The sequence below is a fragment of the Geotrypetes seraphini genome, chromosome 1 (assembly GCF_902459505.1).
Source record: "Geotrypetes seraphini chromosome 1, aGeoSer1.1, whole genome shotgun sequence".
In the NCBI taxonomy this organism is placed as follows: domain Eukaryota; kingdom Metazoa; phylum Chordata; class Amphibia; order Gymnophiona; family Dermophiidae; genus Geotrypetes; species Geotrypetes seraphini.
The window spans coordinates 30913522-31201879 of NC_047084.1; the positions used below are offsets into that span (position 1 = coordinate 30913522).

Below are 288358 nucleotides of genomic sequence, written 5' to 3' on the forward strand. Positions count from 1 at the left end.
GATTTAACAGGATCACTGTAACTTTCTATCATTTCCTTTTACTTTAAAAAATATTTGATGTTTATAGAGGCTATTAAGGTATAAACTTTAGAGATACCTTATACATTTTGGGTTAATATTGGCACCCAATAGTAGTCAGCTAACTTCTGCAAATATGTCAACTGTGACACCAAGGTTACCAAGCAAAAATGACAATGTAAAAAAGTCAGATATTTAAGAAAGCATGTAAAAAGTCCAAAATCTCAAAGCATATTTCATTTATTGTCAATTCTGTTTTGAAAATAATTTTAAAACAATGCTCAAAGTTTTTCCAAGAAACATATTTCACAAATACCTATATACAAAGTACAAATCCTTCGTCAGGAACTAAGTTAGAATCTTGGCAGCAAGCTACCATTTTCCTCTAATTTTTCAAACAGGTTTAAACTGCGCAGTCTGGATTCTCTCTCTCCATCTTTCCACAAAATAATGAGATGGTCTGCAGAGCAGGTTACTAGCCCGTGCTCTGGAAAATACAGGAACATCTGAAATGAAGCAGAAAAACTAACATGAAACTAACACTGAATTCAACTGTAAGCAGAAAATGTTGTAAAAATATATTTTTATTTCTGTCCAATACTTCTAATCCAAAGCTGCCTGTTTTCAATAAACATATTATTTTTAAAAAAACACCAAAAAAACATACCTAGAGGAATCCTGTCCAGTGTTATTGACAAATTGGGGGATGTCTCAGCACTATTAAGCTGCGAGACCCCCTCCTTTACAAAGCCGCGCTGAGGTAACAGCTCAGACATTCATAGGAATTCTATGAGCGTCGTGGTAGCCGGCACTAAAAATGCCAGCGTAGCTTTGTAAAGGAAGGAGTTAGAAGGGCATTTTTGATACTGCATCTAAGTCCTACTTTGGAAGTTTCCCGAAAGACATCCAAAAGTCGAGATGGGGAAACATCTATTTCAAAACCGCTAGATGTCCAAATTTATTTTTTTGAAAAAGACCTATTTGGCCATTTTTGAATATAAAAACGTCTATGTCTAAAACATCCAAATCAAGACTATTTGGATGTGGGAAGGAACCAGCATCTTAATGGATTGGCCACGCAGACATCCCAAAAGGGCAGTGAGGCACCTTAGGGGGCACTGCTGAACTTCACATAAAGGGTGCCAGGTACGTATTTCACCAGAACCCCCTTTTAGTGCATGGTGAGCATGGCAGTACAATAGGTTTTGATGGGTTCACACTTTCCACCATGAATGTGGTTAGAGTGGCTTATGGGCCTGGGTCCTCCTCTCTATGGTTCACTAGCCCACCCACCAGGCTACTTAAGACACCTGTGTGCTGCTCAACTAGGCTTTCCCATACCAGGTACTGCTGTTCTAGATACAGGTATGTACTATTTCATTTTTTATCTTTGGGGGTTGGGAGGGGGTCAGTGACCACTGGGGGAATAAGGGGGGGGGGGAGCATCTGGTCAGTTTGGGTACCTTTTTGACTCTTATTCACTTTTAAAACAGGTCTAACTCCGAACATCTAAATGACACCCTAGACGTCTTTTAAAAGGTTTGATTATCTCTGCAAGATGTCCACGTGCCAAGCCCATCCAAATCATGCCTTTTACATGCCCCCTTAACATTTAGGGATAAGGGATAGGGACTTGAATACTGCCTTTTTGTAGTTACACAATCATATTCAAGCAATTTCCCTATCTGTCCTGGTGGGCTCACAAACTATCTAATGTACCTGGGGCAGTGGAGGATTAAATGACTTGCCCAGGGTCATAAGGAGCAGTGTGGGGTTTGAACCCCCAACCTCAGGGTGCTGAGACTGTAGGTTTGACCACTGTACTACATGTCCTGGAGGGCGAATGCCTGCAATACATCTAAAAAATTAGTTTTGAAAATCGGTGCTTGGACGTTTTGGCAATTAAAACATCCATGTGCCAGTTTGCTGTTTTTAGACCATCTGCATTTTTTGAACGAGTCCCTTAGTAAAATTAAAATGCACTAAATTTGCAAGATAAACAATGGTGCCGCTGCTGTTCATATTCATTCTCAATATTCTTCTCCACCACAAATCCTTACAACCATTAAATAGCTACATTTTTCAGCTTACCAACCATTATCTTCCATCTTTTCTATTGCTCTTGAGCTCCAAATATTCACTCATCCATCGTTTACCTCTCGCCCCGAGACTTATTATGCTTTTCACCAAACGGAATCTCACTAAAACTCGCTTGCCACCGCTAATATAACCATAACTAGTCTTTAAGCCCATTACATTAACGGGTACTAGAATAGATGTGTGTGTCTGCCTTTCTTTCTTTTTCTCTCTCTCTCCTTCCTCGGCTGTCCACCACCACCCCTTGCCTGCTCCCCCGTGTCCAGCAGCAGCCCTTCTCCCTTCGTTTTACATCTCCCCTGTCCAGCAGCACCCCTTCTCCCTTCATTTTACCTCCCCCCCCGTCCAGCAGCACCTCTTCCCTGCTCCCCCCTGTCCAGCATCCGGCTTCCTGGTCATTTGCGTCTGCCCTACTCTTCAAAGCAGCCTGCTGAGGTTCGCGGCCCGCTGTAGCGAACCTCGCAGGCTACTCTGCACGTCAGTAGCACGTTCCCTCTGACACGATCCCGTACGGCAGAGGGAACGTGCTACCGAGGTGCAGAGTGGCCTGAGAGGTTCGCTACAGCGGGCCGCAAACCTCAGCAGGCTGCTTTGAAGAGGAGCGGTGGCAGCGGTTGGTGAGTGAGGGTGGGAGGGGGAAGTCGCCGGCGTGTTTCCTGCCTCAGTGTTCGAAAATGGAATTCGGTACGCACCCAGAGACCACGGTGGCAAGGATCACGCTGTCCTAAGTGCGCATGCACGCTTAGGGTTTTATTATAGAGAATTAGTACCACATTCTCAAACATTCAAAGATGCACCCCCTGCTAAGAAAACTACTTTGCCTCCATGTCCATTAAGTCTGTATGTTATATCCACACTGTAAATGCTGAAATCTAAGACCCTTTGTCTATACTGTAAAAGCTGTGTACTCTGTATTTCTCACTAAAGTATGTCCACTCATAATATGAATGTACTCTTGTAACCCGTTCTGGGCTCCTTTGGAAGGTTGGGCTAAATAAATGACTAAATAAATAAATAAAATAAATTACATCTCCTCATACTCTTTTCCTCTTGTTCCTTTCAGCTGCGACACCAACCGCAATCCTGGTCCTTGGTAGCTGGTGATGTCTACAATCTTCTCTCTATTCCCCTTCTTCTTACCTCCTTTCTCTTGTTCCCTACACAATGCACACACAGTTTCCAATAAGCTTAGTTTCATTCATGAGATTTATTTCTCAACCCATCCACCTTCTTGTTCTGAGACAGGGACATGGCTTTCCAGCGAGGATTACTGCTGTCGTGGAGGTTTTCTCCCTCACCCCACATATGGTTGCTTTTGGTGGTGGTGTTCAGCTGCTATTTTCTTTCTCCTGCAAATTTAACCCTCTCTTCTATCTCAATCCCACCATATCACATCTTTTTCACCCTACTTTCTCTCTCTGTATAGCTGATATCTACTATCCCTCCTGAGAAGTTCCAATCCTCTTTTGTTAATTTTGATTTCTGATTTTCCTTCTTTAAGGAACTATCTTCCCTCTTCACTTACTCTTGGAGTAACTTTAACTCTGATGACCCCTCCAACTTTCTTGACTTAAAGTTCCTTGCCTTAACCTCCTTTTTTGATCTGTAAAGTACATGCTACTGTTCCCACTCATCATTGCCTTGATTTAGTCCTTTTTACCAAATGTGCTCTCGCCATATTCTCCACTTCTGGTCTTCCTCTCTCTGACCACCATTTAATGCCTTTCAACCTTAAACATCTTCCCCAGCATCCTCATCCTGTCACTACAGTACAAGAATAAACACTATACTCTTTTCTACTTTGGAAGCTCTTCAACTCCCTCCAAATCTTTGCTTACTTTAATACTTTACTTTCTAAATTCCTGCACCCATTTTTTACAGAGCATCTCTGGTTCACATCCTGCTCCCATACCAAGCTTTTTTTTTTTTTTTTTTACCGTGCTGCTTGTGCGCTGCCAGTTTGGAACTTACCATGGAATGTGGTGAGCCATTTTAAGGTGCAGTAAAAGTGTGCTAGTAATAGGTCTCCAAAGCTAGAAGCATAAATCTTTTGAATATTGGCCCCTAATTGCCTGCCTGCTCCTTGGTTGACAGGGTCTGCTAATATCAAGCTTCTGAAGCACATGTGAATGCCTGAGGAGGGCGTGTTTAACTTTGAGTGCATAAGTTGAGGGTTGTGCTTTAGAAGCAAGCAGCTCATTGACAGTTCAGCTCCCTCAAGGTTAAAAGCTTTGGGATTAGGAAAAGCGGCTTGTATGTGCAGTTCTGGTCACCACATCTCAAAAAAGCTATAATGGAATTAGAAAAGGTACAGAGAAGGGTGAAAAAATGTTAACAGGGATGGGACGACTTCCCTATGAGAAAATGCTAAAGCAGCCAGGGCTCTTCAGCTTGGAGAAGAGACAACTCAGGGGAGATACGATAGGAGCTTTATTGAATACTGAGTAGAGTGGGTAGACATGAATCGCTTGTTTACACTTTCCAAAAATACTAGGACTAGTAGCAATAAAGCTACTAGGTAGTAAATTTAAAACAAGCAGGAGAAAATATTTATTTAGTCAATGTGTAAATGAACTCTGGAATTTGATGCCAGAGAATATGGTACAAACAGTAAGCTTAGCAGGGTTTAAAAAATCTGCTACTTATTCCTAGAATAAAGCAGCATAAAATCAGTTTAACTTTTTTGGGATCTTGCTAAGTACTTCTGACCTGGAGTGGTCACTATTGGAAAAAGAATAAGGGCTTGATGGACCTTCGGTCTGTTCCAGTATGGCAGCTCTTATATTTAAGGCTGCATGTTAATCACAATTAATGCCTTAATTATTAACTGCATCCAGTCCTTCTGCTGCTGGCCTCCTCCCCTCCATCAGCATAGTCTAGTTTCTCTCCTTCCCCTCCCAATCCTGACTGCAGCTCTGCTCTGGCCCCTTCCCCCCAAGCCCCTGCAGCAGTACCCTTTATCTTATGAAAGCCAATCTCTGGCCCCGCAACCAGCAGCAGCCTATTGAAAGGCTGCATGGGGCCTGCACCAGGCCTTCTCTCTGACCCGGCTTGCCCCCTTCTGAAGTAACTTCCTGCTTTGAGAAGGGGGCGGGCTGAGTCAGAAGGAAGGTCCAGTGCAGCCTTTCAATAGGGTTGCTGCTGGTTGCGGGGCCGAAGATCTGCTTTCAAAAGGTAAAAGGTGCCGATGCAGAAGCATGGGGGGTTATTAGGCTCGGCAGTTGGGGTCGGGGGGGGGGGGTGTCAGGATTGGCAGTCAGATCTGGATGAGACAGATTCAGGACTATACAGAGGGGAGAAGGAGGGAATCGAAATTTGGACTTGGGGCTGGGATAGGGCAGGAGAGAGCTGGACCTAGAGCTAGGGGGCGGGTGTGAGAGAAATAGTTGAAACTGGGGCTAGTGGGGAAGGGTGAGAGAGAAATAAGGAAAGGAAAGAGCCTGGGAATTGTACACTGCCTTTTTTGAAGTTTTATAACCACACTCAAAGCGGTTTACACATAGGTACTTTAAGCATTTTCCCTATCTGTTGCAGTGGGCTCACTATCTATCTAATATACCTGTGGCAGTGAAGGATTAAGTGACTTGCCCAGGGTCACAAGGTGCAGCACGAGGTTTGAACCCACAAACTCAGGGTGCTGAGACTGTAGCTTTAAAAACTATGCGAGTGTACCTTTATTGGAATTTATTAGCTGCCTTTCCATGAAGAGATTCACCCAAAGCAGTTTACAATATATTGAATAGTAATCAGGTACACTTAAGTGTTTTTCCCTATCTGTCCAGGCAGGCTCACAATTTAATTATGGTACCTGAAGCAATGGAGGGTTAAGTGACTTGCCCAGAGTCACAAGGAGCAGACTGGGATCAAACTCACCACCTCAGGATAAGGCAGCAGCTCTAAAGAGAGGAGAGGAACAGAGTTACGCTATAGGTTTCACTGCAGATTGTGAACCAGAGCACGTAAGGCCCTGTGTACCTGAATGAGGCCCTTTGGGTTGACAGCAATTTCCTCCATATATATATATATTTTAAAAAAAAAAAAAAAAAAAAAAAGAAAAGAAAATCACAACTTTTCCTCACGCCATGAGAGGGCTACACCCACTAAGCAGATCAGAAAATTGTAAAACTGAGATGACAGTGCCCACGTTCAGCACAAGAAGGCCACCACAGCACCTGATTGGCTAAGAAAATGATGACAAGTTTGAGAGAGCAGTTCTGGACCAGCAGCCTGCGGCAATTTAAAACTACTGTGCCTGCATTAGACTGTGGCCACAGAGAATACCTACTACTTATCATTTCTATAGCGCTGTTAGATTTACACAGCAATATACATTCAAGACAGCGTCCCTGCTCAGAAGAGCTTACAATCTAACAGATAAACATGACAAGTAGGGGGTTGGGAAAGTTCACCAGGCATAAATGCCCTACAGCAAGTGGGGTTAGAACAAGTAGGGGGTTGGGGAGTTCATCAAGCATAAAAGCAATTGGGGGGTTAGGAGTTGGAAGCAACCTCAAAGAAGTGGATTTGAATATAGCCAGGGACGGAGCTTGACGTAGTGATTCAGGGAGTCTGTTCCAGGTGTAAGGCACAACAGGAGAGAAGGAACTGATTTTTACCTCTACATTCCAAGTCAGGCCATAAGATTTTCCCAGCAATTTTTGCTGGAAGTGACATCCTAAATGAATATGAAATTGGTTGCAATTAAGAGAAAAGCTTTCCACTACTTCAGACCACATTTATGGAATAAACATCCTCTGGAATGGCTTTAAGAATCACAGAATTGTACATTTCATATTTTTAATCAATATTGTTTTATTTGTATACTTATAATTGTTTTTATTAGTAATATCATAAACTGCTTTGGGCCCAGCCATATGTAGTATATAAAATTTTATAAAGTCCTTTATAAAATACTTTCAAGTACCATATTATCAATTCTGTAGTTCTGACTGGAAATCCATATAAAGTGTATTCTCATTGGAAACATGGCTGGATCTTATAAACCAAAGCTAATGAAGACTTGAAAACTATAACAAAAATAAGATTCCCTGGAAAAAGATGACAGGAAAAGCTAGACGGTTAGAACCTAATATCTATCTTCATGACCAAACCATGTCAGAATTTATAGACACCTCTCATCCAAATGCACAAATCCAATGAACGAAAGGAGCTCTTATGACTTTATAATTGCCATAAGAATTGCCATCCTGGGACAGTCCAAAGGTCCATCAAGTCCAGTATCCTGTTTCCAACAGTGGCCAATCTAGGTCCCAAATATCTAACTAGATCCTAAGTAGTAAAACAGGTTTTATGCTGCTTATCCTAGGAATAAGCAGTGGATTTACCCCAAGCTACCTCAATAATGGCCTATGGACTTCTCTTTTAGGAAATTATCCTAAGTTACTTTTCTTTACTGTGATGGAGCAATAAGCAGAGAGAATATCTGTCTTTTGTGAACAAAATTTGTAAAACCCTTCAGTTTCAAACACCAGATTTAAAAATCTTATATAATGGTAGATTGCATTAACAAAGCAAAAGCTTGATATTTTTGATAAGTGGAGTGATAGAAACTTTTTGTGTGCTCAGAAAGATATTTATTTACTTGACAAGTTCTTTGACCTTGTGCCTCAATATTCAGATATGTATAAACAGGGTAAAAATTAATTTCTAGAGTGTAAGAACATATCTTGGCTTTAGTCATTTTAAGATTGAGAGAAAAAGAAAAGGAATACCAGATCTACAGACCAAGATTGCTCTGCTCTGGCCCCCTCCTCCCAAGCCCCTGCAGCAGTACCCTTTATCTTATGAAAGCCAATCTCTGGCCCCGCAACCAGCAGCAGCCAGACAAAATATAAGTTTGAGAGTATGTTATTAATGAAAAGGAGAAGATGATAATAAAGTGCTGGACGCCTATGTATTTTATGGTTTGCCTTTCTTGTTTTGTATTGTGGGCGTATTTAGTGTTGATGTAATGTTATAATACTGCATGTAAGTTTGTAACCCGCCCTGGGAAAGGGCGGGATATAATGATTAAACAAAACAATGCTCACCACCATAGTTGTTATTTCAAGAATGAAATCTACTGAAAAAAACTATTCTACCAGATGCATGTCTATGTCCCCTGTAAAATATTGTACCTGTACAGCTGATGAATGTCCAATCAAATCGCCAATAAGCTCTACAGAACTTTGAACAGCATTGTCCTGCATCTTTTTAAGTGTCTGACTCGGTTGCTTGCCTGCTTTTCCAAATCCCCACACATTGAAGAAACCTAAACAAGTAAAAGATTACAAGATGTCACTTTGAAAAAAAAAATATTAGATTTCATTGTTTAAGAAAACATAGTTAAAATACACTATTACTATTCATCATTTCTATAGCGCTGCTAGATGTACGCAGCACTGTACATTAAAACATTCAAGAGATAATCCCTGCTCAGTAGAACTTACAATGTAATTACACAGACCAACAGGACAAGTAGGGGGTTATGGAGTTTCTCAGGCATGGGCACTATACATAGTGGATGACAGCCGAGAAAGCTCATTAGGCTCATTCAATGTGCCTGGCTATTCTGTCCATACCAAGGAAATATCGCAGCTGTGACTCACAGAATATGACCACTGGCTAAGGTTTCTTTTTTTTTTTAGTTCAAATGTTTTTATTCAGAAATTTTTTTAACAATAAAAAGGAATATCACAAACGATGTAAATGTGATCAGAATAACAGGAAAAGGTCATTTCTACAAGTATCCATATAGTGCCGATATATGCAAGAGTATAAAATGTAAATAATGCAAGAGCGCAGAACATTTGTCTAAGGAAGAGTTATAGGTTTAGAGTAATTGAATTTATAATAAAGAATTATTATAACTTGCAATATTCACTTATTGGTGACCAGACCTTATCGAAAGATGCTAAAGCACCCATTCTTTCTGCCACAATTCATAGTAACATAGTAGATGACGGCAGATAAAGACCCGAATGGTCCATCCAGTCTGCCCAACCTGATTCAATTTAAATTTTTTTTTTTTTTAATTTTTTCTTCTTAGCTATTTCTGGGCAATAATTCAAAGCTTTACCCGGTACTGTGCTTGGGTTCCAACTGCCGAAATCTCTGTTAAGACTTACTCCAGCCCATCTACACCCTCCAGCCATTGAAGCCCTCCCCTGATGTACAATTTATTGTTTCAATTGCTCTGTTTCAAAGACTCGATACACACGTATTTGCTGTATCTGCAGTAATTTAATATTTACTCTGGATTTATTAGAGTGTCTTTTTGAATGAATTGAGGCTTTGCCTTGAGACATATTGTACTCTGCAAGACTCCTGAGGCAGGCTAGGTTGGCTGAAACATGTGCGTGTCGAGTCTTTGAAACAGAGCAATCGAAACAATAAAGCAGTTTATTTCATAAGAACATAAGCATTGCCTCTGTTGGGTCAGACCAGAGGTCCATCATGTCCAGCAGTCCGCTCACGCGGCAGCCCATCAGGTCTAGGACCTGCATATTAATTCTCTATCTATACCCTTCAATCTCCTTTTCCTTCAGGAAAACATCTAATCCTTTCTTTAAACCCAATATCGTACTCTGTCCTACCACATCCTCTGGAAGCGCATTCTAGGTGTCCACCACCCTCTGGGTGAAGAACTTCCTAGCATTGGTTCTGAATCTGTCTCCTCTTAATTTATCCGAATGCCCTCTTGTTCTTGTAGTCTTTGAAAGTTTGAAGAATCTGTCCCTCTCCATTTTCTCTATGCCCTTCATGATCTTTTAAGTCTCTATCATGTTCCCTCTAAGCCTCCGCTTTTCCAGGGAAAAGAGCCCCAGTTTCTCCAATCTTTCAGCATATGAAAGGTTTTCCATACCTTTTGTCAATCTCGTCGCTGTTTTCTGAACCCTCTCGAGTATCGCCATATCCTTCTTAAGGTACGGCGACCAATATTGGACGCAGTACTCCAGATGCGGGCGCACCATCGCCCAATACAACGATAGGTTAACTTCTTTCATTCTGGCTGTAATACCTTTCTTGATAATACTTAGCATTCTGTTCACCTTTTAGAGGCTGCTGCGCACTGTGCCGGCGGTTTCATTGTCTTGTCTACCAGTAGCCCCAAGTCCTTCTCTAAGCTACTTTCTCCCATTACCAGCTCTCCCATTGTGTAGTTGTACCTCGGATTTCTGTTTCCTACATGCAAGACTTTACATTTCTCTACACTGAACTTCATCTGCCATCTCGTCGCCCACTCCCCTAGTTTGTTCAGGTCCTTTTGTAAATCTTCGCAGTCATCTTTAGTCCTAGCCCCATTAAATAGTTTGGTGTCGTCTGTGAATTTTATTACTTCGCACTTCGTCCCTGTTTCTAGATCATTTATAAATACATTGAATAGAAGTGGTCAAAGCACCGACATCTTCACTATTTATTTGTGTGATATCTGCTTGTGGGGGTGATTCTCCTGTGTTGTTCAAATTTGCTTGTCTTTGTTTCAAATCTATTCTAGGTTTGGCCCCCATATACCTGGTTTCCCATTTTAATTTGTATTGTTCCATCAGGCCTACACGCAGAGTTTAGCCACCCAACAATAAAAGCCTGCCGATATAAAAGATACCTGGACAGAACCCTTGCTTTCCAAGCAGGTCAACAGAACGGTTGGCTGGGTAACATCATTAAGCACTCCTCATCCTATCTTAGCTTTAGAAAACGAGTTAAAACAAGCTTGTTTAACCGATTTGTGACCAAGAACTCTTAAAGCCTTATCTCTGTATTCTACTTACATGTACTCGATGTCCCTACATTGTGACTATCACTCTGACTTTCTCCCTTTCTCTGATTACCTCTTTAACCTACCTACATGTATTCGACGACTTTCATTGTAATTATTTTGCTGATTGTCCAGCTCTTCTTATTGTAAACCACCTTGAACTACTATGGCTTTGGCGGTATACAAGAATAAAATTATTTTTTTATTATTATTTAAACACCATATTCCACCATGTGTTATAGTCCAGATGTGAAGTGTCTTTCCAGCAGTTAAGAATGGATTTCATTGCTATTAATAATGAACCTGGGACATTAGATCATTTCTTATTTTATTGTCCCTTGATACTTCAATTTTGGAGATCCATTTGGGATCAGATAAACAAAGTAATGGAAATCCACTGGCACTTACATATGATACGGTGCTATTTGGCACTATGATGAGAGCTAAAAGCCAAATACCATCTCACAATAATAAACTTCTATTTATTATGACAGGGGTTGCCATTCAGCTTATTCTAAGGAATTGGAAAAACTGGGATAGACTGAACTATACCTTTTGGTGGAAGTCTATAGGTTATATTTTTAAGATGGAACGAAGTATGGCTATACATCAGGGACATTATAAGAAGTTTCTGAAGATTTGGGAGCCATTGACAAAATTTTGCAAAGAGTGATTAGTGATTATGCCCTTTGGTCATACACGTCAAGGGTGGGAGGGCGGGTTGGAATGTATTTTTCAATTTCTCAATTTGAGTGTATTTTTTATATAATTGGGGGATGATATATCTATTTGTCATAAATTATAATTGTAAATGTATTTAAGTGCTTTTATAGAGTTATATGATATCCTGCACTTAATCATGGCTTTAAAATGAATAAAGAAATTAAAAATAATAATAATAAACATTTTAACAATTTTGCTTTATTAGGGTCAATTATGGATTTCAAACCATATTCACCACCTATAACAACGGTATAAGATAACGGATCATCTACAGATAGGATACCACTAATCCTTTCCATATTTCTGTCCAAAAGGTTTTTAGCTACTGACAATGGAAGAGCATGTGGTCTAACATTCTAGTATCTAAGTTGCAAGACCAGCAAATGTTAGATTTATGCTTATCAATATTGGGCAGTTTGTAAGGAGTCTGATTAGCCCTGTGTAGAAGAAAGTATGCAGATTGTATAATCAATGAAGATCTCAAGGACTTAAAGGGTGATAGCCATATGCTAGGCCACCATTCCTCTTCTTTGTTATCATGAGACCAAATATTGTGAAGAGCAAACGATTCAATATAATTAGCATCTTGCAATATCTTATACCAGTTAGAAGCTTCACCTTTTTTTCTTGTGGAATGTATAACAAAGCTGAATATAAGAAGAATCAACTTCAGATAAACAATGGTATTTAAAACTGCTTTTTATACAATAGCTAAGCTGTAAACATCTGAAAAATTGGTTACTGGGAAGACTGTATTTTGCAACAAGGGGCTGGAAAGATAACCAATTAGTTATAATTGGCCTTCATGCCATATTTCTAGTCTTTGAGAAGATGGCCAGTTGATGACATTTCCTTGTATTTTGAATTAAGGATTGTTTCAAATAGGAGATAGAGTCATTCCATTTGTTTTAATGTAGTATGACCATTTAGCACAACTAAAGCTTCTTTAGTGGATCGAATCACTATCTCTTCATTAGGGATATGCAGCAAAGGCATGAATGATAAATATTTCAGTTGTGTTGGTCCATAACGGTGTTCTTCAATTAACTGCCAGGTAGAAGATAAATTGATATCAGAATCTATTAGCCAAACTGAACCTTGGTGTAACAAAAATGTTATATGGTACTCATAAAAATTTTGGAAATTAACACCACCTTGGATTTTTTTGCATTTTAATTTCTTGAGAGCAAGAAGCGGAGTTTTGTTATTTCATAAAAACTTTGATAAGACTAACTCTATTTAGTTGTGTACTTGTTTTTTGAAAAGGAAGGGAATCATGCTTTAAGTATAGTTTATTTAGGAATAACCATAATTTTAATGATGTCTAGGTGACCTCAACAAGCTAATTTTAAGGGAGATCATCTGTCAGTTAAGGATTTTATATGCTCCAAAATATAGTTAATATTATATTCCATAGTTTCTGTTATAGTTGGACCAAAGAATATTCCTAAATATTTCAGCTTAGAGGGAGCCGATTTCAACTGAAGTTTATCAATGATATTATCAAAGAGACCGTTAAGAGGCATTAGTTCAGTTTTGGATATGTTTAGTTTATATCCAGATACCACGGCATATTGATCAAGGGTCTTAAGATGTGGGTGATGGATTCAGGAGTGAGGTAGAACAAATCATCTTCAGCATATACTGATAATTTGGCTTCTACTGTACCATATTTGACTCCTTTTATATCCTAGTTGTTCCTTATTGCAATTAGGAGAGGTTCTAATGCTATATTAAAGAGCAATGAAAACGGACATAAGAACTGCCATACTGGGACAGACCAAAGGTCCATCAAGCCTAGTTTCCTGTTTCCAACAGTGACCAACCCAGGTCCCAAGTACCTAGCTAGATCTCAAATAGTAAAACAGATTTTATGCTGCTTATCCTAGGAATAAGCAGTGAATTTCTCCAAGCCATCTCAATAATGCCCTAAGGAGTTCTCTTTTAGGAAATTATCCAAACCTTTTTTAAACCCTGCTAAGCTAACATTCTTCAGGATTAAATTCCAGAGTTTAATTAAACATTGCTTCATCGCTAGTCCTAGTAATTTTGGAAAGAGTAAACAAGCAATTCACATCTACCCTTTCCACTCCATTCAGTATTTTATAGACCTCTGTCATATCACCCCTGAAATGTTTCTTTTCTAAGTTGAAGAATCCTAGCCGCTTTAGCCTTTCTTCATAGAGAAGTTGTCCAATCCCTTTTATAATTTGTCGCCCTTCTCTGTACCTTTTCTAATTCCGCGATATATTTTTGGGGGATACAGCGACCAGAATTGCACAAAGTATTCAAGGTGAAGCCTTACCATCGAGTGATACAAGGGCATTATAATATTTTCATCCTTGTTTTCCACTCCATTCCTGATAATTCCTAACATTCTATTTGCTTTTTTAGCTGTCACCACACATTGAACTGAGGGCTTCAACGTATCCTCAATGATGACACCTAGATCATTTTCCTGGGCAGTGACTCCTAACTTGGAGCCTTGCTTTACATAGCTATAGTTTGGGTTCCCCTTTCCTACAAGCATCTGTGCAAGTGTGCAAGCAAGTGTATAGAGATTTGTTTGAGTTTATCTGATTCATCAGAATTGGTACCGGTAACACCCCCACATCTTCCTCAGTGAAGACCGAAGCAAAGAATGAATTTAATCTCTCCTTATGGCCTTGTCTTCCCTGAGAACCCCCTTTATCTCTCAGTCATCTAGTAGTCCAGCTGATTCTCTTCCCTGTTTCTTGCTTTTAATATACCTAAAAAAAGTTTTACTGTGTCTTTGTACTTCCAGCGCAATCTTTTTTTCAAGGTCTCTCTTTGCCTTCCTTATTAACGTCTTGCATTTGACTTGCCATCCTTGTGCTGTTTACAATTATTTTCAGTCTCATCCTTCTTCCACTTTCTGAAGGATTCTCTTTTAGTTCCAATAGCTTCCTTCACCTCACTTGTTAATCACACTGGCTGCCATTTGGTCTTTCTTCCTCCTTTTTTAATACATGGAATATATCTAGTCTGGGATTCTAGGATGGTATTTTTGAATAACATCCATGAATGATGTAAATTTTTGACCTTTGCAGTTGCACCTCTTAATTTTTTCCCCCATTCTCCTCATGTTATCATAGTCTGCTTTTTAAAAGTTAAATGCTGTTGTATTGGATTTCCTGTGTGAACTTATTACAGGGATTATATCAAATCTAATCATGTTATGATCACTGTTATCAAGCAGCCCCAGCACCGTTACCTCCTGCACCAATTCATGTGTTCCACTAAGAACTAGATCCAGAATTGCTTCACCTCTTGTTGGTTCCTGAACCAGCTGCTCCATAAAGCAGTCCTTGATTTCATTAAGGAATTTTATCTCCCTAGCATGCCCTGATGTTACATTTACCCAGTCAATATCGGGGTAGTTGAAATCACCCATTATTACTGTGTTACCCAGTTTGTTAGCCTCCTTAATTTCTGATAACATTTCAACATTTGTCTGTTAATTTAACTATAAACATAGATATATTGCCATTATTTGTAAGACCACTTTTATTTATTTTTTTATTTATAAGATTATTCATTTATTACAACAAATAAAAACTATAAGCAAATACTGTAAGACCACTTTTAAATGATAACTATTTTCTAGGGTAGTTGATCCTCAGCTCTGATAAAACTTTTTCTCTGGGGTAAAACAAGACTAATGGCATTTCATTGTACAGTTATATTTTGTATGGAAATGACAGCAGACCTGTAGAAACAGCTTCGGCTGAGAAGTGTTTCCTTTCTCGTATCTCCCAAATGCGGACACTACCATCTTCTGAACACGAAATTATCTGTCTGTTAGAATACAGAAAGAATTCAAACAATATTCAGGAAGAACATAGGAAAGTAATTTAACAAACTGTGGTTGTTCTAGTGACGCAGTGTACTGTACACTCATTCTTGTATCCCTGTGTGACAGTCTCTTCCCTATTTGCTTCCTTTTCATTAGTCGTGCCAAGTTCTATATACAGAGAAATTATTTCTCATTACTTGGTACTAATATGAACAGAAAATTAATTCAGAAACAAAAGAACTTGTGGAGAATTGATGTTCAAAATGAAGACTTTATTAGAACAAATAGATAATCCACATAAAAATGTCTAGGGCCTGAACCACTGGAAACATATGGACCCAACACAGTCCGTGTTTCGACACTACTGTCTTCTTCATGATAAAAAATGTATGTATGAAATAAAATATGTCTAAATATATACTATGTGAAAGTGAAATAAGACCAATTTCTCGTGAGAAAGCATAAGTGATATGTGGAAAGTTTGACAAATATATATTTGTGAAAATGGTGAATGGTGTCGTATTGCTACAGGAAATAAGATTACCGAATCTAATCTTCTCTTTCAGTGCAGGAGGGACAGAAGTCCTGACTACTGGGACATACCAAAGCAGTCCCTTGAGCCTAAGGTAGGGCAGATGAGCTTGCTGCGAGCACTGAGGACCCAAATGTGGTGTCCAACCATGCCGCAACATCCACTCTGCAAAACTTAGCAAAAGTATGGAGAATGGACCATGTAGCTGCCCTACAAATCTCCTTGAGCGGAAATGCTCAGGACTCTGCCAATGACAAGCTACACTTAAAGGGAAACCCTCCAGAGCTGTCCAAGTTAGTGCAAGCCAGCCAAGCAGGTGCACTACAGGATTGCCGCCCTCTCCCCCTGGCTACAGTCCTCTGAACCACAGAATATATCTTATCCCAGGCAGAGCTGTCCCAAGATCTCTGGGAACTTCTATAACATCAGGAAGCCTCAAAATTGGATAAGAAACACAAAAATAATAAAACAGATGCAAAACAGAAAAAAAATGACACCTTCTCAACTCACTTCCAGAAGGAAAACCTGAAAGACTGAGACTTTGCAGTGATACAAGGAGGCGGAGTTGAAGAAAAATGTAAAATGATGCCTTCTGCAATCCTCACAGGTAAATGGAAAAGACCCAATAGTCAGGACTCCTGTTCTTCCTGCACTGGAAATTAACATTACTATTCTCTAGAAGAATATACAAAATTTCTACTTCTGTATTAAAGTCCTTTTATATTCAGTCTATCTTTGTACTATGCACAGACAATTCTTCCCTGTTTTGTACCATTCTTTCCCACTTTTGAGCAATCTAGCTCCTCATTTTAAGACTGTTATTATAACAGATTATGGCTTTAAGCAGGATCTTTTTCTCTCTCAGCTTTTTATTACACTTATCTGGGATGACTTACAAACATAGAAGTCTATAATGTTAGCAGAGAAGCTGTATGCAAGGAGAACAGCTAACAGGTAGATTAAAAAAAAAGTTTTTAACAAAGCTGTGCAGCATTGGCGAATCCAGTATATCAAGAGGCAGTCGGTTTCAGAGAAAACAAGAAAGTAAGATGATGGAACATGAGGAACAGATGGAAGGACAGAAAAAAAGAAAGGTAGAGGGGGTTGGATGGGTATAAACATGGAAGCATATACAGTACATGCCATGGCAAGGATTCTGAAACATTATCAAAATTTCAGAGAAACTATATAAATCAGCAAGGAGGCAGCACGGGACTGATGTGACAGCTTGTAGATGCCTCTCTAGCCTGCAAGGCCTTTCCTCTGCCAAGGCCTGCCCACAGGAATTTGCATCAGAGCAAAGGACCTGCCAACAAGAGACAGCTTTCAGCACTGTCTCTGCCACAACCGGCTACAGCCTTTGAATGACCCTCCCCTAAACTCCTGGGGACCATTTGCAGCACACCAATGTGCTGCAGCATAGAGATTGAAAATAGCTGCTCTAAAACTATTTGTTGAATCATTGATCTGAAACAGAAAGTGGGGCTGAGTAATTTATTTCCCCAGTAAGCCCTCTACTAGTCAACATTCATTTTGTCTCACAAAAAAACATAACTAAAAATATTTATTTACTAAATATGCTATTAAACTCTGGAATTCGTTGACAAAGAATATAGTAAAAGCAATTAGTTTAGCAGGATTTAAAAAAGGTTTGGTTCATTTCCTAAAAGAAGAGTCCATAAGCCATTATTAAGACAGATTTGGGAAAATTGATTTCTAGGATAAGCATAACATTTGTTTTACTTTTTGGGGATCTTGCAAGGTACTTGTGACCTGGATTGGCCACTGCTGGAAACAGGATAATGGGTTTGTGGGAGCTTCAGTCTGTCTCAGTAGGGCAACACTTAAGTTCTTATACGAGGGTCATTTCATAAATAATGCACACTTTTTAAAAATTTACATGTTTATTATTTTTTTCAAGTATTTCTTTACAATCCTTCAATATAGTCTCCCTGCTTTGCAATGACCAAGTTCCAACGTCCGGGAAGTTTCATTATTCCATTCAAGACACCGTTTTTGTTCAGTTGCCGAATGGCTCGGGAACCGGTGGAAGAAAGCTCTTCCAGAGATGCAAAACGATGTCCATACATAGGTTGTTTCAACTTTGGAAAAAGGTCGAAGTCTGGTGGACTCATGTCTGGACTGTAGGGAGCATGAGGTAATACCTCCCAGCCGTATTTGCGTAGTTTTTCAATAACGAGTGGAGAGCTCCATCTTCAAAAGTTGAAACAACCTATGCGTGGACATCGTTTTGCATTTCTGGAAGACCTTTTTTCCGCCGGTACCCGAGCCATTCGGCAACTGAACAAAAATGGTGTCTTGGATGGAATAATGAAGCTTCCCAGAAATTGGGACTCGGTCACTGCAAAGAAGGGAAACTATATTGAAGGATTGTAAAGAAATACTTGAAAAAAAAATAAAACATGTAAATTAAAAAAAAAAAAATAGTGTGCATTATTTATGAAATGATCCTCGTATAAATTTTATTTTTAAGATATATATGTTGCTGTACACTCTAAAAATACAGTACTGTGTTGTAAATTTTTCAGGCTTTCTGAGAGCATAAATCTAGCATAAAACATTATACACTAAGGTGTACGTTCTGAAAGAAAAATGATATTTTTCTCAGTAGCACAATACAAAAAGGAATAGGCCTTAGTACCTGTTTGGAAGTTTTGCAATGTGCAGCACACTTGAGTCATGAGCAGTTCTCTGATAGGCAATCACACGTTTCACTTCAAGATTATATACATAGATTCCTCTTCCTATAGCTGCAAATACACACTGAGAGAAAAATAATCAAAGAGACGTCATTATTTAAGGTAATAAATTTCCAGTGCTGATATGGCACTATGAAGCTAGGTTAGTTTCCCTGTGCTTATCCTTTGAACCTATAAAATTCAACTCATCGGTCTTTGAAGATCAAGCATATCAAATCATCAAAGAAAGGCTGACATTTTGAAGACAGAGAAAAGTTTGCAAATGAATAGCTGATGTTACTAATGTATTCCTCAATTTAAAAAAAATCCCAAAAACTGTACTCTACAATCTGAAATAATAAAACGCTAGCCGCGCATGCGCACTCAACTGCGTGATTCCATTTTCCCTGATCCGACATGTAGGTCCGTGGCCTTGCAGGAGTGCGCATGCGCGACTCCCCAGCCTTGACAACACAAATCGGAAGACGCTGGACAGACAACCCCTGCCCTCTCCAAGCCGGGACTGCAGCCAGCCAACGATCGCCTCCACAGCCCGACGACTCCCCCCTCCCGCACCAACCGCTGCCGCTCCTGTTTGAAGCGGCCTGATGAGGTTCGCGGCCGGCTGTATTGAACCTCGCAGGCCGCTCTCCACATGAAGCACGTTCCCTCTGACGCGATCGCATCAGAAGGAACATGCAACCATATGGAGAGCGGCCTGCGAGGTTCAAAGCAGGCCGCTTTGAACAGGAACAGGAGCGGCAGCGGCGGCAGGAACCATGGATGGATGGGAGGTAAGAACGGGAGGGGAAGCCAGAAAAGGGCTATGGAGCAGGCAGAAAAGGGAGCTATTTTGGTGGGAGGGTTGTGCTGAGTGCACGAAGCAGGCAGGCATTGCACAACGGGGGAGAGGCAAAGGGGGCTGCTTTGGGGGGATGGTTGTGCTGGGGGCTGACAGCAATCATGGGGGGAACAGAAAAGGGCCAGGGAGCAGGCAGCCATGCCACAACAGGGGGCCAGAGGGAGAGCAAAAGGGGGCTACTTTGGGGGGGGTGTTCTGGGGGCAGACAGCAATCAGGGAGGGGGGAGGAACAGAAGTGGGGCCACGAAGCAGACAGGCATTGCACAACAGGGGGAGAGGCAAAGGGGGCTGCTTTGGGGGGATGATTTTGCTGGGGGCCGACAGCAATCATGGGGGGAACAGAAAAGGGCCACGGATCAGGCAGGCATGCCACAACAGGGGGCCAGAGGGAGAGCGAAAGTGGACTGCTTTGGGGGGAGGGGTGTGCTGGGGGCAGACAGCCATCAGGGAGGGGGGGAGGAACAGAAGGGGGCCACGAAGCAGGCAGCCATTGCACAACAGGGGGAGAGGCAAAGGGGGCTGATTTGGGGGGATGGTTGTGCTGGGGGCAGAAAACAATCATGGGGGGGAGGAATAGAAGGGGGCCATGGAGCAAACAGGCATTGCACAACAGGGGGATAGGGGGCTGCTTTGGGAGGAGAGTTGTGCTGTGGGCAGACAGCAATTATGGGGGAGAACAGAAGGGGGCAACGGAGCAGGCAGACATTGCACAACAGGGGGAGAGGGAAAGGAGGCTGCTTTGGGGGGATGGTTGTTCTGGGGGCAGAAAGCAATCATGGGGGGGGGGAATAAGGGGGCCACAGAGCAGGTAGGCATGGCACAACTTGGGGCCAGGGGGGGAGGGAAAGGGGGCTGCTTTGGGGGGATGGTTGTTCTGGGGGCAGAGAGCAATCATGAGGGGGGAACAGAAGGGGGCCAAGAAGCAGGCAGGCATTGCACAACAGGGGGAGAGGGAAAGGAGGCTGCTTTGGCAAGCAGGGGGGCCAGGGAGACAGACAGAAAGAAAGACGCACAGACAAGGGACCAGGGAGAGACACAGACACAAAGAATGACAGACAGACAGCGTCCAGGGAGAGAGAGAGAGACAAATAAAAAACAAAAAAAGACATACAGACATCTACTCTAGCACCCGTTATTGTAACGGGCTTAAACACTAGTAGTCTATAAATCACTACAGCAAAGATAGGTTTTTTCATGGAATACTTTCACAAAAAAAGTAAAGTTGAATTTCTGTGGTCTCAAACAGAACAAACTGCCACAGCTCTGAAAACAATTCCCCTGACATTCAGTGTTATTTATTTTTATTGTAGATTGAAATTTTTCCACTAAATAGAAAAGGATTAAGCAATTCCATGAATAAATAATACATAAGAAAACTCACTAATACACAGATTTCTAGCCCACATCTTGAGGAAAGAAGAAACCCTCTAGCATGAAATAACACAGAGGACATCTAAGGATTATTTATCCAATAATAAATAGCACAAATTACACTTTTATACTCCAAAAGAACACAATCATTTCTCATTACTTTTCAGAAAATTTTCCAACTGTACAGCATTCCAAAAACAAAGTCCTTTCCCTGAAAAGTTACTAGACACTTACAAGTGTATTTTAAAAAGAAAGTAGCTCCCGGGGCTACTGCTCGTGATTTCAAAGCCAACATGGCTTTTCGTCTGAGCTGAGTAGCCCTGGAAGCATCAGAAAACACATTTATCTTAGAACCACAGAAACTTTTATCTTTCTTTTTAAAGAAACTCTTCAACACTAGGCATTTATCACTCTCATTAGTAGAAGAAACCAATAGGCTGGATCAATTTCTGAAGTCACCAGTTGATCAATCCCTAATTGATTAACTTGAGATTTCTTTTTAGAAGGAAAATAATAACTGTTGCTAAACTTCAAGGTTTCAGCAGCTGACAGTTTTAAAACTTTTCCAAGATACTTTCTTGGAAAGATCTTAGGAGATATCAAACAATAAATTTATCTCCTGGAGATCTTACCAAGAAAGTATCTATTCATCGCTATTTAATCAGTCAGGAACGGCTCCTGGCTGGTTAAATAGTATTTGGATGGCTAGTCGCTAATATTCAGTGCTGCTAGCCAGCTATGTTGCATGCTTTAGCCAGCTAGCCTCGAATATTCAAGCTCTGACCAGTTAAGTTTAGTTGGCAAATCGGACCACATAAATAACAGTCCTATCTTTGGCTATTAACTAAAACAGATAGAGCTGAATATCCACTTAGCTGGTTAAGTTACAGCTGGCCAAATAAAACCCTGATTATTCAATGCCGGTCACTATAAGTTCTATGACATAAAGCATTTGAAAAACAATTTAAATGGCCAGGAATAGCTCCCGGCCTTCTAAATTGCTTGTCTGGGGCTAACTAGGCAAATTCAGCAGCTCTTAACTGGATAGTGTCCAGTAAGTGCCCAGGTCAAAACTGGCTACTTTGTGGGTGTTCCAAAGGTGAAATCAGTACTTAATCCAGCGTCTCTCAAACTGTGTGCACAGCATAGTGGTGTGCCCCAAAAGATTCCAGAATTTTATTATATTTTTTAAAATTCTCATCATAAGTATACACTAGAATATATGACATGTACGTCTGTCAATGTTACAAGAATCTGTGTGCGCAGGGATACAACTGCCCAGACAAGCATCATTCTTTGTCGTGATCGGTCCTTGAAAATTAATGGCAAGTAATTTTAGTTTTATTTTTTATGCAGTAGTTATCCTAATTTGAGCAACAAAGCCATCAAAGTTTTGTTACTGTTAGGATCTTATTATCTATGCGAATTTGGATTTTTAACTCTGACAGAAATTAAATTGAAAAAAGAGAATGACTGCAGATGGTGGATGATGAAATGAACACTTCCCATCCCAAAAGCTTTAAACTGACCGCTTGATCCTGTCATTCCCAACTCTGAAAATCATAAAATACAAAATACCTCCATAGCAAATCATTTAGCTACCAAATTGCAAAAGTATGAAACTCCTCATTGAAATTCATGCAACCACCGTATGTGCACTGTTCCGCAAAAGAGCGAAACTGGCTACTTTATAGATGTTCCAGGGGTGGAGCGGGCACTTAGCCAGTTGTGTCGATATTAGTATAACTGCATAAATAGCACCACATAAAACACAATACTATCTTTATGCAGTTCAACATAGCTACTTAAGTGCTGTGTTTTTTCTGGTTTCATATGCACAGATATTCAGTGCCAGTTCCCGAACATGGCCTGGCAGTGAATATTCAGAAATAAAGACAGCATCTCTTTTCTATTAATGCTGGCTTTATTTCTATAATGCATCAGAAAATTCTTAAGGAGAATGCCCGCTTACCTATCTGTGAGCTGGAGGTGAAGCTAAAGTGTAATTGGTTTATGCAGGAAGACAATACAAACACAAAAGCAAGTCTACCTCTGAATGATTCAGGAGAAACAAAATGGAAAGTTTTAGACTGGCCTAATCAAAGACCTGACTTGAACCCGATAAGACCTGAAACAAGCAATTAATGCACAAAAGCCTACAAATATGTCTGAATTAAAGTAGTTTGCAAAGTAGAGTGGGCTAAGATATCTCAACAGGATGTGAAAGACTGCTATCAAATTATAGGAAGCATTTAGTTGCAAGCATTGCTGCTAAAGGTGTACAACCAGTTATTAAGTTTGGGGGCAGTTACTTTTTGATATGGGTGATCTAGGAATTGGATAACTTTGGAACCCTTTTATTAAACTACATTAGATGCTAAAGTGCACCTAATGCAGCTTAAAATGGCGTCTGAATACAACAAAATGCTAACGGTGTTGGATTAGTGTAGAAGTGTAGTGCCACATCAAGGTGAATAACCCTATTGCTGTCAAATAAGATTTTGGTAGAATTTTTTTGTGTATTAGAAAAACAACAAAAGAATTTATTGACCATGAACCTTTTCAGAGAGGTAATGCTAAAATCTTATGCTATATAGCAACAATATATGGAAAGAGAAAAAGGGAACGGGAATGGGCTTTTTTATATACCGCTTGGACAAGGTGTATTAAGCAGTTTATAATCAGATGCTCAAGCATTTTTCCCTATCTGTCCCTGCGGGCTCACAGTCTATCTAAGATATCTAGGGAAGTGGAGGATTAAGTGACTTGTCCAGGCTCACAAGGAACAGTTCAGGATTTGAACCCACAACTTCAGGATGCTGAGGCTCTAACTCTAACCCCTATGCCATACACTCTAACCACTATGCCATCTTATTACAATACGCTATGCCATACACTCTAACCACTATGCCATCTTATTACAATACGCTATGCCATACACTCTAACCACTATGCCATCTTATTACAATACGCTATGCCATACACTCTAACCACTATGCCATCTTATTACAATACGCTATGCCATACACTCTAACCACTATGCCATCTTATTACAATACGCTATGCCATACACTCTAACCACTATGCCATCTTATTACAATACGCTATGCCATACACTCTAACCACTATGCCATCTTATTACAATACGCTATGCCATACACTCTAACCACTATGCCATCTTATTACAATACGCTATGCCATACACTCTAACCACTATGCCATCTTATTACAATTTGATCTTTCTGCGGCTTTTGATATAGACAACCATGATATCTTGATTTGATTACTCTCAGATACAGGATTAGATGGGAAAAGTCCAAAAATGGTTTATAGGATTTTTACATTACGCTCATATGTGGTAAATTTTGAGGGCATGGATGCCAGATTGTGGTGTCCCACAAGGCTCTCCATTGTCTCCAATTCTTTTCAACATTTATATGATCATATTAAAAACTTATAAATTAAGTCCCATTGAGATAATGTTTACTTATGCTGATGATATTTTCATCCTGTTAGAAGTCGATTCTAATCTGAATAATTTTACATCCAATATGAATTTTTGTATTTCTCAATTACAATCTTGATCATCTCAGGCTCAAATGAAGTTCAATGCAGCAAAGACAAAATTACTGTTGTTCGGCACAGAAATTGGAAATTTGCCGTCTTCTGTCACCCTTAATTCCGGTGATATCTTAAATATTGATTCATCTTCCAGAGTATTGGGTGTTGTTCTAGATTCTTCTCTCTCATTCCAATGTCAGGTAAATCATTTTGTCAAAAACTGTTTTTTAGTCTTCGTACGTTGAGAAAAGTTCACCATCTGTTTCATCAATATCATTTCGCAGAAGCGCAGAGTGGTGGTCATCGGAGATTCGCTGCTGAGGGGCACCGAGGGACCAATCTGCAGACCAGACCTACAATCAAGAGAGGTCTGCTGTTTGCCAGGGGCCAGGATCCGGGATGTCACTGCTTGCATTGACAGACTCATCAAGCCCCGAGACCACTTCCCCATGGTTCTAATCCACGTCGGAACCAACGACACCGCAAGGAGCAGCCCGGACAGCATACCTGAAGACTTCAGGGCCCTGGGGGAGAAGCTGAGGAGGATGAATGCGCAGGTAGTCTTCTCCTCGATTCTCCCAGTGAGGGGCAAGGGCAGAGCCAGAGAGGATCGAATACAAAGGGCGAACGACTGGCTGCGAGGATGGTGCAAGGAGATGAACTTCGAGTTTCTGCACCATGGAGAAGCATTGCAAGGACTACAGGGACACGACGGGCTACACCTAACCAGAAGAGGGAAGAATGTCCTTGGACACCGCCTAGCCCGCCTACTCCACAGGGCTTTAAACTAGGTAAGTCGGGGGAGGGTACAGGCACAAACAACATACCAGGCGAACTAAAATGCCAATACATTTATGAGGCTGAGGAAAGTAGACACCGAAATTCTGGGTCAGGGGTGAGTGCACACACTTTTGAGTCGGGAGTAGGGTCACATCATATTTATGGGTCACATTGTAATTCCGGGTCTAGGGGGAGTACACACTGTAGTTCTGGGTATATGGGGAGTACACATTGTGGTTCTGAGCCTCAGGAAAGCACAAATAACACAAACAATGCTAAAGGTGTTCAAATAGCTCAAACAGGAATATCCCCACTGAGACATAACAAAAATATAACATGGAGGGCTATGTACGTCAACGCACACAGTTTAGGAAACAAGATCCTGGAATTGGAAACAGAAATAAGGAATGCCGACCTGGATGTGGTGGCGATATCCGAAACCTGGCTCACAGACTCCCACGGGTGGGACATGGTCATACAGGGTTACAACTTGCTTCGCCGGGACAGAGAGGGTAGGAAGGGAGGGGGTGTAGCATTATATACTAAAGATGACATTAAGGTCACGAGAATCTCAGATGTCCAGTATACTGGGGAATCCCTTTGGGTTAATTTGGCCAGAGGGAAGGACAAATGCTTGTATCTTGGCGTAATTTACAGACCCCCAAGACAACAGGATGACCTGGATATGGAAATAATCGAAGATATAGAAAATATCACCTTGCGTGGGGACACAGTATTGCTAGGTGACTTCAACATGCCTGATGTGGATTGGGTTACACTTACCTCTGCTTCCGGCAGCAGCAGGAGGCTATTAAACTCTATGAAAGGAGCAAGCCTCAGGCAACTGGTGTTGGAACCGACAAGGGATCAGGCAATACTGGACCTGATACTTACCAATGGAGAAAGTGTCACAGAGGTCTCGGTGGGCGACACATTGGCCTCCAGTGACCACAACATGGTATGGTTCAATATCAGGAAAGGTTTCACTAAATCTACTACACTAACCAAAGTCCTCAAATTCAAGGACACAAATTTCAAAGAAATGGGAGACTTCGTTCACCAGGCGCTACAAAGCCAAGAAGAAACCGATAACGTGGAAGACATGTGGTCGACTTTGAAAGCAACCATACAAGAAGCAACAAACCGCTATGTAAAATCAGTAAGTAAACGGCGAAGGAACAATAAGCCACAGTGGTTTACTGTGGAGATCTCAGACCTGATCAAGGAGAAGAAAAAAGCATTCATCTCTTACAAACAATCAGGGAAGCAGGACTCTAGAGCAGACTACCTGGCCAAATCAAAAGCCGTCAAAACAGCAGTCAGGGAGGCTAAATTCCTCATGGAGGAGTCTCTAGCAAAGAACATCCAGAAGGGAGATAAATCCTTCTTCAGGTATATCAGTGATAGAAGAAAAAACTCAGGCGGGATTGTACATCTTAGGAAACCAGACGGAGACTATGTGGAAAAGGATTCGGAAAAAGCCCAACTATTAAATGAATACTTCTGCTCAGTCTTCACCCGAGAAGCGCCAGGGCTCGGCCCTCAGCTACAGACAAGGGTTGGCTCAGTTGACCCGTTTAGTAACTTTGAGTTTACGCCCAGCAGTGTCTACGGTAAGCTGTCAAAGCTCAAGGTTAACAAAGCAATGGGGCCGGACAACCTGCACCCCAGGGTGCTTAGGGAGCTGAGTGATGTCTTGGCGGAGCCACTGTCCTCGCTCTTCAACCTCTCCCTTAGTACAGGCAGCGTCCCGTTGGACTGGAGGACGGCTAACGTCATTCCACTCCACAAGAAAGGCTTAAAGATGGAGACAGCAAACTACAGACCAGTGAGTCTAACATCGATAGTGAGCAAACTAATGGAAACTCTAATCAAACACCAATTAGATAAGATCCTGGATGAGGAGAATCTACGGGATCCCCGACAACATGGATTTACTAAGGGGAGATCCTGCCAATCCAACCTGATCAGCTTCTTTGACTGGGTAACGGGGAAGCTGGATATAGGGGAGTCCCTGGACATCGTGTACCTGGACTTTAGCAAAGCATTCGATAGCGTACCACACCGCAGGTTACTGAGCAAGATGAGTTCTATAGGATTAGGTAACACATTGACGAAATGGGTTGGGAGCTGGCTTGGAGGTAGGCTCCAAAGGGTGGTGGTGAACGGCACCCCTTCCGAAATGACGGAGGTGATTAGTGGAGTACCACAGGGCTCAGTCTTGAGCCCAATCCTATTCAACATCTTTATAAGAGACTTGGCAGAAGGGCTTCGAGGTAAAATAACATTATTCGCCGATGACGCCAAACTGAGTAATGTAGTGGGCAAATGCACAACAGACGAAGATTCAGTGCCCGACAACATGATGCACGACCTACTTCTACTGGAGCGATGGTCTAGGACATGGCAACTCAACTTCAATGCCAAAAAATGCAAAGTTATGCACCTGGGCAGCCAGAATCCATGCAAGTCTTATACCCTTAATGGCGAGATCCTAGCAAAAACGGTAGCAGAACGAGACTTGGGGGTAATCGTCAGTGAGGACATGAAGTCTGCCAATCAAGTGGAGCAGGCTTCGTCCAAGGCAAGACAAATCATGGGCTGCATACGAAGGGGTTTCGTCAGTCGTAAGGCGGAAGTCATTATGCCATTGTATAGATCCATGGTGAGGCCCCACCTGGAATACTGTGTGCAATTCTGGAGGCCGCATTATCGCAAGGATGTGCTGAGACTGGAGTCGGTGCAAAGAATGGCCACCCGGATGGTCTCGGAACTCAAGGATCTACCATACGAAAAACGGCTTGACAAATTACAGCTGTACTCGCTCGAGGAGCGCAGAGAGAGGGGGGATATGATCGAGACGTTCAAGTATCTTACGGGCCGCATCGAGGCGGAGGAAGATATCTTCTTTTTCAAGGGTCCCACGACAACAAGAGGGCATCCGTTGAAAATCAGGGGCGGGAAACTACGAGGTGACACCAGGAAATTATTTTTCACTGAAGGAGTGGTTGATCGCTGGAATAGTCTTCCACTACAGGTGATTGAGGCCAGCAGCGTGCCTGATTTTAAGGCCAAATGGGATCGGCACATGGGATCTATTCACAGGGCAAAGGTAGGGGAGGGACATTAAGGTGGGCAGACTAGATGGGCCGTGGGCCCTTATCTGCCGTCTATTTCTATGTTTCCATGTTTCTATTGATTTAGGCTATCATTTTGGCACAGTTGGATTATTGTAACTCTATCTATGTGGGATTAAGTAAAGGAAATGAGAAACGTCTACAGTTGGTTCAGAACACTGCAGCCAGAATGATCTTTGGAAAAAAGTTGGATCATGCGTCACCTTTGCTGAGGAAGCTACATTGGCTTCCTTTTCGATTTAGAATTCAGTTTAAATGTGCCTGTATAGCTTCTAAAATCTTACATGGACTTTTTGTTCCTCTGATCTCCTTATCTCTAAACACCATGAGGTACAAGAATAATTCATATGCATAAGCTCTCTTTTCCATCTTTAAAAGGAATAAAGTCTGCCAGTAAAATTTCCCATTCCTTTCCATATTTACTAGCAGTGATATGAAATGAATTACCTTCTTATATAAGATCTTGTCTATCTCTTCAGATTTTCTGCAAAATCCTGAAAACTGACTTATTTCAGCACTTTTTAGATCATAGTTCCAATGAGTGTTAATAGATTCTTTTTTCTGTAATCTAATTATGTAAACGAATCGAGCTCTTAACTTTAAGACATGATTTGGTATACAAGTCTAAGATTTAGATTAGATTAGAAAACTGACAGGCCAAAAAACAAAAAGCCAAGGGGCTTATTTACTAGCTGCAGTAACACAGCTAAAAACCAGTCATCTTTATACCTATTTATACCTATAGGTATAAATTTTAAAGTAAACACACAACACATCCTAAATTTTTACTTATTTCTTATTTTCAGTGGCCATAATATACTGGGCTTATAAAACTAACTTATGTTGACACTTGGACTTACCTTCCCATCTGTTGTAAAATGCTGAACCGAAATTTCATTTTGCTTCTGTAGTTTTATTTCTTGCATTGACTCATGATGTGAAGAGGTGTCCCAAAAACTGCACTCATAAGCCAGCACTGTCCAATCCAATGCATCCCAGACTATCAGCTCACCCACAAGGGAGCCACTGGCAAAAGTCAGCTCTGCACATATACAGATATAAAGAGATAAAGCAACCTGCTACAAAAGAGATTTCATCTCAGCCTGTAAAACAGTTATCTAAGATACATAGGTAATAAATAACAAAGAACTGGACTAAATATTTTTTATTAGCTTTTAAAGGCAAAACCTCCTTCTTCATGACATAAATGAGCAAATGTTGACAAATATCAGAATACAGTACTCCCCCGAAATTCATGAGGGTTCTATTCCAGGAGCACCCGCGAATTTCAAAAAACCGCAATTGCGGTTTAGGAGCGTATCGGAGGCAGGAGAGGGCTGGCAGCGGGTGCTGAATAAAAGGCTGATGCCCTGGCATGTCAAAGCAGCTCCTGATTGGTGTAGCCTGACTTTAGTTCCTGGAAGAGGCGGTCAGAAAATACCGCGAATAACTGAGTCCGCGATTCACAAACCACAAATTTGCAGGGGTTTACTGTATATAAAAGCATTCCAATGACAGTCTCATAGGAAGAGGTAGAGGTAGGGGGTAGGGGTTGGGGGTTTGGGTGAGAAACAGGGAGAGAGATGGGTGATCACAGCGTGTCAAAGCAGTATAATTTTATGGCTTATAATATGATAGGAAACAGATCTTTGTTTATATCCTATCTGGTGAGGGTAAAAATATTTCACCATTTTGACTTCAAAGATCTTACATTCCTACAGTAGACTGTCTCAAATTTCCTTTTAGTACTTTCGCTTTCATCCTGTACCACGTAGGAGCTCACACAGCTTGCCTAGTTGTTTACCATACTGCTGTTTCCAGTTATTATCCATAAGGTTTCCTTGTATATGATATACTTCTGGACCACTGAGGAAGGAGTGTTTCTTCGAAACACGAACCGTTTCAGGTCCCGGTTCATCAACCCTTTTGGATACAAACTGTTTTATGACCATATTTATATTTACGTTGTTTATTAAAGACTTGGCGATTTGTACACCATTCCTGCAGTTTTTCTTTTGTTCTTCTTTTAGTATTCTCACCATAAAGTCATTAATGCAGTGTTCTGGTTTTGATAAGTATTGTCTCTATAAGTGGCATCCTGGTTAGAATTGTGATGTTTAGTGTGGTGTTTGTGAAGTTGATTCTTGTTTATATTATCTGGCCTAACTCGCCAATAAAACATCCTTCTTTACACTTTATGCATTGAATAATATACACTACATTTGAAGAAAAAGCATGTGTTGGATCATTTTATGCTAAATGCTTTTCCCATGTGAGTGATTGTGGCATCCTGTGATATGTGCTGGCACAGTTTGCAGCTTGGTATATTGCAAGGATGTGGGCCATTCTCTTCTTTTTTAGCTTCTATTGTGAGTTTGCTTTTCACCAATTTTTGTTTCAAATTAGGTAGTTGTTGGCAGGCCACCATTGGTGGAACCAGAATATCTCTTTCAACAATTCATCCTCCTGGAGTAGTGACTGTAGATCTTTTATGATTCTTCTCAGTTCTCCAACTCTGGATTGTATGTCACTGCAAGGGGGACTCTCTCTGTATATACTTTAAGGGTACCTATAATCAAGGCTCTGGTTTCCTAAGGCAGCCTTTGATAGATACCTTAACAGCTACCGTATTATTAGGGAGTAATTATATAGAGTATTTTCCACACAAAGTATATTTTACATGTGGAAATGGCTCTTACAAAACTATATACAGGTATACATACATAGCTGTACAGGTAATAACATGAACATGTACAGTGAAGGGAGATATTACAGGGGTCTATAAAATCATGAGCTAAGTGGTATCTACTTATTTTTTTAGGATCCTGCCAGGTACTTGTGACATGGATTGGCCATTGTTGGAAACAGGATACTGGGCTAACTGGACTTTTGCTCTGATACAGTATGGCATGTCTTATGTTCTTACAATGGATTGGTTGCAGTTGATAAGGATATATTCACCCAGTTCACTTTAGGAGTATCAGACAACTGTATTTGAATCTCTTGAGAATGGCTTACCTTGTCCAAAGGCGATCAGATTCAACAATGCTCTTTACGCGGCACTTGGCAGACATAGCAGCTGCCAAAATAACTCTCCAATATGAAGCATCAGCATGCTCCAACAAAGTCCAGTGCTAAGCCCGTTGATGCTGTATGGAAGTAGCAGAATCTTTTGCCTTTTCTGGGCATACCTTGGTGGATGTACGATCTCAGTGGGGTTTATCAGTGCTCAGTGTTGGTAGAGATCCAGGTCTCTTTGAAATTAATGCATTCCCTGTATCCTATACAGCTCTTGGGTCTACTAGATCCTATGCCAATATACCAAGATGAGTCTTACTGGAATCAAAAGCCTTTCCTTCAGCTCTACACAACCTTGAAAACCTCTGCATAAGTTAGCATTTATAAAAATTTTGAGGCCTTCTGACCTGGGCCTTGCAAAAACTAATTATGAATAGTGGCTCCTAATATGCTCTTGTTGCACTGACAGCATTTCTCACACTGCTTGTGGGGAATTTAGATAATCCCAAAAATATTTCAGAGGCAAAATCAAACCACTTGATACTGATGACCAAAATTTGTCCTGAACAAAATGTCTGGGTATGCTGGGACCAGTGGAAATATTGGACATGGAAAAGTATAAGAAAACTTAGAAAAACATCTGAAAACTGACTAGATCTAATAGGTGAAAAGGACTGAGAGAGAGATAACCCATTCATGATTTTTGAAAATACTCTCCATGGAAAAACAAGAATTCAAGTGGTCTCATGTGATGATGCTGTGCAGGAAATGCTGTACAGATAAGTAAACAATTCTTACTTGAACTATATTTTTTAAATAGGAGAATATGTGAAATATACAAGACTGTGAAAACTCTTACAAGACACTAGCCCCCAAATTCTGTATAGGCTGCACAGAGTTTGGAGTGCAAAGATCACAGATCCACACTTAAGTAATTAGTTAAAATTTGTGAAAACAATAATTGGCTTTAACAAGTGCTAATTGGCACCAATTACAATTACAAGCAGATCTGTGCTCAGCACCTATTCTATAACCTGAGCACCCAATTCATTTCGCATGCAACTCCAAAGTGGGTGTTGTGGCCAAGGGAGGGGAATGGATGGGTCAAGGGCATTCCCAGAATTTAGGTGTAGAGTTATAGAATACTTCCATTTTCAGGTCTAACTGACCATAGGGCTAGATTCACTTACCTGCATTGCGTGCCCAATCCGTGCAGGCCCGACCAATCCACAAAACAAAAAAAATTCAAATGAGGGCGCTTGGAGGAACTCCCCCCTACGACCGTACGGATTGCTAGTGTGTGATCCCGAAGCATGCGCAGACCATCTGTAGATGGTCTGCGCATGCGCCTAAGAGCTGCGACTTTTTTTTTTTTTTAACTTTACTAGCCCAGCGAACCCGTGGTTTTAACCTGCTTTAAACCCACGGGTTAAAACCACGGTCTCGCAGAGCGGGGATGGGCAGGCGAGTTGGGGCAGCAGGAGAGATTCAGGGCAGGCAGGAGATCAGGACTGTGACAAGGCAGCAGATCGGGGCAGAGAAGCAGGGCAGAGAGTAGGGCGGCAGAAGGCAGGGCAGTCGGGAAAGACCTCAACAACTGGTCATTAGCAGTCGCTTATTTTGGATCAGCCAGCCCAGTCGGTGTTGCTTTTTTTATTTTAGTGAATTGCTTCCTGTCTGCATTTGAATGCCGTTCCCCCTCATTTGCATACGCAGATTGGAGGATGATCTGGAGACAGGTTAGTGAATCGGGTCGGAGGGAAATCGGGTCGCAACGGGCTCACAAACCGATCGGTACACGATCGGTTTGCTTAGTGAATCTAGTCCATAGGTATGAGCTATTTACACCAGCCTTTAGTAGGCATAAGCGATTGCTACTAAATTAGGTATGAAAATGACTTAAGCTAGTATTCTAGCTCTGCACAAAACTCTCTTTATAGAATTTATGCTTAGCATGCATCATTTTGGTTCCATTTACAGAATCTAGCTCTATACGTACCTGCACAGAAACCATATGTATTTATGTACATGATTTTCTTGTGTCCTGTTGATTTGTGTTAATATATTATTTCTATAATGTCAAATTTGTCTTCTCAATAGAATATTTGAAAATTCATTAATAAAAAAAATTCAGCATAAGGGTCTGAAGAGAGAACTGAAGAATTCAAAAGCATAGTGGGATGATTTTGTGACATAGTCAAATAAAAACGTTCCTAAGTGTCACTGAATAGAATGAGAAAAGGCAAAAGTTGATTTTCATATTCTAAAGGCAGATAGGTTCCCTCTTGTGGTCAAAATGTTTTGTTTTCATAGAAGAGAAACTACCGTATACATCAAACTATACAACTATATATTAAATGAAACATAGAAACATGATGGCAGATAAAGGCCAAATGGCCCATCCAGTCTGCCCATCCTCAGCATCCATTATTTCCTCCTCTCCCTAGGAGATCCCAAGTGCCTGTTCCATGCTTTCTTGAATTCAGTCTGTTTCCATAGAAACATGATGGCAAATGGTATAGCCCACTATAATGAGAAAGACTGAAAAGCATAGTTAAAGTTACTCACCTATAGTAGGGTGTTATCTAAGGACAGCAGGGAGACATTCTCACATATGGGCGACATCATCCACGGAACCCAGTACAGATAGTCAAAAAGTGCACTGTCACTTTAAATCTTTAAGACTGTCCTTACTGCGCATGTGCTGGTGCCTTCCTGCCTGATGTCAGCCTGTGGAACCATCATCAGTTCAGTAAGAAAGCTAAGAAGCTAACTAGGGAAGGAGGGAGGGTTGTGAGAATATCTGCCTGCTGTCCTCGAATAATACCTGCTTCAGGTAACTGTGATTTATCCAAAGACAAGCAGACAGCGTATTCTCACATATGGGATTCCCTAGCTGGCAGGATCATGCCTCCGAGTTAATGGTTATTGACAACTACCATGGGTTTGGCAAAACCAAAAGGGTTAGAGGGAAGTTAGCATCTAAGTGGAGTATAAATTTTGAAGAACTGCTTGGCTAAATCAACTATCGAGTCTGGAATGATTCTCTAAACAATAGCGGGATGTGAAACGAGGACCAGCTGGCTGCACTGAAAATGTCTTCGATGGGAGTGGAATATAGATAAGCTAACAAAGTTGTCATTGCTTGAACTTTATGTGCAATGACATGATCTTCAAGTGTCAGCTCAGCCCGAGCATAGCAAAAGGAGATACAGTCTGCCAGTCATGAGGAGATGGTTCTCTTGGTTACAGGATTTCCTAGTCTGTTAAGAGTCAAATGGAAAACAGTTGAGTGAAGTTTTATGAAATTTAGTCTAATCTAAGTAAACAGTCAGAGCACATTTACAGTTCAAAGTGTGGAGTGCAAAACCGAAGACACCTGAAGTATGAGGTCCTGCAACTCTTCCCATTGAAATATGCGCACAACCGACACGTCCTCATTAACTGGCACCTCTAAAAAGTCACCATCCAGAATATCAGGCCCCCCTGATGGATCTGAAAGGTTCTCCCCAAGATCCCATTCCTCATCCAGAGAAAACTGATCAGCCATAAAAGATTCCTTGTCCCAAGATGCTCGAAGCCGCTTGGACGAAAGCTGAGCGAGTTGGACAGAGGCAGCCACAGCGGGAGGCTGAACGGGGGCGGCCATGGAAGGGGCAAATCCCCCAGATGAGCCTGAGACTCCTGAAACCAAAGCAGGACCACCAGCCACCTGTAAATAACCCTTGCACATGGCCAACGGAAAAAACCTCAGCGGCAACACAGCATTTATGTTAGGAGCAGAAAACACATGTAAGACCTGTTCCTGCCTTTCCAAGAAAAGAGGAAGGTCACCTGGGGCCGTGGGCAAATTGGATGCACTTTACGCCAAAACTGAGGGAAGGGCCGATGCTAAACTGTCACCAGAAAACACATGCAGCACTGAAGGCATGGCCAATCCCGCCGTTATAGAAAAACCACCAATCCCAGCGGCAGCTGAAACAGAATCCCCAGCTTTCCTGGTGGAACGCAACATTGAAACCTAATGACCGCTGGCAGCTGAGGAAATCCTGGCGTGGGTGATAGGGGAAGGCCCCCTCCCAATAAGCAATGTGCGCACGAAGGAGAATCTGGCACGCTGACACTCGAAGCTGGGACTCTCTCAAGGCGGCAGGAGCATTTCATGCACCCGTCAGCCGCATCCACCGATTGGCATCCACAAAAAGTGGACTTTTTCTGCTTTTTTGAAGTGCTCATAATGAAAACGCCAAAAACCCATGCACAACGCTATGTAAAAATAGTGGCCTCAGGCCTGGTTTTTTTCTTTTTTCTTTTTTCAATACAAAGCTCCTTTTATTTCTTGTATATTTTATTTTCTCTTTTATATTTCTTCTCAGAGCCAACCAGCTGTATCAAAAAAAAAGCAGATCCCACAGGTATTCTAAACTGTAGTCAGTACCGGTATTGGTGGCAAAATTCAGAAAAACCTGGGGAGATGGGGGAAATGGGGGGAGGGACTCGACCCTTCCAAGTGCGACACCCCAAGGTTGGTAGGACCTCCGAGAGGGTCTCCCAAGCTCAGTTTGGACAAAGGGACAAGAAAGATTCACTAACCAGATCCAACAGGCCTTAACAAACCTCAGCACAGACTGCAGACAGACCACTCCACCTGCTGGAGACTGAGAAAAAACTGATTGTACTGATGCCGAAAGCCAGTGTCTCAGTCTTCACCTGCTGACAGAGGAGCATAAACCCATCCGTTTCTGTGCCAGTCTAGAGGGACGATAAAGAATAGACAAATTATCTGCAACGGGCTGAAAATATATAGGAGGAATAATTAAAATTAATTTAGGACAAAAAAGAATAATAAAATGAACAGAAAAATGGGTCACTCATGGAATAGCCCCAAGGGGCTCGCCCAAAGAACATGTCCTGCTTCTTAAGCGCATGCCGTCGTGGACGGAGGGAAGGTGAAGAGATGGTGAGATGGAAGTAGAAAAATGGAAGAAAACTGAACATGAAAATCAGTGTCAAAGAAGGATGTAGAAAATTTATATGTTGTTTTTATATTTTGGACTGTTCAGGAAGAAATTTATTTCTTTTTAGTTCTCTTGTGATGTACTGGCATATTAGGGTTTCCTTTGTTTACAATAGTACTTTTAGTTTGTGGACTTCTATTTGAAAAGGCGTTTTGTTTTGTTTTTCTGGTTTTCGGCATGTGTGACTGAGCCCAGGTGTTCTGGTGGGGACAGAAATCCAGAAACTCTGGTTGGTGTTGAGACCCCAAGTTGGAAAATATTTGTCAGCTCTCCTTCAGCTTTTTTGGACTTGAAACAGCCCCAACTGAAAAAATTAGTGGTTACTTATGACACTCATGTACCCAGATTTCTAACCTCGGTTTATATTCGAGTAAACCTTTTTTTCTCCTTTTTTAAGGGAAAATGTTATCTCAGTTTATATTCGGATTGGTTTATATTCGTGTAAATGACAGCCAGCAGCTAAACATCTGAATTGTCCAGTCTGCCCAACAGGTACACGCATTATAAATTGACTTTTTTCTTTGATATTTCTGGGCCACAGACCATAGAAGTCTGTCCTTAGGTTCAAACTGTCCTTAGGTTCAAACTACTGGAATTGCCATCGAAGCTCACTCTAGCGTGTAGGGAGTTAAAATCTTTTAAAAAGGAATTGAAAACTTACTTATTTGTACAAGCTTTTTCTAGAGCAAAAGGAGAAATTAGGTTCTTACCTGCTAATTTACTTTCTTTTAGCTTCTCCAGACCAGTAGAGGTTAACTTTACGAATGGGTATATATCTAATCATGACCAGCAGGTGGAGACTGAAAACAAAACTTTGGGACAGTATATCCTAGCCCCTCCTCTCTATTTCCCTCAGTCTGCCGAATAGCCAAGCAGAACCAAGAACTGGAAAACAACAGAGAGAAAAAACAATACTCCGAAAGGAGTAACAAATAACATACCCAAAATGCTGTTGGAAAATGCAGAGGAGAAATTCCCGAAGGAAGAATGTCCCCACAGCTCGCCAGCTAAGCCAGCCGAGCCACAGCCGCTGTTCTCCAATTCTCCCCGGCCCTAGAAAAATACTAGAACCCGCAGCAAAAACCAAAAACTGCCCGCGCAACAGCCCCAACAACAACAACAACAGACAGGGTGGGGACCTCTACTGGTCTGGAGAAGCTAAAAGAAAGTAAATTAGCAGGTAAGAACCTAATTTCTCCTTCTTTAGCACTCTCCAGACCAGTAGAGGTTAACTTTACGAATGGGACGTACCAAAGCAGTCCCTCTCACGGGCGGGACCCCCGAAGGGCCGATACCAGTACACGCTCACCGAACACCGCGTCCCGACGCGCCTGCACATCAACCCGATAATGACGAACAAAGGAATGCAAGGAGGACCAAACCGCAGCCTTACAAATATCCACTGGAGGCACGAGCGACGACTCAGCCCAAGAAGCCGCCTGACCCCGAGTGGAATGAGCCTTGAGAAACTCCGGAACAGGCTGCTGTTTCAGAAGATAAGCGGAAGCAATCGTCTCCTTGATCCAGCGCGCAATAGTAGCCTTAGAAGCGCCAGCTCCCCGACGAGGACCCGCCAGGAGGACAAAGAGATGATCGGACTTCCGGAATTCCTGGGTCCGCTGCACATAAGAGCGAAGGACCCGACCGACATCCAACTTGCGCAGCTGCCGTTGCTCAGAAGAGCCCTCCCGACCACCCAAGACCGGGAGAACCACCGATTGATTGACATGAAAAGGAGAAACAACCTTCGGCAGAAAGGAAGGAACAGGCCGCAAGACGACCCGCTCCCTAGAAAACTCCAAGAAGGGAGCCCTACAAGAGAAAGCCTGCAGCTCAGAAACACGCCTAGCAGAAGTAATGGCCACCAAAAAGACCGCCTTCAAAGTAAGGTCCTTCAAAGAACAGTCGTCCAAGGGCTCGAAAGGCGGACGCACCAAAACAGAGAGAACCAGATTAAGATCCCAAGAGGGAACCGAGGGCCGTAGGGGAGGCCTAAGCAACTTGGCCGCCCGCAAAAACCGAATCACATCAGGAAGAGCCGATAAACGCTGACCTGACACCAACCCTCGAAAAGCCGACAGGGCCGCAAGATGAACCCGGAGAGAAGACCAAGCCAGGCCTCTATCCAGGCCATCCTGCAAGAACTCCAGAATGTTAGGCAGAGAAGCGCGAAAAGAGGTCACTCCCCGCGCCCGACACCATTCCTCAAAGAGACGCCAAACCCGCACATAAGCCCGAGAGGTAGAAAGCCTCCGGGACCCCAACAGTGTAGAGATCACCTTGTCTGAATATCCCTTCTTGCTAAGGCGACCCCTTTCAAGAGCCACGCCGTAAGACAGAAGGGAGACGGGTCGAACATGGGAATGGGACCCTGCATCAGAAGGTTGTCCGAGAGAGGCAGAGGAAGAGGATCCGCTACCAGGTGCCTCACCAGATCCGCATACCACGGACGGCGAGGCCAATCCGGCGCCACCAGCACCACCAAACCCGGATGGTGAACAATGCGAAGAAGCACTCTGCCCACCAGCGGCCAAGGAGGGAACACATACAACAGCCCCTCCGTTGGCCACTGCTGGACCAGAGCATCCAGACCCTCGGCCAGACCGTCCCTGCGACGACTGAAGAAGCGGGGCACTTTGGCGTTGCCACCCGTGGCCATCAGGTCCATCAGGGGCTGCCCCCAAGCCTGCACTATCAACTGAAACGCCTCGGCGCCGAGACACCACTCTCCTGGATCTAGGAAGTGACGACTGAGGAAGTCTGCCTGAACATTGTCTACTCCGGCTATATGAGAGGCCGAGAGGTCCAGCAGATGGGATTCCGCCCAAACCATGAGCAGAGCCGCCTCCTGCGCCACCTGAGTGCTCTTGGTGCCCCCCCTGACGATTGACATAAGCCACCGCCGTGGCATTGTCCGACAGCACTCTGACCGACTTGCCCAGCAACAGGGAGTGGAAAGCCAACTGCGCCAGACGGACCGCTCTGGTCTCCAACACGTTGATCGACCAGGCGGCCTCCTCCGCGGACCAGGTGCCCTGAGCTGAGTGACCCAAACACTGAGCCCCCCAACCCAGGAGACTCGCATCCGTCAGGAGCACTGTCCACTGCGGGAGATCCAGACCCACCCCCTGAACTAGGTGAGGGGTCTGGAGCCACCAACGCAGACTGCAGCGCGCAAAGCCTCGCAGGGGAACCGGAACATCCATCCCGTGCCTCTGGGGAGACCACCTCCGGAGCAGAGCATACTGGAGAGGACGCATGTGGGCCCGCGCCCACCTCACCACGTCCAGGGACGCCTCCATCGACCCCAAGACCCGGAGGAAATCTCGCGCCCGAGGACACCGGGACGCCAAAAGCAGGCGAATCTGAGATTGCAATTTGCTCACCCGGCCCTCTGGGAGGAAGACCCTCCCCAAGGAGGTGTCGAACAGCACCCCTAGGTACTCCAGACGCTGAGCCGGGACCAACCGACTCTTGGAAAGGTTGACCACCCAGCCCAGCGACCGGAGAAACTCCACCACCCGAGCAGTAACCCGGGAGCTTTCCTGCAACGACTTTGCCCGAATTAACCAGTCGTCCAGGTAGGGGTGTACCAGGATACCCTCCGACCGCAAGGCTGCCGCGACGACCACCATCACCTTGGTGAACGTCCGAGGAGCCGTGGCCAGCCCAAAGGGAAGCGCACAGAACTGAAAGTGCCGACCCAAGATCGCAAAGCGCAGGAAACGCTGATGAGAGGCCCGAATGGGAACATGCAAGTAGGCCTCCGTCAGATCGAGAGAAGTGAGAAACTCCCCCGGCTGAACCGCCAGAATGACCGACCGCAGAGTTTCCATACGGAAAGAGGGAATCTTGAGAGCCCTGTTGACCCCTTTTAAATCGAGGATGGGCCGAAAAGTCCCCTCCTTTTTGGGCACCACAAAGTAAATGGAGTACCTGCCCGTGCCCCACTCCGGAGGGGGCACCGGAACAACTGCCCTGAGATCTAGCAAGCGCTGAAGGGTCTGGCGAAAAGCCTGCGTCTTCCCCGGAGTCTGACACGGAGAAGCGAGGAAAAAATCCGGCAGAGAGCGGGCGAACTCCAGGGCATAACCGTCCCGCACCACCTCCAGGACCCACTGATCGGACGTGATCTCGGCCCATTTGGGGAAAAATTCGCGCAGCCGAGCCCCCACCGGAACCAAAGGGGGCGCCGGCAAGGCGTCATTGTGCAGGACGGGAAGCGGGGGAACCGGCGGAGGGATTCCCTGCCCCCCGACGGGCCCCCCGAAAGGGCTGCATGCGCTGGAAGAACCGACCCCGGGAAAATCCCGGAGACTGGAAAGAAGCAGCCCCACGCCCAGGGCGATACTTGCGAAAATCCCGCAAACGCCCCCGGGCCGCACCCCCCCGAGACGCCGGGCGGGCACGGTCCTCCGGCAGACGGGGAACTTTCGAGTCCGACAGAGTCTGAATCAACTTATCCAAGTCCTCTCCAAACAAAAACGACCCCCGAAAGGGAAATTTAGTAAGCTTAGCTTTGGACGCAGCATCCGCCGCCCAAGCGCGCAGCCACAACACACGCCTTGCGGCCACGCCAAAAGCCATAGACTTAGCCGATATCCGCACCAAGTCATATAGAGCATCTGAGAGGAATGAGGCCGCCATCTCAATCTTCGCAACCTCCTGATCCACCAGAGACCAGTCGTCAGACTCTCGATCCAAGACCCGCTCCGCCCACCGAAACACGGCGCGAGCGACCAGTCCCCCACAAATAGCCGCCTGGACCCCAAAGGCAGAGACCTGAAAATTTTGCTTAAGGATGCTCTCCAATTTGCGCTCCTCAGGGTCCCGCAAGGCAGAACCGCCCTCAACAGGCACGGTATGCCGCTTGGAAATTGCCGAGACCACCGCATCCACGACTGGCGAAGCTAACGTAGCCCGATCCCCTTCAGGAATGGGATACAGGCGAGCCATGCTGCGCGCCAGCCGAAACGGCGCCTCCGGCGTTTTCCACTGCTCCAGAATAATATCCCGAATATCCTGATGCATAGGAAAAGAGCGGGAAACGGAACGGATCCCCCGTAACAGGGGGTCCCCCACACGCGGAGTCTCCGGCGGCGCGTCCTCAAAACGCAAAACCGTAGAAACCTGTTGAATAAGGTCAGGCAGCTCATCTTTCTGAAAAAGGCGCACCACGGACGCCTCGTCACTGGAGAACGGGAAATCCGACAACCCGCCGCCAGCTTCCGTCCCCTCCAGAGAGTCCTGGAACTCCTCAGAAGGGTCCAGGTCCTCCTCCAGACCGACCCGTTCCTCCGACCACAAATTCTCGTCCCACGACACCCGCGGACGCTTGGACAAGGGAGGCGGCGGAGGGGACGTCACGCCAGACGAAAGAGGCAAAGCCGCAGGGAGCGCGGAGGAAAACCCACCCCCCGAAACCCCCTGGGCGCAACCGGGACCCCCAGCCGCCTGAAAATAGGCTCTGCATAAAGAAAAGAAAAATTCAGGAGAAAAACCCCCCGAGGGTCCCAAGGGACTCCCTGCCACAGCAGGGGACCCAGCAGAACCTTGCCCCTGCATAGTCAAAACAGGGGGAAGGTCACCTGAGGTGGAAGACAAAATGGAGGGGCCAGACAGAGAAGATGGCGGTTTTCCCGCCAAAAAAGCTCCCTCCATAGCCTGAAGCGGCTGAGAAACCTGAATAGTCTCAGCCGCTAAAGCAGGCAAGCCGGCATCAGCTGTCAAAAAATCAGCTGAGAGGGAATCCTCTAAAACCCGACCGTCGGCGGTTTGGGGAATCCCTCCGTGGGCGGACGGAGAAGACCGGGCTTCCCCACCGTTCCCTGCCGACTCGCGAGGCACCATCGGCGGGGAGCTCTGGGCGCCTGCAGCCGCTGCCGACGGAGCTCCTCCACCGCACCGGCCTGAACACCACTTGCACAGGCCGGCCGCGAGTGCCTCGCGTCTGGAGCACAATGAGCACTTTTTCCCTTTAGAAGTGCTCATTGCTCCATACGCGACCTAGCTGCAAAAAAAAAAAAGTGCCGGTTAGTTGAAAAAATACAGAAAATACAGTTTTCTTAAAGGGATACAACCCTCCAGACCAGCACTACCTCAGGATTTTTTTTTTTTTTTTTTTTTACAGAACAGACTCCACAGGCTCTCGAAGCAATATGCCTTGCTTGATTTAGGGGGCAAGGCTTACTGCTGAGGCTCCTCTAAAAAAATGTGGGGAGGTGGAGGAAGTGGGGGGAGGGACCCCGCTCGTGACCCGCCGGGTTTGACACCCCCGAGGTCGGACGAACCCCCAAACAGAGTCCGTCCAAGCTCCGTCCGGCTAAAAACAGGGACAATAAACCCCCTAAACAAATTCCAACAGCCCTACCAAGGGAGATGGGTACAGATCACTCAACACCTGCTGGAGACTGAAAGAAGACTGAGGGAAATAGAGAGGAGGGGCTAGGATATACTGTCCCAAAGTTTTGTTTTCAGTCTCCACCTGCTGGTCATGATTAGATATATACCCATTCGTAAAGTTAACCTCTACTGGTCTGGAGAGTGCTAAAGAATGTGAAATATTCCTTTTTGATTGAAATGTCTTTGTGAGATTTTATATTTGAAATTTTAGAAGAGGGAATGATGTAGTAGGGTTACTTGTTGCAGTTTGTTTTCTTGTGAAGATTATGTGAAATATTCTGTGTTTATTTTATTGTAATCTGCCTTTGTTGTAGGCGGAAAAGAAATTTTTAAAATAAATAAACCATTCCAAATTACTGGAGTTCCCTTCGAAGTCCTCTCCAGCACATCCTAAACCAAATAGCCATATACAGGACACAGACTGTGCAATTCTGCCCAGTACCGGCCTTAGTTCAATTTATACCCATTATTTTCTGATTAGAGATTCTCTGTGTTCATCCCACGCTTTTTCCAGTTCCGTCACCATTTTCCTCTCCACCACATCCATTGGAGGCATTCCAGAAATCAACCACTATCTTCTAATATTACTCTTTAAGTCTACCACCCGGCAACCTCAATTCATGCCCTCTAGCTTTACCATTTTCCCTTCTCTGGAAAAGATTTGGTTCTATATTAATACCTTTCAAGTATTTAAACATCTGTATCATATCTCTCTTGTCCCTCCTGTCCTCTAGAGTATACATATTCAGGACTTCCAGTCTCTTCTCGTATGTCACGTTTGGCACGAACTCCCTACCATTTTCGTTGCCTTTCTTTGGATCACTTCAATTCTTCTTATATCCTTCGCCAGATATGGTCTCCAAAATTGAACACAATATTCCAAGTGGGGCCTCACCAACGACCTGCACAGTGGCATCAACACATCCTTTCTTCTACTGGTTATGCCTCTCTCTATACCGTTTAGCATCCTTTTGCCTACAACCATTGCCTTGTCACACTGCTTCTTCACCTTCAGATCTTCGGACACTATTATCCCAAGATCCCTCTCACCATCCTTGCATATCAGCCTCTCACCTCCCAGCACATACGGCTTGGATTTCTACTCCTCAGATGGATCACTCTACGCTTCTTTGCATTGAATTTTACTTGTCAGACACTAGATCATTCTTCTAGCTTCTGTAGATCCTTTTTCAAGTTTTCTACTTCCTCCAGAGTGTCTATCCGCAGAAAGGCAAACCTTACCTTCTAACGCTTTGGCAATGTCGCTCACAAAAATACTGAGCAGAATCAGCCCCAGCACCGAACCTTGAGGGACTTCACTACTCACTTTTCCTTCCTCTGAGTGAATTCCATTAACCAGTTTCTAATTCAGTTCACCACTTTAGGTCCTAACTTCAGCCTGTCAAGTTTATTCAAGAGTCTCCTATGAGGAACCATGTCAAAGGCTTTGCTGAAATCTAAGTAAACTACATCTAGTGCATGTCCTCGATCCAATTCTCTGGTTGCCCAGTCAAAGAATTCAATTACATTTGTTTGGCATGATTAACCTTTAGTAAAACCATATTGTCTTGGATCTTGTAACCCATTAGATTCTAGGAATTTCACTATCCTTTTCTTCAGCAACACTTCTATTATTTTTACAATAGCCAAAGCGAGGAGAATGTTCTGCTAGATAATTTGTATATTTTAAGATTTTAAACTGCCTGTTTTAAGATGAAGTTTATTAATGATGTGTTTTGTGATTATCAATTTATTACTATGATCTGCAATAATGCTTTCAGTGATTTGAAGGAATATTATTTTGATATATTTACCTCACTTTTTTCAGTAGCAGAACAATTGAAAATAAATAAAATCAAGCAAACATAAGCATACTTGCTCAGGTTTGTAAATGTACGGATACTCTGCTTTCACTGAGCCAGCAAGACTACTAATTCCATAGTGCCACCGCAGAAAGAAAGAATGACATAAATCTACAGTAGTAACATTCTATACATTTTTTACTCTGAATTCCACCGTGAAAGCTTAACAACTTAAAAGGAATATTTTCTGTTACTTGTGTACTTAAGATAAATTTTGTCTAAAACACAGCTTTTTGTAGATTTATTTACACATTACATACTCTTACCATTGACATTGACCAGTGAGCGAATATTGTCTTGGTGGGCAGAGAGACATTTCACCTCATGGATATCCCAGTTGTCAGATTCATCTGTAGGTATCAGCAGCTTGAAAATGACTGAGAGAAGAGAAGTTAAATTAAACTTTGCATAACAGCAGAGTACACAATATTTTCCTATTTCATTTTGCATTCTCTGCTGAAAGCAATTCCTACCTAATAAAGAAGTACAAATAGGCCCTCTGCCCAAGTAAAGGACAGGTGATCCATCTGCACATCCTTTTTGTGGTCCAAGCGAAATTGCTAAACTGCAGTGATTTGTATTAAAAGTTCTACAGGACAATAACTCAATTGGATTAAGCTGTACAAGACAACTTTTCATCTGTGCCACAACTGCATTAGAGATTCATATACTGAACAGGCAAATCAGAGCTAAATTCTAAGCAAAAAATTGGTTGCAACTGCTAGAAATATCAACTCAGCCATACCAAAAAGTGAATTTTTTCCTTATTTTAAATATGCTTTTGGAAAGCAGTACCCTTTGCACTAGCAAGTCAGTACCAGTAGGCCACATGTTTTAAGGGGTAAGGACAAGTGTGCTCAAGAGTACTACTGCTCTCATCTCCTGTGGTCAATTGGTTACTACAAGCATGCTCACAACAAATAGACTGCAGTAAGAAAAAGAAGCATGTTCTACTTCTGCCAACTCCAGACTTCGATTTATTTATTTATTTCAATTTCTATCCCGTTCTCCCAGAAGTTCAGAACGGGTTACAAGTAGACATTCACAATCGTTTGAAAACAGACTAGTCATGACAACAAATAGGTTACAGTAGACAATAACAGAGCTTATTCTAGAGACCAGACTGGTCATAGTGAAGAAGTATATTGAGGAGGCAGTTTTTAATTGCCCGATTGGCGGAAGAGGAAGGTCTTTACTGCTTTGCGGAAGGTCATTAGTGAGTCTAGCGACCTGATCGGTAGTCGGTTCCATATCTGAGGTAGGAAATGGCTGTAGGATCTTTTGTACGCCGTACTCATTCAGAGGGATCTCCCTGCGGGAATGCTGAGTCTTTGTTCTGCTTTGGAGTGGAGGGGGCAGTTAGGGGTGTATAGGCATAGTTTGGATGCTATGTAGGCTGGGTTTTTTTGGTAGAATCTCTTGTGTGTCATGACCAAGGCTTTGAAGATGCATCGCTTTTTGACTGGTAACCAGTAAGCTGAGGATGTATAGGAGTCTATCTTGTTGCGTGTTTCAAACAAGTGGCTAAATATAAAGAGGACACTACAAACTATACAAGATAGAACAGTCACTAGGATAGAGATAATTTTATTGTTAAAGCACTCTATAAAAGGGTAAGCCTACATCTATATACAATACATTATCAAGATAAAAGGCATTATCTGTGCCATGGAACTGGGAGATCCCGGAGCAGCTGGGCAGAGAGAGCTCGATAATATCCCAGGATATGCATCTACTCCTAGTGAGATCTCACAAGCGCTTTCCCATGCTCCAGTATTACTCCTTATACAGATCTCAGAATTTCGAGACCTTTATCTTCATGGCACTTCTTAATGGCTATAAGTATGAGTTTCATGATGATCCAGGAAGCTGGTCAGGCATTCAGGCCAACGGAAAGGACACTTATGCCTGCAAGGTACAATTGTCTTAATGAATTGACAATCCTCTTAATGGATTAACAATTATATCATGCATCCTCTTAATGGTAGGACCAATGGAAAGGACACTTATGCAAGGTATAATTGTCACTCTGTAAGGTATAATTGTCATTGAGACATGTCCTCTTAATGGATTGACAATTACATCACTATTTGGGAATTATATATCTTATTTGTTTCTAAGAAGTCTAAATCATGATTCCAATAACCATTTGGCCAAGTTATATTGCCATATGACTGGAACAAATTGCCTGAATCCCTACAGCAGGCTCTGTGTCTGGCAGTGTTTAAGTCCAAGTTAAAAGCCCACCTCTTCGAGACTGCTTTCAACTCCTAACTCCTCTCACCTTCAGGTTCTACATCCCTAACCCTATATGTCATGTCTGTCTGAGTTAAACTGCAAGCTCTTCCAAGCAGGGGCTGTCTATTAAATGTCAAAATGTACAGTGCTGTGTCCGCCTATAGAAGTGATAAATAGCAGTAGTACCTTTCTAGGGTCCAACTGTAAAAAAGTGGAGTAAGAGTCAAAGAAAGAAAAAGAGAAGCAAATGAGTAAGGGAAATAGAAAATGAGGGGGAAGATAGAGGCCATCAATCATATTCAAAGTTGAGCATCAATAGAGATCACTGATTCATTGATGAAGCCCTATCTGTAGTCAAGAATGAGAGGAGGTGGGAAGGAAAATCTGGGCTATGCAAAGAGGAGGGAGGTATTGGTATATAATCATACCTGCAAAAGGTTTGAACAGTTATGCAGCGGAAGGAGGAGGAAGAGGAGAGGAAGGATGGTTGAAAGGGCAGTGACAGAGGAAAAGACATTTATGAATGAAAAAGTAATATGCGGGGGGAGGGGGTTTCTGGGAATCAAGTAATACACTAAAATATGAAGGACTGGAGATCCTTACAACTTGTAAAAATAAAATACAATACTCTCTATACCAAAACATATCAGTTAAGTGAAGAAAAAAGCCTCAGATAGGCTCAAGGGAGCCTCCCAAGAGCACACTACGAAGTGAGCTGAAACACTATAGCTCTACTTCAAGCCACCAATCATCGGCATTAAAAAAACTTTCATTCAAATCTTCAAATCTTCTTTTAACAAAACGTGTTTCAAAACCACACACACTGTTTATATAACTTTAAATGTTAGCATTGCACATAAAATTGCTTATCCGAAAAGACATCAGGATATAAAGATATAACATAAATTACCTTGGATCCACCAACAAAGTGTGTTTCTTCCTGATTCTTTTTCTTTACTTTGTTGGTGACAAGAATCTGCATATTGGTGTTTATGTGGCAATTTGTACCACTATCAAAATGTACCAGAAAATTACTGATGAAAATTCCTAACTATTTTGCTATTTAGAAACATAGAAATTGATGGCAGAAAAGGGCCATAGCCCATCGAGTCTGCCCATATCAATGACCCACTCCCTGGCTTTATTGAATGATCAAGTCTAACAATTGTAAATTTTTTAGACCAACGCAGTCAGATCTGAAATTTTATGCCCTACATCTATCAATAGGATGGAAAATACTAAAGAAATGGCAGGGCTAATTTGTTAGACCACTTTTGGTGGTCCAATATATTTTTGTAAATGAATCTATCAGTTGACTCAACACATTTAGTGAATTTTAAGAAGAAAGCTGAGACCACTGACATACCCAAAATGATTACAAACCAGAAATTACAATTAGGTTGCCTACTACAATGAATTATATGGCTGCGTAGGAATTCCACATTCTGAAACAAAATGCTTCACAAAACAAGAACTTAATAGGCAAGTTGTCTGCTGCCCCTAGTAACCTAGAGATTTCTCTGTGGAAAAGAAATAAACTGTGCTTATAGATTTTTATGAACAATTTTATGGCTTATATTACATGTGACCTCTGGGTCAGATCTTTCCAGTTCACTATCTGTTGAGTTAGGAACCAAAGCAAATGTTATGCCTCAGTTCTTCCAACATGGCCAACTACTAAGGAACTTGCTCCCCATTCAGTCAGTACTAGTTAAATCACAGACTCATGAGCAAACTGTATGTGTGTGTTAAAGCTGGCGAACAATGAGTCTATGAACTTCTGCTGCAATGAACAATGCTGACTTGTTATAGTTTACATGGCACCATGGATAGCAAATTACCTTTCAGTGTCCCATAGATATTTAAAAAAATACATGTTAATGATTTATATTTTAATAAAATACTACATATGAAAGATACATTTTTCCTACATTATATAAAATCCCTAATATATAAAGCTAGAAATAGATAAACATTTGTACTTAATCATAGTTTGTGTCCTAAACACACAAGGGGAAATTCTAAATTTGGCACCTAAACTTAAGTGCCGGTAGGTGCCCTACGAATGCCTAAGTTAATTGAAGAACACCGTTAGAAACAGCAAAAAATGGCAAGGCCTAACTAAAAGGCGCTGGAATCGTGCCTACATAGGTATTTTAGGCCACTGAACTCCAAAGTAGGCATGGCAAATGCCTGAAGTGGCTTTAGGCAGCCTAAAGCACCTACATAGGCGTGATTCACACAAAACAGGCACCAGAAATGTAGGCCCCAAAAATCCAAGTCTACATTTCTGGTGCCTATTTTTGCTGGGGATCATGACAATAGTCCACAGCCTGCCATCAGCTAATCGCGGCAGAGGTATCCCTGATCAGATGAGACAGCAGGACTCCCTGAAACCACGGTTTTGGGAAGTCCTGACAGCTCAGCTGATTGGAGATTTCCCTGTTGCAATTAGCTGAACCGGCAGGGAAATCCCCAATTTCTCCCTCTCTCCCTTCCTCCCACCCATCCCCCAGTACCCCTCCATAGAGAAACCCCGAGCCTGCGCCAACATCCCCACACACTCCACTTCCTCCTGTCGACAGGCCCACCAAGTCAAAATGGCACACTTTTCCCTTCCCGATGCATCCTGGGATACACTGGGAAGGGCCTAAGGCCTAGATTGGAACAGGCACCCAAGGTCCCACACCCATAGGAGGGGTCTTAGGCACCTGGGCCAATCAGGGCCTCAGGCCCCTTCAGGGTGCATCTTGGAATGCACTGGGAGAGAGCCTAAGACTTTGATTGTCCAAGGCACCTAAGACCTCTCCTGTAAGAGGGGCCTTAGGCACCTTGGCCAATCAGGGCCTTAGGCTCCTCCCAATGCATCTCAGAGTGCACCAGGAAAGGGAAGGCCCTCCATTTTGACAAGGCAGGCCTATCGGCAGGGGGGAGTGGGCATCCCTCCTGCTGATGTTCCATCAAAGGTATGGGGGGGTGTGGTGATGTTGGGCTTGGGTGTCTCTCTTTGGAGGGGTACTGGGGGGATTGGTGGAGGAAAGAGAGAGAGAGAGGAAATGAGTTCAGTTCATTCAATTGCGGCAGAGGAATCCCTGATCAGCTGAGCCAGCCGGCTCAGCTGATCGAGGATTCCTCTGCCATGATCAGCTGATGGGTTTTCCAGGCCTACATTTCTGGCACCTATCTTTGCATGAATCATGCCTACATAGGTGCTTGAGGTGCGATTCTCTAACTGGTGCTGTCGTGTGACTGACACGTGATCGGTGACTACCAACATGGGCGTCAGTTAGAGAATCCAGGGGACAATTTATAGTCAAAGTGGTAAGTTAAATACTAGGATTGCAGGATGAAAACACTGAAAAAAAAATAGTTCATAAAATAATGAATACTCACTCAGATCTTTGCCTATGGCTGCTGCAATGCAGTTTTTAGGTAATTCAATCATAGTGCTGATACCTTCAAAACAAAGATGATACAATTGCAAAACTAAATCTCTTTACTTTAGAAAAACAAATTAGAGTTGAATTAGTGACTTCTATTCTGCCAGTATCTTACAGTTCTAAGCAGATTAGAAAAGAAGATAACTGGACATTTCCAGGAAAATTACATATTAGGGTGCTGTTTACATTATTGAGACTTTGATGGGAAATTTACAAGAGTGGGGATAGACATTGAGATGTGTTATTTCTTGATAAATTTTTTGAATAACAGGGTTTTGATTTCTTTTAGAAATGATTTGAAGTCGGTCGTTGTTGTCAGCATGTTGGAGATGGGGTGATCAAGTTTCGCTGCTTGCATTGCTAGTAGGTTGTCATACATCTTCTTGCGCTGTATACCTTTGATTGGGGGGTGGGTAAATGGGGTCTGAGTTTTCCTTTGTCTGGTTGATTTGTTCCAGTTTAGGCGATTGATTAGATATGTGGGGACAGTACCATTCATTACTTTGAATAATGCACAGAAGAATTTGAATAGTATTTGCGCTTGTATAGGTAGCCAATTTACTACTACGATGGCCATTTCTTATTGCTATACAGTACTCCCCTGAAGTTCATGGGTGTTGTGTTCCTGGAGCACCCGCAAACTTCGAAAAACCGCAAATATTGATGCGGTTTAGGAGCAGGGATCGGAGGCGGGAGAAGGCTGCAGGGGCGGCGACGGGTGCTTCTAGTGCTGATATGGGCAGTGGCACTTGCGGATCCTGGGGTCAGAGGATGCGCACGGTGGAGTCCCGGAAGAGCCGGTCAGAAAAAACTGCGAATGACTGAGTACTGCAGACCTTACTTGGATTCTGAATTTAGCCTCTGCTTCTCTATCACCAAGAATCTTCTAAGCTTAACACACACTTTCTTATATTATAGCACCATATCTTGTATTATAGCATCATATCATATTATAGTACTAGGACACTAAGGAAGCAATTCCAGCGTCTGTTCCTCTCCACCCCACCTTCCCTCCCTCTCTCCCTTCCCCAGTTTCCTTCAGCGTCTGTTCCTCTCCACCCAGGACAGAACACTAAGGAAGCAATTCCATATGTTGGTACCTAGATGTATTATATATTTTTTAAAATTATTATTTATATACCGCCTATTAATAGAGGTTGTCTAAGTGGTTTTTACATTCAGGTACTCAAGCATTTTTCCCTATCTGTCCTGGCGGGTTCACAATCTACCTAATGTACCTGGGACAATGGAGAATTAAGTGACTTACCCAAGGTCACAAGGAGCAGCGCTGGGCTCGAACTCACAACCTCAGCATGCGGAGTCTGTAGCTCTAACCACTAGGCCATTCTCCCTCCACTTACATACGAATGTACACTGAGCATTATTTTATAAGGCAGTGCCTGTGCTATAAGTACATAACTGTAGGAGATGGGCTATTGGTGTGTCTCTGTGTAATGCACACAACTTATAGAATGCTATCATTTATGCGCATCACTTGAAGAATTTAGATGTACCCATTTACATCTGCCAGTGATATGCATAAAGCACAGTTACTTACCGTAACAGGTGTTATCCGGGGACAGCAGGAAGATATTCTCACATGTGGGGGACATCATATATGGAGCCAAGTACGGACAATGCTAAAGTGTACTTTAAGGTTTTGTGAAGCTTCAAGATTGCCCACACCGCGCACGTGCCTTCCCGCCAAATGTCAGCTCGCAGTTCCTCAGTTCCATAAGCAAACTAAGAAGCCAACCAGGGGAGGTGGGAGGGATGTGAAAATATCTGCCTGCTGTCCCCAAATAACACCTGTTACGGTAAGTAAAGCACAATTACTTACCGTAACGGGTGTTATCCAGGGTTATCCACACAGGGGTGATGTAGGCACGCGGTCCCTCAGTTAAGATAAGCCAGCTAAGAAGCCAACTAGGAGAGGTGGGGGGTTCTGAGAATATCTGCCTGCTATCCCTGGATAACACAGTAAGTTACTGTGCTTTATCCCAGGACAAGCAGGCAGCATATTCTCACACATGGGTGACCTCCAAGCTAACTAAAAGGGAATGGTGGGAGAGTTGGCCTTTAAGAAAATAAATTTTGTAATATAGACTGGCCAAAGTGCCCATCTCATCTGGAGAAAGACTCCAGACAATAATGAGAAGTGAAGGTATGAACTGAGAACCAGGTGGCAGCTTTACGGATTTCCTCAATAGTAGATCTGAGGAAACCTACAGAAGCTGCCATAGCTCTGATTTTGTGGGCTGTGACACGACTCTCCATGTGCAGTCCAGTCTGAGCATAGTAGAACGATATTGAGGCAGCCAACCAATTGGAAATTGTACGCTTGGAAACAGGATGCCCCAGCTTGTTAGGATCAAATGAGATAAAGAGTTGAGGAGATGTTCTATGGGTCTTTGTCCTGTTGATGTAACAGGCCAAAGCACATTTACAGTCCAGAGTGTGCAGTGCCGTTTCTACAGCATGAGAATGAGGCTTAGGGAAAAAAACTGGAAGGACAATCGACTGATTGAGATGAAACTCTATGACTACTTTCAGTAGAAACTTTAGATGCGTGAATAGAACCACTTTATCATGGTGAAAAACTGTGAAGGGTGGATCTGCCACCAACGCTTGCAACTCACTGACCCTCCTGGCCGAAGTGAGTGAAATAAGAAAAACAAGTTTCCAGGTAAGAAACTTAAGATGAGCTGTGGCCATTGGTTCAAATGGTGGCTTCATCAACCTGGAAAGAATTACATTAAGATCCCAGACTACAGGAGGAGGTTTGAGAGGTGGTTTCACATTGAAAAGTCCTTTCATGAACCCGGAGACCAAAGGATGAGCAGTAAGAGGTTTTCCCTCGACTGGCATGTGAAAAGCTGTAATAGCACTGATATGGACTTTGATAGATGTAGATCTGAGTCCAGAGTCAGATAGATGAAGAAAGATAATCCAACACTAAGTCTACTGATAATGAAGTTGGATCATGATGATGAAGAAGACACCAGGAAGAAAACCGAGTCCACTTTTGCTGATAACATTGCAGAGCGTCTGGTTTCCTGGAGGCGTCAATAATAGTATGGACAGGCTGAGAAAGATGCAATTCAGCTGAGTTCAGCCCGAGAGATACCAAGCTGTCAGGTGTAACGATTGCAGGTTGAGATGAAGAAGAACTCCTCTTTTTTTTTTAAATGTTTATTAAATTTCCAAACTACCATAGTGCAAACAAACAATTTCAATATACATAAGTTTACATGAAATGCACATTAAACTTATAGACATTAATGCACAAGTATTCTCCCCCCACTCCCAAATAATCAGAAAAAGTACATACATACATGAAACCCAAATGAAATTCCAATGCAAACCCTCCCCCCTCCCATCCACCCTGGATGTGTATGCTTAAAGGTCAATAAAATAAAATCAGTTATCAAGACTGGAAGAGGTATGGGCTCCCTGGTGCAGAGCTTATCGGCCAGGGCATTTTGTTTCCCTTATACACGGATCACTTTGAGAAATATATTTCGAGGAACTGCCCAGTTCCAAATGTGTAGGGCTTTTTGATAAAGAGGCAAAGAGCCCGTTCCCCCTTGTTTGTTGATGTAGTAAATTGCTACTTGATTGTCGGTTCAAACAAGGAGGACTTGGTTGGAAAGATGATTCTGAAACGTCTTGAGAGCATTGCGAATTTCTCACAGTTCTAACAGGTAGATATGAAATGCTTTCTCTCAAGTAGACCACAGTCCCTGAGTCCAGAGGCTGTCCAAGTGAGCTCCCCATGCACACTTGGAGGTGTCAATCATTAGTACTTTCTGATGTGGAGAGCTGTGAAACAGAAAACCTCTGGAGAGATTTGTCAGTTTCAACTAGAGAATGACACAGGGTAAAACTCTATCCCAGTCTCCACCTTGTCCCTGCGAGCTTGTCCCCGTTTCCATTCACGCAGACCATCTGATCTCATCCACACAAGCCTTGAATAGTTTTTTACTGAACTTATTTTATTAAAGTATAAAAAGAAGCAATACTCTGTTCAATTGTCATTTTATAACTCAAAGTTCTGGCTGCTGAACTAGAGAAAGAGATGTTCAGCTGGCAGGGCTTTGTTTATAAATGTTTATCAATACAACTAATAGACTACTTTATCTTAAAGCAAAAAAAGAAAATAAATATAATTTTTTTTTCTACCTTTGTTGTCTGGTTTCTGCTTTCCTCATTTATTTCATTCCATCCACTGTTTGCCTTTTCTCTGCTACTTCCTTCCATCTCTCCCTCCCCCCCTCCCTGCATTGGTCTGGCACCCATCTTCTTCCCTCCGCTCCCCCCATAGTCTGGAATCTCTCTCTTCCCCATTTCCCTTCAGCATCTCCTCCTCTCCACCCCACCTTCCCTAGTTCCCTTCAGTGTCTCTTCCTCTTCTCTCCCTTCCCCAGTTCCTTTCAGCGTCTGTTCCTCTCCACCCCACCTTCCCTCCCTCTCTCCCTTCCCCAATTCCCTTCAGCATCTATTCCTCTCCATCCCACCTTCCCTCCCTCGCTCTTTCCCAGTTTCCTTCAGCGTCTGTTCCTCCCCAGCCCACCTTCCCCAGTTCCCTTCAGCATCTGTTCCTCTCCACCCCATCTTCCCTTCCCTCTCTCCCTTCCCCAGTTCCCTTCAGCGTCTGTTCCTCTCCACCCCACCTTTCCTCCCTCACTTTCCCTTACCTTCATGGCGGGCAATTTCTAAATTTCCTTTCTACGAGCAGCCGGAGCGTTGAAGTTGCGTGTGGCTGTAGGAAAGGTCGTCTCTGACGTAACTTCCGGATTCCAGTTGTGTCAGAGATGACCTTTATAGCAGCCACGTGCAACTTCAACACTCTGGCTGCTTGTAGAAAGGAAATTTAGAAATTACCCGCCACAAAGGTAAGGGGAAGGGAGGGAGAAAGGGAGATGCTCAGTAAGGACAGTGGTGGCGATTATTAGTAAGGAAGGAGGGAGTGCGATTGGTGACCGTGCGCGTTCCCTCCCTTAACTGTGGAGACAAGGCCATTCAGCGCTTCACGGGATGGTGAATGGCCTTGTCCCCATAGCCACGGTGAACACTTTATTCCCCCACCATTTTTGTGGGTAACAGCCACCGTGTCATTCTCTAGTTTCAACCACCATTGGAGAGATTGACAAAGAGGCGAGGTGACTGATTCATTGGGATCATTGGGATCCGTGACCTGAGACCACTGAGATGCCAGGTTCTAGTGAGATGATCCGAGGTGAAGTTGAGCGAAGGGAGTGACATGAACTGTGGATGCCATGTGACTCATGAGACACATCATTTGTCTTTTGAGATGCTCTGTAGAGTGGAAACGAGTGAATAGTTGAATCAAGGTGGTTTGTCTTTGTTGTGGTAAGAAAGCTCATAAGAGTCGTGTTGAGCACAACTCCTATGGACTCCAACACTTGAAAGGGTTGAAGATGAAATGTTAGAAAGTTGACTTCGAAGCCCAAAAGCTGGAGAAAGTTATGGTCACTTGTGTAGCTGAAAGCACTGCTTGAAGCAAAGCAACTTTTATCAACCAATCGTCTAGATAACGAAACACTTGAAATGCGTGGGAACACAAAGTTGCTGTTACTACCACTAGGAACTTTGTGAATACTCTTGGAGATAAAGCGAGGATGAATGGCAGAACTTTGTATTGAAGATAGAGATGATCTACACGAAAACAAAGAAATCTTCTGTGGTTCAGATGAATGGGAATATGTGTGTGTAGGCCTCTTTGAGGTCTAGAGAGCACAGCCAATTGTTTCGTTCTAGAAGTGGGTAGAGAGTCCCAGACAGCAAACAAAACTTTTCTTTTACTAGGTATTTGTTGAGAGTTCAGAGTTTGAGAATTGGATGAAGACCTCCTGTCTTCTTTAGAATTAGGAAATATCTGGAGTAGAACCCCTGATTTTTCTGGGAAGAGGGTATTACCTCTATGGCATGCAGTTGAAGTAGAACTTCGATTTCCTGAAGAAGAAGGGATGTCTGTTGAGATGTAAAAGAGGACTCTCTTAGAGGGTCGTTTGGAGGAATGGTGATAAAATGAAGAGAATAACCCTCCTGTAAGACTTTGAGGCCCTAAGTGTCTGTGGTAATGAGAGTCTAGTGTTGATGATATAAGAGAAGTCAGCCTCCGATGGGTTTGGGAGGTGGCTGAGATGGGGGAATTGCAGCTATGCTCGCTAGAAGCATGTCAAAAAGACTGAGTTGACTTTTATGGAGCAGAAGTCTGAAGCTTCTGAGTTTTCAGTTATTTTTGCATCTTCTGTGGTGGAGGTTTTGAAGAGGACGATGTTAGTTGATAATGTCTCTCATATGAAGAGGAAGCAGGTTTCTAGGAATATTTAGGTGGTTGAGACTTAGACCCCATTAAGGTTGTCCAGCTCTGTTTATGTCGAGTAAGTCTTTGTGGCATCCTTGACTTTATCCCCAAAGAGCTCTTCACCTAGACAGGGAATATTTGCTAAACAATCTTGAACATTTATGTCCATGTCAGAGATTCATAGCCATTCAAGACGTCTTACAGCAATAGACATAGCCAATGCTCTAGATGTCATATCAAATGCATCAAAAACTGATCTTATCATAAATTTTCTAGTTTGAAGTAAGCTATGAGTAGTTTCCTGAAACTCTGGAAGTCGTTCAGATGGAATGTATTGTTCAAAATCAGCCAGACTCTTTATGAGTTGTTTAAGATAGAATGACAAAGAAATTATAGCTGAGAATTCTGGAAGAGGCGGCACCCAAACTTACCCATGGTGCGACCTTGGCAACTGCTCAACTAATCAAATCGCATGAAGCTAAAGTGACACACCCTCGGGAGCTTTAAAGCATCCAAGCCCTATAGCTGTGCTGGGCCTTCAATGGAGTAATGGAATCCTGCCCCACTCCTCCACCCTGCCCAGTTCCCTTCTCCCTCATTTGATGCTCATTCCCCAAGCCATTGAGGCTCATTCAAGCTGCAGGAAATGCCCCAGGTCCCTCAACCCTACCTTTCAAGGTCTGGTGATTCTCCATTCCCCTTTTGAGGACATGTCCGGGGGTCCGGAAAGGATTTTTTTTTTAAACCCAACACTTTTTCCGGGTTTTGAAAAGCTTTCCTTCGGGCAGGAGGGCATCTGCACATGCGTGGATGTCCTGCCCGACGAGAACAGACAACAGGGGGTGGGACTGGAGGCAGGGCTGGAGCAGGCTTGGGGGCAGGGGCAGGGGCGTGATAGGGTGGAAGCAATGAGTGATGGGGCGGGGTTGGGTGGGACGGGGCGGGTCTGGGAATGGTAACCCTAGATAGTGATATAGAGCTTGTTTTTTCACATCAATACAGAAGTCAAAAGGAGAAGTAGGAAATGTTATAGGTGACTTTCAGAGATCAAGACGTGACATTGTTCAGCACAGACAGTGAACATATTAAATTTGGATAAGGGTACATATTGCACCAATGTTGAACACAGGAGTGTCCAACCTGGGTCCTCAAAAGCCTCAATCTAGCTGGTTTTTCAGGATTTCCCAAATGACTCTGCAAGAGATTATTTGCTTGCAGTGCCTCCATTGTATGCAAATAGATCTCATGCATATTAATTGTGGAAATCCTGACTTGGAGAGGGCCGAGGTTGGTCATGCCTGGTATTGCTCATCTACTGAATCCCCTGCAATAAATGTCACCACACGCAACTGACCTAATGCAGTATTTTTAAAAATAAATATAAGATTTTTAACTCTATTCTGAAGTCACTGGGAACCGATGAATAGATTTCAACAAAGGTGTAATTCTGCTGAATCTCGATTTGTAGAGGAGTACTTTCACTGCGCATTTTGTATTAACTAATCCTAGATAAAGTTTTGGTTTTTTTAAAGTCTGACAAACTGAATTGCATAATCAATTTTACAAATATGAGAGCTTGGGTGTTTTCTGTATATCATCCAAAGAAAAGTAGGAGTGAATCTGATGTAAAAGCTTAAGCTTAAAGAATACAGATGGGATTGAATGTTTAATTTGACAATCTCCTTTCAGTTCAGTATCAAGCCATACTCATAGGCTTTGAACTGCAAGATGAATTAGTTTAACAGGTCTTTCACTTTCCAAATAATATAATTAAACAAAGAATCACAGTTTTAAATTAAGTAGATACGGGTTTAATGTTCTAATACTGTAGCATTAATTTTAAAGATCACTTCTAAGAACTAGAATGGTAACTGAGAAAGTCATTTAAATTTACACTTACCTGAATCTGTGAAGTGACTGGTTTCAGAGACAAGTTCTAATTTCCTGTTCCACAAACGCAGCTCACTCCCACCAGTCAACCATAAGTCCAGTCTTTGAAGGACTGCCAAACACTAGAGACAAAGAAATGTAAAATTGAATATGTACATTCTAGTCTAGATTTGTGAGATTTCAGCTATGGAACAGCTCTTTTACTGAAATACTGGATGTTATTGCACCAGTTAAAAAATTAAGAAGATGAAAGCCAAAAAAGGAAAAAAAACTCTGCACAAAAATCAAAACAAGCACAAAATAGCACCTTTTTAATATAGCTTTCAATCCTTAATCCTACTCCTCTGCCCTCCAACCCAGCCAGCTGATTAACCGTTCCCCTTAACTGTATCCATGACATCTTGTTTGTCTGTCTTGCCTGTTTAGATTGTAAGCTCTTTTGAGCAGGGACTGTTTTCTTCTTCTTTGTGACTCTGTACAGCGCTGCGTGCGTCTGGTAGCGCTATAGAAATAATAGTAGTAACAGTAGAAGACCAAGTTGTCAAGCTGAAAAGCACACTTTAAAGGGAACATATATGCAGTGTAAAGCAAAAACTGACTGTGTTTCAGTTACAAAGCCTGCATCAGGAGTCCAACTATTTTTTTGTATCCACAAATTAGAATGAGTACAAGTGGATCGATTTTTCATAGACTAGGGGGGGACACTCGATGAAGTTACAGGGAAATACTTTTAAAGCCAATAGGAGGAAATATTTTTTCACTCAGAGAATACAGAGGTTGTGGTAAGAGCAGATAACGCAGCTGGTTTTAAGAAAGGTTTGGACAAGTTCCTGGAGGAAAACTCCAATCTGGACTACTTACCCTGGATTGGTAGCATGGAATATTGCTACTCCTTGGGGTTTGGCCAGGTAATAGTGACCTGGATTGGCCACCATGAGAACGGGCTACTGGGCTTGATGGACCATTGATCTGACCCAGTAAGGCTATTCTTATGTACAAGGGAAAACGTCAACAGCGTCCATTCAGGCAAATTGTAGGGAATCTCTAGGGGCCCCTAACCTGTTTCTGTAATCCTATGGTCACACAAGAATTTTATAATCCACAACCAGAAGGAATGGAGGACAGGATCTCAATCTAAGAAATAATAAAACTTCTGAAAACAAATCTATAGCAATGTTGACTTCTCATGAGATCAGCTGAACATTTTGTAGGAGAAAAAGCCTCAAAATTTATGCAAGCACTCTGCTTTTTCTGATACCGTCACATTCAATAATTGGCATAAAAACATCTTACTTAAGCCCTCAATCTTTTGATACATGAATCTGAGGATGAACCAACAGCAGGAGTTAACAGATCTGTGAGTTTATAAATTATTACTCTTCAATTGTAATTCACTTATTTGGCAGACTGACCTCATGTGGTGGATCTCATGAGTGGGTGGAGTAAGGTGTCACCATTTCCAAGATGGTGGTGCTGCTACCTTTAGAAGGTATGCCGGTGGGAAGGGTTAGGGAAGTCTGGAGGGTGCCACTAAACGCTAGGAAATGATTTTTTTTTGTATGGCAGGGCAGAGACAGGTCAAGAGGAGGGAGGGGCCACTAGACTACCAGGACATTTTATCTTTAAATCAGGGGTGTAAAGGTGTGGGGAGATCAGATGGCTTCAGTTTGGGGGGAGGGGGGATCTGATAGACTATTAGGGGAAAGAGAAGGATTTAGACCTGGTTACTTATTTTTTTAAATGTCCCCTTTCCTGACACATGCTGACAGGGAGGGAGATATTTTGCAAAAAGCTATGAATACTGTTGTGATTTTAATGTGGCAGTAAAACTCCTGTTCTTTAATTGCCGATTACATTTTTGCAGAAATCTCATGTTAGAAGCCATGTGATCAGAGGCTCTAATGTATGACTTTCTCCAATGAACCCTTAGTTAGCACTTAAAGAGAAATCTGACATTTATATGACATGCTGTAATCTGAGGAAATACTTTTTTACAGAAAGGGTGGTAGATGTGTGGAACAGTTTCCCAGAAGAGGTGGTGGAAACTAGAGAATGACACAGGGAAAAAATTTGTCCCCGTCCCTGCGACCACCATCCCTGTCACCGCTCCGTCGCCATCACCGCAACCACTGTTCCCGCCCCGTCCCTGCGATCACTGTCCCCGCCCCGTCCCCACGATTACTGTCCACTCCCTCCTTCCTAATGTGAGGAAACATGCACGATCACGGATTGCGTGGTCCAGAAGCACCCTCCCACCCGATCACCGCGTCCTGCCATCTCCCTCCCTCCATCTCACTTTAGGTGCCTGCCGAGTCTGACTTTCATTCTTCTCTCAGCCACACGCTTTCGATAAGCCACGCGCACGGCTGCTTGAGCTGTTGAATCTTCTCCTCTGACCCAACTTCCTGTTTCCGGTTGCGTCAGAGGAGGTTCAACAATTCAAGCAGCTGCGCACGCGCAACTTACTGAAAGCATGCTGGCTAGGAGAAGAATTAAACTCGGATTCGGCAAGCACCTAAGGTGAGGTGGAGGGAGGGAGCTGGCAGGACGTGGGATGCGGCGATTGGGTGGGGATGCTGGACTGCGCGATCCGTGCTGGCTTCACTGTGGAGACGAGACCATTCACCGCTCCACGGGACGGTGAATGGCCTTGTCCCTGTCCCCGCAGCGACCACTAATTTTCTCTTCCCGTTTCGGCGGGTTACCCACCGCTACTCGCGGCTAGCCGCAGGTAACAACCACTGTGTCATTCTCTAGTGGAAAAGAGACTGTGTCTGAATTCAAGAGGGCCTGGGATAAGCACGTGGGATCTCTCAGAGAGAGAAAGAGATAATGGTTACTGTGGATGGGCAGACTAGATGGGCCATTTGGCCTTTATCTGCCGTCATGTTTCTATGTTTCTATTTGAATTAAAGAGAAATCTGACATTTATACGGTATGCAGTTTTTGATCTATTTGAATTTATTAACCACCTTTCTGAAGAGATTCACCCAAAGTGGTGTACAGCAAATACAATTCAACATAAAATTTACAATTTTGTTACCAAACAGTAGAAAAAAGACCATATATAAACAAATAAAATGGGTGCAGTAAACTCAAAATCAGCACGATGAAACTTAATAGGATTACCATGAAAGCGTTTCAAAAATATTTATAACAGCTCTGAAATTCAAATGAGATATACCGTATTTTCTCGCATACAACTCGCACGTTATACGTGGTTTTTACGTACCGCGCACACCCTCGCACGTTATGCGCGTTGTACAAAATTTTTTTTACATAGTTCCCCCCCCGACGTCCGATTCACCCCCCGCAGGACCGCTCGCACCCCACCCCGAAGGACCGCTCACACGCACCCCCACCCCGAAGGACCGCTCGCACGCACTCCCACCCGCACCCCCACAGCCTCCCGACCCCCCCCCCATCATGTAGAAGCTCCTACCGGTGTCCTGCTGCTTCCTCTTGGCGGTCCCGACACCCGACACGATCGGGGCAAGAGGGAGCTCAAGCCCTCTTGCCCCAGCCAACCGCGGCACCCCCGACACGATCGGGGCAAGAGGGAGCTCAAGCCCTCTTGCCCCCCCCCGACACGATCGGGGCAAAAGGGAGCCCAAGCCCTCTTGCCCCGCCAACTCCCCCCCAGTAGGCGGAGCTTTGGGACGGATGGGCCAATCCGGCCTCATTCCGTTGTCGGCTGCCTGCCGGACAGGCGGGTTTGGCTCCCATCTGTCCGGCCAACTACACAAAGGTACGGGGAAGGGGGGTGGGGGTGTCGTGGGGGTCGGCCAGGGGGGTCGCGGGTCGGCTGGGGGGACGGTCGGAGGTTCTTGGGGGGGCGGTTGTTGGGAGGGGGGTTTGCGTTGAGGGCAGGAGGGCCTGGGATCCCTCCTGCCCGTAATGTAGTGCGGGGTGGGGGTCGCGTGGCCAGGAGGGTTTGGGCTCCCTCCTGGCCCGAACAACTAGCGGGGGGATGGGGTCGCCAGGGCCAGGAGGACTTGGGCTCCCTCCTGGCCCGATATTGTTGGGGAGTTGGGGAGTCGGCGGGGCAAGAGGGCTTGGGCTCCCTTTTGCCCCGATCGTGTCGGGGAGTCGGGGGGGCAAGAGGGCTTGAGCTCCCTCTTGCCCCGATCGTGTCGGGGGGTGCCGCTGTTGGCTGGGACAAGAGGGCTTGAGCTCCCTCTTACCCCGATCGTGTCGGGGGTGCCGCGGTTGGCTGGGGCAAGAGGGCTTGAGCTCCCTCTTGCCCCGATCGTGTCGGGGAGTCGGGACCGCCAAGAGGAAGCAGCAGGACACCGGTAGGAGCTTCTACATGATGGGGGGGGGTCGGGAGCCTGTGGGGGTGCGAGCGGTCCTTCAGGGTGGGGGTGCGGGTGGGAGTGCGTGCGAGCGGTCCTTCGGGGTGCGGGTGCGTGCGAGCGGTCCTTCGCGGTGGGGGTGCGAGCGGTCCTGCGGGGGGGGGGGGGTGAATCGGACGTCGGGGGGGCATCAGGCTTTCAGGGTGGGGACAGAACTTCAAGGGGGAGAGGAGAGTCGGGGCGGGCGAAAGGAGAGTCGGGGTGGCCAGAGGAGAGTCGGGGCGGGCGAAAGGAGAGTCGGGCGGGGACAGGAGAGTCGGGCAGCATGCACGGTATACGGGTGTGCGTGGTATATAAAAATTTCTGTACATAGATTTGTGTTTTTCGCGCGCTATACCCGTGTGCGCGTTTTACACGGGTGCGCGTTATCTACGTGAAAATACGGTAATACAATGTCAGAATAATACTTATGAACAACTAATAAGTACACATTACATTCAAATATAGATATGACACTAATGCTTTCCTACAACACAGTTCATCCTATAGCCGAAGGGCCAATTTCAGTTTTTCGAGGGAAACAAGATGGGTGTTACAGGGTCTGCTGGGATAAATAGATGGGAGGCTAAACTCAGGCAAGTTGATTATACAGTTAAACAAGATATAAGGAGTTTAGTTACAGTGCAAACAGCAAGCTAGACCTGGTGCAGAATGAGTGTACAGTACTCCCCCGTTATTCGCGGGGGTTCCGTTCTAGGAACTCCCGCAAATCTTGAAAAAACGCAAATACGGTTTTTCGTGGGGGTGACTGGAGAGGGCAGCGGGAGAGACAGGAGAGAGTGTGCTCCTGCTGCTCTCTCCTGCCTCTCCAGCTGTCCTCTCCTGGTCGGCTGCTCGCGGTTGGAAAATATTGTGAATGACCGCGAACCGCCAACCGCGAATGACTAGGGGAACACTGTATAGTCAATCACTCTGTGTAATAAAGGCTTGGGTGAAGAGCCAGGCTTTCATCTGCTTCCTGAAGTAGAGGTAGGCTGGAGTTAGACATAACCTCTCTACATAGATTATTAACAGCTGGCAGTCTTACCTACTCATACAAACAGTAGCACTAATATCCATCATTTCATATGTTAAAAACTTCAAAGGAAAATACTACTGTAGGTCCACAAAGGGTATTCTACATCCATTACCTCAAGCATCCCTGTTCCCAAGTCAATAAAAGAAAAGCAACAATAACGCCATTGTACTAGAAAGATGATTCTGTCCTTCTTTCGAAGTGTATGTATGGAATTAGTTAGTTAGGTGCCATTGAATCATGTTCAAGTCCTAGCAATTAATGAATTACAGATCTAAAAAGAAATTGGTTTTATGCTAGTCCGGTTAGGTCCTCCAGCATCATCCCCATGGTTGTTTTCAATGTGTCTAGCCATCTAGTTCGCCCTCTTCGCCTGGTTCCTTTGATCTTCCCAATCATGATGTCCTTCTCCAGTGATCATTCTGTTCTGTCAGTGTGACCAAAATAAGGCAGTCTTAACTTCATCATTTGGGCTTCGAGTGACATAGCCGGTTTGATCTCTTCCAGAATTGATTTGTTAGTTCTTCTAGCGGTCCATGGCATGCATAATATCCTTCTCCAGCACCAAAGCTCAAATGAGACAATCTTCTTTCTGTCTTGTTTCCGTAGTGTCCAGCTTTTCCATAATTGACCACTGAGAAAATGAGTGCATGGACAAATCTGATCTTCGCTTAGAGTGTTATTTTCTTGCCTTTGAATACTTTGTCAACAGCCTTCATTGAAGAGCGACCAAGTGCTATCCTGCAGAATATTTCTTCCCTGCTAGTTGCTTCTTTGTTTACAAAAGAGCCCAGGAGATTGAAATTCTTTACAACTTCTATTCTATTGCCTTCAAGCTCAAAATCTTCATCATTTTCTGTGTTCATGTATGGGGACATGTATGGCAGAGTCAAAAGATGAAAGGAGGAAAAGAGGGCTAAAGTATAAATGAAATGATATATTGAAACATGTACATCAGGGGTGTCCAACCTTTTGGATTCCCTGGGCTGCATTGGCCAAAAAAAATGTTTCTGGGACCACACAAACGCGCAAACGCTGCAGCAAAACAGAGGAGGGAGCCGGCAAGACGGTAAACTCCCAGGGGCAGCAGAGGAAAACACCTCAACCGGGGCCACACAAAATACTTCACGGGGCCGCAGGTTGGACATTCCTGATGTACATAGTACAGGTACAAGATTCTTTATATGTATCCAAAATTCAAAAACCTGAAATTTTGCATTTCATTTATGTTTGAAGGTATTGATACAGTCCCATACTTTGGAACATGTTTGTGTTTAATGTTTTCCTCCTCCTTTTTTTCACAGCTGCTGCTGTAGTAACTGTCCTGAAGCCCACAGGGATTTAAAGGGCTTCAAGGCTCTTGCCGTGTGGCAGCTGCTATCACAGCATTGTAAAATGGGAGGGGGGGAAGGGAGGAAGTTTGGTGGCAATTTTATGGTTTTTCTGACTTAACATTATCATTTCAAAATCCAAAATAAGCCTGGTCCCAAAGATTTCAGATAAAAGATCTTGTATCTGTACTGCTGCTTTTAAAATCCACTGAATATATTTCATATCCAACATTTGGAGTGAAAAGTACCATATTTCTCCATATTATTTAGGATCCTACTAAGAATGCAACCTAGAAAGAGGGGCCTTACGCGTTTTGTGAGATGGCCAGTGTTAGTGGTGCTGTGCAGTATTTTATGACTGTGGATCTCGCCTGACCCGCCCACTGAGCAGCTGTGGCACTCTTATATGATACACTTTGTGACCATGGAATGCTGCAAGATCTCCGACATTGATTTCTTGGAAGATCAACAATTCTAGGCCACCTGGGAACCATTTTGCTCCACACTAACACCTTTGACCCACAGCAGGATTCTGAACTTTTAACGTTACTGAAGTACAGCTGTGCACTACAGGAATAGGTGAATCTGTAATGTTTGAGATGGGGGTGGGGTTTAGGGGTGGAGGGTGAACTAGGGGGGTATGGGATGGGTATGGAAATACTGTACTTGTTGAATTGGTCTGTTTGTCTATGTGTCTGCTGGTATGTTTGCGTTTTGTGGTTCAACAATTAAAAAAAAAAAGATTTAAATATAAAATTCATTGAATTTTAATTGTTAACAATGTAGAGACATTTACCAGATACTGCTCTCATATGAATACTTGTAGATTTACCTTTACAGTAGAATGGAAGTCTGATATCTGCTGAACTTGTCTTCCACTATCACAGTCCCAAATCTGAATGTACCGATTAAGGATCATTACATGTCAATTCTCTGTTTTCTATATAGCCCTAATAAAAGAATTTTGATAAAAGGTACAAACAAGCTGTAAGTAATACATTTTTCTGAACTACCTTAAAAGAACCTTTAACAAGCTTTTGAAAATTATTCTCTCTTACCTGCTAACTGACCATAGAGTCAAGGTACAAGGATTTATAAATAAAAACTTACTTAGAAACATAGAAATAGACGGCAGATAAGGGCCACGGCCCATCTAGTCTGCCCACCCCAATGACCCTCCCCTACCTTTCTCTGTGAATAGATCCCACGTGTCTATCCTATTTGGCCTTAAAATCAGGCACGCTGTTGGCCTCAATAACCTGAAGTGGAAGACTATTCCAGCGATCAACCACCCTTTCAGTGAAAAAAAATTTCCTGGTGTCCCTGTGCAGTTTCCCGCCCCTGATTTTCCACGGATGCCCCCTTGTTGCCGTGGGACCCTTGAAAAAGAAGATATCTTCTTCCACCTCGATGCGGCCCGTGAGATACTTGAATGTCTCGATCATGTCACCCCTCTCTCTGCGTTCCTCGAGTGAGTACAGCTGCAGCTTATCCAGCCGTTCCTCGTACGGGAGATCCTTGAAATAATAAGCCATTTTATTTCTTTCCTGCTTTGACCATATGGAATCGAAATATAATCAAAATCAATATATCACAGACAAGATCAAGGAGTACAAACACAATTAATCATGTAAAAACAAAATTCAACTTTAAATTCCATCTTGAGTGAAGTGGTGCAGTTGTTGTGTTAGTCCACTTTTAAAGGTAACAAACAGAAATCAAATAAAACAAAGGAAAGAAAATATAATGATACCTTTTTATTGGACTAACTTAACACATTTTTGATAAGCTTTCAAAGATAATATCTTCTTCTTCCGATCAGAAATGAGCAAATGACAACCTATGAGAATATATAGGTGAAACATAAAAACATGCCAAAGACAGTCTCGTAGGGAAAGGTAGGGGGAAGAGAAACAGGGAGAGATGGATGGGTGATCAGCGGGTAACACAGCAGATTTACTTTTAGTATTCTCACCATAAAATTATTAATTAAATTTCAGCACTTTATTACTCTTCTTTGATCCCGAGAGTGTGAAGGTAGGCAATCACACTTCCTGATTGATATGAAAATTGGAGATTGCTTTCGGTAAGAAGATGGTACTGTGCACAATACCATGCCTGAATCCAAAATTCTTAGGACGGGATCTCTGCATGACAAGGACTACAATTCCAACACTTGTCGAGCTGAAGTAATCACCACCAAACACACCATTTGGATCCATCAGAGAAGCTGCTATAGGGTGCTCTAGCTGCAACCGTAGGACCAGATTAAGACTCCATGCCAGAAAAGGCTGTTGCACTATAGGACAGAGGTGCAAATCACTCTTCAAAAATCCAGCCACATCTGGATGTGTGGCTACGGTGCTCTTATTATCCCTAGGCTCAAAACATGAGAGCTCCACAATCTGAACTATCAGGAAGCCAACCGCTAGGCCTTTTTCCAGATCTTCCAGCAGGAAGGGAAGCACCACAGATATCAGTGCTAAGTTCAGGTCCTTACTCCCCTGAGCGCACCAAGATTGGAAGTACTTCCAGGCTTTCATATATGCGGCTAGTCATTCTCTTCCTACATCTTAGAAGAACGGAGACCACTGTTCGAATAGCCTTTATGCGCTAGGGCTGCGCACTCAAGAGCCATGCCATAAGACCAAAAGTTCTGGATCCTCCAGGGCAATTGGGTCCTGACTAGACTCAAATGACATGGAAGACCCGAGACCTTGATCACTTTGCAGATGGACCAGATCTGCATATCACGGTTGCCTCGGTCAATCTGGTGCTACTAGAATCACCAGCCTATGGTGTATCATGATCCTGCACAGGAAGTCTGCCTATCATGGGCCACTGAGGGAAGACAGAAAAATCCTGACTTTGGCCATGGTTGCACCAGGGCATTCAACCTTTTACTTCCTGCCTCATATCTTTGACTGAAGAACCAAATCACCTTTTTGTTGGCTGCTAATGTCATCAGATTGAAAGTCAGGTGCCCTCACTGACTCAAAATGCAGGTGATGGCTTCCTGAGCTACATATGACTCTATTGCAGATTTTGGTATCATCCGCAAAGAGGCAAATCTTACCTGACAGCCCTTCAGCAAAATCACATAAAAATGTTAAAAAGAACAGGCCCAAGAAAGATCTCCACTGATCACTACCCTCTGTCATCTTCCACTTAATGAGTTCCTGACCCAACCCATCACTTTGGGATACATCCCAAGAGCATTCAGTTTATTTATTAGCTGCCTGTGTGGTACACTGTCAAAGGCTTTGCTAAAATCTAAATACACCGCATCTAGCGCACTCCCTCTATCCAATTCTCTGGTCACCCAGTTAAAGAAATAGATCAGATTTGTCTAACAAGATCTACCTCTAGTGAATCCATGTTGCCTCCAGTCCTGTAATCCACCAGATTGCTACACCTTTGGTTTTGGCCAGGTACTAGTGACCTGAATTGGCCAACGTGAGAATGGGCCAATTGGATCATTGCTGGACCATTGGTCTGACCAGTAAGACTATTCTTATGCTCTTATGATTCTAGAAACTTCACCATTCTCTGTTTTAAAAGTGTTTCCATTAATTTGCTTACCACAGAAGTCAGACTTACTGGCCTGTAATTCCCTACTTCTTCCTTACTTCCACTTTGTGTAGAGGGACCATATCTGCCCTCCAGTACCTCTCCCGACTCTAGAGAAGCATTGAAAAGGTCAGTCAGCGGAGCCACCAGAACTTCCCTAAGTTCCTTTAGCACCTTCAGATGTACACCATCCGCCCCATCGCTTTGTCTACCTTTAATTTAGATAGCTCCTCGCAAACACAACCCTCTGAAAATCGATCGGGGTCTACCACACCACCATCCCTATTCACTCCCGAATCTTCAGCCACAAACACAGAACAGAAATATTTGTTAAGCAATTCAGCCTTTTCTTTATCAGCTTCTACATATTTCTTCCTTTCACTTTTGAGTCTCACAATGCCACTTTTGTACTTCTTCCTATCACTTTTAAGTGAGACAAGCAATATATCAAATAAATGAAACCTGTAAACTTGTATGAGCGTGGAGCATTTACCTCACTGGCTCATGGTAGAAATCTCTACTGTAGCTTTGTAAAAGACAGCGTAATGCTTTATGGATAATTCTTCATAGTAATATTAAACTTATACACTAAAAATGTAGCACGAAGCACAGGAATAATTTTGCAAATGTTTATTCAGAAATACTGGTGTGTCAAATAAAGACCAATTCAATAAATAGTATAAATACTCAAAAACCTAAATAAAGGCCAACTGTAGAAAGAAAGGAACAACTTGCTCACTCTTAGAGACGAAGACTATTTATCTCAAGTGCCCAAAGTCTACAACCAGCGAAAGGAAGCTCCGTTGGTAATGCATTGTTTAACTTATAACCATACCTTTGACCAATTGAGATGCATGATTATTGATAAAATACCGGAATCATGCAGGGGAGGGGATAGGGGGAAAAAATGTTACAAACTGAACAAAAGTGGATAGACCGCCTTCAGACCATACATCCTAAGGGCCTTAATATATCTTTAAATTGGCAAGCATTTTTCTAATCACAATTTAAGTTTGATAAATAAATGAAATAAACAATACAAATTAGAGATTTTCTCAGTTTAATTCAAGTTATCTATATATTAGTTTACCCGTTGCCTAGGGTGACTTTTTCGCGGTTTTTAGCGGAAGTAAGTCTCTTCCGGATATGACGTAGGACGCCGCTAAAATTCACCTATAAATTTAGTTGATTTGTCTGCAGCGTCTGAGATCTTCCAAATATCAAAATGCGATGAGGAGACATGCGATTAACAAGCAGTAAGTGCAGAGGAACATTTAGAAATTTAATTGGTGAATCCTAATAATATTCTATAGCTTATTCAAGCTACAGTATTAGCACGAGATAGGTGGGTGGCATTCTTGAGCTTTTCTAGGACGGTTAAATTAAAGATTTTCAGCTTACTTTAAACAGTGAAATAAGTTGGTAACATTGTGTTTTAATATACTTTGATTTAGAATATCGAACTGTTTGATGTCCTGAAGAAGCTCTCCATAATTGAAGTAGAGCGAAACGGAGATCTTCCGTCGGGATGAAAGCCGGGCATAATACTTAATCTGAGCTAAGTAACATTCAGCAAACAGTAGCAGCATCATTGTGTGATTGAGTCATATTTTAAATGATAGTTCACAGTTAAACAAGATAAGATAATTTAAATCACAGCTCACAGAGAAAATAAGACAAACATCAATGATAGCCCAGTTATAAGTTGAACAACTACGATATGCTCTGGTTGTAGACTTTGGGCACTTGAGATAAATAGTCTTCGTCTCTAAGAGTGAGCAAGCGGTTCCTTTCTTTCTACAGTTGGCCTTTATTTAGGTTTTTGAGTGTCAAATAAAGAGACATAAGCATAACTTATCCCAATGTGAATTTAACATGGAACAGAAGACAAGAAGACCATATGATGAAAAGTGTTTGTTTTTTAATTACAATAATGCTCCCAGATGACAGTGCCTCACATGGCCGTGTTTTGTCAACAAGGCTGCATCAGGGACATTCAACCAAGTGGTGGCACACAACAGCTTCCACCAGTGCTTAAAAATGATCCTGGGCTCATTACAACTGATAATCCTGGATCATTTTTCCAAGCACTGGTGGAAACTATTATGTGTCACTAGTTGGTTGTATGTCCCCAACATAGCCTTTTTGGCGAAATGCAGCCACGTTGCGCACTGCCTCCTGGGAGTATTAATTAAAACAGCTTTCTTCATATGGCCTGCTTCTTATCTTCTGTTCTACTTGGATCTACTAGACCAGCTGTCTTGTTGTTTCCTTACTGTGGATTTAAGCCATCTATAAATGCACAGGTTAACTATTGCATAAAATTATCCACAGAACAATTTAAGTTTCAGAAGAATATTAAAGAATCATATGGCATCTGGATGTTCAAGAACTTTCCAACCCTGTTTTGTAATGGGTAGAGTATATTTAACTGCATATCAATGTTTTTATTTTTGTTAGTTTTCTGCTTCTGTGTGTTTTAACAGGAAAGATTTTATTGTACTGTTAAATTGTGAACTGCTATGAGCTGTGCTTGGAATGCCAAGCTATAAATTTTCTTTTAAACTAAAACGAATAACAAAGCAAACTTTAAAATCAATTGAGTTGGCCTTGTAAGAATTTGAATCATATGCATAAACTGTAGCTAGATATATTACTCACCACTGAAAATTTACTCTGTAGGATTAGCCTGGTTTCAAACAGCATGCACAGTGACTGAAGCACATAGGAGGCTTATAGTTCTAGGCTGATAAAGACAGCAGGAGCCCAAAGAAGCACGATAAGTTGAATAGTAAAACTGCAATTGTTATTACTTTTTTTTTTTTTTTTAACCTGTGATAGATGTTCTCTGACAACAGTAATGAAATGAGCCACAAACATGGAGACAGACATGGGGGAAGCCACTGCTTGCCCTGGATTGGTAGTATAGAATGTTGCTATTATTTGGGTTTTTACCAGGTACTAGTGAATGGAATTGGCCACCGCGAGGATGTACTGGGGTCGGTAGCATGGAATATTGCTACTTTTTGGGGTTTTGCCAGGTACTAATGACCTGGATTGGCCACCATGAGGACAGGCTAGATGGACCATTGGTCTGACCCAGTAAGGCTTTCCTTATGTTCTTATGACATGCCTCCATATGGAGGGTCATTCCAGAATTTTTCTAAATTGTCTTTTGAGCCCCATATAAAATTTCTGACAAAGAAATGTTTCTTTAGATTAGGAAAACTAAGGGCTCCTTTTCCAAAGGTGCGTTAGGGCTTTAACGTGCAGAATAGCGTGCGCTAAATCGCCCCGCGCGCTAGAACTTAATGCCAGCACTGAACTGGCGTTAGTTCTAGAAGCGCGCTAAAATCCTGCATGCGCTAAAAACGCTAGCACACCTTAGGGTGATATGTTCAGTACTCAGTACTCAGTTTCCACAGCTTTCATATTATGGCACAAGCTGTTTTATTACCTTTATTACCTTACTACAACAACTCATTGTATGGAGGAACCACTAGGAATCTACTCAATAGGTTGCAATTTTTACAGAATACAACTGCTAGATTTATATTTCGGATGGGAATATTTGAGAGGGCTTCTCTGTTGTTAAAAGAGTTACACTGGCTCTCAGTGGATTCTAGAATTAAGTTCAAACTAGCTGGTTTAATTTTTAAGTCACTTTATGGTGATAATTCATGGCATCTGGTTCCCAGTTTAAATTTATCACCTTCTTTCTGTATAGCTCAGAAAGAGCATAGTTTAAAATCCTATATAATAAAACGCTAGCCGCGCATGCGCACTCAGACCTGCGTGATCTGTAATCCCTGATCTGTGACCCGTATGTCCGTGGTCATAGTGCGTATGCGGCAGCCAGATTGGGAAATCACAGCACAGCCGGCGACTACCCCCTCCCGCCCTCACTCACTGCCAAAACCACCACCTCCTCCTTCTCGCCGGCTCACCCGCGTTTAAATGGAGAGAAAAGCGCTGCACCGCTGTTTTCTTTCTGATTTGGTTTCCTTGCAAACTCGGACCGCTGCTTCTTCACGTCATCACCAGTGTTGCTGTCACTATCACTGTCCTGCCCTTTTTCCATCTGTTCTCCGGAACTGCCACACGTGCCATAAACTGCCACAGGCTCCACCACTGTACGCATCGCAGAAGCAGCATTGAGAGAAAAGCGCTGCACCGCGCTACCGCTGGCTTCGGCGTCTTCTATCCACTGCGGCCAACCCTAGCGGAAACAGGAAGTAGTCAGAGAGGGCGGGCTGCAGTGGACAGAAGACGGCAAAGCCAGCGTTAGCGCGGTGCAGCGCTTTTCTCTCAATGCTGCTTCTGCGATGCGTACAGTGGTGGAGCCTGTGGCAGTTTATGGCACGTGTGGCAGTTCTGGAGAACAGATGGAAAAAGGGCAGGACAGTGATAGTGACAGCAACACTGGTGATGACGTGAAGAAGCAGCAGTCCGAGTCAGCAAGGAAACCAAATCAGAAGGAAAACAAAAGCCCGTGCTGAGGGGGCCACTTCAGAAAACAAACAAAAACAGCATGACTGAGAAGGACAAAGCTGAGAAGAACGTTGAGAAGCTAACAGGAGAGGAAGCTACGAATGAGACAGAGAGGAAGGAGCCCTGTGCAGATGTTTCTGCCCCAGTGAATGGCGAATTTGCAGCCCAGCAGAATGAGAGTGGTGAAGACAAGAACCGGGAAGAAGACCACAGTTTGGGTAGTGTAAAGCAAGAGGTGCTGACTGAATATACACAGAATGACACACACATTGATGCTAAGATGGAAAAGTTAGGCAGTGACAGAGAGAGAGAGACAGATAGAAAGAAAGACAGAAAGCTGCCAAGGAGAGAGAGAAAGAAAGACAGACAGACAGTGGCCAAGGAGAGTGAGAGAGAGACAGAAAGAAAGAAAGAAAGAAAAACAGACAGACAGTGGCCAAGGAGAGATAGAGAAAGAAAGACAGAAGGCGACCAAGAATAGAGACAGAAAGAAAGAAAGAAAGACAGTGGCCAAGGAGAGAGAGAGACAGAAAGAAAGAAAAAAAGACAGACAGACAGGCAGTGGCCAAGGAGAGAGAGAGAGAAAGAAAGAAAGACAGACAGCAGCCAAGGAGAGAGACAGAAAGAAAGACAGACACATCTATTCTAGCACCAGTTAATGTAACTGGCTTAAAAACTAGTTAAATTATATATCGGTTAAAGCAGTTAAATAAAAATTGTAGATTCTGCTTTCTTTTATCAGGGAGTTAAAGTGTGGAATAACCTACCCTAGGGCATTAGAGGAATTCAATCCTATACTATACTATGTACTCTAGTTTTTAATTATAGCTCTTCTTTCTCCTTTGTTTTTTTGCTATGTACTCTAGTCTTAATCATATGTAAACCAAGTCGAGCTCCATTGGGAGATATATAAACCAAACATTAGATTGGATAATATTTTGTAAGTCTCTGAAGATATCTTTTTGTTCAATGAGAAGAACTGAGTTTTAACAATATTTATAATATACTTTTATTGTATTTCTCCTAAAACGTAGGATTTCTTATAATGTGATTCGATTGGAATCCAGAAAGAAATTAGCATGGCTTAAAATTTTCACTGACCACTGTAGAATGAATTAAGCTTTTACTCCTTTCCTTGTATTAAAAAGCGTTAGAAAGTCCTGCACTCAGCTTTTGGATCTTCTGAACATGGGATCTAAATGAGCTGTCCATTTATATCTACTGAGTCTTTATGAGCAGCCAGCTCTTGCTTAAAATTTGTTTTAATATAGGGCACTCATGAAATCCGAGACAAGCTGTGCACAAAGCACACTTTACTGAATGAGCCCCACAGTAATGTAACAGCAGCAATGGGAAAAACAAAATTTTTTTTAAAAACCTTGGAAATGTCAAATATATTTGCTCCGAGTTCCTCCTCCATCACTACCATAAATGACACAAAAATCAAGCTTCCCCAGAAGGGCTCCATCATTGACATCACCCATGCAGGGAGTGCTTGCTATTTTGCTTGTCCTAAGGAAAAAAATATTCACTGCAACAAGACAATACTGATGTGATCATTATTACCAAATGACCTGAAAATATGTTAGATCTTCAAAAGATTTAAGGATACAATAACAGTTTTATCAGAAGAGGCTGTCAAGATCAAAGGATTTGGTTCCCCAGAAGTATCAGATGAAGGAAACACAGCGATTGCGGTAATTTGCTGCGTGTGTCCAAGAAACTCAAACAGTCTTTCCCCTGTCTGAAACAAAGAGCGTTAGAATAGAAGATGGCAGAAAAAACCCATGAGGTTTGTCCAGTTATTCCTGGGCTAAATATTGTTAAACTGTTTATGTATTAAGTAAGTAAGCTTAAATGATCATATTTGCTAATCTAACATAAGTATACTAATAGGAATTTTTTTTTTTTTTGTTATAGCTGTAGCTCAAATGTGGTTGTAGTTCCAACAGACACTAGCTGGACAATTTTCAGTCGGCGTCAGTCCATCCGACATGTACACTCAACCCAGATTGTTTTTGATGTCTGGCATTGAATATCCTGAGTTTTTCTGGCCAGCTGTAACTTAACTGACTAAGGCCAGGATTCTCAAAAACCTGCGTTACACAGTCGTTTTGAAAGTGAATCGTAAAAAGTAGATTCTTAAAAAATCACGCATGCATATGAGGTCAGTGGACAGCAGTGAAGATTCACTAAATTTGTATGTGCCCATTACTGGTGATAGCGATGGGCACATGCTCAGAAAAAACGCTGTCAAGAAAAACAAAACAAAAACACAACAGCAGGAGAAATGCCCATACTCTCCTACTGCCCTGAAATCCCAGCCTACACTCTCCTGCTGATGAGAAATCCCACTGCCAAGAAATCCCACTGCGCACCCCCACAGCGGGAGAGATGCCCACTCTCCCCTGCTGACAAGTGACCTCCCACTCTGCCATAGAACACCTCCCCCGCCTCCAATGCCCCTCACCTCCAAATTGATGCACCGGAGGGACATGTACTCCCTCCTCCCAAAAGTCCTGTATCATCGAAAATGGGCCTTCCCTCCCCAGTGCATCTTGGGATGCAGCGGGGAGGGGCCTGAGTCTCTGATTGGCCCAAGGGAGTGGCCTTATACAACCTGGGCCAATCAGAGCCTCAGGCCCCTCCCCAGAGGCACTGGGAAGGGGCCTAAGGCTCCGATTAGCCCAGACTCCCAATAGGAGTGGCCTTAGGCGTTTGGGCCAATCGGAGCCTTAGGCGTTAGTTCTAGCCATGTAGCGCATGCTAAAAAGCTGCGTGCGCTAAAACCACTAATACGGCTCCGTAAAAGGAGCCCAAAGTGTATGCAAGGTTTATTTTCTTAGTAAACTCGTGGTGGTAAAACATGGGAAATTAAACTTTGAGATGAGTTGGGCTCCCTCCAGACAAACTCGCCTCATTCGACACCTTGTTTAATTGCATATTCCCTTCCCTTTTCTTATCATTATTTCCTGTTGGGATTTATTTTCATAATAGTACTTAATGCTGCGATATAGGTTGATGATTGTTTACAATTTGGGGGCAATGTGGGGGGACTGAAAATTAGATTTTGAAGGGTATTTGAGTTACTATTTTGCTGTTATTAGAAAATAATAAAAATACAATAAAAAATTGAAAATGACGGTCTAGATAGTAAGTAAATGCTACTATTTTCCAGGCAAGATGTAAATTATGGTCTTTCGGTTTTTTTACCACTTCAGGAAAAATACAGAACTCATGGCTCTTTTAGAAGATGATGAGATATCATTTGTAGTACCTGAACATCCCATAAATACACAATGCCATCGTCTCCAGCTGAGGCAAACCTGGGGGGAAAAAAAGAAAGAATTTTAAATACATAATTTAAGCTTACTGGCCACATCTGCATCCCAACAGTTTTTGGAATCAAATCATTTGATAAAAGTATTTGTACTCATAATTCACAGATAAATCCAGCGTTGTGATCCCAGTATGTTACCTGCATTTCCAGAAATCACTGAAGTGCTTCTTTATCTACTGTAAATAACTGGAATAGGATTCAGGCAGCATTGTTCAGCCGGGGGCAGTCAGCATTTATTTAAGTACTGGCCAATGTCAGCTAAATTAGATCCAGATATTCAATACAGTCTCTATGTAAGCACAGATATTGAAAATTTGGGTCTTTAACAAAATCTGAAAGCTATTCAGGTACAGCCAATATTCAGTGCCGTACCAGCATAGCTAGCTAAGGGGTCCTTTTATCAAGCTGTGGTAGGGGTTTAACGTGCGCATAATACCGGATTTCTACGGATTACGGATTACCGTGCGTTAAACCGCCTGCCATGCTAGCCGCTAATGCCTGCATTAAGCAGGCATTAGAGTTTTAGCCGGATACAGGGGTTAGTGCATGATGAAATGTCCGACGTGCTAACCCCGCTAGCATGGCTCGATAAAAGGACCCCTAAGTGTAGCAAGTACTGCCGTTTATACTGTCCAACAAGTCCAGTTACCTATGGAGGCACCAGTACTAAATACTGCCAGTGAAGGTATCAACTCTGCCCCTGAGCCACCCTGGTACTAAATGGAGGGTCACAGCAATCAGAGACTTTGAGAATATTCAGCAGAACTGTCAGGTTAAGTGCCAAAGAGCAAAAGCCTCTCTTGCCCAGTTAACTTGTTTTGATTATTACCCCTGAGATATCAAACCATACTGCTACCTATAGGGTCTTGTATTTTTGATCAATCACAATTATACTAGGTGCAAATGGATTTGCAAGTTGATACTTAGGGTGGTCATATTATCTGTAATCTTAGTTTCAGGGATAAAATTTACTTTTACTTTCTTGAAAGACTTCGCTCTCCTTTTTCTCAAAGATCCATCATGCTAGGCAAGTAGTTTAACTATCTAAAGTTAACTTATGAGTGAGTTATAAAATACTATATGGTATTATAATCTGTAATGAAATCTGAAGGAGTTTAAAAGGAAAACAGAGGCCCTCATAAGGGTTTTTGTGGGAATGTATGAGAATAAACATTGCACTAGACATTGGCCCCTTGGAATGAGATTTATGAGGGGGTATACAAGTCTTAGCAGATTTGCCTAAAAGATAAGAAAGGAGACAGAAATAGAACTCTATGGTAACTGGATAATAAATAGCCAGGAATGTCACCCTTGAAATTAAGCAGATAATGTCACAGAATAGGATCAGTGTAGAAAGAAGACTATTTAAGTTTAAGACAGAATTTCTTTCTTTTGAAAAGAGAAAAGGTGTGACTTTTCATCTTGAGCCTCTGTGCTGGCTCTCTGCTCCACTCAAAGTCTATCTTTTAGTAAAAATGTTTCTTTTCTATTATCTTGTTATCACATTTATTTCAAGAGGCACAGCTGCATGCTTATGTTAATTTGTATTTACCCTGAATTTTTGATTTTCTAAAGAACAGGTAAAATAAAATAAAAATTACTCTTATTGATAAAAGACTGAGGGCTCCTTTTACGAAGCCGTGTTAGCACGTGCGACTTTTCAGCACGCGCTAATCCCCGCACTGGCCGAAAAACTACCATCTGCTCAAGAGGAGGCAGTAGCGGCTAGCGCGACCGGCGGTTTAGCAAACGCTATTATGCGCGTTAAACCGCTAGCGTGGCTTTCTAAAAGGAGCCCTGAGTTTTTTTCTAAATTCTTGATGGGGGAGAAGAACTGTGGTCATTGTGGAGTCCCTAAGGTGATCAAAAACCTGGATATACTGCATTTTCTTGGAGTTCTGGTAGGTGTCCCAAGACTCTAGGACAGGGGTCAGGAACCTGTGGCTCTTTTGATGGCTGCATCTGGCTCTCAGCCAACGTGACACTCTGACTTCCGGGGGCGGAGCCAAGGAGAGCAGCCGCACACACTACAAGCTCCTCTGCTGCAGCGGAGAAAAATCTTCTCCAAGACGTGCACTGCAGCACGTTTAACGGATGGAAGTCTCAACGCCTGCATGAAACTTAACCTCACCACATATCAACCAGACTACAAAGCCATCAGCAAAACCATGCAGCACCAGAAGTTGCATTAATGGTAAGAACTACTTTATTCATCATTGGTTAGCAACAGCATAACAACGTTATTAAAAAGAATTCAGAGACTTATTGTACTTTTAAAAGTGTTGGTCTTACATAAAATGCACACATTTACTTGTATTTAGTTTTAAACATATTGTATGGCTCTCACGGAATTACATTTTAAAATACAGTGGTGCCTCGCATAACGGACGCCTCGCACAGCGAACGCTGCGCACAACGAACTTTATGTCTTGATTCGTACAACGAACTTCGTTTCACACAACGAAGTCGCCCGAGCTGCATCCTTCCGCGCAGGCACTGCGCTTAACTGCCCTCTCTCCGCCTGGCTCCCTCTTGCCCCCCCCCCCGACTCCCCGACACGATCGGGGCAAGAGGGAGCCCAAGCCCTCTTGCCCCCCCCGACTCCCCGACACGATCGGGGCAAGAGGGAGCCCAAGCCCTCTTGCCCCCCCCGACCCCCCGACACGATCGGGGCAAGAGGGAGCCCAAGCCCTCTTGCCCCCCCGACTCCCCGACACGATCGGGGCAAGAGGGAGCTCAAGCCCTCTTGCCCCCCCGACTCCCCGACACGATCGGGGCAAGAGGGAGCCCAAGCCCTCTTGCCCCCCGACTCCCCGACACGATCGGGGCAAGAGGGAGCTCAAGCCCTCTTGCCCCCCCCGACTCCCCGACACGATCGGGGCAAGAGGGAGCCCAAGCCCTCTTGCCCCCCCGACTCCCCGACACGATCGGGCCAGGAGGGAGCCCAAGTCCTCCTGGCCACGGCGACCCCCTAACCCCACCCTGCACTACATTACGGGCAGGAGGGATCCCAGGCCCTCCTGCCCTCGACGCAAACCCCCCCTCCCCCCAACGACCGCCCCCCCCCAAGAACCTCCGACCGCCCCCCAGCCGACCCGCGACCCCCCTGGCCGACCCCCACGACACCCCCAACCCCCTTCCCCGTACCTTTCTGTAGTTGGCCGGACAGACGGGAGCCAAACCCGCCTGTCCGGCAGGCAGCCAACGACGGAATGAGGCCGGATTGGCCCATCCGTCCCAAAGCTCCGCCTACTGGTGGGGCCTAAGGCGCCTGGGCCAATCAGAATAGGCCCGGGAGCCTTAGGTCCCTCCTGGGGGCGGGGCCTGAGGCACATGGGCCCAACCCGACCATGTGCCTCAGGCCCTGCCCCCAGGAGGGACCTAAGGCTCCCGGGCCTATTCTGATTGGCCCAGGCGCCTTAGGCCCCACCAGTAGGCGGAGCTTTGGGACGGATGGGCCAATCCGGCCTCATTCCGTCGTTGGCTGCCTGCCGGACAGGCGGGTTTGGCTCCCGTCTGTCCGGCCAACTACAGAAAGGTACGGGGAAGGGGGTTGGGGGTGTCGTGGGGGTCGGCCAGGGGGGTCGCGGGTCGGCTGGGGGGGGCGGTCGGAGGTTCTTGGGGGGGGGGCGGTCGTTGGGGGGAGGGGGGGGTTGCGTCGAGGGCAGGAGGGCCTGGGATCCCTCCTGCCCGTAATGTAGTGCAGGGTGGGGTTAGGGGGTCGCCGTGGCCAGGAGGACTTGGGCTCCCTCCTGGCCCGATATTGTCGGGGAGTTGGGGAATCGGCGGGGCAAGAGGGCTTGGGCTCCCTCTTGCCCCGATCGTGTCGGGGGGGCGGGGGGGCAAGAGGGCTTGGGCTCCCTCTTGCCCCGATCGTGTCGGGGAGTCGGGGGGCAAGAGGGCTTGGGCTCCCTCTTGCCCCGATCGTGTCGGGGAGTCGGGGGGGGGGGCAAGAGGGCTTGGGCTCCCTCTTGCCCCGATCGTGTCGGGGAGTCGGGGGGGCAAGAGGGCTTGAGCTCCCTCTTGCCCCGATCGTGTCGGGGGTGCCAGGGACCACACGGAGTCACCCACCGTACCACCCGATTCGGGTAAGCGCAGGTATCGGTGGGTGGCTTATTTGCGGGGGGGTGCCTTATTTTACATTTTTTTCTAAAAAGGGGGGGCTGTCTTATTTGATGGCCCTGCCTTATCATCGGGGGAAACACGGTAGAAAAAAAAAAAAATGAACAGTTAAGTCCCAGTTTTTGCCGCTGAGACTCTGCCCTCTCTCACTGTAAAATTAGACTCTACTTAGTCTGTCTTTAAATTTAAAAAATGTGTGTTGTTTTAAAAAACAATTATGTTTTTAGATGTATCTAAATAAAAATAATAACCAAAAATTTATCTTTTTTTATGTCATCTTAGCATATTTTATGCTGCAGAACGAATTATTTTTTTTTTACATGTATTCCTATGGGAAAACGCGTTTCACATAACGAACGTTTCACATAACAAACTTGCTCCTGGAACCAATTAAGTTCGTTGTGTGAGGCACCACTGTACGTCGTGTTTATGGCTCTCTCATCCAAAAAGGTTCCTGACCCCTGCTCTAGGATATTGTCCTTATTGCAGATCTATTCAGGTGTTTTCTTCGTTTGTATTGAGTGGTGAGATATGGTTTATCCTCCATAAGATGGAAAAGAAAAAGGCAAATCCTACATTGAACAGGGAAGGAAAATCCTCTTCTGGAAAGAGACGATATGGAAGTATGAAGTGTAATCTGCAGAAGACCGCTGAAGGAATTAGGTATACAAGTATAACTCAGGAATATTATAAGTAGTGTAAATATTTGACTACATGTTTATTCTTTTCTTTTGTTGCGTTTAATATGTTTTTGTAGCAATAGCACAAATAGTAAACCCTTTGTTAGGTAATTATTCAACATTTTAATGAAAAGTGGGTTAGATAAGGATAAAAAAAAATATTCTGTTAGAATGGCCCCAAGGGATTATTAAAACAGTTTAAACCAATGGTTCTCAAGCCTGTCTTGGGGGAACCCCAGCCAGTCGGGTTTTCAGAGATCCTTAATGAATATTCATGAGAGCGAATTCCATGCATTGGAGGCGGTGCATGCAAATATCTGACTGGGGGGGTTCCCCAGGATAGGTTTTAGAACAACTGATCTAAGCTGTTATGCTTCCAAACAGTCATTTTGCAAACAAAATAGGGAGAAGTATAAGCCTTTGCAATCTTGGTCTTCCTACCTCCCTGAGCCGAGCCAGGCCAGGCGCGTAAAAGCGCCGGACCCACAAGCCTTCACCTCCAATGTCAATTCTGATGTCAGAGAGGAAGTTCTGGGCCAGCTAATCGCTGCCTGGCTGGCCTGGAACTTCCTCTCTGAAGTCAGAATTGATGTCAGAGGTGAAGGCTTGTGGGCCCGGCGCTTGTAAGTGCCTGGCCTGGCTCGGGAGGCAGGGAGAAATCAGCGTGGTGGCTTGGGGGAGGGCGGCAGGGAGAAAGAATCGAGGAAGTGGAGAAATCGGCGCGATGGCTTGGGGGGGCAGGGGGAGAGAGAAAGAAAGGCAAAAATAAAGAGGGGACAGGGGAAGAGAGAAAGAGAGAGACAGAAAAAAAGGGAAGGGGCAGAAAGAAAGAAACACAGTGGTACCTTGGATTACGAGCATAATCCGTTCCAGGAGCATGCTCGTAATCCAAAATGCTCGTTTATCAAAGCGAGTTTCCCCATAGAAAATAATGGAAACTCACTTTGATACATTCCCCCCCCCCGATAACCGGCATAGTTCCCCCCGCTCACAAAGGCCCCCTCGCTCCAACCGGCACCCCCGCCCCGTGCGAACCAGCCCCCCCGCCCGAACAAGTTAAATCGTCACCCGCCTCCCCCCCCCCTGCCTAGCGCAGGCACAGATCGTGTACCTAGAAGATCTTCCGGCTTCCGGCTTCTGCCTGCCTGCCTTGAGCATGCATCTGCGCATTCTCAAGGACTTCTAATTCTCCCTCTCGCCGAAAATCTCGGCGAGAGGGAGAATTAGAAGTCCTTGAGCATGCGCAGATGCATGCTCAAGGCAGGCAGGCAGAAGCCGGAAGATCTTCTAGGCACACGATCTGTGCCTGCACTAGACGGGGGCGGGGGGGTTAAGTTTAAGTTGTTCGGGCGGGGGGGCGGTTCGCGCGGGGGGGGGGTGCCGGTTGGAGCGAGGGGGCCTTTGTGAGCGGGGGGGAGCGATGCTGGTTATTGGGGGGGGAGTGCTCGCAAATCGAGTCAACACTCGGTTTGCGAGTCAAAAGTTTGCTGAGTGTTTTGCTCGTCTTGCAAAACACTCACAAACCGGGTTACTCGCAAACCGAGGTTTGACTGTATTGGATTTACAGAAGAAAGAAGTACAACTAGAGACTCATGAAACCATCAGACAAAAAGGGAGGAAAAATGATTTTATTTTCAATTTAGTGATGAAAATGTGTCCGTTTTGAAAATTTATGTCTGCTGTCTATATTTTGCACTATGGTCCCCTTTTACTAAACCGCAATAGTGGTTTTTAGCGCAGGAAGCCTATGAGCATCGGGAGCAGCGTGGGGCATCCAGCGCAGCTCCCTGCGCTAAAAACTGCTATCGCGGTTTAGTAAAAGGGGAGGGGTATATTTGTCTATTTTGTATAGTTGTTACTGAGGTGACATTGCATATTTTAAAGTCATCTGCCTTGACCTCTGAAAAAAAAAACCAACCCTGAATACAAATGATAATTAACATTTTCTCTGCGTACAGTGTGCTTTATGTTTTTTTAAATTTTATTGTTGGTAGATCATTTTGACTTCGTCATTTTAAAAGTAGATCGCAAGCTAAAAAAGTGTGGGCACCCCTGTTATATAGTCTCAAGAGGGGTGAGAGCAAGAGATAGAAAAACCATTTGATATTTTGATAACGCTCCATTTTTTTAAAATCAGGTTCTGAAGATAATATAGTGCCAGAGATTTCAACATACAGTACATTCTGTATTTTGTAATACAGATAGAGAAGAAAGGAGATAAGTTTCAAAAGGAACTGAGAGCTATGCAGCAAAAGTTGTGTTCACTTCTGATAAAGAATTTACATGATGATGTGGGAGAAAAGGCAGTTTGCTTGTGAATGTAAGTAAAAATAGGGAGAGAGGAAGTATGAATCGAAGATGAATGGGATTATAGAGGTGGTCGAGTAGAATGAGGTATCTCTAAGTGGTATTCCCTCAAAGAACTGCTTGGCCCCCAAGCACAGGATTTGAAAATCCTGAAAATATAATGTATGACGAGTTGCAGATTTAGGGATAATATTATGGACAATATGGGGTATAAAAATTGTCACTAGGAAAAGGACAGCATGTTTTTCTGGATGGATCTCAGCCAGATCAAATTTCAGGATTTTCTATTGTAAAGGTACATCTTGAATCTGCTGTGGTTAATTAATGCTATTTTCCAATAGGGTCGTTTACAGTACAGGGAACAGAAATAGCAGCTGTTTGTTATGCTTTACTAACATATAAGAATATTAATTTCACTATCTATTCAGACTGCTTCTATAGTTCACACTATTTTGTTGCATATAATTAACCCCTCTTTTTATGAAGCCGCGTTAAAGCATTGCTGGCCGCGGCGGTAAAAGCTCAGATGCTCATAGACTTCCTATGAGCTTTGGAGCTAATCCCGCCATGGCCAATGATAAAAAAGCCTAACACGGCTTCATAAAAGGGAGCCTAAGGGCTCCTTTTATCAAGGTGCGCTATGGGGGTTAGCGCGTCGGACATTTCATCACGCGCTAACCCCCGCGGCAAGCCAAAATACTAATGCCTCGTCAATGGAGGCGTTAGCTAAGTTAATGTTTTAGATAAAACTGTCATCAACAAATACTGATCTGTTTACTTTTTCTGCCAACGCAGCAAACAGACTTAGGACAAGTAGAGGCATTTATGTGCAATGCAATTTATTTGGGGGGTTTTAGGAAAAAGGAAAGAAATGTGCCTCACCAGAAAGAGGTGAAGAAAATAAATTAACAGATGTAATAGTACAAATAGGACATACATTTTTAAGACTACAAATCTGTATTGCATCTAATATTTTTTTCTGATTTTTCTATTCAGTTTTTGATTAACCACTGTTTGAACAGTTTGCAAGTTCTTTTTTTTTTAATTTGGATTTAACTTTTAAACCAAAAGGCCTTTAATATAGATAATAAATGATTTTTTGAATGAGTGATCATTTGTGTTTGTGTGTATCTGTGGAAATATGTAGTGATGGAGCTCCTGTGTATTTGTGTGCAAAAGAGTAATTGTCAAGTCCTGTCTGGTATTGTATATCATAAAGGAACTCATTAAAAAAATGTGAGTTTTTGGCAAGCTTGCAAACACTGAATATATATTATATGTGATCATTTCTGGTGATATTTTGGGAAGTTAAATTTAGTATTATGCTGACCTGGATTAAATCTTAAAGTTTCATAACTAAGGGAATTTTACATTATGATTTATAGAATTTTGAATTTATTTCATATCTGTATACTGTATTTTTCGCACTATAAGACGCACCTGACCATAAGACACACCTAGGTTTAGAGGAGGAAAACAAGAAAAAAAATATTCTGAACCAAATGGTGTACTAATATATTTAATAAAATATAGCAGAATAATATTTCAATCATGTAAAGTCATCCGCGGTATTAAGAACCATCATCACTGTCATTAACAATTGAGGAGAGACTTTAATGTTCAAGCACTCTTCTAGTTTTCTAGGCTCTGCACTCAGCCCCCCTCCATGCCAGTCTCTGAACCCAGCCCCCTTCCCTCTCTTCCCTACCAGGTTCTGCACCCAGCCCCGCTCACTCCCTGCCAAGCTCTGTATCCAACCCCACTCTCCTTGCCAGGCTCTGCACCCTGCCCCTCCCTTCCTGACAGGCTCTGTACCCTGTCCTACCTCCTTGCCCTGTACACTGTTCCCCCTCTGGTTGTCTAGTGGTAGGCCAGGACAGGAGGGATCCGTCCCAGTCAACTAACAATATTTAACACCCCCCCCCGGTACTTTTTTCACTTTTTAAAATCCTGGTTGTCCAGCGCTGTATTGGCAGGAGCGAGCTTTCCGTGCTCCGGCCCAACGCTTAGCCCTTCCCTTGCTGGATGGCTGCCTCAGATCTCGCAGCCAGTGGTGCACAAGGCAGGAGCAAGCTTTTCGTGCTCCAGCCTAGGCCTGCGCCGCTCCCTGAATGACTACTGTCAGTTCTCGCGGGACTAGGCTGGAGTGCGAAAAGCTCGCTTCTGCCTTGTGCGCCGCCACCTTCTAGAACATTTAATATTAACTACACCCTGAATCAATGTAAAGCAAAACAAAAATAGCATTGGTTAACTAGCGTCTTCTTATGCCTAACATCCTTCTTCCTTCCACTCCCATCCCCCTGTATATAGACCCCAATCCCTTTTGCACCATTTATTAACCATGTGCAACTGTAACGGCACACCAATGAATGTTCCACGTATATAACTCTGTAACTTTTTTTCACTTTTTAAAATCCTGGTTGTCCAGCGCTGTATTGGCAGGAGCGAGCTTTCCGTGCTCCGGCCCAACGCTTAGCCCTTCCCTTGCTGGATGGCTGCCTCAGATCTCGCAGCCAGTGGTGCACAAGGCAGGAGCAAGCTTTTCGTGCTCCAGCCTAGGCCTGCGCCGCTCCCTGAATGACTACTGTCAGTTCTCGCGGGACTAGGCTGGAGTGCGAAAAGCTCGCTTCTGCCTTGTGCGCCGCCACCTTCTAGAACATTTAATATTAACTACACCCTGAATCAATGTAAAGCAAAACAAAAATAGCATTGGTTAACTAGCGTCTTCTTATGCCTAACATCCTTCTTCCTTCCACTCCCATCCCCCTGTATATAGACCCCAATCCCTTTTGCACCATTTATTAACCATGTGCAACTGTAACGGCACACCAATGAATGTTCCACGTATATAACTCTGTAACTCATTCTGAGATCTTCTGGGAAGAAGGACTATAAAACCAAATCAATAAATAGGTTAATTACTTAATTGAGTAAATGATTTGTTTGTATTTGTAAAGATAAAATGTACATAGTAACATAGTAAATGATGGCAAAGAAAAAGATCCTCATGGTCCATCCAGTTTGTACTAGAGAGTTGCGCAGGAGCAGAAATCAAGCCCGTCCCTGCCAGAATCAATCCTGTCCCCGCTGGAATCAAACCCATCCCCACTGGAATCAAACCCATCCCCGCCTGTCCCCACCCGTCCCCACTGGAATCGAACCCATCCCCGCCTGTTCCCACCCATCCCTATAAACTTCAGAATTTAATTATGCAACTGAATTAAAGGCTCTGGAAGAGACCCATTTATAAATAAGCAAAGACACTATTAATTTGGAAATATTAACTGGGAAGAATACATACTTTGTAAATGGGTCTCTGCCAGAGCCTCTACTGTAAATATAAAATATAAATGCTCCAGCTGATGAGGACCCCCTCTGAATGTGGCCGGGGGTCTCTTTTGCCAAGCTTGGCAGGCAGCAGTAGCATCCCTGAGTCACAAATGTTGGCACCTCAGTTGCTCCATTACTATGCCACTGTCTACCCATATAATTTATGTAATCTAATCTACTGTATATACTTGAATATAAGTCGATCCGACTATAAGTCGAGACCCCCCCCCAATGAGGAAAAAAAAAATAAAAATGGTTGACTCGAATATAAGTCAGGCGGCTTAATATTCAAGTGCCCTGCCCTGTCTGGCTCTGCACCCACCTCCCTTTCTGCCAGGCACTGCACCCAGCACCCTTCCCTCCCTCCCCTGTCAGGCCCTACACTCAGCTCCCTTCCTGTCAGGAACTGCACCCAGCACCTTTCCCTCCCTCCCCTGTCAGGCACTGCACCCAGCACCCTTCCTTCCCTCCCTCCTTCCCTTGTCAGGCACTGCACCCAGCTTCCTTCCTGTCAGGCATTGCACCCAGCCGCCTTCCTTCCTTCTCTCCCTCCTGTCAGACTCTGCACCCAGCACCTTTCCTTCCCTCCCCCATCAGGCTCTGCACCCTGCCCCCCTCCCTGCCCTAGTCTCATACCTCTACCGCCGATCCCCGGTGGAGGTGCAGCGGGCAGGAGCAAACTTTCCAAGTTCCTGCCCCGCTGTAAACAGGCTTCTATGAGTGTCTTCGGCCGCGCTGAGAAGCACAAGCAGGCGTGCGATTTGGCTCTGCTGATCAGTGCTGAGCGGCTTCCTTAATGGCTCCTGCAAATTCTTGTGAGATTCATGGGAGCCATTAAGGAAGCGCTCAGCACTGAGCAGCAGTGCCAAATCGCACGCCTGCTTGTGCTTCTCAGCGCGGCCGAAGACACTCATAGAAGCCTGTTAACAGCGGGGCAGGAACTTGGAAAATTTGCTCCTGCCCGCTGCACCTCCCCCGGGGATCGGCGGGAGAGGTATGAGGTTAGGACAGGGAGGGCGGTAGGGTGCAGAGCCTTGCGACGGTGGCAGCCTGCAATAATTTTGGAAGGGGGTATGTTGGCTAGAATATAAACCGGGACCCCCATTTTTGGGCCAATTTTTTGGCCCCAAAATCCCGGTTTATATTCAAGTATATAAGGTAATACAAAATTTCTGAATCGCTCTAATATCATTTCGTTCAAGGCAGGAATCACTTTATACAGGCAAGAGAACTGCATACAAGGTAGGTCAACATTTTATATGTAATTTAACATACAGATTGGCTCATTGGTTTCCAAACCTGTCCCGGGGACTTCTCAGCCGGTCAGGTTTTCAGGATATCTAGAATGAGTATTCATCAGAGAGATTTTGCATGCAGTGAATATCCTGAAAACCTGACTGGTATGGGAGCCCCCAGGACAGGTTTGGAAATCACTAGATTGGCTGAAATTATGCTTAACATTGAAAAGATAAATTATCTGCATAACTTTTAGCATCTGTCTATTTACTCTGATTATATCTAAGAATAATTACAGCAACTGTTTGATATATGTAATATAGAGTGACTTAATTTGGAAACTACTGCTCTGACCACGTACTATCCTTTCACAATATGCCTTTAAATCTGATATGCTACATATACTTTGGCAGTTACCTAAATACAAATGTCAGAACATTTTAAATTGGCTTGCTTAGAAGGCATGCCAACAATTGTTTATCTTAACCTGTCTGCATATAAAAGAGTCAATTATGAAATAAGTTGATGAAATAAATTCTGTATCTGGGGTCTTTCATACATGCACATTTTAAATCATAATGAGAGAAAGCAAACAAACCGCCTCTCAGCTGTGGCATATACAGGAATTACTTTTGCATCAGCAGGACACATTACAAGAGACGGGGACAGAATGATAGTTTATCGTTTATTTAGATTTACTATTCTATGCCGCCACATGCTAGCTTGCAGATCTAGGTGGTTTACAATATTAAAATAAACATAAAACAAAGCAAGAAAGGAACTGCAATATCTTGATAGGAAAGCAAAATGTTTTCCAAACATTCAAATATCAAACATTCCAGGACAATAGATATACAAAGGAAGGAAGAAGAGATAAAGAGGAAAAGTACAGACTGAATAACCTGGTCTTAATCGCTGCTTTGAAATTCTTTATCAAAGGTTTGGCATTAATACATAGTGGAAGAGAATTCCACTAAAAAAGTACAGATTTCACCAGTTTAAACAAAAATGGAACTCCCTTAAGCTCTATTTACAAAGCTCCACTTCTTAATCTTTATTTTTGTTTCCTATTCAACTTTTCTGCTATTTAGATTCATACTGTATGTTGATTATGAATAGTTGATTTCTTTGAGAGATTTATTATTGTTACAATTTTATTGACAATGCTGGAATAATTGTATGATTATGCATTATTTTATTTTCAACTATATAATCCTTATGTACAGTTTACTTTCTCAGTTTATGTCTTCATGTATTTCTCTTATACAAAATTCTTAAATAAATGACTCAAAAAAAATAGTACTGCAAAGAGAATTCTATAAAAACAGTACTACAAAGAAAAAAAGGCAATAAATCTCTGAATCTAATCTAGGATTTATGAATCGCAGTATGCCTAAATAGGTTCAAGGCCACTTACAGAGAAAGGAAAAATGGTAAAACTAGAGGGCATAATTTGAGGCTGAGAGGTGGAAGACTCAAGAGCAATGTAAGGAAATTCTTCTTTATGGAGAGGGTAGTGGATGCCTAGAATGCGCTCCCGAGAGAGGTGGTGGAGAGGAAAAAGGTGATGGAGTTCAAAAAAGCGTGGGATGAACACAGAGGATCTAGAATCAGAAAAGATGAGTAAATATTGAAGAACTAAGGCCAGTACTGGGCAGACTTGCACGGTCTATGTCTGTATATGGCCATTTGGTGGAGGATGGGCTGGGGAGGGCTTCAACAGGGTGTAGATGGGCTGGAGTGAACTTTGATGGAGACTTCAGTAGTTGGAACCTAAGCAGAGCTTTGGATCCTTGCCCAGAATTAAATTGAATTAGGTTGGGCAGACTGGATGGACCATTTGGGTCTTTATCTGCCGTCATCTACTATGTTACTAAGTACAATTAGAGGTATAATTTAGTATAGTACAAGGATGCTACAGGAGATAATTTTTAAACATTTTGAAAGATGGTATAATACAAGAAGAGAAAACTAGTACTGTTTAAAGCGTGGTGCTGCAAGGTAGAAGGAGGAGGTAACTTATAGACCCAAGTCATGTGGATGACAGTATGTGCAGTGTCAGAGGTTGCAAGGTACTTGGTAGGTTCTAGGGTTATGATGTCAAAGAAATAAGCCTTTAGTTTCTTTCGGAATGTGAGATAATTCAAATCTGATGTTTGTTGGGAGATTGTTCCATATCTTTGTGCCAATATACGTAAACATAGGGCTCCCTTTACTAAGCTGCAGTAGCGTTTTTAGCGCACGCTGAAGATTAGCGCGTTCTAACCCCCATGCTACGCGAAACAACAAATGCCAGCTCTATGGAGGCATTAGCGTCTAGCGCGTGGGGCACTGTAGCACGTGCTCGCAGCTTAGTAAAAGGAGTCCGTAGTGTTGAAAATACGTTTGTATTTGAGGCCTGTTGTTGAGGGGTAGTTCATCAGAAGCTTTCTAAGATTTCTGGCCAAGGAGGACCATGAGGAAATTAATATGTTTATGAGCGCATGGCAGAGTTGCCATTTAGAATGTGGAAAATTATACAAGAGATTTTGAAGTTTATTCAAGTAGTGACAGGTAGCCAATATAACTGTTTGAGATAGGTGGAGATTGGGTCATAACTTTTTAGCTTGAAAATAAATCTAATTGTTGTGTTTTGGATTAGTTATAGTTTGTGGGTTAGTATTGTATTGATGCCTGTATTGAGGGAGTTGCAGTAATCAAGCTGCAATAAAATTAGCATTTCTACAAATATGGCAGTGTCGTTCATGAAAGTAGGGTCTTTTGAAACTTAGTTGTCTCATGGAAAACGTTTTCTTCCAGAGATTTGTGGTTAAAGAGATAGTGTAGAGTCCAATATAACACCCAGAACTTTGGAGGATTCTTCTATGTCTATGGCACAACAATCAATTGGGAGTTGTTTGTTGAAGGGAGTGGAACCAGAGAATTTTGGTTCTAGTTGTGTTCAGTTTGAGCTTGTTGATTTTGGCCCACGATTGTATCTTGTCAATATTATCAGCGATTTCTCCAGATGCATCTAGTTGACTGTGATGGGAATGTCAACCACATATGATAACAGGAATTCATTGTTGATGAATGTAATGTTATCGAGAGAGCTCATGAATAGGTTGAACAGTACTGGGGAGAGGGGAGAACTCTGGGGTACTCCACAGAAGGATTTCCAGCTATTAACGCCATCTTTCTGGACAAGGTATTCTTTCTTTTCTAGCAAGTCGTAAAATTAGCTAAGTGCGGTGCCTGTGATTCTAATTTCAGTAAATTTTGTTAGGAAAAGGTAGTAGTTTACAGAGTCAAAGGCTGCAGAGATGTCAAATTGTAGTAGGACTACTTTAGATCACCAAAATCCTTCAGAGCAGGGATGAACCATAAGCTTTGCATAAACAAGAAATAAACAAGAGGTTGGAGGTATATGAATGTTTTAGAAATAAGAAACTTGCTGTTGCATATTCTAGGGAATGCAATTTGAGAGATCAATTAGTTTCTTCTGCTTTGCCACCACATATTACCATGACAGGAAGTTCAGGCAATCCAGCCCATCATAAGTGTGGTTCTTGTAGTGTTTGTCTGCATACCATGTCAATAACTGCTTTTACTCACCACTTACTGGAGAGACTTTTAGACTGAAACATATTTTGGACTGTAATACACCAAATGTGATTTATATCATCCTGTGTCCTCGTTCGTTGTTTTATGTTGGTATAACAGAGAAAATGGTCAAAAAGCACAGTTACTTACCCAGGCGTTATCCTGGGACAGCACGCAGATATTCTCATATGTGGATGACATCATCCACGGAGCCCAGTACGGACAGTGAAAAGTGTAGTATCACTTTAAGCTTTAGCAAGCTTTTAGACTGCTTGCATTGCGAATGTGCGAGTGCCTTCCCCCTCGATGCCAGCTTGCAAGGTAGTCAGTTCTATGTCCAAGTAAAGAAGCCAACTAGGGGAGGTGGGCGGGTTGTAAGAATATTTGCCTACTGTCCCAGGATACCGCCTGTTCCGGTAAGTAACTGTGCTTTATCCTTAGACATGCAAGCAACATATTCTCACTTGTGGGACTCCCTAGCTTTAGTACAGAGATGGGGGGAGATTTGGGTTCCAAGAACTCAGAAAAATTTGAGTTGCCTCACAAAAACCTAGGCCTAATATCTGATACAAGAGCGTGGAGGCAAGGGAAGGAACATCATGGGGAAAAAAATGAATAGAGGAACTCAATGGGATCCAAGAAAACCTATAGGCATGAAGGTTGGAAAATTAATGAACAACCTCCTAGAGGCAGGTGAATCTAAATATATGCGATGGAGATGCCAAAAAGATTCAAGAACTAAATAAAAAAGAACTGACTAATACACTCATATGGACCAGCAGACCAAATGAGCAGTTGAAACCAGTCATATCCCATAGTACCGTGTTTTTCAACCTTTTTACATCCGTGGACCAGCAGAAATAAAATAATTATTTTGTGGACCAGCAAAAGCTCTGTTTCTGCCCCATCTCCGCGAGCTCGGTCACCTCAGTAACTATAGAAAAATAGACAAATATAGTGCAAAATATAAACAGCAGATATAAATTATCAAAACTGACACGTTTTGATCACTAAATTGAAAATAAAATCATTTTTCCTACTTTTGCTGTCTGGTGATTTCATGAGTCTCTGGTTGCGTTTCCTTCTGTCTGTGTATCCTTTCTTTCATTTCTTTCTTTCTGCACTCAGGCCCAAGAATTGTCCCTTTCTATTCCCTCCCTCTTTCCTTCCTATGTCCTTAGTGCCTCCAGTGCCTCCTTCCCATGTCCTTAGTGCCCCTTCCTGTCTTTAGTGCCCCCAGTGCCTCCTTCCCTTGTCCTTAGTGCCTCCAGTGCCTCCTTCCCATGTCCTTAGTGCCCCTTCCTGTCTTTAGTGCCCCCAGTGCATCCTTCCCATGTCTTTAGTGCCCCCAGTGCATCCTTCCCATGTCCCTCTAACTGCCTTCCACACTTTGTCCCACCCCCACCCCCACCCCCGAAGCCAGCCTGCCTGCCTGTCTACCTCTCTCCCTCCCTGGCCAAAGCCAGCCTGCTTGCCTGCCTACCACCTTCCCTCCCTGCCCCGCAAAAAAAAAAAAAAAAAGCCTCCCTCCTTCCTTTCCTCTGCTCTTACCGCCCTGCTGCTGCTGCTACAGCCGACAGGAAGTCTTCTTTCCGACGTCAATTCTGACGTCGGAGAGGACGTTCTGGGCCAGCTAGGCAGCGATTGGCTGGCCTAGAACGTCCTCTCCGACGTCAGAATTGATGTCGGAAAGAAGACTTCCTATCAGCTTTAGCAGTAGTGGTAGGGCGGTAAGAGAAGAGGACCTGGGGAAAGGAAGGAGGGAGGGACGGGAAATGATTGCCTGTCCCGTTGTCCCCAAGCACAGCTGTCCTGAAGCTGTGTGTGGGGACAATGGGACAGGAAGTCGGAAAACGGACCTATGGTGATTTTAATCTTGCCGGCCCTGCGCAGGCCGGCAGAAATTTCCTGCGGACTGGCACTGGTCCGCGGACCAGCGATTGAAGAACAGTGACATAGTAGATACGAATGAAAATGGAAAGGAATTTTGTAAGCAATAAAAGCATAATTCTCATGAAAAGAACAGCCTTACAGGATAAGAAAAGTCGATGCTATGAAGTATAAAATTAGAATGACATAGTGGCTTACTGTAGAGAAAATAACCTTCTGTTAAAAAAATCCTGATTTTTTTTTTTTTTAAATCTCACAAAGGTTGAGAAAGGATTGCAATAAGCCTTAAAATGAGAAAATCAGTAGAGACAGGAAGGGGAAGCATATTATACAAGCAATAAGCCAGTAAATACAAAATCCCCTCAGAGATTTAGTAAGGAAAGTGTGAACGGATTTGCTTAATATCCTTGTAAATCAAAAAGTTGGTCAAATGTTTTGGTTTTTGGGTCTTTTTTTTCTTTTTTAAAAGACTCCTCATGTAATGAAAAAGAGGAGCTAAGTAAGGTTAGAGTGTTACTAAAATGCGGTACTAAACTTGGGACCTGAACCCGTGAAAGCATATTTCTAGAAGGATAGATGTTAAACTTTCAAACTACTGTCCCCTGTTACCGGCGCGTTAGAAACTTGGGAATCAAAATATATAAACTTTTACTCTAGTAAAAATAAGGAACGAAGAAATGAGCCATGATAGATGTGGCCCCAAGTAGTAAATTAAGTGGCACATGAAAACATGTGTACCCAAGAAGGTGAACAGGAAAAACCAAGTAACAAATCCATGTCACTGAACTCCTTTAACCTCTTACTTTGCTATAAAATAAGGATCATGGGTAACATAGCCTAGCCCAAAAAAAATTAAACAAATTACTTCTGAGCCAGTTGCATCAACTGAAGGTAAAAAGAGAGTTGATAGTGACCTAATTAAATAAAAAAGAGGCAATGTGCCTGGAGAGTTGAGGTGCTGAATAGAATCTTCTTGAGAAGCAATAGAGGTACTACAAGGAAAGTGGTTACAAGTAGCAGAAAACACGAGAATGGGCAACCATCCTGAGAAAACCTCAGTGTTGCACAGAGAAGTACGCAATGGAGAAAACCAAAATGAGGAGAACTAGAATTGCTGAAGCATAAGCATAATTCCGGAGGTTCAGCCAGAAAACAACGTAGACTCAGAATAAGATCTTGTGTGTGAAATTTAGAAATAGAAACCAGAGAAATGTGCGAGAACATTTTCCGCACACAAACCAATTGAAGGACTACAAGTAGGATGAAATGCACACAATATTGCCTACCGAAATATAGAAGCATAATGCTAGAAAAAAGTCACAGATCAAACCCTCCGCAGCAGCCGCAAACTCTTCTTCTCTAGGCAAAAGAAGTAAAGTAACCCTGCTAGACCTTTAGAAATTGGTTGTAGCAAGAGATCACACAAGGTCATCAACTAAGACAATTTTTTTTTCAATGACCTGCAGGTCATTTAGAATGATTCTGATGGTGGATCAAGATTACAGGCTTTCAGTGCCAACATGTAGGGGTTCTGAGTCTTCTCATGTGGAATAAAGAAAATTGAAAACAGGAATGAGTCCTACAAAGAGACATGACTGTTGTACATTAGTATGAACAAAAATACTATCAGTAAGAGGTAAAAAGGAGGTGGCCTAGAAGTAGTCTAGACTCTAGAGGTCACAACATGTAAACCATGTTAGACAAGATCCCAGCTTACTGCAGAGAAATACAACAAGTAGAGCAATAACGCACTGTATGAAGATCGATATAAAACCCAAGGACCTGTGATAAAGGTACGATTTCCAATGGTACTATGCAATGATATAAAAACTTGCATACGCAATTGCGTCCAAGTATGTCCATTTTTTCTGCTTAGAAATTGAAAATGAAACTGAAAGATAGGAATGTGACCTGTATAGAATGCAGAGCAGGAACAGGTTTAGAATTATAATCATAATCTATTGGAATTTGGGTAGTGCACACTGATGTTCGAACGTACAACCCTCTGACTTTAGACCATGAAACTTCAGCCAGGAGACTCTGTTCAATTTAAACTAGAGTAATGGAATAAAATAACAATAAAATAACATCCTAAAAAGGATGTAGTGGTCTCTTCCTCCCCACTCCCAAACCTCCGAGTTCCTTTAGAATAAAAAAGGAGATAGAGTAAAGGATGTTGTAGATCAGTGTTTCTCAACCTGGTACGTGGGCCACCTGTTGGGGGTACGCAGGCTGGCCGCTACCACCTGGATTCTCTCCCTGCCTGTCCCCCCACTAAAGACACTGCCGCGGCTTCCTCCCTGCCCCACTGCCAAAGCCAGCCCTGCCACCCGACACGCTCCATTCCTACCTCACCCTTACCCCCCTGCCAGGCCAGAAAGCCCACAAGCCTTCCCCCAACGTCAATTCTGACATCAGAGAAGGTTCAGGCCCTAGAAAAATACAGCCAGGAAAACTCACTAAGCGAAAATCTAGTATCTTAGGCAGGAACATAGGACTGTACAGAGAGCCAGTTTCGGGGATTCGTGCTAGCTCAACTGATGGGGAATCTCTCCTGCCAGGATCAGTTGACCTGGCAGGGAGATTCCTCCCTCCCTCCCAGGCACTGATTCCCCAGCTCCCTCCACAGAGAGCACCTGCACTACACCACTCCCCCAACATCCCTTGACACCCCTGACAGCACTGGCAACACCCACCCCCAAATACCCAACAGCATTGACAACAGCCCTCCACATCACCTGACAGCACTGGCAATATCCCCCCTCCCTCAATCACCTGATACTCCTGTACCTTACGCAGCAAAATCAGCAGAAGGGAAGCCCATTCCCTCCTGCCTACTTGGCCGCATGCTGCGAATGGTGGGCCTTCCCCCTCTCAATGTATCTTGGGATGCAATGGGAGGGGCCTAAGGCCCTGATTCACTTAACAATGCGATGTGGCATCCAGTTATAGAATTGCCCCATATCTGTGCAGTCAAAACTTGTATTACTACACTTCAAACAGAGAAAAGAGATATTAGTTCAAAACAATGAGAATACAGAAGTAGATTTGGAGACTACATGGGGATTGCAGTGTTGTGCTTGGTAGGAAAAATGGAGAGATGATGGTTTCCATATCAGCTTGCTTTTAAGTGTTCTATATTTCTTGTGCATGCAAATGGGAAGCATTAATTTGTCATCTGTGGCAGATTTCAGTGCAAATTTCTGTTTTTAGGTTGCAGATTTTCAAATCTCTTTTTAAACTGCAAGCATCATTTTTTTCTTGTCCAGATATCAGCCAGATATAATTAGAATTCCTGTTAAATGATTCTTCTTGTAAATTTATCTTTATAAGGTTTTACTGAAACAGAAAAACCTCTTTGGTTTGATAGAAATCCCAATGAAACACATTTCTACAAATAATTCCCTTTAGGACTCTTTGAAATCTCAAGACCACTTAAGTGTTTGTAGCTTTGTTGAAAACAGCTTGCTAAATTAATCTGTTTTAGTTAATGAGCAGAGGAAACAGAGAACATTAATTGTTTAAAACAAATACACAGTGCTGTCTTAATGAGAAAATATTTAACTAGAAGTGGTCATTAGTGGGATAATGATGTGCTATAGGGAATGATATGAAATAATGTTGCTTGGCTTCCATTTTCATCAGATAAATTACTAGAATGCTATTTTTTAAATGTTTTTATGATTGAGACATTTTAGAAAAAAATACGGTCTGTAAGCTTAATATTTATCTATAACTATTTTAATTTGATTTCTATCCCATTCTCCCAGGGGCTCAGAATGGGTTACAACTAACATTCACAAAAGAAATATATAATAATACAGGACAAGGCATTCGTAGAAGAAATGTTAAGAGAGGAGAGTAGGAGGAACATGGGGGTAAGAACCTGGCACAAAATGATTATCTTTCAAGTTTCAAGTTTTATTAAAATTTTGATGTATCGCAATATCATTAATTCAAAGCGATTTACAATTAAAACAGGGTCTTAATTATTAACTAAAACCAACACACACGGACATGACGTACCAATACATAAGGGAAGTAGGGAGAACTACAATAAGTATAGTAAAGGACACATGAAAGGGAAATACAAAAGGAGGGTAAGAAATTTTAAAAGTATTGATAAAAATATAATAAAAAATTAAGAACTTTTTTTTTAAAAAAATTTTTAATTCAATTTCTCAGAGCCTAAGACAGAGGACATGTGAGTTTAAGCAACAAATGGGATCAAAGAGACTCCGATGATTAGGTCTCAAAATCCTTGTACAACCAGCATTTTAACAGTCCTTTAAATTTACTTAGTGATTTTTCTTCCTTAATAAAAGATGGTAAGGAATTCCATATTCTGGGTGCTGTAACCGCAAAGATCATATCTTGTCTTGTATTTATTATACTAAGGTTGCCACTGTAATCACCTATCCCTCAGCTGCTTGCCTACCTAATGCTCTGTCCTGTGCCACTGCCCAGGATTGTGAAGCCAGTATACAAACATTTGACTCCGCTCCCACTTTTATGTTTTTCTACTGTCTGACTCCTACTGATCTTAGGCTTTAAACTTTTTGTTCTAGAGCAAAAGTACTGGTAAATATAACTTTAGACCAGGACAAAGATATTTATATATAAGTATAAAATGATAAAATCACCATATATTATAATTTCTTTTTATTTTGAAACTGGGGATGGTATATTTTTACTGCTTCCGACTCAAACTCCACAATTCTGACTTTGACTCCACAGCTCTGGCACTGTGCTACTGTTGAATGTTCCTGTGCAGTTAGCTCCTTGTTGATGTCTGGCAAAGGTGTCACCAAGTTGACTGTAAGAATCCCTTTATTGAGAATCCTTCACCCATAACTGAAGACATACAGATTAAATTTTTGTTTTTGCAGTTCTATATATGTATCTTGTCCACAAAAACGTGATGATATTTATCAAGTCACTAGGACTCGAAAACAGGTCAATGGCACCTAACAAATATATCTAATTTACAAATACAGTATTATCTTCTATGTAGGTGTGTGCTGTGCATGATGTACTTTAGTTTATTTCCCTGAAATATCCTCCCCTAATCTGTGATGGAGACTACTTCTTTACTAGCACCTCACTGTAATTTTGGATAACTGCTGTTATTATTTTGGGTATTATTCAATCTGTTTTTGAGGCTTTGGGTGCTTTAGAGCTCCCCAGTAGTGTGGGGTTAGCTCTGCCTGGGAGAAGCTGCAGACTCACGGTTCTGAGGTCTCTAGCTGGGTGGGCCACCCTTGCTGCAGGGCACCTGATAGGCCAGCCTGCCCTAATATTTGGATTGGCTTAGGGTTCAGTCCTTGGGAGTCTGCTCACCTAGTTTTGTTTAAAGTGCATGAGCGCAGTCTGTATTTGGCTCTGCACTGGTCGGGAGACCTTGCAGGTGCCAGCTGCATCCCCCCCTTGAAGAATCGTGTGGAGACTAGAGGGGTAGAGGATTTTAGGCTGGTTCAAACTGTGTAAAAGGCTGCCTGAAGAGACAAGCCCCTGGATATCCTGCTTATTTGTCTGAGGCAGAAAAAGCTTTTCCTCTATCCAGCTACATTGTGAGCTGATGTAGGCACAGCACATGGAAGCCACAGTGAGTATAGCCCATTACTGTCTATGAGAGACATTGGAGGGTTTTGAGGAGTTTCTGGGGTTTCCTCAAGGGTTCCCCTCCACTAAAATTCTGTTTTTGACATTTGTTGTCCATTTTTATAGCTCCCCATGCCATTTTTGGCACAAAATTGCTGCTGCGGCAGCCATCTTGGATATTTTAAAAGCCCTCCCTGCCTCAAATCACCTTGTTTGGGTCCAGAATCAGTCAGGATGGATTCTACAGGTGGTTTAACCACTGTATCATGCCACTTTTGTGCTTTCCATGCTAGTTGCACTCAGGTAGGTGGTTGTTTTCGTTCCACCTCAATGCTATGTTGAATTTGTTAATGAGTTGTGTTTACTTGCTGAGCAGATCAAAAGTATGTTATTAGGGAGTTTTCCCATGCCCCTCCTTGATATTTCTCCTCTTTCAGGGGTTATCTCTGTTTTGGTACAAACTAAGGAGAGAGGGCAGGGCCCAGTGAAGAAGGGAGGTGGAGCTGAAAACGTAAGATGATAACCTTCTACCTCCCTCGCGGATAAAGATACACTACCTACAGGTTCAGGACTCGTGTTCTTTTCTACTGGAAAGAATATTAGCAAGGTAAAAACCTAATCTTCCATTATTGTTTTTCCTATTCTATTGAGTTATGCCTTCTTTATCTATAAAAGTATTCTACATATGTCATCTAGAATTATCTTCTGGATATGTACATCTAGGTTTGGCTTAATACCATTGTACCTTTGTACTTGTAATATTGCTTTTCCTTTTTTTTTTTTTAGTTCAATAAATTTTTTATTGAGTATTTTGAAAAATACAGAGAGCAATTCAAATACATCAAAAATAATATAACATTTTGTATATATATATGGTTTATAAATATAGAAAATAAACTATAAAGGATCATAGTATTAAGAAAAGCTTAGAGTAATGGAGTTATTTGTGAAGACTGTATGAGAAAAAGATGAGATAGAACAGAATAAAAGTTAAGGAAAAAGGAAAGAAAGAGGAAAAGTGAAGAAAAGGAAAGGGGGACAGGAGTGTCTACAAGTCAGAGCGTACATATGAATCTAAGAATGACCAGGGTGATTTTTTGCTTTTCAAATTCTTAGAGATTCGGTGTGTAATTTTATTCTCATATGCATATGATTCAAATCTATGATACATACATAAAGAGTTCCACCAAAACGTATAATCTAATAGCGAAGATGATTTCCAATTTTTCAGAATGTGCATGAGGGCAATTACCAACATGGTATCAATGAGTCTAGGAGGACAATTTGATTGCGCAAAGCAGGGATGTTGAGATCGAAGGATTATAATGTCCATAGAAATCTCTTCTGAGCAGTTAGTGATAGATTGTATGGTGTTCCAAATTTGGGTCCAAAAAGAGTGGACCAAAGTACAATGTAAAAACATGTGATCAAGAGTTCCCTCCTCTTTCAAACAATTCCAGCAAACAGAGTCTTGTTTTAATTTGGCTTTCCACATGCGAAATGGGGTCCATATTGCGTTCCACATAATAAAGAACATTGATTGTGAAACTCTAGCAGATAAAAGTGGGCAGTTTGTTGAAGACCAAAAGAGTTCCCAGTCAATGCCAGAAAGCGGAGTGATGAGTATATTATCCCAGTGTTTCATAGAATGGTATGAAAAAGTGAAGAAATGATCTCTCAGAATATTATAAAAAAAGATATAGCTTTTCCTTTTGCTAGAGACCATAAAGACCAATGGCAGATAGTATTTTTGGAAGACATGAAGTCATATCGTATGTGCACAGAAGACAGCACTTCAATGAGTGTGATCCACTGTGAATAAGCAGAAGAGGGCAACATTAATGTGGAACAAAGTATATCAAAAGGAATTGACGTAGTGAGAGTAGACAGTTGATGAGCAAACCATATACCTGCCCGCTGCCACCGTTTCCATGAAAGGGATTTGCCTTGGTTTTGGATTTTGGGATTATTCCAAAGAGACATGAGTGGGCTAACACTAATTGAGATCTCAGCTATATTATCTAAAAAATGGAGAGCATGCTGCGTTGAACTTAACAGAGAATACTTTCTCAAATGTCTGGGTATTGATATCGTTAGTAAGCAGGAGATGTGTAAAGGTTTGCATAGAAAACATTCCATTTCAAACCAAGTAGGAGGGTCTTGATAAAAGGAATCATTAATCCAGTAAGCTCCATATTTAGTTAATGAAGCTATATAATAATGGTAGAAATCCGGGATGTTAAGACCACCGTTAATTTTAGAGGCTTTCAGCTTGGCTAGAGCAATTCGAGGTTTTTTCTTGTTCCATATAAATTCAGATAGCTTCCTATTTAGCCAATAGAAGAATGATTTACGGCATAGAAGAGGAAGCATAGAGAGAATGTAATTTATTTGAGGTGCTAGAGTCATTTTGATGGATGCTATCCTACCCCACCAAGACAAATAAAGTGGAGACCATCTAGATGTAGTGTTAAGAACTAAATTTTTGATTTTAGATATATTAAGATCTTGAGCAAGGACCGGATCCTTGTGTATTAGAATCCCCAAGTATTTCACAGCTTCATTTGACCATGTGAATGGAAATTTAGCCAAATCTGATTGAAGAATGTTATTGTTCAGAGGAAAGATTTCTGATTTCTCCCAATTGACAGAATATCCAGAAAAGCGAGAGTATTGTTTGATGATATGTATAAGATGAGGAAGAGAAGATTGAGGGTTCCTAAGAAAAATTAAGACATCATCAGCATAGGCTGCTAATTTAAATTCTCGATCAGAGGAGGGAATACCATTAATTAAGGGGCTTTGTCGAATAGCAGAGAGAAGAGGCTCTAACACTAAAATGAACAATGGTGAGAGAGGATAGCCCTGTCTAGTGCCTCTATGAAGGGGAAATTTATTGGATAGAGAATTGTTAATTAGAATACGAGCGGATGGACTGTGATATAATGTTTCTATCCATTTCGTGAAAAATGAGCCAAAATTATACCCTTTCAGGACACAAAAAAGAAAAGGCCACTCCACTCGATCAAAGGCTTTTTCAGCGTCTATAGCTAGGCCTATTATTGGGTCTGTCAATGTTTTAGCATGAGCATTAATATGGTGAAAGAGGCGCAGGTTATCTCCTATATATCTTTGTTTAATAAACCCCGTTTGATCTTTATGTATAAGATGTGGAATCACTTTGGTAAGTCTAAGTGCCAGTATTTTTGCCATTATTTTGTAATCTAAATTAAGGAGAGAGATAGGACGGAAGTTTTTAACCAAGGTGGCGTCCCTGTCAGGTTTAGGAATTACTACAATGGTGGCTTCAGTGAAATTAAATTGTTTATCTGGAGTGGAATGAAGGAAATCATAGTATGTAAGGAGATGAGGAGCTAAGATGTTTCGGAATTGTTTAAAAAATTCGTTAGTAAAACCGTCCGGACCAGGGGCTTTTCCAGTCGGTAGAGAAGATATGGCAGCTTCTATTTCTGTTATAGTTATCGGAGAATCTAATTCCAATTTAACAGAGTCCGATATGGTCAGAAGAGATAAGGAGGAAAGAAAGGAGTCTATATCTGAATCAGGAGCCGCAAAATCAGATTGGTATAATGAAGCATAAAAATTTTTGAATTGAGAAGAAATTAAAGATCTGGTTTTGACTAATTGTCCTGCTGGGTTTTGGATAGATGTGATATGTAGTCTTTTGGATTTAATTTTAAGGTATCTGGCCAATGGGCGACCCATAAGATTATCTCCCATATAATGGCCAGAATTGGAAATGAAGATATCACGTCTGGCTGTGCATGAAACTAAAGTATTATATTCATATTTAAGTTTTTGGATATTTTGAAGAATAATTGGGTCTTGTAAGTGATTAGACATATGTTGTAGTTCTAATGTTTTAATAGAGTTTTCTAATTCTTTTTCTTTTATCATGGACTGTTTTTTTTTCCAAGAAGCAATTTTTATCAATTCACCTCTAAGGGTTGCTTTGTAAGCTTCCCAGACTATGGAAGGACAAATTTCAGGATCTTTAGAGTTATTTTCAAAAAATTCCACTGTGAACGAGTTGATTTTTTCAACAGTTTCTTCATCTAAGAGTAGGGCGTTGTTTAAGCGCCAAGAAGGAGATTCTTTACGCGGAGCCGAGATAGAAATATATAAAGAAATGGCAGCATGGTCCGTAAGAGAGATTGGATGTATAATAGCATTTGTAAGATCCTGAATGAGAGAAGAGGATATGAGAAAGAAATCAATTCTCGAGTAGGAATTATGAGGTGGGGAAAAATGTGAGTATTCTCTACCTTTTGGGTGAAGTAATCGCCAAGGGTCCACGAGGGAAAAGGCATCATTTAGAGCCTGAAGAGCTGTGAATGACTTGGATTTTGAGGGTTTACAAGAAGAAGATCTATCAATATATAAGTCTTGGATTTGATTAAAGTCTCCTCCCAATATTAGAGAACAAGAACTGAATTCAATTAGCGCAAGCTAAATATCTCTAAAAAAATCCGGGTGATCTTTAACCGGGCCATATATATTTAGAAGAATGAAATCCACTGAGTGCAGCGCAACATGTACCAGACACCATCTTCCCTCCGTGTCTGTTTTAATTGAATGAATAGTGGGAGATAGTTTATCTTTAAGAAATATTGAAACACCATTTTTCTTTTGATTGGTTGCAGGGGAGTATAAGTGAGCGGAATATCCCTTTAGTTGAAATTTCGTGGCGGCAGCGGGTGGGAGGTGGGTTTCTTGTAGGAAAATTATATCTGGATGTTTGTTAAACACATAATTAGAAATCTTTTTTCTTTTAATGGGATGATTCAGGCCATTCACATTAAAGGAAAAGACATGTAGGTCAGCCATAATATATGAAATGCAGTGGTGAAATATGAGGTATATCCCCTTTATCAAAAAAAAATAACTGATATATTTGTAAGGTTAGGTAGACACTCCTGTCTAAGAAGAAAAATAGAAAGAGCATTAAAATAAGAAAGAAGAAATCAGTAATGTCAGCGTAATATATGGTCAGAAAAGAAATAAACCATATTATCATGCATATCTTAAAATATTTTAAGGGTGCTCTTATGAGCACAGAAGAATAACACATGTGAAGTAACTAAGAGTTCACACCTAATCAGTGATATAAAATGTGAGATTAGTGTGCTTAACTTAGCAGACTATAAAAATTATGTATTTCATTACATAGAACATTGAGATAAGAGCTTATTGGCACAGTCTAAAATATCAAAATTGGAATTGATTTGATCAAACAAGGACCTGCACGGCTGATGTCAAGTAGAATTAGATCGTTGGGGTATTATTGATCATAGTCTCAGGCATTGAGTTTATAAATAGTTGTGCGGCTACTTTGTCTGTGAATGTATGTGGTTTCCCATCTCTCCATATGCGTAGAGACGCCGGGTACATAAGTGCAAACTTCACTCCTCGACGATGAAGCGTGGAACATAGCGGCACCATCGCCTTACGAAGGTTGGATACATGTAAGGAGTAGTCGTTAAATAATAGTAGTTTTTGACCTTCGTATTCAAGACGACCATATTTCCGATAGGCTTGCATGATGAGTTCTTTGTCTTTCCAGTTAATATATCTAGCGATTACTGCTCGCGAGCGGTTGTTATTCTCCATGCGTTGGCCCAAGCGGTGTGCCCGCTCGCATAGAAAACCAGTCTCAGGGGTCACCAGACCAAGTTGTTTTGGGAGCCAAATCTGAAAAAAACGGTAGAGATCTTGATCAGCACGGAGATCAGGTAGTCCTACAACTCGTAGGTTATTGCGGCGTTGACGGTTCTCTTGGTCATCCAAACGTATTGTCAATGTTGCCACTTGATTTTGCAAGGCAATCACTTTTTCGCGATCTTGCAATGTTGCATCTTCATTTTCAGACACCCTTTGTTCCACTGCTGCAATACGCCCAGCATATGCTTCAAAACGATCGTTAATACAGTCTACAGCCAATTGTAATTTAAGAAGTTTATCTTCCAGGTCTGCGGTAACCATTTTTGAAATTTCTTGGGCCCAATCACCCCATTGTGCCGAGGTTATAGTTGGAGTTGGTGACGTCGCCATTTTAAGTATTGAGCAGGATGATTTATGTTTAGGCGTTTTCGCCGATCTTATCGGCATTCCTATCTGATGCGCGCTTTTAAGCGGCTACACATATACAAGAAAGCTCTTTAGGTGGGATAACGGTTGTCTGGGTCGCCCGTCTGAATGGAGTTGAGTGTTCCGGCAGCAAAAATTTAACAGACTATGTAAAAAAAAAAATTAAATATAAAAGCACAGTTTTATTTGAATTAGGCGTGTACAGGAGGAGCCGTTACGCCATCCGTGTGTTCTCCGTGGCGATCATGCCACGCCCCCTCGACTTCGGCAGTTCCTGGGTTGGCTATGGATAGCAGAGTTTAGGTGAAAAGCAGGAACAGGGCTAACTCCTGTTCGAGTGATGTCGGGTGGAGGAGGGAGGGACAGGATGGAGGAGGCTTCCTCCTTCCTTTGCCTTGAAGTTGCCGAAGAGGAACAGAAAACAAAAAATATATATATATTTTTTTTTTTCCTTCCTTCCCTCCTTCCTCCTCGGCGGCTCGCAGTGGGCTGAAAAAAAGCTGGGTCAGGCTGGAAGATTGGTCTTTAGTAGCACTCGGATGGGCTGGGGAGAGCAGGGCAGATCTCTCCTGCTCGAGGGGCGGAGGAAGGAGGGACTGTAAGAGGGCTTAAGAGGGCTGTAGCGGCAGACCGGTGCCGAAGTGGCTGTTGGGGGGCGGGGCAAACCGTCAATCTCAGGCTCCTCCGGTGCAGTGAAGGGGGACGACTCGATCTCCCTTTACCCTTCACTGTGCTGGATATTGAAGAGAGGTCCTGTATGCAAAGCCCTTAAGAGGGCTGTAACGGCAGACCGGTGCCGAAGTGGCTGTTGGGGGGCGGGGCAAACAGCCGATCTCAGGCTCCTCCGGTGCAGTGAAGGGGGACGACTCGATCTCCCTTCCCCTTCACTGTGCTGGATCTTGAAGAGAGGTCCTGTATGCAAAGCCCTTAAGAGGGCTGTAACGGCAGACCGGTGCCGAAGTGGCTGTTGGGGGGCGGGGCAAACCGCCGATCTCAGGCTCCTCCGGTGCAGTGAAGGGGGACGACTCGATCTCCCTTCCCCTTCACTGTGCTGGATCTTGAAGAGAGATCCTGTATGCAAAGCCCTTAAGAGGGCTGTAACGGCAGACCGGTGCCGAAGTGGCTGTTGGGGGGGCGGGGCAAACCGCCGATCTCAGGCTCCTCCGGTGCAGTGAAGGGGGACGTCTCGATCTCCCTTCCCCTTCACTGTGCTGGATCTTGAAGAGAGGTCCTGTATGCAAAGCCCTTAAGAGGGCTGTAACGGCAGACCGGTGCCGAAGTGGCTGTTGGGGGGGCGGGGCAAACCGCCGATCTCAGGCTCCTCCGGTGCAGTGAAGGGGGACGTCTCGATCTCCCTTCCCCTTCACTGTGCTGGATCTTGAAGAGAGGTCCTGTATGCAAAGCCCTTAAGAGGGCTGTAACGGCAGACCGGTGCCGAAGTGGCTGTTGGGGGGCGGGGCAAACCGCCGATCTCAGGCTCCTCTGGTGCAGTGAAGGGGGACGACTCGATCTCCCTTCCCCTTCACTGTGCTGGATCTTGAAGAGAGGTCCTGTATGCAAAGCCCTTAAGAGGGCTTTTCCTAAATCCAGATATGTCTGAATATTCATAGTGGATATCTTTTTTTTTTAAGTTCAATGTTTTTTATTGGTTTTATGAATAGAACAGTAGTACAAATAATTGACAGATTCTACAATTAGTGTAATGAGTCAGAAACATTAAGAAATATAAAGAACAAGCATAAATAGTAGATGACAATCAGTATCAAAGAATACATACATGTTTGGATCAATAACTTGCGCATCACCAGTATATCAATGTAAATGAAGATACATCAGACTGTAGTAGCCAGGGCTTCACAGTAAACTGCCAAGGGGTGCCATATAATGTCATGTTTATCTACCCCACCATGTTTTATAGCGAAACTCCGTTCATAACGCATGATTAAACAAACATTATGCCACCATAAAGTATGAGACAAATTATCAGGATTTTTCCAATTAGAAAATATCAATTTCAATGCAATCAGAATGAGGCATTTTAGTAATTTTGCATTAGAGCCCTCAAGAGTGGTTAGCAGACCATATGACCCATACAGCACCACAGCTAATGTCAGCCGTTCATTAATTTGAAGTATTTCAGTAATTGTTTTCCAGATTCGTATCCAAAAGGTTTGAATAGGAGGACAATGAAAGATCATGTGATCTAATTTACCAGCGTCCAATTTGCATGACCAACAACAGCTAACATCAGAAGTAGGCAGTTTAGCCAGTTTGTAAGGGGTCCAGAAGGCTCTGTGCAGTAAGAAGTAGGTGGATTGTACAATGCTTGCAGAGTGAAGAGATGAAAAAGTGTCTTTCCATATTTTAGACCAGGTGCTTATTTTGTTGTTAACACCTGTATCCTGGGCCCATACATCATATAAATCTAATGTATCAGCAAATTTGAGATTGATTAGCATTGTATACCAGGCAGAAGTGTGACCTTTGCATTTAAGTTTCATTAAGTCATATAATCTTAATATAGAAGGTTTGGTTTGTTTAAGGGATCTCACATCATAACTTGCTGTAATAGCATGACGCAATTGTAACCATTTATAATAGTGACTAGCTGGCAGATGATACTCTTGACACAATCGCTCGAATGGAATCCATGAACTGTCACAATATAAATGCGCTAGAAACGTAATACCAGCTCTTTTCCACGGAATCCAATTTATGATTTTATTTTCTATGAGTATTTTTGGGTTATTCCAGATGGAAATGTAAGTAGTATCCCTCCATTTGGTTGTTAAGAGATTATCCATGTCTTTGAGTGCCAATCTAGTAGATGAGACAGGATCAGGAGATGGTTTGGTCGTAGTTGGCAAAAAAGTGTCATAAAAAAGATCTTCTTCGTTAGTAGAATCGCCTTCTAAAGCAACCCAAGCCGGGGAAGTCTCATCAACAGTGTTTGATAGCCAGTGTGATCCCTGACGTAACAGCATAGCGGAATGGTAATCATAAAAACAAGGGAATCTGACCCCCCCCCCATCAATTTTTTCTTTCTTCAATTTCTTTAAGCTGATACGTGGAGTGGAGTTGTTCCATAGGAATTTGGTGAGCAAAGATTCAAGTGACTTATAAATAGATCGTTTGAGGTAAACCGGTATCATACTTAACGTATAGTTTATCACCGGAGCTATCATCATCTTTATTGTGTCGAGACGTCCCCACCATGACAATCGAAGAGGCGACCATCTGGTGGTCATTTTTCGGACTAGGTCAAGAAGATGTTCTGTATTAAGTTGAATTGTTTCTTCAATCGTCAGTGCAAAAAGTACACCCAAATATTTGAGCTTTCTTCCCGACCATTGTAATCCCATGTGTTGAATTGTTGTACATGCTTCCATAGCATTCAGAGCCATCACTTCTGTCTTTGTTATATTCAGTTTATAACCAGACACCAATGAATAAGAATCTATAATCTGTAATACTGGACGGATAGAATCCAATGTAATATATAATAGCACATCATCTGCGTAAGCAGAAACCTTAATTTCGGACTCAGCTGTGGGGATTCCTTTGATGTCAGCTTTATTCCGCAATGCTATTAATAACGGCTCAAGCGCCAAATTGAACAATAGCGGAGACAGGGGACACCCCTGACGGGTGCCCCTTGTTGGATTGAATGATGTTGAAAATAGTCCATTTATATATATTCTGGTAAGAGGTGATGTATAAAGCACCTTAAGCATGTTAATAAAGTGCGGATGGAATCCATACCATTGTAGAACATAAAATAAATATGACCATTCGATCCTATCAAAGGCTTTCTCCACATCCAGACTGACGGCAACCAGTGGATCTTTCATAACACCAGCTCTTAGTATGACATTTAGGAAAGTGCGAGTATTGTCACTAGAGAATCTATTAGACAGAAAGCCATTTTGGTCTTTTGCAATGATTTTAGGAAGCACTAGTTGCAATCTGGTAGCCAGCAGTTTGGCAAATATCTTCGCGTCAGTATTTATCATGGAAAGGGGTCTGTAATTAGTAACCTTAAGTGGATCCTTATTTGGCTTGGGTAGTACTATAATTGTGGCCTCTGTGAAGGAACCAACTACATCTCCAGTTGTAATGAGGTAATTGAAGTAGGCTAACATATGAGGCACCATCAGGTCGTGAAAAGTAGCATAGAACTCACTTGTTAGCCCATCAGGTCCTGGAGTTTTTGATTTTGCCATAGATTTGATTACCTCTAGTATTTCGGAGGTAGTGATAGGCTCACTCAATTTTGCATTATTTGGTTCATCTATAGTATTGTGAGGTAAGTCTGCGAGAAATCCGTCAAAGTCAACCTCGGTATCCAACTCCGACGTATATAGATGACTGTAAAATTGTTGAAAGGAAGACAATATATCTGTAGGGTCAGTCAATAGAGTATTAGAGTCATTATATATTGCTGTAATATTGGTCTTATCTCTTTTACCTTTTAGATAGTTGGCTAAATTATGGCCACATTTATTTGTGTCAGCATAGTAAATAGCATTTTGTGAGTAAATTTGATTAGCAGCTATTTTACTTAAAGTAATATTATATGAGAAGCGTGTAGCTTTTATTTTGTCCAATTTAGCCATATTTGTAATGTCTAGAGAATGTTCCCTTTCCAAATTTTAATCTCAGATTCAAGATTAAGCAGTTCTGTCATTACAAGTTTTTTCCAAGAAGCAGTATAGGAAATGACAAGACCTCTCAAATACGCCTTAAAGGCATCCCAAATGAAGGGCCAACTAGTATCTGTAGGTAAGTTATTGGAGAAGTATTCTGTGATTGCAGACCCTATATATTTTTGAAATTCTTCCTCCTGAAGAAGGGAGTTGTTTAATCTCCACTGACCTTTTGAGGAGGTATTTCCAAAAGTGTTTAAGTGAAGTTATACCATCGCATGGTCTGAAACACTGATTTCGTTTATGTCAAATGATTTTAAAAAACGTACTAGAGATTGACTTATTAAAAAAAAATCAAGCCTTGAGTAAGAATTATGAGGCATGGAGTAAAATGTATAATCTTTGTCGTCAAGGTGTGTAATTCTCCATGCATCCACAAGTTTAAATTGAGAAATAATATCTTGCAGTGAAAACCAGTTTTTGGATTTTTTGTAAGAAATGGATGATTTCCTATCTCTTAAGGGATCTTGAATAACGTTAAAGTCTCCTCCAATAATATAATGGGAATCATTACTTTCAATCAAAATTTCAGCTACTTCTTCAAAGAATTTTGCATCATCCAAATTAGGACCATATATGTTGAGAAATACTAATTTGTTCCCAGCTATTTCTAAGCATACCTTTATCCATCGGCCACTAGAGTCCGTTAGATGAGATTGGATGGTAATGTCCTGCCGCCTTTTAATGAACATTAAGACACCATTTTTCTTACCTAGTGCTGGAGAGTAAAACACCGGAAAAGCCCAAGGGAGGCTGCATTTTTTGGATTCAGTTTCATTAAGATGAGTCTCTTGTAAACAAATGATATCCGCCTGGTATTTAGAAATGTAATTAAATATTTTCTTTTTCTTGATCGGGTTATTTAACCCTTTGACATTAAGCGTTAAGCAGTGAAGAGGCATGCAATCAACAATAAATGAATCCTCTCAGGTGAATTAATAATATATAAGCAATGACACAGTAGGTATATGTGATAGTGAACACTCATTTTGTCATCTATATGGTAACAATGGAAAAAAGGAATAGAGTAAGAATGAAAACTCATTTAACATAGAAGGAAGTTAAACACGGGATAGTGAGCACGTGGAATGGGCTCAAACATGGCCACTAGGCGCGAGCAAATAGCTAAAACTAGTCAGAAGTACGAAATCAACAACATGTTCTACCAGATTATACATATAGAACCGTGGCAGCAATTAACAGAGAATAACAAATCATTTTGGCAAAGGAACAGAGCACAGAAAATAGTATACTCATCAAGTAATGTCTATATTGCTCGGAGACAAAGTTTCAAGGTAGTCAGCAAGCTCGTCCGGTCTGGTAAAATCCTTTGTGCAGTTATTTAGGGTGATTCTCATTTTGGCTGGATAAAGCATCCCAAATTTTGCTCCAAGCTGTTTCAGCTTGGGTCTGTATTCCAGCAACTTTTTTCAAGCTTTAGCCGTCTGTTTGCACAGGTCTGGTACAAACAGCAGAGTGTGGCTTTCATACTTGACAGGAGCTTGTAATCTGGCCTGCTGCATTATTTCAAGCACTTGTGTGTACCTGAGAAGTTTTACAATTACAGGTCTTGGGTGTTTACCAGGATTGGTGGGCTGCTGGGTAGGGACCCGATGTGCTCTTTCTATCTCAAATGCTTGCTTGAATTCCAACTTAAGCAGCTTAGGTAGTAAATCTTCCAGAAATTTCACCATGTCCCGCCTTTCCCGAGCCTCAGGTATGCCAAGAATACGAAAATTGCTCCTGCGAGAGCGGTTACCATAATCTTCCAGCTCGTTTTCTAGCAATGTTATTCTTTTGAGCTGTCTCTGCATCGTTTTTATATTTTCAGCATTCGTTGTGATTTTACATTCGGCTGTGTCCATTCTTGTATTAAGGTCAGCGATTTCCGATTTGAAGGTTGATATTTCAGTCAGTATTTCATCCGTCACGGTTTTGTTTTCAGCCATGAGGGACGCAGTTCCTCGAGTAAGGAGGCCGCGGTGACATCATCGATCTTCAGCGGGGGTTTAGAGGGAGATACCGGCTCTAAACTGCGGCGCTTTCCTGATTTCCCCGAAGCCATTAGGTTAAAGTTTTAGCGATTCTCTTTATAATAGCGAAAAACTAGTTGAAACACGTTGTTTTGAGACTTTCAGTTTTACTCACGCCGGAGCAGCACATTCAAGCGGCCATCTCCGTCGCGGCACGCTAGCGCCCCCCGGATATCTTGAAAACTAAGCCTGTTTGCTACTATAGAGTCACCTGGTTATACTAGGTCCTTCCCAAAATTCCAGTTTCTCTAGTTTATATTGTGTATTTCTAAAAATGATGTTGTAATTTTCTTTTTGGCTCTGGACATTTTGAGTATGACAGAACAAAGGTGAAACAAAACCTCATGGATAATTCAGCAGCAAAGGACTGAAGTACAACAAATGAGGAAGTCAAGATATTAAAGCAATATACTCATGAAGGTTGCCAGTCAATTTGCCCTGTGCTGAGTGTCAGTGAATATTATGTATCTCACCATCCTTTTACTCCACCGCCTTCAAGGTTGATGGACTTCTGATGCAGATGTCATCAATGAAACATGGTCATGTTGAGTCTCTTCAATAAAGTGTATTGCTTTAATATCTTGAATTCTTCATTTTCAGTACTTCGCTCCTCTTCCTTTAGCTGATGCATTTTGTATATGATAAATAACCTCCTGAACAATAGCGTTTGACAGTTTAAGAAAGACTACTCTTTTTTTGAGGATTAAATTAAAACGTGCCCTATTTTTGTAGTCAAACCTCCTTACATTCCAGAGGCAACATGTGAAGATGGTAAGAGGGGATATAAGAAATTTAAATACCTTGGCATTCTAGAAGTAGTGAACCTTTGTTAGCTTAAAAAAGAGATAATGGGTTGATTTTTCAAAGGACTCAGGACAGGCTTGGCCTCCTAATGGAAGTAATAGAGATAGGAATGTTAACAGAATCCAAGAGAGCATGGTGTACAAAAAAAGAGGATTCCAGTATGCACAGAACTGATGGGAACATTTTAGAGCAACTTTGGTTTCCTTAAAACTTTGCTAGACCAATCCAGACAAGTGGGTTTTATCCCTAACCAGCAGACAAAGGCAGAGAAAACTGAAATCCAGTGATGACATCATCATTATAAGGATTGCTGCACTCCTTGAACTTGTCAGTATTCTCTGCCTCCAGCAGATGGTTAGAGTCTGGATTGATACAGCAGGACTTCTAGGAGCTACTGCGAGTCACTGGGGAGGGCTGCAGATGGAGAATGAGGCCTCACTTTGCTCGTGGAACAAGTCCGCCAAAAAGGGTAATCCCTAAAGAAGCATGTACACCAGGCTCAGGTGACAGCAGGGGCAGGAAGACAAAGCACAATGAGCAACACTTTTGGGTCACAGGTCGTGTGTTTCTGGAGCTTGCCATGTGAACGGTGTGGGTTAATTCCATCCAGCTTGTGATGGGGAGTAGGCAGAACTTAAATTGCGAGCCCTTTAGGATCAGTGAAAGTACCTGTATGTAATATATGTAAACTGCTTTGGTTGTACCACAGAAAGACAGCATATCAAATCAATGACCTTTTTACCCTATACTCTGCACTGCAGCTTCCCCTCTCTGACACAAACTTCCCATATAGCTGGGTTTGGAAAAAATTAATGTCCTTGGAGTCTGTTAGCACAGCAGATGTGGGGGGGGGGGGGAAGGGCCGGGCCTTGAATGAAGCCGTCAGGGACATCGTTGTTGGAACAGGTTGTGGAGGTTTCAACAGCTGGAGGATAGATTCAACTGGTCCTTCCGCTGGTAAGGCCAACTGAATTCACACTGGACTCCATTTGGACTCCTTTAGACTCTTTGCATAAACTTTGTACAGGAACGCTTCCCTTGGTAAATTCTCAGGCACTAAGATTGGACAAACTTCAGGAGGAAATAAAGTCCCAGGAGGAAAAGGTTGACCATTTGGACCAATGAGTTCACGGGTTGCAATCCTCTCAAACCGCTGTATTACAGGATAGATTATTGCTAGCCAAGAAAGCGGAACATTTTGAAAATTACACCAAGATGTTAAATCTTAGGATTCTTAACTTTCCAAAAGTGCTAGCAATGTCTCCTAGAGAATTATTTTATTACCGTATATACTCGAATATAAGTCAAGATCCCCATTTTCCCCCCAAAAAGGAGGAAAAATGGCTGACTCAAATATGTTGGGCGGCTTAATATTCAAATGTCTTGCCCTGCCAGGTTCTGCACTCAGCCCCCCTCCCTGCCAAGTTCTGCACCCAGCCCCCTTCCCTCCCTGCTCTGCACTCAGTCCCATTCCCTACCAGACTGTGAACCAAGCCCCACTCCCTGCCAGGCTCTGAACACTGTCCCACCTTCCTTCCCTGTACCCTCTTCCCCTAAAAAGGGCCATCTTCATCAGTGATGTTACAATGGCTTGATTGTCCCGTACTCCCCTCTGCCCTCTAACCCAGCCAGCAGATTAACTCTTCCCCTTAAATTAAAGCACCTAGTGGTAGGCTGGGACAGGAGGGATCCCTCCCATCTCCTGCCCCGGCCAACACTAATAATTACCATGCTCCCTCCTTCCCTCCCTCGCGTACCTGTTCCCTGGTGGTCCAGCGTGAAATCCTCCTTTGTAAAGTTAGTAGCCAGCGGCGCACCCGGGCCGGCATGCAGGAGTGAGCTTTTCGTGCTGCCAGCTGGCCCTGCACCGCTCCTTGATAGGCTGCCCCGAGAACCGCGAATCCGAGAACTTGCAGCAGCCTATCAAGGAACAGTGCAGGGCTGGCCGGCAGCACGAAAAGCTCGCTCCTACATGCTGGCCAGGGTGCGCCGCTGGTTACTACATTTACAATCTTCGGGAGGATTTCAGCGCGGGATACACACTGGACCATCAGGGAACAGGCACGCAAAGGAGGGAAGGAGGGAGGGTGGTAATTATTAGTGTTGGCCGGGGCAGGAGATGGGAGGGATACCTTCTGTCCCGACCTAAGGCAGGCCTGCAGGAAATTCAGGAGGGTTTCGGGTGATGACCCAAATATAAACCAGGACCTCCATTTTGGGGCCAATTTTTTGGCCCAAAAATCCCGGTTTATATTCAAGTATATACGGTAAGTTCTTGAAGGAAATATTTAAATACCCAGAGACTGGACTTCCTCCTTTACATACTTTTTGCCAATACCTAAAACACAAGACTTCTCAAACAGCGGTTTCACCTGACCAATCAAACTCTTTTGATATAACCAGAATCCTGGAAACCTCAGAAGATGAAGTCATCTGTTGTTCAACACATCTGGTAACATTTGTCTTTCAGCAAGACAAAGAGGCACGCCTTAGGCTATTTTTTAGGCTTAAAGAGGTGACTTTTCTGGACAGTAAGATCTGCATGTTTCCAAATGTCTCAAAATCAACTCAGACCAGGAGGAAAATGTTCCTAGAATTGAAACAATTTATAGTTTTTCTGGGGGCCAAATTTCTATTTAGATATTCTTGTAAATGTTTGATCCAAAATTCCTGTTGGACCAAAATTCCTATATATTTTTTGAGCCCTCTCAGTTACAATTTTTTCTTGAGGCAAAGGGAGTAATACTGTCCAGTGCCTCTAGTGTAAAGTAGGGTACGAGTAATTAGTATGAAGATGTAACATTACTAATTTAATGTTCCCTTTTTTTCTTTTCCTTGAGTAATCATTCCCTATGATTTTCTGAATTGTCTCTCCCAGAATGTGGGCTAATTAAAAGATTGTGTATGTTTACTTTGAGGATCATTTGATCTAAGATTTATTGTTTACTTTAAAATATTGTAATGTGGCAAATAAATAAATAAATGAAGAATAAGAAAAAATAAAATGAAGAAATTATAATTTGAGGTATTTACTGGTTAGTTAACTTTGGAAATGCATACATTTTTTCATAATTAACAAGTGACATTATTTAGTTAAAGAGTTATATCCAAGTATCTTGAGGGAAATTCTGTAAATGATGTATAAAAAGATTGGCATCTATAATATAGGTGCCTATTTCTTGTCAATCACACTTAGGCACCTATTACAGAATTGTGCCTAATTTTAAACATAATGTAGGCCAGGGTTTTAAAGGCCTACATTACAGGTGCCTAAGTCCTTTAGAAAATTGCACCCAGCAGTTCCTACGTCCTTCTCCACCCCTAGGCACTATGGGATAGGCACCTGTCTTTTGTAGAATCATGCCTTAGAAGACAGTTGCCTATCACCTAATTAATTTTTGCTTCAACTATGAGCTTGTTAAAGCTCATAATTGATGCCAATTTACTAATTAAGTTAGATACCTCTTACAGAATTTTCACCATTATGTGTCAGGTACTATGTTTGGACTAACTATTCCTGCATCTATGCATGCATGTTTTTAGAACAGATCAAATTAATTTAGACATTTGGTGACACAGTGCCCTACTTATTTAAGGATCATTAATTACCAGAATAGTCCATATAGGACAGGAAGTAACTGTGACATTGAATAACTCTTAGCATTGTTCTAATATATTTAGTTTTCCTGAAGTTTCAAGAAAGAGTAGACAAGTAAATCTTTTAAAATGTTAATAACAGTGACCTAAGTTACTCCAGATTTCTGTAACATTATATAATTTCATTACTGTGATATAGGATAACTGGTGGTTTTGTGGTGGATTCATAAGGAATTACTGAATATTGGAGGCTGAGGTAATCTATCATAGGAATGAGGTTCATTTTTCGGTAATATGGGAAACTTATTGCCCGTGTGAAGTGCTCCTAGGAATTACCATTTAGAGTTATTCAACAGTGCTCTTAGAGTTCAGTGACCTCCCTTCTGCCAACAAAAACTTGAGAAGATAGGTCACTACTACTACTATTAATTATTTCTAGAGTGCTACCAGATGTAGCTTTGGGCCAGTTGGTATGGGGGTTAGATATGCAGAATGTAAAGTTGTTTTAAAGGGCCATACTCTTTAACATGCTCTCAGCATATTTGTTTTGGATAAGGCTGCTGTGAAAGATTCAGGAGTTTTCCCTTACTGAAGCTGCACTTATACCCCTGGGCATCAGGGGGTGCTAGACAAATCTGGGGAAACTACTTGTCCCAGAATGCCCTGAGCTTTGAAGCTCAATGCTGAGATCCATTATAGAGCCCTGAGAAGTCAGAGGGGTGGGACACAGGCAGGGACGGGTACTTCTGCCACAGACTAGAATCATTCAGAGAGGTCCCTGAGAGAGGAGGTCCTAAGGAAAAGATTTCAACAAGAGAAGTTTCGCTAGTTATGGGTTGATAAGGAGCCCTGGGAAGCCGTGGAAATGTGAAAAAGAGATTGTCTAGAGGAGAGAGTTACTGATGGCTTGGCTAAGGTAAGCCAAAATCCCATTGCTAAATAATATTTGAAGCATAGCAAGGACTGACCACAACAATAGTTGAACTTGATAAAGCATTTATGTTACAGTCCCTGAGCATATGAGGAAACAAGCTCAGGTCTGTAAAAGAATAAAAGTTTTGTTGCACCTTTTAAAGTACTCGTGTTTGGGTGAATGTGCACAGGATTCCAGGAAAACCCGGACTGGACTAATGCTAATCAGCATTTTAGCATGAATGTTTTTAATTTGTGTGTGCTTTGTTTTACATAGTAACATAGTAGATGACGGCAGATAAAGACCCGAATGGTCCATCCAGTCTGCCCAACCTTATTCAATTTAAATTTTTTTTTTTTTTTTTTTCTTCTTAGCTATTTCTGGACGAGAATCTAAAGCTTTACCCGGTACTGTGCTTGGGTTCCAACTGCCGAAATCTCTGTTAAGACTTACTCCAGCCCATCTACACCCTCCCAGCCATTGAAGCCCTCCCCTGCCCATCCTCCTCCAAACGGCCATACATAGACGCAGACCGTACAAGTCTGCCCAGTAACTGGCCTAGTTAAATCTTTAATATTATTTTCTGATTCTAAATTTTCTGTTTTCTGCACTCCAAGGCTCCTCAGATTCTTTTTTTTTAGGCAGGGATCTATCAGAAGGTTTTATAACTTTAAAAAGAGGAGACTTGCCATTTCATATAAGATGGAGCAGTCCCACAGTTCTTTTTTATTCTATTTTATTAGCTTTTACTTGTGGAGAGGTGAATGCCTCCAAAAGGGATGTAGGCTGCTTCTTGTGACTGATAGAAATAGAAACAAGAAGGCAGATAAAGGCCAATTGGCCCATCCAGTCTGCCCATCGAGCAACATCCACTATCTCCCTAAGAGATCCCATGTGCCTGTCCCATGCTTTCTTAAAATCAGATACAATCTTTGTCTCCACCACTTTACCGGTAGACTATTCCATGCATTTACCACCCTTTTTGTAAAAGAAAGTGTTTCCTTAGATTACTCCTGAGCCTATCACCTCTTAACTTCATCCTATGATCTCATTCCAGAGTTTTCCTTCATTTGAAAAAGACTTCCTCATGTACATTAATGCCACTGAGATATTTAAATGCCTCTTTCATATCCCCTCTCCTACTTTCTTCTCGAGGTTTATAAGTCTGTCCCCATATGCTCTATGACAAAGACCACTAACCAGTTTTGAAGCAGCCCTCTGGACTGACTCCATCCTATTTATATCTTTTTGAAGGTGCAGTCTCCAGAATTGCACACAGTATTCCAAATGGGACCTCACCAGGGACTTATAGGTACAATGACACTATTGCCTCCTTTTTCCTACTGACCATTCATCTTCCTATGCACCGCGGCATCCTTCTGGCTTTGATTGTCACCTTTTCTACCTGTTTTACCACCTTAAGATCAGACACAATCACATCTAAGCCCTGCTCTTCTTTTGTATTAAGCCTCCTATACTATACTATTCTCTTGGATTTTTTTCAGCCCAAGTGCGTGCCACTGCAATTTTTAGCATTAAATCTTAGTTGCGAATTACTGGACCATTTTTCAAGCTTCACTAGATCCCACCTCATGTTATCTACAACCTCCAGAGTATCCATCCTATTACTGAATTTTGGCATCATCCGCAAAAAGACAAACTTTATCAGACAGTCCTTCTGCAATCACAAAGATGTTAAAAAGGGCCGGCACAAGGACAGACCTTTGATGCACTCCCTTAAAAACATTCTTTTTCTTGGAGAAAACATCATTTATCACTACCCTTTGTCTCCTTACACTTAAATCAGTTTTTAACCGAGTACATCACTTTAGGTCCCATTCCAAGGGCACTCAAGTTTATTTATCCGCCGCCTATGCGGAACTGTGTCAAAGGCTTTACTAAAATCCAAGTACACCAGATCTAGCACTCCTCCCAAATCCAACTGTTTGGTTACCCAGTCAAAGAAATCAATCAGATTTTTCTGACAAGACCTGCCTCTGTAAAACCATGCTGCCTTAGGTCCTGCAGTCCATTTGATTCTAGAAATCTCACTCTCCACCACTTAAGAAGCATTTCCATTAATTTACTCATTACCGAGGTTAGACTAGCTGGCTTGTAATTCCCAACCTCCTCCTTCCACTCTTGACTGATGCATTAGCATAGGAGGCGCCTGGGCCAATCAGGCCTTAGGCCCCTCCCTGGTACATCCTACAATGCACTGGGAAGGGGCAGGCCCGCCTCATTCCAATAGAGGCTGGCCTGCCAGCCAGACGGTGGGAAGACCCATCCATCTTGCCATCTTTAAAAGTTAGAGGGGGGGGGTTTGTTGGGGGGGGAGGGTCCAGGGAGGGTTTCGCTGAGGGGGTCCGGGGAGAGTTTCTGTGATCTTCTGGGGGGGGGTGTTCTGGCAGGAGGGATTTGGCACCGTCCTGCCAGTGAACTTTGGGGGAGGGGAGTTTTCCAGCAGGAGTGACTCAGCACCCTTCTGCCAGCGATCTTCAGGGGGTGGGGGGCGTTCTGGCAGGAATAATTGGGCACCCTCCTGCCAGTGATCTTCAGGGGGGGGGGGTTCCAGGCAGGAGGGATTGGGCATCTCTCCTACTGCGTCCATTCAGGGGGATGGGGGGGACTGGCGGCCATAGCCATGGCCGCTATACTTATCGCGGCAGGGAGATCCTTTGCCACGATAAGTGTAGCGGCCATGTCTACAATAACCCAATTTCTAACTGGCGTCTGTAACATGGACATCGGTTACAGAATCGGGTTTATTTTAGGCGACCTTAGGCCCGATTCTATATAGGATGCCCATCGGCTCCCGAGATCGGACGTATAATACAGAATCCGGGCCTAAGTCTCTAAGGTTTAATTTAATATACAGTGATGCCTTGGAATCCAAACTTAATCCTTTCCAGAACCCTGTTCGAGTTCCAAAGCGTTTGAGTTCCAAGACAATTTTTCCTATTGAAAATAATAGAAACTTGATTAATCCGTTCCTGGGTCCCACAAACAGAAATTGTTACAGTAAATACACTGGATTTTAAGGTACAATATTAACAAATACAGTGGCACTTTGGTGGGGGCTGTACTGCAGGGTGCCCATGTCACTGCAGGTGGTGATGGTGTGCCCCAGCTCCAGGGTGCTGGCTGTAAATCAAACCACCGCCGCCATCACCGAGCCCAGATAGGCACCGTTGGCCCTGCTGCTCCCGGACGCTGCCCCCCCCCAGATGCCACTACCCTCCTCTGCCAGGACTCTAAGGTGCTGCCGGACTCACCCCGATTCCCATGCTCCCCCCGAGGCCATCAGCACTGCTACCTCCCTTCGCAATCGCCTCCACCCTTTCCCCCCCCCCCACTGACCAGTCCTGTCCTTACCCGTGTGCCGCCAGTGTTAGAAAGTGCCTGCTGCCGGTTTTCTGCTGGGCTGCTGCTGGGCCTTGAGCATCTGTGCATGTTCAAGGCCTTCTGGATCTCACTCTCTCCAAGATGCTCAGTGAGGGTGAGATCCAGAAGGCCTTGAGCATGCGCAGATGCTCAAGGCCCAGTAGCAGCCCAGCAGAAAACAGCCCAGCAGTGTTAGAAAGTGGCAGGCACTTTCTAACACTGGCGGCGCACAGGTAAGGACATCTCTCTCTGTCCCTCCATGAGTCCAACTTTTTCTTCCTCTCTCCCTGCCTCCCCGTCCCACCCCCGAAGCCGACCCTGCCACCCAACCGCTCCATTCAAACCCCCGCGCTGCTGCCATAGCAACAAGAATAGGCCAGGCGCGGGCAGCAATGACAAGTGGCCAGCCCCCAAGCCTTCCTCAATGTCAGAATTGACATTAGGGAAGGCTTGTGGGCTGGCCCGGAACCTGCTCTCCGATATCAGAATTGACGTTGGGGAAGGCTTGTGGGCTTGCCGCTTGCAGACACTGCATGCGCCTGGCCGGTGCCTGTTGCTGCAAGGCATAGGGGTGGGCGGGAATGGAGAGTGTCGAGTGGCAGGGTTGGCTTCGGGGGTTGGACAGGGAGGAATCGGCAGCGGCAGCTTCAGTGGTGGATCAGTGTTCCCTCTAAGCTGCGCTGGCGTGCGCTGGCGCACAAAATATTACATCCAGCGCACAAGTTTCACGTCACAGCGCACGGCGGGCAGGGCGGCGAGAGGAGAATCGGGCGAGTTGGCTCATAACTTGCTGGCGCCCGATATTTGTAGCGCACAGGGAAAAAAATTTTGCTCACAACACCCGCCCGCTTAGAGGGAGCACTGGTGGTGGTGGCTTCAGCGGGGGGGCAGGCAGGGAGAGATCCCAAGAGGAGTCCAGCCCGCGTACCCCCTGAGGTAAACGTACCACAGTTTGAGAAACACTGGTCTAGTAGAATCAAAACTTATGTGCAAAGACAGGGATAATGTACAAGGAATTTAAATACTAGCCAGGAAGGCAGAATAGCTAGGTCCTTGGGACCTGGGTTGGCCACTGTTGGAAACAGGATGCTGGGCTTGATGGACCTTCTGTCTGTCCCAGTATGGCAATTCTTAATCAGAATTTTTAATGAAATCTAAAAGAGATTGATAATTGATGTCCTCCAATGAACAGAGTTTTTACATGGCAAAATGTTTTGCCCCAGTGATCAATTTTACTCTCCTAGTTTTAGATGAGCTACTGAAAGAACAAGAAAATCCTATACTAAAATTACAGATTTATAACAAAGAACTTAGGGAGTGTCTGGCATCAGCTTCTTCACTGATAGAAATCCAGACTTTAATATATATTTAGAATATGGTACTTAAAAAAACAATTACTTCTATTTTGAACAAGATATTTTAAGACATGAAGACAAGAAAATCATTTTGTCTTACCCCCATTTTAGCAAAGTAAAGAACAAGCTGTGTTAACAGTTCTTAAGAAACAGGCTCTGTGCAACTTGTCAGCAACTATTAATGTTCACACTTTTGGTCACTAACAAGCAAATCTATCCACAACTTGCATTATTTTCAAAAGGTGTCTCAACAAGCACTCACACTTCAGAACTCTCTTTTAAAATGGCTTCCATCATCCAAAAAAACTGAAAGCAGAAGGAAGTGTGGCCTATACCTACTATAGCCTCCCCAACCCTGAAATGTCCTGTCTAAATTAGATTGTAAGCTCTCTTGAGCAGGGACTTTCTATTGTAAGTTAAAATGTACAGCACTGCGCATGCCTTTCAGTGCTATAGAAATAATAAACAGTAGTAGTATGCTGACTACTGAACTATAAGTCAAAAGAATGCCTAGGAAATAAACTTCAGTCTCCACCCAATAGTGGCTTGTGACTCTAGACTCCTCTCTCTTAGCTTTCCAAATTATGCATTATTACTTCACAGCAGTCCTTTTCTGCATTCGCCATAGGACTTGTCAAGAAATTAAAGTACAAATTTAAAAACAACCTGAAAACTTTCCTTTTTAGAGACGCTTTTAATCTTTAAATGACTTATATCTAACGTACCAAACACCATTTATATATATATAAAAAAAAAATTTGTTTTACCTTTCCTCATGTACCTTCCATTCATGGCTTCTTCTTTTCTTTTTTAAAAATGAAAAACATTAACTTTGTAACTTTCTCCCTTTTTTCCTTATGTTCTCAAGTTTGTCTATATGTCTGTCCGTCTAACCCATTTTAAGTTGTACGTTAAATTGTATGTTTATTTTATATTTTATTGTAACTCGCTTAGTAAATTATGTATAAGCGATTATCAAATTTAAATAAAACTTGAAACTTGAAAAATATACTACCAAAGTATCTGTTCTAGTGGCAGTCATCTGTGGACGGACATTTGGCATATTACCATTCTAAACTATTGCAATATTCCATTTGGAAGATAGGTAATATGTAAAATCAGCACCTGAACAAAAAGATAGATACACAAAACTGACAAGACTGGGCATAAAGTTTCATGAGAAGTGTAAATCATATCAATTACTAGAGTTATAAAGTGGAATCCATAATCCTACAGATGTGTTTTGTTCTCCACCTTCATCTTTCATGGGTCACTTGATTTTATATCAGTCCTTTCATCCCTCTCCATAAACTTACCTACTGCTTCCTGAAGGAGGAAGCAACGGTCAAATGAGTAACAGAGAAAGCTAGTCGAAAAATGCATTATCAATTCAGTTTTAGTTTAATGTGTCAGATGTTAGAGCATTACTAGCAATTTTAAGACGGACCTCTCTTCAGTCTTGCTGAAGCTTAACTTCATTTTGGGAGCTGCTGTCTGTTAGTAAATAAATCCTGTATCAGTCTATTTTCAAAACCAATCTAAAAAAATGTTCCACTTGCTGGTTCTAGTTGAGCTACCAAAAAAGAAAACAAGAAAATCCTTCTGTAAAGCTCTCAATAAAATGTTATCCAAAACATGTGAAGTGTAAAACCTGGATTACAGAAACAAAATCGCATAATTAAAGGCCTACAAAAACTTAATAAAGACACCTAAGGAATTCTAAAATGCTAAGGGGGTTATTTACTAAGAGTTAATGTGTGCCGACACACATTATCTAATGGAAAGCTCTTTTTATCCAATATGCCTCGCAGTATATAATGTATGAGGGTCATTTCATAAATAATGCACACTTTTTTTTTTTTTTTTTTTTTTAATTTACATGTTTTATTTATTTTTTCAAGTATTTCTTTACAATCCTTCAATTTAGTCTCCCTGCTTTGCAATGACTGAGTCCCAACGTCCGGGAAGCTTCATTATTCTATCTAAGACCACTTTTGTTCAGTGCAAAATGATGTCCACGCATAAGCTGTTTCAACTTTGAAAAAAGGTCGAAGTCTGTTGGACTCATGTCTGGACTGTAGGTAGCATGAGGTAACACCTCCAAGCCATATTCGAATAGTTTTCAATGACGACATCCCTATGTGCGGGCGAGCGTTGTCATGAAAAATGAGTGGCCCGGCCAAGGGCAACTGAGGTCGGGTTTTGTGCATTTTTCTGCGCATTTTTTTGCAAAAATTCACAATAATACACTGCTGTGAAACTTCTTCCACATGGAACTTTGTCTGCGATGATGATGCCTTCATGATCATAAGCAAAAATCATTATTTGTTTGACTTTTGATTGAGCTCGTCAAAATTTTTTTGGTCATGGGGAAGATGGAGCTCTCCACTCATTGGACTGTGATTTCAGCTCCGGCTCAAAGTCTCTGACCCACATTTCATCAATAGTAACAATGCGATTAAGAATGTCTGACCTTCAATGTCAAATCTTTGTTTCAGCACAGTTGCATTGTCCAGGCATCTCTGCTGCTGTTCAGCAGTCAAGAAGTGGGGGACCCATCATGCAGAAATTTTTCTCTTTTTTAAATCATTTGTCAGAATTTGGTATACTGATGTCGGTGGAATCCCTGTGGTTTCAGAAAGTTCCTCGCATGTCGCACAACGATCTTGTTCAAGAGCATCTGCCACGAGTTTCACACATCGTTCATGGGTTGTTGATTTCAGCCTTCCTGGTCTTCCATCATCATCTAAGCTCAAATGACATCTAAGCTCTAAAAACGAGTTGCCCACCGAGAAACTGTACTACAGTCCACTGTTAACTCACCACAAACTTTACGTAATGCACTGTGGATTTCTGTCGAGTTTTTGCCATGTAGAGTTTCAATCTTAATGTACGACCTCTGATGGTCAACAGACACAGTACCCAAGACACCTGCAGTCTCCATTTCCCACACTTGTCACAGCCACACTATGTACACTACAGAATTCCTGCTACTTCAAGCACTGAAGTGAAAGTGAAACAAGGTTTACTGCAATTGCATCATCCACTCCCCAATGTTGCCAACCTGAGCATTATTTATGATATGACCCTCGTATATTTATTTACAGCACTAGCATATGTTGTTTGTAACTACTAAGAAGTCAACTGTCAATATTTGGCCAGGGCAGTCACCATGTATTTTAATACAGACAGCCGTGGGGAGAATCAGGTCCAGATATTTCATGCGGGCCATGTCAGGGCACCGACACTGAACATCCAGGTATGCTTATGTGGGTTTCAGCCAATATTCAGGCAGGACTAAATAAGATAGCTCACATGACAAGTCCTCCAAACCCACACCTGCTGTGAATCCGCTCTCTTCCCAATTTCTAAACTAATATAAAGACTCCCTTAGCACAGATCCTTCTCTCCCTCCCCCCAACATAAAGCCTTCTCCCACCTCCACAGATCCCTCCCATAAGAACATAAGAATAGCATTCCAAGGTCAGACCAAAGGTCCATCAAGCCCCTGAGCCTGTCTCACGGTGGCCAATCCAGGTCCCTACTACCTGGCCAAAACCCAAGAAGTAGCAACATTCCATGCTACTGATCCAGGGCAAGCAGTGACTTCCCCCACATCTTTCTCAATAACATACTATGGACTTTTCCTCCAAGAAATTGTCCAAACTCTTCTTAAAATCAGCTACGCTATTCGCTCTTACCACAACCTCTAGCAATGCGTTCCAGAGCTTAACTATTCTCCGAGTGAAAAAATAGTTCCTCCTATTGGTTTTAAAAGTATTTACAAATATTTGTATTTTTTACTATATTATTGTATTTCGCTGATTGTCCAGCTCTTTTTAGTGTAAACCGCCTAGAACTTTTGGTTATGGTGGTATAAAAGAATAAAGTTATTATTATTATTTACCTGTACCTTCATTGAGTGTCCCCTAGAACTGACCCTACAAATACTTTTCCCCTAATTCTATAACAAGTTGTCTAAATTTAATCACCATTTGCATGCTTAAATTTATAGAATACTAATACTTATGTGCAAATGCCTTAGCACATAAATGTAAGGAAGAAGCCAATATTTGCCTGAAAAGTATTCTGTAGGTTACATTAGAATAGCCTTACTAGGTCAGACCGCTATACCATGAAGTTCGAAGCGGTTTACAATAAAGATACATTTTGACAGTACATGGGATACAAACGGTTTACAATAAAGATACGTTTAGTCAGTATATGGGATGCAAGTGGTTTACAATAAAGATACATTTTGTCAGTTACATGGGATACAAGTGGGTTACAGTAAAGATACATTTTGTCAGTACATGGGATACAAGTGGATTACAATACAAGTGGTTTACAATAAAGATACATTTTGTCAGTGCATGGGATATAGGTGGGTTACAATAAAGATACATTTTGTCAGTACATGAGATTCAAGGTGAAAAGAGTATAAGTTAGTTTTGGACCTTGAATTGGGGGGCGAGGTGGGGAAGAGAGTCGTAGCGAGGAAGAGTTGGGTATGGGAATTTAGAATTTGTTAAACAATGGCCAAACCAGGTCACTAGTACCTGGAAAAAAATCCAAATAGTAGGAGCATTCCTCCAAGGACTTGCCCAAACCTTTTTTAAAATCAGCTACATTAACTGTTGTTACCACATCCTCTAGCAACACATTTCAGAGGTTAACTATTTTCTTAGTGAGATAATACTTCCTCCTATTGGTTTTACAATATTTCCCTGTAGCTTCATTAAGTGTCCCCTAGTCTTTGTAATTATTGATGGAGTAAAAATTTGATTCACTTCTACCCATTCTGTATCACTCAGGATTTTGTAGACTTCAACCATATCTCCCCTCAGTCATCTCTTTTCCAAGCTGAAGAGCCCTAACTTCTTTACTCTTTCCTCATACAAGAGGAATTCCATCCCCATTATCATCGTGGTCGCTCTTCTTTCAATCTTTTCTAATTCCGCTATATCTTTTTTGAAATATGGCGACCAGAATTGAACACAGTACTCAAGGTGAGGTAGCACTATGAAGTTATACAGAGGCATTATAAAATTCTTAGTCTTATTTACCATCAGTTTACTAATAATTATAAGCATCTTGTTTGTTTTTGGAGCTGCCGCCATACATTGGGCAGAAAGTTTCAGAATATTGTCTACGACAGTGGTTCCCAACCCTGTCCTGGAGGAACACCAGGCCAATTGGGTTTTCAGGCTAGCCCTAATGAATATGCATGAAGCAAATTTGCATGCCTATCACTTCCATCATATGCAAATCTCTCTCATGCATATTCATTAGGGCTAGCCTGAAAACCCGATTGGCCTGGTGTTCCTCCAGGACAGGGTTGGGAATCACTGGTCTACGATGACACCTAGATAAGAACATAAGAATATAAGAATTGCCATACTAGGACAGACCAAAGGTCCATCAAGCACAGTATCCTGTTTACAACAGTGACCAACCCAGGTCCAAAATACCTAGCTAGATCCCAAGTAGCAAAACAGATTCTATACTGCTTATCCTAGGAATAAGCAGTGGATTTCCCCAAGCCATCTCAATAATGGCCTAAATACGCTAAAAAGTCCTGGTCCCAGTACAGATCCCTGCGGTACTCCACTATTTACCCTCCTCCATTGAGAAAAATGGCCATTTAACCCTATCTTCTGTTTTCTGTCCAATAACCAGTTCCAAAACAAAACATTGCTTCCTATCCATGACTCTTTTTCTCAGGAGTCTCTCAGGAACTTTGTCAAAAGATTTCTGAAAATTTAGATACACTACGTCAACTGGCTCTCCTTTATCCACAAGATATGAAGCAAAGATGAGGCAAGACCTCCTTTAGCTGAACCCATGCTGACTCTGTCCCATTAAACCATGTTTACTACGTGTTTTGTAAATATATATATATTTTTTTTAAATAATAGTTTCAATTATTTTTCCCGGAACTGAATTCAGGTTCACCATCCTATAATTTCCCGGATCACCCCTTGAACCCTTTTAAAAAAATCGGCTTAACATTACCTAGTCACCCACCAATCTTCAGGTTAGCAATAGGTTAGAGATCACTAACAGCAGATCAGCAATTTCATGTTTGAGTTCTTTCAGTACCCTGGATATGTGATTTCTCACTCTAACTTGTCGATTTGACACAGTATGTCTTCCAAGTTCATCAAGATTTTTCAGTTCCTTCACATCATCGTCCTTGAAAACCATTTCCAGTTTAGGTAGATCTCTTACATCTTTTTCCATAAAGACCGAAGCAGAGAATTAATTCTTTCTTTCCTCTATGGCCTTATCCTCCCTGAGTGCCCCTTTAGCTCCTAGGTCATCCAGTGGTCACAAGGATTTCCTCGCAGGCTGCTTTTGATATACCTGAAAAAGTTGTTGCTATGAATTTTTGCCTCATTGGCAAGTTTCTCTTCATATTCTTTTTAGCTTTCTTAATCAACGCTTAAGTTTTACACTTAAGTGCATATTTAGACACACCCATTTATGCCAGCCATAGGCCTAGTACAGGGGTAGGCAATTCCAGTCCTTGAGAGCCACAGGTAGGTCAGGTTTTCAGGATATCCACAATGAATATGTATGAGATGGATTTGCATGCATTGCCTCCTTGAGATGCAAATCCATCTCATGCATATTTATTGTGGATATCCTGAAAACCTGGCCTGCCTGTGGCTTTCGAGGACCGGAATTGCCTACTCCTGGCCTAGTATATGTCATACCTAAAAGTAGACATATTGATGTTCGCCTAGGCTTTCATGTCTGATATCATGTTTATTGCAGTGGTCTGTTTCTTGCTGCATCCAAGTAAGTTGAGCAGATCTCTCAGCCATCATGCTGTAGTTTTCTCCACTTACTCAGATGCAGCTAGACCCAGACAATTGCAAAATGTTAGGCACACTGATGCCGATTCACCCTAATATTCTGTAGGAACACTTATATACATATGCGTTCTTACAGAACAGGTTCACTACTGTGTTAGTTGGGTGCCTAAACTGTGGCACCCAGTTAAAGAATTGTCCCCTCACTGTTTTATTTTTTAACTTTTTGATTATGTCTATAATTGTTTTTGCATGTTAAAATGCTTCACTAATGTACTATACATATAAAGATGTGTTGTCATACTGGCTCAGACTAAAGATCATCAAGTCCAGTACCCTGACAATGGTCAAACCATGACATAAAAATTCAGAAGGATCCCAAGGAGTAGAGGATAAACAATGGCTTTCATAAGCCTACATGATTAATAGATTTTTCCTCAAGGAACATCTTCCATACAGGGTGGGCAAATTTATAAAATCTTACCCATAGAAACAGTTCTTATCCTCAGCTACTGGGGATTGCTCCTGCCCTGCCACTTCCAATTTCAAATAGGTTGCTGCAACCTCATGTGGCAGTCTCGTGAATCATTCAGGATCATTCCTAATCTGAAAAGGCCACTAGACCACCAGGGCTTCTAAAGGTAGGCCTAGGGAGGGCAGAGCTTGTGGTAGAGGGGATGGTGGGCGTCCCACATGGGTCCACTTTTTGCCAGAAGGAGGCTCAATGGGGCCCCCAGTTTTGGTTGTCCTCTATAGTGCAAGTCCTGTTTTAAGTCAAAAAGATCGAGAAAATATGCTTTGTCCTGCAGGGTGAATTTGATTTAGAAACATAATGGCAAATAAATTAAAATAGAAAACATTATAAACAGCTCTGGGAATCCAGAATTCATACCCCATAATATATCGTTATATGCCAAACACAATTTTTGATTTTATGAAGATCAACAGAATTACACCCAGAACTAATGGTATTTGGGGGGTTATTTTTGTACCCTAGAGCATTTGTCTCAAATAGTTGTACTGCCAAATTAGTCCTCGTTCAGAAATCCTTCTCAAAACTTCCAAAAAGCTTATTAAAGTGGGGGGGTTTTCAAATTGAAAATGATCTCAATTCTAACGCATAGTTGGGTTAAGCAGAGATTCAACAACCATACTAAGACCCTGTAAAAGCATTACAAATTATGCTTCATGGCTGTTTAGACAGTTTTTGAACAAAAAAAAGGCCTGTCATGAAGAACTTGTCAATTTCTATACCCTTACCCAGAGTTGCTAAGTTTTTTTTCTACTTCTATATAATCTGTCATCCTAGACATCCACAAGGGCTCTGGGGCCAGCCATCTGGCATGCATACATTTTCCGGCGAGGAGGTTGACTGCTATGAATCAGCTGGAAAACTTAGAAGCATTAATCAGACTAATCTCCCAAAACCACCATTACCTTAGTTCTGGAAAGGTAGTCTCTGATGCAGGATAAACCTTATCACTTGATCCTAGAATCTATTTATACCTTTACCGCAAGGGCAAAAAAGTATTATAACTGAAATAAGAGTGTCAGTGAAGATTGCAAAAAAATGAAGAGAAACATTTTTCATACAGATTCAAATAATGATTTAAAGGGGTAATATATCCTAGGGTAGAAGGCTAAAAATCATTAAGATTCAGCATTTTGTATTATTAAAGCAGTGATAAAATAAAAATCTATTAAGAACATAAGAATAGCTTTAGTGGATCAGACCAATGGTCCATCAAGCCCAGTAGCCCGTTCTCATGGTGGCTAATCCAGGTCACTAGTACCTGGCCAAAACCCAAGGTGTAGCAATATTCCATGCTACCAATACAGGGCAAGCAGTGGCTTCCCCCTTGTCTTTCTCAATAACAGACTATGGACTTTTCCTCCAGGAACTTTTCCAAACTTTTCTTAAATACATGAGGAAATCTGTGGCAAAATCCTACCTGCAATGTTCTTTATAGTGAAGAGGAGAAAGCTTGGGTTAAGATGCCATTAATCTTATAGACACAATTGAACAAACCATAACAGAAATATCAAAAACTGGTACTGTAATATTAAAGGATATACAGTACTCTCTAAATTTAAATTATCAATAGACAATATTAAAGAGAGATTTCAGAAAAACAAAGTAAGGGCACCATTACATTAAGGCAATGTAGACAAACTGAGCAACAAAAGAATTGAAGACCAAATAACCATGTCTGCATAATGTCTCCCACAGCTCACAGTGACAGGACTGGACTAAAATGTGGAGTTGAGTCCTACCTTTAACATTAGTTCCATCTCAATCAGCTGCTGAAAGGTTCTCTACCCCCTAAATTCCTCCACCCTTCATTTTCTCTGGTCCCTCCCCTTCTGTCTGGTTCTTTCCTGCAGTTACACTCCATCTCCACCCAGCTGCCCTCTTCTTCCCTGTTTTGCTCTTTAAATCTGCACACTCTTCCTTTACTCATTCTCTTAAATCAGGGGTGCCGACACTTTTTTGGCTTGCGAGCTACTTTTAAAATGACCAAGTCAAAATGATCTACCAACAATAAAATTTTAAAAAACACAAAGCACACTGTACACAGAGAAAATGTTAATTATCATTTGTATTCGGGGGGTTTTCAGAGGTCAAGGCAGATGTCTTTAAAATATGCAATGTCACCTCAGTAACAACTATAGAAAAATAGACAAATATACCCCCTCCCCTTTTACTAAAACGCGATAGCGTTTTTTACCACAGGGTGCTGCGCTGAATGCCCCCATGCTGCTCCTGACGCTCAAAGGCTCCCTACACTAAAAAACACTATTGCAGTTTAGTAAAAGGGGGCCATAGTGCAAAATATAGACAGCAGATATAAATTCTCAAAACGGACACATTTTGATCACTAAATTGAAAATAAAATCATTTTTCCTACCTTTGTTGTCTGGTGATTTCATGAGTCTCTGCTTGCACTTCCTTCTGACTGTGCATCCAATCTTTTTTTTTTCTTTCTTCCTCCTGCATCCTTCCTCTCCTCCAGACCTCATCCCAACCAACATCTATCTCTCTGTCCCTCCATGAGTTCAAATTTTTATTCCTCTCTCCCTGCCTGCCCCCTGCTACCCAACACACTTCATTCCCTCCCCTAATTTTTTCTTCCTTTCTCTCTCTTTCTGCCCCTTCTTTCTTTGTCTTTCTTTCTTTCTCTCCCTGACCCCCTTTCTTTCTTGTCTCTCTCCAGACAAGGCAGCACTATTAGTTGGTCAATGGAGGAACAGCAGCCTGTTTAGTTCTAGGAAGCATGAAGCTCTGTGTCTTTCTTTCTCTCGCCCTGCTCCCCCCAAGCCACCGTCTTTTTTTCTCTCTCCCTACCCCCCAAGCTACCATCTTTCTTTCTCTCTCCCTACCCCCCCAAGCCACCATCTTTCTTTCTCTCTCCCTGCCCACTCAAGCCACCGTCTTTCTCTCTCCCTGCCCCCAAACCACTGTCTTTCCTTCTCTCTCCATGTCCCCCCAAGCCACCATCTTTCTTTCTCTCCCCTTCCCCCCCAATCCATCATCTTTCTTTCTCTCTCCCTGGCCCCCAAACCACCCTCTTTCTTTCTCTCTCCCTGCCCACTCAAGCCACCGTCTTTCTTTCTCTCTCCCTGTCCCCAAACCACTCTTTCCTTCTCTCTCCATGTCACCCCCAAGCCACCATCTTTCTTTCTCTCCCCTTCCCCCAAGCCATCATTTTTCTTTCTCTCTCCCTGCCTCCCCCCCACAAGCCACCATCTTTCTTTCTCTCTCCATGCCTTCCAAGCCACCGTCTTTCTTTCGCTCTCCCTGCCCCCCAAAGCCGCCACCACTGCCAACTTCTCTCTGCTTCCCCGAAGCGCAAGATCCAGCCCATGCAGCTATTACACAAGCGTTCCTCCCTCCCCCCCCCACGATCAATTCTGACATCAGAGAGGAAGTTCTGAGCCAGCTGCTGGCCCGGAACTTCCTCTCCAACATCAGAATTGACGTTGGGGGAACACTTGTGTAGTGGCTGCATGGGCCTGGCCTTTGAGCGGGGGAGCAGAGAGAACACAAAGGCAACGCGAGTCCATCCACCCCTGTCTTAAACACTACATCCCTTGCCTTTTTTGCATCTGCCACTGTTCTCCCTTGCAACACCTAGGTATTCCTCTCTATTGTGTTCTGAAACACTGAGAAGAAAAATACCGAACAACTTCACACAAGCTTAGGCTATCCTGTCATTTCAAATCTCAAGTCTATCATCACCGGGAATGTGGATCCAGAGGTATCTGTCCCTACCAGGGAGAAGTAGGCAAATGATGCTTCCTTTCCATTCCTGCTCATTATCCTGTGTGCATGATGGGCTTTTGAATCTCAGTTTGCTTCAATACCTGCTAGTGGGCAGGAGTGGGGCCCACTGAAGCACTTTTCACCAAAATCTCCTGCTGAACTGGGAAAGGGCTCACACACTGCCATTTTGATTATTCTAAAGCAGTATTTCCCTAGTTGGCCCTGGATACCCCCTTGCCAGTCAGGTTATCTATGTATGCATGAATACATATGAAAGAGATTTGCATATAATGTATGAATATGTATAAAATAGATTTGCTTATAATGGAGACAGCGTATGCACATTAATTTTATGCATGTTCCAGCAACTGGATGACAAAACCTCGGCAGGAGGGAACACACAAGCTGAGGCGCGGGAGCTCTCCCTCGAGGGTGCCAGCTTGTCTCCGGAGAAATAGAGTCCTCTGGCTCATCCTATGGCGTCGGGAGCAGTAGAAGTATGGGAGGAGCAGCCGACACCAAATTTGGTTCGGGACACCCTCTTGCCTGTCCGGCAGGACGAGGGATCCGGCTCTGAGAGGAGGCAGGAGGAATGTACTATGCCAGCAATGCAGCCGGAAGGAAGAAAGTAGCAGACAAAAGCAGTTTTGAATATTTCTTCTGCAAACGCAAGTACTATTTCTATGTCAGAGGGTGCCAGAACTGAGTTTTTGCCCCTACGGAAACCTGCAGTCTTTAATATGGAGTCAATTTGGGAGGCTATTTCTAGTCTTCAAAGCTCTCTGGGAAACCAGATACAGCAGCTTTCCCAAAGGTGCACTATAGTACTTTCAGATAGTTTGGATTTGAAAAATAAAGTTTCAGCTTTGGAAATCAAGTCAGATGATTATGACATCAGAATAAAATCTTTAGAAATGCAAGCACTAACTTGGGTTAAAGATAGTGCACATCTTCACTTCAAGCAAGAAATGGTAGAAAACTCCATCAGGAGATGCAATTTGCGGATTATTAATTTTCCAAAATTGTTTTCCATGCCTGCAATAGTTATGTTTAAGCATTATCTAAACGAAGTTCTGAAAGTACCTGACTCCTCTTACCCACCTCTCTCTAAAATATATTATTTACCTAGGAGAGTTAAGTCTCAGAATCCCAATCAGCAGAATTTATCTGCTGATAGTTTGGATTTGTCTAATTTCCTGGAGAGGTCGGAAACAGACTCAAGTTTCTACTACATTATTGGTACAGTTTGCTATTGATTCTGATAGGGAATGGATGTTAAAATTGTTCTTTAAATATAAATATGTTCTCTTTTTATCAAATATTATAAGAATGTATCCAGATGTTTCGTGACCGACCCAGAAGAGAAGAAAACATTTTCTTATTTTGAGACCTCAGGCGATAGTTAAGAACACAAGAACATAAGAAGTTGCCACCACTGGTTCAGACCAGAGGTCCATCGCGCCCAGCGGTCCGCTCCCGCGGCGGCCCATCAGGTCTGTGACCTAGAAGTGGTTCCTGACCATTTCTGTAACCTACCTCTACATCTATCTGTAACCCTCAATCCCCTCATCCTTTAGGAACCTATCTAAACCTTCCTTGAAACCCTGTAGTGTGTTCTGGCCTATCACAACCTCCGGAAGCACGTTCCATGTGTCCATCACCCTCTGGGTAAAAAAGAACTTCCTCGCATTTGTTCTAAACCTGTCCCCTCTCAATTTCTCTGAGTGACCCCTTGTACTTGTGGTTCCCCACAGTCTGAAGAATCTGTCCCTGTCCACCTTCTCTATGCCCCTCAGGATTTTGAAGGTTTCTATCATGTCTCCTCTAAGTCTCTGCTTTTCCAGGGAGAACAGCCCCAGCATTTTCAACATGTCAGCGTATGAAAAGTTTTCCATACCAGTTTAGTTGCTTTCCTCTGGACCCCCTCAAGAACTGCCATGGCCTTCTTGAGGTACGGCGACCAGTACTGGACACAGTACTCCAGATGTGGGCGCACCATTGCACAATATAGCGGCATGATGACTTCCTTCGTCCTGGTCGTGATACCCTTTTTAATGATACCCAACATTATGTTCGCTTTCTTTGAGGCTGTCGCACATTGTGCTGTGCTTTCAATGTTGTGTCCACCATTACCCCCAGGTCTCTTTCAAGGTTGCTCACCCCTAGCAGTGATTCTCCCATTTTGTAGCTGAACATCGGGTTCTTTTTCCTTACATGGATGACCTTGCATTTCTCTATGTTAAAACTCATCTGCCACTTTTTTGTCCACTCTTCCAGTCTCGTTAGGGCTCTTTGCAGGTCTTCGCAGTCTTCCATGTTTCTAACCCTGCTGCAGAGTTTTGTCCTGAGATACTCTTGTAAGTGCATTTTGGTATATAAAGAGAACAGATATGTTTTCTATGAGCCGCAGCAGTTATCTAAATTTATTTCATCCCAGTTTAATAAGTAATTACTTGTTCTGCTTCTTTTAAATCCGTTCAGAGATGAATTGTTCAAGGGCAGTCGAGCCTCCTTCTGATTTTCCTGGTATTTAATTTGAATGTTAATTTCAGCAAATTTCAGCTCTGTCTCCATTAGATTGAGGACTAACTATATTATGTAATCTAAACTTTACCTTTATACTATGATTTAAGGAGATATTTTGTTTTACATGGTATTTTTTCTTGTGGTTTGACTGAGATTGTCAAAAATTATAAAATCAATAAATAAAGAATTGAAAGTAATTTTATGCATGTTCCATTGTGGATATCTTGAAAATCTGCCAGGCAAGGGGTAGGGGTACTCTAGGACCAACTTGGAAAACGCTGTTCTGAAGCACCAAACTTGGGAAAACATCCTGGCATAAAGCTGACAACTCTTCACCTGTTGATCTAGGCCAGTGTCTCTCAAACTTTCTTGAGCCAGGGCACACTAAAGATAGTGGCCACGGCTTGAGGCACCCAGAAGTGTGCAGACGTCACCGTGATGACATCATGCAGATGCATGACATCATCATGTCGACATCCGCGCATGTGCAAAGGCCTTCCAGATGGGCCCTGAGATGCCAGTAGGGGGTGCCAGCAGGGAAGAGGGCCGGAGAGAAGGAGAGGCACTGGCGCCAGCCGATTGCCTACAGCAGTGTTTCTCAACTACTTCAAGCTAAGTACCTCCTAAGTCTAACAAATATCAACTGAGTACCCCAACCATAGATATCAACTGAGTACCTCCCTAGGCCCACCCAAGCTCTGCCCCAGATCCCATCCCCTTTACTAACTGTAATGCAATTTTTTCCATTCATTTTTCATATACACACAATATACACAGCAGATATCAATTCTCAAAACTGACACATTTCAATCACTATATTGAAAATAAAATCATTTTACCTATCGGCGATCCTCTGCAGGCTGCTGTAATTAGCTTTAAAGGTGAGACCAGGAGGCCAGGGAGGAAGCTGGAGGACGCTAAAGAGAAGGGGGAAACATGCAGGCCTTTGGCGAATGGGGCAGCACTGGTGCTGTACCGCGTAGGGAAGTCAGCTGGCAGGCGCCTCTCTTCCTCCTCAGTGTGCCGCAACACACTTGGAATCTCAGGAGGCACACAGTTTGAGATACACTGATCTAGGCTGAGGAACTTGTAGCATAGAAATTTTTCTGCTGCACTTGCATGTCTTGAACTCACAAACCAGGTCCATCTTGAAAGGTTACTGGCTAAATACAACTCTGATTTAAAATTCTTTTATGGTTTAACTTTTGTCAGAAGGGGTAGCAAGAATGACAAACACTAAGGAAAATATATCCACTGAGAAGAGACAGCAGAGAAAACATATTCCTCTGAAATGAGAATAAGATTGATCCATGTTTGTGTACACACTTTAACAGAAAGGAAAGGAGTGTAGTCATGACGAAGAGTCAGCATGGGAAGCCACACACATGCCTCCAAAAGTGGTAAGGCTTTCAGGGTTCCAAGACAGCAATCTTGCTTGGCATTGTCAGTTGCCCACTGTGTGGCTGATTTCATCCTGCTTGTTGATGGAGAAAGTATTCGCAGAGTTGGGTCACTCAGAAGAACATTCGTGGAGTTCATTCTAGAGATTGTTATGTTTGAGATCAGGGTGAGGGAGTCTTGATAAAGCCCTGAGTTGTATGGGCGAAACATGTTGGCGGATATTTCTACCCCCCCGACTAACGTTCAACCTAAAGCTAAGTACTTTTAGTATTTATATTTAAAATTACCCTAAAAAGTTAAAGTAAGGAATATGGGCCCAGTGACGAATGGGAGCATAAAGCCCCACACAATGAAATGATTTGAGTGTGTGGTGGCCCTCTGAGGACCCTAAACATAATTACGTAAGCATCTTTGAAAGAAGTATTGTTAGCAGTGGGATTACGTCCTATTGTGTCTGAGAGTATATACGAATATTCTTCTTTCATATTCAGTAGTAGAGTGCCTAGTGATTCAACTTGTGGATCAAAGCAGCTTATATTTCAATAATAAGCACAAAAGAATAAAAATGAACTACAATCAGTGGATAGGAAATAAATCATTCATACAAGCTCAGTCAACGTTTAAACATACCAAAGAAAGAGTAGTTTGGAGAGTGGAAAGAATAGGAGGAAAGAGAGCTCCAAAGGAAGGGGCTGCAGAGACTGACTGCCCTATATTTTTAATGGACAGCCTGCTTGAAGAGCCATGTTTTCAACTCAGATTTGAATTTTTTAAATGTGAGTTACTGTCTAATGTTGATGAGCAGGGTGGATTGGATTTAAATCATGATTTTCTACAGAAAGACACATTAACAATAAAATGAAGGTTTCATTTCTTGAAAAATAACTGCAGATTAGTTTTCAGTTATATTAAAAAATTACTGATTTGGTTATACTATTAGAATTACATAGATAAATAATAATGAAATTATTGCAAGTTTAATATGTTAATATTCATATTTGGACAACTTTTTCTGTTGTACTTTATTGAAAGGAAAAAAATATAATCATTACCTATAATCATTAACTGATGTGATTAAACAAAATATTTTAGTACTTAAGAGGTAAGGGATTGATTCTGTGCACAACAATTTGCAAAGGAACAATGGGGGGGAAAAGGTCTTTTTCTCAACTGTATATTTTATAACATTTTTGCTATGAAGAAGCCGCTTGTTATCTCTGCAGACACAAATTCACAGTTTTGAGAAATGCAAAACCAAGTATCTGCACTCTGAAACACGATTTTTGTTCCTGGGCAATAAGTGTAATTTCCTAATTACTCATGCCTAAAAAGTATAGAAAATATTTGTTATTTCTATAAAACTTTGCTTTTGTGACCAGGATAGTCAAATTTTGCAATTTACCTATTTAAAACATTTTCATTCATAAAACAATCATAAAAAAGCAACATATGAATCACAATTAACATGTAGTTATATTGAAGTTATACAAAGATTACCACAGAAGATTTAGAAGTGAGTTTGCAATTATATTGTAAGTTACTTTCACGTCATATCCTATTTCCTTGGTGAATGTGTGAGTTTGCAGTCTATTGAAATTTGTCATCCAAAAATATAAAAGAACCCATAGGTACAATCTAGATCAGCATGTTAGCACCTAACACAGCTTGGTAACAGAAGCTCTTAGTGAATCAGGTATTAAAATAGTCCACAAGCCATCTGATAAAAATACAGTAGAGTTTCAGTAATTATGAGAGCATAAACCCTTGAATGTACAAAACAAATCTGGTTGGTGTATTAAACTCAATTATAAATGGGCTAATAAAGGCAATTGAAAATGAAGGGGTCTTTTTACTAAGCTGCAATAAGCACTAGCGCATGCTTACCGTAGGTTAAAAAGGCCACAGTGTGACCCATGGTAACATATGCACTTTGCGCACGCACAACGTGCTCCAAAAAATTAAATTTTATTTTCCTGAAAGGGGGCGTGTGAGGTCAGGGAGTAGTTGTGACGGCACAAATAAGTTGGAATGTGGGGCATTGCCGTGTGTTAATTAATGCAGAGGCCTTTACCATCTACAAAATAGGAAGCAGTAGAGACTCAAATGCTAATTTATTTATTTATGTTTAGTATTTATACACTGCTTATAGCCTAAGTGGTTCAAGTATCTTTCCCTATCTGTCCCAATGGGCTCACAATCAGACTAACATACCTGGCGCAATGGAATGTTAAGTGACTTGCCCAGGGTCACAAGGAGCAGCATTGGGCTTGAACCTGCAACCTCGGGGTGCCGAGGCTGCAGCCTTAACCATTAGGCCACTCTTCTACTCAATTTATTTAATGGCGGCGTGCTAGTGGCAAAATTAGCATGTGCCTCCAGGCGGTATATTAAGTTTTTTAATAAATTCAGAAAATGGAAAAATCGGTCATTTTCTGGCTATGAGAAAAGAAGCTTTAGCACGCGGGGAAGACCTGCAAAAGGGACATGCTAAGGCCACATTTGCAGTTTAGTAAAAGGACCCCAAAATGGAGATTTAACTAATGTCAGCAAATATGAGCCTTCCTTTAACAGAATAGAAATATAAGGCTATATTGGCACAATATATCCTTATATTTCTGTTCTGTTAAATATAACGGTTTTGGTACATCTCCAAATGACCCCTAAGGAAGGCTCATTTTTGTTTAAACATGGACCTTGTTGGGTCCTGTGTTAGTCTATACCAGGGGTAGGCAATTCTGGTCCTCGAGAGCCAGAGCCAGGTCAGGTTTTCAGGATCTCCACCATGAATATGTATGAGATGGATTTGCATGAACTGCCTCCTTGAGATGCAAATCTCATGCATATTTATTGTGGATATCCTGAAAACCTGACCTGGCTCCAGCTCTCAAGGACCGGAATTGCCTACCTCTGGTCTATACTGATTTTCCTTATTTGATTATACCATATCTTCAACTTTGGATTTTATTTTGAAGATCTTGCAATTTGTTTAGATACTTAATAAAGACTTTTCATCCACAACATCGGTTCCACCTAGTTTTACTGAATCTCTTAAACTACAGAGTTCAAATGTAGAAAAAAAAAAAAAAACGTTACCTGTAATCATCTATTTTTACCAGAAATCGCACAATGTCATGATGTGCTTTCAGTACTTGAAGCTCTGTATAAGGGTTGTGTGTTTGTTCTTCACCTATGGTCTGCACAGGGGATTTCTAGGAAGTCATAAAACAGAAAACATCTTAAAATCATTTAGCTTAAATAAAAATAATTTTCAAGTATTAGATGTCATATTTGCTTTCATAACAAGCAATATGTCTCATTTAAAAGAAAATGACATACTATTTAGAGCAGTGGTCTCAAATTCGTGGCCCGCCAGGTACTAAAGCACAAAAGTAAAATAAAACAATTTCTTGATCATATATCCTTTTAGCTATAAATTACAATATTATTATTAAGACTTAGCCAAAAGGAAAGATTTATAAACTATAAAGAGTTTTACCTCATGCAAAATTGTCATTTCTTTAATGACATTAACTATTTTTTTCTGAGGCCCTCCAAGTACCTACAAATCCAAAATGTGGCCCTGCAAAGGGTTTGAGACCACTGATTTAGAGAATGAAACGGGTACAAATTTGGCCCCGTTCCCACGGAATCCATCTCTGACCACATCCCATCATCGTGAGTTCTGTCCCTGTCCCATCCCTTCTTACTCTGTCCTCATCTGTATAAGCCTCGAACACTTATGATCTTAACGTAGATAATGACACAGTGAGGTAGCCGCGGGTAACCTGCCGAAATGGAACCAAAAAAAAAGAATTGGTCGCTGCAGGGACTGGGAGAAGGCCATTCACTGCCCCGTGGAGCGGTGAATGGCCTTTTCCCCGCAGGTAACTGAGGATCGTGTGGTCTAGCAGCCTCCTTACTCTGAATCGTGGTCCAGGCATCTCCCTCCCTCCCTTCCCTGGATTACTTTAATTTAAATTTTAACAAGCCGCCGGAGCCTTGAATTCATGTGCAGCTGCCGGAAAGACCTCCTCTGATGCAACGTCCTGTTTCTGGTTGCATCAGAGGAGGACTTTCCGGGAGCCACACATGACTTCAAGGCTCCGGCAGGGATAGAGAGAGCCGAGAGGTTCGGGGTTTGGCTTCTGTGCTGGGCTTGATGGGCGACTAGTTTGGCCGCTCTGGAACTGGAGCAGAAGCAGGGCAGTGAGCGCGGTTCGGCGGACTGTGGAGCCGGCCCAGGGCTGGTCATGGCACTACAGCTCCTGGATCACCAGTTGACGAGCGTCGAGAAGAACGGCCTCTGGCTGTACACCTACCCGCTCATCAAGCTCCTCTTTCTGCACTATCGAAGCAGATGCATATTCTTCAGCTTGACAGAAACTTCAGAGGACTACACAGTTATGGTGGACAAGGAGGGTTTTAAAGGTACAATGCACATACATGCATATTTTGATAGGCTGACTTGGTGGCAAGTGCTGTGCAGAGGATCTGGATTTGGTACCTGGTATCAGGACTCTGCTTCATGGATTGGTTGGGGCTGGGAAAGCCATAGAGGCAGCTCATATAGTGCTTTTAACTTAAGCTTGGGAACTTAGGCTTGTATGGATGCTGCAGGGACAGTAGTCACGGGGACAGTGGTCACAGGGATGGGGACAGGGCGGGGACAGTGGCTGCGGGGATGGGACAGAGACGGGGACAAATTTTTTCCCCGTGTCATTCTCTATTTTAAAGTGTTCAATGCTTGTGCAGAAGAGGACAGAGCTTGCAGGGATGGGGCAGGGACAGAGATAGATTCTTTGGGGATGGGACAGGGATGGCGATAGATCCTGTAGGGTCAGAGAAAAATTTGTCCCCGTGTCATTCTCTAGACTACTATTGTATCCAGAAATATAGATTTCAAGTGAAGTAACATCCCTTATTCCTTTTCACTATAGGGTCCACAGCTTAAAAGGGCTTACTACAGGGCATACTTAGGCATCCTGTGGCAATTTTCAGGTTAATGTACACACACGATGCACTAAAAAATGATTTTACTGAGGAGCGGGTGTATCTGGGGGCGAAGAGTGGTCATTTCTGATCTAATCAATTAGTGCAGCTAGATTGCCACACACTAACTGATTAATGTGTGACCTTTACCACCTACAAAATAGGTAGCAGTAATGGCTCATGTGATAACCTTTTTTAATGTTACTTCAAAAAACTTGTGTAACACACTATTCCCTTCCAAAAAGTAGGCTGATGTTAGACCCAAAGATTCATATACCTAATTTGAATTGACTTTAACTGATGAATTAGGATCTCGCAGTTATGAGCTAACAGAATTAGTCTTGGCTCATAACTATTTTGCGAGCTATCATCGGTCCTTACATCTTTTTCATTCAATTTAAAGTGTATGAAAATTTTTCTTTTTTCAATTACTTTTTCTATACTTTTTAATACTATTCTTTTAGATACTAATCTTGTATAATACTATTTCTTAAGCTAAGGATCCTTAGCTTAGATCGGCCCTTCCGGTAAATCGAATCCGGAAGAGACGCAAGATGCCCTGAAAGAAGCTCCAGGAAAAACTCTTTCATGAGTCTTTGAAAAAGCCGAAATTATAATATCCCATAAGGGGCTAGCTGGACAGTGTTAATTAATTTAACCATTCTGGTCCTGATGAAGCTCTCCTACTGTAAACGAGAGCGAAACGGAGATCTTCCGTCGCTGCTGTGGTCAGAGGGCCGGGTATGAAAACATACACCCAAGCTAAGTATCATCATATTTACATTATAAAATTGAAATAAGGATAAAAAAATGAACTTAAGAAATAGTATTATACAAGATTAGTATCTAAAAGAATAGTATTAAAAAGTATAGAAAAAGTAATTGAAAAAAGAAAACTTTTCATACACTTTAAATTGAATGAAAAAGATGTAAGGATGTAGGATATAGCTCACAAAATAGTTATGAGCCAAGACTAGTTCTGTTAGCTCATAACTGCGAGCGCTTGAGATCCTAATTCATCAATTAAAATCAATTCGAATTAGGTGTATGAATCTTTGGGTCTAACATCAGCCTACTTTTTGGAAGTATAACCTTTTTTAATGGCCATTAACACAAGAATTCAAAAATCAGCCATTTTATTGCTGTACTAAAAATGGCCTTAGCACGCAGGAAAGACCTATGTAAGAGCATGCTAAGGCCACATTTTAGCATTGCTTTATAAAAGGACCCCTATATACAATTACTTTTACTGCAGAACAGATACTCCACTATAGAATATTGAAAGAACAAGAAATCAAAATGATAACAGCAGAACACTTTTGGCAAGTTGTTAACAATTCAGGTCTAATCAAGAAAAAAAAATTGCTTTAAAAAGAACCCTGTAAGTGTAAATTTTCCTATGAGTTGTACATGCTAGAACAGCAAAACTGCTCCAATCTGTGACATTATGTAGGATGTCATACAGTCTATTTCTAGGGACATCAGTCAAAATTAAAATAAAAATATCCACTCAGTGTTGTTTTGCGTGCATGTATTTTTATTGTTAACTATAAATAGTGGCTTGTATTACTGTTGGGAAATTTTCCTCATAAAAGTGGCAAGGAGACTCTTTCCATTCAGTATTAGAAATAATACAATTTGTTTTAACAAAAATATGTTGTGAACATCAAAAGAATGGTTTCAATGTACTAAAAGTTTTTTATTTTTAAATTATAAATTCAAAATGGGTAAAGCCCTTCACCACATCTGGCTCAAGAATGTAAATAGTTGCAAGAAAAGTAACTATCAGAGTATGGTTATGTGACTCACCTACTAATCCTAAGTACTCCCAAGTCACTAACCAACTTCCCTTTTACAAAACTGTGGAAGCGGTTTTTAGTGCAGGCTGGCACACTGAATGCTCTGCGCTGCTTCTAATACTCAGAGTTCTTATAAGTGTCAATAGAAGCGCAAAGCATTCAGCATGCCAACCTGTGCTAAAAACTGCTTGTAAAAGGGGGTGGAGAGGAAGCAGTTTTACTACCTCTACATTGCAAATTTTGTATATGTTGTCTAAGTCATAAAAAGGACATTTAGGTCAAAGATGTACATCATTTAAAGCCCATTTTACAAAAAGGTTTTAAAAAATGTGGAGCCTGCTGTAAAATGTGTATAATGTGGTAAAGTTCTATACTATGGTACCATGGACAGCTGCATAGATGCCAAATTACCCAGTTTCAGGCTGGAGACATTTTGTCCAATCCTGGTTTGAACGTACGAGTATATCCCAAAGCAGTGTGGCATTTGTAGTGCCAGATCATGCCCATTGAAATCAGTGCTGTAAGTCCTATAATAAAACAGGATGGTGTCAGAAATCCAGGACTGTCCTCTTCTTCAGCCTTGAACAGGGTAGCTTGGTATCTCTGCAGCTATTTTATTTACTTATTTATTTTTTAAAGTTAAGGAGTGGAATCATTCAAGGCTTTGTACATGTCAGCATCAGCACCTACACAGACACTCACAAGTACCTTACGGCCCCTTTTATCAAGCTGCACTATAGGTTTTTAGTGCAAGCCAGTGCGATAAATGCTCCAATGCTCATAGAATTCATATGAGTGTTGGAGCACTTACCTCACTGCCCCGTGCTAAAAACCTCTAGCACAGCTTGATAAAAAAGGGGGTTAATTAGCAATGCCGGACATCCAATGGAGCTAAAACATACAACTAAAATATTTGCATGAAAGCAAAAATAAAAACAAAAAAAGTTAACCCATTTGTATGAGGCTGTTAAATATACCAAAAAAAAAAAAATCTGACTAATCCTGAAGAACAGGCTATTATTATACCAATCCTGCCAAAAATAACTCTTCATTTAAAAAATTTAAAGAAGGAAAAAGACCTCAGAGATCCATGACAGAAACAAAGTTATATCCATCATTACTTAGAGGTTTAGTGTTCTGCCGCTTCACAAAGTCTGTGAGACAATGCCTTAAAGAATTTACTCGACGTTGATATTACTTCAATTTTTCATCTTACCTCATATTGGTGTACCTCTGAGGTATCGCTGGTGGCCACAGCAATTCATATTCATTGCCTACTTGAGCCCTGCAAGCTTCTCTGTTGCATCCAGCTGGGGAGGAAACAGGAAGTGATGTCAGTAAGACAGGACGCAGCAGAGAAAAAAAGTCTATGGGGCCAAGGCAGGCAATGAACACAAATCACTGCAGGCACCGACCGGCACACCTCCATTCCAAAAAACAAAAAATTTTTGGTCCTGAGCATTTCGGATAAAGTATCGTGAACCTGTACCTCTATCAACAGGTTAGCATACCTCCCTTTCCCTGTCCTCCTTCAGTGTATTTAGAGAGTCATTATGGTCATCCTAAAGAAACTCTCTCTCAGGAATAGGACACATTCTTCCTGGTGAAATAAATAACATTTGTGCTGCTAGCAACATATCCACCAGCCCCAGTAAACAACAGAGATGCAAGTCTCTCTCAGAACTGTCACTCTCATCAGAAGACTTTCTAACTCACACTCTTTAAGCTCCTTCTCGCATCATTTAGACCCCCAGTACCAATGTACTGTTTTTAATCCCTATTTTGCAAAACATGCAAGCTTAAAGAGAAGAAAAGCTTAAGTGGGCCAAACCAGTAGGACAAAATCAGAATTTCCTCTATAATTTGCCTCCCCTTGTCTCATCCCTTTCCACTGTACCTACATATACCTAGGCTATGAAAATCTATGCACAAATTTTAGCTACTGGATAAACTTTTTTGAAAACTGTCTCATATCATATGATTTTAAAAGCACCAAAATAAACAAATACTTTACCCTTGCTTTGGGGTTTTGTTTTTTCATTTGCAAATGATAAGCTACTATAAATGATCCTAGATTTATGTGCCAAGTGCACTGTCTGAAGAATCTCGCGCTTTAGGATGGTTGGTGTATCCTTGGCATCTCTAAATCCATGGGGTATTTAGCAGGGGCTTAAAGTCATTTTTATCAGTGACCTTTAGTACATAGGACCCTTCATGATCTTTATTATTATTATTATTATTTCTCTAATAAAACAACCAAGTCACACAGACAGGAACATGATTTCATGGGTATATAATGCCACAGAAGAAAAAGACAACAGACGAACCTAAATGCAAGGGAGAAAAAGCATGAACTGTAAAGGGAAAATCTCCCCAACCCCCAAGAAAAAATACAGAGTGAGGGGGAGACAGCCCAAACAACACACTTCCACAATAAGAAATATTTATAATAGAAGGGAGCCTTCAGTCACACAACTTGCAATGGGGTCACACCCCTAAAGCACCAGCTGTCACAAACATACACCCAAAGGGGTGTTATCTGTGAAACATCCCTGGGCTACCTTCATGTGATTTTTTTTTTTGTAATAAACCAATACACAAAACCATGTGCTAGAGGTGAATAGAAAATAAATAATACACACACAAAGTTGTTAAGGCTGTCTCTGCCCCTCATCCGGGGGTAAAAGAGCGTCCAAAATCAGCTGAGCACGCATAGAGTAATATGAACAACTACTGGAGGTACTTAGATTCTCCGTAGGAAATTAGTGGTAGTGTGTGGTTTGGGCTGTCTCTCCCCCTCACCCTGTATTTTTTCTTGGGGGTTGGGGAGATTTTTCCCTTTACAGAAGAAAAGGAAGCAGCCAGGGCTGAAGCTACAGCGAGAGTGAGCCCCACTGCTACCCGGTACCTACACACCTCCTGCTGTCCCTGCTGTTCCCGGCTCCCGAGCAGCCATCGTAGCATGAGGGCAACGAGCAGCAGCGGCTTCGGCCACTCCTTACGGCCAATCAGCGCGAAGGATGAGCACACAGGGGCTCCCAATTGCCGGCACGACACTACACCACTTCCCGCTGTCTCAAACACACTGTATACTAACAAGCGGCTCTTGCGACTGCGCAAGCGCAAACGGAACGTCATGCAATGCCTCGCCTCCCTCTAGCAGACGGTGGCCCCGAGGGGACAAATCTCATCAGCGCCTTGTGCGTTTGTCTTTAATTGTCGACAGTCATCTGGTTACTGGATGTGATTTGTTGTTCCCCTCAAAAAAAGTAGATTTTCCTTTTTAGAAACTGTAGACGTTTACCTTAATAGATAATATAATAAACGATGCTTTAGCGAAATTAGTTAGTGGCAGCAGCTAGGGGAATACGGGTGATTCTGGGGAAACATTAGACCTTGCATTACTGTGCACTACTAGAGAAAATGAAGAGATCACTAGTGAGTGTGTGTTTGATCGGTCATCAGTATTCTGGGCACTTGTGACTCGTGTTCATTTTTTGTTAAGATAATTAAACTACTACTACTATTACTTATTTCATAGAGCGATACCAGATGCAGTGCTGTACAGAGTCACGAATGAGACGATCCCTTCTTGAAAGAGCTTGAAATCTAAACCAGTGTCCTACAAACTTTGTCGAGCTGTGGCACACTCAACAAATTGTCCATGACTCGAAGCATCCAGAAGTGCGTGAACGTCGACGCAATGATGTCACCAGGGCCGGATTTAGATGAAAAGAGGCCCTAGGCTATTCCACTTATGAGGCCCTTTCACCTCCCATTTTTAAGTTTGTAAATTACATGAGAGATAATAAAATACATCATCCCCCTTCCACTGAACCCCCCCCCCATGCCATCCTGCCTGCCTTCCATTGAACCCCCCCACCCCCTCCGATGCCAGCCTGCCTGCCTCCCATCCCCCTTCCACTGAAACACCCCACCCCACCCCCGATGCCAGTCTGGGCTGCCCTGTCCTGACGGATCCACATTTTGCCTCTCTCCCCGCAGGGCTGGGCTTTGCCTAGCTGTTTCTGGACTGACGTCTTTCCCTCCCCGATCCTCCTCCCAGGGCAAGAAAAAGAAAGGGAGAAGCCGAGTCGGCGCCCTGTTGCGGCCGGAGCCGGTTCCGATCCCAAAGAGGAACCGAGGTAACCGGGGAGCAGCTAAAACCTGAACCTGAGGCAGGATCGGACCGGGGACCGGCGCACGCCCCCACCCGGGGCTGAGACCGATTCCCCTCCGGAGCCGGGAAAGGGGTGGGGGGGGGAAGAGGAGCAGCGGGATCGGATCCGGAGCTGGAGCACATGTGCAATTCGGATTCCCCACCCCCCGGCTGAATTTTGATGAGTCGCTGGTGCAGGCGCCATGAGGAGTGACACAGAAGCACACCTCACGCCACCAGGACTCACGATATTTCAACAGTGCATGCACGCTCAAGGATTTTATTATTTATGATATAATCATGAAAATATAAAATAGAGCACGTAATATACATTTTAAAATATGCAAATTAAAACATATGTTAAGAACTTACTTAGAATTCCGCGAAATGAAGATATTGTCACAAAAATTTTTTTTTAATAGTCTATAAACACTTCACTAAAGTACTGAACCTACTGAACTCAAAAGGCGAGAATCAAATGATCGTGTAAGCAATCCTAAAATAAGAATCTTTTCTAATAACATTAACACGTGTTTCATATTATCGAAGTAACACGAATATAACCGAACGTCGGGATATCAGTAGGTTTGTTCGTTTGTCTGTTCCAATGTACACCAATCTGCACTTTATTTATGCAAGAACAAACCAGAGCTTAGTAGCATAAGACACGTCAATATTTGCCATAGCAATCAGTGAACGTATGAACTATACTTTGGTGCAATCTAGTATATACAAACGAACAGACCCAATGAGCCGAACGCGTTGATCTTAACCAATACATTTTTATGTTTGTTTATTAGTCATATGCGTAGAATTTCTCCTTATTTTCGGTTCAGTGTTTTAGTGTTCACTGTTTTTAGAATAGTGTAATTTTAATTTTGCGAACAATTTGAATGTAGGCCCCTCTTGATCTTGAGGCCCTAGGCTGAAGCCTAGTTAGCCTATAGGAAAATCCGGCCCTGGATGTCACATGCATGCTCAAAGGCTCTCTAGATGGGCCCTGAACTGCTGGGGGAGAGGGGGTGCCGGCAGGGAAGACATGCGGAGAGAAGGAGAGGCATTGGTGCCGGCTGATTGCATACAGGATGTGCCTCTCATGGCAAGAGACACGTCCTGTAGGTAGTCAGCCGGCACTTCTCCTCTTCCCCAGCATCTCACTGCACACCTAAAATTTCAGGAGACACACTAGTGTGTCACAGCACACAGTTTGCGATACACTGATAAAAAAAAGGATGCCAGATTGGGGGATACAGTTAAGGGGGATGGTGGGCATTGGGGAGCAGGGTTATGGATTGAAGGCTATATCAAAAAAGGTGTTTCAGTCTATTTTTAAACATTTAAGGTAAGGGCCATGACGGATGAACTCACGTAAATTATTCCAGGCATACGGGGCAGCTAGATTAAAAGAACGAAGTCTGAAATTGACAGTGGAGGAGAATGTAAGGTTACCATATGGCTCCAGAAAAGGGAGGACAGATTGAGACATCCAGGTTTTACTTCCATTGAAAGTAATGGAAATAAGTAGTACAAATTGAGACATCTGGGTTTTACTTCCATTGAAAGCAATGGAAGTAAAACCCAGATGTCTCAATCCATCCTCCTTTTTTGCTTAATCTTCTGTAAACCGCATAGAACTTCTCGGTATTGCGGTATATAAGCTGTTATTATTATTATTATTATCCTCCTTTTTTCTGGAGCCATATGGTAACCCTAGGAGATAAAAGCAGCTTATCTGAGAAATAGAGTTCTACCTTCTCGAAAGAGCTTACAATCTAAGCAGACAAACAAGATGCCAGGGTGGGGGATACAGTTAGGGGAGATGGTTAATCTGCTGGCTAGGGTGGTGAGCAGTAGGGAGTAGTATTATGGATTGAAGGCTATATTAAAAAGGTGGGTTTTCAGTCTACTTTTAAACAAGGGAAGGGGCGTGACAGACAAACTCAGGTAAATTATTCCAAGCTTATGGGGCAGCTAGATGAAAGGAACAAAGTCAGGAATTGGCAGTGGAGGAGAAGAGTACAGATAAAAGCAGTTCATCTAAGGAACAGAGTTCTTGGGGAGGTGTATAAAGAGAGATAAGAGAGGAGAGATACTGAGGGCTGCGGCATGAACACACTTGTAGATTATAGGAGTTTGAACTGTGTGCGGAGATGGATAGGGAGCCAGTGAAGTTATTTGAGGGGTAAGATGAGTGTAGTGAGGTTAGCAGAAGATGTCATGCAGCTGAGTTTTGCACCAATTGCAGGGAGGCGAGGTGGTCCTGTAGACTTGTTAGAAGTAAATTACAGTAGTCTAGGTGTGAGGTTACAAGAGTGTGGACAATGGTCCAAGTAATGTGTTCAGTTTACAATATCAGTGGTTCATATGATGAGAGAAACCCATGCTATCCAAACCAAAAAGACCTCAACGACTCACCAAGTCCAATGCCGAGATTTTGATATCTAGGCTCAAGTAGTGGAACTTGGATGAAAGTGTGCCAGTCACAGATCAGAGGAAGATGGGCTCTGCTTCTACCACAATATGACTGGTCTGTTTAAGGCAATTAGAATTGCCTGTAACCCGAAAGAGTAGCATCTCTTAATTAATAACTCATCCAGGCAAATTAAAGCTGTGCTGCTCTATAATGAGAACAAGTACTCGTCTCTTCCACTGACTCATTGCACCTCAAAGAGGGTTACAACAATATCAAGACCTTACTAGGTGCCTTGAAGTATGATGAGTACAGCTGGGAGGTCATTGGAGATTTCAAAATGGTGCCATTCCTAATGGGTCTCCAAGGCAGTTTTACCAAATTTATCTGCTGTCTCTGTCTTTGGGACAACAGGAACACAAAGGTACTTTAAAGCTGATCACAGACTGTATGATTACTTTCCTGTCTTTCTTCACAGGAAAGGCAGTATTCTTTGTCTGATTTTTCTGATACTTTCTACTTTCACATGATAGAAAAAAGTAGAAAACCTTTATGTTTCCTGAGCCATTATTCATTACTTTGATGCAGGATCAAACACGAAAACAAAGGTACTCAATTTCCGGGGCACAGACTTCGCACACATGGGAGATTTCGTCCATCAGACGCTGCAGGACCAAGCGGAGACCGATGATGTAGAAGCTAAGTGGTTAACACTGAAATCAACCATACATGAAGCAACTAGCCGCTTCATAAAATCAGTAAATAAACGACAAAGAAACAATAAACCCCAATGGTTCACCGCGGAGATCTCGCACCTCATTAAGGAGAAGAAAAAAGCGTTTCTCTCCTACAAGCACACGGAGAAAAGAGAGGCAAAAGTAGAATATAGGACCAGGTCTACAGCGGTCAAAATGGCAGTTAGGGAGGCAAAACTTCGAGTGGAAGAAATTCTGGCAAAAAACATTAAAAAGGGGGACAAATCCTTCTTCAGGTATATTAGTGACAGAAAAAGGAACACAGGCGGGATAGTACGCCTTAGAAGACCGGACGGAAGTTACGTGGAAGCAGATTCCGATAAAGCCGAACTACTGAATGAATACTTCTGCTCAGTCTTCACCTGTGAGGCACCGGGACACGGTCCCCAGTTGAAGGCAACACAAAGCACAGAAGACCCGTTTCAGAATTTTGAGTTCACACCAGGTGAAGTTTACAGTGAACTGGCAAGACTCAAGGTGAACAAAGCCATGGGACCAGACAATTTGCACCCAAGAATGCTCAGAGAATTGAGTGATGTCCTGGCGAAACCGTTGGCTGAGCTATTCAATCTCTCCCTAAGTAAGGGGAAAGTTCCCCTGGACTGGAAATTAGCTAATGTCGTTCCTCTGCATAAAAAGGGTTGCAGGGCAGAGGCTGCGAATTATAGACCGGTGAGTCTCACATCAATAGTGTGCAAACTCATGGAAACACTAATTAAAAGCAAATTGGACACGATCTTGAATGAAGGGAATCTTCGGGATCCCAGTCAGCATGGATTCACCAAGGGTAGGTCCTGCCAATCCAATCTCATCAGCTTCTTTGACTGGGTAACAAGAAAGTTGGACTTGGGAGAGTCTTTGGACGTCGTGTACCTGGACTTCAGGAAAGCTTTTGACAGTGTCCCACACCGCAGGCTGCTAAGCAAGATGGAATCGATGGGGTTAGGAGAGACACTAACTGCATGGGTCAATGATTGGCTGAGTGGCAGACTTCAGAGGGTGGTGGTTAATGGTACCCTCTCTAAAACATCAGAGGTGACCAGTGGAGTGCCGCAGGGCTCGGTCCTGGGTCCACTCCTTTTCAACATATTCATAGGGGATCTGACTCAAGGGCTTCAAGGTAAAATAACACTATTCGCCGATGACGCCAAACTATGTAATATAGTAAGTGAATGCAGTTTACAGAATTATATGGCGCAGGACCTGCTTACATTGGAAAGTTGGTCCTCAACCTGGCAGCTAGGCTTCAATGCTAAGAAATGTAAGGTCATGCACCTCGGAAGCGGAAATCCATGCAGGACGTACTTCTTGAATGGAGAAACTTTAACTAGGACTTCAGCAGAACGAGATTTAGGAGTAATCATCAGTGCAGACATGAAAACTGCCAATCAAGTGGAGAAGGCTTCATCTAAGGCAAGGCAGATATTGGGTTGTATCAATAGAAGTTTTGTCAGCCGAAAGCCTGAAGTCATATTGCCGTTGTACAGGGCCATGGTGAGACCTCATCTGGAGTATTGTGTGCAATTCTGGAGGCCACATTACAGTAAAAATGTGCGCAGAATTGAATCGGTTCAACGGACGGCCACCAGGATGATCTCGGGGCTCAAGGGTCTCTCGTATGAAGAGAGACTGAACAAATTGCAGCTCTACACTCTTGAGGAACGTAGGAAGAGGGGAGACATGATCGAAACATTTAAGTACCTCACGGGACGTGTCGAAGTGGAAGATGATATTTTCTTTCTCAAGGGACCCTCGGCCACAAGAGGGCACCCACTCAAACTCAGGGGCGGAAAATTTCATGGCAACACCAGAAAGTATTTCTTCACAGAGAGAGTGGTTGATCATTGGAACAAGCTTCCAGTGCAGTTGATCGAGGCAGACAGCGTGCCAGACTTTAAGAATAAATGGGATACCCATGTGGGATCCCTACGAGGGTCAAGATAAGGAAATTGGGTCATTAGGGCATAGACAGGGGGTGGGTAAGCAGAGTGGGCAGACTTGATGGGCTGTAGCCCTTTTCTGCCGTCATCTTCTATGTTTCTATGATTTCAGTTAGGAACATAAGAATTGCCGCTGCTGGATCAGACCAGTGGTCCATCATGCCCAGCAGTCCGCTCATGCAGCAGCCCTCTGGTCAAAGACCAGCACCCTGAGACTAACCCTGATATACCCATAATAGTTTTCACGCCAAATCAGACTTTGCAGCCCCATCACTAATTTCCCAGATAGAACTCACTGGAACCAGGGCTGCTGCTTGATTTCTAAATCAAGTGTCATCCAACTTCATGGTCCAATTTTTCCATAACTGGAGTCACATTGGGGAAGCAGAGTAAAGCCTTCCAGACAGAATGAGCTAGCAAGAAAGTCATACCAGTGAAGATGTTCTACTGGCATTATGTTTAGTTTCAGCAGAAGCAGCTGCTAGTTTGGCCATCCGTATGGCAACAGGATTAGAACAGGAATCTATCACAGCAGCTTTGGGGAAGATTTCTGCTAGTGTTGATTCATTAACACTCTGTACCCCAACCACCAGTTGGAAAGATAGCTAATCTAACCATTTGGCAGATTGCAAGATACAGACTAAAAAATCTGCCACCAATTCTTTGCAGGCACTGTTCCCTCTAAGCCTAATGGGAGTCCTCCAACTGCATTGATGCCAGGGAGGGTGTTGCTTCAATATTGTGTTTTCATTCTGTAGAGACAGAAAGGTTCCTTGGAGTCCTGCAGAGCTTGCCTTTCCTTCATTACTGAAAATGTGATGGTGAAACAGCACCCCCAATCCCAACTGGCAGGACTGAAGGTGGAGAAATCCCACTCAGAGCAGCGGTCTCAAACTCAAACCCTTTGCAGAGCCACATTTTGGATTTGTAGGTACTTGAAGGGCCTCAGAAAAAATAATGTCTTATTAAAGAAATGACAATTTTGCATGTGGTAAAACTCTTTATAGTTTATAAATCTTTCCTTTTGGCTAAGTCTTAATAATAATATTGTAATTTATAGCTAAAAGGATATATTACATTACATTAGGACTTCTATTCCGCCTATACCTTGCAGTTCAAGGCGGATTACAAAAGAGCTAACTGGACATTTCCAGTGAAGTTTTTTTTGGGGGGGGGGTTTGGTTACAAGGGAGGAGAGGTACCTGGATTAATTCCGGAAGAACTTGCAAATTGGATATTAAATTGACTGTACGTTACTGTGTGATATGATCAAGAAATTGTTTTATTTTACTTTTGTGCTTATGATAAACATACCAAGGGCCTCAAAATTTATAGCTAAAGAGACATATGATCAAGAAATTGTTTTATTTTACTTTTGTGATTATGATAAACATACCAAGGGCCTCAAAATAGTACCTGGCGGGCCACTTGCTTAGAAGGAACAGTGCTTGGCCAATTTTTCACCATAGCTGCCCTGGTCTGTGGCTTCAGCAAGAGCAGTAAAGGAAAACGTTTCTCCTGTTCAAATTCCATTGCTTGGACACATTACTTAACATAACATAACATTGTATTTCTAGACCGCATAACCATAAGTTCGATGCGGTTTACAAAAAATTACAAAATGAAAAGGTACATTAACCCTCCATTGTCTTACGTACAAACATAAAGACAATTCTATTAGTTGGCACCTATAGTTAGGATCCAATAGCATGCCTGGTTTAAAAGATAGAAGAACTTATGCATGTGATTGGCATCAATAATTGACAGTTACACATGTAAGTTCTAGACATTATTCTATAAACCAGTGTCTCTCAAACGTTTTCATCTCCAGCACACTAAGGGCTCCTTTTACGAAGCCACATTAGCGGTTTAACGCGCATATTAGCACATGCTAATTTGCCAGCCGCGCTAGCCACTACCACCTCCTCTTGAGCGGGCAGTAGTTTTTCGGCTAGTGCGGGGGTTAGCGCTAAAAAGTTGCGTGCGATAAAGCCGCTAACACGGCTTCGTAAAAGGAGCCCTAAATGGAGCAAATGTTTTTTGCAACACATTATAATTGAAATTATAAAATTGTAAAACCAACAAAAAATTTGAGAGTTATCTATTTAAAGTTATTTAAGCTATGTATGGGTAATTGTTACAACGGTGAAACTAAAGTAGATAAAATAGAACTGCTAATTAATGCAATGGATGTGCTTGTTTTTTAGTTCAAATTTACTAAAAATGTGGCTCAATAGTCGACAAGCAAACACGCATTTCATCATCCACCATCTGCAGTCGCATTTCATCATCCATCATCTGCAGTCGTTCTCTCTCTTTTTAAAAAAAATTAATTTCTGTCAAAGCTAAAAATCCAAGTTCTCAAAGATAAGAAGATCCAAATTGCTTTGTTGCTCAAGTTAGGATATTTACTGCATAAAAAATAAAACTAAAATTACTTGCCGTTAGTTTTCAAGGACCAATCACATCAAAGGTTGATGCTTGTCTGGACAGTTGTATCCTTATAGGCTGATGCTTGTCTGGACAGTTGTATCCTTATACACACAGATGCTCATAACATTGACAGACTCTTATACGAAGTGCATGTCATATATTCTAGTGTATACTTATGAAGGGAATTTTAAAAAATAAAGTACATTTCTGGAATCTCTTATGGCATACCTGGAATCTCTTCATGGCACATCACTGTGCTGTGGCACACAGTTTGAGAGACACTGTATATATCATTTATAGAGCACCGAAGTAACATCAGGAAAGGGATTTCCTCAGCTCCATTAGTGCAACATTGGGAAGCTAACAAACCCAAAATAGATTTTAAATTCTTTGTCTTTAAGGTGATCAAGCCCAATCCAAGAGGAGGGAATATTGACACTGTCCTTTTGAGAGTAGAACAGTGCCCCAAAACCGAATTAGATTACAGTGTGTTTCTTTGAACACTTCCTGGATACTTTATCCACTATATTTTCTCAGCATAACCTCTCTGCTAGTTATAGGTGTGATATAATTATATTCACTTTTCTTTTGTTTTGTTCAAGATTTTCTAGCCTTTTCGATTCTGTGTCTAATTAGATATGATTTCTCCTTCAGCAGCTGTATCAGCTGTAAAAACAAAGTGAAAGTATAGCAGGTTCATTTTCCTGCATGCACTGCTACTGCTCTGCTGATCCCCCAGTTCCTCTGATGTCAGAGGAAGTGGAACTAGCAGAGCAGCAGAAGCAGGTGCAGGAATATAATACAAATAATAAATTGGAAAAATTATGATAGATTAAGTTATACTTTTTGGTGGAATTCATTGTGCCATATTTTTAAAATGAAGAAAATATTAGCTATTCAGCAAGGACATTATAAAAAATTTATTGATGTTTGGGAGCCATTAACAAATTACTGTAAGGAATGATGATATTTAATAGTTATTTATTCCCCTTATATTTATTGAAGTATAGGATGGGAGGGAGGGAGAGTTTTAATTTTAAATTATAATGTTATATTGGAGGGAGAGAGGGAGGAAGGGAAGAATTATATTGTGATTCAATATATGTGTGATTAAAAAGTGATAATAGAGTGTATATGATTGTATTATAAATCACTTGTTGAAAGTTTAAAAATGAATAAAAAAATTAAAAAATAATAATAAATTTATTCTTTTATACCGCCATTACCAAGAGTTCCAGGCGGTTTACACCATAAGAAACTGAACAATCAGCAAAATACATTCATACCATGATAATAAAATCTTACAAAAGTTAAAAATATGATTACAATCTTAAAAATACCCAACTAAGTAATAAATTTGTCAGAGAAGACTTGACTAATTTTTGAAAAGAACAGTAAGACATGGCTTGATGAATACATCACCAAGCCAGAATTGTAGTTTACCTGCCTGAAAAGCTAAGGTCCTACCAAAGAAGGTCTTATATCTGACACCATTTGGCTTAGGATAGGCAAATAAATGGTCCCACGTTGTTTTTACAGCTGATGCCGCTGATGTTCTGCCGCCGAACATGACATGACCTAAAAAGATGAGCAGGATAACCAGCAGCAGAAGAGGTAGATGCCATTCTTATACAAAATCTGTTTGGGGGAGCGGTTGCTCCCCTTGCGCTCCCCCTAACAATGCCTCTGCCTCACACCCTACATAGAACCATGTCACATATGCTGCTCCCATCCCATCCATATGCTGCTTCTACTTTAACCAATCACACTTCATCACACCACTTCTTACTGAGCTGCCCATCAAGACATATCCAAGTCTGCCAATGGAAAAAGAGGAAATACATTTGGGGGGGGGGGGTAATTCTCTATAGATCGGCTAAAATTAGGCATCAGGATGATGTGTGCTAAGCGTAAATTCTATAGAGTTGAGGTGCCAAAGTCGGGCCTCGAGGGCCGCAATCCAGTCGGGTTTCCAGGATTCCCCCAATGAATAAGCATGAGATCTATTTGCATGCACTGCTTTCATTGTATGCTAATAGATCTCATGCATATTCATTGGGGAGATCCTGAAAACCCAGCTGGATTGCGGCCCTCGAGGATCGACTTTGACACCTATGCGTAGAGGCAGTGGTGTGTAGAACTGCCATACACAGAATACTAGCATAAGTCCACATTTGCACTTTTAATTTCAGATGTGAGCACTTATGATAGCCGGGGAGTCGGCCGGGCAAGAGGGCTTGGGCTCCCTCTTGCTCCGATCGTGGATGCGGGTGCGGGTGGGAGCGCGTGCGAGCGGTCGTTCGGGGTGGGGGTGCGAGCGGTCCTGCTGGGGGGGTGAATCGGGCGTCGGGCAGGGTGGGAACTATGTTTTAAAACTTTGGTATACCGCGCTCACGCATATAACGCGCGAGGGGTATGCGCGGTAGGTAAAAACGCGTATAACGCGCGCGTTATATGCGTGAAAATACGGTAATCAGTTAGGCCTGGATTCTCTATAGGGCACCAGTATCAGCAGCCTCCTAAAAAGCGGCCACCAATCATGTGTCAATCATGTGAAGGCGTCTTAAAGAGAATCACGCCTCTGTAAAAGATAGGCGTCGGAAATGTAGGCCAGGGTTTTCCGGGACTACATTTCTGGTGCCTATCTTTGTCATAAATCATGCCTATGTAGGTGCTTTAGGCAACCTAAACGCCACTTCTGGTGTTAGCCACGCCCATAGTGGCATTCAGCAGCCTAAAGTGCTTACATAAGCGTAATTCCGGCATGTATTATTTAGGCATTGATAGGTGCTATAATGGTGCCGTTTTATGCCATTTTAAACAGTGTTTGTTACTTAACTTAGGCGCCAGTAGAGTTTCTAGAATTTCTCCCTTAGTGCATGGCAATGTAGCTGTGCTAAGTAATTAGTGCAGAACTTGCCTGCTGTCTTCCCCCAGTCACTCCCCCACAGCTAAGCAAATAAAAACTAGTTTTTACTGTGTGGGTGGTGCATGCATATGAAAATACTTCTACAGGACGCTTGAGCATGCACCGCAGTACCATAGTGCTTTTTAATCTGTGGTAAGCAAGCATTAGTATTTACCACTGCTTAGTGAAAGGGTCCCTTAGTTTTTTCCCATTTGGAAAAAGCTCCCCCTCCTCCCCCCCCCCCCCCCCCCCACACACACACACACTCTCTCTCTCTCTCTCTCTATTGAAAACTTACAGGCAAAAGAAAAATAACTTCTTATTAATGTATTAGTCTTTTGTAATAAGCATTGGTTTTTTTGCTACTGTATATATTACCATGTTATTTTCTCTTTGTATATTGAAGAAAATTATGAAGTAATGAAAAAAAGTCTCTACTTCAGAAAAAAAAAAGGCATTTTCCTGATTGGAAAATAGCAAAATCACCCCAACTGGTGAGTCAGCAGATTGGAAGGTGTACAGGTTTGAGAAAGTAATAACATGCACGTCTGGCAGTAACAAATATTTTGGGACGTTTATTATACCACTTAGTCACTAGTTCTTTAGTTTATAAAGAGAAAGCCATGATAAAAGTGTTATTTAGAAGACTGGAGAGTTGTATCTAAAGACATCTGGACTGCTTAATGCATCATTTCTCTTCTTTGACAGTCATCAGGAACAATGCCAAACTTTTATAAGTGGGTGCTCCCAGTTGAGGAGAAGAGCGGTAGGACAGTAACATATGGGGACGTGTGTCTACTTAGCAAATACAAAGCAATGAGATATTATGAATAAAAATATAGTGGTTCCTATTTCCAAATCAGTTGTGCTATAGAGACAGATTGGAAAAAATCCTATTAAAATAAGGGCCAGGTGTCTGTTCCTGAGAGTTCATGATGCCACCTGGCTAGTACATAAATAAAGGTTGTTTTTTTTTTTTTTTATATAAATTTTTTATTGTTACATCATAACAAACTCAAGCAAAAAAATACAAGATATGAAGAAAATAATTCAAATTAAAATATAAACATAAACAAGCCCACATTATTGAGGGTTGACTAATCCTGTCACAGTTTTTATCCTCCAGAAAGTAATATAAGAAACTAAACATCAGTCAATAAACTATAACACCAGGCAATAAATCTCTATATTCATTCCTTCTCAGCTTCTGCATTAGTAACAAGTAGTATATCTAATTTAGGTTTATCTATAAGAAAATTCTCTAAATGATCTGGATCTAAAATATATATATTTAGTATTCTGAAAAGTCACTAAACATTTACAGGGGAACTTAAGAAAAAATGATGCACCTACACCCAAGGTTTTATCCTTGAGTTGCAGGAATTGCTTCCTCCTGTATTGTGTCTGTCTAGAGACATCTGGAAAGATATTTATCTGTTGACCACAGAACAGGGCATTTTTGTTCAAAAAATACAATTTAAGTATATCTTGTTTCTCTATTTCAGTCATAAAAGTGACTAATATTGTTGCTCTCTTGGCTATATAATCTTTTGATGATTCAAGAAATTGGGAAATGTTTAAACTATCAGGGGATACTAGTTGATCTTCCCCCCCCTTCTTCTGATATCTTTTTATTGCCAGTAGGCAAATAATAAAGATTATCTGGAATGAACTTTTCTAAACCTGTATAGGAAAGTATATCTTTAAAATACATTTTTAGTAGTTCCAAAGGAGAGAGAAAATGGGAAATAGGAAAATTCAAAAACCTGAGGTTTCTAGATCTCATAACATTTTCCATTTTTTCCAACTGAAGATGTAATATAGTATTATCCTTGACATGAGATACAACACATGATTGCATTGCAACAACAGATGTTTCTACTTTATCCAATTTCTTCCCCATATTTGCCAATTGAGAATCATGCTCAGCCACTTTCTTTGTAATTTCTGAGGAAAACTGACAAAGTTGAACTACAGTGCCCTGTATAGAGTTCTCAATTCTATTTACTACAGTCCAGACATCTTGCAACGTAATCTGTTTATTGCCTATCTCAGGCCTAGAAATAGGACCAATAGGCATTGAAACAGGAGATACCGTAAAGGATTGTTCATCCTCAGATACATTTTTAGAATCCAGTTCTAAAGGTAATGGAGAGGCTGAATCTGACCCTGATATGGATACAGAGTCTGCCTTCTCCCTTAATTGTGTAAGAGGCTGAGGTGGAGGCGTGGGTTCGCCAGAAGAGATAGAAGCAGATTAGGATCGAATTTCAAGCCTACCTTCTGTAGGAGTCACAGTTGAAACGGAAAGATGACGATCCATCGGTCCAATCACATTCAGGGAAGAAGATATGATCTTAGCTTTCCGTTTTCCCATGGTAATTCCCTTTGTTACTCCTCGCTCCTCGTGGCTCCTCGTGGCTACAAAGGGGCAGGACCTGCCCCTTTGGCCACGCCCCTTCGGACACGCGGCCTTGGGCACGCGTCCGCGGGCCGCGTTCCGCGGCTCACCAGTTCTTTTGTAGGGAGAGAGGACCTCCTCTCCGAGTCGGCAAGTGCCGGGTGGTGGCTGCAGGGGTGCCTGACTGGAGGAAAATCGCTGGCAAGCTCAGTCAGCCCTCTTTTTCTCCGCGGCTCACCAGTTCTTTTGTAGGGAGAGAGGACCTCCTCTCCGAGTCGGCAAGTGCCGGGTGGTGGCTGCAGGGGTGCCTGACTGGAGGAAAATTGCTGGCAGGCTCAGTCAGCCCTCTTTTTCTCCGCGGCTCACCAGTTCTTTTGTAGGGAGAGAGGACCTCCTCTCCGAGTCGGCAAGTGCCGGGTGGTGGCTGCAGGGGTGCCTGACTGGAGGAAAATCGCTGGCAGGCTCAGTCAGCCCTCTAAATAAAGGTTTTATAAAAGTGCAACAAAAAATAAATTAGATGCTTCCTAGATCTACATAAATTCCATCTGTACAATTAAATGATAGGTACTAAAACAGGCAAAATGCAAAAAATAAAAAATCAACAAGTAGATTAATATCATGGCTCATTTTTTTTAATATAGACTCTCTTTGGTCAATTTATCACCTGCCCTGCTCCCTTTTTCAGTTTTTCCTTTCTGTCACACACATAAAAGGGTCATTATAAGAAACCTCACCAGAAACCATGGGTAGTATAGCATGTTAAGCTGAGATCTGTTTTCTCAAGTAATGGTTTTTATTTTTTTATAATACCATCATTTGTGAGGAATTTATTAGAAATGACACAAACCCCAGCTTGACTGTATAGATTAGACATGGTCTCTAATGAATCGTTAGTCAACCACCATCAAAACTGAATTATTTTAAAGCTCTGTAAATATAAAGCATTTACATTTTCTGTGCAACATTCTCTAACAATATTGTATTTGTATGTTCATTTCATTTCTCTTAATGAAGGTCAGCTAAAGTTAACTTACTGTCAAGACTTAGAAACTTCCATGGAGAGATGAGCATAATTGATTCACATATACACATATCTCTTCGTTTTTTTTAATCAAAGTCAAAAATACTTCAGCATGAAGTCAGAAGATTAACATGGTGACAACATTACAGAGCTTGGTTCAGACTCAAAAAGTGCAGGTGGTGCTGGCAGAGGGGCTCTTTGGAGCCAGAATATGCAGCCAAGCAAGAGAACTGTGCTCACTCTTGCTCTTCTGGCCAACTGGTTCTGAGTCGACTGTGTAGCTTTGTATTCTCAGCCCCAAATAGAAGGGTGTGTAAGTATTACCTCTCCAATGATACAGCTTGAATCAAATATTGTTAAACAATTATCCATAAGAATATAGTAGATGATAGCAGATAAAGACCAGTAAGGTGTATCCAGTCTGCCCAACAATGTATACGCATAAGATATTACATTACATTACATTACGGATTTCTATTCCGCCTATACCTTGCAGTTCAAGGCGGATTACAAAAGATTTGACTGGACATTTCCAGAGATGATCACATTACAGAGGATTTTACTGGACATTTTCCAGTGAGGATACAAATTTTTTTTTTTTTTTTTTTTTTTTCTTGGGGATCTTATGGGTTGGATAGAAAACTGAACAGTGCCTAGCAGTGTGATATTAGCAAATGGAAATGGAACACAGTTAGAGTAGGCAAGATTACAATCTTTTTATGGTCTGTTTATATGAAGGGTGATTAGGTGTGATATTTGGGGGAGGATTGTCTGGTGGTAGATGAGTTCAGTCGAGGTAGGTGAATTTTCTGGAGGTAGGTGAACTTGGCTGGAGGTAGGTGAAGTGGTTTAAGGTTTTTGGATGAATTTTTTAAACAGCAGGGTTTTGATTTCTTTACGGAATGTTTTGAAGTCGTCCGATGTTGTCAGCAGGTTGGAGATGGAATGGTTGAGTTTTGCTGCTTGTGTTGCCAGAAGGTTGTCAAACATTTTCTTGCGTTGTGTGCCTTTGAGTGGAGGGAAGGCAAAAGGATTTGGGGTTCTTCTTTGTCTTGTGGTGGAGATCTGGTTTAAGCGATTGTTTAGGTAGGATGGGGAAGAGCCTTGTATTGCTTTGAATAATAGGCAAAGGAATTTGAATTGAATTCGTGCTTGTATGGGTAGCCAGTGGGAGTCTAAGAAGGCGGTTGTTATGTGATCATATTTTCTAAGTGAGTAGATCAGTCTGAGGGCGGTGTTTTGTATGGTCTGGAGTTGCTTTATCATAATGGCTGGACAAGGAAGATATAGGGAGTTGCAATAGTCCAGCAGACCTAAGACTAGGGATTGTACGACTAGTCTGAATTGTGTTTGGTTGAAGAATTTTCTGATTTTGCGTAGGTTTCTCATGGTTAGGAAAGCTTTCTGGGTCGTCTTGTTGATTTGGGACTGCATTGTGCAACATCTGTCTATGGTGACTCCTAGTAGTTTTAGTTCGGGTTGTATTGGGTATTTGGTATTTTTGATTGTCAGTTCTGTGATGGTAGGAGATTTGGCTTTTTCGAGCAGGAGGAATTTTGTTTTTTCTGAGTTTAGATATGATAGTTCCATTCCTTCCATACAGGATTCCTTTGTGTTTATCAAACATATTTTTTTAACTCTGTTCCCATTTTCATCTCCATGGGGAGGGGGGCATTTCAGGTATCTATCACCCATTCCATGAGAAAGTACTTCCTGACGATATTCCTGAGTTGGCTCCCTGCAACCTAAATTCATGTTCTCTAGTTCTACTGCCTTTCCGTTTCTGGAAAAGGTTTATTTGTATATCAATATATTTCAAATATTTGAATATCTGAATCAAGTCACCTCTGTTGCTTCTTACTTCATGGTATACATCTTTAGGTCATCAAGTTTCTCCTCATTCGCCTTGTGCTAGGGCTCATTGAGGTCTCCTTTCATAATTCACTGATAGGTTCTTTTACTAAGCTATATAGATGTTCTTGTGTACATTAAAGCGTGCTATTGTTGTGTAAATGCAAATAATGCATAGAATTTGTGATTATCACAAATTGCTGCAAGTTAATTGTCAGCTCCTATGTCAGGTACGATGTGCCTTGTGTACCTTGCTACTTCCTCAAAGTGTACTCCTCAACAATGTAGTCATTTTGGTCAAGGGTTCAATTATGATTTCTTTAAGGAAGTAAAAGATTTACATTTAAAATTTCTTTATCCCAAAATTTTAATTACTGGGATAAAATAAATAAATGAAAGAAAACTATTCACATACCTGATGTGCAATAATTTTAATGTAACATTGCACTGAATTTTGAAAATACTACTCCAATTAAACAGTCTCTAAGAGAGTTGGTATTTGTTTTCCTCCTCTTATGATTTCTCTGGCTGATGGATCCAGGTAAGTAAATTTCTTATTTTTCCTTTGTTTTGGGTTTGACTCTCTTGCGTTGGGTACCTTCTTTTTTTTTTTGCTTGTGGAATCTCCTACTCCCTATCTATAAAAAAAATCAAAGGAAGCAAAACCCTATATCCCTATTTGGTAAAAAAAAAAAAAACAATAAACACTGTGACCACTAGCTACCCAAATAAATCAAAGAATAATTGGAATTTCCCTAAAAACGAATCCCACCCACTTTCTATTGAACCAAGGTTTAATTAAAAATCAATACAATTCCTTTACAGGATCTCAGTGGCGTACCAAGGGGGAATGGGGGGGAGGCGGTCTGCCCTGGGTGCATGCCCCAAGGGGGTGCACAGCTGGCCACCCACCAGGGAATAGGCTGCCGCCGGGGAAAGGCTGCCACTGCCGCCATTGGGACCTGGCCGGCGTCGAGTTCTCCCTCCCTGCTTTTCTTCCCCGCAGGACCGACCAACTCTTGCCACGACGTCAATTCTGACGTCGGAGAGGACGTTCTGGGCCAGCCAATTGCTTCCTGGCTGGCCCGGAACGTCCTCTCCGACATTATAATTGACGTCGAGCAGCGAGAGTTGGTCAGCCCCGCGGGGAAGAAAAGCAGGGAGGGAGAACTCGGCGCCGACCTGTTCCCTATGGCGACAGTGGCAGCCTTTCCCCGGCGGCAGTGGCAGCAGCATGTTTCCCAATGGCGGTGGCATGGGGGAGGGCAGGGAGCAAGAAAGAAAGAAAGAAAGGGGGAGGACAGGGAGCCAGAAAGAAAGAAAGGGGGCAGGGTGAAACAAACAAAGAAAGAAAAAGAAAAAAAAAATGGGGCACGGAGAGAGAGAGAGAGAGAAAAAGACAGATGTAGAGAAAGAATGGGGGCATGGAGAGAGAAAGAATGAAGGGGCAGAGTGAAAGAAAGAAAGAAATGGGGCACGGAGACAGAGAGAGAGAAAGACAGACATAGAGAAAGAATGGGGGCATGGAGAGAGAAAGAAAGAAGGGGGCAGGGTGAAAGAAAGAAAGAAAGAAATGGGCACGGAGAGAGAGAGAGAGAAAGACAGACATACAGAAAGAAAGGGGGTATGGAGAGAGAAAGAAAGAAGGGGCAGGGTGAAATAAAGAAAAAGTTTGGGGAGGGAATGAGGTCTGGAGGAGAGGAAGCATACAAGAGGCTGAAAGAAGGGAAGAAATATTGGATACACAGTCAGAAGAATAAAGTGCAATCAGAGACTGATGAAATTACCAAACAAAGGTAGGAAAAATGATTTTATTTTCAATTTAGTGATAAAAATATGTCCGTTTTGAGAATTTATTTATGCTGTCTATATTTTGCACTATGGCCCCCTTTTACTAAACCGCATTAGTGTTTTTTAGTGCAGGGAGCCTATGAGCGTTGAGAGCAGCGTGGGGCATTCAGCGCAAAAGGGAAGGGGTATATTTGTCTATTTTTGCATAGTTGTTATTGAGGTGACATTGCATAAAATCATCTGCTTTGACCTCTTTGAAAACCCACGGAATATAAATGATAACATTTTCTCTATGTACAGTGTGCTTTGTGTTTTTAAAATTTTATTGTTGGTAGATCATTTTGACTTGGCCACGAAGGTAAGGGGGAGGGAGGGAGGGTAGCTGCTGAAAGCCATCTAGTAATCCTTGCAGGCTTGACTGTGCAGGGAATTATTTTTGTAAAATCATGTTTTGTTATATGACTGGCATTATTTAGACTTTAATTTCTATGAATGAATAGAATGAAAATGATATAAAATTACTTGCTTGTTTTTATGTGCATGCGCTGAAGGAAAGTGGAGAGAGAGTGGGCTGAGGACGCTGAAGAGAAATGGGGAAGAGAGAGTGGGGAGAAGCCGCTGATTTATAAATTGACAATTGTACAGAATATTGTTTCTTTTTATACTTTAATATAAGTCAATGTAAAACAATTCAAGGCTTGGGAGGATGGAATCAGGTGGTTTGCGGGGATCAGGACCAAGCTTATGGGGATTAGTCCAATAAAATGGTATTTTCTTATTTCTCATTATTTGTTTTATTTTTATTTGTTAATTTGTAAAGTGGTGATTATTATGTATCAGTTTTTTCAAATTTACATCTACTGTCTTTATATTTTGCACAGTATTAGAGGACATGTATTACTGTTTTTGTGGTGTTGTGGTGTTGCATTGTATGCAGAGTCTGGTTTTTTGGCGGTTCTGTTTAACTTTTGTCTACATATTTCTATTTTTAGTTTGTGATTATTCCATATTGGGTGAGAGTGTATCTGTCTGTGTGTATGAAAGGGACATGACTTTCTGATAGCATCGACTGTACAGGATCAATTGACTGTGCAGGATCTGGCTTGTTTAGTTTTACAATGTATGTGTTGGTGTTCTAGTGTTCACTGCAGTGTTTAAGATGCTGCCTTTTCCTAAGTACACTCTTGTGCGATATGTGGATTGTTACTAAAAATTATATTTTTCATTTAGATGGGGGGGGGTGTAAAAAAATGATGGGCCTAGGTACACCACTGCAGGATCTATAAATATCCAATAGCCAATAGCCAATTTATCCGTAAAAACCAATTTTACAGAGACAACATATAACAGACACCTGTCTCTGCCAACAAAGCAATCCAACTCTCCTCAACTGCTCTCCTTAGCAGTTTTAGAACTCTCTCCAACACTGCTCACTTCCTGGAGAGAGCTGTGCTGTCCAAAATTCTAAAAGTGACACGTTCAGCTCAAAATTCTTAAACCTACAGGAATATCTTTTTTTTTTTTTTTTTCATTTTATTTATAACCTTGGTTACACTTGGTAAGCATGGAAAGCAGCTCTTCACTGTGGTTATTGGTAGAGGATGTGCAAGCTGTGCTACTGTGAAGTTAGTGAACATCTGTCTGTTCCTGGGAGTTTAGTAACTTGGTGGACCACTAAGGTGGTATACAAGAGCTTCTCAAGTGTAGTAAAGCTCTACCTAGTAGGGGCCATCTCTTAAATATGTTGTACAGTACTGCATATGCCTATCAGTGCTATAGAAATGTTTAAAAGTAGTAGTAGTAAAAAGGAAGGAATAAAAATGGCAAAACAGACAGGGACAAGAAACATCTACAAATATATAAGGGTTATAGAATACGCCCAATCTGTGCACAACATAGGTGCAGGCATTTAGGCCTGGTTTTGGCAAATGCCTGCTCCTAAGTTATGCAATGCACACAGGATGCTAAAAATTACTCTATAAAAGGTAGGCACACCTTGTAGAATCACATCAAGCACCATTCTAGTCAGCACCAATTTTTTGGGCACTCTATATAGAATTTGTGAGTTAAATCAACAAATGATATCTGTGGCTGGCATAGAATTATGGAATGCCTTGCCTAGTATCCTGCGGTTTTGTATGGGGAGGATGAATTTTAAGAAAATGCTGAAAACTCAATTATTTGCCAATGCTAAGGTATATTTCAGTTGATAATCGCCTTTTAGAATTTTTTTTGACAGCAATGTATGATTTAAAGCTTGCTTGTATTTCTGAATTGATTGAATTTGCGCTCTATCCCTGTTTATAACAGGGACGATTAATGATGTTGTTTAGACATGTCTATGTTATATGTGATAATCGTAGAGAATCAAGATTTTATGTATGTGATATATACATTTTTTAATAAATAAATAAATGCAAACACAAGCAGAATAAGCAGTCACGATGGAAGAGTTTGGTGATGTTCCTGGGATGCTGATCTAAAGAGGCCTTGTATTAAAAAAAAAATGATACTGGTACTTAAGCCCTACCCATGTTTTTTAAACCTCACCAACTTTTGTCAAAAATTGCCTTCCTGCTTTAGAAAACCCATCTCTGGACCATTCCAAGGCTTTCCCCTGAAATTTTGTAAGTCTATAGGGGCAAAAGCAATCACTTTCTCCTGCCCTATTCTGGAAATCTTTCAAAATGGCACTGGCTGATACCACATCCTTTTTTGATCCTGGGCAAATCACTTTGTTAAGCGAAAATTCTTGACCATACTATCCAAGCATGGGGGATATAATAGATTAGGAGGTTGGAATGAAGCCCAGCTGTGACCACCTAATGGCCGGTTTCATAAACCAAGGGAAAATGTAAGAGGAATCCATGTTTGATTCATTAAGAATCCATGTTGTTTCTCTCTCTCATAAAGAATGGGCTTAAAATATACGATCATTTATAGGAAAGAAGATTGTTATTTTGTTCCAAAATTAAGTAGCTGGCAATTATGAAAAACACATGATGGACCATAGGAGGAAATGCAGAATTGTCCTTCAACTAGGAAGACACATAAATATGCAGACTTAAAAATACATAATATAAATGGCTATACTAAAGGCTAAAGCAGAGCTTGATAGTCTTCTGGTAGATAAAACATGAAGAAAAGCCTGAGGCAAATGAGGTAGAATTTCTATGTATGTAGTAACAAAGTCAGTGCCCTATTAGCAAGAGCAGTACAAGAGAAGTGTAATAGTACTATTGTTATCCAGAAGACTGTGGTATGAAAACAAGCTGAGATATGGCAGGAATTAAGGAGGCATGTAGATTACATTTTGCCTGCCTGTACATTGAATGTATTTTAGAAAGGACAACTCTTCCCAAGCTCTCTCTAGAGCAGTGGTCTCAAACTCAAACCCTTTGCAGGGCCACATTTTGGATTTGTAGGTACTTGAAGGGCCGCAGAAAAAATAGTTAACGTCTTATTAAAGAAATGACAATTTTGCATGAGGTAAAACTCTTCATAGTTTATAAATCTTTCCTTTTGGCTACATCTTAATAATATTGTAATTTATAGCTAAAGAGACATATGATCAAGAAACTATTTTATTTTACTTTTGTGATTATGATAAACATACTGAGGGCCTCAAAATAGTACCTGGCGGGAGTTTGAGACCACTGCTCTAGAGTCAACTGAGTGGCTGGACAGAAACATCATACCCAAGAAGATATTTTGGAGAATTGTCCAGAGGGAAATGCCTGGGCCAAGCTGATGTCTAGAAAGAATTAACTGAGAAACTAGGCACAGTTTTAATGGAACTCTTTGATGGCATTACAACTAAGGATTCTATAAAGCTACAATCATTTTGAAACACTCAAAAAAAGAGAAAGATGGTATGGGGCACAGCTGCTAGAAGCTTGATCTCCATGATTAATGCTTCAGTTGGTGGGCACAGACCAAACAGGCTTTGTTAAGGGGATGGTATCAATGGCCAAAACTAAACATTTGTTCAACATCATTTGAATCTAGGATGGATAATATTTTTCCTGTTTTCCTGGCGCTGGATATGGAAAAAGTCTTTGACTGGGTCACTTGTGCCTGTCTGTTTGCCATGTTGAAAAGTTTGGGTTTCCAAAGAACTTTATTGACCATATCCTGGTTGATGACCATTAGCAGACAGAAAGAAAGAGAATACCAGTTATCATAGTGGACACTGAAAACAGATGCAATCTCTATTAGACATTGTACCTTTCCTGAAAACACATGCTACAAAAGTCTGAAAGGGACTGTGTTTCATGTACTGATATATCGTATCAATCTAAAATAATAAACTGTTAATAATTAATAAATTAAAGTTAAACACATTATTGCCAGCTGTTGACATACAGAGAGACACCTTGGGCAAAGTCTACATGCAGTTTCTAAACACATATGGATTGATATTCAGCTCATGGTGGTAAGTGGTTGGTAAGCCATGGGATTCAATACAGGGGCATGTATAGCACTAGGTATTGAAATAAAACAATAAATAACAGAGCATAATAAAACATGCACTAAAAGTTAAAATGTCAGAAACAAAAAGCCAACCTGTATAGAGAAGCAATGTTCTAAAAAGGAATTATGTGATAAGATGATAAAAGTCACAATACTGAAGAAAAACCCATAGCTTGACAAATAGAGGGGCATAAACGAAAGAAACGTCTAAGTCCATTTTCGCCTAAGTCGCAAGTCGTCCAAAGTCAAACACAGTTTAGGACACATTTTCGAAAAATACACCCAAAATATATATTTTAATCCATAGCGATTCCAATTTGTTGGTCATCGCTGCTGTGTCAATTCTGGTCGAATGTATGCTTTCTTTTATGTATAGGGCTATTCCTCCTCCTTTCTGACCTGATCTGTCCTCGTGATAGAGTTTGTACTCCGGAAGTGCTATGTCCCATTTGTTTTCTTCATTCCACCATGTTTCAGAGACCCCAATGATGTCCAGGTTCTCAGTTTTGGCAATGACTTCTAATTCCCCCATTTTGTTCCTTAGGCTCCTCGCATTAGTATATATGCAATTTAAGTCCTGGTAATTTTTTGTCTTTGCTTCCTTTCCCTGTTCTGCGATCTTTATTTTCTTCTCATGTGCTACAATCCTCTTATCCTCCTCTTCTGGATCAGTCGACTCCTGTGTTTTGCCCGTTGCTTCTTCTCAGCATTTCTCCCACTTAGTATCTTCACGAGATACCTTCTTCCGAACCGTCGACTCTTGATCGACTGTCGGCTTTCCCCTTCTTCTTAGTTTAAAGCCTGTTCAATTCCTCTCCTGACCTTGTTTGCTAGAAGTCTAGTTCCCACTGCGCTCAGGTGCAGTCCATCACTCCTGAAGAGCTTGCTCTTGCCCCAAAACGAAGTGGAAACCCTCTTCCTCACACCATCTCATCATCTATGCATTTATTGATTGTAGTTCCGTCTGTCTCTTCACATCTGCCCTCGGTACTGGTAGGATCTCTGAGAATGCAATCTTCTGAGTCCTCATCTTCAACTTTCTTCCCAGAATCTTGAACTTTTCTATCAGTGCACTTCTACTGTAGTCCCTCCTGCTGACATCATTTGTCCCGATGTGGATCATTACTGCAGTCTCTTCCGTCTCTGCTCCTTCTAGGATCCTTCCAATTTTGTCCACGATGTCCTTTATTCTCGCTCCTGGGAGGCAGGCCACCATTCGATCCTCTCTCCCACCTGCTATGTGGCTGTCTACTTGCCTTAGGACTAAGTCACCCCAGTGGCGTACCAAGGGGGGGGCGGGAGGGGCGGTCCGCCCCGGGTGCGAGCCCTGAGTGGATGCTCCGGCGTCCATTCCTCCCCCCCCCCCGACGTCTGGTTCTTCCTCTCTGGCCTCCCCGCACCATTAAAAGTCCCGAAGCAGCCTGCAGCAAGATCGCGATGTCAGCGATCTTGCGCTGCTTCATGCTGTCCTCTGCCATGGTCCTGCCCCCTCCACTGATGTCAGAGGAGAGGGGTGGGTCCGCTGCGGAGGACAGCACAAGCAGCTCAAGATCGCTGACATCGCGATCTTGCTGCAGGCTGCTTCTACTCTAAATGGTGCAGGGAGGCCAGAGGAGAAGAACCGGACGTCTGGATGGGGGGTGGGAGGGGGGGGCGAGTGGTCCTTCGGGGTGGGGCGGGCAGGCAGGCAGGCCTTCAGGGGGGAGATGCAGGCCTTAAAGGGGGGGGAACAAGCCTTCATGGGGGAGACAGGCTTTTGAGGGGGGGACAGGCAGGCAGGCCTTCTGGGGGGGTGCAGCCTTCGGGGGGGGGTGCAGTCCTTCAAGGGGAGGGACAAGCCTTCAGGGGGAGATGCAGGCCTTAAAGGGGGGGACAAGCCTTCATGGGGGGAGACAGGCTTTCAGGGGGGGACAGGCAGGCAGTCCTTCAAGGGGGGGACAGGGGGGTGGGACAGGCCTTCAAGGGGGGGCAGGCCTTCTGGGGGGGTGCAGGCCTTCTGGGGGGGTGCAGCCTTCGGGGGGGGTGCAGGCCTTCAAGGGGGGTGCAGCCCTTAAAGGGGGGAACATGCCTTCATGGGGGAGACAGGCTTTCAGGGGGGACAGGCAGGCAGGCCTTCAAGGGGGAGACAGGCAGGCAGGCCTTTAAGGGGGGGACAGGCCTACAAGGGGGTGGGACAGGCCTTCAAGGGGGTACAGACCTTCAAGGGGGGTGCAGGCCTTCAAGGGGGGGGCAGGCCTTTGGGAGGGACCCTGGTGTAGAAGTACACAGAGGGAAGGGGGTGTTCAAAGAGATGTGCATATGCCAGACTTTGGGGGGGAAGAAATAATAGGTCTGAAAATAGAGGAGAGGGAGAGAGATGATGGACCATGGGATTTAGGGAGGGAAGGAATAGAAAGGGAGAGAAATTGGACACAAGGGATGGTTTGGAGGAGGGATAGAGATACTGGATAGGAGGGTAATTGGGAAAAGAAAGGGAGAGATCGTGGGCCCTGGGGTGGTGGGGAAGGAGGGAGAGATGCCGGATGAAAGGGTAGTTAAGAAAAGGTGGATCTGTGGAGGGAGATGAAAAAATGGAAAGATACCAGACTTCCTGGGGAGGGAAGAGAAATGGAAAGGGAGGACAGAGATGGCAGATGGATGGTTAGCATGAAGAAAGAAGGAGACCCTGGCAAGCAAGTTATCAGAAGACAACCAGAGCCTGGGACCAACAAGATCTGAAAAATAACCAGACAACAAAAGGTAGAAAAATTAATTTTATTTTCTGTTTTGTGATTACAATATGTCAGATTTGAAATGTGTATCCTGCCAGAGCTGGTGTTAGACCGCAAACGTGAGCTAGGATTTAACAGAGAGAGGAAAAGTCCTTTTTGTTTCTTTATTTTATTTACACCACAGCGCCAGTGTGGTTAGGAGAAGCCAAAGGGGGTGAAAAAGCTATAAAACCCACCAGGATTTTTGAAAAAAATCACCCAACTGGGCAGAAAAATCGAATCGAAAAACCAATTAAATAGGCTGAATCAAAATTTTTCTTCCTGAATCGGGCAGTTTGCGCTACTGTCTCAGACCTTAGGACCTGGGATTGGGGAGAGATGGAATCCTCAGTACTTTATAATGCAAGTGAAATGAGGATTTGGTCAGACTTTTGAAGGGTCTGCAGAAGAAAAATATTGTATAGGCCGGGGACATGAGACAGCAGGAAATGGGAACTTTTCTTCCTTCTATTTTTGTGAATGGAAAGGCTGAGGATGTCAGAGAGTTCAGTTAAAATATGTGCTTTATAAAAAAAATATAATAATGTGTTTTATAAAGTTTATAAGCATTGCTGGCCTACCCAGTGAGGTGTTCCTAGTGGTGGTGGTGGTGGTGGCAGTGTGTCAATGTGTTGAGAGGAAGAGGTGGTCTGGGAAATTCTCCTGAGCAAACTCCGGGTCCATTTCCACCCCCCCAGTTAGTCCACTCCACTCAACTGGTTCACACACTGAGTGGGTCTTTGGATATTGTGCCTAGGTAGTTGTTTTGGGATCTCTTCTAGTGGTTTGTCAGTATCGCCTTGTGGTCCAAGGAAGGAAACTTTGTTAACCTTAGCATTGACCTTTTGTAACAGTACTGCTTGTGTGGCATTAGGCTATCTAGTGATCGAAAGAAAAAAAACAGACCTTTGCACATTTTTGCACTATAGGTGGGTGTATGAGGAGATTCACATTTCCTGCACAGCTAAGTCCGTGTGAAGTTCCCTTGTGTTGTATTTGACATCTAGCAAGGTCTCTGTTTGGAAGGAAAGATCTAAGCTTAAAAATGAAGTGGCCAGAAGTTATGGTAAAAACAGATAGCTTAGCTGGTTTTAAGAAAGATTTGGACAAATTCCTGGAGGAAAAGTCCATAGTCTGTTATTAAGACATGGGGAAGTGTCTGCTTGCCCTGGATCGGTAGCATGGAATGTTGCTACTCTTTGGGTTTTGACCAGGTACTAGTGACCTGGATTGGCTACCATGAGAATGGGCTACTGGGCATGATGGACCATTGGTCTGACCCAGTTAGGCTATTCTTATGTTATGTTCTCATCTTTGGTTTCACTTCTATTTTAATGTATTTTTTTTCTGGGAACTTATCAGTGTTTTTTATAATGGGAACAAAAATGGAAGAGAATTAATGTGTGTGGAATGGGGGGGTAACTAATTTCTTCAGCTAAATAATTAAATCCACCTCAACCAGACATAGGAGAACTCACACACCATTCACACACCCTCCAACCAAAAACGTCAAAAGAAAAAAACTGTTGGACAACCTCCTAACACTCGACCCCCAACTCTACAACCTATTGACCTCGACCACAGACTACAAAATCTTCAAAAAGAAATAAAAACCCTTCTATTCAAAAAACACATAAAACCGAACTAAAACAATCAGAACTGTCCCAAGCATCACCTGCAACTACTCCATACGTACTTCTGATGTCATGACAATTCAGACATAATATATGTTATGTTATGTTTGGAATAATGGTTACATATATGAGGTTCAATAAAAGAATATTTTCACTCCCTGTTTCTATTCTGACCATTTATACCATTTCATGGTTATTACAAAAAATATTTTTTACATGGATGGGGGGTGGGGGGTGTCAAAAAATGATGGGCCCCGGGTGCCACATACCCTAGGTACGCCACTGAGTCACCCACTAGGATTACAGACTTTCCCTTCTTCAGTTTTCGCTCCAGTCGCAGGTCAATGTCCTCGGAGTGCTTCGCTGTTTCTTCTTCTTTGTCCTCGGTGTGCTTAGCTGCTTCTTCTGGGCATCGACTGGACCATTCCTCTCCTTCCTGTGGTATTCCTTTGTGTGTTTCTTCCTTGGAGTCATCTTCCACTTGTTCTCCCTTCCATATTGGTGTGTCTTCATCCTCCCTCTGATGTTCGTGTTCTTCTACCCTCCTCCTGTAGGCCTCCTCAATGAATTTCTCAAGTTCTCTGACTTCTTCCTCGATGTGTCTCCCTCTCATGAAGTCCTCCTCTTGCCTGAGTGGGTCTTCTGTGATGTAGAGTCCTTCCAGTTCGTGTATCCTGTCCTTCAGTTGCCTGACCTCCTTCTTCAAGCTTTTCAGCCTCCGAGGGGAGGTAGTCATAGACTGTGCAGAACACTGGAAAGCTCATCTTCTGGTTCTTGCTTGACTTCCTTACCTTGATTGTTCTTCCTTGGTGTCCTTTAGATGTGGTGACTCTGCCCTTCTTGAGGCCCTTCGCAAAGGCGTTCTCGCTAAGGCGAGTGCCTTTGCCACGAGTCTTTGCTGCATGCCGAACGGCTGCTCGCCGTTAACTCCTCTCCTTTTATGGGGGAGTTCTGGCAGTGACTGCTGATGCGGTGGGGGTTGGCGGAGCTAACTGTCGCTGCTGCCCCTAGCTTCCTGCTCCTCTCTGCCTGCTCTTTCCGCTTCCGTTTGTGTTGCCTAGCTTTTTTCTCTGTCTTTCTGTCCCCTTACTTCTCTCCTCCTGCTTCCTGCTCCCCCTGTGTTCCCCTCACATTTTCGTCCAAATATTCGTCCAAGTCAAAAACGCCTAGAATAAGCCCTGTTGAACATGGGAGTGGTCAGCAAAGTGATGGACTGGACACCCAGACATGGCACCTGAATAGTGGGGTACCTTACAGGGCACTGCTGAGAACTTCACAAAAAGAGTGCCACATTATAATCTCGCTACAGCTCCCTTATAGGTCATGGTGAGCCTCCCAAAACACCCCCAGAATATCCTAGACCCACCTATCTATCACCCCAATAGCCCTTATGGTTGCAGGAACCACTTATAGAGCAGTGCAAAAGGGTTTTGGGGTTTTTTGGGGAGTGCACATGTTGCACCATGAATGCAGTTCTTACAGTGGCTTATAAGGCCTGGGTCCTGCTCTCCATGGGTTCCTAACCCACCCCCGAGATGACTTAAGACACCTCTGTGCAGCTCGACTAGGCTTTCCTATGCCAGGCTGCCAGGTACTGATGTTCTGGAGACAGATATTTTAAGTTATTACAATTTTTATGGGGAGGGGGAGGTCGGTGATCACTGGGGTAGTGTGTGGGGGTCTGCACTTTGTGTTTGAAGTGCTTATCTGGTCACTTTAGGTTGTTTTTTGTGACTTAGACCATGTTTTAAATGGCCTAAGTCACAACATCCAAGTTCCGTCTAGGCTGTGTTGTAAAACTTTCGGTTATACATTCAGTACGACTAAGTCTAGCACGGCCCACGGCCCGCCCAAATCCCACCTTCAACACTCCTGAAACGCCCTGTTTAGCTCTGGTCATTCAGCGGCACTGGGAAGGCCTAGGTCATTTGTAAACACATCCAAAACCCATTTCGATTATCGGTACTTGGACGTCTTTCGTTTATGATTGTCCAAGTGCCGACTTAGGCCGGTTTTTGGACGTTTTTTTCTTTCAATTATGAGCCCCATAGTATGCAAAATACCCACACTGTATATTTCCAACATATATAATAAAATGATACAATAATAGAATAATAAACAATAAATGAGCTAAAAAGACACATGCCCAATTATGCCGATGGAAAAAAATATGATAATAAAAAAATATAAATAAAAAAATCTTGAAGAAAATACATCACTGCAGAAATGGATATACCACAAGAAAAAAAAAACACATGATAGAATGTCTCGGCACTCTATACGCACAAAGGGGGTCTTTTACTAAGGCGCACTAGCATTGACACATTAGCATTTAGCAGGTGCTAATATTTAGAGCACACTAAATCGGCTAATGTGCCTTAGTAACAGGCTCGCAAATTTGTACAGCCTCGAACGAAAGTAAATCTATGCATAGCCACGAGTCACTGAGTCAACCAAACAAAATACTATTTGATAGGGATTCATTTGTCCTCAAAATTTACAAATTGAGGGGGTAATGCATCATTAAACGCACATAATTGCATAGCGTTAAATGAAAGTAAATTTGTGTTTATGTATGCATGTGTCTTTTTAGCTCATTTAGTTGGAGATCGTTTGTGTTTGGATACAATAAACTGTTTGAACAGAATCCTCTTTGGCTCACCTGTGGAGAGTCCATTGTCCCATCCCACTATTTGTTCAGTGATATTCAGCAGCATTAATCAGTTAACTGCATCTTTAAAGGCTTAGTACTAGCTTATAAGTCCTTACACAGCATGACACCCGCCTACATATCAGCGAAACTTCCATCTTACGTTCCGAACAGACCGCTCTGCTCCCAAGAAGAAGCACATCTACAACTACTCCCTGGTCGCGGCCTCCAACTCCAAAGTGCCAGATGGAAAGCCTACTCCTATTTCCTACCAAGTATTGGAATAAACTGCTTTCAGAAAGCAATAAAAACACCTAATTCCCTAGCCAGTATCTTTGTGATAAGTATCTAGACACAATTTCCCTCTATAAATATAAATTTGGAAAACCATATTACCTGTTAATGTTATTATAGGATGAATAAACTATATTATATAAATATCAGGAACCTGTAGACTAATTATTATGTAACTGTAATGTTAATCTAGAATGATCAAACCTTGTTATCTGTAAATGTTAATTTAGGTTATGCGCGCGTTAATTTAGGAAGTTAAACTGTACTATACAATTGTTACTGTAACCCATTTGACTAATTCTCGTTATGTAATTCCTTTGTTCAGATATTATGCATGTTACCTTGTAACCCATTTGGAGCTCACAAGGGAGGACGGCATATAATGAATTAAATAAATAAAAGTGCCACTGGATATCAGGGGCCAACTTGCTCAGCCTCTTCTGTTCGTCTAAATCCTTTTTGAATTTTGACCCCAAAGAGTCAAAAGCTGGGGTTTTATACATTTCAGATAAAGATGCAGTTTAGTATCCACAGTTAATTTGATGCATTCTCATACTATTGCAATACTCTTGAGACTGCTGCTAAGTCATAACCTTACTATTACCAATTGCATGCGCACATTTATTCCTCATACCATATAAAAATAAAGTTATTATTATTATTATAAACTATTCTCCAATGACTAATCGGATGAGATTTTTGCGGACCTCTGCAAACCTCATTTGTATGCGAGGTTCTTTGACCATCACATGCTGTTTTGAAATTGGAAAATGTACCAGCACTGAAGTAACCCACAGGATTTTAACGTGGTCCTTAGAGTATCAGAGCTTCAGTGTCCCTATTGTGTACTATTCCCTCTGGAAACTGTCTCCCCCCCCCCTCTCCACTTCTCCTGCAAAACCTTTCTATACATTCCTCTCTCCTGCTGCACCCTTTCTCAAACCACATGTTTTCTCCTCAGCATCCCTTCCTGACCTAAATGTGGCCCGATCTCTGTCTGCTCTGCTGCCTGACAGACCACAGCTCCACTTGTCCATGTGTCTGTCTGGCTGTGTGCAGTAAGTTTCTGATTGTGAATCTAGGTGCTGCTGGTGGTCTGGGTGCTGGCATTATTTATTTACTTATTCAATTTTCTATACCCTTCTCAGAACGGGCCAACTGGAGTCTTAGGCTTCTTTCCCAGTACATTCTGGAATGCACTGGGAGTGGCCTAAGACTCTGATTGGCCAGATACCAAAGGCCATAGGGGTGGCGGCAGGAGGAAGTGGGCATCCCTCCTGCTGCGGATAGTGTCGTGGGGGTGGGGGGGGGGTCGCTGCTGCTGCCGTTTGCTTGATTGGGCAAGGAGATTCCCTTGCCACAATCCGCTCCGGTTAGGAATTGGGGTGGTTAGGTGGGGTTAGGCATCTGTCCCTTAGGGCAGACGCGATTCTGTATAGGACGCTGGTGTGCGATTTTCAGCTGCTTCTTAGAGGGCTGCAGAAACTGGCGTCTTATATAGAATTTCCCCCTTTGTGTCTATCTTTTTTGAACCATTTCCCCTCCCCTCCAAAAAAAAATCCACATCCAAATGAAAAATGCACAAAACATGCCATTGGGATGTATTAGACTGGCTATGCAGACATCTCAGCAGATCAGTGAGGCACCATAGGGGGCACTGCAGTCAGTGGCATAGCAAGGGTGAGAGACGTCCAGGGTGGTGGCATCCCTCTCCCACCCTCTTCTCCACCCCCCACCAAATCCCTCTTGCTGCATGCACGCCGCTTCCCTACCCCCGTACCTCTGTAACGTTCCTGACACGAGCAGCAACCCTCAAGTTGCTGTCATGCCAGCATTGGCTCTTCCTCTGATGTCACTTTCTAGGCATGGATCCAGGAAATGATGTCAGAGGAAGAGCCAACGCTGGTGCAGCAGCAGTTTGGGGGTTGCTGTTCATGCCAGGAACGTTACAGAGGAACGGGGGGAAAGGAAGCAACAGTGGGGGGAACAGGGAAGAAGCAGGGGAGGTAGAAAGGAAGATGGGTGCCTGCAGTGTCCCCAAGATGGTGCCCAGGGCAGACTGCCCCACCCCCGCCAATGACTGCAGTGAAAGTCTCATATAAGGACTCAGGTACACATCTCATCACAAGCCTCTTATAATAAGAACATAAGCAATGCCTCTGCTGGGTCAGACCTGAGGTCCATCGTGCCCAGCAGTCCGCTCACGCAGTGCCCAACAGGTCCAGGACCTGTGCAGAAATCCTCTATCTATATCCATCTACCCCTCTATCCCCTTTTCCAGCAGGTATGGTAAGCCCTTCAAAACCCACCTAAAACCTACTGGACCCAACTGTACACCATACCGATAGCCCTTATGCCTGCAGATGGCACCGATATTTAGGTACAGTAGAGTATGCGTGGATTTTGGAAGGCTCACAGATTCTACCAGAGGTTTAGTGGTTAGATTGGGATATGGGCCAGAGTCTGCTTGCTGCTTTAATAGGACTGTTGCACAAGAGCAGCACTTGCCAATGAGTACGGGGGAGGAACACTACAGTAACCTAAAAACCAGACAATCTACCAGATTTTGGAAAGTCCATTCAGGCACCCTGACAGTCCACTAAAAAGAGTACATGTCTGGGTTTTCCCGGACGTCTGGTCACCCTACATTTGGCCAGCTATCTGCTGATATTCATCAGGGGATCGTCGGCTATCTCCCACTGAATACTGGGCTCACCGGCTTGCCTGGTAACTGGCTATGTCATGCGACATAGTCAGTCGCTGCTGATTTTCATCGGCTGGCTGGCTAAGGCATGCAGCCTAACTGACTTGACTTAAAAGCAGGTCTATCTTTGGCCTTTTGCCTTAGCCAGCCAGTTGATGAAAATCAGTGGTAACCGGCTATGTCGACTTGGCCAGCTAAGTGTGAACTGCTGATCTTTGTTCCAGATATTCAGTGCCAGGGATGGATACAGCCCCAGTGTTGAATATCCGGGATTGCCGTCACCCATAGGAGATAGCCAGGCTGCTTCCTGCTGGCTGTGTATCAGGCCTAGTGATTTTATGAGTCATGATCATGCTAAAAGGGGAAGCTTTACATCTTTTTCATTTTTGTAAAGAAAAATACCTTACTAAAGCAATTCATCCTCAAGCTTGTAACATTAGAAACAGGAATCATGCTTATTTCCATTGGCAAATAACCAAAGCAAGCATTAATCAAGTTATCACCATGGGAACCATGAACAAAATTTTCACATACCACTCCATCAATTAACACAAATTAATTTCAGAAAGGGTCATCAACAATTCAACCTTAGTAAAATTCTTCAAAAACCTTGCTTAATTACATTATACTCATCATGGATATTTAATAAAATGGTGACACAGTTTAAATAAGATTTAAAAGCCATTTTAGAGACTATTCACTGGAACATGGCGAAAACTTTATGTAGCCTGAGCTATGTCAGGGCCAACAGGCAGCCTGAATTAACCATCAGCCTCCCTGTCTGTAGGTGGAGTTGTGTCCTCATTCCTTGTGTTTCCTCTTGGGATGGATGTGCCTCCTTGTTTCTAGCCCTGCCTGTTTCCCTGTGTCTTGTCTGATTGGTCATTGCTGGTCCCACTCCAGAGAGCAGGGGAGGAGGGGTAATATGCCTTGCTTCTGGATTGGAACAAGCATTGGGACATTAGCTGTGATACTTATGATATCTGTGGTTCTTGCCTCACTCCTGAATTTCCAGTTGTCCATGATTCCTATTTTCATGTGTCTGCCCTCTGCACGCATGCTCGTGTTTTTGGTTTGCAATTACATTCCAGCTGGCTATGTCTTATGTATCCTTGGATTCTATATCAGTGCTTCATGTTTATTTATTTATTCATTCAATTTTCTATACAATTCTCCATGGAACTCATATTGGTTTACATGAATTTATTCAGTTACTCAAGCATTTTTCTCTGTTCTGTGCTTACCTATGGTTTCCTATAAAGGGGTGAGTAAGGGAACTTTGCCCATTGTACTATACTTTTGTATATATTTAACTTGTTTATTTTGAGTGTTCTTGGACCTGCTGTAGTCTGCACTTCTTATTACTAAGGAACCAACCTTAGAGATTAGGAAAGGATAGTGTTACCATATTTTTCTCTGGAAACCCAGACACATGACTCCACCCCGTTCCAGCTCCAGTCCTCCCCATTATGCCCCAAGCACCGCCCCCAAAAAGCCTCCTTTTTTTCTTCCGGACAAGCTCCAGCTGCAATTGGAGGACCTGGAGCATGAGCGGATGTGTGTGACATCATCCGTGCATGCTCAGAGGCCCTCCAGAAGCAGCCAGAGCTTGTCGGGACATTCCAAAACCTAGACAAATGCCGGGTTTTGAAAAGTCCATCCAGGAGCCCAGACAGTCCTCTAAAAAGAGGACATGTCCGGGCTTTCCCCAGACATCTGCTAACCCTAGGAAAGGAGAGAAGTCCTGGAGACCTTGGGAGGCAGTGGGAGGAAGAAGAGGTGAGGGGTTCAGAGACGGAAGGATGCTAGACATAAGATGATAGGGAAGGGGAGATGCTAGAGATGAAGGCATAGCTTGGCTGGTGTTGGGGACAGAGCATGGCCTCCCCAACAAACAAGTGTTATGCTGTCCATGTTCTCTATATACTTGTCATTTATGAAATCACCCTCATTGTAAACTGCAGTACTGTATACAGTATTAAGCAAATAAATCTAGTCCAATCATTGCACTACACAAATAAATTGACACTAATAACTGAACAATCAACATGGGCTCAAATTTCTACACAGTGTACACCAGAGATCGTAAAGTTAAAGCTATTGCAAAAATCTATTCTGAAGTGCTAGTCATTCACCATTCATAAATACATTAAATAAAGGGGGGGGGGACACCCCAACCCCCCAAGCAAACCAGCATACAGCCCAAGCACATTCTCTTTGCAGAGAGAATTTAGGTACTATTTACAAGACACAGTCTAAATTTAATCACAGTTAAAACTGACTCCCAAATAATTGTAATTACCGTACCTCTCAACAAATATAATTTTATTTAAAATCTCCTATCACATAACTCTAATTTGATTAGAAGGGTGGATGGATTGGATTGGCAAATATAAAGATCAGGTGTTTTACTTGTGCTGTTACAGACACCTGATGTAATTATCATTTTGATTTCAAGTAAATAAAGTGAATTACAAGAAATTAACCCCTAAGGCACCTAAGAATAGGTTCACCAATGTCAACCAATTCTATGTGTACTATAATTGACTGTGGTGATATTTTGTGAGTGCTGGGCTTCCTTTCTAAGCCCTGCCTGCAGGTTTGATGCTCTTTCAAGGAAGTTGTTTTAGAATGTAATTTTATTATACATTACATTATACACAATCATTTTCTCCTGTAGTGTGATACCTAATTGCCTGTCTTAAGGTTCATGTGGATAGTTAGATAGCAAATTTAAAAAAGAAAAAAACCAATTCTTCCCTGCTATTTCAATCCAATAATTCTTGACTTTTATCTTCTATTCCAAACAACGGTTGCTATAGATTACAAGGTTTCAAGGTTTCAAGGTTTATTCAATATTTGATTAATCGCCTATCGTAACTACTAAGCGATTTACATTTACAGAAAATACATAATAAAAAATTAACAATAATATAATAAAATATTAAAATCAATTTAAAACAAACCAGACAAATCTGGACAGGAAACATTGGGAAAGAGGGGGAAGAAATACAATTTATAATAGGAAAGGAGGGGTAAATAAGGGTAAATACACAGAATGGATGGGAAAACAAAATAAATATATAGCTGACTGAAGTAAAAGGGAGTTGTACAGAGTAAATAGCAATTCAATTAAGGATTAAAAGCGTCTATAAAAAGAAAACTCTTAAGTTGGCTTTTGAATTTGTCGAGGTTTTTCTCCTCCCTTAAATAAAGTGGGAGAGAGTTCCATGTTTGTGGTGCTGTAACTGAGAAAATATACTGTCTTCTGGTATTTATGATTTTGAGAGAGGGAACAACTAATAAAAGTTGCTGATTGGATCGTAAGGTTTTTTGAGAAGTGTATGGAATTAGAACTTTATAAATGAATGATGGAGTTTTGGATGATAAAGATTTAAAGGTGAGTAAAGATAACTTGTATAAAATTCGATGTCCCACTGGTAGCCAATGTGCTTTTTGTAATAATGGGGTTACATGGTCAAATTTTTTGGCCCCAGTAATTAATTTAATTGAAGTATTTTGTATAATCTGTAATCTTCTGACTTCTTTTTGGGCCATTCCTTTGAATAAAGCATTACAATAATCGATTTTTGCAATAATTAATTAATGAATTAATTACCACGTCTTGTGAGTGTCAGTGTTTGTAATATTTCATCTGAGGCTGTGTGAACAGAAATTTGGAATAGTTGGTAAGTACGAGGTGCTACCCAAAAGTTTGGGGAATGTGAACAGCGCGCGCGAACTGGATATAGTATGTCCTTCTGCCGCTAGAGATGTCTAGTAGTATGCTTTGTGAATCAGTATGCCAATGGGCGTGCAGCTGAGTGGTCGCGTTGTTTTGTTCTGTGCAATTTTGTAAGGTTGAGTTTTAGTAACTCAGCAGATTTCCACTAAGATGGATTTTACTGAGCAAAGAATCTGCATCAAATTTTGTTTCAAACTAAAAAAAAAAACCTGCTTCAGAAACCCATTGTATGCTCCAGAAAGCCTTTAGAGATAATGTTATGTGCCAAAGCAAAACCTTTCTTTGGTACAAACGCTTCAAGGATGGGCAAACATCTGTCCACAATGATGACCGTTCTGGATGACCATCAACAAGCACAACACCGGAAACCATAGCAAAAGTTCATGAAACTATCCTTACAGATTGTAGGCACACTATCTACGACAGGGGTGCCCACACTTTTTGGGTTTGTGGGCTACTTTTAAAATGACCAAGTCAAAATGATCTACCAACAATAAAATAACCCCCCCCCCCACAAAGCACACTGAAAGGCCGAGAAAATGTTAATTATCATTCATATTCTGGGTTTTTTTCAAAGAGGTCAAGGCAGATGACTCTATGCAATGTCACCTCAGTAACAACTATACAAAAATAAACAAATATACCCCCTCCCTTTTTAATAAACCGCGATAGCAGTTTTTAGCGCAGGGAGCTGCGCTGAATGCCCCGCACTGCTCTCAATGCTCATAGATTCCCTGCGCTAACAACCGCTATTGCGGTTTAGTAAAAGGGGGCCATAGTGCAAAATATAGACAGCAGATATAAATTCTCAAAACGGGCATATTTTGATCACTAAATTGAAAATAAAATCATTTTTCCTTCCTTTGTTGTCTGGTGATTTTATGAGTGGGGGACGTCAGGGAGAGGAAGGCTGATCAGCCCGGTAGATCGGGACAGCAACACGAGTATCACGGAGCCCGGGATGGGCTCCACGATCGACTCGCGTTACCTTCCTGATCTACCGGTCGATCGTGAGAGATGTATTGGGCACCCCTGCTCTATGATGTATGTGAGATAGGACAGTCATATGGGGCAGTTCAAAGAATTTTGTCAGACAAATTGAACATGAGATGCATTTCAGCAAAATTTGTGCCAAAACTGCTAACCGGTGAACAGAAGGCCCATCGCGTTTCTAATCTAATCTAATCTAATCTAAACCTTAAGTTTATATACCGCATCATCTCCATGAGAATGGAGCTCAACACGGTTTACAAGAATTTAAAATAGTGGGTAGAGAAGAAGAAAAAGGATTACATGAACTTATGTGTAGAAGGGGGGAGAGAAAGGGGGGAAGGATAGAGCTACAATTTGCTGAAAAGTCAGGTTTTCAGTTGTTTGCGGAATAACTGAAGGGAGCTCAGGTTCCGCAGCGGGGTGGTGAGGTCGTTCCAAAGACCTGTGATTTTGAAGAGAAGGGATTTTCCCAGTTTGCCTGAATAGTGGATGCCACGTGGAGAGGGGAAGGCTAGTTTAAGCCTTTGGGCAGTTCTGGAGGAGTCGGGACTGGAGGAGTTGAAAGACAGTGGGATAAGAGGAGGCAGGATTCCGTGAATGATCTTGAAAGCCAGGCAGGAACATTTGAAATGGATTCTGGAGATTATTGGGAGCCAATGAAGTTTGGCAAGGAGTGGGGAGGCATGGTCAGACTTGCGTTTTGAGAAGATCAGTTTGGCTGCAGTATTCTGGATTAGCTGGAGTCTTAGAATACTTTTTTTTGATAGATTTAAGTAGATGGCGTTGCAGTAATCTAGTTTGGAGAGGATGATGGATTGGACAAGGATTGCAAAGTGTTGTTGGCTGAAGTAGGATCTAGCTTTCCTCAGCATGTGAAGGCTGAAAAAGCATGATTTTGCCAAGGAGTTGAGGTGGTCATTGAGGGAGAGAGAGGAATCGATAGTGATACCAAGGACCTTGCATGAGAACTCGAGCTGTAGTGTATCGCCTGTGGGTAGTGTGAAAAGTGTGGGCAGGTGTTCGAATTTTGGGCCGAGCCAGAGTAGTTTTGTTTTAGATTCGTTTAGTTTCATCTGTACCGAGAGGGACCAGGCACGGAGTCTCATTATGCAAGCTGTAATGTTTTCGTGGAGGTTGGTGAGGTTCTGGTCAGTCTCAAGGAGGACAAGGATGTCATCTGCATAAGTGTAGATTGTTTCCAGGGGGGATAGTTGAAAGAGTTTCAGGGAGGACATGTAGATGTTAAAGAGAATAGGGGAAAGGGGTGATCCTTGAGGGACACCGCAAGATGGAGTCCAAGGAGTGGACATGGTGCCATTTGTGTTGACGGTGTAGGAACGGGAGCGTAAGAAGTTTGAGAACCACATTAGGACGGTGGAGTCGATTCCAATCTTGGAAAGTTGGTAAAGTAGTATGTCGTGATGGACGACATCAAAAGCAGCAGAAAGATCGAATTGTAGTAGGACAGCGAATTTGTTACGTGAGTGTAGTTGTACCTTTGAAATTAGGGAAACTAGGAGGGATTCAGTGCTAAAGCAGGGTCTGAAGCCATGTTGGTAGGGGTGAAGAATGGAGAATCTCTCGAGATAGGAGGAGAGCTGGGTAGCAACTATGGTTTCTAGAAGTTTGGTAAGTAGAGGGATATTTGCTATGGGACGGTAGTTTGATGGTAGGGAGGAACTTCCAGAAACATTAAAGTGATTACGCACTCTCCCTATTCGCCTGACCTTGCCCCCTGTGATTTTTTTCCTATTCCCCAAAATGAAATTACGACTGAAAGGGTGCTGTTTTAACATGATTGAAGAGATCCAGGCAGAATCACAGGAGGTCGTCAAGTCACTCACCCAAGACGACTTCCATAGATGCATGGACTCATGGGAAAAATGCTGAGAACACTGTATACATTCTCAAGGGGACTACTTCGTAGGAGACAGATGAGGATGGAGCTTGCAGGAATGGGGCAGGGATAGGAAAATAACTCGCTGGGACGGGATGGGAAAATGAGTTCCCTTGGGGATGGGGAAAAATTTGTCCCTATGACATTCTTTAGTGCCCAGGGCAGCCCCCCACCCTTTTCTATGCCACTGCCTCACAGCCCATCGACATCACACTCTATTCCCCAATTTTTTTTCCCCCTTCTCCCTCTGTACTTTTTAATTTTTCTCTTCCTGCATAGACATAATTTGATGCTTTATATTTGTGGGCAGGGAATTTACAATTTACTTGTCTTTTCTTGCTTGTCCCACAATAGAGCTAGACACTTACACACCCAGCTTTCTAAGAGCCACTAAACTCCTGGGGCTTTATGCTTTTAACTATTCCTAAAATTACCACACTCATGACCACATCTCCTTACATTTCTCGGGGTCTTCATTCCACTGTTTGTGCTGCTTTAATAATAATAATAATAATAATAACAATTTATATACCGCAGGACCGTGAAGTTCTATGCGGTTTACAATGATTAGAGATGTTACAAATTGAGTGTAATAAACAAAGTAGAATAAACAAAGTACAGACTTAGTGATTAACAGTTCTAGAGATCGTTTGTTGAGGACTAAGATTGCATAGGTTGGCTTCCTAAGTATTTCAGGAACAGGTGTGTTTTTAGACGTTTCCTGAATTCCCTATAAGTAGTAGGCATAAGTAATTGTTCTAGATCTTTACCCCATAGTGCTGCTTGATGTGAGAGAAGATGTTGGTGATGACTTTTAAATTTACAACCTCTAACCAGTGGAGAAACAAAGTTTGGGTGTGAGCTTCGCCTATGTCTGTTGGTTGTGAAAGAGAAAAGGTCTTTAAATATTTAGGGGCTAAGCCATAAAGTACCTTGAAGCAAAAACAACCAAACTTGAATTTCACACGTGCCTCCATCGGCAGCAAGTGTAGAAGTTGATAGGAAGGTATTACGTGATCAAACTTCTTCAGTCCACAAAGTAGTCTAACTGCTGCATTTTGTACCAGTTGCAATTGTCGCATATTCTTCTGGGGGTGTGCCAAGTAGGCGATGTTACAATAATCGAGTTGACTCAGTATAAGGGATTGTACCAGAATTCGAAATGATGAGGCATAGAAGTAAGCTCTGATGGACCGAAGCTTCCAGAGGGCGAGAAAGATTTTTCTGATCAAGGAGTCTACCTGGTCTTTCATGGTCAGGGTCTGGTCCAATATTACTCCCAATATCTTAATAGTGGGTTGAATGGGATAACTAAGGTTATTGATGCACATTGAAGCTTTAGTGTCAAGTGGGTGTGGTTATGCTATGAAAAAGTTTGTTTTCTCTGAGTTTAGTTTTAGTCTGAATTTCGTCATCCATTGCTCCATCCGATTTAGTACTTCTGTTGCTTTGGGGGTGACTTCTGAGACAAAGTTAGTGAATGGGATAATTATCGTGAAGTCATCAGCGTAGCTAAATAGTTTTATCCCCAGCTGGGACAAATGCGCACCCAATGAGGACATGTAAACATTGAAGAGCAAAGGGGATAGTGGTGATCCCTGTGGCATGCCAGATGGATTGCTCCATGTGTCAGAGATATCGTGATTAAAACGGACTTGGTAGGTGCGTGATATAAGGAAACCTCGAAACCAGTTCAGTACCTCTCCTCTGATTCCAATTGCGTCTAGGCATTGCAGCATGGTCCACTAAGTCAAAGGCAAAGCTCATGTCAAATTGCATGATTAGTGCATTGAGGCCCTTACTGAACAGGTGATGCAAATTGTCCAGGATAGCTGCAATTACTGTCTCAGTGCTAAACAGAGGCCTAAAACCAGATTGAGTTTCGTGCAGAAGAGAGAATTGGTCGAGATATTCCATTAGTTGGGTGTGTACCAATCCTTCCATGATTTTTACCATAAATGGAATAGATGCTACCGATCTATAGTAGGTTACTGATGTTGATGATTCTTTACAATTTTTTGGGATTGGGGTTATTATAATATGTCCATTATTAGTGGGGAATTTTCCATTGTTTAGGTTATTGATTAGATAGTTCAATAGAGATAGTTTAAAGTCTAGTGGTGCTGCTTTCATGATTTCTGGGGGACATGAGTTCAGGAGACAGTATGATTTAGAGTATTTGTTATATAATTTGATGTAGTTATTCCATTCTAAACTGTGGAAGGAACTCCAGATCATGTCCGCTGGTATTTCATTTCTTGTATATCGATTGATTGATGTTCGTATGCCTTTCATGGTGGCTTAGTACTGTGGGGTCTTCACGACACTCTTGATGCTTTGGTTTGTTGATTCCTTTGTGGCAGTTTTAAACAATTTTGATTAAAAGTGGATAGTAAACTCCACTGTGGCAGAGTTAAGATGGTGGCAAGAGAAGAGAGAAGTGGTGTGAGTTTAACTCTGTGCCTCTTCAGGCTCTTTTTCCTTCTTATCACTAAGCCGCACACTAAATGCAAGGGGATGGTGAGAGTCGTTCCTCCACCAGCTCGAACTTCCTCCTTGCTGCAGATGAGAATTGAACGTTATGCCACCAGGAACTCCCTAGCAACTGGAGAGAATGGTCTCATTGGCCACCTGTATGAAAGAGCAGATGCTGCCCAAAGAATTGAAATATCTTTATCGGAGCCTGTAGTGCCGCCGTGTCTGGCTGAGATTTCAACAAAGGGGTGAGTGTTTCCAGTGTCCAAAGTGGTAACTGGAGTTTCATCAGCTGAGGAGCCCAGGAATGAAATGGTAGAGGCCACGGGAGAAAACACCTTAGGAGCCAAGATGGCACCCACAACGTTGACCCTGGAAGAAATCAATTGGAAGGCTCTTTACTCAAGTGTACATCAGAAGTTACAGCACTCGTGAGTAGAATGAACATTTTATTAAAGACTGCTTCAGCCAATAAGCAAAAAGGTTCTCAGCAGATATCTGAGGTTCAGGTGGAACTCGCCTCATTGAAATCTTTATCATCTATACTAGTAAATGATAATCTTCTAATTCATACAAAAAATCTTGAACAGATTAAGGAGGTTGAATTTGAGACTTCTTAATTTTCCTAAAGTGCTTGGTATGTCTCCAGTTGATGTATTTTGTAAATATGTTATTTAGATTTTGAAATTTACTTCAGAGACTGTTCACCATTTAAATAGGGTCTATATTTTCATGTAATATCGCTGTGTATTTTGCAGTTTTTCCTTATTGTAAACCGCACTGAACTGTGAGGTACTGCAGTTATTATATTATTATTTGCCTTCTGGAAATAAAAATGCATCTGGACAATACTTAACATTGAAACCAGTTGCTGAGCATAAAATAGATGCCTAGATGGGCCTTATGGCCTTTATCTACCATCGTGTTTCTATGTTTGTATGAGATAATGGTTACTGCGGATGGGCAGACTAGATGGGCCATATGGCCTTTATCTTCTGTCACATTTCTCTGTTTCTATGTTAATAATCTCTCAGCTATATCAGAGGGGTCAAATTCTGAACCAATGTAAGGAGCAACTGTATTGGCATCCTTTGTTTTTAAGAAGGACTTAAATGCTATCCTCAGACTTAATTTTCATAATGCTCAAGAGCTGTACTATGGACAACATATTTGGATCTATCCAGATGTACATAAGAACACACAGGAGAGGAAAAAATAATTTTTGGTATTGAGGCAAGACACTAAAAACCTTGGAGCCACTTTTCTTCTCGTATCCGCTATAATAATTCCATTAGCATGCATGCGCACTTCAAAATTGGTGAGTCCATGATCCGTGGTGCCGTGCCTGTGCATGCACAGTGCCTGCCTCAGCTGATTTCCTGATCTCCAATGCCGGCTGACTTCTGACTACGCTGTGCTTGCCGGCTTCCTGACCCTGTTCCTCCGATACCGGAGAAAGGGGGAGGGAAGAGAAGCGAAGCCGCCAAGCACAGTGTTAGAGCCCCCAGAGCATGGCCGAAGTCGCTTCCTGACTAGGGCGACACTGAAGGAAGATAGGGCAGGGAGGGAGGCTTCAACTCGCTGCTCCTGCTTGCTTTGGTCCTTTGCTGCCAGGTCCTGCCTTCGCGGAAACAGAAAGTAGGTGGGACCCGGAAGCGACGAAGGACCGAAGCAAGCAGGAGCAGCGAGTTGTGAATGCTGTGCGGCCAACGGCTATGTGAGACCCGGGAGAAGGAGGGGGGGGAACAATAAACGCTGCCGATGGTTGTGTGAGACCGCGGGGGAAATGCTGCAGCAGCACCCTTTTGGGGAGACAGAGGGAATGAGGGAGAAGGAAGACCAGGGAGGTGGGGAGAAGAGAAATACTGCTGTTGCACAAAGGTAAAAGGAAGGGAGCAGGGCTACTGCTGGACAGGGGGAGCAGGGAAGGGGTGCTGCTGGACAGGGGGCGGTCAAAGGAAGGGAGAAGGGCTACTGCTGGATAGGGGGAGCAAGGAAGGGTTCCTACTGGACAGGGGGAGAGACAGAAATAAATAAATAAATACAGACAGGGGGCTAGGAAGAGAGACAGAAATAAAGACAGACATAAAGAAAGAAAGGGGGCAGGGAGAGAGAAAGAAAGACAGACATACAGAAAGAAAGAAAAAGAAAGAAATGCCTAAGTCTACACATATATTCTAGCACCCGTTAATGTAACGGAATAAAAAACTAGTATCCCTATAAATTTTGTTGCAGTTAAATGTTTTCTTTATGTTAGACCTATTAAAGGCCTTCATAGATTTTAAGAAGTTTATTAAAGGGACTTCAGGCAAATACAATAGAAGAAAGCTACCTTCTCATGTATAGTCTTTCCGACTGTATTTTTATTTATTCTTCTGTCTCCTTGAATTAGTACTCCTGCTCTGCAGTGTGGTGGTCTAAGGAGATTTAAATAATGATTGTTGATAATGTTCTTGTATTATCACTTTTCTTATTCTTGTTGCTTTAACAAGTTTCTACTTGTGAAATATTTACTAAAATTATAAATAAAGAATGATAAAAAAAGAAAACCTCTCAATTAGTGTGAAAATTTGCTTATTCCACTGATCTTAATGGACCCAAATAATTTTAATAATATGGGATCTGAAAATGAAACAGATGAGAGGCAGTCAAGCGATCCAAGATGGCTGCTGACTAGTCTAGCTGAGCGTTACGCATCGACGAGTGAGCTCTAGATTAGATTTTCTTCAGTTAAATTTACCTTGGGAACGGTGATGCCAAAGCGGAGAGGAAGTAGCTCAGTTAGGGCCTCGCGGAGCTCCGGAGCGGCTAGTTTGGGCAATATAGAGGAGCTCCTCCAGCGTTACTGGATGTTAGGGTTCACCTTGGGGAATAACGCCTAAGAAAAGGATCTCGGTGTCATCGTAAACAATACGATGAAATCTTTTGCCCAATGTGCGGCGGCAGTCAAAAAAGCAAATAGGATGCTAGGAATTATTAAAAAAGGAATGGTTAACAAGACTAAGAATGTTATAATGCCCCTATATCACTCCATGGTGCAATCTCATCTGGAGTATTGCGTTCATTTCTGGTCTCCTTATCTCAAGAAAGATATAGTGGTGCTAGAAAAGGTTCAAAGAAGAGCGACCGAGATGGTAAAGGGGATGTAACCCCTCTCGTATGAGGAAAGACTAAAACAGTTAGGGCTCTTCAGCTTGGAAAAGAAACGGCTGAGGGGAGATATGACTGAAGTCTACAAAATCCTGAGTAGAGTAGAATGAGTACAAGTGGACCAATTTTTCACTCTGTCAAAAATTACAAAGACTAGGGGACACTTGATGAAATTACAGGGAAATACTTTTAAAACCAATTGGAGGAAATTTTTTCACTCAGAGAATAGTTAACATCCTCTGGAACATGTTGCCATGTGGATAACGTAGCTGGTTTTAAGAAATGTTTGGACAAGTTCCTAGAGGAAAAGTCCATAGTCTGTTATTGGGAAAGACACAGGGGAAGCCACTGCTTGCCCTATATCGGTAGCATGGAATGTTGCTACACCTTGGGTTTTGGCCAGGTATTAGTGACTTTGTTTGGCCACCGTGAGAATGGGCTACTGGGCTTAATGGACCATTGGTCTGACCCAGTAAGGCTATTCTTATGTTCTTATGTATGCAGGATGCCCTCCAGTTGTTGGTGACCCCCCTCTAGGTGGGACGGAGGCAATCTCTTTGGGCTTGAAAACTATTCTGAGTCCTGACACAAGGGCTCCGCCCCCACATCCTCAAATTACCAGCTCCCCGTGGGTGGAGGAGCCTCCAGAAGTGGGAGCTCACTCTACTCTGGAGGCCGGTGAAAATGCTGAGGGTAGCTTGGAGCCAGACTCTCTACAATTTCAGGAGAGTCCAGGCATGGAGACTGAGGATTTGACAACGTCTGGGGTCGGGCAAATCCAGAAGTGACCAATGAGGAAATAAGCCAGCTGGTGAGGAATCGGAATTTATGTTTCATTTTCCTCAAGTGCAGAAACCCTGAGAGGTAACACTTGATTCTATCTGGGACCTGGTAGCTAGTCTACCAAATGTATTAAATCCCCAATTTCACCAAGAGAAAATTAAAGTTCAGACAACTGATATTAAGAACTTAAAATCTGAAGTAACTGAATCTAAAAAGGTAATTGGAAATATCAATCAGGAAATATAAAAGTCCAAACAGGTTCAAGAAACATTGATTAAAGACAATACAAATCTCAGGAGAAAGCTTGAATCTTTAGAGAACTTTTCTTGTAGCAATAATTTAAGATTGGTGAACTTCCCTAGGGTTACTATGATAACCCATGTTAGAAATTTTGAAGATTTCGGAGGAGGTGGTACCTCCATTTACACAAGTTTACTATCTCCCTAATAATCCACAGAAACAACAGCAAGACATTGCTCAGGAATCTTTGAAAGTCTCCACAATATTGGAGCTGACAAAGAAATGGCGACACCTGCAACTTTGCTATTAACTGTGGCTTTGGCACTGGATAAAAACTGGTTATTGAGACTTTTCTTTAAAAACAAGCAGAAGCAATTCTTAGGTATGAGAATACAAATGTATCCAGACTTGGCCAGAGATACCCAGAGGCGGCTTAGAGAATTTTTACTGTTCAAACTTGGAATGTTAGCCTTAGGGGTCACATTTTACTTGCATCATCCATGCAAATGTATTGTGTATTATTCTTCTTCACAAAAATACATTTTCTTTGAACCTTTCAAGTTGACAACGTTCCTGTCGTTATCACGACTGGAAAAGTATAAGAGCTAAGCCCTAGATAAAAGGAGAAAATAATGGGACATTCCTGAGCTGAGTTAAATTAGTCTTGTTATTCTTCTTATATACTGTATAAAATCTTGTATACTGTATTAAAATCTTGCTTTTTGTTATATTTTGGATCCAATAAATGGCATCTGCAACGTGACATAATCAGGCTCGAGGAATGGGCATCAACATGGCAGGTGAGGTTCAACATGGATAAGTGTAAATGCATGTAGGTAAATGTATGTAGTGTAAATGCATGTAGGTAACAAAAATCTCATGCACGAATACAGGATGTCCCGGGTGGTACTTGGAGAGACCTCCCAGGAAAGAGACTTGGGAGTTATGATTGACAAGTCGATGAAGCTGTCCACGCAATGTGCGGTGGCGGCAAAAGGACGAACAGAATGCTAGGAATGATAAAGAAGGGGATCACGAACAGATCGGAGAAGGTTATCATGCCACTGTACCAGGCCATGGTGTGCTCTACCCGGAGTACTGTGTCCAGCACTGGTCGCCGTACATGAAGAAGGACACGGTACTACTCGAAAGGGTCCAGAGAAGAGCGACTAACATGGTTAAGGGCCTGGAGGAGTTGCCGTATAGTGAAAGATTAGAGAAATTGGGACTTTTCTCCCTCAGAGGAGATTGAGAGGGGACATGATCGAAACATTCAAGGTACTGAAGGGAATAGACTTAGTAGATAGTTGTTCACCCTCTCCAAGGTAGGGAGAACGAGAAGGCACTCTCTAAAATTGAAAGGGGATAGATTCCGTATGAATGTAAGGAAGTTCTTCTTCACTCAGAGAGTGGTAGAAAACTGGAATGCTTTTCTGGAGTCTGTCGTAGGGGAAAACACCTTCCAAGGACTCAAGACAAAGTTAGACAAGTTCCTGCTGAAACAGAAGGTACACAGGTAGGGATAGTCTCAGTTAGGGCGCTGGTCTTTGACCAAGGGCCACCACGTGAGTGGACTGCTGGGCACGATGGACCACTGGTCTGACCCAACAGCGGCAATTCTTATGTTCTTATGACTTGAGTTGAAATTTCAGCTATTGTTTTGGTACTTTATTAAATGTTGCATTTTCTTTGTAACAAGTTCTTGGCCTAAATTTTGGTTTCTGTACAAGTTTATACTTCATATTTAAATATAAAATTATAAATAAAATAATAATAATTTTTTAAAAAATGAAACAGATGAGTGATTGAACCAGTTATGATACTAACCAAAAATTTTTGCCATGATCATTCTAAACAGGCATTGCTGTATCTCTTCTATAGATGGATGCTACCAACAAGCAAGGCCTGTTCCTGCTTATTTGACTTACCTTGTAGATGACAGCTATCTCCAAGAAAGCTATAACAGTGCCTAGACAGTGATTTAGAATATTAGCATGTGCATGAAATGTGTCTTGCTTTTTAATAATCACGGAGAAAACTCATATACTAATTACTATGCAGTGTCACATCTTTGCCATGTACAGGTTTGTGTGTGTGGCTGGGGTTATTTCAAACATCTATAATTTTCAGGACATCAGATGACTCTTACTTCATCATTACGTGTGATCATTGTCAAGTGAGAGCCCCCTTGATGAGAAATTGATGGCCCATCACTGCAAATAAATTAATTAATTTTAAAAAATGCTGCTTCAGTTGATAGAGAAGTATTAAAATGAAAAGCTGTCTTTTGCCATTGCAGAATATCTTTGTAACATTTTTCTTCCACTCTTCCTCTTGCGCCAGGAATCACTGTTCTCCCGGCGTTCATGTCAGCATACTGGAGCTCATTAAATCAGGCATTCGAGGAGAAGAAAGTCTAGCTCGAAAGGATGATTAATGGAGTGCTTGCCAACGAGAGACAGAGGCAAACATTTGGGGAGGGGGAATGAAGAAAGGGGAGAGGAGTTTTCCAAAACTGTAAAAAAGAAATAAGGGTGAAAGTGCCGAGGAGATATAGGACCAGGGGTATCCAACATGGTTCTCATGGACACTCAGAAGATAATTTTATAAGCAATTTGATCATGTGTAATAGTGTTTTAAGTGCTAGATAGATGCTTTAAACATTCCCCCAGAGGTATAGGCATGTAAAATAGGCGATGAAATTGGTACTTAATATATGTATTTTATATACAACATAACAAAAGAAAGCAATTTAAGCCCATAGCATAGATGATTATATTGTCATAAAATGAACAGGGGCAATAGTAATTATGGATAAAGGCATGAACATTTTTGAAATTGTGAGACAACTGAATAACACTAACTTTTACTTAAAAATTAAAAATTGATCTCACGGCTATAATTAAGAAAGATATCTGGTCACTATCGGAGACAACTAGATCTCATAGCTTTCTGATCAGTAAAGAAATAGGCTTTCATACAATAACCAAGCTGGTAACACCCACAATCTGTACTCTTCTAAAAATACATAAGTCTCTTGAATCACCTCCCGGAAGACCAATAAAATCAACTATTGGCTCTTTGTTAGAAACATTATCACTTTTCACAGATCACATCCTTAAGCTATTTATGCTATCTATTTCATCTTATATCAGAGATTCGACAGATGTTGTCAACAAATTAGACCAAATACAATGCCATGGAGACATTATTTTAGTCACACTTGATGTTGATTCCCTATATACCAATGTTCCACAACAGGAGGCGTACGATATTATAGCTGAAAAATTAGTTCCAAGAGATTTTACACTGAAAGTTCCATCCCACTTTGTTTTAGAACTAGCAAGGATGGCTTTAATACAGATTCTTTTTTCTGTTCCAAAGAATTTATCGGAAGATCAAAGGAACAGTGATGGGTGTGGTCATGGCCCCATCCATAGCCAATTTGTATGTGGTAATATTTGAGAGACCTCTTATCTAATCATGAATTTGAAAAACACATTGTATTATGGAAATGTTATATTGATGATATTCTGTTGATTTGGGAGGGTAGTGAAACAGGGCATGCTTTTTATTTAACCACTAAAATGTTTTTCTCTTATTGACTGTGTCTGCTTCCATAATCTTTCTTATTTTATAAAATACATGAATATGTATTGATTGCTACTGACACAGTATTCCTACCTTAGAGAAAGAGTAACTCAAAGAATATAAGAATAGCCTTACTGGGTCAGACCAGTGGTCCCATCTTCATGGTGGCCAATCCAGGTCACTAGTACCTGGCTAAAACCCAAGGAGTAGCAATATTCCATGCTACCGATACAGGGCAAGCAGTGGCTTCCCCCATGTCTGTCTCAATAACAGACTATAGACTTTTCCTCCAGGAACTGTCCAAACCTTTCTTAAAACCAGCTACACTATCCGCTCTTACCACATCCTCTGGCAACGCGTTCCAGAGCTTAACTGTTCTCTGAGTGGAAAAATATTTCCTCCTATTGGTTTTCTAAAAGTATTTCTCTGTAACTTTGAGTGTCCCCTAGTTTTTTGTAATTTTTGCTGGGAGTAAAAAATCGATCCACTTGTACCCATCCTACACTACTTGGGATTTTATACAATTATGTTTAATGTTTATAATCTTTTGTAAACCGCGTAGAACTTTTTGGTAACATGGTCTATAAGTATGTTATGTTATGTTATTTTAAGGATTTTAACTTTGTGCAGCAACTCTCAGAAAGATATTTTTATATAGACACATAACCACATATGTTGTCTTTATAAATAAATGCACCATGGGGTAATTTCTATAAGATACCATAACATAACATTACCCTGCAAAAACATAGAATGAAATACATTTTCAATCTTTCAAAAATGTCCTAAATAAATAAGGGGTCCTTTTACTAAGGCGCGCTTGCCATTTTAGCGCATGCTAAATATTAGCACCTGCTAACGCATCCATAGACTATAATGGATGCATTAGCGTTTAGCGCGCACTAAAATGGCAAGCGCGCCTTAGTAAAAGGACCCCTTAGTTTTTAATAGTTTCCTAAAATTTTGATATGATGTAGATGCAAAGAATAATTGATGAAAATCAGTGTCCCAAGTAGTTGCTTGAAATGACAGTAGACGATTATGGTATCTTTTATAATGACAATCCTTGGGCGATGGAAAATCAGAAGGGGAAGCTGTCTGAGTAGAACGTGATGGGAAAAAATAAATTGATCAACTAAATAGACTGGAGCCATTCCAGGAAGCAGAAAGGCATGTAAATGGCAGTATTCTAATTCTTTTACAGTGGCATAGCAAGGGTAAGAGGCAGCTGGGGCATAGGCACCCCCCCTTCTCCGCCCCCCCTCCACATCAACCCCCCCGCTCCTTCTGTGCCCCCATGCCATACTCGCACCCTCCCTTCTCACCCTGTACCTCTTTAAATCTTTACCAGCGCGAGCAACTTCTCCAGACTGCTGCTCTCACTGGCGGTGAAAGAGGGCAGCCAGCCTCGTGCGAACCAGCAGGAGAGGAGCGTGGGAGCTCTGCTCCGCCCCCCTCCCGACTCTACAGGACCCCCCGACGCCTTTAAAAGTTGAAGCACCACCGGAGCACGGCCTTTTTGATCCAGCCGCTGCTCGGTGGAAAGAGGGCAGCCAGCCTCGTGCGAACCAGCAGGAGAGGAGCGTGGGAGCTCTGCTCCGCCCCCCTCCCGACGCTACAGGACCCCCCGACGCCTTTAAAAGTTGAAGCACCACCGGAGCGCGGCCTTTTTGACCCAGCCGCTGCTTGGTGGAAAGAGGGCAGCCAGCCTCGTGCGAACCAGCAGGAGAGGAGCGTGGGAGCTCTGCTCCACCCCCCTCCCGACGCTACAGGACCCCCCGACGCCTTTAAAAGTTGAAGCACCACCGGAGCGCGGCCTTTTTGATCCAGCCGCAGCTCGGTGGAAAGAGGGCAGCCAGCCTCGTGCGAACCAGCAGGAGAGGAGCGTGGGAGCTCTGCTCCGCCCTCCTCCCGACGCTACAGGACCCCCTGACGCCTTTAAAAGTTGAAGCACCAACGGCGTGCAGCCGTTCGGCGTGCCGTCGAAGGCGCACGTCAAAGGCGCGTGCGCCTTAGCATACGCCTTTGCGAAGCACCCGCGAGAGGCACCCGCACAGGGGAGCGCCAACACCAACACCCAGAGCCACCCAAGACAAACCACATCCCAGCCACCTGCAGTGACGACCCAAGACTTCACTATATGATACTTTATTATTTGGTAATTTACCACTTGCTACTGTCGAATACTAAATAGTCAATTTATTGTAAGGTAAGACTTTATACTTCACTATCTGACTGTAATTTACCACTTCCTACAATAAGTACTGTACTTCTCTGTAATTCACTAAATAGTCAATTTATTGTAAGGTAAGACAATATACCTCTCTATTCGACTGTAACTTATCACTTCCTACAGTAGATTACTGTTCTTTCTGTAATTTACCACCTTCTACTGCCCGATAATATATAGATAACTTACAGTAAGGTAAGACATTACACTGATCTATTTGATTGTAACATTCTACTCCTGGCCTGCGAAGTGTGCCCCAAACTAACTATCCCATACTTCTTGGCATTAAGCCAGACCAACAGAGCAAAAGCCAAACAGTCACGGTACCACGATCCACCGCAATATAGCCTACAACGCCCCCCAGACAAGCTTCCAAGACACAGCCCCAGCTCCACACCATGGCACGTCCAAGCTCACACCAATGCACAGCACTTCTCTTACTCTACCTGCTCACCACTAGATACTGCAATGCAGACCACTCTAACACAGCTCCCATCCCCATACACATCACCCTACACTGATCAGTTAAACCTAAACCCCCTAACTACACGCCCCACACTACACAAGACCACCCATTCTCCCATCTGCCCCCAACCCACACTCACCCCCACAAACCGACCAAAGCTCGCCCTAACAAACCAAGATCACTAAAAAAACTCACTTACTCCCACATCCCACCAATCGACCACACCAACCACCAGCTCCTACATGGTGCCTACCTAAATATCAGATCAATGCGAAACAAAGCGATACTAATAAGAGATTGGCTGACTGAAACTAACCCCGACTTTTTCCTGCTCACGGAAACCTGGCTGCAATCAGAGAAAGATATCATCATTAAAGATTGCCTACCCCCAGGATTCAAGATTCTCTCACTAGCAAGAACATGGGGAAGAGGAGGAGGACTAGCTATAATCTACCAAGATCATCTAAACTGTACCACTCTCAACACAACCTCCTCAGCAAACGCAGAAATCCTAACCATCTCCCTAACCTCAAAATCATTACCCTCCTCACTTACTATCACGCTATTTTACATTCCTCCAAAAAAATGGTCCCTAACCAAAGAGGACTTTGCGGAATCCCTACTAAGTAACTCTTTAACAAGCCCTTACAATCTGCTATGCGGTGACATTAACATCCATCTTGAGCAAACGGACCAACCAGAAATCGCAGACTTTTGGTCGCTGCTCACCCAACTAGGCTTTGCCAAACAACCCCCTATCAAAACCCACCAAAAAGGTCACCAACTAGACCTAGTAACTTTCTCTTCCAAGGAACAGGCCACCGCCAAATTTTACTGGAAACAAGACAGTTGGTCAGACTCTCTCTGGTCAGATCACCATCTATGCACCTTCTCAATAGGATGCCAACTTAAACCCCCCCAAAACAGCAAAACTAGAACCATCAAAACACACACTACCAGAGGAAAGATTGACCCATTGGAATTCTGGTCCCGCTTTGAAACAAACATCAAGCAAACCGAAGAAACGGAGAACCTCATGAACTCCTGGATTGAGAACAGCACCAACATACTAAACGAAATTGCCCCCATCAAGACTCGCAGAACAAGAACTACAAATCACGAAGGCTGGTTTGACTCAGAACTGCTGCTAGTAAAGAAAGAGCTCAGAAAAGCAGAAAGAGCATGGCAGAAATCAGGAACCCAAGAACACAGACTAACCTGGAGACATAAACTAAAAAAGTACTAAAACCTCATAAACGAAAAAAGAAAAATTTTTTACTCTCACAAAATAGGTAACATTAAGACCAACAGCAGTAACCTATTTAAATTGGTCAACGACCTTTACAACATCGATACCTTCACAAATATCTATGAAGAATCCACTCTTAATGCCAACTCCCTTGCAGACTTCTTCAACAACAAGATCCAAAGATTAAGATCAACTTTACCGACCAGGACCAATTCCCTCGAACAGTTTCCCATCCTCCCTGACTATAATACACCTAACTTAGACCCGGGTATAATTAAACCAGACCCAGGATCCAGAACAAACCTTAGCTGGAAACAATTCTCAACAATCGACTGGAAAACCTTTAACACCTACTATAATAAATACAACCACTCCTTCTGCAAATTGGACACATGCCCACCAAACATCATGCAAGCAGCCCCGAGCCACTTCAAAGCAAACATGATGACATGGGTTAACTCTCTACTATCCACAGGAATCTTCCCACCAGAGCAAGGTCATATCATGATTACCCCCATCTTAAAAAATGCAAAAGAATTGCCAAACACCCCTTCCAACTACAGACCGATAGCAAGCATCCCCCTATTCACCAAAATAGCAGAAGGGGCAGTAAAAGTAGAACTCTCCACATACCTAGAAAAATTCAACATCCTAAGCGACTATCAATCTGGCTTTCGCACAGAACACAGCACCGAAACCATCTTAGCCACCCTTCTTGACCATCTCCACACACTCTTTAGTCAGGGCTCTAGTGCACTGATTATACAACTAGACCTAAGCAGTGCCTTCGACCTGGTCGACCACACCATTCTCCTTGAATGTCTGTCACACATTGGCATCTCTGATCAGGTCCTCAATTGGTTTCAGGGGTTCCTAAAAAACAGATCCTACAAAGTACACCAGAAGAACGCTTTCTCATACAGCTGGGAAAACACCTGCGGTGTACCGCAGGGCTCCCCTCTATCCCCCACCCTGTTCAATATCTACCTAGCCTCCCTAGGTAACCTTCTACACACCCTCAAGATCAAATTTTTCATCTATGCTGATGATATCACATTAGCTATCCCTTTTACCAGCCTCACACCTGAAACACTCGATCACATTACAAACATACTCAACCAGATTGAGCTCTGGATGCTAGCATTCAGGCTGAAACTAAATTCTGACAAAACAAAATTTTTTCTGGCCTCTCCCAACGACAAAATCAAGGACACCACAATCCTGCTGAAAGGAAGGCCTTTCCCCCTTGAAAACTCAGTAAAAATCCTGGGTGTTACTCTGGACAGGCATTTATCCTTAGAAACTCATACTGACCTCAGCGTCAGGAAATGCTTCGCGGTACTCTGGAAACTCCGCACTATCAAAAAATACTTCAATGACTCCTCGTTCCGCCTTCTAGTGCAATCCTCCATTCTCAGCATTCTAGACTACTGTAATATTATTTACCTGAACTCCACGAAGAAAACTACCAGAAGACTAAAAATGATCCAAAACACCGCCGTTCGCCTCATCTACGGCCTAAAGAAATGGGAACATATCACCCCTTTCTACCACCAACTACACTGGCTACCTTTTGAGTCCAGAGTGCTCTTCAAATTTGCATGCTTCTGCTACAAATCGGTAAATGGTCTCTCGCCAAGATACATCAACCCCCTCTTTAACCTTTACTGCACCAACAGGAAATCCCGCAGAATTCAACTGTTCGCCTACCCCTCGCTAAAGCTCTGTCATCTTAAAAGATTCCTAGACAAAACCTTCGCCTTCCAAGCAGCCAACATGAACCCATGGATCGCCCAAATGATTCTTGAGGCTCCCACTTACCTCGACTTCAGAAAAACACTCAAAACTTATCTATTCAACAAACAAGCCCAGTAACGCCCCCTCCCCGGAATCACCCGGCCACACGTTCGACCCTTTTCCCCCCCTTTATTGATCGCTGACTTCTGCCTCCTTCCTCATCAGCCAAGCTCGGCTAAAGTTGTTGTAAATCCGCCCGTTCGGCCCTGCCCCCCTATTGACCGCTTTCCTCCTTCTCTCCTTCCCTCCTCCGCTTCTTCAGCCATGTTCGGCGGAAGGTGTTGTAAATCCAATACACTGTTTGTAAATCGGCATGTCAATGCGGATCCTAATGTAATTGTTGTGAACCACCTAGAACTCGATGGGCATGGCGGTATATAAGAATAAAATTATTATTATTATTATTATTATTCCCTCGGATATCACTTCCTGGTCCTACGACCCAGAAGTGATTTCAGAGGGAGCCAGCCTAGCATGAGCTCGCACTTGCAAAGATTTTAAACAGGTACAGGGGTGGGGAAGGGAGGACGTGACATGGCATTGTGGTGGGGGGGAAGAGGTAGAAAAAGTAGAAAAATCTTGTACTTATATGATCACAAAAATCAAAACTTAAAATTTTTTAAAAAAATGAACTTATCTTAAAACTGTAGTTACAGAGATTTGTTGGTCCCGACATGGGCCATGTTTCATTCTCTGCATCAGGGAACCCAAAGCAGAATTTAGATTTGAAAGTTCCAGGTCCCTGAATATGAACATTCGTAAAAGCTTTTATGAGATATTCAGGGACCTGGAACTTTCACATTTGAATCCCGCTTTGGATTCCCTGATGCAGTTTTAAGCTAAGTTTTCTATTTTATTTATTTTTTAAGTTTTGATTTTTGTGATCATATAAGCACAAGCATTTTCTGCTATTTATACACCATCTGCAATGATTGGTTTGTGAGATTTCAAGTGAGATGAATATTTCACAAAGTCTCCGGGTCTCTGAGCATATGTTAGACTATAATTATTGGTATTACATTTGAGAGAAATTTGTCACAGTCTTAAGAGAAAAGGTTTATTGCATTGGATTTCACAAATTTCCCCTTTCATTTATATACATATAAGTTATCCCTGTGTCTTGTAACTTGGTCAACAAGTCTTTGTCATACAAAATTTTTTTTTTAAATGTAGGATATAATCCCCAAAAGTTATATTGCTTAAACTAAAAAAACATGAAGTCTCACACACTTACGAGCGTATGTGAAAACATGTGAAGTGTTCAGAATCCAAATCAACTACATGTGAGCTGCCACAGAGATTTACAGGGGACCATCATAACACTTCCAAGTCCCCTTTTCCCCACATATGAGTGAGCATAGCAGACAACAGGAGCAAGGCACTATCTACTTAGTTGCAGGCACTACAGTTGCCCAGTCGACCTTCAAAGATCTTGTCTTTCAGCAGCTCAGCATAGATAATCAAGTGAATCGCCTTCTGTGTTCAAACTCTCCCCCATACTGCTTTACTCCCCTCATTTATTTTATTTTTATAATTATTTATATTCCGCATATCCTACAATTCTATGTGGATTACAAATTATTCAGGTACTCAAGCATTTTTCCCTGTCTGTCCCAGTGGGCTCACACTCTATCTAATGTACCTGGGGGACTGGGGGATTAAGTGACTTGCCCAGGGTCACAAGGAGCAGTGTGGGATTTGAACCCACAACCCAAGGGTGCTGGGGCTATAGCTCTAACCACTGCACCACACATTCCTCTTGCATCAAGTTTTTGTGACATAATACAGAAGTAGATTACTGGACCGTTCTGTGCAGTATAAATTCGATGTTGTCGCCATCGTCGCATCAAACGCTCTCCTCCGTCTCCAACATTATCCATCTGTTGCTGCCCAGATGGGTGGTACATCATTAGTCTGACATCTCCACTGAAACCTGTCCACCTTGGGAGGCCCTGCTGGTAGTGAAAGTACCGATGGCATGCCCCAGTGGCACGACAAGACCATGTACCATGACTGGAGATATAGTAACATAGTAATTGATAATGACAGAGTGGTCATAGAAACATAGAAGATGACGGCAGAAAAGGGCTGTCTGCCCAACAGTCACATTCATTATCAATTCATGTGATATAAAATACTTGATCATTGTCTGTCTTTGGCATGTCTTCAAGGGCCTGATGCTAGCGTTCAAATCCTTGCACGACATGGCACCAGGCTATGTGATGGCTAAACTTCCTTCGTATGTGCCAAACTGGTCCCTCCGCTCCCAGAATAAAATACACCTCAAAACGTCCCCGGTTGTGCCCTTCAACTACTAACCGCCAAACAACGATCCTACTCCCACTTCATACCGAGCCACTGGAATCGACTGCCATCACAGATCAGATCTTTTGAAGGTCTCCTCAACTTCAGAAAAGCAATAAAAACATACCTATTCATCTAACCACCTGCCCTTGTTCCATGGACTACAAAGAATTGTATATTGGTAACTAAACCAGTCTGTGTCACGTAAGGATAACTGCACCTAATATGTACCAACTTAGGATAAAAACTTGCATTGTAATCTTGTACTAAAATTATGTATGTTTATTTGTAACACATTCTGAGCTCTTTGGGGGCAACAGAATAGAAAACAAATTAATTAAATAAATAAATAAATACATTTCTGGGACATAGACCAAAGAAGTCTGCCCAGCACTGAGCATAGGTTCCAACTACTGGAGTTGCCATCAGAGCCCACTCCATCTTGCCATTTGCGGGACTGTAAAAGTCTGAAAGGCACGGTCCTCACATTCCAAATTACTGGAGTTTCCTTCAAAGCACTCTCCAGCTCATCCTAAACAGGATTACCATAAACAGGGCACAGACCATACAAGTCTGCTCGGTACTGGCCTTATTTCTTCACAGCCAGAGTCACCATTTAAGCACCACTCGGCACTCGGTTTTTATGCCATTCATTTTCTAATTGGAGATTCTCTGTGTTCATTCCATGCCTTTTTGTCTCCACCACATCCCTCGGAGGACATCCCATGCATCAACCACCCTCTCCATGAAAAAGAATTTCCAGATACTACTCCTAAGTCTATCTTCCTGCAACCTTAGTTCATGTCCTCCAGTTTTACCATTTTCTCTTCTCGGGAAAATATTTGTTTCTATTTTTATACCTTTCAAGTATTTAAATGTCTGTATCATATCTCCTCTGTCCCTCCTGTCCTCTAGGGCAGTGGTTCCCAAACCTGTCCCAGAGGACCACCAGCCAGTCAGGTTTTTGGGGTAGCCCTGATGAATATGCATGAGAGAGATTTGCATATAATGGAAGTGACAGCTGTGCATCTCTGATCCATACATATTCATTAGGGCTATCCTGAAAACCTGACTGGCTGGTGGTCCTCTGGGACAGGTTTGGGAACCACTGCTCTAGGGTATTCATATTCAGGTCAGAAATATGGACGCTTGATTGCAAGATTGCACCATCAAACAACATGCAGTAGTGTGTGTGCTTTCTTTGGGCAGAGGAAGTGAAACTTGTGAAAATTCACCACTGGATATTTACTCAGTATGGACATAGCACCATGAATCAACGAAAGGTTTATGAGTGGGTAAAAATATTTAAAGTGGGAAGAACAGGTATAACCGACAAAGGTCGTTCCATCAACATTGCGCACACAAGAGCACATTGACAGGGCAGATGATTAGAGAGACCAACAGATAATAGTGTCTCTATTGCCTGCAAATATGTATATCAGCTATGGATCTGCATTTGCCATAATGCACGATAATTTGGGATACAGGAAAGTTTGCAATTGATAGATTCCCAAACAGCTTTCTGATCTGCACAAGCAACAACTTGTGGATGTTGCAACCTAGTTCCTGAGATGGCATGAAGAAGATCTGAGTATTCTGGAGAGAATTGTCACCAGCAACGAGATGGGTGCATCACTGTGACCCGGACAGCAAAATACAAAGCATGATGAAGTACAGGAAGCGGTGCTCACCTGGCTTCGGGAGCAGTTTAAAAACTTCTTCTCTGTAGGAATACAGAAGCTAGTTGAACAATATAACAAATGTGTCGTCTTGCATGGAGATTATGTGAAAAGTGATATATTCAATTGCTCACAGTTAAGAACATAAGAATTGCTATACTGGGACGGAACGAAGGTCCATCAAGCCCAGTATCCTGTTTCCAACAATGACCAACCCAGGTCCCAAGTACCTACCGTAGCTAGATCCCAAGTAATAAAACAGATTTTAAACTGCTTATCCTAATAATAAGCAGTGGATTTCCCCAAGCATCTCAATAATGACCTATGGACTTCTCTTTTAGGAATTTATCCAAATCTTTTTTAAACTCTGCTAAGCTAACTAATTTCACCACATTCCAGAGTTTAATTACATGTTGTGTGAAGAAATATTTTCCCAGGTTTATTTTAAATGTACTACTTAGTAGGTTTATCGCATGCCCCTAGTTCTAGTATTTTTGGAAAGAGCAATTCACATCTACCCTTTCCACGCCACGCAGTATTTTATAAACCTCTTATCATATCACCCCAGAGCCGTCTCTTCTCCATGCTAAAGAGCCCTAGCCACTTTAACCTTTCCTTATAGGGAAGTTGTTCCATCCCTTTTATCATTTTTGTTGCCTTTCTCTGAACCTTTTCTAATTCCACTAAATCTTTTTTGAGATCTGGCGACCAGAATTGCACACAATATTTGAGGTGTGGCCATACCATTGAGCGATACAAGAGCATTATAACATTTTCATCTTTGTTTTCCATTCCTTTCCTGAAAATTCTTAACATTCTATTTGTTTTCTTAGCTGCCGCTGTACATTGAGCTGAGGGTTTTAACGTATCCTTAACAATGACACCTAGATCCTTTTCCTGGACATTAAATCCTAACATAGAACCCAGCATCACATAGCTATAGTTCGGGTTCTGCTTTCCCACATGCTTCACTTTGCAATTGCTCACATTAAACATCATCTGCCATTTTGATACCCAGCCTCCTATTCTCCCAAGGTCCTCTTGAAATTTTTCATAATCCTCTTGCGTTTAACAACTTTGTGTCATCAGCAAATTTAATTATTTCACTAGTTATTCCCATCTCTAGATCATTGATAAATATGTTAAAAAGCAGCGGTCCCAGCACAGACCCTTTGGGAACCCCCACTATTTACCCTTCTCCGTTGAGAATATTGATCATTTAAATCTATTCTGTTTTCTGTCTTTCGAACAGTTCTTAATTCATAATAGGACATTACCTCATATCTCATGACTGTCTAATTTCCTCAGAAGTTTTCATGAGGTACTTTGTCATATGCCTTTTGAAAATCCAAATACACAGTATCAACGGGTTCACCTTTATCCACGTGTTCATTCACCCCTTCAAAGAAATGCAGTAGATTGGTGAGGAAAAATTCCCCTTGACTAAATCCATTCTGGCTTTCTCTCATTAATCCATGCTTACGTATATGGTCTGTCATTTTGTTCTTTATAATAGTCTCTACCATTTTGCTTGGCACTGGATCACCTCTGGAACGCTTTTTAAAAATCAGCATCAGGTTGGCCACCCTCCAGTCTATGCTGGATTTTAAAGAAAAACGACTAACAATAGCTCTGCAATTCTATCAGCTTTTATTTTTTTGATTTACCTCATATTTTTGTCGGCTTCCTCTGGACCATTTCAAGTCTTTTTATATCCTTAGCAAGATACTGCTTCTAAAATTGAATATAATCCTCCAAGTGGGGCCTCACCAACAATTTATATAGGGAAATCAACATCTAATTTATTCTGCTGGCTATGCCTCTCTCTATACAACCTAACATCCTTCCAGCTATGGCCATTGCCCTGTCATAATTTTTGGTCACCTTCAAATCTCTAGAGAGTGATGCGGAGACAAAAATTCAACCACATTCCCTCCCCACTAAAAATTTTTTTTCCTGTCTCATCCCCTCACAGTCCTCACATTCTTAGGCCCCCTTTTATCAAGTTGTGTTAGGGTTTTTTTTTAATCGCAGGCCGCTGCAATAAAATCTTCAATGCTCATAGAATTCCTATGAGCTGCAGCAGCCAGCGTAGCGATAAAAACCCCTATCACGGCTTGATAAAAGGGGGCCTTAATTTTCTTCCCTGCATCTCCCCCTGCTCAATGCAGAAAAGAAGATTTTATGTAACTCTAGTCTAGCCTAATACACCACCAATTTCTTCTGTAATTAGAATGTACCTGTTAAACGACAATCTAAGAAAAATAAAGTCAATATACAATCAGTGCTACCAGAAAACTATCCCCCTCTTCTATGAAACTGCGTTAGCAGTTTCTATTGCAGGGAGCCACGCTGAATGGCCCATGCTGCTCCCGATGCTTATAGGAACTCAATGAGCGTCAGGAGCAGCGCGGGCCATTGAGCGTGGCTCTGTGCTCTCTCTGTACTTTAATATAATCTTTTGTTAACCGCATTGAACTCATGGCTATGCGGTCTAGAAATCTGCTTTTATGTTATGTTATGAATAACAATCACCACTTGACAAATTAAAAACCCAGAAATAAAACAAAAAAAAAAAATGGAAAATAAGATAATACTGTTTTATTGGATTAATACATTTTTCAATTAGCTTTCAGGTCAGTATAGTATTTTGTTGTTACAATATCCTGTCCTGACCTGAGGAAGGGGGTTTTGGTCTCCAAAAATTATTTTAAAATATATTAAAATTCGTCCAATAAAAAGATCACCTTATTTCCATTTTATTTATAAACATTTATTAATACACACAATACTACTTTATCCTAAAGCAAAAAAAAAAAAAAAAAAATTATATATATATATTTATCTTTGTCATCACTGGTTTCTGCTTTCCTCATCTTCTCTTCAAACTCTTCCTTCCATCCAGCATCTGCTCACTTTCTCTGCCCCTTCTATCCACTGACCATCCTCTCTCTACCTTCTATCCATTGTCTGCCCTCTCTCCCTTTCCATATGGCTTTTGCCCTCTTTCTATGCCCCTTCCATAACTGCCCTCTCTCCCTTCCATCCAACACCTGCCCCTCCTCCATTCAGTCTATGTCCCCTCTCCTTTTTACATTCCAGCTTCACCCCTGTGCCCATTTTTATCTCTTCTCTCATTGTCTCCACCTCCCCTCCCCCCATGTTCTGGCATCTCTCTCCTCTCCTTTCCTTACTTTCTTTCCACCCCACCCCATTCCATTTCTCTGTCTCCTTCCCTGCATCCTTTCCTCCAACCTATTCCATCCCAATGCTTGGCATTTCACTCCCCTCTCCTATGATTTGGCATCTCTTTCCTACCTCTATCTCTGGTATCTCGGGTCTAGAATGATTTAGTGTGGCCATTTCACTGTTCCCAGTTCATCATGGCCATTGTAATGGCGAGCATTTACCTTGCTGAAGCTGCGAGGTTTGAAAGAGAAGGGGGCATAGCCCCCCTCAAGCCCCATTGGTGCTTCTTTCCTTTCCCGTCACCCACCCCTGGTCTTCTCCTGCCCTTGCATCATCTGGTGACTTCAAGGTTAGAAAGGGGAGGTATAACCCCTCTCCCCCTCCCTCCCCCACTGGTGCTGCTTTCCTGCGATGCTGCTGATATGCCACAAGACTGCAGTGTCAGAAGACAGGAGAAGAAGAGAAAGACATCAGACACCGGGTGGGTGCAAGGAAGTGAAAAAGATACTGGGCAGAGGGGGGCAGAAGCAAGAGCAAGAAGAGGAAAACATCAGACACCAATTGGATAAAGGCAAGTGAAACAGATACTAGACTGAGGGAAGTGGAAGCAAAATTGAGGTGGCAGTTTAATATTACGCAATGAAATGACCTGTGATGAGCTGTTCCATGCTGAAAGGGCTGCATTGAAAGTGCTGTGCTGAACTGGCCGCACTGAATCATCCCTTCTGTGGTATCTTTGTCTCCTTCCCATCCATCTCTCCCTCCCACCATGCTTTGGCATCTCTCTCTTCTCTCTTTCCCTTCCATCTCTCCATCTCCCTCCTCCATGCTTTAGTCTCTGGCATCTCTCCCCTCCCTTCTCCTCTCCTTCCCTTCCTTCATCCTCCCCATGGTCTGGCATCTCTCTCTTCTCCCTTCCCTCCCCCAATTTGGCAGCTTTTTCCCTTACCCCTCCCTCTCACAATCGGGTGTGACATTTCTCTCATCCACCCCATGGGTACCTCTCTCTCTCTAAGGACATTGCAGAGGAAAAGCGCCAGCTCAGTTCTCATGATCCTGCCTATCTTCAAGTTGAATGGGTCTTCAGGAGTGGTAGCAATTCCCACATGCATGAAGCTTCTCCTGTGCCAAGAAACAGTAATTTCACAGCATAAGGAAAGCTTCCAGGTCAGCGGCAGGCAATTTGTGGAAATTGCTGCCATCGCTGTGGATCTGTTCAACTTGAAGAGAGATGCAGGATCACAGGAGCTGATCCGGTAAGCATGGAGACTTGGGGAAGGCTTCCCCATTATTGTGGGAATGCCACAATAACAGTCCTCGTTCCCAGAGCACTACCATAGAATGATCTACCATTATCATAGTATTCCCAGGGGATGTTTAAAGGTATTTACTTTGTAAATCCACAAAAAACCACAAAAGGGAATCTAATTAAACCACCAATCACAAATATTCCATTCTACCCCCATGTTAGGTGGGCATTTTCTCAGTTTATTGTATTGTTTGTTCTAAGATGTGTAAGCAAAGTGTGCTCTGTGGACTCATATCCCCAGTAAGCTTTGCTTCTCCCAGAGAGCCAGGCTGCAACCAGAAAGCATAAGCTCACCCTTCTTTAGCCTATGGAAGACAACAGTATCCATTTTGTAAGACCACATGGCTGCATGAAAACCTAGCCCTAAAATTGTCCTCTCACCAGATTTCCTTCCTTTATTTCCACTAGCCTAAGATAACTTAGGTTCTACATCTAAGTCTGGAGCACAGAGTTATTTCCCACAAAGTGTGAGGACCCACTCCCCTTGGATAGGATGTGCTGGTAGAGTGAGAAGATTCTGTACACAAAACTGGACTGCTTTGAAATCATCAAATTTTGAGTGTGTATTCTTTACTTCAAGTTATTAAAGAAAGATGTTCAAAAACTACAGAGTCTGGCTGATAACACTAAGGTTACAGAATTAAGGGTTAACTGAAGGGGAGCCTCATAGAAGTGTCAGCCTAATCCAGTGAGTTCTTCAGTGCTTAGCCCATGGATACTCCCTGCTTTTCAGTATAAAATCTGAGGTTTCAGTGTAAGTCAATGGTGAAGATTCTTCAGTAAAGCTGTATCCAGCACACTCCCCATTAATTTGAACCTAAAAAAGAGTTATATTACATTTTAAAAAAATGATATGCATGCCCCTCTTCTAAACCCATGTAAAAAAACAACAACCCTATATGAAGGGTGATTAAAAAGGGGTAGGAGGAAAAGTCTGACACCAACCCACTGCCAATGTGAATGTGCAAACAGATCACAATACCAGGAGAAACCTCACAGGCATAAAAACCTCCTTTTAATGATCCTCTTTTTTATTTTTTTGCTTTGTTATCAATTTTCTTTTCCCAAAACAAATCTGCACTTTTAGCATTTGAGATCTTCACAACAATCAATGAAATATAAAGTCATTTACTTGCAACAGACAATATCCTGATTTAGGTCAAATCCCGCCGACAGTGGCCAGCTAGCATTTCACTGAAGCTGCGTCAGGGCAGTGGGATCACAAAATTAGATTTAACATGTATCATCTTCAAGAGATATTCTATATTACCTTTGAGTAACTAAACCCCTTCAGTGGTTGCTCACTATTATTGGCACTAAGTTTTCGTGCTCACCGGTGTTGCAAAGACGGCCGTCCCAAGATCAAACTGAAGTACAAGTTTGGCATCTGACATTATTAGAATGCTCTACCCCCACTGCTCTGATAACTAAACAAAATTTTGGTTTCAATGGAAGGCAAAGTTGAACAATTTAAACAATTAAAAGCAAAACAATTAACAGAGTAGCTTTTATCAAGAGTTTTTTGGACAAACATATCAAATGTCAAAATAGCATCTGATGATGTTGAAAAATGGTGTACAATGGTAATGTTGTTTCCATAGTCCCATAGGAGGACAAATACTAATCACATAATCTGAAAGTTCTCTAGATGTGGCAGGAAAAACAACATCCTCTTAATTAAAAATATATACGCCAGTCAATTTGTGAATTCAGACTATTAGGTTCTTCTGAATTCAACCTAAAAATCCATTCTTGTTTGCACTTCAAAAACATGGTTTTCTTATCACCAAATGACTTCCCCACAGGTATCTGGTCTTGTTTTTTGGTAAAATGGATGACTCTGAATACACATACTGTACTTTGCTGACTACCTTATATGCATTTTACAGAAAGCTTCATGTACAGCGAGCCTTTTGTTAAAAAAAAAAAAACAAACCCCAACCTAAAACACACCAAACAAACAAAAAACAAATTTCAAATGCCCCAACTTGGGCATCCTTTTTTCGATCTAGATGAACTGTATAAAATTGATCTCCATATGTTTCAAGTTGCTTAACAAAAGGCCTAAAACTGTGCTCAGAGCAATAATTGTAGCTTATTTGTAGTACACAAATGGAATGGTTTTGCATAATCAGGCCCTGTGAATTTTGATTCCTAAACCATCTCACAGTAACCAAATTAGGTGGATAGCACTTTTCACTGTACTCTTATGGATGAACAAGTCAATTTGCTGTCTGCTTGGTAAATTAGATAGTGCTCAGATAAGCTCCTAAATCTAAATGGCTTTTAGGTAGACTTCCATTTTTAAGCTACACATAAAAGCTTTATCAAAACCGTAGCTTTTAGCACAATTTGCATACTTAATAATACATTGATCATAATTAAACCTGCATTATTGCACTTTAGTTCAGAAACAGATGGAATGCATTATATGAAAAACTGGGACATTTAATCTGAACAGACACACTAACTGACGACTGATGAGTGATGAATGCAAAAAGTTTATTACACATAAAGCAAGTATAGCAAATCTTTTCCATTTGTTTGAAGTTACCTACTTTGCTTGCCATTCCGAAGAAATGGAAATATGAAAGTTCACTTAAAATAAAAGATTTCAATCAAAATCTTCCTCTTAACAAAAGGTCTGGCATTAATTTGGAAATATACTAACATCAGGTGCCAACTGAAAACAGATGCTTTGCCTCAGACAAACTTTGTACATCTATCTTTCATTTTGCAGTTTTCTAGCTGGAAAGCTTAGAAAAGATGTAATTTAGTTCTCTTTACCACCAGATGGCAGTAGAGCACAATATTCATGATCTTCCCCACAAGTGCCCTGTTCCTTGGCTTTGCTTAGTCTAGGGTAAAATTGAATGTCAGCTTGTCCAGTGCATATATTCTCTGCTGTCAGTACTCTGTATTGCACTGATCATAGGTGCTTATGTGAAAGAGTGCTTGAATTTAACCGTCCCTTCTCATATACTGCATAAGAATGCAGTACAGAGTCAGAGGATATGAACAGTAAATCCTGGTACGTCAACAGTACATCATATTGCAACAGAACTTTACTTAGCTAGAGAGCAACAGAGTTCATAGAGACAGACAGTCAGAGGGCAGGTAAGGACTGCTAGACCTACCTAGTCTGCCCTTTCCTGATGCAATACCCGATCTCAGGTTTTATTTTCACTTACTTATACATAGGGATCCTCTGTGTTTATCCAATGCCTTCTTGAATTCTGCTATTGCTCCAGCTTCTGCCACCTCCGCTGGAAACTGTTCTTTGCCTCTATAACCCTTTCTACTAAGAAATATGTTCTCATTATTCCTGAGCAAACCTTATCTCTTTGAGTCTCATATCCATGACCTCTTTTTCTAGTGCTTCTTTTTTCATTGGAAAATACATGTCACATTATGAGCCGGATTCTATAAACCAATGACTCGCAAACTTTGCCAAGCCGCGGCACACTAAGGCCTGGAATCTGTATAAGACGCCCAGTCTCAGAAGCTGATGGGTGTCCTATACAGAATTACGCCTAAGCCCGCCTAAAGTGAACCCGATTCTATAACCGACGTCCATGTTACAGATACCGATTAGAGAATCGGGTTGTAAGTAGACGCGGGCAATGAGCCCGTTCTCATGGGGGCCAATCCAGGTCACCACTACCTGGCCAAAACCCAAGGAGTAGCAATATTCCATGTTACCGATCCAGGGCAAGTAGTGGCTTCCTCCATGTCTTTCTCAATAACAGATTATGGACTTTTCCTCCAGGAACTTTCTTAAAACCAGCTACACTATCCGCTCTTACCACAACCTCTGGCAATGCGTTCCAGAGCTTAACTATTCTCTGAGTGAAAAAAAATTTCCTCCCATTGGTTTTAAAAGTATTTCCCTGTAACTTCATTGAGTGTCCCCTAGTCTTTATAATTTGCTGCCACTTGTTGTACTATCTTCTCAATCACTGGTCCCTCACTCTGGAATGTTCTACCTTTGATTCAGACCTTCCCTGGATAGATTTAAGAATGCTTTAAAAACATTTTTATTTAATGATGCGTACAATTAATCTCCCTCTTTCCTTCACTATGGCCCCCTTCCTTTCCCCTTTATATTTCAGAAATGCCCTTTAGAGCTGACCTGCAAGGACAGTCCCCTTTTCCCTCCTCCCTTTCAATTATTGTATTTCCTTCTTATTCCCAATTTTTGTCGCGTTTGCACTCCCCTTCTTTCTCCTCATATCTATTAACTAACTTCCAGTCGCCTTCAGAGTACAGTATAAAGCACTGATGATCTGCCATCAATTTTTATATGGAAACATCCCAGAATTGCTTAAAAGTAATATATTCAATTATATACCACAAAAGATCTTTGCGTCCTGAGAATTTAGCTTTACTGAAGACATCTGTGAACCCAAGACTCGTTGAGACCGGTAAAATGACTTTCTGCTGTGCAGGAGTTAAGATATGAAACTCCTTGGTGGGCCAAATATGAAATTGCTGTGAAAAAGGCAAGTTTAGAAAATTCCTTAAGACACAGCTATTCTTTTTTTTTTTTTTTTTTTTAGCTATTTCTGGTAAAGTCAATGAATTATCCATGCTCTCTATTGTCCACATTATAATATTTTTTGAAGATTGCTTGTATGTTAATTTTATCACATGTCTATTTTATCATGTATTTGTTTATCAAGTGTTTATTTTAAAAATTGTGCATGTAATTTATGTGAACCGTTTAATGTTAAACGGTATATAAATTTTTAAAATAAATAAATAATTATTGTACACCGCCTAGACATCCTTTGATAGGCAGTTGATTAAGTGCTAAATAAACTGGAAACTGGAAACTTGAGGGTTATTGTTTCATACAAAGCAAGGAGAGGGAAATATTTTTTGTTAGGATAGGTAATCAGGAAAGCAAAAAAAAAAGAAAGTTCTTGGGTACCAAAATACTAAAACCGTTAAGTGAAACATATACTAAATGAAAAATATTTCTAGCAAACACTGAAACTAGCAAAACAAATTCTTAAGAGGAAACATGTACATTCATTAACCAATGTCAGAGCGTCCATGCAGTGTTAATGATTCACTGTTTTTAATCATTATACTCTCACCCCCCCCCCAAAAAAAAAATTCTGAAAATATACTTGTAAGAACAGCTGAGCAGTTCACAATCCAATCAGTATTTTTTTTTCTATCGGTCAATTCCACCTCCAACGCTCCCTCTGGCGCCCCCGGATGGCTTGGAGGACTCCGCTTCTCCGGAGACAGGGTAGTAGCCTCAATGGAAAGGTCAGACGCTTCAGTCTGTGTGCCTCCCACAGCCAAGGAACACTCTGGATCTAGTGTTTGGGTTCCACGCTCGACAAAGATGTCCATCGGGCCAACTGGAGTACTGGAATGGTCCGGGAAAACCCAGATCTTTGATTTCCTTTTCACCATCAGCAGGAGGTAAAAAAAAGGTTTTACCCCAGCAACACTGCAGCGTCTCAAGACAAGCTACCAGCTGCCTTCTTAGCTAACCCACACTTCTATTAGTCCCAGTGGACTCACAATCCAACTATGGTGCCTGGGGCAATGGAGGGTTGACTTGCCCAGCGTCACTGGGTTTGAACCCACTAGAGAATGCCACGGGGACAAATTTTTCCCCATCCCAACCGGAACTCAAATTCCCCGTCCTGGCGAGCTTTGTCGCCGTCCCTGCCCCATTCCTGTAAGCTCTGCCTTAACCGCACAAGCCTCGAACACTTATGATTTTAAAGTGTTTGAGGCTTGTGCAGATAAGGATGGCTCTTGCAGGAATGGGGCAGGGACAGGAAAAGAACTCACGGGGACGGGATGGGAAAATGAGTTCCAGTGGGGACGGGGAAAAATTTGTCCCCGTGTCATTCTCTACCTATAACCTCAGAGTCCTATGACAGCAGCTCGGTTCATAGACAGTAACGCGGAAGACAAAGGCGCACGCTGACAACTGAGCGTAAGACTGAGGCGCGCGCCGAAGAAAAAGACTGTTTTTAGGGGCTGCGACAGGGGGTTTTGTTGGGGAGCCCCCCCACTTTACTTAATACAGATCGCAGCGGTGTTGTGGGGGGCTTGGGGGGTTGTAACCCCCCCACATTTTAGTGAAAATGTAACTTTTTCCCTAAAAACAGGGAAAAAGTTAAGTTTTCAGTAAAATGTGGGGGGTTACAACCCCCCAAACTCCCCACAACGCCCCCACAACGCGGCGCGATCTGTATAAAGTAACGTCGTAGCCCCTAAAAACAGTCTTTTTCTTCGGCGCGCGCCTCCGTGCTGCGCTCAGTTGTCTGCTCACGCCTTTGTCCCGGCGCGCTTTTGACCTGACACCCAGCAGCTCTAACCATTAGGCCACTCCTCCACTGGATGGGGGGGGGGGGGGAAGGCAAGAAAGGAAGAGAAAACCCTCCAGAGGGCGTGAGTGAATATAGAGAGCATAACAGCAGCCACACTGGGTCCAACAGTGGCCAATCCAGGTCACAACTTCCTCATCCATCGTTTTCCCTGTGGTGGTCATGGTGCAGTGGATGGAATGAGGACACAAAGGGTCGTGTGGCTGAGGACATTCCCGATGCTTTGTGCTTTGGACCTGGACTAGCTCACAGAGTGTTAATCACCACACATTTGCCTTTTTTTTTTTTTTTGTCTCTCAGAATGCTCAAACTCAAATATACTTACATCTGTCTGAGACTGAAGGCCCCTGCTGCTGACACACAATATCTCTGGAAACAATTTTGCCACTTTCCTTCTCTTTTCCTCTCATGGCTATGTAGAAGAAAGGGTCAACAAACAAGTTGTAATAGGTGAGACCAGTTTATTGTACTAACTTAATACATTTGTGACTGGCTTTCAAGAGTTATGTCTTTGACCTAATGAAGAGCAGATAACTCTGGAGAGCTACTCACAGACATATTAAGTTAGTCCAATAAAAAAAGTATCACCTACAATTTATTTGCTGACCCCGTACCTGTGAAGGCAAAAAAAGGGAAGCCTAACTTAAGCAAGACACATCATTTTCCATTTTCACATGCCGTAAGAGGAAAATGCGAAATCCCTTCAGCTCTCCACAAATCACTGGCTGCACATTCTGATGCCCACAAGTCATGTTTTAAAGAGGCATTGCTACTTTCTATGTAGCAGATACTGACACTGACTACATGTATCTCCTTCCTATCTTTCCACCTTCCTATCTGCTGTCTTATATATATGAGACACTGGTGATACATACATTCTGAAACAGGGATCTATATATACCCCCTGGTTGTGCCCTCTACCTTCAGAATGCCAGTCGCTGATCCTCCTCCCATTTCTTACCAAGCTACTGGAGTCAACTGCCTCTACATATCAGATCCCTCGAAGAGCTGAGCTTTAGAAAAGCAATAAAAACGTAACCTTTTAAGAATTGCCACTGTTGGGTCAGACTAGTGCTCAGCAGTCCGCTCACGCAGCGGCCCTTGGTCAAAGACCAGCGCCCTAACTGAGACTAGCCCTACCTGCGTATGCTCTGGTTCAGCAGGAACTTGTCTAACTTTGTCTTGAATCCCTGGAGGGTGTTTTCCCCTATAACAGGCTCCAGAAGAGCGTTCCAGTTTTCTATCACTCTCTGAGTGAAGAAGAACTTCCTTACGTTCGTACAGAATCTATCCCCTTTCAATGTTAGAGAGTGCCCTCTCGTTCTCCCTACCTTGGAGAGGGTGAACAACCTGTCCTTATGTACTAAGTCTATTCCCTTCAGTACCTTGAATGTTTCGATCATGTCCCCTCTCAATCTCCTCTGTTTGAGAGAGAAAAGGCCCAGTTTCTCTAATATTTCACTGTATGGCAACCTAAATCCCTTTGTCTAGAATCCGTATGGTAAAGTATCTAGACCCCCAGCATCTTCTGTTCATCTGCATTGTTAAACAGACTAACAGGACATCAAATCTACCTCCTTCAGTTTAAACGACTATCCAGTCTGTACTTCCCAATCAAATGTATACCAAATGTATGTTAAACTAGATTCACTCTGTGTGTGTAAATTTAGGATGGACAAACTGTTATTATATATATACTAGTCTTTAAGCCAGTTACATTAACGGGTGCTAAAGATGTCTGTCTGTCTGGGTTTTTTTCTTTGTCTCTCTCTTCCTCCTCTGTTATGATCTTCCATCTCTCTGTTCTTCCTCAGGTCCCCCCCCCCTCTCCCTGTCTGCACCTCTCATAGTCCAGCATCTGCCTCCTGTCTTTCCCCTTTGGTCCAGACCTTTCTGTGTTTCTTCTGCTTACAACCCTCACCCCTTCTCTGCCTCTCTCTCCTTCCTTCCTTCCTATGTCCCCCTTACTGTCTTTCAGCCTTTGTCCCACCCCTCCCCTGAAGCCAGCCTGCCTGCTTCCCTCCTGCGCCCAAGCCTGGCCTACCTGCTAGCGATACTTCCTCCCCCCGGTTGGCTGCCACTCGCCGCCCTTGGCCGCCTTCCCGCCTCCTCCCAAGCAGATGTTGCCTCCGGCGTCACCCCGCCCTCTGGCGAGAAATCGACGGCTCGGCGATTGACCGCCGCGAGACTCGAGCCCTCCGCCATTTTAGGCAGGGACGTCAGGGGACGGTGCTTGGGCAGCATTAACTGTTGATGGGTCCGCGTGGAGCCTGGTTACGGCGGCGAAGCCCTTTTATTTATGTTTACTAAGCGGCGGACTTGGCCGCGCCACAGCGCTCGCACCAGCTGAGAGGTCAAGGCAGGAAGACGCAGCCCGTTGTGAGTGCCAAATCACCCTGTGGAGACGAAATTTTTTTGTCCTTCTCGCCTTGGGAGGATGGTTGAGCCGGGAGGGAGGAGTCACTGGCACACGCGCCTCCAGCTAGCGCAGGCGCTGTGAGGACTGGCACAGAAGCACACCTCATGGCGCCAGGACTCACGAATTTTCAAGAGTGCATGCGCGCTCTAGCGTTTTATTATTATTGATATATATATATAGATATATATATGTTAATTTGTAACCCATTTCGACTCTGTATTATGTATGTTAACTTTGTAACCCGTTCTGAGCTCATTGGGGAGGAAGGGATATAAAATGAATTAAATAAATAAATATATACTTGTTCACAAATAACAATCATTGTATTCCTTCACACTTGTAATTCATTGTTCATGACCAATGGTTAGAAATCTTGTTTGTAAACCTCATTGTCGAAACTTGCAGTACAGAAGAGAATGGTGTGGTATCATTCAGGCTCCTACAGGATCGAATCCCAGGGCTGCTCCTTGTGACCTTGGGCAAGTCACTTAATCCTCCATTGTCCCAGGTACAAAATAAGTACCTGTATAAACGTAAACCGCTTTGAGTGTGGTTGTGTAACTACAAAAAGGCAGTATACGAGTCCCTATTCCTTTCCCCCTTATTTGATATAGTTACTCGCTCTGTCAGAAAGCAATACTTAGCATGCCTCAGGTAGCTCAGCACTCAGATATAAAGCCCAGTGCAGTCTGGGACATGTAGTCCACTCAGTCTTGAGTTAACAGCTCCTGCTGCATAGAGGTGGAATTGTGGCATTCGCGGAAGATAACCCCTTACTCTTCCACAGACAAGCTGGGTAAAAAGGTACCAGAAGTGGGGTATGTGACTCATTTATACCACAAGATAGAGGGATATCAACTGCATAATCCTGCAGTTTCAGCCTCGGGCTTGTCATAAACTCTACAACATACTACATCCAACCCACTTTAAAACTCCTGAGAGTGCTAATAGACAGAGGCTGTACAATGCAGCCACAAATCAACAATACAATAAAAAAAAATCATTCACAGTCATGAGAAACCTGAGGCAAATCAGAAAATTCTTTAACAGAAAACAATTCCAACTCTTGGCACAATGCCTAATCCTAGGTCTAGTAGACTACTGCAACATATTATATCTCCCATGCACAGCAACCATGTTAAAACAATTACAAACAATACACAGCCCTAAGACTGGTCTATTCACTGAAGAAATATGACCACATCACAGAGGCATACCACGACTCACATTGGCTCCCAATACAAGAGAGAATACACTTCAAATTTTACTACCTACTATTTAAATCAATAAACGGAGACAGCCCAACTGATTGGAACAATCGACTAGTTCAATCCACCTCAACCAGACATAGGAGAACCCACGCACCATTCACACACCCTCTAACCAAAAACGTCAAGAAAAAACTGTACGACAACCTCCTAGCCACTCAAGCTGCAAAACTTGACCCACAACTCTACAACCCATTGACCAAAACCTTCAAAAAAGAAATAAAAACCCTTCTATTCATAAAACACATAAAACCGAACTAACACCTGCAACTACTACATATGTCAAATCAGATGTAATCCTTAACAACTCTAAGAAATGTACAAACTACTCCCTAAATACTTCTAGTCACCGGACAAACCATTTGTAATCCGCCTTGAACCGCAAGGTAATGGCGGAATAGAAATCCCTAATATAATGTAATCACATTTTTTTAAAAATGGGAACCATTTATCAATTTAAAAAAAAAAAAAAAAATGAACTCTTGAGTCACATATCTGAAGTTTGTAGGCTGTACCATATGAAAAACATCAAAGTTGTGAAAAAAAGTTGCATAGTCCCATTCTACTGATCCTATAGAACATGAAACTTTCAGATACAAAAGCTGTCCCTCCAAATTTTTATAGCCTTTATCTCGTATTTGTAACCCCACATTTGATACCTTTTTGCTCAGCAGGTCACAAATGCATAACTTTAGATGTACATAGGGTAGGCCACATAGGGTAGCTTATAAAAACCTATTGCCATAGGTAAAGCCCTGTTTTACCTGGGAACATGCCTTTGAAAATTATCCTCAGTAAGATCCTGTCTACTGTACACTCTACAAACAAGCACACACTTATTTATTCAATTTTTTATACTGTTCTCCCAAGTGAACTCAGAATGGTTTACATAAATTTATTTAGGTACTCAAGCATTTTTCCCTGTCTGTCCTGGTGGGCTCACAGTCTATCTAATGGGGCAATGGGGGGATTTTAAGTTCTTGTAAACCGTGTCGAGCTCCATTCTCATGGAGATGATGCGGTATATAAACTTAAGGTTTAGATTAGATTAGGTGACTTGCCCTGGGGCACAATGAGCAGTCTCCCCCCACCCGATGATACCCCCCGTGAAGATCACAGGCCCCAGACACCTCCTCCCACAAAGATCCTTGGCAGGAGAGATGCCCCACCCCACCCCATACCTTATTTGGAGGAAGAGAGCAGGAGGGATGTCCAGTCCCTCCTGCCTCAGGCCTGCCTCTCCAAAATGGGATCTTCTTCCTTCATGGTGCATCTTGGGAGTAACTGGGAGGTGCCTAAGGCCTTGATGCCCCTCCCACAGTATCACAGAATGTGTGGGCAAATAATTAGTGCATGCTAGATGCTAAGAATCCCATTTTATTCCTTTGGGCTTCTTAAAATGTAGGGTGCACTAATAGTTTGTGAGTGCTAAATCGGTTAGCACATCTTAGTATACGGATCCTTAAGTGAATTGGGGACAGGGGAGGGAGGCTACCATGCACACCTTCAAAACTGAGGGAAAGAAAAATATAAGAAAAAAGAAAAGAGGTGCAACTATTCTAGGACTTTGAGGAAATTAAAATGAAATATGACAAGAAGAAAGGGAGACTAGTAATGATTCCCAAAGAGCAGAAAAAGAAACCCAAACTAGGAAAGAAGATGACATTTTAAGCTATTTTCAGGGAGCAACTCCCTACCCTACCTTCGAAATCACCTTAACTATATGTATTGTTGTTAACTGCTTTGATTTGCTTCTAAAATGGAGGTATAACAAATCTATAAATAACATTTTTTTAAAAATAATAATAATCAGGCTAACACTGCCATTTCAGTAATCATAGCAACTAACAACCGTAAATTAGGGAATCAATGCCAGTAACCCTCTGGTTGAAAAAAAGGGACTTATTTTTAACAAGTCGTCTTAACACCAAGAAAATACATTCTTTGTTTAAAAAAACCCATTGGCTAAGCACAGAGCCACAGTGTCAGTTACAGGGTATGCAATTACCAAAAATTACCCTCGTTGTTTTTTACAGTTGGATTAAATACTCAGAAGCACTTGAAAGGTCATTTGCAGGCTTGCTAACTAGAAGGGTTTACGATAACATGACATCTTTTGTCACCTTCTGTGAGTGGTGAAAATCCCCCTCTCTGCGCTGTTTTGTTTGGATTGAGATGGCATGCTGTTGATGGCTGTGACCTTCATGGTGGCTTAGATCCCTGGCTGGCACTGATTTTTGATTTAGTGCCGATCTGCTGCGCTTGTCACAGGCTGCAAGGTGCTTTCCATGCGCTAATGGAACAGCTCAAGGTTAGAGGGCCCTGTAAATGTCTTGTCTTTCACCAACAATGTGCAAAATAGAGAGCTCGGATTCCTCTTTGTGAGTGACAGACACAGAGGGCATGAAGTTAGCCCCATGAAATACAAATCAGAGACTTTACACAGACACTACTGTAGGGGAAAATATTTAAGAGCCAAACTTTTTATTATTCCATATGCATTGCGAATATTTCTCTGAAGTTAAAAGTGGATATTTTCCTCATTCCCTGACAGCATACCACTGAGAATAAGTATTTTGAATGGCAATATTTAAAACATTGAGGGTCCCTCTAGAACTTGCATTTTTGGAATCCTTAAAGTTTTTGTGAGGGTTGAACTGCTGCGGATTAAATCTGAAACCTATTAATTGTGGATCAGTTGATCACAACTCCATCGGCATACCCGTAGTGAAATCGACGTGGATAAATCCAGAGCCATTTGTGACTTGGCTCACTTAAAACCGGATGCTAAGCCTTAAGGTCAAGTATTGCTCTTGTTCAATATTTCAAATTGTTCATATCTTTAAATAATCATTTAAATCCAAACTGAATCAAATACATTCCCCCCATTCAAAAATCAGATTAGGCCAGTTTAAATCGGATTCTGTATTTCCTAGTAAACTCAAGTCAGATACTGGATGGAAATTGTAGGAGTTGTGTATATCCCTCATAAAACAGTTCCTAAACTGGGATCAAATTGAGAAAGAAAGAATTCAGAGCTTACACATTGTTAGTCATCTTTGCATAATTGCCATGCTACCTTCTGGTAAGCCCCAAGAGGGAAGAAAGAAATGCAATTAGGGGATCACACTTGTGTTTTGACACATCTTTAGTTAAACAGCAAAGATATAAATGGGCACATTTTTCAGGGTTTGCTGCACTACATTTTCAGTCAAAAAGGTACTGACTGAACAAGCTGTGCTAACTTTGAAAATTAAAATCAGAGCAAACTTATATTTTAAGGATCTGTTTTATATTCAAATATTTGCTAAAAGTGCACTTTGTGGTTATATAGCAAAAAGAGAACTGGGATATATGACTAGGATATTTAAAGACGACATATAAATACTTGTTTAAGCTGTGGATAAATCAATAGATAGATAGGGATAAATGGATAATAGCATGTGAGAAACCTATAGGGCTCCTTTTACTACGCTGCGATAACAGTTTTAGCACATGCAGAATTGCCGCACGCGCTAGACGCTAATGCCAGCATTAAGCTGGCATTAGTTTTAGTCGCATAGCGTGGGGTTAGCACGCGCTAGTTTTCCGCGTGCGTGCGCAGCTTAGTAAAAGAGGGGGCTAGATAGAAGGATGGCGAGAGCAGGAACTAAGACATCAGAAAAAAAGTAAAGGTGGGTGAGACTGCAGAGAAGATAAGAGCAAAAAGTGACGAGATTTACGTTAGCAGGAAGGTACTAGAAATGCAGGAAAAGGGACTGGCCCAGAAGAAACCCAAAATATCCATTGATCAATATTCACCAGGATATCGAAGCTTGCAGCTCAAGCAATAGAAACACGTTTGATGAGATAATATTGTGAAGGGTTGCTAGAATATGCACACCACATAAGTTGACAACACACAGAGACAAAGCAGGAGGAAGATAGAAACATAGAAGATGACGGCAGAAAAGGGCTACAGCCCATCAAGTCTGCCCACTCTGCTTACCCACCCCCTGTCTATGCCCTAATGACCCAATTTCCCATTTATTCTTAAAGTCTGGCACGCTGTCTGCCTCGATCACCTGCACTGGAAGCTTGTTCCAATGATCAACCACTCTCTCTGTGAAGAAATACTTTCTGGTGTCGCCATGAAATTTTCCGCCCCTGAGTTTGAGCGGGTGCCCTCTTGTGGCCGAGGGTCCCTTGAGAAAGAAAATATCATCTTCCACTTCAACACGTCCCATGAGGTACTTAAATGTTTCGATCATGTCTCCCCTCTCCCTACGTTCCTCGAGAGTGTAGAGCTGCAATTTGTTCAGTCTCTCTTCGTACGAGAGACCCTTGAACCCCGAGATCATCCTGGTGGCCGTCCGCTGAACCGATTCAAGATATGTATATGGAGAGGGACTAGTTCAGAGACAGACCAATATTCATTATTTTCTTATATTAAATGATTTTATATTAGGATTACATTACATTAAAAAGATTTCTAGCCCACAGTTACCAATTATAGTTCAATGCAGCTGATATCCAAATTTAACAAGGCATATTAGACAGTATAAATTGAAATTCTTTACAGCAAACAGTGGTGTGTTGATCTTTTTCTCTCTAGAAATGGTTTCCAACCCAGTCCTCAGGGACCACCTGGTCAGTTGGGTTTTGAGGATACCCACAATGAATATGCATGAGAAATATTTGCATGCAATGGAAGAAATGTATGCTAATACATCTTGGGCATATTTGTTGTGGATATCCTGAAAACCCAACTGGTCAGGTGGTTCCTGAGGACTGGACTGAAAACCACTGCTCTGTTAGGTCTGCTATTGGACACATACACATCTTGATAACGAGTTGCTATCTAGGGCAGAGATATGATAACATGTAGAGGAAATTGTGCAAATACTTTTGGCATAGTACAGTTTTACCCCAGTCCCAGTTTTGCACTGGATAGCCTGTATCATCTCACCAACCAATTATGAAAAATGTTCAGTTTCACTTTCCTTGCAAAAAAACAGCAAAGAATCCAACAGTTCAATTGGAAGAAGAAAAAGTTTACGGACCTGTGTAACTCCCTGGTTGCTATGGGTGTTTCTGGCATGGCTGGAGATTTCCAGGGGGGTCACTATCGTCTGGTGGTGGGTGGAGAACTATAAGAAAGGTTTGGAAATCCTGCCCAAGAAAGGCAGGGTATGGGGATAAAAACGGGTAAGCAGGAAGGATCAAGGTCTTTGGTTGCCTGCCTCCTGCTAAGGCCCTATGAGTCAAGGGGGAGTCCCGGAACCCTGGAGATTGACACAGTGACAGAATTTGTCACCATCCCCACGAATAACCATTGGGAACAATCCTCATGTCATTCTTTAAGGAGAGAGGGAAGAATCAGAGTATGAATGGGCCCAGTCACTTACCCTCAAGTCTTGCATTGAAGAATGCTGATGTAGAAAGACTGAGGTTGAGATAGACACTAAAGAATGACATGGGGTGGTTTCCCGTGGTTAACCGCAGTGATGGTGACATCTGTCACCATGTCATTCTCTACGAGTGTTATCGATTAAAAAGGGGTAGAGTGAGACCTTTGCTGTGGAGTGTGTGTGTGTGTGTGTGGAGTTTAGGAGATCACAGACTGAGGATAAAGGGAGAAGGGATACCTACCCCTTTGAAGGTTGGGAGTGGAGTGATGGGGGCCTCAGTCCTCGGAGTCTAAAGAATCAAAGCTGACATTGGATTGCCTAGTCTAGGATTGGGAAAAACTATACTAAAGGAAAATCTGTTTGACAGAGAGAATGTGCAAGATCTATGCTGTAATCAGAGAAAATTATAAATGGATAAACAGGGCGCTTGATGGACTTGTAAAAAGTTAAATTTGTAGTATTGTGATGTAAGTATAAAAGTAAAAAAAGGAACTATCTTGAGCATTGTTTTATTTTTGATGAGAATTCAATTGAATTTAGGGGAATCATCCTCCAGCCTACCAGAGATTAACTCCGTCTCTGGTCTGCATCTTAGTCCAACATCCAATATTTTTGTGGACCCTTGTGCCAGCTCTTGCCCTAATGAACTTAGTTGGTGCCTTGATTTGATTCCAGTGAGCCCAGAGTTACACCTGTATAAGTAGATTTGCTGCACAATTATCAGAAATTGCAGGCTATGAAAGGGGGCAATTATCTGAACCCTCTATCCTTGATTATCTCCTGGATCTGCTTTCTGCTTGTAGAGCATTCTCTTTGTGCCAGATGTACCAAACTGTGAAGCTTTTTCAGGAAAAACAATGTGCCGCGTGTCCCCAAACACCCAAAAAGGCCAAAATGTTGCTGTTTGGTATGTTTTTTTCATGTGCACAATAAGGATGATCAGCCAGAAAAGTTTTTGTTTTATTTCCGGGAATGCTTGTTTCCTTTGGTTTTATTTGGCCATTTTTTGTCATGGGAGCAAAGTCATTGAGTTCACACTATGTGCAAACAGAGCGCACTCACTCTGAAAGAGTGCACATTATAGCTCACATTCTATAAACAGTGCCAGAAGTTAGCTATCTAGATTGGCATCTAACCTAATTTTCTTATTTGGTTTAATCAGCACTATTAAGTGAACAGCTCCATTAAAAAAAATATTAAAAACCAATGTTAAAAAAAATTTATTATCTGGTAGGTGCATAACTCAGCAGGCAACTACCACTTCAAAGCATGATTCTATAAACAGTGCCTGGCGGATGATCGATAATTGCCCTCAGTCGCAGCATTTAGGGGAAACTGCTATGTGAAAATATATGAGGACTGATAAGCCCTTGGCTTTGTGCTGATTTGTTCTTGGCTCTGTAGAGAAAACAACATGCTACAGGAGTGAAAAAATTTTTTTACTCTACATATTCACCACTGAGCTCCACACTTTTATGACTTTGTTGTTCTAACTTCTTTAATCCATCTGAGAAAAAATATTTTGCTTGTACTGCAAATCACTTATCTGTAGCTCATGTGTCATCCTCAGTGCTTGAAAACTTTCTTCCCTTGAAGTGTTTTTGAGGTTAGGAAAGAGGTAGTAGGCCGAAGGGGCCAAATCAAGTGAGTGGGCTGGTGTTTCAGAACCTCAAAGTGAAGATCTGCCAAATTCTGCTGCCTCAGTGTTTGTGAAGAAGTGCAATGTAATACTTTGCCATGATGGTTGCACCCTTTTCCAGGAAATCTACAAACAAAATTCCATCTTTGTTCCAGAAGACAATGCCAACACCTTGCGTGATGACTTCTTGGGACATGGGAAACCACTATGTTTCCATTTTCTGGATTATTCTTTTCTCTGTGGATCTGTATGTGTGTGTGTGTGTATATATATACATATATATATATAATATCAGAACATAAGAATAGCCTTATTGGGTCAGATCAATGGTCCATCAAGTCCAGTAGTCTGTTCTCATGGTGGCCAATTGAGGTCCCTAGTACCTGGCCAAAATCCAAGGAGTAACAACATTCCATATTACCGATCCAGGGCAAGCAGTGGCTTCCCCCATGTCTTTCTCAATAACCGACTATGGACTTTTCCTCCAGGAAATTGTCCAAACTCTTCTTAAAACCAGCTACGCTATCTGCTCTTATACACAACCTCTGGCAACGCGTTCCAGAGCTTAAATATTCTCTGAGTAAAAAAATATTTCCTCATTTTGGTTTTAAAAGTATTTCCCTGTAACTTCATCAAGTGTCCCCTAGTCTTTGTAATTTTTGATGGAGTGAAAAATCTAAACATTTGTACCCGTTCTACTCCACTCAGGATTTTGTAGACTTCAATCATATCTCCCCTCAGCCATCTCTTTTCCAAGATGAAGAGCCCTAACCTTTTTAGTCTTTACTCATATGAGAGGAGTTCCATCCCCTTTATCATCTTGGTCGCTCATCTTTGAACCTTTTCTAGTGCCACTATATCTTTCTTGAGATAAGGAGACCAGAATGGAATGCAATACTCCAGGTGAGGTCGCACCATGGTGTGATACAGAGGCATTATAACATTCTAAGTCTTGTAAAACATCCCTTTTTTAAATAATTACTAGCACCCTGCTTTTTGACTGCTGCCACACATTGGGCAGAAGGTTTCATCGTATTGTCTACAATGACACACAGATCATTTTCTTGGGCACTAACCCCCAAGATGGACTCTAGCATCTGGTAACGTTCTTTGTCTTCCGTGCTCCAATGTCCTGTAAATGCAGCAACCCAGTTCTTGACTGTGGAGTAGAAATGGCACTTATCTCCAAATGTAACTGACATATCATCGTGAATTTGTTGGGCCAAGTTCCCTTTTAGGAAAAGATATTTCAGCACTGCTCAGCACTCTTTTGCAGTGAAATCTCCATTGTTTTGCATCATTTTCACATAAGATCTGCAAAGAAAATTTAAATAATCAAATGTAGGTCAGACACATATGAAACAATAAACTTTGATGTGATGAAAGTATTATTAGTCCAAAAGGAGGTGAAATAGGAAAAGCCAAAGACTTATCAACACCCCCTCATACTTACATGCCAGTTTTCACACAAAAGATAACCAATACAGGGCCCTTTTACCAAAGCTTAGCATTTGCTAACAGACATTAGCATGTTGTAAGTGCCATGTGGTCCATAGGTCTATAATAGGACCCACAGCATTTAGCACATGCTAACGTACATTAGAGCATTACTTGCAGGTCTCTCTCATGCCACGCACTGTAAGGTAATCTTGCCTGATGAACTCCCCAAACCCATGTTTGTCTGTTGAGTAGATTGTAAGCTCTTCTGAGAAGGGACCATGTCTTGAATGTCCCATAGTAAGGATTAGTTGTCTTATTTGTGAAGCCCTGTAACAAAATTTCTCAGGCAAGTTGGGTACAGAACTCCTTTGCATATACTGCACAGAAAAGAGATTGCTTACTCATGAGTCCCACAGGTTACTATACACATGAGATTAAAATCCAAAACTTTATTCACGTAGGGGTCCTTTTAAGTACAAATGTGTACCTAACACAGCAAAAATGGACTAATATGAGACATGCTGAAGTGTCACGTGTTAGTTTTCGTGTTTGCTTGCACCAACCACAAGCTAAATAAATATTTGCACTTTTTTTAGGGAGCGTGTTGGAGTGGAGATTTAGGGCTCCTTTTACAAAGGTGCGCTAGCGTTTTTTAGCGCGCGCACGCTATAGCGTGTGCTACCTGAAAAACTACCACCTGCTCAAGAGGAGGCGGTAGCGGCTAGCGTGCATGACATTTTAGTGCGCGCTATTCCGCGCGTTAAGGCCTTAACACACCTTTGTAAAAGGAGCCCTTAGTGTTCCTGTATCTACATTAGTATGTGCTAACCAGTTGGTACACAGATAATGTGAGAACCTTTACCACCTACAAAATATTTGGCAGGAATTACTCTGGCAGAAAGTTTTAAAAATGGTTGTGCGCTAGAGGCAAGATTAGCACATGGTCATTCATGAAATAAATACAAAATTGGGGGTTTTCTTATGGCCACAGTCAAAATGAGACACAGAAAAGACCCAAGTAAGGGTTCCCCTAAGGTCAATTTTTACTTTAGCTTTGTATAAAGACCCCCATAGAGATCCTTATCTGGGTTTTCCTGCATTTATGCTGGTTAAGTCTGCCTACATATTTGTGGCAACTGATCACATACCGTCACTTCAGGAAAAAGCTAAAGACGATAGCTTTTCCCCTTATAATTACTAAATACCTTTCAAAGACTTCATCCCCATCCAATCTACGTTAACTCATGTTAGATTAGTTTATCTCTAGCCAAGATTCACTAATGTAAAATCCTCTTGCTGTGAGCCGCATTGATTCCATGTTGAAGGTTGTATTTTATTGTACTTATGGAGGGGCATAATCAAAAGAAATGTCTAAGTCCATAGACAAAGTAGGCAGCAGGGAAATGTCCATTCTCAAAAAAAACATCCAAAATGAGGTTTTATTTGAGAATGGCCTACCTCTACGTTCAGCAATGTAATTGCCCAGACTGCCACTATGTCTATCCTTACCACACATTTCCGACCAAAAAATCGCCCGTCCCAAACGCCCAAAACAAGACCTTGTAGGCGAAGGAGGGGCCAGTCCTTTGCCTAAAAGCAGGATTCTCTAACCGGTATCTGTCAAAAACAATGCCGGTTTCAGAATCCTGGAACTGTCATTCCCCCCCCCCCCCCTTCAACAATGGTGGCAGGAGAGATGCCTAATTTCTCCTGCTGAAGAACATCCCCCAACAACCATACGATCATCGGCAGGAGGGAGCCCATACCCTCCTGCCGAAGAATCACCCCCACCGCGATTACCGGCAGGAGGGAGCCCAAGCCCTCCTGCCATTAAGAAATCCCCCCCCCCCGAACCCCTGCGATCGTCGACAGGAGGGAGCCCAAGCCCTCCTGCCAGAAAGAACACCCCCCTTACTGTGATTACTGTCAGGAGGGAGCCCAAACCCTCCTGCCCAGACAACCCCCCTAAATTCCATTTCCCCCCGGCTGTGCACCCAACCCCCCGGATCCTCCACATACCCCCGGAACCCCCAACATCCCCCACTAACTTTAATCAATACATCAACCAACTGAATCTTAGGTTGGCCCATGTGCCTAAGGCCCCACCAATAGGAGGGGCATTAGGCAACTGGCCCAATTCTGGTTGGCCCAGGTGCCTAAGACCCCTCCTATGCAATGCACCATTCAGAGGAAGGCGGGCCTGCCGGCCAGCTGGAAAGAGGACCCGGCTGGGCAGCCGGATATTGCTTAAATTTAATGGGGGGGGGGGGGTCAGGGTGTGTGTGTAGGGGGCTCGGGGGGGTGTCCAGCAGGAGGGCTTGGACTCCTTCCTGCCGATAATCGCGGTAGGGGGGGTTCTTTCTGGAAGGAGGGCTTGGGCTCCCTCCTGCCCGTAATTGCAGTGGGGGGGTTTCTTTCCAGCAGGAGGGCTTGGGTTCCCTCCTGCCAGTAATCATGGTGGGGGGTTTCTTTCCGGCAGGAAGGCTTGGGCTCCTTCCTGCCAATGATCACGGGGGTTCAGGGGTTTCTTTCCGGCAGGAGGGCTTGGGCTAATCTTGATGAGGGGGTTGTCCAGCAGGAGAGATTGGGCATCTCTCAACACCTGTAATCACGCAGGTGTTGGGGGGGATGGTTTGTGTCTGACAGGAGAGATTGGGCATCTTTCCTGCGGCCTGATTTGGAACTTATATCTGTTTTGACTTGGTCTAAGTCAAAACGTATAAGTTCCATCTGGCAACCTGTCAAACCTTTTTGGTTCTGGCTGCCAGATGACTAAATCTAGGTTGGCCCACCTCCTGCCCTATCCACTCCTCCAAAAATGTCCTTTTTTTGCTCTAGACGTATAGAGGCAGGGTAACGGCCTAAGCTGGTTTTAGATACGTCTAAAACTAGTTTTGATTATCGGTACCAAGACGATCTGTCTTTGTGATCGTCCAAGTGCCAACTTAGGCCACTTTTTGGACATTTTTTTTTATAATGAGCCCCATATTGTAGTGTATAATATGGAAAAAGGTGTTAACTGGCTGTCTGAACTTCTGTGTCCCAGTAGATCTTTCCTTCTTCCTTTGAAAACATGGGCATTTTCTGCCTGCATTACCTGCACCTTTTTCCAAATAAATACATTTTATTTAATTGAAATGATCAGTCTGTATTCAATCATTTGCTAGAACTGAATGCCTATATATCTATATTAATATATCCCACCGTACCATGTACTGTCACACTTTATATTGCCCATTGCATAATGCTCCACCCTACCAAGTCACCTCCGGTAGTATAATATATAGCCTCCACTGGGCATACTAAGTCAGCTATGCTTGTAGTACTATGCTTGCCATGCTATGTTTAGTCATACTATGCCCATCACGCTATGTCTCACCATAACATGACAAAAACAAAGCGTGTTTTACCACGCTTTGTTAACTATGTTTACCATTTTTATCAGAAAATGTTCTGCCATGTCATGTTTGTCATCACTATGTATAAATACACTTTAATATGTATGTAAGCTTGTAACCTGTTCTGAAAACACACACACACGCACAAGTCCCCAGAATGGTGCAAAGTGGTAGGAAAAGCTGATGGAAGACAGTAGGCTACTTATGAGGGAGAAGAAAAAAATGAAGAGACCTAAGGGGAGAATGGACATACTGCATCAGAGGAAGAAAGGAAAATGCATAACGAAAGGAGAGATTTACTGGAGATGATGGAAAGAAGTATGAAGAGTAGAAGAGATGAAACATTGAAACATGATGGCAGATAAAGACCAAATGGCCCATCTAGTCTGCCCATGTGTAGCATCCATTATCTGCTGTTCTCCTTAAGAGGTCCCATGTGACTGTCCCAGTATTTCTTGAATTCAGACACGGTCTTTGTCTCCACCACCTCTACCAGGAGACTATTCCATGCATCTACCACCCTTTCTGTAAAAAAGTATTTATTTAGCTTACTCCTGAACCTATCTTAATTTCATCCTATGCTCTCTCATTATGGAGCTTCCTCATGTGCATTTATGCCACATAAGTATTTAAACGTCTCTATCATATCTTCCCTCTCCCGCCTTTCCTCCTTTAGATCTTTAAGTCTGTCACCATATGATGAAGACCACTGACCATTTTAGCAGCTTTCCGCTGGACTGTTTATATCTTTCTGAAGGTGCGGTCTCCAGAATTGTACACAATAGTCTAAATGAGGTCTCACCTCTTCCTATGCACCCTAGCATCCTTCTAGCCTTTGCCATCACCTTTTCAACCTGTTTGGCCACCTTAAGATCATCACATACTATCACACCCAAGTCCCGCTCCGCTTTCATGCACAAAAGTTCTTAACCCCCTACACTGAACCGTTCATTCAGGTTTCTGCACCCAAATGCATGACCTTGTAATTCTTAGAATTAAATCTTAGCTGCTAAATTTCAGACCATTCTACAAGCTTTACTAGGTCCTTTGTCATGTTTTCCAGACCATCAGGGGTGTCTACTCTATTGCAGATTTTGGTATCATCCTCAAAGAGGCAAATCTTACCTGACAGCACTTCAGCAATATTACTTACAAAGATGTTAAAAAGAACAGGCCCAAGAACCGAACCTTGAGGTACACCACTGCTAACATCCCTTTCCTTAGAGTGATCTCCATTGAGCACTACCCTCTTGTCACCTTTCACTCAACCAGTTCCTGATCCTGTTCATCATTTTGGGGCACAGCCTGAGAGCACTTAGTTTATTTATTAGATGCCTGTGTGGGACACTGTCAAAGGCTTTGCTAAAATGTAAACATACCACATATTTGCACGTCCACTATCAAATTCTCTGGTTACCCAGTCAAAAACATTGATCATATTTGTCTGACAATATTTTCTCTAATAAATCCATGTTGTTTCAGGTTCTGTAATCCACTAGATTCCAGTAACATCACTATTCTCTGATTTAGAAGCATTTCCATTAATTTACTTATTAGTCTGTAGTTCCCTACTTCTTCCTTACTTCCACATTCGTCCTGCTCCAGTCCTCTGGTACCACTTTCAACTCTTGAAAAACATTGAAAAAGTCAGCCAGTGGAACCACCCTATGTTCCTTCCCTAAGTTCCTTCAATGCCCTTGGATGTACACCATCTAGCCCCATCGCTTTGTCCATCTTTAGTTTAGCTAGCTCCTCACAAACATAATCCTCTGAAAATCAATCAGGGTCTACCACATCTCCATCCCTATTTGCATCTGTCTTCTGCAGTCCCATTTCTGGCCCTTCAGTTGTGAACACAGAACAGAAATATTTGTTAAGCAATTTAGCCTTATCTTTATCAGCTTCTACATATTTCTCCCCTTAATCTTTGAGTTTCACAATGCCGCTTTTGTACTTCTTCCTATCACTAATATATCTAAAAAATCTATTGTCCCCTCATTTTACCATGTCAGTTATTTTTTCTTCCATGTGCATCTTTGCTTTCCTGACTACTTGACCAGCCTCTCTTAACTTTTCCAGATATTTTTGCCTGTCTAACTCTTTCTACGATCTTTTGTAGTATATGAAAGCTAACCTCATTTTCTTTACCTTCTTAGCTACTACTTTTGAGAACAAAAGCGGCTTTCTTTTCCACTTTCTTTTACTTACTTTCCTTACAAAATGGTTTGTTGCTCTTAGAATAGCTCCTTTCAGTTTTGCACACTGTTTTCCTTCTTCTTCCAGATGTTCCATTCCAGATAACAATTCCTTGACATGATCCCCCATCTGAACAAAGTTCATTTTTTAAAGTCTAGAACCTTTACTTTTGAACGAGCCTTCTCTATACCTATCTTAACAATAAACCACACCATGCTGTGTTCACTGGATGCCAGATGATCACCCACTCTAACATCAGAAACACATTCCCTATTTGTAAGCACCCATGTGGGTTGTATTACCAACCGCTGGAACAGTTCTCCTTTGAAAGAATGCAGGATCTCCCTACTTCTAGAAGACCCTACAATGAGGATACCACAATCAACATATGGCATGTTAAAATCACCTATTAGTAACATTTCCCCTTTTATAGCTATATATACTGTCATTGTTCCAGTCTCCCCTGCTCGCAGCCTTGGAGTCATCGTTGATTCTGACCTCTCATTTTCTACATATATCCAACATGCTGCTAAGATCTGTCGCTTCTATCTCTTCAATATCACCAAAATTCACCCCTTCCTCTCTGAGCACACTACCCGGTCTCATAACCTCATGCTTAGATTGCTGCAATCTACTCCTAACTGGTATCCCTCAGTGTCACCTCTCCCCCTTGCAATCTGTGCTGCGCAACTCATCTTCTACCAACTTCGCTGCACTCATGTCACCCCTCTCCTTAAGTCACTTCACTGGCTCCCTATCTGCCATCGCATACAGTTCAAGATCTTATTGCTGACCTACAAGTGTGTTCATTCTGCTGCCCCTCAATATCTCTCCTCGCTTCTCTCTCCTTATACACCTCCCAGAGAACTCTGTTCCTCAGATAAGTCACTCTTAATGTCACTCTCCTATTCTGCCAATTGCAGACTTCATTCCTTTCATCTAGCTGCCCCCTATGCCTGGAATAAATTACCCGAGTTTGTCCATCAAGCCCCTTCCCTTGTTTAAAAGCAGACTGAAAAACCACCTTTTTGATATAGCCTTCAATCCTTAACCCTACTCCTCTACCCTCCAATCCAGCCAGCTGATTAACCGTTCCCCTTAACTTTATCATGACATCTTGTTTATCTGTCTTGTCTGTTTAGATTGTAAGCTCTTTCGAGCAGGGACTGTTTTCTTACTCTTTGTGACTCTGTACAGTGCTGCGTGCGTCTGGTAGCACTATAGAAATAATTAATAGTATTAGTACATTCTGCATGTCTGCTACTAAGGGCTCCTTTTACGAAGGTGCGCAAGCCGCTACCGCCTCCTTTTAAGCAGGCGGTAGTTTTTCGGCTAGCGCACGCTAATCTTATGCGTGCGCTAAAAACGCTAGCGCGCCTTCGTAAAAGGAGCCCTAAATCACTGTCCTCTTCTGTTTGTGAAGGAGGCCTGTATATCACACCAATGTAAATATTTATTTTATTTTTTAGCCCGTCCTCCCAAAGGAGCTCAGAACTGGTTATAAATCAGGTACTCAAGCATTTTCCCTATCTGTCCCAGTGGGCTCACAGTCTATCTAATGTACTAGGGGCAATGGAGGATTAAGTAACTTGCCCAGGGTCACAAGGAGCAGCACAGGGTTTGAACCCACAACCTCAGGGTGCTGAAGCTATAGCTCTAACCAGTACGCCACACTCTCCCCATTCTCCATTTTCCATTTCGTCTTTCCAGATTGTCCCACAGTGCCTCTTCTTTACCCTGCAGATCCTGCAATTGTGTGACTTTAATATGACTAAAATACCACATATATTTGAGACTGGTGGTAGGGAGGGAGATAGGGATAAAATATGAAGGGGTAAATAAAAGGTATAAAAAGCAAAAGAAAATGGAAACAGAGGACTGGAATTTTAAATAGAGATAAAAATAAACAGCTTTCTAACCTTTGTTGTCTATGCTTGAATATATTTCTAACGCCATTTAAAACAAGAAATAATTTTTAATAAATTTAGCTTAATTGAATGCTAAATAATGCACAATTTGCAAATGCAAGCAAGCATGCTGCAGAATCACCACAATATCTCCTGACTTGTGCCACAGAATTTTCTAACCCTGGCCAAAGAATGTTCTCCTGAGTAACTACAGCAACCATGGGCTTTAATCATCATTTCTTCCCAACAGGGATGTTCAGGGTAGCTCTTTGTTTGTTTCTGTATTAAAGTACTTTAACACGTTTTGGATTCTTTCTCCGGGTTCTCTAATCTATTCACTACACAACCCATGTAAAATATTAATGAAATAATATTAAAAGAAAAATGTTCTTACAACACTGTAACATTTTAATGCCTCATTAAAATCATTAGCAATGCTAACATTTAAGAACTTACTTCATCTTTCACAGAACCTAAAAAATAAATCATAATAAAATGTACGTTAATGCAAAATCTGCAGAAATTATTTATACTTTGTTAGTATTCAGACTTCAAGTGCTCTACAGATGACACATTAAGGTCATAATATTAAACACTTGGAGCTATTTCTAGCTTTGGAGATGCATCTTGCATCTCATTATGTTTTAATATTTGTTAAATATGTTGAATATTATTTGTGGGGGTTTATGTGTATGAGAAAAATATATGGTGTGCCTATCAGGGCAACCGTGTGTTCAGGGAACTCTAGTTGCAAACAATGACATGCTTCACTGACCTGAATGACTTACAAAAGCCATTTATATTCAGCACTCCCATTTACGCTATCTTTAAAAATGAGCAAGAGACATATATTAATAGCAAGAGACTGGTAGGATGATTGCATCACTACCTGTCTCCAGACTTATTGTAACACTTCATTCTCCATCAGCTGAACTGACATGAGAATGTAAATGTCATATATAACAATTATATACAGCTCGATTTTGCCAAATTCCAGAGCTCTATGTGAATGGTCAGATATCTGGAACACAGTGTCAAAGGATATGGACAGTGGGTGGAGAGGGAGATATGCATGGGGATCTGTTGTTGGAGAGTGGAGTGGTAGTGTTGGATCAAATGTGTCTAGAGAAGTGTAAGGCGACAGAAAGAAGAATAAGATGGCTAATGCGGAACAGAGGTGAAGAAAGAAAGCTACAGTTTCCTGTCATGTCCTTGTCGCAAGTAGGTCATGGCGCATGGAAACAAATTCACACATATCATAGGAATGTGACAGGAATCACAATGTAACATATTAACAAATTAAGGAGCCCTTTTACTAAAGCTTAGCATGCACTAATGGATATTAGTGTGTGCTAAGTGCTTAAGAGGCCCATTACGAGGGGCCGCTGAAAAGTTCTCAGCCCAACCAAGAAGAGAATGATGTAGAGCAGGGGTGTCAAAGTCCCTCCTTGAGGGCCGCAATCCAGTCGGATTTTCAGGATTTCCCCAATGAATATGCATGAGATCTATTAGCATACAATGAAAGCAGTGCATGCAAATAGATCTCATGCATATTCATTGGGGAAATCCTGAAAACCCGACTGGATTGCGGTCCTCGAGGAGGGACTTTGACACCCCTGATGTAGAGCCATGAAACTAACAAATGCAAAGTGATGCACATTGGGAAGAATAACCTGAATCACAGTTACTGTATGCTAGGGTCAACCTTGGGGATTAGCACCCAAGAAAAGGATCTGGGTTTCATTGTAGACATTGTATGGCGGCGGCCAAAAAAGCAAACCGGATGCTAGAAATTATTAAAAAAGGGATGGTTAACAAGACTAAGAATGTTATAATGCCTCTTTATCACCCCATGGTGCGACCTCATCTGGAGTATTGCATTCAATTCTGGTCTCCTTATCTCAAGAAAGATATAGTGGCACTAGAAAAAGTTCAAAGAAGAGCAACCAAGATGATAAAGGGGATGGAACTCCTCTCATATGAGGAAAGACTAAAACAGTTAGGGCTCTTCAGCTTGGAAAAGAGACGGCTGAGGGGAGATATGATTGAAGTTTACAAAATCCTGAGTGGAGTAGAACGGGTACAAGTGGATCGAATTTTCACTCCGTCAAAAATTACAAAGACTAGGGGACACTCGAAGTTACAGGGAAATACTTTTAAGACCAATTGGAGGAAATTTTTTTTCACTCAGAGAATAGTTAAGCTCTGAAACTCATTGCCAGAGGATGTGGTAAGAGCGGAAAGCTTAGCTGGTTTTAGGAAAGGTTTGGACAAGTTCCTGAAGGAAAAGTCCATAGTCTGTGATTGAGAAAGACATAGAGATTGCCACTGCTTGCCCTGGATCGGTAGCATAGAATGTTGCTACTCTTTGGGTTTTGGCCAGGTACTAGTGACCTGGATTGGCCACCTTGAGAACGGGCTACTGGGCTTGATGGACCATTGGTCTGATCCAGTAAAGCTATTCTTATTTTCTTAAGTTATTCCACACTTTTTTTTAACACTTTTCATTTCAATGATATGAAATGAAAAGTGTCAAGAAAAGTATGGAATAACTTGTATGAGAGCTTCATGGCTCCGCATCATTCTCTTCTTGGTTGGGCTGAGAACTTTTCAGTGGTCTCTCGCATATACCTATGGGATTCTTAGAATTTAACATGCGCTAATCTTTAATAAAAGGGCCACACTAAGGGAGGAAGTTATCAATGTGGGCTATAGTTAAGATGTGTTACTTTACTTTACTCTATTTAGACTCACTGTATTATATACTATTGTATTTAGACTGTATTATATGTTATTGTTATTTAGACTCACTGTATTGTATTGTAAGTGGATCTATGATATCGTATTGTATTAAGATTTTTGCTATTCGCTGAATGTCCAGCCTTCTTATAATGTAAACCGCCTAGAAGTCGCCTGACTATGGCGGTATAGAAAAATAAAGTTATTATTATTATTATTTTAATCCCAGTTATTAGTAACTAGGTCTCATTGTATAAACTGGGACTTATGCTAAAATAGCACCAGTTAGTTGAAAAATAACATGTGTTCATGATAGCCCATATTGATAACTATGCTCCTCAACAATGGCGGATAAGGACCAGCAAGGCCTATTCAGTCTGCTCAGAAGGCTAGCTGGGGTTGTACTAGCTGCTCTGTGCACGTTATCCATCTTTTGTTTAGGACTAAACCTGCCACTCTATGAAGGTTATCCCCCCCGAAAACCTTTTTTAAGTGTGAAATTCATTTAAGTTGAAATGCTCTACACTTTTATTCTACCTTCTTGCCAAATAAGGATACTCTGTTTATCCCATATGTTTTTGAATTCTATCACTATTTTTGGCCTCTCCACTTTCCATGAAGGAGCATTTTAAGTGCTTTTATAGAGTTATATGATTGTATTATATTTTGCACTTACTCGTGGCTTTAAAATGAATAAAGAAATTTTTAAAAAAAAAGATCATTTAGCCTTATATTGCTTTTAAATTTCCTTTCTCACAGCTTCATTTCATGTCCTGCTCAATATTGCCTTCCCTTTTTTTTTTTTTTGCAAAAAGTTTGTTTTTTCATTAATATCTTTCACTTTTTAAATTCTATATCTTACCAGCCCTATTTCTCTTCTCCTCCAGGGTATACATACTAGGGATGTATTTTTCCAGTTTTTTTCCCACTGTGGTACAAATGTTGTGAAAAGTGTGCACCCTTTGCAAAGGAGTGAACCTAGTGTGCAAAGAGGACGCAATCTTCTTAAAGAGAGTGTACTCTTTTCCAATAATGCATGCATGCTCTATCAGGAAAAAGTACTGGGGCTGGGGATTTTCTTAGAGCGCCAGAGACTCAACTTCCATCACTGGTGCAGGGTCTCATGCTCCGTGAATGGCTACACTATCATGGCAAAAAAACATAAGGAATTGACCCCAAAATATCCACAAAGAAGAAAATCCAGAGAAAACCAAAAAAAACTCTGTGGAGTGACGATGTTCCTAAATGGACTTTATTTGAAAGTATCAAAGTACCAAAGGTACACTGAAATCATCCACATAAAATAATTCCATCCACATAAAAGTAAATCATTCACATAAGAGCCTTAAAGGACCTAGTCTGCAAGGGATACAGGACCCAACACGGTCCACGTTTCGACAAAAAGTCTTCTTCAGGGGTCCAATTGAGTGGTGAACCGGAAGTGAGACACTGCTAGCATTTGCAATGGAAAAGGTTAGGGTTAGGGTTAGGGTTAGGGTTTTCCATTGCAAATGCTAGCAGTGTCTCACTTCCGGTTCACCACTCAATTGGACCCCTGAAGAAGACTTTTTGTCGAAACGCGGACCGTGTTGGGTCCTGTATCCCTAGCGGACTAGGTCCTTTAAGGCTTTTATGTGGATGATTTACTTTTATGTGGATGGAATTATTTTATGTGGATGATTTTAGTGTATCTTTGGAACTTTGATACTTTCAAATAAAGTCCATTTAGGAACATCGTCACTCCACAGAGTTTTTTTGGTTTACACTATCATGGCAACAGAGGAAAGCAAAATAAAAACTGCCCACAGAAAAGTCACAGTTCAAACGGTGCACACTTTTCACAACATTTGTACCAGAGTGGGGAAAAAAACCTGGAAAAATGTTTTTTATGGGCACAGCTCACAAATGCTGTACCCATTAAAAAAAGGCTACGGCAGAAGGAAGTGGTCATCTCTCCTGCCAATCTTCTGCATGGGTGGGGGGGGGGCACTGGGGGAAGGGCATTAGACTATCAGGCTTTTTTGGGGCTACATTTATGAGAAATCGGAACTGGTGGCGGGTCTGAGAGCTGCTTTGTTTTCCTGTCAGTGCCTGAGCCAATCAGCGCTCAGGCATTGACAGGAAAGTAAGGTTATGACAGCTCAGACCCTGCTGGTAAATATCGGCCCCGATTCCTCATAAACGGAAGGGTCGTTCCTTTATACGAATCAACCAGAGAGGTCATTAGACTACAGTTTTAATATTAATGACCTCATTGTATGACATTTGCATATTACAGTCGGAGGCTGCTAGAAAGCATGGAAAAAACCCACGGTGACCCATTTTAATAATTGGGTAGTAAAATCAATTTTCCACTCTGTCAAAAATTACAAAGACTAGGGGACACTCGATGAAGTTACAGGGAAATACTTGTAAAACCAATAGGAGGAAATATTTTTTCACTCAGAGAATAGTTAAGCTCTGGAACGCATTGCCAGAGGCTGTGGTAAGAGCGGATAGCGTAGCTGGTTTTAAGAAGGGTTTGGACAATTTCCTGGAGGAAAAGTCCGTAATTTGTTATTTAGAAAGACATGGGGAAAGCCTCTGCTTGCCATGGATCGGTAACATAGAATGTTGCTACTCTTTGGCTTTTGGCCAGATACTTAGTGACCTGGATTGGCCACCGTGAGAACGGGCTACTGGGCTTGATGGACCATTCGTCTGACCCAGAAAGGCTATTTTTTATGTTCTTATGATTCTGTATACGAGAAGTGGTGCATTTTAATGTGTTCCTAACTTATTTAACACACTGTGGCAAGCAGCAGCCTCTGGGAATGATAAAGTCATTTGTTACAAAATTCTGCCTTAGCCATTCATGCCCTCTTTAAAAAGAAAATTAATTGCTGAAATTTAATAAACTACAAAAGAAATACAACCAACAAAGGGCGAAATATGAGCATCAATGGTAAGTTTGGAATTTACCCTATTTATCTTGAATGCTAGCTCTCCTGACCCACTCAAATTCAGTTCACAGTGTTTTATGAAAAATAATGGATGAAATTGAATGTCTTAATTTACATTTAATGCAATTAAGAATGGTTTAAATTATGACTGATGAACAGCACACACAGATGTCAGTCAGTTTCATCAGAATAAATTGAAGGCAGTGTCAATGAATGCTCTACTGATGAATGCTACATTACACAAAATTTAAACAAAATAAGCAAGAGAATCCTTAGCTAATTGCAAAATGTTCTGGAATTTCCCTGTGATTTTTGAGAACCAAAAATATTATCTTTGCACTGAAGTATTGTACTTTAAGGGCAGAGGTTTGTTTTCACAATTACAATAAAGGGGTTATTTTAGGATCAACTGGGTAAATAAGAGCATGTAACACATGTACATTGGTTATGTAAACAGAGATTTTAGACATCTGCTATTTACCTGTGGAGATCCACCCTATGCAACGATTTCAAGGGGGTATGGTTGGGGTACGGATGATATGTACTGGACATTTAACAAGAACAATATTTGTGGCTATTAAACCTTTTCTATCACCCACCATTTGGTATTGGCGCAATAAATTCCATCTGCTAATGGTCTGGGAATCCATGTCAGCTCAGTTTTCTCATCATCGTAGTAAGCTTTTCTTGTCCGTTTGGGCGCCTTTTTGGATACTTTACCCCCCTCTGATTAAAAGCCAGGTTCTCAACCGGTTGCGGAAGCCAGTGGTACCTGGGTTGTCAGTGGGTTGGGGGGGGACTGGGGTGGGGGTGGTACGAGGGGAGGGATGGGGAGATTTCTCCTGATGGGTGATGCTGGGACGAGTCTGGGTATAAGAACCCAACCCGGACTCTACTGGTCTCTGCCCGTTTGGGTGGTTTGCTGTTAATGTTGTTGTTGGTTTTTTTCTTGTATACTGTAGACTGGACTTTATCGTTTAATAAACTGTTTGGAAAAAAAAACAACCAAAAACCCTTTTGTATGTCGGCTTTTGCATCTGCCCCAAGGAACATACATACAGGCCCCATCTTGAATGGTCAGGCTGACAGAAACCCCAACCTCTGACATCTTCACCACCAGCATCTATATCTATGTCCAGCACTCAAGCCCTCTCCTGAGGTAATCCAGCACCATCCCCCTCAGACCCTCCATGCCATTTCAGCACCATCCTTCTAAACTCCTTCAACCTTCCCAAAGCAGTATAGTACCTTCTGAACTCCCCCCACTCCCAAATACTCCAAAGCAGTCCAGTACCTGCCTGACGAGCCTGCTGGGGATTTAGCTGCTAAATAAAGGCAGTCTTCATTCAGCAGCTTGGCCCCAGAGGTAATACTAGAAAACTACCACTAGGGGGTCAAAGGTGCCATTTTGAACCTGAAGCTCCCCTTTCACAGCTATATTTTGAAGGTCTTCATTTAAATTTATTTCCACTTCATCTATCTGTGAGGGAGGCCTGTAAACACATTTTCTATTCTCTCTTTCCAGATTGACCCACAGAGCCTCTTCCTTGCACTGTGAGTCTTGCAATTCTATCATTTTAATATTATTTTTAACTTAAAAAGCCATTCCTTTTCCCTTTCTTCCTACTCTGTCTTTCCTGAATAAATAATAACCCAATATATCTATATCCTAATCATGGTTCTCTGTGAACCATGTCCACCACTAAATCCAAATCAGCCTCTTCTATCACAGCCTCTAGATTCAGAACCTTACTGCTTTCCAGATGTTGCTCCTTCTTCCTCATTTGTGTAGAGGTATTCAATGCTTCACTTACCAGAGGGCTTTGATCACCCAGCCCCAATGATTCTATTTTAATGCCATCTTCATTAGGCTAGCCAGTCTACTGCTGGAGATACTTAAGAACATAAGCATTGCCATACTGGGACAGACCAAAGGTCCATCAAGTCCAGTATCCTGTTTCTAACAATGGCTAGTCCAGGTCCCAAGTAGTAAAACAGATTTTATGCTGCTTATTCTAGGAATAAGCAGTGGATTTCCCCAAGCCATCTCAATAATGGCCTTTTGATTTTTCTTTTAGGAAATTATCCAAACCTTTTTTAAACCCCAATAAGCCAACTGGTTTTACCACATTCTCCAGCAATGGGAGTGTGTGGCACAGGGGTTAGAGCTACAGCTTCAGCACCCTGAGGCTGTGGGTTCAAATCCCTCACTGCTCCTTGTGACCCTGGGCAAGTCACTTAATCCCCTCATTGCCCCAGGTACACTAAGATAGAGTTTGCGCCCACCAGGACAGATAGGGAAATATGTTAAAGTACCTGAATGTAAAACCACTTAGGATATAAGTGGTATATAAGTAATTAAAAAAAAAAAAAAAAAGAATTCCAGGGTTTAATTATACATTGAGTGAAGAAATGTTTTCTCAGGTTTGTTTTAAATCTACTACTTAGTAGCTTCATCGCAAGCCCCCTATTCCTAGTATTTTTGGAAAGTGTGAACAAGCGATTCACATCTACCCTTTCCACTACACTCATTATTTTATAGACCTCTATTATATCACCCCTGAGCCATCTCTTCTCCAAGCTGAAGAGCCCTAGCCGCTCTAGCGTATCCTCATAGAGAAGTCGTCCCATCCCTTTTATCATTTTCATCGCACTTCTCTGTATCTTTTCTAATTCAGTTATATCTTTTTTGAGATACAGCAACCAGAACTGCACACAATATTTGAGGTCCTTGAGAGCCGTATTCCAGTCGGGTTTTCAGAATTTCCCCAATGAATATGCATGAGATCTATTTGCATGCACTGCTTACAATGCATATATGTATTCAAGGGGCTGCATAGCTGCAGGCATGTATTTTTAGAATTGCCCTTTATGTGTACCATAGCAATATTCAGCTGTTATACTTACCCCCTCTTTTACAAAGGCGCGCTATGCTTTCTAGCGCGCGGTAAATATTAGCATGCACTAATCACGCTAAACGCTAATGCATGCCTGTTATCCTATGGCTGCATTAGCAGTTAGCGCACGCGTTGAGATAGCGTGCGCTAAAACGCTTAGTGCACCTTTGTAAAAGAGGGCCTTAGAGTTAAGTGGTTCAATTTAGAACTGCTTGTTTTGCAAGCCTAAACTAAACCACTAAGCCTTATTGATAATGGCTAGATGTTGCTGCCGTCTATATAATTAGCTGTTCTGCCCTTGTTTTGTCCTAAATTTAGACCTGCTATTCATGTTCCTAGATTTGTGACCCTAAGGGACTCTTACTAAACCATGTTAAAGCACTTACCATGCAGATTACCGCACAGTAACTGCTAGGGTCCAAGTCACATTAAGAGGCTTTGCAGTAATTTAGTACTTACTGCACAGCAAACCATGCATTAAGCCCTTCATTCTATGAAAGATGCCTAAATTAGGCACCTATTTCAGTGCACCTAGATCAGGGGTGTCCAATGTCGGTCCTCGAGGGCCGCAATCCAGTCGGGTTTTCAGGATTTCCCCAATGAATATGCATGAGATCTATTTGCATGCACTGCTTTCATTGTATGCTAATAGATCTCATACATATTCATTGGGGAAATCCTGAAAACCCGACTGGATTGCGGCCCTCGAGGACCGACATTGGACACCCCTGACCTAGATGATCTAGGTATCTAACTTATCCCCCTCTTTTATGGAGCTGCGTTAGGATTTTTTATTGCCAACCACGGTATTAGCTCCCATGCTCATTACATTAGTGACTTTTATTCCGCCATTACCTTGCGGTTCAAGGCAGCTTGCATAAGAGGTTATCTGGACATTTCCAGGAGAGTTACAGAGTTGAGCGGAGCCAGTACCGCCATGGCCGTCAACAAAAAAGCCTAACGCCGCTTTGTAAGAGGGGGGTGGGGTTAATTATTAAAAGGCTTAATTGGTGCCAATAACAAACAATTAGCACTTCAAAATTAGACTAAATTAAAATCTATCGACCACGTAGAACTTTGCGACGGTCGGTGATGGACTTCTCAAAAGCGCGCTATGAGAATACGAGATCGTCTGATTTTTCCATCATAGGAGTAACTCTGTGGAACAAGTTAACTGCACTGCAAAGAGCCCTCACGGATATTCAGAAATTCAAGAAAATGCTTAAGACTACACTTTTTGTAAGAGCATTGAAATGAATGATTCTTGCTCACTCTGGCTCTGGATTGCTATATAATAGAGCGCTGTGGATAAATTGTTCTTATTGAATGATCTAAAACGTTTATTGATTGTATAAACATTGTTTTTGTAGTTTTTAGTAATTTTATGAATGTTGCTACTTGTAAGCCACCTAGTAATAGGCGGTTGAGATATTTGTTAAATATAAATAAATAAGGCCTGTCGAAGCTGGATCCAAGATGGCCGCATACCTTAAGAGCTGAGGAACGCTCCTCAGAACTCGTCTGATATAAAGAAATTTTCAGCGAAAGGGGCTAGTACTCACAGACATGCCAAAGAGACGAGGACGGAGTGCTGCTGCTGCCTCTCGGCACACCGCAGGAATCTCGGTCGGCACTATCGACGAATTACTGAGGAGGATACAAAGTGCCCCACCGGCGTCAGTTGTGGACCCGCTGGAGACGCTGAGAGAAGGCGGGACCGCGGCGAATCTCCTTGGGCCGGACACCACCCTTAGCCCTGACGCTAGAGCGCCGCCCTCACAGCCTCGGACCACAAGCTCTCCACGGAGTGGGGAGACCCCGTGGATTGAATTGTCTCCTCCTCTGGAGGCAAGTTTACCAGCGGAGAGCCTGGGAGATGGGGAACTTCACCAGGAGAGCCCCATTGGGGGAACCGAGGCAATATTAACTTCAAGTGAAGGACAAGCCCAGAAGGGAGGAACCCAAGTGGTTTTAACTGACGGTGAGCATTTTTTCACTAACCAGGGTGAAATTTCTATAATTAAACCCACTGAAGTGACTCTGGAATCACTATGGGATCTTGTGGCTAACTTAGGTAAAGCCATAAGTCCCCATTTTCAATACATAGAAGGGAAACTAATTGAACAAACAAAAGAGATAAAAGAACTTCAAAATGATATGCTTTTGTCTAAAGAGACTAGTGGGAAAATGGAACAGGACTTGATATCCTTTAAAAATGTTCAAGAGACACTAATTAAAGATAATACAAATCTTAGGAGAAAAATTGAGTCTTTGGAAAATAATGCTCGTAGTAATAATCTAAGATTGATTAATTTCCCAAGGGTCGCTATGGTGCCCCCTAGAGAAATGGTTAAACGATACTTAAAAGAAATACTGGGAGTCACGGAGGAGTGTATGCCTCCATTCTCCCAGGTTTATTACTTGCCTACAAAAAATCAAGTTCAACCATGTGTGACTAACAACCAAGAAGCATTAGATGTTTCAACTTTACTTGAAACATCAGAAAAAGAATTGGCAACTCCAGCGACATTAATTCTAACAGTGGCTCTTCAGCCAGATAAGGCATGGATTTTGAGACTATTCTTTAAAAATAGACAAAAAGAATTTATTGGACTGAAAATCCAGATGTTTCCCGATCTCTCACGTGAAACGCAGAAGCGACGACGTGAATTTCTTCTTCTGAAACCAGGTGTTTTAGCTTTAGGGGCTACTTTTTATTTAAGGCAACCTTGTAAGTGTATAGTGAATCACCGCCAGATCAAGTATGTTTTCTTTGAACCATTTCAGTTAACTAATTTCTTGGTATCATCTCGTCTGAAGGAAGAACAACATCATTAGCTCATTATTTAATATAGGCATTAGTCCTCAGCTCTACAGTTTTATATTAGTGATTATTTTCTTAATATTCTCGCATTTTGTTAATCTTGGATCCTAATGTAGGACTTGAGTAAAGTTGGCATATATATATATATATATTTTTCTTTTTCTTCTTTTCTTTTGTCTTAATGTTAATCTGATGTAATATGTTTATATGTTAAACTTCTTTCTGTACAAGTTAATATGCTTGATATAAGTTTGAAAATGATAAATAAATAAAATAAAATAAAAAATATAAATAAATAAAATGAATTGAGTGGTAGCACCTAACTCAGTGGCACCTATCGCTTTCGGGTAAGTACCTGCCAGAAAGTAGGCATGGTTAGGGGGCGGTTCGGGGGTGGATTTTGGGCATGTTTTGCTTGTAGGAACCTAAAGTGGACTTAGGGGCTGGTATTTAGGCCAAGAAAACTCTGGCATAAATAAGAGGCAGCTAAGGCTCGGGTGTGATTTATAAATGGCGCCTAACTGAAGATCGACAGGCTCTATGTGTCACATTCCTCAGCGCCTATGTCATAGGCACTGTTTATAGAATGGGGGCCCAAGTGCTTTATGTGTCAGGGGTCATGGCATAGGTGACAAATGGACTTGAAAGGCCTTAGCACGTTCGACAGTTGTTCTATGACACAACACGTAAAACCATTTATTCAGTAGTTGCACCAACATTATGGAACGCCCTCCCCATAACTCTAAGACAGGAAATTAATTTAAATAACTTTAAGTTCAATCTTAAAACTTTACTCTTTAAAGATACTTACGAGATTTAGATAAAAGGTTCATTCCAGATAACACCATTTCCCTGATGCTTTTTCCTTTACCTTCTCCTTTTTATTTTAAATATTGTATCCTTACCCATTTCCCTTTAGTTCAATGTTTTGTTCAATAGAAGCTTTTAGTTTGTTTGTCCATTCCCCTGACTTTTAATCATTTTTTTAAATAATTCTGTAAGATGTAAACCGCTTTGGTAATTAAAGCGGTATATCAAGCTATAATAAACTTGAAACACATTAACTGTCAAGTGTGGAGATAAACATGGGACCACTTACCACCTACTAATAGGAGATATTATGGTCTTCCACATTAACCAGGAGCAGGAAACACATATTAATGGAGTTGAGGAATGGCCTAGTGGTTACAGCTGCTGTCTCAGCACCCCAAGGTTGTTAGTTAAAGTCCCACTGCATCTCTTTGTGACTCTGGGCAAGTCACTTAACAGTTCATTGCTCCAGGTACAAAATAAGTTTATTTACTCAATTTTTTTAGCCCATCCTCCCAAAGGAGCTCAGAACAGGTACTTATGCATTTCCATTATCTGTCCCAGCAGGCTCACAATTATGTAATGCACCTGGGGCAGTGGATGATTGTGACTTTGGGGACGGGGTAAAATGCGGACCTCACGGACCTGCCGGACCTCGCGGATCTAAAACCGTACATCCTTAAAAATCTGAGGTCCGTGCCACTTGTAGTTTCTGGCTCTGACAGACAATTGAGCTCTGACAGATCCGGCTCAGCATAGGGAGGGAAAAGTATTAGGATCCGTCAGTGCTAAAATGTTATAGAGGTCTGTCAGAACCAGAGACTAAAAGTGGCGCAGACCTCAGATTTTTAAAACAATGTATATACTCTTTAAAGAGCACAGAAAATCTTATATGTGCTAATCTGTGAATGCAAATTTCGAGCTACTTTGCTGGCAATAATTGAATGTTTATAGAGCCCAGACGGTTGGGCTGGGTCCCCGCTTCTGGTATCTTTTGCAGGAGAGATTTTCTGCAAAAGTTCATTAAGGGGAATGGTTTTAGTAGATCCTCCCCTCCTGTAAATAACGAAGGAAACTGAGTGGAGTAGCCCTTATGCAAAAATCACTTTATTGTTCAGAAAGTATTCATTGTAGAGCCGCTCCAGCACTAGTCTCTGGCTCTGACAGACCTCTATAACATTTTAGTGCTGATGGATCCTAATACTTTTCCCTCCCTATGCTGAGACGGATCCGTCAGAGTTCAATTGTCATTGAGGTCTATCAGAGCCATAAACTACAAGTGGCACGGACCTCAGATTTTTAAGGACGTGCGGTTTTAAATCCACGAGGTACGTCAGGTCCACGTTTTACCCCTTCCCTGTGACTTTGCCTCAGGGTGCTGAGACTGTAGCTCTAACCACTATCCAAAGATCACAAAAGCCTCAAATATCAGAGGAGGTTGAAACAGATAATTAAGTAGAAAAACCTGCTCTTAGATTCCCGACTCTCAGAGCACAATCAGCAGTCAGCAAAGAAGCCAACATATCATTATTGTTTTAATAATCAACAGATAAGCGTTTTTCTTTTTTTTTGGATTTCACATTTATTTTAGATTTTTATGGCCCATTTTTAGTAGGCCATAAGTAATATTTAACATTTGAAGCTTCCCACTCTCATTGCACTTTAGTTTCTAGAAAAGATAGACACTTGTTAGTGAATATATATGATACTGATGTTTTTGGGTAGTTCCTATGGTGTGCCTTCGGGTGCATTTGTACTGTTGTGGGATAAACCCTGGTGGAGACTTTAAGAGTTATTATATTATTTTTCACCTAACCCACTACAACAAGTGTTGATTATTAAAACAACAATGACATGTTGGCTTCATTGCTGACTGCTGATTGGGCTCTAACCACTATGCCATACCTGTTTAAAATATGCAAATCACCTTGATTGTAACCACACACAAAAAAACAGTATATCAGGTCCCATCCCCTTTACCTGTGAATGGTAATGAACAATCTGCAATTGAAAATACTGGGCATGGCCGCCCTATTTAGCTGCATTAAATTTGCAGCTACTGTGGGGCAAAGTCCTACCTTAAACTGTGGTAACCATAAATTTTACAACGGCTTAGTAGAAAAGCCCTTCACTAGGTACTTAGTGCTGAAAATCAGGGCTAACTCCTAATTCTTTTCCTATCCTAAATTGACCTCTATAGTAGAGAATGACAAGGGAACAAATTTTTCCCCTTCCCCGCAGGAACTCATTTCCCCTCCTGTCCCTATGAGTTCTTTTCCTGTCCCTGCCCCATTCTTGCAAGCTCCGCCCTCATCTGCACAAGCCTCAAATACTTTAAAATCATAAGTCTTCGAGGTTGTGCAGTTAAGGCGGAGCTTATAGGAATGGGGCAGGGACACAGGCAGTGACAAAACTCATGGGGACAGGACGGGAAAATTGAGTTCCTTCGGGGACAGGGGCAAATTTGTCCCTGTGTCATTCTCTACCCTATAGCCACCCTAAATTTAGATTCTTAAATGTAGCTTCCTTCTGAAACTTGACACCTGAATTTAAGTTTCCAGCCCTAGTAAATTTTCAAATGGATGGGTTTAGAAGCTTATTTTTCATAGATGCCTAAACCCTTTGAATATCAGCCTCTTCAGGAGCAGAGAGAAATGTCTCCAGCCTGATGCATCAATCAAATTTTCTGTAAAATCTCCAGGAAATGAATACCCAACCAGTACCAGAATTCTGAAAGAGAAGGCTTTTCTTATGAAAAACAGCTAGGGAAGCCTGCAAACACTTCAGTGGTCCTGCCAACCTTTCCTCAATATTAACGTAATGCCCATAAAATCAGTTATTGATGTGAAAGTTCAATGTCATGCCTTAGTCTGCTCTGATAAAGAGCAGCCCAGAGCCAGCTGGAACATTAATATCTGCCTTTGTGCCAGAGCTTGTTCAGGAGGATTTCATGTATAAATACCAAAGCTTAAAATTTAAGAATTTGTGACTATCTTGGAACTTAAGAGTGTGGGTTCTTCTCTACATTTTCCTTTCATTGGCTAATAAGAAAATAGCAAATATTACTAGGAGAAAGTGGCATCAGGCATGTTGTATGAAGCAATCCTATTATGAACTATGTCAATAAAAGCTGCCAACTGGGAAAACCACTTCAGCATCACTGGTCTTCTTGAAAACACAATATATTAGTTTCTGCATGCAGGTTACCCCAGAGGAAAGAGCCATTTGTGTTTGTCTTGCACCTGAGGCCCATTGCACCATCTGATTGACCCGTTATAATGAAAAAAATCACAGATCCATATCAAGAAGTCTTTAATTACTAAATTTTTTTTAAAAAAAGGGTGTTCTAGGGAGCTGCTGTGGAAAGGAGAGAGTTGAAGCTCTACCCACAATGGGTTTCCCCACTCAGAGGTCTAGAAAAGAGAGTGAGCCAAGTAAAAGTGACAGAAAGAGGAGGTGGTGTAGTAGAAGAGAGTTGCAGCTAGTCAGAGGAAAACATTGGAAAGGAGCAAGCCCGAGAATGACTAAAGAGAAGAAGAGTGATATCGAGGGACTACTGAACATCAAGATCCATCAAAATGGGTCTGAGCAAAGTGAACAGTAGGCCTATGCCAAAATAGCATAAATCAGATACTAGCGCCATGTCCAAGAGACCAGGCATAGGAAACCAGAAGACTATCTTCTTCACAGCTTTACAATCATTTTTGAATTTTGAAATATGAGAGGGCTGTTCAAAAAGGATCAGACCTAGAGAATGACACGGGGAAAAAAAAAACTGTCCCTGTCACTGCCCCGCTCCCGGCCCACCATCCCCTTCACCGCCCCGTCACTTCCATTCCCTTCACTGCCCCGTCACCGTCACTGCCCTCCTCTTCACCGCCCTGTCACCGTCACTGCCATCCCATTCACCGCCCCGTCCCCGTCCCCGCAGCCAGGGCCGGATTAACGAATAGGCTCAGGAGGCACGTGCCTAGGGCCCGAAATTGTGAGGGGGCCCACTCACTGTCACCTTTCCAATTTTTGACAGCAAGATTGGGCCTCCCTCCGATGACAGCAAGATCAAGCCTCCCCTCCTGATGACAGCAAGATCAGACCCTCCTCCCCCTGATGACAGCAAGATCGGGCCTACCCACCCCTGCTCCGATGACAGCAAGATCAGACCCCCCTCCCCCCAATGACAGCAAGATTGGGCCCCATCACGGCATCGACAGCAAGATCAGCCCCAGCACCTGTAAGCGGTGCTCAGTCCAAAATTCCCCTCTGACGCAGCTTCCTGTTTCCACCTGGGCAGTTTGCGTCAGTGGGAAGCGTTGGGCTGAGCACCGCTTGCAGGTGCTGTGGCTGATCTTGCTACCCTCTAGCTATACGAGCGTTCTTCGTCTATGAGATGGCAGTGGGAGCCTCTGCAGCAGGTGAGCGCCGTGGGAGGGGCAGCTCTGGGATGCGTGAAGAGGGAGTTCCGGGGGGAGAGATGTTTGCAGCAGGTGTTGGGTGCAGTGGGGAAGAAGAAGCTTGAGAGGAATGCGGGCTGCAAGCACCCCGAGGAGCTGAGGGGAAGAAGTGGAGGAACAGATGTCGGAAGGAACAGGAGAAGGTGATGGTGATGGTAAGTGGTGACCAGCGCGAAGGTGAGGGGAAGGGAAGGAGATGTGACTGAGGTGGAGGCTCGGAGTGGGAGAGAGAGAGAGAAAGGGGCAGTTGGGCAGATGATGGAAGTGGGGAGAAGGGAGAGAGAGAAGAGGGCAGACGGATGTCAGTTGAGAGGGGAGAGCAGATGCTGAAAGGAAGTGGAGAAAGAGAACACATACTGGATGGAAGGAGGGGAGAAAGAAAAAGGCATATGCTGGATGGGGGGAATAATAGAGTTAGTGAGATAGTGGAGGGGTGAAGGAAAGGAGTGGCAATCTGTGGGTAGGCACAGTGAAAAGAGGGAAACTGAGGAATGATTAGTAAGAGAGAATTTAATTTAGACAGAAGAAGAAAATAGAGAAGAGAGAGATGCCAGAGCAAGGGGGGAAAGGGGGAAGGAGATCTGAGTGGAGGAAATGAGAAGAGAGAGGGAAATGGAAGGAGAGAGATGCCAGACCATGAGGGGAACAGAGGGAAGAAGATGGATGCCAGACCAAGGGGGAAGGGGGAGGGAAGGAGGAGAAATGGAAAGATGGAAGGGGGTTGGCAGACAGTTTCTGGAAGGGGCAGAAAGTGGGTGGAAGGAAGAAAATGACAAGATGAGGAAAGCAGAAACTGGGAGACAAAGGTTGTTAGGTCCCATCAACTCATGTTCGAGTCCTAGTCCATTATTAGATGAATATTGGAGAAGTGCAAAGAACACCAAAACCCTCTATACCTTTGCTTCATCGACTACAGCAAAGCTATTGACTGTGTGGATTACAATAAACTATGGAGAACTCTAGTGCAAATGGGAATACCCAAATTCAGCTGATAGAGAGCCTATATGAAAATCATGACGACAAAGGTAGAAAAAAAAATTCTATTTTTTTAAATTTTTTTTGTTATAGGATAAAGTAGTATTGTAGCTGTGTTGATAAATGTTTATAAATAGAAAATGGAAATACGGTGAACGTTTTATTGGACTAATTTTAATACATTTTTGACTAACTTTTAGAGGCCAAATTCTCCTTCCTCAGGTCAGGACAGAATACTGTAGCAGCAGCATACTTTATTGACCTAAGGAAAGAGGGTTTGACCTCTGAAACCTAATTTAAAAATGTTATCGGCCTCCTCTCCCTAAATGTATTACTGTAATTAGTATTAATTGTTATGTTTGTTTGTCTTTTATTTTAACCCAACTTTTAACTTATGTAAATCGCATTGGATTTGGAGTATGCGAGTAAATCAAAGAATTTAAATAAATTTGAAACTATTAGTCCAATAAAATATCTTATTTTCCATTTTTTTAAATTTGTTAATTTGTAAAGTGATTTGAATCTCATTGACTGCTGATCTTCTTTTGTTCGATGTTGGATTCTTTGGTGGACCACTTGCCTTGTTGTTTTGTTACAAATTAGCATACATGGAGTGGAACGTACCAGAGGAGTTACAGATTTGGTTGTTTATACATATGGGTTAAAGTTGGATGACAGAGTGAGGCAGTTGAGATGAGTTGCAAACTTGGTTATTAATAAAGACTTATGTTTTGGATAGTATTACTGCTTTACAGTGCATTTAAACACTTTAATATACATATGGAAAGGGTTCAGAGTTAAAGTCCTGGGCAAGTAGTTGGGAAGGGAGGATTTGTTCAGAGATGTTTGGGGTTTGCACAGAACTAAAACTGTACACTGGCACTGGTATGGTAATCTTTGTTGTTTGTTTTGAATTTTATAATAAAATAAAAAAAAAAGAAATACGAGTGGAAATAAAGAAGTAAATAATAAAACAGGTAAATCAATGGGGACGAGATGTGGGTGGGACATGGATGTGGGGTGTGGGCGGGGCAGAGCTAGGGGGCCCAGTGTACTTGTGTGCCTAGGGGCGATTACAATTGGTGCAAAATGCGGCAGTCAAGCTAATTTTTGGGTTGAAGAAGTTCGATCATATAACACCTTCCTACCAACTTCTACATTGGCTACCGATGGAGGCATGCGTGAAGTTTAAGTTTGGATGCTTTTGCTTTGAGGCACTATTTGGTTTAGCCCCTAAATATATAACTGACCTCTTCTCTTTCTCAAACAACAGACATAAGAGAAGCTCACACTCAAATTTTGTTTCCCAACTAGTTAAAGGATATAAATTTTTAAAACACCATCAACATCTTCTCTCACATCAAGCGGCATTATGGGGCAAAGATCTGGAACAATTGCTCACGCATACTACTTATGTTCCTGAAGTATTTAGGCAACTAACCTGTACAATCCTACACCACAATAACTAATCTCTAGCGCTGTTAATAATTAGCTTTTAACCTTGTTAATTCTAATTAATTTGTAACATCTTTTAACCATTGTAAACCACATAGAACTTCACGGTCCTGCGGTATATAAACTGGTATTATTATTATTATATTTAGCTTATTCCTTCCTTATAAATCAAAGTTCTGGCAGCTGAACTGGAGAAAGAGATGTTCAGCTGGCAGGGCTTTGTTTATAAATTTTTATCAACACAACTAATATACTATTTTATCCTAAAGCAAAAAAAAAAAAAAAGAAATATAATTTTTTTTTCTATCTTGTTGTCTGGTTTCTGCTTTCCTCATCTTCTCATTCAATTCCTTCCATCCACTGTCTCTCTTCTCTCTGCGTCTTCCATTTGCTCTGTTACTGTGCTTCTCCCTTTCTCCCCCCCTCCAAATTGGTCTGGCACCCATCTTCTTCCCTCCGCTTCCCCCTTAGTCTGGCATCTCTGTCTTCTTCCCTGCCAGCATCTTCTCCCCACTCTCTCTTCCCCATTTCCCTTTAGCGTCTTCTCCCAATCTCTCTTCCCCATTTCCTTTCAGCGTCTTCTCCCCACTCTCTCTTCCCCATTTCCCTTCAGTGTCTTCTCCCCACTCTCTCTTACCCATTTCCCTTCAGCGTCTTCTCCTCACTCTCTCTTACCCATTTCCCTTCAGCGTCTTCTCCTCACTCTCTGTTCCCCATTTTTTTTCAGCGTCTTATCCCAATCTCTCTTCCCCATTTCCCTTCAGTGCCTTCTCCCCACTGTCTTCCCCATATCCTTTCAGCGTCCTTCTCCCCACTCTGTCTTCCACATGTCCTTTCACCGTCCTTCTCCCCACTCTGTCTTCCACATGTCCTTTCAGCATTTTCTCTACATGTCCTTTCAGCATCTTCTCCCCACCCTGTCTTCCCCATGTCCCTTCAACGTCTTCTCCCCACTCTGTTTTACCCATTTCCATTCAGCGTCTGTTCCTCTCCACCCCACCTTTCCTCCCTTTTTCCCTCCCTGCCCCTTATCTTTGTGGCACTTTCACCCCCCCCCCACAGCGCGAACACATCTTAGCCACTTCCACCATGCACCCGCGCCTCCCCTCCCCCCGGACAACAGGCCCGGTCCGACAGGCTGAAGAAGTTCGTCCCGCTTGCAGCACACAACTGTGCCGACAAACCTCCCTGCCCTTTACCTTCGTGGTCGCGATTTCTAAATTGCCTTCTTACAGCAGCCAGAGCGTTGAAGTTGCTTATGGCTTCCGGAAAGGTCGTCTCTGATGCAACTTCCAGTTGCGTCTGAGATGAACTTTACGGCAGCCACACGCAGCTTTAACGCTCCGGCTGCTGTATGAAGGCAGTTTAGAAATTGCTGCCACGTTAGCATGTGGTAATCAGGCTGCAATTAGCACAAAGGCACTTAGCACTTCCTCTTTAGGAAGCGGAAAGTGGTCTCATGTTAACTGCTTGTGAATCGGTTAAAGTAAGGTAACTGCAGAGCATTCATTGCTGTACACTTTCCATGCTTATCCCTTACCTATGCCCCACATAGGGCTAGATTCACTAAAGTCCACAAATTGCTCCGATTCATGTCCCATCCATTTCCGAGTCATTCTGGCCAATCGTTTCAGTAAAGCTGGTCCATGCAAACACGCCCCATTCACGCACACATCTCGCTGTGACATCAATCGACGCAAGTGTGCACTGTATCCTTGTTGGTTTTGAAGCACATAATGCATGCACTAGCTCATTAGGACTTCACTGCGTAGAAATGGGGTGGGGTTTAATCGCAGACATCATTGGCGGGCTCCGAATGCGCCTACCGCAAAGCATTGTTGTCATAAAAAATGCAACATAAGAACTGTTGTTTTACCAACCTCTCCTCAGCATACTCATGTTCCAAAGGAAGCAGATAGCGTAGCCGACGAGCACCGTCCATTTCTCTCAGGAAAAGAACTGTTAAGTTGCTAGAAGGCACAACAGTTAATAGCAGTTGAATGCGCTGGGATCATGCGCTGTTATATACAGCCAACGAATCCCAGGAGGCTGTGCGGCTCTTTCTGCCGTGAAGCACGAAGCAATCAAAGGCGACCCTGTGATGTCAGATGCATGCGACAATCTAGCTGGAAGGAAGGTGGGAGGTATAGCTGGCCCTTAAAAGTTATTTTTGAATTTTCTTAAATTTGGCATTGATATATGAAATGTACAATGCACAAGGAGAGCACAGGGTTAATCCGCGATTTTCTCGCCATGCGCATTACAAATCCGAAATTCACTCCCACGCTCGCTAAGCGCATTCCAAAAAAATAAAAATAAATATTTCTAACGCTTATGTACATGAAAGTTTACATATATTTAAAGTTTAGATATATTTTGGATTTTTTTGCGGGATAGATAGATATATTTTTTAATGAGGTTCTTAACATGCACGCGGCAGTTGCTAGGCAGGAATAGTCGGCGAGGATGTAAAGCGACTGGTCCTTAGCAGTCGAAACTTTTTGGATCGGAAAGGCCAGTCGGTTTGGACAAAATGGTTTCATGAATCGATGCCTTAAGAAATTTACATACCTTTTTACTCATTTGCATGCGCAGATCGGATCGGGTGCGGATGGGGTCTGGAGGAAGGTTAGCGAATCGAGCCGTAGTCGGAAAGTGAGCGCAAACCGATCGGTACACGATCAGTTTGCTTAGTGAACCTAGCCCATAGTTCCTCTCCCTAACAAAACATTCCCTTGACATGCGACTTAGCACATGGCAACCTTAAAATACTGCAAAAACGCGCTTTAGTAAAGGGTAGGGTTACCAAATGGCTCCAGAAAAAGGACGGATTGAGCAATCCGGGTTTCACTTCTATTTAAAGCAATGGAAATAAAACCCGGATGTCTCAATCCCCCCTTGTTTTTTCTGGAGCCATATGGTAACCCTAGTAAAGGGTCCCTTTATTGTTAAGAAGACAAGATTGCCACTGTTGAATAATTTCATGCGTTACTTCTAGCTATAAGAACTCGTTACCCCTTAAGCCCAAGAATGTACGGAGAATAGTTTCACTTGCTTCTAAAGGCACTAGAATATTTTTTTTACCCACTGATATAAATAGTATGGCCACAGTAAAAGTACCTGAGAGGACCTAATGAATCATTTCTTACACTCCATTACCTTTAGCTGGATATGACTGAGAGTATGGGCACTAATTATCCTCTCTCACACAGATATGTAGTCTTAAGAAACAATATTACACACAATTGCCGGCCATTTCTGAAGTAAAGCATTTCTGTAATTTTTCCTAGCTGGAATGCTAAGTAGTTATATGCTGGCGGCTAGCTGTGTATCTCTATTCTTCATTTGCCTTCACTGGCAGAGAATGGAAATCATCACAGTGTCTGTTTGTAAGTTTCACATAACTAAGCTTGGAAACAGAGAAATAGAGATCCTGAGTACAGGTTTAAACTGCAAGGCCCATCTAGTCTGCTCATTCTTTTGAAAGCAGAGGTGTGTCCCCAAAATGGTTTTGTTTAAAAAAAAAAAAAAAAAAAGTATTACCCTTAAATCGAAAAATAAACAAAACTTAGTAGATATATAAAGCCTGATCTACAAAGGACCAGGCAAGGGATTGGGACTTGTCTACCACCTTTTTTGTAGTTTTACAACCACACTCAAAGTGGTTTACAAACAGGTATTTCAAGCATTTTCCCTATGTGTCCCGGTCGGCTCACAGTCTATCTGGAGCAGTGAAGGATTAAGGGCTCCTTTACAAAGCCACGCTAGCGGGTTTTAACGCGCGTGACTTTTCATCACGCGCTAACCCCCGCGCTGGCCGAAAAAACCACCACCTGCTCAAGAGGAGGCAGTAGCGACTAACATGGCTGGCGGTTTAGCGCGCGTTAAACTCCTAGCGCGGCTTCGTAAAAGGAGCCCTATGTGACTTGCCCAGGGTCACAGGGAGCGGCATGGGGTTTGTACCAGTTTCATTGGTCGTGAACCACCTAGAACCATCTGGTCTGGCGGTATATAAGAATAACCACTACGCCACACTCTCCTCCAGATTTTAAGGCATGATTAACCCTTTGATGGGTCCTAGGCACGCAAGTGCTTTGGGTCTCCTATTATAACTACACTTTATTACTCCCACCACAGGAGTGCTGCATAGTTCGGACTGTAGATGAAAACTAGCAGAGAAAGAAGAAGTAGGCGAGAAGTCTGCTGGCTCCTGCTGACTAAAGAACAATGTACAGGCATGAGGAGAATAGTCAGCCTTCTGCAGCAGCAGCAGCAGCAGCAGCAGCGGTTTTGCTCCCTCCATTCTCTTTCTGCCAGCATCTGATTTTACCAGGGCACAAAACTGCCTTGGGAGCCATTGAATTAGCACATCTGAGAGCCCCTCCCCCCTAAACATCTGTGCCTAGACATGTGCCTAGTTTGCCTATGCTTTAATCCTGCCCTGGGTGGTACAAGATTCTGTTGTGATCTGTTTTAAATGTTATATTTACCTCGTTTTAAAAAACATTTTATAATTGCCAGGGCTGGCTCGGCCACTAATCAGACTAGGCAGCTGTCTAGAGCAGCAGCATTTTGGGTAGTTGCTCAGCTCTGGCCTTTCCTTCTCACTGCTGGGCCTTCTGCTGCTCCACCCCCTCCTGCTCCTGTTGGAAAATTAAAGAAGCATCAGTGCCATGAGGACCCTGTACGCAAAGAATGACACAGTGACAAAATTCATCACCGTCCACGTGGATAACCCCGGGAAACCATCTCCGTGTCATTATTTAAGGACAGAGGGAAGAATCAGAGTCTGAATGGACACAACCACTGACCCTCAAGCCTTGCATTGAAGCATGTTGATGCTGAAGGGCTGAGGTTGAGATAGACACTGAAGAATGACACGGGATTGTTTCCCGCGGTTATCCACGGGGACGGTGATGAATTTTGTCACCGTGGCATTCTCCACCTATAAGCACAGACCTGTGCTGAGGTGCCACTTTGTTTTGTTGCCCTTCTGAGGCAGACTTCTGGTCTGAGGGGGGGGCGGAATAAAGCAGCCTTTCAGTGCAGGTCATGCCAAGTGCTGACGGTTCTTTAATCTTTGAGCTGGCCTGGAAGGAGGTAGGGGGAGGCAGCTTCGGGTCCAGCAGTGAAAAGGGAAGGAGGAAGATACTGATAGTGGGGTGGAGGTAGGGCGATATTGATGAGAAGCTGATCAACTAGGAAGGGGTAGAGGGGGAGGGGAGATGCTGGATACCTGTGTGTGGGCCCGTGGGGGAAGGGACGAGTGGCGTAGCTAAAGGTTTACCTAAGGCATTCAGTACCCTTGAGCTGCCCCTGGTTATTGCTAGTGTTAGTATTGAAACTTTATACTCAGTTTAAAGTTTTTTCATGTTGCTTTCTCACACTTTTTAATTCTTATTCATTATATTCATGCTAATATCTTGTTGAGTGGTAATAGATTAAAATATGCTAATTCAGTTTTTCAGCTCACCCAGCAACTTACAAGAGAACCAATGCAGTGATGTATTGAATTGTGGAGGGTGCATTATGAATACAGAAAGCCCAAATGTGATTGTTTTCGTTTTATGTGTACATTTTATAGCCTGGTCAGATCAATATTTGTTTCTGGATTGAGTCATCATGGCCTTGTTTATTCAATAAGAGCTCATTTCAGACCCTGTAGGCAGAGAATGGTGACTATTTCATCCAAATGGTGGAAATTACACCTTTCATCCCAATAGATATAAAACATTTTCAAGGGCTGATTATATCCTTATTTCAGACCATTTTATTTAAAAAGTGACAGATGCTCAAACTGGAGTTGCCAGAATCTCAGCTCATGGCCTGATGCAAGCTCAGAATAGGATGGTGGAAGCCCCTAGAACTCCCAGGAGATGGTACCTGAGCCTGAGCTTACTAGGGGTGTGCACTCATCATAATCTTGTTTTGTTTGTTTTCTACATTTTTCTTTATTTAAAGGGAAAGAAAGAAGCAACCTGCTGTACACCGCCTTTGGGTCAATCTCTTCATAAAGGTAGTTAATAAATCTCAATAAATAAATAAAGCACGTACACAAAACAAAATAAACAAAATGAAATTTAAAAATCCTTTTGATTCCTTTTCCCAATCCCCAAATCTTAGTGGGGATGTGCATGACCAAAATTGTATGTTTTCAAATTTTCCTGCAATGTTTCCAAGTTTATGGGTCTACTTTCAATTATTTCCTACGTTCACTTTAACTTAAAAATAAATAAATAATTACATATCTTAAAATTTTTACACATGTGCAAAATAACTATCTCCAGATTCTATAATGGTTATTTATTTATTTAAAACATTTTGTAACCACACTGCAGCCCTAGACCGGGCTCAGCAGCGCCATCTGCGGTTACGAGTGAAAGAACAATAGCGTGACCCAGGATAGAGTCACCCTGCAGGTTTTCCACAAATCCTAATTAATGATTCAGACACAGTGGGTTGAATGGCAAAAAGTGAAAACTTTTACTTGTTCAAAATTAAAAAAAACCCAAGAATGGCATACAGTTCAAAATAAACCATCAATGTCCCAACAGGAAACAAAATAAAGTCAGAGAAAAACTCTGATGGCCTTCAGGATTTGTATTTCCCCAAACAAACAATTCACTCTGTGTACTACCTTCTCACAGAGCAGCTTTATTTCTCCACTTTCTTTTCCGGAAAATCTGCTCCTCAGCAGCACTCAGGTAAGTTCATAATTTCAAAGGTTCTCAGAGATATTCTTATTCATTCAAACTCTCACTGGTCAAACACACACAAAAATCAAGCCTCCAGCCAAAAATCTGTAACAGGGCTGGGTGAAGAGGAGTCCATTAAACTTGCCATCAAAAAGCACACAAAAGCTTTCAAATTTCCCTCCCAGGTCTTGGCAAGCTTCTCCCCGCTCACTCTTAGCTTCCAACAATAAATTGCACAGTCCTGAAAAGTCTTTGCCAGTGACTTGGAGCAGAAAAGAACCTAGCCACAAAAAATAAGGAAAAACCACAACTCACAGTGACTCAGCACCGGCTTAAAAACAGGAGCTTCCAAATCCTCCTGGCTTAATCCCTGTAGCAGAAGGTGGTGTGGTCCTCAGCTTCTTCCACACCGGGGTCTAAAGCATTGCCCCACCTTGCCAATCATGCCTAGCTTGGGAAACCTCTTAACTTCCTCTCACCTCCCTTCCCAAGAGCAAACTACTGGCTTTTCAGGGGAAGGAGCCACACCCTGCTCTGCCTGAGCCTGCTCACAACTGTGCTACTCTCCGGCTCCCCCCGGTGGACGCCAAGGAAAACACATGGACCAGAACAGGCACAGAGCCTGGCTGGTCACAATTTATACAGTACCCCCTCCAAATCCGCGGTTTCAGTATCCACGGATTCGGTTATTCATAATTTTTTTTTTTTTTTTTTTAGAAATGCTGCATCCCAGGCCTTACCTGGTGGTCCAGCAGTGACACGAGGCAGGATCGATCATCCTATGCTCCTGCTCCGTGCTTACTTTATACTCTCCATCACAGACATTACGCTCTTCTCAAGCTAATAATTTTGCTGTTCCTTCTTTCCTTATGTGCCATCTGTACTTCTTTTGTGCATGCTTGTATTTTGCCTGTCATTGGACCAACACTATGGAATGCCCTTCCAGCTGATCTCCGACTTGAAACCAATTGACTGATATTCAAGTTTGGTTTTAAGGCTCAGCTGTTTCACATTGCTTGTGATGTATAGCCTACTCTTGCTCTCAGAAGTGGCTACCCAGACCTGCTAGCTTGCTAACTTGCTCATCTGCTTCTTTGATATACTGTATATACTCTTCTTATCGTCTGTCAATATGATGTCCCACTTATATTGCTGATTGTATTATTTCTGTTCTTTTCCTTTCTATAAGTTTTGCATTGTAAAATTCCCAGAAGAATTAATTGATGGGTGGTACATCAAGTATTAATAAATGTGGAAACTTGGAAGGGATTAGGAGAGGCTGCCCTCTTAATTTCCCAGTGGTTTATAGCCCCTTTTCGCCCTCCCTTCCCCCAAACACATACAAAAGAAAACTGACATGAGAAACCAGTCCCTGTGACAGCATCAGGAAAAATACACATTTATGCATGGTTGGCCTTAGCAATTGTGGGGGCCCTGTGCGGACCAGTTTGGTGTCCTTTCTCCCCTTCTGTCTGGGACTTAAGATTTCAGATTAGATGTTAGGGATTTATTTATTTAAATAGAATTCTTTAATGGCTGACTACTATTGTAACTGTAGAGACTTACAAGTTTGGGGAAGTGAGAGGGCAAAGATGTCATGGCTTTCTGGCAGTGCACTGGGAGGAGTATAGAATGTTATTGCTGAGGAGCATGATTACCAAGAGAGAGATAAGGAGATGGAGAAGGAGAAGGAGATGGAGATGGAAATGGAAATGAAGATTTAAGGTTTGATCAGCCACAAATTGCAAAGATGACTTTGAAGTGCGGGACCCTGGGTGGCTGCTCTGGTGCCCCTGCTTAAGGCTGACCCTGCATTTATGAATGTTTAAAATATTAATAGCACTTCTATAATAAGCACTTAAGTGTGAGCCCAGTCCTTGCTTCACCCAGACTCTCTCTATGTATAGACCTATCTGTAACATTCACACGGTATAAGATATGCACATATTTACATATGGCAGAATTTTGGTATTTATGCATCTATGCCAGGGGTCTCAAAGTCCCTCCTTGAGGGCCGCAATCCAGTCGGGTTTTCAGGATTTCCCCAATGAATATGCATGAGATCTATGTGTATGCACTGCTTTCAATGCATATTTATTGGGGAAATCCTGAAAACCCGACTGGATTGCGGCTCTCAAGGAGGGACTTTGAGATCCCTGATCTATGCCTAAATGTTCATTATTCTAATAATTTACCTATATAATCAGCACTTAAACGTTCACCTCCACTTTATAGAATTATGATTTGGCATGCCAGAATTAGCACGCTGTGAATTAGTATGCCAGAGCGGTAACCATAGCTTACGTACTAAGAAGGCAATTCTAGAACTTGGCTCTTTGACTTAGGAGCCACAATGGTATAACGATACCTCTATGTAATGTAACTACTTTACAACTGTGAATGTCAATATATAACACTGAGCTGTCCGGGGCAGATGGGATATAAACCACATAAATAAATATGCTGAGCGCCAGCTCTATAATGGCATCTGGGCACCTAAATTGTTATGGAGTATCACCAAAAAGCCTCTTTCGCACATTGAAATTTAAGCATGACCACATATGCCAGGTCAATGACTGGTGTAAGTCGTCACACTTATGAGTGCCATACAGTGCTCGTAACTGATAGTGTTCCATAAGTTGCATGCATCACTTGGTGACACATTCATGGACCACCCTTGTCTATGCAGCTTGCATTTACGTACTACCTTTAGTGCCAATGCATATGATGCCAGTTAAGTGTTCAAGATGAACGCAACTATTTATAGAACTGCCCTGCCCTTTCGTAGTCACCGTAAGGGCCCCTTAGAACACTTTCCAACCTCTGCATTACATTAGAAAACATTCTCATACCTGGAAAATGACCAACTGAGCCTAAGAACAAAGAATCGGGAAAATGAAATCACATTTTAAAAAGCGATTGTGATATTCTCCAGATAGTCTTCCTTTTTCCAGAGTGCAGCATGCAAATAGGTTAAATTAGTTTTACTAATTGAAAGGGGAGAGGTTTAGAACAAACGCCAGGAAGTTCTTTTTCACAAAGAGGGTGGTGGATACATGGAATGCGCTACCAGAGGATGTGATAAACAGGAGCATGCTACAGGGGTTCAAAGAAGCTTTGGATAGGTACTTGGAAGACAAAGGGATTGAGGGGTACAGATAAGAGTAAAGGTAGATTATAGGGATGGGATTAGAAGTAAGTTACAAAATTAATCAGGGACCACTGTTCAGGCACTAGGCCTGATGGGCCACCGCGGGAGTGGACCGCTGAGCAAGATGGACCTCTGGTCTGACTCAGCGGGGGCAACTTCTTATCTTCTTATCTAAGTGTTAGCATGAGTTCTAAAACTCTACATTCAACTATATTGAGAAAAATGTCAGACTGGATGAGAAAATGACATTCTGTAGCAGTCCAATGTGGTCTCTGTGACACTGGCAGCCTCGCCGCCTTTGGAATGGTAGGTTCTCTTGCCTGTGATTTCAGACCACCAGGAAAAGAGTGCAGCTGCTCCTACACTGGAAACCGAACAACTCAGCCTCTTGCTTCCTATGGCAACAGCATCAAGCAGTGTAGAATCTGACCTGCCCAGCAAAACCCCATCTTAATTAATGCTTAATTGGTTTAATGCAGCATGCATTATGTGGAAAAACTCCAGGTATTTTCATCTGAATGTAAAGGATAACATTTGAAGCTTGAGAGCTATAATCTAAACGTGAATTTACTTTATAAAATTTCCTTTGCTCCCACTATTATCCCATTTCTTTACTTGAAAATAGGAGGCCCTATAGTCTCTCTTGGCAGGCATCCTATTTCTCTGTTAATTTAAGGGGGGGAGGGAGGAAACGGGATCTGTAGCTACGAAATATAGATTTCTCTTTAGACGTTGTTCTGTGGGCCAAGGGGTTGTAGTATAGGGAGCGAGGAACAGGTGATTTCATGTTAATATGAGGGGCCGCTGAAAAGTTCTCAGCTCAACCAAGAAAAGAATGATGTGGAGCCATGAAACTTACATGTTATTCCACACTTTTCATTTCATTTCATATCACTGAAATGAAAAGTGTCAAGAAAAATGTGGAATAACGCGTAAGTTTCATGGCTCCACATCATTCTTTTCTTGGTAGGGCTGAGAACTTTTCAGCGGCCCCTCGTCCTCCTATGACTTCTTAAAAACAGATGTTGATAGCACTGATAATCAAGGAAGATGTAGAACACCCTCATCCTTAAAATTTCATTTAATTTATTTCTGATTTATTTTGATGGAAACACTTTAATGCTATTTAGATATATATTTTTTAAAATTATTAGGCACAAATGTTGAACATAACAGTAAATGATTTGCCACTGGATGGAGTGTCTGATTGGCATAATCAAGCTCAACCATATAAGTGAGCGCTTTGTAATTAAATGGGGATGGGGGTCCTCAGTGGGGGATGTTATGTCATTTTGAATACATTAGTTTCCACAGCACAGCTTAAAGCTGTCTGTCATAGCAAAATGTGGCACTTCAATAACAAAGCAACCAGCATGATTTCATGATTTGCTTTTATTACCTTTCCATGCAAGACCCTTGTTTCCCCTCATAGCATGTCAAATTGTCCCCCAAACCATATTATACAGCGGAGAAATGTCGTTCACACTTCACTGGCTATTGATTTACTTTATTTATTGGAACAAAATCAGCTTGAGATAAACATTTTGTCCCCCACTTCCAGTCCCGTAAGTGGTAACAGTTCGCAGCAAGATAGGTAAACCCAAATGTACTGGGTCACAATTTTCCATGGCTATGTAATCAGTGTGTAAAAAATGGTTTAATGAATAATGGTTGCACATTTCCACAAACTAATTAACCAGGGTGAGACTGAAACTAATGATTATATTTATCTAATATAATTTCACATCTGTTACTACTGGTAGTAATTTTTTTTTCCCATCCACTGTGTCCTCAAAATTACAGCCTGGCTTTTCAGATACAGTGACATGACATTAGTTTAAATAGAAAATGCACAGTTTTATTGGCTCTTTATTATATTTAATTCAGAGGACCATGGGGATAGTGAAATCATTTTGTAAAGTTTCTGCACACATGAAAGATCCGGTATAAAGCAGAAACACTGGATGCTGGTTTCACTTGTTCAGTGTGGTTCTCATCAAAACATTAAGAATTATTAAACTGGGTCAGACCAAAGGTGCATCTAGCCAAGTATTCTGATTCCAACAGTGGCCAATTCTGAGTATCTGACAGGAATTCAAAACATTGTATGCTATATCCCTAAAATTATGGGGGGGGGGGGGAGGTGTCCAGTGTTATTAACTTACCTCTCCTTTTACTAAGCCACAGGAGAGGTTTCTACCACATAGAAACATAGAAACATAGAAATAGACGGCAGATAAGGGCCACAGCCCATCTAGTCTGCCCACCCTAATGACCCTCCCCTACCTTTCTCTGTGAATAGATCCCACGTGTCTATCCCATTTGGCCTTAAAATCAGGCACGCTGCTGGCCTCAATCACCTGTAGTGGAAGACTGTTCCAGCGATCAACCACTCTTTCAGTGAAAAAGAATTTCCTGGTGTCACCTCGTAGTTTCCCGCCCCTGATTTTCAACGGATGCCCTCTTGTTGTCGTGGGACCCTTGAAAAAGAAGATATCTTCCTCCGCCTCGATGCGGCCCGTAAGATACTTGAACGTCTCGATCATGTCTCCCCTCTCTCTGCGCTCCTCGAGCGAGTATAGCTGTAATTTGTCAAGCCGTTCTTCATATGGAAGATCCTTGAGTCCCGAGACCATCCGGGTGGCCATTCTCTGCACCGACTCCAGTCTCAGCACATCCTTGCGATAATGCGGCCTCCAAAATTGCACACAGTATTCCAGGTGGGGCCTCACCATGGATCTATACAATGGCATAATGACTTCCCTCTTACGGCTGACGAAACCCCTTCGTATGCAACCCATTATTTGTCTTGCCTTGGATGAAGCCTGCTCCACTTGATTGGCAGACTTCATGTCCTCACTGACGATCACCCCCAAGTCTCGTTCTGCTACCGTTTTTGCTAGGATCTCGCCATTAAGGGTATAAGACTTGCATGGATTTTGGCTGCCCAGGTGCATAATTTTGCATTTTTTGGCATTGAAGTTGAGTTGCCATGTCCTAGACCAGCGCTCCAGCAGGAGTAGGTCGTGCATCATGTTGTCGGGCACTGAATCTTTGTCTGTTGTGCATTTGCCCACTACATTACTTAGTTTGGCGTCATCGGCGAATAATGTTATTTTACCTCGAAGCCCTTCTGCCAAGTCCCTTATAAAGATGTTGAATAGGATTGGGCCCAAGACTGAGCCCTGTGGCACTCCACTGATCACCTCCGTCATTTCGGAGGGGGTGCCATTCACCACCACCCTTTGAAGCCTACCTCCAAGCCAGTTCCCAACCCATTGCGTCAATGTGTCACCTAATCCTATAGAACTCATCTTGCCCAGCAACCTGCGGTGTGGTACGCTATCGAATGCTTTGCTAAAGTCCAGGTACACGATGTCCAGGGACTCCCCAATATCCAATATGCGCATTGAAGCAGCGTCGGAGCAATTAGCGCTCTGGGCCATGGTAGAAACCTCTACCGCAGCTTACTAGATTCAATTTTTTTATTGATGCATACAATATCAAAAACATGACACAGTGGTTTTTGGAATGTGTATGAGGGCCAAATGCCAAATATCTGCAGCAAACAATAAATTATTGATGATTCTTACTGGTGTGGGAATTCAGCAAATAACAACTAATTGGAAAGACTGTTCTAGACTGAATTGTAGTTTCTGGTGGAACTCAGTTTGTCATATGTACAAGATGGAAAGATTTCTTGCAGTACAAAGGGGGTATTTTAAAAGGTTTCAAGAGGTGTGGAGGCCATTAATTGATTATTATAATGATTAAGATTTATTCTTTTTCCTTAGGGGATAATTTATAGAAATGGGGTGGGGTGGGGGGGATAGGATAATTTAGTTAGCTAGCGGTATATTTCAACTGATTAATGGATATAAGAAACATGGTATATAGGTATGAATAGAAAAGGAAAGAGGGTAAATTTATTGGAAATATGTTGTTATGAAATATAAGGGGATATATGTACTATGATGAGATATATATTGTTGTGCATTACTTTGTATAATAAAATGAATAAAGAGTTTGAGGAAGAAAGGGTGGGGGGAGGGACAGATTTAATGTAAGATTAATTGTATTATGAAAGAGGGATGTACAAGTATGTATAAGTTTGGATGAAATATTTTGTTGATATGGGAAGGGATGGGAGGTGGATGGGGGGTATTAAAACATGTATAATAATATTGTTTAAGAATGTCAAGTGAGTTATGTGAATTAATTGTAATAATATTGTACACTTGTTGAAAGAAATAAAAAGGAATAAAGATTAAAAAAAAAAAAAAAAAAAAACAACAACATAAGAGTATCACATTATGTATAATACAACAACAATACATCAAATAATATAAAATAAGAAGCATAAATACCCTCTACCTCCCCACCCAAAACCCTCCCTCCCCCCCAATGGTATTCTCTAAGTCTAATTCACCTCACTATGGTATACTCTAATTCACCTCACTATGACACATCAATACACTCTAGGACAGTGGTTTTCAACCGCTGTTCCGCGGCACACTAGTGTGCCGCGAGATGTTGCCTGGTGTGCCGCAGGGCCGCCATCAGGGCAGTACTACCAGTCCTGCATTCAGGGGCCCGGAGCTGACAGGGGGCCCGAGGCAGGGGCAAAGTGAGTCGATCACCCAGGACTCACTTAGTCTTGGCGATCTAATCTATCGAGCCGATAAGTCTTCTTCTCCCCGACGTCAATTCTGCAGTCGGAGAGGAAGTTCGGGCCAGCCAATCGCTGCCTGGCTGGGCGGAACTTCCTCTCCGATTGCAGAATTGACGTCAGGGAGAGCATGCGTTGGCGTCGGCTTTGGGGCCTGTTATCCATTGGTGGGTCCTGTTCCCCGATGGCAGCGGCAGTGGCAGTGGCTTGGGGAACGGCAGGGAGAAAGAAAGAAAGGGGGCAGGCAGGGAAACAGAAGGAAAGAAGAGAAACAGAAAAAAAGAAAGAAAGGTCAGGGAGAGAGGAAGAAAAAGTTGGGGGAGGGAATGAGGTGTGGAGGAGAGAAAGCATACAGGCTGATAGAAGGGAAGAAAGATTGGATGCACAGTCAGAAGAAGAAAGTGCAACCAGAAATCACCAGACAAGGTAGGAAAAATGATTTTATTTTAAATTTAGCAAAGTGGAGGCAGTATTACCACAGTTTTCAAAGGAATTTGCCCAAATAACTTAATAGTTAACTGGGTAAATTCCCAGAGATGAAAACTTCCCTTCACTTACTATGCACAGTTCTGAATTTATATCTGCTGTCTATATTTTACAATATGGTCACCTTTTACTAAACCGCAATAGAGGTTTTTAGCGCAGGGAGCCTATGAGCGTCAAGAGCATTGCTGGGCATTCAGCGCAGCTCCCTGTGCTAAAAACTGCTATTGTGGTTTAATAAAAAGGATGGAGGGTATATTTGTCTATTTTTGTATGCTATAAAAACCAAATACAGAGAGAGACTGAGAGCTGTTGACGAAGAGCTACGTGTGTGTCTTTCTTCGATTCCAGCCAGAATATCAGCTTTGTGTTCAGCCAAACAGGCCCAGGTTTCGCACTGAATAAAGTATTTTATAATTTTTCACTATTCTGTTTACTTAATATTTCATAATAAAGTAATTATAAAATACTTTCTTTGTGTTTATTTGATTCATATTCAAGAGAATTACTTTATATATAGTCAATATAGGCACAGAGTTAAATTTTTTAACATTTTCTAATGGTGGTGTGCCTCGTGATTTTTTTCATGAAACAAGTGTGCCTTTGCCCAAAAAAGGTTGAAAAACACTGCTCTAGGAAATCCATCTTAAGACCGCACTACGGCCCTTAAGATGCAAGGTTTGTAAGTAAGGTTCCCATATATTCATAAACGTCAACTTTCGCTTCTCTGTCCTTCCAGCATCTCTCACTTCCCAGATGGCCAACTGATGTAATTGGTTTCGCCAATGCCAAAACTTTGGGGGGGTCAGGGACCGTCCAATATTCTAAAATACATTTTTTGGCCAATAAACTCATCTTCCTACACAGCACCCGATGACCCGTAGGCAAATGTCTGAAAGACTCTGGCAAATCTAAAACAAAATGGGTTGGAAAAGTACGTAAAGATCTCCCAATTATTTTTGACATATAGAATATTATTCTTTTCCAAAAATTTTGAATAATGGGACAAATCCAAAATGTGTGTCCCAAAGTATGACTCCCAATCCCACATTTATGACATAATGGTGGGGGGCGGAGGGGGGGGGGGTTAGTTATCAGGCACATACTGGCCTCAAACCAATGGTTCTTGAGTTGGAAGATGGTTGTTTTCCAGGACCATTCTCTGTTCAACATGACCAATCTTTTCACTTCAGAACATAAGTTGCTATACTGGGACACACCAAGGGCCATATTCTATAAAGGGTGTCCTGATTGTAGGCAGCGGTAGGCGTCCTACCGTTGTCTAACCAGCCAATTGGGACGCAAGTTTCCTAAAAAAACAACCTGAGGCAGGCTACCTAAACTGTAGACGTCTGTTGGGTTTGAGGGGAGATGCGTAGGGATACTTAAGCTTGTCCAATGCTGGGCATGGGCATGGTTTTGCCTGGAAGTGGCCTTAAGTGAGCTAAAGTGGCCCTAGGCATCTCCCTAGGGCCGTGATAGGTGCCTGAAATGTAGGCCATTGAAATGCTGGTCTACATTTCAATTAGAGACGGCCATCCCTCCTGCCGGGGATTGTTTAGGAGTTTGCAGCAGGAGGGATTAGGCATCCCTCCTGCCAGGGATGTTTGGAGGGTGCCGGCAGGATAGAGTGGGCATCCCTCCTGCTGGGGATATTGTGATGAGGGGACATGCCAGTAGGAGGGAGTGGGTATCCCTCCTGCTGGAGATTGTTTCTCAGTTTGTGGCAGGAGGGAGTGGGCATCCATCCTGCCACGGACAGTGTGTGTGTGTGTGGGGGGGAGATTCGTGGGTAGCGGTGGGAGCAAGTGGGCATCCCTCCTGCCAGCTGACTTGCAGTGGGGCTTGGGGATTCCCTGCCATGGCCACTCAGCTGATCATGGCAGGGAGATTTCCTTGCCATGATCAGTTTAGCAGCTGCGTCTAATTGAAATGTAGACCAGAATTTCAATGGCTTACATTTTAGGTGCCTATCATGGCCATAGGGAGATGCCTAGGGCCACTTAACCTTGCCTAAGGCCACTTACGGGCAAAACCACGTCTAGCCTTGGGTGAGCTTAAGTGTCCCTACGCGTCTCCCTCAAACACGACAGACGCCTACAATGTAGGCAGCCTGCCTCGGATTGTTTTTTTAGAAAACGTGCATCCTGATTGGCTGGTTAGACAGCGGTAGGATGCCTATTGCCGCCTACAATCAAGACATCATTTATAGAATATGGTCACCAAAGGTCTATCAAGCCCAGTTTCCAACATGGCCAACCCAGGTCAAAAGTACCTGGCAAGTAAGGAATTCTTCGTTTGTCAATATAAGCTCTTCATTCCTTCTTGGCCTTATATTTTAGATGTATTATTTACCTTTTCCACATCTGAGTTCAAAGCAAATTACATTCTAGTACACTACTTTTCTTCCTACCCAGATTGGCTTACAATATACTTATACCCGAGGCAATAAAGAGTGAAATGACTTGCCTGAGGTCAAAAAGAGCATCAGTGGAATGAGCAGGATTCGAACCTTGACTGCCCTTCACATTCTCTGGTTATTCTGGTATGATTTGTTATGACAAAAAATGAGAACAATAATAAATATGAAAACTTTCACTTCTTTATGGATAATCTGGTTAACATATTCTGAATGATTTAACTTCAGAGTTAACAGTGGTTTTAGCGCATGCTTAGAGAAAGCTGCATTGCCAAGCGCTAGATGCTAATGCCAACACTGAGCTGACGTTAGTTCTTGGCGTGTAGCGCGTGGTTAACATGCACGGCAATGCAGCGTGCGCTAAAAACGCTAGCGCACCTTAGTAAAAGGATCCCTAGGTCATTCACTTTGAAATTGTTGCCCTAGGGACTACTCTTATATAACTTTTGGCTAGACATCAAGATGTATGGCTCTTGTTGCCTGTTAAGCACAATTGTTGTTTATTTTAAAAATCTAAATAAAGAATTTAAAAAAAAAAAAAAAAGATGTATGGCTCAGACTCGTACAGTTTAGACTGAGGGGGAGGGGGAGGTACCACCGACGTTCCAGAGTAGGGATAAAACTAAATTGATTAGCACCATTGCTGATCTAGCTTAACTGTGATTAAACTGCATGACTTAAGTTGATGTCAGCTACAAATTCTCTTGAAGATAACCAAGAAAGTGATCCAGAAAGGGGATTGCTGAATATTGGTCTCAGGATTCCTTTGTTCTGGTTTAAGCCATCATTGTCATCAGACATTATGAAAACTTATCCAGTTATTAAGACAGAGGTTGCTTGTAAGAAACATCGTTCAATTCCCAAGTTGTTTGTATCATTCCCACAATAAAATAAAATTCTGTAAGCTCTCTTACGCAGGGACTGTTCCTTGTATGTCTGTGCACAGCTCTGTGTACATCTAGCAGAAACAGTAGTAGAAGAAGATGAAATGATGATGTGCAATAGAGAGAGGAAAAATAAATCAGGACTCTTCCTCCTTGAATTATACCCCAGAAATGTCATGTTATTTTTCAAATATCTTGAGATGTGATTAGAGAGTGATGGGGGTGGAGGGGGGAATAAAAATTCATCCCCATTCCCTCCAAGCAACTAAAATGTTTTCACCATTCCCATCCTGTCCCCGCAGTTAAGTGCATTTTATAACCCCATCCCCTCATCATCCCTGTATTTTCCATCGCCCATCCCTGCAGTCTTAATTTTCTTCCCTGAATCTTCTCATTGAAAGCAGAAAGGAAGATTTTATGTAACTCTAATCTAGCCTATTACACCACCAATCTCTGTAATTAGAATGCGCCTGTTAACTGAATCTAAGAAAAATAAAGTCAATTCACAGTCAATGCTAGCAGAAAACCATGTTTTTTTTATATACACACACAACAGAATAGAATAAGTACAGTAATCACAAACTAAAAATAGAAAAACTGAACTGCCAAGAAGCCAGACTCTGCATACACTGCAACACCATAGAAAGAGTGATGCATGTCACTTAATACTGTGCAAAATATAAATATAAAAGGGTAAAGAATAAAGGGGATAAGACTTAATATACTGTTTTTTTCTGTGTAGTTAAAATCAAAGCAGTTTACAACAGGTACTTATTTTGCCTGAGGCAATAAAGATAGATATAAATTTGAAAAAAATGACAAATAACAATCACCACTTTACAAATTAACAAATAGAAATAAAACAAAAAAATAGAAACTAAGGGGTCCTTTTATCAAACTGCAGTAGGGGTTTAACGTGCGTAATACTGCATGTTTAACCGCCTGCCGCGCTAGCTGCTAACGCCTGCATTGAGCAGGCATTAGTTTTTTAGCCGGCTGTGGGGGTTAGCGAGTGATGAAATGTCTGATGCGCTAACCCTGCTAGCGCGGCTTGATAAAACGACCCCTAAGATATGAGCATCGTAATACCATTTTATTGGACTAATACACCTTGCATTTAGCTTTAAGAGGCCAAACTCTCCTTCCTCAGGTCAGTACAGTATCCTGCTGTAATAGGAGTTTAGGGACTTAAGGGGGATTTGGTCTCCAAACACTAATCAAAAATGTATTCAAATTAGTCCAATAAAAAGATCAACTTATTTCCATTTTCTGTTTATAAACATTTATCAATATAGCTACAATATTACTTTATCCTAAACCAAAAAATAATATTTTCTTTTTTCCACCTTTGTCATATCTAGTTTCTGTTTTCCTTGTCTTCTCTTTACTCTCTTCCTAACATCCAGTGTCTTCTCTCTTTTTCTGTCCCCTCCATCCACTGTTCACCCTCTCTCTACCTTCTATCCATTGTCTGACCTTTCTATATGGCATCTGTCCTTTTTCTATGCCCCTTCCATAAAATACCAGCCCTCTCCCCTTTCCATCCAGAACCTGCCACCCTCCATTCAGTATGTACCCCCTCTCTCCTTTTTACATGATTCATTCCAGCTTCATCCCTCTCTCCATTTTTATCTCTCACTGTCTCCAGCTCACCTCCTCCATGCTATGGTATCCTTTCCTTTCCTTAATTCCTTCCCATCTCATGGGATCAAGAAGTGACATCAGAGGGAGAGCCAAAGCTGACGGGGGCAGCAGGTTGAAGACGCTGCTTGTGCTGGCAAAGTTAGAGAGGTATGGAGGAAGGAAAAGAACATGCGCATGGTGGGGGGGGGAGGCAAAGAGGAAGGGGGGGTTGCGTCACTACCCAGGCACCTCCTACCCTTGCTACACCACTGTAAGGGACAGTAAGGGAATTTCAAAGTACCCATTCTTTATTTATTTATCTTATTTTATTGTATCCTTTATTGTATATTTAATGTATATTTCTCTGTAAACCGCTTAGAACTTAACGGATTTAGCGGTATATAAGAAATAAATAACATAACATAACATAACACTGTTTAGGGTAACTCACCTCCTGAGGGCCCCAAATCTCTCTAAAGGGCTGTTTCAAATATTGTTCTTTCCCCCTCTGAGTATCTTCTGAAAATCCATCTTCAGTTTTTCTTTGATCTTTACCCTTCAGAGGCCAAACTTAGGGGCTCTTTTACTAAAGCATAATGTGTGTTAACAGATATTAGTTTGTGCTAAATGCCATGTACCCACGGTTATAAAATAAGACATTTAGTGCATGCTAAACTTTTGTAAAACGTTCCTTTGGCCTAGATTCACTAAGGGCATGGATCCGATCCGATCTGATCCATGTCAAAGGGGGGGGGGGGGGGCTGATTCACGAATCGCCCTCATGCAAATGAGGGCGATCGGAATCACGCCTTCAACCGCCTGCCCAGATCGCTCTATAGTGATCCCAACCCATGTGCAGACCATCTGTAGATGGTCTGCACATGCACTGGCCCTCCGTGCCCGGCAGAGCTAAATTTTACTTTTTTAAACTGAATCTAGCCCTTGATTTAGATGTGTTTCCAGCCTTTAATTTCCTTGCACTGCAAGCTCCATTATCTTGCTCATCCCAGTCACTCTCATACTCTTCAAGTCTTTCTCTTTCATGTATTTATGCCACCCTTTCCTCTGCTACAAATTTTCTCTTTCAGGTATGAGCACCGTAGGTTTATGTCACTCTTTTAGCAACACTTGAGGGCTTCATCACCTTTGCTACAATGATTAATTTTATATGTCTGCTACACCTGCTTTCGTTTACTGACCTCCAGTGCTATTTGTTAAGGGTGCAACCAGCAACATCTGGTTTTTGTACACACTCTCCCTCTCATGAAGGACCATTGGCTTCACTTGACTTACCTGCTGCAGGAATCATTTTCACATTTTCAACAAACTAATAAACTGAATCTATAAATTGGCCCCTCTAAAGTGATTGTAAAACTGAAGAGTACATTTATGTGAGATCCCTTACAGGCTATAGCCTGCTGCCTGTGACACCTTCTTGCCTTACAGCTGGACCAGTATTACATCCGATTGCCGCTGTGTCACATCTGGTTAGGTGAATGACTGCTACGTGTCTCATAAAAGAAAAAATATTGGTAAAAGATTCACAGAACCATTTGAACTAGCTTTTCAGCTGTGAGGTAAAATGGATGAGTGGCGACTAAATAATAATTTGTATTCTTATGTGGTATCCGAATCATTGTATAGGCATATTGACACTGAAGGGGAAATTTTATCAGCAACTTTTAAGCAGATAACAGGGTCTTATGTGTAGCTATAGGCATCAATAAAATTGTCTGTTGTAAGGGAAAACCATATTGGTTCACATTCAGAAAAAGTTTGTCCTCAGTTGTTTTTGTTTGGTTTTTTCCATTTCAGTCATTTATGTTCATAAAAATGTTCACCTGCATTAGAACTTTATCATGCTTGGAGACTGACTGTATGTGGCATCCTGCACCAACTTTTGCATTGGTGCTAACTCCCCCCCACCCCCCCACACACATGATCTAGTAAGTCTCCCCTCTATCTCGTCTCTCCCCCTTCCCTTACTGCTGGTGATAAAGGACATTAAAATCCCAATCTGGCATCTCTCCTTTATCCTTTATCCATGTCCTTTATCACCAGCAGTAAGGGTGGATGAGCCATGTGTTTCAGATCAGCAGTCTAGGCCTGGCCAGGTGTTTGAACTTTCGGAACTGCGCCATGGCGTCATGTGGACAAAAATCTTTGTCTTTGGCTGAACGTGTCCACCATGCTGAACAAAAGTCATTGTCTTTGGCTGAACATGTCGATGTCTTAAAGAGACTTGAGCAACGGGAGAGTCAGGTCTCTATTGCAAAACATTACAGTGTTCATCCTAGCCATATTTCTCAGATTTACAAAAAAAATATCAAGCTATATTGAAAGATTGGCAAAACAACAGCAATCCTACCAGAAAACAAAAAAGAATTGGGAAGGCTGGCGACGTTGAACAGGTGTTGCTGCGATGGTTTGCTGAAGCTAGAAGTCATCAACTGCCAATCAGTGGGCCTCTCCTGATGGAGAAAGCAGCACAGCTATCCAAAGAACTGGGCGTAGAAGACTTCAAAGCAACAAACGGATGGCTAGAGAGGTGGAAAGTTCGTATGGCATAAAATTTAAGAAGCAGCATGGCAAAAAACAAGACGCGGATGAGTTTGGTGCAGAAAGATGGGTCATCAGTGTTGCCATCAGTCATTGGTGGATATGAACCATGCAACATTTTTAACGCAGATGAGACGGGCCTGTACCGGCGTACCATCTCTGATAGAACATTGGCTTTCAAACGCAGCAAAACTGTTGGCTTCAAGGTGCCAAAAGAACGATTGACATTGCTGCTCAGTTGCAATATGGACGGTAGTGGGAAAACTCAAGCCACTGGTGATTGGGAAGAATCGAAATCCTCGGTGCTTCAAAAACATTAAACACCTGCCTGTTGAATATGAAAGCAAAAAAACGCATGGATGACGGCGACACTGGATTGAATGGTTGCAGAAGCTTGACAATCTGATGAGAAGGCGTAGGAGGCGCATTGTAATGCTGTGTGATAACTGTGCAGCACACAACAATGATGTGAGACTAACCAACATCAAACTTGTGTTTCTTCCGCCAAACATGACCTCTTTGATCCAACTGATGAACCAAGGGATAATCGCTAACTTCAAATGTGATAGCAGTGATTGATGCAAGCACACAATCCAGCTTGCGAGAAAAATGACAGTGCTCAACTCTCTTCACATGGTACGGGAGGCATGGAGTCGAGTCTCATCATCAACGATTTCAAATTGTTATCGATGGGCGAGCTTCATTCACACATCCAATGAGACAACTGAAGCTGATACTTCATCCATTGAACTCCCAGTTGGACTCTCGCCATAAGAATTTGAGCTGCATGTCGCCTTTGACAATGATGTGCCCACATCATCTGACAGCACTAATTCCGATATCTGTACAGTCATAAAGGACACTGCAGACAACCAAGAGTCTGTTGAGGGTGGAGATACTGCTGTGGTCATCACGACTAATGAAACACCTGCAGAGATTGTTTCCTTCTCAGATGCGCTGAAGTCCCCACACACGCTGCGTTGTTATCTGGAGATAAATGGATATCACGACTATGGACAGTCTTATAGCATCAATAGTCAGATACACAGCCTGAATCATGCAAGCTGCGTGCAGAAACCAATGACTGATTATTTCAGTAGAATGTTGGTTTAAAATAAGATTTACAGCGTATTGCATTAGATGAAGCAGTGCAGGTTCTATAACTGAACCGTGTTAGATTGTATTTGGTGTGTTTTTTGCTGAATAAAAGTTTTATTGCATTTGACTACAGTGTACTGTGATTTTTCCTGACTAAAGAGTGGTACTCCGATTAAGCGCACACTCCGTTTAAGCGCACATGGCGGTCTGGTCCGGAGGCCTTGCACTTAAGTGGAGCTGACTGTATTTCAAAATTGTTCGTTAGTACATATTTCAAAATTGGTAACCAAGGTTAAAAACTTATGTACTCTTCATGATCCTATGTCAATGGCATGGATTAAAATGGATAGACATTGCTTGCTACCATTTTTATTAATTATGATTAATCAGAGTTTGGAGAAGGGAATATTCCCTGAGTGTTGGAAACATTCTTATATAATGCTTGTACTTAAGTCATCTAAACTAGACCCAAAGTTTTCGTTCAATATCAAATTTATGTTTCCCTAGTAAAAAAATTGAACAATTTCTATTAGGGCAACTTTTGGAGTTTATTGAAAAAAGCAAATAAGCTTCACCCTAGACAGGCCAGATTTTGTGCAGGTCACAGTACTGCAACTTTGGAAACTCTGGACAATAGTTATTTAGCACTGGCTATTTCATTAGATTTAGCAGCTGCTTTTGATGTAGTAGTTCATGAATTATTGATACAGAGATTAGAGTCTATTGGATTATCCTCTATAGCAGGGGTAGGGAACTCCGGTCCTCGAGAGCCGTATTCCAGTTGGATTTTCAGGATTTCCCCAATGAATATGCATTGAAAGCAGTGCATGCAAATAGATCTCATGCATATTCATTGGGGAAATCCTGAAACCCCGACTGGAATACGGCTCTCGAGGACCGGAGTTCCCTACCCCTGCTCTATAGTTTTAGATTGGTTTAAATCTTTTTTTTTACAAAATAGGACCAATTCGGTGAAAGTCCATTTCTATAAAGCATCAATTATTTTGTGGTGTGCCACAGGATTCTACACTATCACCAGTGTTATTTAACATTTTTATGGCTCCATTAATTACTCTAATTCGGGACTTAGGTTTTTGAGTATATTGTTATGTTGCTGATATTCTAATTGTTGTAAAAATTGATCCAATTTGACTTGATTCGATTCCAATTAGAGATGGCCTTTCAACAATTGCTCAGTGGCTAAGAGATCACAAACTCAATATTGAGAAATGTACTTCTTGTTGGATTAGAAGCCATTTTTCACAACCAAAATTAGATACAGATATCTGTCAAAAAAAGATGACCCCCCCCTTTTTACTAAACCGCAAAAGCAGTTTTTAGTGCAGGTAGCCACGCTGAATGCTCCGTGCTGCTCCCAATGCTTATAGAGTTCCTATGAGCGTCAGGAGTAGCGCAGAGCATTCAGTACGGCTCCCTGTGCTAATAACCGCTATCGCAGTTTAGTAAAAGGGGGTAATAGCATCAGTAAAGACTTTTAAATATCTTGGAGTAATTATTGATTACCAGCTAAGTTTTGAGAATCAAGAATCGGCTTTAGTAAAAAGTGGATTTTATTTCTTGAGATCCCTATGGGCAGTTAGAGGATATTTTCAGGAACAAGATTTGCATACACTGATTCATGCATTAGTAATATCCAAATTGGATTATTGCAACATTATATATATATCTGAGTCTCTCAAACTGCAATCTTAAAAGATTGCAGATAATACAAAATATTACTGTTAAAGTATTGGGTTAAAAGAAATTTGATAGAGTAACACCACTCTATTTGCAGTTTCATTGGTTGCCAATCTTCTATATAATTTGTTTTAAATCTCTACTTCTCACACATAGAGCATTTTACTTACAAAACCTAATTATTTACACTCTTTGATGATCCCTTATTCACCATCAAGAACTTCGAGATCTTGATGGTGATTCAAGATTAGTCCTTCTATCGGCAAATAGAGCAAGAAGGGAATCCACAAGATATAAAGTTTTTTATTTTATTGCTCCATATTTATGGAACTACTTACCATGAGATATAAGGCTGGAAACCAAAATTTAGGCTTTCAAAACTATGTTGAAAACTTATTTATTTCATGAAGCATTTGGATAAGATTTAGTTTTGTCTGAATTAATTCGTATATACTAGAGGAATCAGGTCTTTCAGTGAGTATCCTGTGATTTAATATTAGTACAAGAGGTATTATGTAAATTGTATCTAGGTATGAAAGTAACTGTATGTGTGTTTTTAGATTTATTTGTTGTAAATATAGGTCTGTCCTGTTTTAAAATGGAGTTCTTTTCTATACATTGTATATTTGCAAACCACCTGGACCTGTCATAAGAACAAGCGGTATAACAAGGTTTAATAAAACAAAGCATATTCAGGCTGTTTCATAAGTCTTTATTGATCTTTATTTTCACTCTGGTATAAACTTAAATAAGTCACTTGTCTCTTCAGTTTTCTATGATATGAACTCATATTATTGAAAACCATCTTCATTATTCCAAAAATCTTCCAAATATTAATCACTTATCTTATGTAGAGAATGTACAATATGTTATTGGTGGTCTTATATCCTGCCAAATCCTCTGAGGTGGAATTCAAGGCAGATTACATAGTAAATGATAGCAGATAAAAACCCAAATGGCCCATCCAGTTTGCCCAACTGTACATGCTCTATAAATTAATAATTTAAATTAAATGGTCCTTTTTCGTAGATATTTTTGGGCCAGAAACTCAGAGCTCTGCCCAGTAGTATTCTTAGGTTCTATCTACTGGAGTCTCCATCAAAGCTCACTCCAGCCCATCTAAACCATCCCAGCCATTGAAGTCCTCTCCAGCCCATCCTCAACTGAATGGCCATATATGGAACACAGACTGTGTAAGCCTGCCCAGTACTGGCCTTAGTTCCTTCAATATATATCCACCATTTTCTGAAGAGACCCTCTGTGTTCATCCCATGCTTGTTTGAATTCTGTCACTGTTTTCTTCTCCACCACTTTCTTTGGGAGTACATTCTATGCATCAACCACTCTCTCCTTAAAGAAGAATTTCCTAACATTACTCTTGAGTCTACCACCCCTCAAAATTATGCCCTCTGGTTTTAACATTTTCGTTTCTGTGGAAAAAAAATTTGTTCTGCATTAATACCTTTCAAGTATTTGAACATCTGATTCATATCTCCCCTGTCCCTCCTTTCTTCTAGGGTATACATATTCAGGGTTGCCAGTCTCTCCTCATATATATTTTGGTGCAAACCTCCTACCATTTTCGTCACCTTTCTCTGGACCACTTCAAGTCTTCTTATGTCCTTTGCCAGATACGGTCTCCAAAACTGAACACAATACTCCAAGTGGGGCCTCACCAACGACCTGTACAGGGGCATCAACGTCTTCTTTCTTCTACTAGTTATGCCTCTCTCTATATAGCCTAGCATCCTTCTGGCAAAAGCCAATGCCTTATCACACTGTTTCTTTGCCTTTAGATCTTCAGACACTATCACCACATCCATGCATATCAGCCTCTCACCTTCAAGCACATAAGGCTCCTTCTGATTTCTAATCCCCAATCCCCAAATGCATTACTCTGCACTTCTTTGCATTGAATTTTAGTTCCTAGATATTAACCATTTCTCTAACTTTGTCAGATCCTTTATAATGTTACAGCATCTATTAGTGTATCATAAACATTATAACATCAGTTGTGACAGCAAAAACACAAAAATCCTTACGACATCAATTAATGCATCACAAAAAATTACAGCAGCAACGATAAGAACAGAGACACAACATTATTCGTGATGGGGTTTGGGGTGGGTTACAGCATCAGTTATTGCATCACAAGACATTATGATACAGGAAAAAGTCCAGTTGTGCTCCTGGCCTAGGTTACTGATATAGTACAGTTTGTAGGTTTATAATCAAAATTTTGGTCAAGCTGGACTTTTGAAATAGTGAAGTTCATGGATTAGTGTTTTTGATACATGATTAAAATTTAGGAAGTTAGGAAATTCTTCTTCACCCAGAGAGAGTGGTAGAAATCTGGAACGCTCTTCCAGAGGCTTTCATAGAGGAAAGCACCCTTCAGGTGTTGGAGTCGGAAGCAATTTGGGTAACAATGTACTAAGGGGTCCTTTTATCAAGCTGCGGTAGGGGTTTGACATGCATAATACCGCGCGTTAAACTACCTGCCGTGCTAGCCGCTAACACCTGCATTGAGCAGGCGTTAGTTTTTTAGCCGGCCGCGGGGGTTAGCGCATGATGAAATGTCAGACGCGCTAACCCCGCTAGCGCGGCTTGATAAAAGGACCCCTAACTCTCTGACTCCAGCTTTAAAATAACCCCCCCACCACCATCTCTTTCCCCTTCAGTCTGTTCAAAACTCTGCTGCATGCCTCATATTCCACCAATGTCACTGTGCCCCATACTACCCCTCTTCTGAAGTCATTTCATTGGCTCTCTATCCGTTTCTGCATACAGTTCAAACTCCTCTTACTGACCTACAAGTGTATTCATTCTGCAGCTCTTCATTATCTCTCCTGTCTTATCTCTCCCTACACTCTCCCCTGCTCATCTAGTAAGTCTCTCTTATCTGTACCCTTCTCCTCTACAGACAGCTCCAGACTCCGTCCCATCTACTTTGCTGCACCGTATGCCTGGAACAAAATGTCTGACTCAATATGTCAGCCTTCGTCTCTGGAATATTCAAATCCAGACTTCTTTCAAGCTGCTTTCAATTCCAAACTCTAACCCACCTGTTAAGCACCAAAATCTATCTTATCATTCCCTCTGTACACTTTTCCCTCCATATTTGCTGTTTCAGCATTCAAGGTTTTGATTATTCATGGTTTTTAGCTTGCTGGCTCCTCCCCCCAAATTACATCAGCTTGCATAGAGAAATTGCTCATTCCAAGCGTTTAAGAGAAAATCGCTGAATCCCAGCACTTTCTTCACCATGTTTTGCCTCTCCTTCAGGAACAGGACAGGTCTCCCACCATGTTATTTGCGGTTTCACTATATTCATGATGGTTTTTAATTAAAAAAACAGCGAATAACATATGTAAAAGTTATTCGTGGTTTTTCTGTATTTGCAGCTTTGTTAATCCCCTATCACAGCAAATACGGAAGGAGAAGTGTAATTCCCTCATCTCTGAGCACTGTGTAGAGATTCATCTTTTTGTCCAGCTTGTTATTTATTTATTTATTTAATTGGTTAGTTTTATATCCTGCCCTCCCCAATGAGCTCAGAACGGGTAACAAGGCTGACATACGTAAAGCACAGACAAATAAATTATGAATTTACACTTGTACAGTAATGTTAGATATACAGAGTCAAGTTTTACTTTTAAATTGGTGAGAATTGGGAATGGACTTCCAGATTCTCTAAGACTGGTAGATCAATTATTTCAATTTTGAAAAAGTTTAAAAACCTGGTTGTTTTCACAATAGTTAATTTTATTTTAGCTATCGTATAGTAACTTTAAGCAATTCAACATACTTTTTTCTAACTTTTTCCATCCATCTAATCCAACCAATTTCTGTTTTTATCTCACAGTTTTTACTTGTTATGTTTCATTTTTTAACGAACTGTAAACCGAGTCGAGCTCCTTAGGGAGTAGATTCGGTATATAAAATGAAGATTAGATTAGATTAGATTTAGCATACATACAGTTATTTCCATCTTCAGTTAACAACCAGTGTGGATCTAGTTCAACATACATTGGAATGCATATGATTTGTCTGTCTTAACTAGATTGTAAGCTCTTTTGAGTGGGGACTGTCTCTTCCATGTTTTGGTGTACAGTGCTGCATATGTCTAGTAGCACTATAGAAATGATATTAGTACCATCCTGGATCTAAAGTTATATTTACCAGTTTAAAAAATTTAAAGCCTAATATCAGTAGGAGGCAGAGTCAGAGTAGGAGTCGAAATCTTAGGATTGTTATACCAACACTACAGCTCTGGTTTTGATGGTGCATAATTTGCCAGTGGGTGTGCACATTGGTGGAAGTTGCACAAAGCATGGGCACATTATGCAAATGCGTGCAGAAATGATAGTATTTATAACTTATGTGCATTCTGGCTAACATCTAGACATGAGTCATCAAGTAAAAAAAGAAAAAAAAAAAAGCACAAAGGGCCTCAACGAACAGGGACAAATCATTATTGACCCAACACGAGCCGTGAGTAATGAATAGGAATCAAGAAAACTAGTGTTGTACAAGTGAAACGCGATAGAGAAAATTGTGTTCTTCCCAGCTCCGTCTTTGTGCTCAGGGGGTGTTCCCTACAGTGCTCAAGGACAGGGTAACTACTGTCATAAAACGTAAAGGCAACACTGAGTACAAACTACATAAATCCAACCTAAAATAATTGCAAGTTTCCAAGTTTTTCCAAGTTTATTAATTTTTAATATCCCGACCATAAACCAAATATCTGGCCGGTTAACAATATAATTTTAAAAAGGGGGTAAAAGGGAAGAAGCACAATGGAGATGGTAGAATGGACTTCAGAGACCTACTACACCAAATAATGCTGGCGATGCAGTGGCGTTACAGATAAGTGCTGATATTTATAATTTAAGTATTATATCAGGCATGTTTAAGATAAAACCTGTTTAAAATCACATAAAAGATTACTAAAAATAAGATTAAAAATTAAAATAGGGGCAGTTTGGACTAATGATAGAGATTGAAACGACTACTGTTTTGTCCCACTTTGTGGTGTAGTAGTTTAAAAAAGGTCTCTGAAATCCATTCTCCTAACTACTGTCATACACAGTACAACAATGGCCCGATTGATGCCACTCGCCATTCTCAACTCACATCTAGACATGAACATTACACCAACTCTAGGGGTGTTTGACTCATGTAAGCTTTGGTGCTGGAGAAGGATTTATGCGTGCCATGGACCACCAGAAGAACTAACAAATCGATTCTGGAGAGATCAAGCCAACTATGTCCAAGTTTCCAAGTTTATAAAAAAATTTGATATTCCGCCTTTTCAAAATTCAAAACAGCTTTACATAAGAATTAAACAAAAACAAGTCTAAGCAATACAATAAAACATCAAAACAACGGGAACTGATACAACGGACTTAGTAAGGACTGATCTTAACACAATGACACAAGAGGAATGGGGAAGAACTACAATTGGTTGGATAGGAAAGAACAATTAAAGGGAAAAGCAGAATGGAAGGAAACTGAAAGTTCCAGCCACAATGGCTGGGTAAGTCGGAAGGGATGGACTAATGTTAAATTAAAACATCTGTAAAAGGATGCTCATACAGCGAAGGCATCTTTAAAAAGAAATGTTTTAAGCCTAGACTTAAAATTATCCAGTGTTGTGATCTCTCTTACATAATTCGGAGCAGAGTTCCAGAGCGAGGGGGCTGTAACGGAAAAAAATGCTATTTCTCATAGTGTCAATATGTTTTAAGGAGTGGATTGCTAGCAGATTTTGATTAGATGATTGAAGAGAATGCTGGGATGAATGAGGAACCAAAAGTCTATTAATAAATTCAGGCTGTCCTGCTTTTCTGGTTTTGAATGTCAACAGTATGATTTTATAAGTGATGTAGTGTTCAATAGGAAGCCAGTGTGCTTTAGTCAGAAGAGGAGTGTCTCTCAAAGCCCAAATGTTCAAGTCACGACTGTCTTATTTTGGTCACACCATAAGAGAGAGAGAGAGTTCACTGAAGAAGGACATTGTGTTTGGGAAGATCAAAGGAACCAGGCGAAGAGGACGACCTGCAATCAGATGGCTGGACACGTTGAAAAGAACCAGGGGGATGACGCTGGAGGACCTTACCGGACTAGCTCGAAACCGATCTCTTTTTAGATCTGTAATTCATCAAGTTGCTAGGACTCGAACATGAGTCGATGGCACCTAACACATAGGGGTGTTATAAGTGATCACATCTTAAATGTAAGAACTAGTGTTCTATGAAGAGAAGTAATCACTAATCCCCCCCCTTTTACATAGCCGTGCCAGCGGCTGCCACGTGGCAAAATCCCTGAAGCCCTTTAAATCCCTATGGGCTTTAGGGTAGTTACCGCAGTAGCAGCCACTAGTGTGGCTTTGTAAAAAGGGAGGGGTAACTTTTCATTATAGAACCAGCTTGAAATAGGCACCTGCTTACCCTCTTATCCAAACTGCTCTGTTATAGAATTACCTTCTTAATTCCAAATAAAATATAGAGGTCTTTTAGGGTAATTTAATGCATCTTTAATGATTTTGATTATGCTAAGGGCCTTTTAGATAAAGAACTGTCCAAAAATATTCAGG

General features: G+C 42.2%; 1 protein-coding gene across 2 annotated transcripts; it reads right to left on the minus strand.

Moving 5' to 3' along the window:
* Positions 1-242: 242 nt before the first annotated feature.
* On the minus strand, positions 243-147279 carry WDR41 (WD repeat domain 41). Of its 2 annotated transcripts, XM_033929382.1 has the most exons (13): positions 147018-147274; positions 140407-140522; positions 76594-76642; positions 74929-75060; positions 66088-66150; positions 58565-58676; positions 50287-50349; positions 44922-45032; positions 29216-29397; positions 18608-18729; positions 15327-15415; positions 8253-8386; positions 243-524 (listed from the first exon to the last, which is right to left on the minus strand). In XM_033929382.1, the coding sequence occupies exons 1-13, from the start codon at positions 147237-147239 to the stop codon at positions 372-374; spliced, it is 1548 nt and encodes a 515-aa protein (XP_033785273.1). In that variant the 5' UTR covers positions 147240-147274; the 3' UTR covers positions 243-371. The 2 variants fall into 2 exon arrangements, 1 of the variants encoding a protein (XP_033785273.1); XR_004537944.1 differs by lacking the exon at positions 15327-15415 and having other exon boundaries at positions 389-524; positions 147018-147279.
* Positions 147280-288358: the final 141079 nt, after the last annotated feature.

Coding starts and splice junctions, on each gene's coding strand:
- WDR41 (XM_033929382.1), bottom strand. CDS start 147,239: ATGACGTTCCGTTTGCGCTTGCGCAGTCGCAAGAGCCGCTTGTTAGTA. Junction 75,061..76,593: donor TGTATTTATGGGATGTTCAG/GTACTACAAATG, acceptor TCTTTGTTTCAG/ACAGGGGAAAGACTGTTTGA. Junction 18,730..29,215: donor ATTTTACAACAGATGGGAAG/GTAAGTCCAAGT, acceptor TTTTTCTCTCAG/TGTGTATTTGCAGCTATAGG.